The sequence below is a fragment of the Elephas maximus genome, chromosome 1 (assembly GCF_024166365.1).
Source record: "Elephas maximus indicus isolate mEleMax1 chromosome 1, mEleMax1 primary haplotype, whole genome shotgun sequence".
NCBI lineage: Eukaryota > Metazoa > Chordata > Mammalia > Proboscidea > Elephantidae > Elephas > Elephas maximus.
The window spans coordinates 90,884,028-91,165,699 of record NC_064819.1 but is presented as its reverse complement, the minus strand read 5'-3'; the positions used below and the strand labels follow the sequence as shown (position 1 = coordinate 91,165,699).

Below are 281,672 nucleotides of genomic sequence, written 5' to 3'. Positions count from 1 at the left end.
TGTTGTTTATTATATACTGATTTCTCCAGAATTGATTTGTGGGTATTAGAGGACTATCTTACTTGGAACTTGGAGGTTCCCTTTGATACTGAACAAAGAACAAAGGAAAAATGCCTTCCTTCTGAAGGGTTAATTGTAGATTTTCTGGGAGGGTACTGGACAGATGAAGAGTTTATGAAAGAAGTTTAAAAATTTCCAGAGTCTCAATCCACAATGTAAAAATCTAATATGAAATGAACATTAAAAGAATGACCATGATCTATCAGGAATACGGATAGTTGAATATTTTAAAATATATTCAGATTTATCACATCTGTACATCAAAGGAGATAAATCATATGATCATCTTGCTTATTGATATTTGAGAAATGAATGTCAATCAATCCTGTATTTAAAAAAAAAAACTCTTAGAATCTAGGAATAAAAAGACGCCCACTTATCATAACGTTGTTGTTGTTAGGTGCCGTCTAGTTGGTTCCAACTCATGGCAACCCTATGCACAACAGAACGAAACACTGCCCGGTCCTGAGCCATCCGTATAAAGGATATCTATTTCAAGTCAACAACTAGTATAATACTTACTAAAGTATTCCTAATCTACAATTAACCCCTCGGAAGGAAGACATTTTTCCTCTGTTCTTTGTTCAGCATCAAAGAGAACCTCCAAGTTCCAAGTAGGATAGCCCTCTAAATACTCACAAATCAATTCTGGAGAAATCATTATATAATTAACAACAGCAACGACATCAAGAATAAGACAAATTTTCCACTATCACCGCTACTATTAAGTATTATTCATTTTTTCTGGACATATATCTAATACAATAAGATAACATAAAATTAAAGAGTCTAAATAAATATTGGAAAGGAAGGAGAGATCAAAGTATCATTAGCTGCATATCTGATTATCTTCCTAGAAAACCCAAGCATATCAACTGAAAAACTACTAGTAAATTCAGAAATGTGGACAATTTCCAAATATATAAGAGCAATAGGTTTTCTATTTATTAACAACGGTCTACTGGAGAATATAATCTTTAAAATTCCATTCATGATATCAACATATAAAATACTTTGAAACATACTCAAAAAAAATATTCATGTCCACAGAAAGAAGATCACAAAAGTTTTTGAAGGACCATAAGCATTGTCATGGGTTGAATTGTGTCCCCCAGAAATATGTGTCAATTTGGCTAGGTCATGATTTCCAGTCTTGTGAGATTGTCTGCCATTTTGTCATCTGATGTGATTTTCCTATGTATTGTAAATTCTTTCTCTATGATGTTAATGAGATGGTATAGGCAGCAGTTATGCTAATGAGGAAGGACTCAGTCTAGAAGACTAGATTGTGTCTTGAGCCAATCTCTTTTGAGATATAAAAGAGAGAAGCAAGCAGAGACACAGGGGGACCTCATACCAAAAAGAAAGCAGCGCCAGGAGCAGAGCACATCCTTAGGACTTGGGCTTCCCGCAGAAAGAAGCTCCTCGTCCAGGAGAAAATTGGTAACAAAGACCTTTCTCCAGAGCCGGCAGAGAAAGCCTTCCCCTGGAGCTGATGCCCTGAATTTGGACTTCTAGCCTACTAGACTGTGAGAGAATATACTTCTGTTAAAGCCATCCACTTGTAATATTTCTGTTACAGCAGCACTAGATGACTAAGACAAACATTAATGCAGATATCCCAAGTTTTTTAATGGGAAGCCTTAATATTTTAAATACATCAGTTTCCCCAATTTACATATCCAAAATCCAAACCAAACCCAGTGCCACTGCATTGATTCCGACTCATAGTGACCCTATAGGACAGGGTAGAACTGCCCCCATAGAGTTTCCAAGGAGCACCTGACAGATTTGAACTGCCGACCATTTGGTTAGCAGCCGTAGCGCTTAACCACTACACCACCAGGGTTTCCAAATTATATATAGACATAATTCCAAACATAATGAGTATTTTTCTACTCTGAGAAGTTTCCAATCAAATTTTGAAAAAGGAGAATAATGAAGGGGTATCTGACCTACTAGACATTAAAATACATTGGAAAGTCCCAATAATTAAAGTCAAGTGGTGCCAGAGGAAGAACAGATATATCAGCAGAACAGAATACAAAGCCTCTGAACAGACCTAACTGTATCTAAGAAGTAGATATATGGCAAAACCTGCATTTCAAACCAGTGTAAAAAGCATGCTTTATTACTTAAATGGTATTTGTTCAATTGGCTAACCATTTGAAAAGTAATAATGATTCGAGTTATCTCTCACTCTATACTCAAAATCAATTCCAGATGAATGTAAATGTGGAAGCATTTAAACATGGAAAATGAAACCATGGAATAGAATTCGGGGGGAAGAAATGGGTCTATGTTTTCCTAAAGACAAGTTTATTATATGCTTTTTAGGTTGATTTTTTTCTTGTTCCATTCCTAATAACAAAGAGTAAGTAGATCATGATAGGTTTTTCATATTTTGTTTTTGATGTATTCCTCAGTGACTCACCTCTTCTGGAATACCAACTCCTTCACAGTATCCTGGACTTTATTACATGCATTTTTCAATTCCTGCAATAACTGGAAGCTTGGATCCTATGATTCCATAGCAATAATACTGAAGGTGACTTATTTCTTTTATGAGATACTTGATAAGTACTTGAGTATGAACTCCTTTAAGCTCTTGGAGTAGGCTCCTAGAGACATGTCAAAGAGGAAGACACTCAACAAGGTGGACTGACACAGTGGCTGCAATAATGCGCTCAAACAAAGCAACAATGGTGAGGATGGGGCAGGTACTGGTCAACATAAGGTTGACCAGTATACATAAGGTATACATAAGGTTGACCAGTATACGTAAGACCTATTATACATAAGGTCACTCTGAGTCAGAGCTGACTCATGTTGATACCTAACAACAACAGCTCTGCTATTTTATAGTATTATACTATGTGCCCCTGAGTCCACCTACATCCCTGTCATTTCCTTGTCATTGCCTTGATGTGGTGTCTCTATTTGGGGGATTTCATAAAGATTGCACTGGGAGACGGTAGTAGGAAGGACAGTTTTACCCAGAGAAACAAATTGCAATGCCTTTTGATACACATTCTTAAATAATTTCACAATTCAGTTTCTTGTTTATCAATTCTCTGCTCTGGCATTTGTCCCTCTGATTTTACTAGATTACTCAGATTTTGGAAAATATGAACAATAGATTTACATAAATTTAACTTTTAGGCCTTTAGGATACATTGTTCTACTTCCTCTGATTTTCTTTTTTAAGAACTTCCTTGAAAAGGATATGAACAGGCACTTCACCAAAGAAGACATCCAGGCAGCTAACAGATACATGAGCAAATGCACACGATCATTAGCCATTAGAGAAATACAAATCAAAACTACAATGAGATACCATCTCACCCGAATAGGGCTAGCATTAATCCAAAAACCACAAAATACTAAATGTTGAAGAAGTTGTGAAGAGCCTGGAACACTTATACACTGCTGATGGGAATGTAAAATGGTACAACCACTTTGGAAATCGATTTGGCGCTTCCATAAAAAGCTAGAAATAAAAGTACCATACAATCCAGCAAACCCACTCCTTAGAATATATACTAGAGAAGTAAGAGCCATTGCAAGAATAGATATAGGCACACCCATGTTCACTGCAACACTGTTCACAATATCAAAAAAGTGGAAACAACCTAGGTGCCCATTAATGGACAAATGGATAAACAAATTATGGTACATACACACAATGGAATACTATGCAATGATAAAGAATAATGATGAATCTACAAAACATCTCATAACTTAGTTGAATCTGGAAGACATTATGCTGAGTGAAATTAGTCAATCACAAAAGGACAAATATCGTATAAGACCACTATTATAAGAACCAAAAAAAAGGTTTAAACACAGAAGAAAACATTCTTTGATGGTTACGAAGGTGGGGAGGGAGGGAGAGGGGAATTTACTAACTAGATAGTAGACAAGAATTATCTTATGTGAAGGGAAGGACAACACACAACACAGGGGAAGTCAGCACAACTGGACTTAACCAAAAGCTAAGACGTTTCCTGAACACAACCAAAGACTTCAAGGGACAGAGGAGCAGGGGCACGGGTATGGGGACTATGGTTTCAGGGGACATCTAGGTCAATTGGCATAACAAAGTTTATTAAGAAAATGTTCTGCATTCCACTTTGGTGAGTGGTATCTAGGGTCTTAAAAGCTAGCAAGCGGCCATCTAAGATGCGTCAATTGGCCCCAACCCTCCTGGAGCAAAGGAGAATGAAGAATACCAAAGACATAAGGAAAGTATTAGCCCAAGAGACAAAAAGGACCACATAAACCAGAGACTCCATCAGCCTGAGACCAGAAAAACTGGATGGTACCTGGCTACCACCAATGACTGTCAGGACAGGGAACACAACAGAGAGTCCCTGACAGAGTAGGAGAAAAGTGCACTGCAGAGCTCAAATTCTAGTAAAAAGACCAGACTTAATGGTCTGATTGAGACTAGAGGAACCCCAGAAGACCTGGCCCTCAGACTCTCTGTTAACCTAGAACTAAAACCAGTCCTGACACCAACTCTTCAGACAAAGATTAGACTGGACTATAAGACATAAAATGATACTTGTGAAGAGTGTGCTTCTTAGTACAAGTAGATACATGAGACTAAGCGGGCAGCTCCTGTCCAGAGGTGAGATAAGGCAGAAAGGGATGGGAGGTGGCTGAATGGATGCGGGAAATCTGTGGTGGAAAGGAGGAGTGTGCTGTCACATTATAGGGATAGCAACCAGGGTCACATAACAATGTGTGTATAAATTTTTGTATGAGAAACTAATTTGAGCTGTAAACTTTCACCTAAAGCACACACAAAAAAAGAACGTCCTCAGTTGTGTGCGTGGTCGTGTGCCTGTATGTGTTACTAAATTCATTAGCTTTGAGGTTTCATCCAAGAGGTTCATCATCCTGATGTTTCCTGCACCTTGAAGAAGGCAAGGAATGGATTCTGCAGAATAAGTGGAGTAGCTATTGTATAATATTGATCACTGCCATGGAATTGAATGCAAGTTGTTTAGATTCTTTGAACTGGAGAGGACATTCTGCTTTCTATTTTTGTTTCGTGGGAGACAAGCTGCTCTTAACCTATGCTATAAACTGGCCTCGAAGGCTCCATTGAGCCTGGCCTAGTGCTTCCTACCCCACCCCAGTCTCTGTGCCAAGAGTTCTTGTATCACTGGGACTTCCTGTCATTTTCACCACGCACTGCAATACTTCTCAGCAATGGTCACAGCCTGAGCTATTTCCTTTCTCCTTCCTCGCCTCATAGATTTTCCTTCAGCTGATTCTCAAAATGCCTTTAGTTGACTCCCAGCTTCTCGTATTTCTTGGCTCAAAATGATGTTGCTGAGACTGTCTCCCACCCCCTGAGCCAGGGTGGTGCAATGGATCATTTCTCAACCACATTTCCCATTTTATTTTAGCCTGTCACAGCAAAGCAGCTCCTGGAAGGGGGTTTTAATGGCCTCATTTAACTTCATGGGGACTTTCAAGGAGCCATGACCTTCTGAGCTATGACTACACACCCCCTACCACTACTGATCTGCATTACATGCAGAAGGGAAGACTGTTTATATCCTGGAGTTCCACCTCAAGGGGGCTCTACTGACGGAAACTTGCCGAGTAATGTCTGCTCCCCCAGGATGGCAGAGGATGGGGTGCTGGCACCAGGCACCCTTGTCACTGGCATCTGGCTTCATCAGCTACTCTATCGTCCTGCATTTCTTCTATTTGCCTGGTGCTCAGTGTGGCCTCAGCCATCCCTCCCAGGCCCACCAACTCATCCTTGAGATGTTGAAAATCAGACAGAAACAAAGCTGTTGTTCTTAATCTAATTTTCAAAACAGGCGTTAATTCCAAGGCAGCAAAAAATATACCTAATTGGGACCCCTAGGTCTGATGTATCAGCAGAACAGGCTGGCCTAGGCTTTCTCACAAGTCCTTCTCATCTGAGTCTTTTACTCTGATGGGGTTTTGAAACTTGTATCCACCTAAAACCAGTTGCCATCGAGTCAAATCCAACTCATGGTTACCCTGTATGTGTCAGGGTAGAACTGTGCTCCATAGGGTTTTCAATGGCTGATTTTTCAGAAGTAGATCCCCAGCCCTTTCTTCCGAGGTGCCTCTGGATGGACTTGAACCTCTAACCTTTCAGTTAGCAGCCGATCATATTGTATTTGTACCTCTCAGGGACTCCTGTGCCCACCAACAACCTGTCTATTACTCCTGACCCATATGTTATCTTAATGCCCCCTCCCCAAATCATCAGAAATTCCTGTCGCTGTGGAGGAAAATACAGAAATTCAGACTTCTTAACCTGACATATAAGGCCCTTTCTCCATATAAATACCTCTCTTCAAAGTGAAAAAAAGGCAAGCCTTTCCACAGCTCTCTCCCGCCCCCCATGCTCCTCTACCACCCAGCCACACTCACACTGCTGTGGAGAACCTGGGTTCTGCCTTGTATTTTAAAGTTACTTCATTAGAGCCCTTTACTTATATTTTAGGAGCCCTGGTGGTACAGTGTTTAAAGCGCTTGGCTGCTAACCACAAGGTTGGCCATTAGAACCCTCCAGCTCTCCAAGTGAAAAAGATGTGCTTCCATAAAGATGTACAGTCTTAGAAACTCTGAGTTTCTCTGTCCTATAGGGTCACCATGAGTCAGAATCGACTGACAGCAGTGGGTTTGACTTGTATTATGGGTAAAACAACTTTTTTTTTTTTTTTTACAATGAGGAATTCTTTTACTATCGTCTTTTTTAACTAAATATTCTTCATCGTAAGAGAATCTGAAGTTTTATATCCTGGGCTGAGTTAATTAGAACTAAATCAGCAATGTCATAGACAGCCAGTTAATTATCACCAGGTTGGTGGGTAAAAATCAACCACCAGCTTCCTATGAAAAACATGATTTAAAAATTTTAAGTAGATAAACATCTTTTTATTTAAAAAAAAGAAAGAGAGAGAGATGTCAACAAATGTTCCTCATAACCAACATGTATGGTTTCAAGTTACAAACGGACAGTTTGAGCAACAGCTGAGGAAGATCACAAAATCGAGGTGCTTGTAAGAAGCTCTTGTCAGAGGAATAAGAGGGGCTTAGCATCGAAGGCTGGGCCAGGGGAGCTGTCCCCCAACCCACACCCCAGACATTGCTGATGGGGCCTTTAGAAAATGAGGGACGGAAGTAGGAGGCGAAATTGGGGTTTCTTGGGCTCAGAGATGTTGCTCCTGAATCCCGTCATTGGAGGACAAGGGAAAAAGCAACATCCCCAACCAAAGCTGAGAGGTCGAGGAATGGGAGAATGTCTATGGGAAGCCCTCGGGCAGACCTCTGAGTGTATTGCCCTGAGGGTCTCAGTGGCCTGGAACACAGCCTGGCCGATGGGCTGTGGCTTCAGCACAGCTTCTTCCATGTGCTGAGTCTTCTGGGAAGCAGCCACTGCAAATCTGGGCAGAGATATGCAGATACTCTAGTGCCTCAGGGACCCTTCACTAACACCCACGGTCCCCTTTTCAACCTCACTGCCCTTCTCTTTCACAGATGGAGCCTGTCCAAAAGGCTCTGCCCCCTCCCTCTCTAGCACCCCAGATGTTCTACATTCCAGGGAGGGAGTTCTCTCAGTCTCCAGCTGCCCCAGGGTGGTGGGCAGCATTCCGCACAATCCAAGCATGTATGGGAGAAGGGGAAAGAGACTGGTAGGAAAAAAGGCTCACTTGGAAGAACAGCTAGGGCTTGGAAGGTGAACTGTGTGGGCACGGCCTGAGACACCATAAAAACCAGCCTTCCCAAAACTGGAGCCTCAAAGCCTGTGCTCACCATTCCCTTCAGCTCTTTTGCTTCTCACAGTACTCTTCCTCTCTTTCTCATTTTTCTTATTTTGCCTCCTTCTCTCACTCCAATTGTCCTACTTCCATCTTCTTTCCCATCCGTTTGTCTCTTCCTTCTCTCTCTGGGCCCTCCTTTGGCCTTATTAGGTTTTGATAGAGAGTGTCCTTAGGACCTACCGCTGTGGGTCTCTGGTTTAAAGCTGAGAGCTCCTCTTTTTGCCTCCATGTTGCCCCCTCAGTGGACTCCTGTATGTGCTCACCGAGCCTGGTGGGTGAGACACTACCAGCGGTTCTCAGCCTGGAACTCCCAGACCCCCATGTAGCCCATGCTTAGAATTATTTTTCAATGTAATTGGTTTCCTTTTAACTCTATGCATTTTATTTTAAACATTTGAAACATTATTCTGAAGATCTGGAGGTGTTCACATACCGCCCAAGGGGTCTGTCTTAGGTTGGGTTACTCCAGAAGCAGACAAAGATTTGATGCCAAGGAGCTTATTTGGGAGGGGATCCCAGGAAGCATTGAGAGGGGAATAGGGAATTAGGGATGCACGAGAGGGCAAGGATGGAAGTCTGTATGAGGTTACCATTGGGGGCAACCAGACTCAGTCCCACCGGGGAACCTCAAGAGACTGTATAGAGCATGCCTCAGAGCCATCCTGCCTACGTGTGAGCTGGGATATTTATTCACCAAATCCCATCCCAGTTGGGGGTGCTCCTAGGGCACTGGTTCCCAGCATTTCTAGCCTGCTCGTTCAGTGGTAGAATTCTTGCTTTCCATGCGGGAGACCTGGGTTCCGTTCCTGATCAATGCACTTCATGCGTAGCCACCACATGTCTGCCTATCTGCTCCTGTAAAGATTAACCCACGGCCATCAAGTTGATCCCGACTCATAGTGACCCCATAGAACAGAGCAGAACTGCCCCCATAGGGTTCCCAAGGCTGTAAATCTTTATGAAAACAGACTGCCACATCTTTCTCCTCCATGGCTGGTAGGTTCAAACCATCGATCTTTCAGTCAGCAGCTGAGTGCTTAACCACTTCACCACCAGGACTCCTTCTGTAAAGATTTCAGCCTAGGAAACCCTATAGGGCAGTCCTATTTTGTCACATAAGGTCCTCATGGGTCGGAATCAACTCAACGGCACACAACAGCAACGACATGGTAGGAGCAGGTTTCAGCAGAGCTTCTAGACTAAGATTGACTGCGAAGAAGGGCTGGTGAACCTACCTCCAAAACTCAGCCTATGAAAGCTCTATGGATCACAGCAGTCTGATCTCATTGTACATGGGATCGCCATGAGTTGGGCGCCAACTATTCCACAGCTATGAGCAACATACCCACAGGCAGATAAGCCCCCAGGCAGAGAGTGTCAGATGCTTGCAGCAGGAGCCCCCAGAATGGCCGGGTCTGGAGGATAAAGGCAGGGCACAAACAGCGCCTGCTCCAAGGCCCATAGCACAAACAGGCTAAGAAGACCTGCAGAGCTGACTTTTCCTAGGACTGACCTACTGAGCTCCCTTGTTCCCACTCTCCATCACTCTGCCTTCTGTCTTCCCTCGGTGCCTCCACTGGATTTCCCAGTCTCGACTCTTACGAAAGAACTTATTCTTTCTTGTTCTCCTTCAACCTCAGTTTATTAACAGGAACAACCCCGGGCTTTCTCACCTTGATCTGACTGCTCAGCCTCTGCCCACAGCCTTCCTGGAACCTGGTTAATGTACGTACCTGTCACACTTAACACTCCTGGGGAGGGGGGAGCAATTTTCTTTGAGGGAAGAATACAAAAGCTCTTAGGGACAGACTGTGGCAGGATAAGCTATTGCAATACTAATTTGGGTTTTGTTTTCTCAGTATTTTTCTCACCTAACCCCACCTCCCAAGCCCTCCACTCACCCCTACTCTTTCCAAGCCACCAGAAAGGACTTTGTACAGGCAGTCCCTGAGTTAGGAACGAGGTCCGTTCCTAAGCCTGTCTTTAAGTCGAATTTGTAGGTAAGTCAGAACTGTTCTTGCTTAGCATCAGTTAGTCAAATGTTTGTCTTAGTGTGTGTGTGTATATACATATATATATATATTAACCTTTCTATGCCTATGAAGGAGCCCTGATGGTGCAGTGGTTAAATGCTGTGGCTGTTACCCAAAAGGTCGGCAGTTCGAATGTACCAGCAGCTCCTTGGAAGTACTGTGGGGCAGTTCTACTCCATCCTATATAGGGTCACTTCGGCAACGGTTTTTTTTTAATGCGTATGAAACACTTAAGAAACACTGCCAAACCACACAGTGTTTTCATGACCGTCACAAAATAGTGTGTGAGTTTGTTATTACAAACCATTGTATTTAACTCAGATTTTTAATATAATAGGCTTTATGGCAGTCTGTTAAGTATGAGTCATCTGTAAGTAGGATTTTTGTAACCTGGGGACTGCTTATACTCCCTGGCCTGGGGAAGGCAGAACTTTCACATGTTCCTTGTTGCCAAGTTTTCTTTCAAGCTTTTATTTGCTGGGAACTGGAGCTCCCAGTGAGGATTAAGGGTGTGGTGGGGCGTGTCTGGAGGAGCCCGGTACCTTGGGGCTTTTGAGACAGGGAGAGAGTCCCCTGTATTGTACCGGAAAGGAGCTGAGGTAGGTGGATCCCTCCCGGGGCTGAGACCCTCCCCAGCTCCACCCCTAGGAGTATAAGCAGTCCCCAGGTTACAAAAATCCTACTTACAGATGACTCATACTTAACAGACTGCCATAAAGCCTATTATATTAAAAATCTGAGTTAAATACAATGGTTTGTAATAACAAACTCACACACTATTTTGTGACGGTCATGAAAACACTGTGTGGTTTGGCAGCGTTTCTTTAAGTGTTTTATACGCATTAAAAAAGACAAACAAAAAACACTGCCCTAGCGACCCTATATAGGATGGAGTAGAACTGCCCCACAGTATTTCCAAGGAGCTGCTGGTACATTCGAACTGCCGACCTTTTGGGTAACAGCCACAGCATTTAACCACTGCACCATCAGGGCTCCTTCATATGCATAAAAAAAAAAAAAAAATAGAAAGGTAAAATATACAGCTGGCAAGGCCTGAGAAGAGAATGGCTACCTGGACACCTCAGGAAGCTATAACCTGGGCACCTAGGCCCCCAGAGCTCATAAATATCTGTGCACCCAAACCTGGTGGCCAAGCAGGTTCAGAACCTTGACAATGAGAACATCATGGACTCCAAATGGACTGGAATGGAGAGGAGCTCCTGAGGTCACCTTGGACCACAGGGCAACCTTGAATATGGAAGCCAATACACAAGGATGATGGGGCAAAAAGATAGGATACAAACCAAAACATGACCATGAGTGTTTATAGCAGCTCTAGTCATAATTTAAAAATTAGAAGCAACCAAGATGCTCTTCAGTAGATGAATGGATATACAAACTAGGATACAACTATGAAAAAAAAAAAGTAAGTTGCCATCAAGTCTATTCCAACTCATGGCGAGCTTATGTGTGTCAGTGTAGAACTGTGTTCCACAGGGTTTTCAATGGCTAATTTTTTTTTTCTAAAAGTTGGTCACCGGGCCTTTCCTTCTAGGTACCTCTGGGTAGATTCAAACCTCCAGCCTTCTGGTTAGCAGGCAATAGCCTTAACCGTTTGCACTACCCAAGGACTGTGGTACATCCATACAATGGGATATTATTCAGCGATAAAAAGAAATAACCTATCAAACCACAAAAAGACATGGAGAAAGTTTCAATGCTAAGGGAAAGAGGCCTGCCTGAAAAAGCTATATACTGTATGATCCCAATTGTATGACATTCTGAAAAAAGCAAAACTAAAGAGACAGTAAAAAGATCATCAGTTGTCAAGGGCTCCATGGGGAGGATAAAAAAAAAAAAAGGATAGGAGGGATAAATAGGCAGAGCACAGGAGATTTTTAGGGAGAAACTATTCAGTATGATATTGTAATGCATGATATTATACATTTATCAAATCCCATAGAACTATACAACACAGAGTGAGTCCCAATATAAGATATAGGCTTTAGTTAATGATAATGTATCAATATTGGCTCATCATTTATAACAAATGTACCACGCCACTGCAAGATGTTAATAATAGGAAAAACTGTGGACGGGGGAGAGCGGACACATGGGAACTCTTGGCTCAATTCTTCTGTAAACCTAAAACTGCTCTAAAAAAGCTAAATTCTCTCTCTATATATATTTATATATATAAAACCAAAAACGAAACCCACTGCTGTCAAGTCAATTCTGACTCATAGTGACCCTACAGGACAGAGTAGAACTGCCCCATAGAGTTTCCAAGGAGTGCCTGGTGGATTTCAACTGCCAGCCTCTTGGTCAACAGCCATAGCACTTAGTACACACACACATTTACACACACATATATAATACATATATATAAAAAAAAAAAAACATATATATATGTATGTATATATAAGCCTGGGTCCATGGTGCCCATGAAGCATCCACACCCTCCCTGTACCTCAGACTTTGTGGCCTTAAGTAATTTTATTTTCAGTCTTGTTTCATGTAGCCTTCCCATAAGGCTCCCAGTTCAACAGCATGATTAAACCAACCAACCATTTGCTGTCAAGTTGATTCTGACTTAGGGCAATCCCACGTGTGTCAGAGTAGAACTTTCAATGACTGACTTTTCAGAAGCGATCTCCAGGCTTTTCTTCTGAGGCATCTCCAGGTGGACTTGAACCTTGGAGTTTTCAGTTAGCACATGAGCTCTTAACTGCTTGTGCCACCCAGGGACACATGATTGGTGGGCTGGAATTTGTGGGCAGTTTCCTCCACTTGCTACTTCCATATATTCTATAAAACTATAAAAAGAGTTGAACAAGCCTTGTGACCAGCTAGAGGAATGGGCAAAACAAGAGAGAAAGCACCCTATATACTGCCCCTGCCATGGCTGAAAAGTACTCTAGTACAATACTGGGTCATTTGTATCCTAAACAGCCCAACAGACAGCCTGCTGGGGAATGAGCTGCCGAAGGCACGGTTGTAGTAGAGGTCTTTTGTTTTTATTTTAATATTTCAGCTTCTATTCAGGAAGATTTGGGCTTTCTGTTAACAAAATAATTTTAATTTTTATTTGCCTTATGGAATATTAAATAAACACAAAAGAACGTTTTTAGAAGATATATAAACTTGAAGAATAATGATATATAGAATGACAAAATAATTTTTTCATGGTTGGAAGTCACAACATCTAAAACAATTCAACACCTGTAGCTGTTGATTTTATCGCAATAGCCAATATTGGGCCACAGTTACTCAATTACCAGCCTGGGCAAAATCCTTTCATAGTGAAGAAAATAAAAAATGACCTACCTCTCTGACAGAAAAAAAAAAAATACACCTGTAATGGATTGAACTGTGTCCCTCAAAAATATGTGTCAGCTTGGTTAGGCCATGTGTGGTTGTCCTCTATTTTGTGATTTTCCTATATATTGTAAATCATTATCTCTGCCTGTGGTTAAAGAAGATTAGGGTGGGATGTAACACCCTTGCTCAGGCCACATCCCTGATCCAATGTGAAAGGATTTTCCCTGGGGTGTGGCCTGCACCACCTTCTATCTCTCAAGAGATAAAAGGAAAGGGAAGCAAGCAGAGAGTTGGGGACCTTATACCACCAAGAAGGCAGCACCAGGAGCAGAGCGCGTCTTTCCAGCCCAGGGTCCCTGCACCGAGAAGCTCCTCGACCATGGGAAGATTGAGGACAAGGACCTTCCTCCAGAGCCGACATAGAGAGAAAGCCTTATCCTGGAGCTGACGCCCTGAATTTGGACTTGTAACCTACTAGGCTGTGAGAAAATAAATATCTCTTGGTCAAAGCCATCCACTTGTGGTATTTCTGTTATGGCAGCACTAGATGACTAAAATACCACCCACTGCCGTCAAGTTGATTCCGACTCACAGCAACCCTATAGGACAGAGTAGAACTGCCCCATAGGATCTCCAAGGAGCGCCTGGTGGATTTGAACTGCCGACCTTTTGGATAGCAGCTGAACCCTTAACCACTACGCCACCAGGATTTCCTGGTGATGAAAAATGGGAGCTAAATTAAGGTATCTGACATGAAAGAAATGACTGAAGATGTTCGGGAAGGAGAATTAGCCTAAATGCACCCATGTTAAACTTATATAAGTCTGTCATTGCTTGGCAAAAATCCAAAAACTTGACATCACAGTGTGTGGGCAAGGCTGAGAGGAAACAGACTGTCCCAGACATTTCTGGCAGTAGTATAAATGGCACAATCCTATGGAGCACAACCTGCAGTACTTACCAAGACTATACATGCATTTACCCTTTGGCCCAGGAATTACCCTTCTGCAAATCCATCCTATAGATTCCCTCCACTCCAACCCCACACACAAACTTGCTTGGATATAAAGCTGTTCATTAGAGCATTATTTTTAATAACAACTGATCAGAAATAGCCCGAGTGTCCAACAATAGGGGCTGGTTAAAAACATATACATCTACTCAATGGAATACTACACAGCCGTCAAAAAGAAAAGAGGCATGGGGAAGAGCTTTTTTTTTTTGGACCACATTTTTGTCTTTTATTTTTTTTTTTGGTAAAAATACACGCAACAAAACATATACCACTTCAACAATTTCTGCATGTACAATTGTTATGTTCTTCAGATTGTGCCACCTTTCTCAGCAACCTTTTCCAAACTATTTCACCATCATTAATACAAACTCACTGCCTCCCTAAGCTTTTCATCTATCCTTTCAATTGGCTGTTGTGAGTTTGATCACATACAGATAATTCTTTAAAAGAGCATAATGCTTGACGCACACATTCTTTTCTAATTAGGCTAAACTATCATTTGGTTCAAAGGCGACTTCAGGGGATAGCTTCAGTTCAAGGTTTAAAGATTTCCTCAGGGTAATAATTTCAAGGGGTCATCAGCTTCAATGGCTTCAATGGCTCCAGAAAGAAGGCATGAGGAAGAGCTTTATGTGCTGATACAGAAAGATCTCTAGAATATTTAGTTAAAATTAAAAAAGCAAGGAGTAGAATATATGTAATATGTTTTTGGTGCAAGAAAGGATGAAGTGAAAGTATTTCTATTTGCATAAAGAAACACTGAAAGAATAAATAAGCCACTATTATGATAAAAGAAGGACCTAGGTGGCACAGTTTGTGCTCGATTGCTAATGTAAATGTTGGCGGTTCAAACCCACCCAGCAATACTGTGGAAGAAAAGTTCGGCAATCTACTTCCATTAAGATCACAGCCTTGAAAATCCTATGGAGCAGTTCTACTCTGCAACACATGGGGTTGCCGCAAGTAGGAATCAATTCTATGGCAACTAACAACAACAACATTCTTAATAAAAATGATTACTTAAAGGGGCAACGTGAGGGAAACTAGGGTAGGTAGGGGCAGGGGTAGGAGTGGTACGTCCATGGACTCATACATAGCATTTTCATTGTTGAACTCAGTAAATGTAATATCCATTAAAAAGATTAGCTTTTTAAAAAATCCATATCTGGATGATTTATTAAAATCAACAAATGCCAAAAAAAGAAAATACAGACAGCAGATATGTAGTAAGCAAGAAACAAAGGACATGCATCAAAAATAGTTGGATTTTATTTCTTTGAGCAAACCTCTTTGCGGCTTCCAATCTCTTCTTTTCCTAAAAAAAAAAAAAAAAAAAAAAGCTAGCCTAGAGACATTGCAGGAAAATCATGACAAAGAAAATGCCAAGAATTTGATGGGCACAGGATCCAACAATGCAAAAAAGCAAGGCCATAAAATGTTCTGGATGACTTGAGAAGCACGTTATGATTATCATCTGTGGTTATGAAATGGGCTAGACATGTCACATTCCTTATTTTCCCTCAATCAAATGTAATCTGCTGTGCTTCAACCTGCCAGATTGGGAGGGAATTTGATCCGAGTCATAATTGGGGTCCTCAAAAAGTCTGGGGCTTATGTGGTGCCAGAAAAACTGAGAGCGAGGCAAGTCCTTAGTACTTGGTGGTAGCTGTCTTTTGTTATCTAGTGCTGCTATAACAGAAATACCACAAGTGAATGGCTTTAACAAAGAGAAATTTATTCTCTCACAATCTAGTAGGCTAAGAGTCCGAATCAGGGCGTCATCTCCAGGGGAAGGCTTTCTCTCTCTGTCAGCTCGGGAAGAAGGTCCTTGTCATCAATCTTCCCCTGGTCAAGGAGCTTCTCAGTACAGGGACCCTGGGTCCAAAGGATGCTCCCAGTGCTTCTTTCTTGGTAGTATGAGGTCCCCCTACCCTCTGCTCATTTTTCTTTCCGTTTATCTCTTGTAAGATAAAAGGTGATGCAGGCCACACCCCAGGGAAACTCCCTTTACATTGGATCAGGAATGAGACCTGAGTAAGAGTGTTACATACCACCCTAATCCTCTTTAACTTGCTCATTAACCACAGGCAGAGATTAGGGTTTACAACACATAGGAAAATTACATCAATTACGAAATGGAGGACAACCACACAATACTGGGAAACATGGCCTAACCAAGTTGGCACATATTTTGGGGGGATATAATTCAATCTCTGACAGTAGCCATTGTCTCTGCTGCTCCCTTTGCTTGCAGAGGTTGCTGTCAAGCCCTGGAGTGATATCCCCTGGGCCAGCCCAGCAGTGTCCCTCACAGATGTCCATGTCACTAAGAACAGAGTCTCCCGGGGCGGGGAGGGGGCCCTGGCCTACAAGACCCTGGCTGGGAGAAACCTGCCAGGTCTCTCTGGTCATTCTTCAGCAATTTTTCAACCTGGGTGTGCACTGGGCAGAAGTAGGGCCCTGGGTCTCCACCACACATCAGAGGAAATCACTAAATTTCCAGATCCCAGAGAATCTCGACCTCTACCCAGCACACACCCACAGCCCACTTCTGTAGATGTTTGTACATAATCTAAATGCCAATACCCACCCACCTTCTCCATACCCAAGAAAGGCACTCAGGATTAAGAGCAAAAAGCTTAGTAACTTTCTTGCTATGGGGAATATACATACAGCAACAAGAACAAAATAAAACAATAATAATTCCACAATAAATTATCCTGCCCCAAGCAGGCATGGGAGCTCAGATTAATTCTAATGGAAGGGAGAGCTGGCAAATACTATAGCCACAATTTTGCAAGATGAGTTGATGGAAATGTATTCCTATAGAGCCAAGAAGCTGCTCATCACAGAGGGAAGGCTCTGTTTCAGGTAACGATGCAATTGTCCCACTTACCTATTGCTGTGTAACAACTACCCCCAAATCTAGTGGCTTAAAACAACAGCCATTATATTACATCTCAAGGTTTTGTCTGTCAGCTTGGCAATTCTTTTCCCAGTGGTGTTGACTGGGGTCACTTGGTGGCCTCAGCTGGCAGATGGGTTGGTCTTTGAGTGTCTTGGTGGGGACAGCTGGACTCAACTGGTGGTTGAACAGAATGCTACACATGGCCACTCTAGCATCCAGTCTCAGGGGATCTGGCCTTCTTACAGGGCTGTCCAGGACTCCCAGAGAGTGTTCCAAGAGACAGGAAGTAGAAATTGACCTAAAGCCTAGACCTGGAAACTGGCACAGTTGATCAAGCAGCCACAGAGCCCAGCCAGATTCAAGGGGACCCCACCTTTCAGTGGGAGAAGTAGCAAAGATTTGTGGCCATCTTAAATCTCCCACAGTTAATAGAAGTAGTCCCCTTCCACGGGTAATACACAATGTGGAAGAAGTCAGCACAACTTGACCAAAGTAAATGAAAGAACTCAGAGGTATGCAAGAATAAAGGACAACTATACTAAATGCTATAACATATACAGTTTTGCAACAACAGTAATAATAAGCAAAAAAATATGTGAGTGATTACATAGGTAGCTATGTATGCTATATGGATGTGGGAAGGCACAAGGGAGTACATGCATGTACATATACAGGTATATTTGTGGGCATATGTGTATACATGTTTGTGCTGCATATATATTCATATATACAATAAAGCCCATAGGGGGCACTGTTAGGGACACTCCCTGGGCATATTCAAGCACCTCGTGGGATTGATTTACTAGGTCTGAAGGCTCAGGACTATAATCTTGTGGGAAAACTAGGTCAGTTGGCATAGTTTAGTTCATAAAGATAATGTTCTACATCCTAGTTTGATGAGTAGTATCTCAGGTCTTAAAAACTTGCCAGCAGCCATCTAAGATATGACCACTGGTCTCTCTCAATGGAGCAAAGAAGAGTGAAGGAAACCAAAGACTCAAGAAATAAATTAGTCCAGAGGACTAATGGTCCACATGAACTAAAGCCTCTTCTAGCCTGAGACCAGAAGAACTAGATGGTACCCAGCTACCACGAAGAACCATTCTGACCAGGGAAATGATAAAAGGTCCCAGTTAGGATGGGAACCAAATGTAGAACAAAACTCAAACCCATAAATAAACAAACAAACCCAGATTTATTGGACTGATAGAGACTAGAGGAATCCCTGACCCTATCGCCCTAAAATACCCTTTTAACCTGGAACTGAAGTCACTCCCAGAGGTCCCGTTTCAGCAAATAATAGATTGACCTATAAAATAAACAACAGCTAAGAGGAATGTGCTCCTTTAAACAAACAACTATCCTAGACCAAACAATCAGCATTTACCCAAAAGCAAAGATGGGAAGGCAAGGAGGGGCAGGAAAACTGGATGGATGGAAACCTGGCAGGCGGGGCGAAAGAATGTGAGTGCTGACACATTGCAGAGATTATAACCAGTGTCACAGAACAATGTGTGTATAAACTGTTAGATGAAAATCTAATTTGCTGTGTAAACCTTCACCTAAAACACAATAAAATATTCAAAATCTCCCTTATGGATCTTGAAAGTTTTAGGAGCCTGATGTGGGAGATTGGATTTATTGGCAGGACTGTGGAAAGCGACACACATTCAAAGTGGCATGGTCAGCCACTATCATTGAGCAGGGCATCTCTGTTTCCTAAAAACCAAAACAAACCCATTGCTGTCAAGTCAATTCCGACTCATAGCGACCCTACAGGACAGAGTAGAACTGCTCCACAGGGCTTCCGGCAGCTGGTGGATTCAAACTGCCATCCTTTTGGTTAGCAGCCGAGCTCTAAACTACTTCACCACCAGGGCTCCTCCTTGGGTCGAAATCCAATGGGCCACTGATTTGGTTGCCATGCAATGCTTATGCTGCCCTCATTCACATTGGCAACTACTAAACTATTCTCAATCGGGTTGACATCCTAGTTCAAGCCACCAACTTTTAGGTTAGTAGCCTAACCTAAGCTGCACCATGCAGAGACCTTGCCTCAGCAATAGCACCTATGACATTTGGTGGCTTTAGAGAAGACACCAAGAGGGCCATATCTTCAAACCTGATTAACAGTGTCTTCCTGGTTGATGTGAGTGGCCCACAGGCCTTACTGCTCACCTGGGCTTACAGCTGCTGATGCTTATACTCAAGAGCCCGGCTAGTATTTTATCAGCACTCTCATTAATATAAAATCTTCTAGTCTATTTCAGTTTTTGCAGGAGCTGAAAAATGCATGAGATCAATTCAGGAAGCCATAAAATGATGATCAAAGAGAAGACTGATTGAAGGAAGATGCCAAGAAGGAAAGAGCAGAGTATCCTTCCTGATTAGTACCCTCTCTGCCCAGTGACGAGACAAGAGCAGAGATCCTACTAGGAGGGCACAGATCCTATGCTACCTCCTGAAATGGTTGAAAGTCAACCAATTCTCTTTGGTATAGTGACTGTGTATTCCTTCCATCTTCTTTGGATGCTTCCTGCATCATTTAACGTTTTCCTGGTAGAATCCTTCACTATTACAACTTGAGGCTTGAATTTTTCTTCAGTTCTTTCAGCTTGAGAAATGCTGGGCGTGTTCTTTCCTTTTGGTTTTCTATCTCCAGCTCTTTGCGCTTGTCTTCATAATACCGTATCCTATCACCAACAGCACTGTACTTCAGGATAGATCTTGAAATGTTCTTTTTTTTTTTTGATGAATGCAATGCCATTCCTCTTGAAGTTGTCCTTCCCAGCATACTAGATCATATGATTGTCTGATTCAAAATGGCCAATACCAGTCCATTTCAGCTCACTAATGCCTAGGATATCAATGTTTATGCATTTCATTTCATTTTTGACAATTTCCTAGACTCATATTTCATACATTCCACATTCCAGTTATTAATTGATGTTTGCAGTTGTTTCTTCTCCTTTTGAGTTGTGCCACATCAGCAACTGAAAGTCCCAAAAGCTTGACTCCATCCATGTCATTAAGGTCGACTCTACTTTGAGGAGGCAACTCTTCCCCAGTTGTACTTTGAGTGCCTTCCATCCTGGGAGGCTCATCTTTCGGCACTGTATCAGACAGTGTTCTGCTGCCATTCATAAGGTTTTCCCTGGCTAATTCTTTTCAGAAGTAGACTGCCAGGTCCTTCTTCCTAGCCCGTCTTAGTCTGAAAGCTCAGCTGAAACTCGTCCACCATGGATGACACTGCTGGTAATTGAATGCCGGTGGCATAGCTTCCAGCATCAAAGCAACATGCAAGCCCCCACAGTATGACAAACTGACAGATGCCTTTCTCTAGGACCCACAAATGTCCACAGCCTTATCTTGTTGCCTCTGCCACTCTAGTCCAAAGGAATCTTTTTCTTGGTAAGGGGACTCTTAATCTTCTATTCTCCTAAATATTTGGCATGTGCTGTGAACCCTTTCATTTTTCACAAGGGCTTTTACTCTGCTTTATACTAACTCTTCCTTTCCCTGAAGCAGTGGTATAGGATGGGGAGCAGGAGAGGAGGCAGAAGAGGAGATACTGATTAAAAAAAAAAAAAAAAAACAACGGATATTTCAAAATATTATCCCTACACATTTAGAACTAAAGGGTTTTGACCAAGACACATCTTGAGATCTCTCTTAAGCATTTGACACTGATACTTGGTCATATTCTTGGCTTCGAGACTCTTAGATACCCAGAGCCCAGAGAGGTCCGTCCAGCTCCATGATACGGCCCCTTCCAGGCATATCGTTTCCCTTGGGTGGGAGTTGGGAAGCCCCCTCAGTGTCTTCCCTCAGAGCCGAGAGCCCCTTGGTTAGCATGGCTGGATGCTTTACTGAGATACTGTGTGGTTTTTGTTCTCCCTGCTGTAGTCGTTTTCCTACCCCATTCCAGGAAGCCTTTGTGCATCCTTCCACCAGAAGCTTTTGTGTCGCTAAGCAAAAGAAGTTGGCAGACATCCCTGCTGAGCTGGGCTCTCTGCTGGGGGAGAGAGGCGAGCACATTGGAGTGAAAGAAGGCAAAAGCCGCCCAAAGGACTAGAAGGGGAAATACACAGATACTGGGGCAGGGGTGCAGTTTTAGGCGTCCTTGGAGTATTGAGGAGACCTGGTGGTGCAGTGGTTAAGAGCTCAGCTGCTAACCAAAAGGTTGGCAGTTTGAATCTACCAGCCACTCCTTGGAAACCCTATAGAGCAGTTTTACTTTGTCCTGTAAGGTCACTATGAGTCGGAACCAACTCGACAGCAATGGGTTTCTCCCACACAGAAACACCCCCACCCCCCACAAAGGAGGAGGGCTCAGGAATTTCAAAGGAAACAAAAAGTTAAGAATTTGGCCTTGAGAACCACAGGAGAAACTCCTGTTCTCAAACTTAGCAGGGAAATCCCAGTGTCCCAAGCCTTTAGGGAGCGCAGAACACTTCAGCTGGGACTAAAGATCAGTGGGTCAACTGAATGTCCTAGGCTGGGTCAGACCTGTGGGATAGTCACCAGACCCCATGTGTCGTGGTTTGAACTGTGTCCCTGAAAAATATCTGTCAACTTAGCTAAGTCATGATTCCCAGTATTGTATGATTGTCTACCATTTTGTCATCTGATGTGATTTCCCTATGTATTGTAAACCTTATCACTATGATTTAATGAGATGGATTAGCAGCTGTTATATTGATGAGATCTAAAAGATTAGATAGTGTCTTAATCCAATATCTTTTGAGATATGAAAGAGAGAAGTGAGCAGAGAGACATGGGGACCTTGTACCACCAAGAAAGCAGTGCCAGGAGCAGAGAGTGTCCTTTGGACCTGAGGTTCCTGCTCTGAGATACTCCCAGACCAAGGGAAGGCTGATGACATGGACCTTCTTCCAGACCCTTTCCCTGGAGCTGGTGCCATGAATTTGGACTTCTAGTTTACTGGACTGTGAGAGAAAAAACTTCCCTTTGTTAAAGCCACCCACTTGTGGTATTTCTGTTATAGCAGCACTAGATGACTAAGACAGGAGGGACAGGCTAGGGGAGACCCCAACAAAATTATGACTACACTTCCTGTCTGCTTCAATAGTAGATACTCAACACAGATGATGGAGAAAAATAAATTTTTTTCACATGCTGTACTGCCAATTCAACTCTGTCATTGCCATCGTCCTCTTCCAGGGCCCTGTATCTGAGGGACTGAGATCAAGGTTCAGACCCTGCCCCCAACATTTGCTAGGAGGTCTTTACACTGGAGTTGAAAGTTTACACACTGTACCCTGAGGTTGTTGTTGTTAGCCGTCGTGGGGACTATTCCAACTCTTGAAGACCCTCATGTGTGCAGAGTTGAACTGCTCCACAGGGCTTTCTTGGTGGCAATCTTTATAGAAGCAGATCAACAAGCCTTTTCTTCCGTGGTACCATTGGGTGGGTTTGAACTGCCAACCTTTAGGTTAGCAGCTGAGCACCCCCCAAAACTTTAGTACTCTGAGATACTAAAAAAAAAAAAAAAAGAAGCTTTACTTTTTAGAAGTCTTCCCATCTTGTTCTAAAGCCCTATCCCTGCTGCTTCTGGGGTGGGGAGTTGTGGCTGTCTGCTATTTAAAAACATCTCAGTCTCTTACAATTTAAAACATTCTCTTTTCTGTCTACAATAGTCTATCATAGGTTAATGCCTTGCCTTTGAGTGTTTCTCTCTGCCCCCTATTTTCCTTGCCAAGTTTTGTCTAGGTGTAGGAGTTTACCTTTCTCACAGCAGCCACTGGAGGGGGTATCAGATTCACACACAGGCCCTGTGTATCCCCTGGTCCTCAGGCCTCCCTGTCACTAGGCAACCCCCCAGCATCCACTGAAATACTGGTGATTATGTCCTTTCAGTGTGGTCTGAGCCTTGACTCCAGCTTGCTGATTCATCCTACACCGCAGCTCTCAGTGACCTTTGCATTTCTGTTGTGTCCTCCACCTGGCCCCTGGTCTCAGCTGTCCACCCTTCGCAAATGTCATAGTGTGGGCAGCCAATTGGGCTACCTTCCAAGTACCCCCAGGGGTACTCAGGAACTCTCTTCTGCCTCTCACAGGTATCATGGGAGAATTCTATCTCCCACCCTGCACATTAGTCAGTCAGTTTCTGTCTAGTCGGCTCCAACTCATGTTGACCCCATGTACAACAGAGTGAAACGTCGCCAGGTCCTGCACCATCTTCATGATCATCTCAAATTCATTGTTGCGGCTGCTCTGTATTCTGAGTGACTTCCAACCAAAGAAGCTCATCTTCCAGCACTGTATCGGACAATGTTTTGTGTCATCAATATGGTTTTTATTGGCTAATTTTCAGAAGCAGATTGCCAGGCCTTTTTTCCAAGTCTGTCTTAGTCTGGAAGCTCTGCTGAAACCTGTCCACCATAATTGCCTCTGCTGGTATTTGAAATACCAATGGCATAGCCTCCACAGTGCAGCAAACTAACAGGCAGGTGATGGTCTCCCCACTTAGATCCCCCTTCTCTCATTTCTTACCTACAACGTGGGCAGCGCTGTGTTACTATGTTAACCATTGTACTTTTTCTAGAACAGCTTGGCATTTTTTCAGTCTGCACCAGAAAATAACAGGCCCCACGACCCTGAAATTCCCTCAAACGTACTTGATTGCGACTAATACCATCACCCTCCCTCATTTTGGCCCCAACAGGGAGCTTGCTACTCTTTACAGGGGACCAAGAATATGGTGGTGCTTGTAGAGTTCAGGCTGGAATGGCCCCCCATGCCTGCCCACGCCCTACTCAGCCTCTCTGCCAGCCCTCCCCTCTTCTTGTGCCCGATTCTGCACACCTGAAGCAGATTAGCAGCCTCCCTGGCCACCGCCTGTGACCCCTCCCCTTAGATGTAGCCGCCCTTTCTCCTCACCAGGCAGTGTCTGAGCGGTCCTTGAAGTGTGCACCACAGCAGCCCCACCCGTGGCCCAAGGCCACTGGGCAAGAGCAGGATGGGGAATTTGACAAAGCTCTCTCCATCCTAGTGGAGATGCCTTCTGGAAAGCAGCATGGCAAAACTAGAAGCCCAGCACACTCAATCCACCTCCCACACCCATCTCTTCCCACTGCCTGAGTCTCTAAAGCTACAACACAACCTCATGAACTTGGTTACCAGATGAGGCCAACTGAGGGGCATTTGAGAAGAGAAAAAAAACAGTTGCTGTCGATTCTGACTCATGGTGACACCATGTGTATCAAAGTAGAACTGATTTTTCAGAAGAAGGTTGCCAGGCCTTCTTCCAAGATGCCTCTGCGTGGACAGGAACTTCCAACTGTTCAGTTAGCAGCCAAGTGCGTTGACCATTTGTACCACCCAGGGACTCCTTGGGAAAAGAAAGACACGCCTTACCACTCATTTCTTTCCAAACCCATATTGTAATGTGTTACTGCAATATTGCATAAGTACAGTCATAACTACATTAGAAGCATGATAGAACCTGAACCATGGCAATAGATTAAATTAGGAAAATTGAGTCATGGTTCTATACTGCAATCGTGTAAAGACTAAGTCAGAAATGCATACACTCTGAAATACTCTGGAAGCTCAACGGTAATCCACATTCCCAAGGTCTGGAAAGGGCGCCCCCTGGTGGCACTGACAGAGCTTCCCCCAGGGAACGGTAAATCACAGTGCAGCCCAAGCTCAAGCAAAATAATCTATCTCAGGCAGGGCTGGAAAACTCACTGCTGGGCCAAGTTATGACTGCTGCCATTCCCTGTCCTAAAATGACACCCAGTTCCAGGAAGAACTGGCTGCTGGGACCTACTTAACACAGGCGCTCAAGAAGACAGTCTGACCAAGCTGGGAGCCGAGTGTGTCTGGTGCTAGGGAAGACTGCCCACATTTGCTCCTTAGCCCCACTGGGCCTGAACCCAGGCATGGCCATGGCAGGAGGTATCTGGGGCAACTGGGCAAGGGTGGAGACAGCTTCAAACTGTCCTGGAATTCCTAGCCAACAGAGCACTCAAGCAGGACACATGATTCTATTTATGCTGCAAAGAAGGTGCCTCTTTGTACATAGCTGCCAGCTCAGAGCACCTTGCCTCTGCCCCTGAGAAACGTCCTTGTGCAGCAGGAGAGGGGGAACAAGATGGGGCTCTGCGTGTGCTCCTGGGAATCCCCAGCTGACTCAGGCCAGGGTGGATTTGGAACAATGGACAATTTCCCCATTGAGTCCTAAAACCAGTTGCTGTCCAGTTGACTCCAACTCATGGAGATGCCATGTATGTCAGAGTAGAACTGTGCTCCACAGTGTTTTCAATGGTTGATTTTTTTGGAAGCAGATCACCAGGCCTTTCTTCTGATGCACCTCTGGGTGGACTCAAACCTCCAACCTTTCAGTAAGCAGCCAAGCACATTAACCATTTGTACCAGCCAGGGACTTTTGGACCTAAAAAAAAAAAAAAAAATTTTTTTTTTTTTTGACCTAAAGACATGGCTAAATAATGCCCTGAGTACATCCTGGTTGTCATGTGCCCACTGTTTTACCTGGGCGGGGGGTCTCATCTGATATGAAGCATCTGGCTGTCTAACCAGGAACCGTGTCACGCTTTTGGTGTTTGCTCTCATATATCCCCTGGGGTTGAATATTGCCTGACTTGAGACCCATGCTAAAACGTTGGCATGGAAGTCCTGAGCAGGAAGGACGTGTCTTTTTATCCTAGTGATGCCACCCAGGGCTCCTCTCATGCATCCGCAGCTTGGGTGAGGGAGATCACCACTTCTCCATTCTCAAGTCAGGTAACTGCTGCAGAGCCTCCCACCTGGTCCAGCCTTGAGAAAGCTATTCAAATATGTTGGAGAAGACTGTAAGAGCATTTCCCTACTACAAAGGACAAAATACAACAATCTCTTAAAGCTTGTACAGAAATAGGCAGATGCATCAGTGAGACAGAACAGATAGCCCAGGGGGTTCCAGTACACAGCAATGATGGATAAAATATTCCAGAAAACAAAAAAGCCAGGCTAAGCTTAGGGAGACTATCCCCGTGGATACACCCAGAAACGGGATATAAATGCAAAAGATGAACACGGCTAAAGCTGTGGCCTGTCGGGCTCTGAGACTTACACAGTCAAGGGCAGCTGGGAGCTCAAGTCCTATGGAGTTATGATAAAAAATCAAATTGCCCACTTGAGGTAGGGGACTAGTGTCATGTTCACGGCTCAAAAATCCCGGGACCGGGATAGGTCTCTGGGTGGCATCCCTGGGTGGCACAGGGAGTTTATACGTGACTGCTAACCTAAAGGTTGGCAGTTTGAACCCACCCAGTGATGCCACAGAAGAAAGGCCTGGCAATCTGCTTCCATAAAGATTACATCAAAGAAAATCCTATTGAGTAGCTCTACTCTGTAACACCTCGGGTCACCGTGAGTTGAAAGTCAACTGGACAGCAATGGGTTTGGTTTTTATTGCTTTTTGTTTTGTGAGTGGTGGGATGGACGAATAGGCTTCTCCCTACCTTTCCATTATCTTCAAGAAAGAAAACTGAAGCAAGCTGTTACTGACTTTGCCTGGGCCTGTGGCCTATGGAGGTCCGTGGGTCCCGCAGTGCTGTACCTGGACTTAACTAAGCCTCCCCTGTCCATGGTGAAGGATCTGAGTCATGCCCAGGGTCATTCCAGGGCAGGAGCCCTGCTGCCATGGGAGACCTAGCTCTGGAGGGACTCTTGGGAGGGCAACTGCACAGCCAGAAGACAGGCAGGAGTGAGGAATGAGAGAGGGAGACAGAGACCGGGGGCGGGGGGAAATAACAACAAAGAAAACCCAGATATGAACCTGGAAACTAAAATTCCAAAATACACCAACACTAACACTGAGGAAGGCAGCCAGCAACATCAACACCCTGAAGACGAATTCATGCCAGAGGAAGTGAAAAGACTAGAACCACCAGAAAGAGACTCCAGTATCCTCCAAGAGGTAACTGGACAGGTAATGTTCATTGAATGAACAAGCGATTCTGAAAGAAAAACCAGGCAGAAAGGTGCCATCATAAAACAATGGAACAAAAAATACTATTTGATAAATGGTTTGGGAGAAATGGTTGATTCTTTAAGAAAATACGTATTATGTAAATCCTTACCTCATGCAAGTATTTTTTGATCTCTGAAAAGAGAAGACTGTTCTAAGCTGGTCAAAAGAAGAACATGAACCAAAAAAAGGGGGGGGGGTGTTTGATTTAACCACCAAAAAAAACAAGTTTTTTAAAGATGTATACTTAATTTAAAAAAAAATTAAAGGCAAACAAATAGAGAAATACAGGCAGTTTCATAGCTAAGGGTACAGGCTCTGAATCTAGACTTCCCATGTATGACTTTGGAGGAGTTACTTGAACTTTCCATGCTCTGTCTGCTCCACAAAATATTCTAATAATTGTACCTGCCTCATGGTTCAAACCCACCAAGTGGCTCCGTGGAAGAAAGGCCTGGAGATCTGCTTCTGTTCGTATTATAGCCAAGAAAGCTGTATGGAGCAGTTCTACTCTGTAACACATGGGTTGCCGTAAGTCAGAACGGACTTGGCGGCAGCTAACAACAACATGGTGCTTCAGGATTAACTGAGCTGCTACATGTAAAGCTCTTAGAACAGTAACTGGCACATAGAAAGCATTCAGTAGCTATTTCTAGGTTTCACACGTGCCTAAAATCAGAAAAGCACTGAGCGTTTGGATGGAAGGCTGTATGCAGACACACACCAAAATCCTCCATCTTCAAAGCCAGCAACCTGGCTTTGATTCCATCATCACATCTCTTTCTGGGACCGTCTCTTCTCTTCTGCCTCTCACTTTCATTTTTTTTTAATGTTATTGTTTTCTTGATGCTTAAAAGTTTGCTATTTTAACCACTTTTGAGTGTAAAGTTCAGTGACATTAATTACATTCACCTTGTCGTTTGTGCTGCCTTTAGGACACCTCAGTCATGCTGGTTGAAATCTCTGGCTGATCACAATTGTATATTTGCTCTGCCTTTTACACCAGTCATTTTATGAAAACATCAAGAGGCAGGTAATCACCAGCCAGCAATTTACATTTTTGCCGTGCAATTCTTATTATGTTACTTTTTCATTCTTTCTTCAGCAAACCCTCAATGTTTTCCTTTGCAGAAGAAATGGGCCCATGTTATCAGGAAGGTTGGCCATTTGATCTGTTCTTCACAATCCACAGTTTTAAAGGAATTCTGCTGTCACTGTGGCTGTGTCTCCAGTTTCAGGTGTTTCCTGGCACCTCAGTCGAAGAGCTTGTCCTCGGGTTGCCATCTTATCCCTGTGGTGCTAAAAACCAAAATGAGAAAGCTCTTGAAGGCCAGAACTCTGCCTTGTTTACTGTTTATTCCCAACACCTACACAGTGCCTGGAATATTTGTCGAGTCAATCAATCTAAGGCAAATACTAGAAATGTTGATAAGTGCCGTTGAGTTGGCTGTGATGCATAGCGACCTTACGCATAACAAAATAAAACATTGTCTGGTCCTATGCCAATCTCAGGATAGTAGGTATATTTGAGCCCACTGTTGCAGCCACTGTGTCAATCAATCTCATTGAAGGTCTTCCTCCTTTTCACTGACCCTCTGTTTTACCAAGCATGATGTCCTTCTCCAGGGATTGGTCCCTCCTAATAATGTGTCCAAACTAAGAGCGAGAAAGCCTCACCATCCCCGGGTCTAAGGAGCATTCTGGCTGTGCTTCCTCCAAGAAAGATTTGTTTATCCTTCTGGCAGTCCATGGTATACTCGATATTCTTTGCTAACACCATAATTCAAATGTGTCAATTCTTCTTTGGCCTTCCTTTTTCATTGTCCTGCTTTCGCATGCATACCATGGCTTGGGTCAAGCACACCTTAGTCCTCAAAATAACATCATTGCTTTTTAAAATTTTAAAGTGGTCTTTTGCAGTAGATTTGCCTGATGCAATACATAATTTGATTTCTTGACTGCTGCTTCCATGGACATTGATTGTTAATCCAAGTAAAATAAAATCCTTGATAACGTCAATGTTTCCTCTGTTTAACATGATCTTGCTTATTGGCCCAGCTGTGAGGATTTTTTTTTTTCCTTTATGTTGAGGTGTAATCTATACTGAGGGATGTAGTCTTTGATCTTCATCGGTAAGTGCTTCAAGCTGTCTTTACTTTCGGCAAGCAAGGTTGGGTCATCTGCATATTCCAGGCTGTTAATGAGTCTTCCTTCAATACTGATGCAGCATTCTTCTTTATATAGTCCAGCTTCTCAGATTATCTGCTCAGCATACAGGCTGAATAAAGTAAAAGGATACAACATTGCCACATGCTTTTTCAATTTTAAACCACACAGTGTCCCGTTGTTCTGTTCAAATGACCACCTCTTGATCAATGTGCAGGTTCATCATGAGCACAAGTAAGTGTTCTGGAATTCCCATCCTTCGAAACGTTACTCATAATTTGTTACGATCCACACAGTCAAATGCCTTTCCATAATCAATAAAACAAAGGTAAACATCTTTCTGGTATTCTTTGCTTTCAGCCAAGACCCAGCTGACGTCAGTAATGACACCCTTCATTCCTCATCCTCTTCTGAAACCAGCTTGAATTTCTGGCAGTTCCCTGCCAATGCATGCCTGCAGCCGTGTTTGAATTGTTTTCAGCAAAATTTTGCTAGCATGAGATATTAATGATATTGTTCGATAATTTCCACATTCAGCTAGATCACCTTTCTTTGGAATGGGTACGAATATGGATATTTTCCATGTTAGAAATAATAAAAAAAAAAAAAAACCGTTGCCACCGAGTCAATTTCAACTCATAGCAACCCTACAGGACAGAGTAGAACTGCCCCATAGGCTTTCCAAGGAGCAGCTGGTAGATTCAGACCTTTTGGTTAGCAGCCAGCCTCTTAATCATTGTGCCACCATGGCTCCATATTAGAAATAGTCCTTTAAACTTAAAACAGTCCTTTAAATTAAAATACCAAAACCCAGAATCAAATCCCTTGCTGTCAAGTTGATTCCAATTCATAGAGACCCTATAGAGTAGAACTGCTCCATACGGTTTCCAAGGCCGTGATCTTTACAGAAGCAGACTGCCACACCTTTCTCCTAAAGAGCAGTAGTGGGTTCTAAACTTCCAACTTTTCAGTTAGCAGCTGAGTGCTTAACCACTACACTACCAGGGCTCCTCTCTAAATTAAAATTAAAATAGTTCTCTAAAATTACCCAGGGTCAAAACTGTGTAGAAGCACAAACCAAGCACTGGATTTTTTTTTTTTTTACTTTTCTCACTTTCCCTCTTGGCATAACCACTGTTGTGCCTCCTACTCCCACCTCCTCAGCCTCAAAGGCCTACAACCGACTCTCAGACACTCCTTACCTTTGACCCCAAACCTCACAAGCACCAAATCATAGACAAAGATAACCAAAAGGGACAGACTAATACTCAGGGATCAATCCTACTCGTCCTCAGACTACCCAAAGCCAGTCAGCACTTCTCCTCACAAAATGTGATGCAGATTTTGGTCCACTGATGCAAGGGTGGTGCAGGACGGGGCAGCGGTTTTGTTCTGCTGTAGACAGGGTCAGTGTGAGTCAGAACCGACTCCATGGCACCTAACAACAACAACAATCTAATATTAGTAATAATTCCTTATCACCCTCTTCATTCACTCTGAGATTCAGTGGCTCAATAGTGAGAAGTTCACAGCCAAGGAAGGGACATGCTGTTGTTACCGGTGCCATGGAGTCAATTAGAACCAGGTAAAGACAAAAAAAAAAAAAAAGACAAGTCCACTTCTAATTCTTACCCCAAGGTGGCTCTCTATACACAACCCCCAGTGCCGCTGAGAAGAAAACTCCAGCACAAATTAGGAAAAGAAAGAGTCCCTGGGCGGTACAAACAGTTAATGCTGCTGGGCTGCTCACTGAAAGATTGGAGGTTCAAGTCCCCACAGAGGTGCCTCGAAAGAAAGACCTAGTAGTGATCTACTTTCAAAAATTCAGCCATTGAAAATCCTATGGAGCACAGTTCTCCTCTGACACACATGGGGTCACCATGAGTGGGAATTGACTTGATAGCAACTGGACTTTTAAGATAGGACCAGAAGGCCCATCTTTGAAATTTTAAGGTTCAAAAAGGGATTTGTCTGTACCTTGATGACCAGAAAACCACATCTGTCCCCTGGGCCCCACTTCGGTTTCCTGTAGCTCACTACAGCACACACAAAATTGGGTTTGGGCAGAGAAACTGGCACTTAGTACAGACATGTGGAATGTGCTTTTTCTTGGGCATTTTCAGCATTACCTGTTGCCAACGAGTCAATTCCGACTCGTGGCAGCCCTATAGCACAGAGTAGAACTGCCCCATAGGATTTCCAAGACTGTAATCTTTATGGAAGCAGACTGCCACATCTTTCTCCCCGAGAGCGACTAGTGGGTTAGCCCTCAAACACTTAACCACTGCACCACCAGGGGTCCTTCATTTTTCAGCATTAACTATCCAGTTTAAAAAAAAAAAAAAAAAATTTTTTTTTTTTTTTCCTAAGGGCAGCAGCTTTCCTCTTTTACTTTTTTAACACACTCAGTGACACCATCTGGTGACGATATAAATTACAAATGCGTATTATACAGCGAAGAGGACTCGAGCAGGGGCTATGCAGTTACAGAAGGTGTGGATGTGTCCTTTTTAGAGTTATTTCTTTCTTCCTTTTCATTTACCCCCATTTTCCCATATTCTAGGGTAAAAACATTACAAAGTTTAGTAGAGCAAAAAGAAAGGTTTTATTCAGCATATATTCAAAGAGGCAAAAGTGGAAAACGGACAAGCATGCTGCTAGAGCCATGCCTGCCTGAGTTCAAAGAAATATTACAGAATAAGCAAGAGTGGGAGAAAACGGACAAGCGTGCTGCCATAGCCACATCTGCCCGAGTCTGAGAAATGTTACAGAGTCATCAGTCTATGTTGCGTTACAAATGGACAAAAGCATGGAAAGCTTCACCTTTTCACAGATTGGCTAGAAACTGTTACCACAAATTGCGGGTTGGAGCCGCCTGCCACAAGGCCAATACTGAGACAGGAGGAGGTAAGCAGTAAGAAGGCTTTACTGAATACCAGTATTCAAGAGACAGAGGGGGTTAAATTTCCCCCAAATTCTGTCTGCCCTAACAGGTTGATGGGAGGGTTTTATACGGGAAAGAGCAGGGTTACCTAATGTTTTGAGCATGTAGTCCACAGATGGTCTTATACATCACAAAACAACTACAAAAACTCTTTATTAAACTAAACATAAACATGTCAGGCACCTTGGACTCTAATCAGTATATTTATAACAGGCTGAAAAACTCTCATTAAGAATCTCTCAGCTAGTGGGGCTGTTTTGCCAAGTCCACTGTGGCTGAGATAGGGAGCAAGAAAGCAAACCTTGTCGGTATGCAGGCTGAAGGCCATTTCTCAAGAGAACAAAGAAAGGAGACATCAAGGCCACAGGAGCTGAGATAGCTCTGCACCCCTTTGGAGGAGACCAGTGCAGCTGGTGCAATTAAAAAATGTTTAGAGATTCCTTAGAGCATCATTACGGTGTTAGTCATGTCAAGCTCTCAATTGCCTATTTCGAGTAAGGGAAAATATCTTGTAAGGTATTAGGGTGTTTGTTATGTTTAAGAGCGGAACAGGCTGCCCAGCTATATTTTGAACAGAGCCTGCACCATTTTCCAAGGACTAGAGATTAATCATAGCCTATACAGCTATATTAAAACAAATTAGAAAATATATTCTCCCTAATATTAAAACACTAAAGAAAAAACATTTTTACTACTTTTCAAAACTGTGATCCTGCATTTTGAATTGTCTTTCTTAACAATCATTGGTACAGGTTTCAGTAACGACAGTCAGGAGGGTCTTCATTGGTCCAACAAATCTTGCTATTCACTAAATGCTAACAGAAAAAGAGTGAAAAGCATGTGGGTTTTCTGTGCTGTGTTTTATAAGTTATTTATGTGAAAGTTTCCCTAGAAGATATTTTCCAAGATCGTCCTAGCTGTTGTCTTTATACCTCAGGGCCCAGCTGATGTGTCCTTGTGAGTCCAGCCTCAGTTGGGTCACATTTTAGGACAGGGAACAATGGCGCCAATCTTATCTCCTAAATCACCAATTAGTGTATATTGGTCACTACATAAGGAACGCTCTCTTTTTTCTCTTCTCAACCAAACTCTTCAAAAAGGCTTGTGTCCCCCACTCTCTGTCACAGACTGGATTCTCTGGAAGCAGGTACCCACTGGTGTGGAGTTTGGAGTGCAAGATGTTGATGAGGAATCAACCCCTGTGAAAGTAAGGAAAAGGAAGCAGTGTTGGGCAGAGGGAGAAGTTGAACTGAGATGTAGTCCTGACAGAACTTCTAGCAACTCTGCCAAGAGCTTGCAGCAAGTCTGTTCCCTCAGAGTAAACCAAGCCTGGCTGAAAGAGGCTGACCCCGCCTGGCTCAGTCACCACATGGAGCTTCCGAGAGAAAGGGCACAACCCCAGGTGAGGCAGACCCTGAAGGAGCTGAGGGCTGAAGGCTGGAGGCTGACTACACCCCCTGACAAGTCCTTCCCAGAAGCGGGGTCTGGGCAAGGTATCTCTGCATCTGCCACACTCTCTTTGCTTCTCATTCTTCTCTGGAATCACTGACACCCGCCTTCCATCTCCACTTTTATTTCATCCATCCCATCCATTTGCCCCACTCTGAGTCCAGTGGGCATTTTTTGGTTCTTACCTTTCAGGACCTCCCTGCTGCATTCATCAGAGCTGTTCTCTCTCTCTCTCTCTCTCTTTTTCAGAAGTCTCTTCACCCTTGACTTCGGTCATAAATTTTACTCCTACCTCTTCTTAACCTCTCTAATCATCCCTTCCTGGCCTCTTCAGGGGCCTCATTCTCCATTCACCACTTAAGTGTTGGGACCCCTAGCACCTCTCCTTAGTACACCCTCCCTTCCTCCATACCCTTCCAGGTGATCCTGCCCACTGTCAGGATTAATTTCCATTTATTTGCTAATCAGTTGCCATCCAATTGATTCCGACTCATAGTGACCCCATGTGTAGAGTAGAATTGTGCTCCATAAGGTTTTCAATAGCTGATTTTTCCGAAGTAGATCACCAGACATTTCTTCTGAGGCACCTGTAGGTGGACTCGAACATCCAACCTTTCGGTTAGCAGCGGCATGTGTTAACCGTTTGCACCACCCAGGGACCTTATTTATATGCTACCAGTAGAAACCAGCAGCCATTGAATCCATTTCAACTCATGGCAACTCCACCTGTTGCAGAGTAGAACTGCTTGCTCCCTAGGGATTTCTCAGCTGTGGCCTTTCAGCAGCAGATCGTCAGACCTTTCTTTCGAGGCGCCGCTGGGTGAGTTCAAACTGCTAAACGCTTAACCATTTGCCCTACCCAGGGACTTACACAAAAAACCAAACCCGTTGCTGTTGAGTCAATTCTGAGTCATAGTGATTCTATAAGACAGAGTAGAACCTCCCCATAGGGTTTCCAAGGCTGTAATCTTTATGGAAGCAGACTGTCGCATCTTTCTCCTACAGAGTGTCTGGTGGGTTTCAACCTCTGCTCTTTTGGTTAGCCGCTGAGTGCTTAATCCCTGCACCACCAGGGCTCCTTTACCCAGGGACTAAAGCCGAAAAAAAAAAAAAATCCATTGCTATGGAGTTCAATTTCGGCTCACAGTGACCCTATGGAACAGAGCAGAACTGCCCCATAGGGTTTCCAAGGCTGTGAGTCTTTACGGAAGCCGCATCTTTCTCCCAGGGAGCAGCTTTGTGGGTTCAAACCACCAACCTTTTGGTTAGCAAGCGAGTGCTTAACCACTGCACCACCAGCTATTCACAAGCCCACCCTCTCTTCTAAGCTTCCAATTCTCATATCTAATTGGCTGCTGAATACCTCCACACTAAGGCTATTGGAACGGTGAAGCTCCACTTCTTTCCCACCAGGCTCATCATCCTGAAGAAGACTAACTCCTTTTTCAGTGCAAGAACTTAGGGTCCCTTTGAACCTATTCCATCAAGTTCCTTTTTCAGGGAGCTAGCCTTGCTCTGTCCTGCTTGGGCATGTGTGTGAAAGCACTTTCAACAATATCAAGGACTCTGCAGAGGAAAATTGCGTCACTGATGCTGGGCGCTGAGGCCAACAGAATATTCGTCACTTCTTCCCTGATCACACCCACTCCTTACTCAATCAGGTGTAAACCTCTGACTCTGTGGTTCCCCAGGAAAGTGTTATTCAGATTTCTTTATTACAGGTGATGAGAGGCAGTAGTGATCTATTTTATAGCTCCGCTTTCTTCTGAAGAAAAGAGTTCTGTGAGCAGGTAGTTTTTAGCCACACCTTGTATTTCCAGTCCAGGCCCCAAACCAAAACCAAGCCCACTGCTGTCAAGCAGATTCTGACTCATAGCGACCCTATAGGACAGAGTAGAACTGCCCCCATAGGGTTTCCAAGGAGCATCTGGTAAATTCGAACTGCCCATCTTTTGGTTAGCACCTGATCTCTTAACTACTGCACCATTAGGGCTCCTATCCAGGCCCAGGTAGGAAGCATTTCTCCAGGAAAAATATGTCCACTTTGTTTTCAATGGGAAACCCTCGTGGCATAGTGGCTAAGAGCTACGGCTACTAACCAAAAGGTCGGCACTTCAAATCCACTAGGTGCTCCTTGGAAACTCTATGGGGCAGCTCTACTCTGTCTTATAGGGTCACTATGAATCAGAATCGACTCGACGGCAGTGGGTTTGGTTTTTTTGGTTTTTATTTAAATGTATCATGCTGGGTGTATATCTGTCCTCTCTTCCCAGACTGGAATTTCCAGTTGAAGTCAATGAACACATATCAATCAAATACAATGTGCCAAGGGCAGGGCTAAGTACAGGGCAGTTTCTGGCGTAAAGAATGTAAAGGGTAATGTAAGGAATAAAAGGTGACACAAGCACGTAGCAGGCAGAGTTTACTAACCGTCACAAAAACCACAGAAACTAAGTGCTGTGGGTTCCAGAGAAAAGAAAGGTATCTTTCCAGGTTGGCTTCTTAAAGGCATCTGAAGTAGACCTAAAGGACAGATCAGATTTCAGGGAGTGAGCACCAGACAGAAATAAGCAAGAAATAATGGTGACGCACAACGAATAGAGAGAAAGGAATGACAACTGGCAAAAGGCTATCGGAAGAACATCTTTGGAGAATTGCAAAATAAATAGAATAATAAGGAAATGTTCTCATAGCAAAGGCCGGATACTGAGACTATGGAAATACCCTGGGAGGTTACAGAGGCGAGGTCGTGGTGGAAAGATTATTAAAATAATATTATTGAAATAAGATGGGTCAAAAAACATAAACAAGTTGCTGTTGAGTCAATTCTGACTCATGGTGGCCCCATGCGTGTCAGAGTAGAACTGTGCTCTACAGGGTTTTCAATGGCTGATTTTTCAGAAGTAGATTGCCAGGCCTTTCTTCTGACTCTCTACTTTACCAACCATGATGTCCTTTTTTAGCAACTGATCTTTCCTGACGACATGTCCAAAGTAAGCAAGCTGAAGTCTCACCATCCTGGCTACCTACAGAGAGGTTTTGTGTGAATTTAAAATTTTTTTTTAAAAAACCTCTCCCTCAGGGTGAATTAATAGGAAAGGACACCTCCTCTGGGCACAAGCAGCCGACAGACACACAAATTTGGCAACAAAGGGCCCCTTCCTCTTGGTGGCGTCACTAGGGTTGGTGTCACCCAGTGCAGTAACTCATGATGTCACTCCCCCTCCATGGACCTCCAGAATCCTTACAGACCATACAAAATCGTACCAATGTTTTTTGTACTGTTACCCATAAATCGTTAATTCCTGTATATCACTCCTTCTTTTCCTTTAATTACTATTTCATTCTCGAAAAGGTTATTGATATATAGGTTCACAAATACTAATTACCACAATATCGTAGCTAAAACACTAGAAAAATTGACAAAATCAGCAACTACAAAAACACCACCAGCAATGTGGTGGTTACAACACCAGTTGCAGCAACAAAAACAACAGCAGGTACTTAGTAGAACCTGCAGACGAAACCACATGATTCAAAGCATCACTGTAATTAGATAACAACGACAGCTCTGACCAGAGCAAAAATGTTCAGAATGTAAATTAGCACAGCATTTTAACCTTGTAAGTATACTGATATCTGTGAGCTGGGCTTGTGAAAAATGTTCTTGTTATATCTAACTACAGGGATATTTTTATGAAAGATAATAAATTTCAGCTGAAACACTGCAAAAAGATTGTACAGACAGTCATTTTGGTGTCACCCCCTCTGACAGTGTCACCTGATGCAGTCCGCATCCCCTGCATCCCGGTAGTGAGGCCACTGCTTCCTCTGGGCAGGCAGCCAGTGCCCCAAGCCAGGGTGTGAGCCCAAGGGGCTGAGCACAGGCGAGAATTCAGCCCAGTTCACCTCCTTCGCTGGAGGCTTTGGCTAGAACAGGAGGAGTACAAGCCGCCCGTGACTTGGGTTGTCTTTGGTGTTCAGTGCACACCCTCCTGTATTCTGCACGTCAAAGCATTTCAGTTCAGAGCATTGGCTTGGAGGAAGGGGCATGGAGAGTCTTTCTCCTTCTTCACCTTTGTTTTGTGATGTGTGGGCACAAGTCCACACACACACACACAAACGTGTGGGGCCTGTTGGGTAGGACTTAAGCCAAAGACTGTTGCAGTGGGAATAGTAATGCCTAAAAAATAGAACAGTGGCAGGTTAAGGGGGTTCTTACTACTCACAGTTCCTGGAATTATATGTAATTACATCTTCGAATCCCACTCAATAAACAGTGAGTATAGAATTAAGGAATCTCAGTGTAGTGAAGTTCAAAGAAGCTGATGTTACTCACAAGAGTAAATAAAGTGTAAAGCAGAGGGCCCTGGTGAAGAGCTTCACACATGCTTTCTGAGCTCCGGGCATTCAGGCAGTACAGTCAACAGCCATCTTGCAGAAATACTATATCCATTCTTCCCTTCTTCTTTCTAAAAAAAAAAAAAAACCGAACAGTTGCTGTGAAGTCGGTTCTGACTCATGGTGACCCCATGTGTGTCAGAGTAAAACCGTTCCAGAGGGTTTTCAGTGGCTGAGTTTTTGAAAGTAGATTACCAGGGTTTTCTTCTAAGGTATCTCTGGGTGGCCTCAAATCTCCAACCTTTCAGTGAGCAGCCAAGCACATTAACCATTTGTGTTACCCAGGCACGACTCCTTCTAATAAACCTTAGTTTTACTTCGGTTAGTATTGTGCTCTGCTTTTTAAAAAAAAATTTTTTTTTTCAACTTCTCATGCAGGTAGGAGTGGTTGTGTGACACCATTCCGGACAACGAGATGTCAACCTAAGTCATTAAATGAGACAGACTTACACTGAAATTCTTTTCCGAGGCTGACTTGACCAGCACGGCCCCTTTAGCCCCTTGCCTTCTCGCTTCTCCTGCCTGAGCCCCAACACGTGGCCTGAGTTCCAGCAGCCATCTTGAAAACATTCATTCATTTTCTCAACAAACACATGCGAGGCACTGTTTTCAGTTCTAGGGATTCAGCATGAAGAAAACGGACAAAAAACCCCGCCCTCAATGAGCTTACATTCTAGTGGAGGGAGGTAGATTGTAAACAAATAAATATATAGTACATCAGAATGTGGTACGTGTGGGGGAAATAGGATTAAAAACAAAATCTGCCACCAACCCAGAAAACCTGTCTGCAAAGGTAGAAGAGAGTGAGAACAGTTTTATTATTGAATAACCATTAAACCAGATTGGGATGTATCACTGGCAATTAGCTAAAGAGATTGCAAAGATAGAAAGAAATCTCACCCTTTTATGCAGCTAAGTGGATGCGACCCATTTCATACATGTTCTATAGGTAAACAATAACTAGCCCTTGTCCTCCAGGTAAATGGAAACTAGACCTCAAATAAGATTTGTCAGCACCATTTGTTACACATGGTTAATCCTAAATCCAGCTGGTTATTGTGGTAGCCACCAGTGTTTGTTAGTTATCTTCATCCAAAGGAATAATAAATTCTTCATATCTTTATGACAAGAGGTAGTTTTACAATTTGAAATCAGCCCAAGATAGGCTCTTCCCTCCCACAGAAACTGAGAGACAGGGCAGCTGACTTTCTTACTGATTACATCTTAAAGAGACTGCTACCAGGTCCTTAAGGGTTATAAAACTAGCAAGAAGCTTATCTAGCCTTTCAAGAGGATTTCTCAACAGAGGCAAAGAAAGAATTTACAACTATATGTTTTCTAAATGCCCTAAGGAAAAGAGAAGAGGGGAATTTGCTTACCCTTTTATTGCATCAGGGAAAAAAAAAAAAATTTTTTTAACACTTACAAAAGTATTAAGGACGAAAATAGATGAAGAATGAGATTCTAGCAAGTAAGGCAGTCACCCATAAGGGTGGTGGCTCAGAAGGCTAGACAGAGCCAGGTTCCTGCTATACTATCATTATATGTTATGCTGTTATCCAAAAGGTCGGCAGTTCAAATCCACCAGCCACTCCTTGGAAACCCTCTGAGGCAGTTCTCCTTTAGGGTCCGTATGAATTGGAATTGACTCAAGGGCAAGGGGTTTGGTTTGGGGTATTAGGAAAGGAGCCCTGTTGATGCAGTAATTAAAGTGTTTGGCTGCCAATTCAGAGGTCGGTGGTTTGAACCTACCAGCCGCATCACAGAAGAAAGATGTGGCAGTCTGCTTCCTTAAAGATTTACAGTCTTGGAAACTCTATGGGGCAATTCAACTCTATCTTATAGGGTCACTGTGAATTGGAATCGACTCCATGGCAACGGTTTTGGTTTGGTATGCTGTTAGGAGGGGTCTCTGGGTGGTGCAACGATTAATGCACTGGGCTGCTAACCAAAAAGTTGGAGGTTTGAGTCCAACCAGAGGCACCTTGAAATAAAAGGCCCTGACAATCTAATTCCAAAAACTCAGTCATCGAAAACCCTAGGGAGTACAGTTCTACCCTGATGCACATGGAGTCGCCATGTGTAGGAATCAACGCCACAGCAACAGGAAAGTTGATGCTACTAGGAATCCTGTGGTCACCTCCAGATTTATTTTAAACTCAGGAAAATTAAAACTCTAGGGCACTTAAAAGTCTGTGAGCAGCTATCTAAGATACTCCACTGCTCTCAGCTCTTCGGGAGCAATGGAGAATGAAGAAAACTGAAGACACAAGAGAAAGATTAGTCCAAAGGACTAAAGGACCACAACTGCCACAGCCTCCGCCAGTCTGAGTCCAGCACAACTAGATGGTGCTCAGCTACCACCACTGACTGCTTTGACAGGAATCACAGTAGAGGGTCCCAGACAGAGTTCACAAAATTCTAACTCACAAAAAAAGACCAGACTTACTGGCCTGGCAGAGACTGGAGAAACCCTGAGAGTGTGGCCCACAAACACCCTTTTAGCTCAGTAATGAAATCATTCCTTGGGTTCATCCTTCAGCCAAAGATTAGACTGGGCCATAAAACTAAACGAGACTAAAGGGGCACACCAGCCCGGGGGCAAGGACTAGAAGGCAGGAGGGGACAGGAAAGCTGGTAATAGAGAACCCAAGGTTGAGAAGGCAGAGTGTTGACATTGTTAACCAATGTCACAAAACAATGTGTACTGTTTAATGAGAAGCCAGTTTGTTCTGTAAACCTTCATCTACAGTTAAAAAAAAAAATTAAAACCCTAATTTGTTTATGTCACTGTTTTTCAGGTTTCTGTTACTAGAAGCTAAATGTCATCCCCCAGCTGATAATGATCCTAAGAGAAGATTCCTCAAATAACCTAATGACATTTCTCAGATCTTATCCATATGAATAGGTTGTTTGGCATATGACACAAATAGCAAGACAAGTAATAGATCCTTGATAGAGTAACTACTCTCACCTCTGTGCGCACACACACACACAAAACACCGTTGCAAAAATATACTGATTTTTCACAGACCTTTTCTTTTATATTTATATATATACATACATATATATATCACAATCTAACTAATTATATCCCACAGTGATCCTACAGAAGTTGGATTCATGTGGCTGCTTTAATATTTGTTGTTGTTGCTAGTTGCCAACAAGGTGATTTTGACTCTTAATGACCCCATGTGACAGAACGGAACTGCCCCATAAGGTTTTCTAGGCTGTAATCGTCACAGAAGCAAATCCACCAGATTTTTCTCCAGTGGAGCCGGTGGGTGGGTTCAAACCACCAACCCTCCGGTTAGCAGCTGAGCCTTAACCATTGTACCACCAGGGCTCCTTTTCACAGATCTTTTCTGGAGGTTAAAAATTGAAACCATTTCAGAAATGTCCTGAAGTTGCTTAACCTTACAGAGATGCATTACATACTAATGCTCATGTGAACAAGAGGTGGGGTGCAGATATTAAGAGAGAATGAGGAAGAAATGAGGGTCTGACAGAAGTGGGGGAGGGACTCCTGAGGATCTGTCTCCTGCAAAGGTTGCAAACTCAGATGCCTGCACAGGCAAAGCAGGAAATGCAAATAAAGTAGCAGTCCAGGAGTAAGAAAAACAAGGCCCTCCCTCTCTTTGTTTTCTTACTTTTGTGGAACGACATAGGGGGACTAAAGTTTCTTGGTGGGTAGAGGGGAAAAAAAAAAAAACGGCTCAAGCTAAATGAAAAAAGCCAATTGACCCTTCCCTTCTGTGTCAAGGAAACAGAGTATGGATACCAATGAACCGCTAGGGGCAAAAACCACTTAGCACCATCAATTGTTCCTGGACCCCCTGTTGCCAGTTTGGTTTTTTTAAAGCTGGAAATCCAGATTTTTTATGTGAAATCTCCCATTTTTAATGTTGGAATCGAATTTAATAATTTAATTCTGTTAGCAAATTCCATGGTTCTGCGGACCAGATATCCAGGAAGTAGATCATCAGTTTGCACTCTCCAGGATGCTGAATGGATGGGATAAGAGGCTGTTGAAAAGAAAGGATGGGAAAAAGCAAGGGGCTGTCTAAAATTAGGCAAGGGAGAGAGGGAGATGGTCATGAAGTGGCCACAGATGTGGGATGAAAGGAGGGGGGAAAATAGCTGGAAAGACAAAGTGTTGGAGAACCTGAACAAGGAGTGACTGGGAGAGAGTAAAGAAGAGAGAAGGATCCCCAGTGGTACAAATGATTGATTAAGTGCTCAGCTGCTAATAGAAAGGTTGGTGGTTCAAACCCACTCAGCAACTCTGCAGGAGAAAGACCTGGCAAACTGCTTCTACAAAGACTACAGCCTAGAAAACCTTATGGGGTAGTTCTACTCTGTCGGATGCGGTCGATATGAGTTGAAATCTACTCAGTGCACCTAACCACTACAAAAAAGAAGGGAGGAAGAAGAAAAGGAGGATGGAGAAGAAAGCACAAAAAGGGAGGAGATTTGAAGCGGTAGGAGGTAGGAAGGGCTGCTATAGGTGAGGATGGAGATTTAGAATCTTCAGAGGAAATGGACAGGAATATACAGGCACTGTGGAGAGAACTGGAAGCCCTGGTGGTGTAGTGGTTAAAGCTATGGCTGCTAACCAAAAGGTCAGCAGTTCAAATCCACCAGGTGCTCCTTGCAAATTCTACTTCTGTCCTATAGGGTCGCTATGAGTCGGAATTGGTTTGATGGCAATGGGTTTTTTGGGGGATGGAGAGAACTATGATTCTACACTGTGAAGGGGAAGTCCACAAATTTCTCACCCATTGGGTAGTGCCGCCATTTGCCTGGTTCATATCACCTCTTGCTTCTGCTCCCTCTCACCACCTCTCTGTGGGGTTCAGCCTCTCCAGCCTCTCCCTTCCCTCAGAAACTGACACTGGGTTAGGGGTCACCTCAACTTCAGTGGTAGGCCCATGGTTGATTACAAGGGGAATTACAGGCCAGAACAAGAAACAAGGTAAAATTCCCTATCAGATATGACTGTTCCTAAAATGATCAGTACCCCAGGGTGGGCATTTCTCACCCCTTCACCCAAGCTCTACTCTGTCCTATAGGGTCGCTATGAGTCAGAATCGACTCGACGGCACTGGGTTTTTGGGTTGCCCTAGAAAGGTGCCTTCTTCTTCATTGTGCTCAGCAATAGGACATCTTTGGACTGATTAATCTCTCATTTCAGACTCTGCCTTAATATCATGTAATCAAAGAGTATATTGAAGTGTTTTCTCCTGCAAAAGAGCAATATTCCCCCAAATTCATGACCCCACTACATCCCAAAGCAAAAAAAAAAAAAAAGGATGAAAGAAAGAAAAACAGTCAGCTTGTAGAAGTCATGGTTTTGGATAAAGAAGAAGAGACAGGCTGGACAGAATCAGAGAAGGTGGAGCAGAGTTTGGAGCTGATGTGAGATAAGGCTGCTGTGCTGTTTAGGTCTTCAAACGGCTATGGATTTAGAAGAGTTATTTATTATTTTTTTTTTTTTATAGCCTCAACTGCAGACAGAACCTTCCTCCACTGCCAGGCCCCATGGCTGTTGGTCCTGAATGGCATTCCAGTTCTCCTTGAGGCCTACAGAGACCGTTTCCTATTTCCTGTACCCACCTGTGTATCCTTTCAAAACACACCCATTTCCTGAGGTCACCTGGGTGTGTTTCTGGTTTTTGCAACCTGAAAGAGCTGAACAGGGTCTTCCCACTAGCTTGTTTGTAGAAGGTAGTCAGGTTTTTGTTTGTTTTCTTTTTCCAGTTGATAGAAGGGTTGAGGACATTTGAAGATGGAATGGAAACATCCCAAATCTGAAGGATGGAGGGAGGGATGCACAAACAGCTACAGAGAAGGGCAGCTGTTCAAGTCTTGTATCCATTAGAGGATGTGTTCAGAAAAACAAAACAAAACTTATCCAATAAGAGATGTAAGAGTAAATACAAACCAAAAAGAAAAAAACAGTATGTGTATATAATCTTTTCTAGTGCAAAAAGGGAAAGAGATCTTATCCCCCACCCCCCCCCACCTTTATTTTAGAGCATTTACTTTAGAAAACTTGTAATTATAAATTTTTGCTCGGCTTCTTTTCGATCGTATATAAATCCTTTCAAAACGCTAACCAAGCTTCTTATCAGTTTTACAATCCCAAAATTCTTCCTCAAGGACCTGGGAGCCATCTCTTTGAAATGTTATCATCATAAAAGACAACTTCCCTGTCTCCCAGTGTCTGTGGGAGGCTGGCAGTCTAACTTCTAAGGGCATTGTTGTACAAGCCACAAAACTATTTCCTGTCTTACAGGTATGAAAAGTTTATTTTTCCTTTTGGATGAAGACAATCAACGAACTCAGGTGGCTACCCCAATTACCAGAAAATTTTAAGATGAATTCAATGTAAGAAATGGTGTTAAATCTCCTTATGTGAGGACTACTTTATCCTTTATCTTGAGAACATGTATGGAATGGGTTGCATCTGCTTGGGTAGATAAAGGCTTAGATTCCTTTCTGTCTTTGTAATTTCTTTAGCGGGTTGCGTGTGGTACTTCACATTCTGGTTTAATGGTCATTCAATAATAAAGCTGTTTCCACTCTCTTCTACCTTTGTGAAGAGGTTTTCTGGACTGAGCATAGATTTTGTTTTTAATTTAATTACATTTTCCCAAACCAACCTCGCTGTCCCAACAGAGGGAAGTGGCAGAAAATGACCACAATCTAGGTCATTCTCTCAGTGATCAGATTGCCATAAAATCAAAACCATCCTTGACCTACGAGCAACCCCTTTTCTGTGCTTCTAAACAAACAACAACGGCAACATGGGCTCCTTCTACCACTTTCCAAGCACCCTCAGACCCCACTGTTTTGCCCCCGAATCTGCACTTCTTATTTTGTGCTCACTCTACTCTTGCCTTTTCATCTCCTCTTCCTCGTTCTTTTTCATTTATTCAATCATCCAACACATATGTAATAAGTGCCCACTTTTTTTTTTTATGTGCTAGGTCGTGAGTCAGAATTGACTGGATTACAACAGGTTTGATTTTTTTGTTTATATGCCAGGCCCTGTGCTGGCAATGGGAGGCAAGATGGATGAGACACAGCCCCCTCAGAAGCCACAGATCATTACAACCCAGGGTGATGACTACAATGTCTAGTGCCAACCACTGACCACATCTGAGCTTAGTGGATCTGAGCAGACAAGTAGGGTGAGGTTAGTCCCAGGTAGAAAAGTGAGCAGAAATATAGGGTGCTGTGAACCTTTCATTAGAGGCCACAGGCTTAGGGCTTCGAGCTCGGAATTTGTTGTCATAGAGGCTCAAATTCTACTTACCAGTTGTATGACCTTATCTCTTAGCCAGTTTTTCCTTCTGGAATAATCAATTACCAGTTGTCATTGAGTCAGTTCTGACTCATGGCAACCCCATGTGTGTCACAGTAAATCTGTGCTCAATAGGGTTTTCGGTGGCTGATTTTTTGGAAGTAGATTGCCAGGCCCTTCTTCTATGATGCCTCTGGGTAGACTTGAGCCTCCAACCATTCAGTTGGCAACAAGCATGTTAACCATTAACCATTTGCACTTCTCAAGGACTCCCTTGGGAATAACAACCATAGCCAACTAACAGGTGGAGATTAAATTATTTACTCCTTGTAAAGCACTTAGCACAGCGCCTGGCAGTGCTGATATGAATGATATGGATCTGCTTGAGCATGGAGGAAGAGAGTTTGTATTCACTGTATTTCACTCCTCCTTTCCTCTTCCCACTTCTTCTCTTCTCCCAGCCACCAGTCTTCTCCTACACTTCCTAATGTGGAAATGGGATCACCCAGAGCAGGAACATTGAACAGACCATGGACTGCCAGAAGAACAAATAAATCAGTCTTAGAAGATATGTAAACAGAATGCTCCTTAGAAGAGAGGATGACAGGACTTCAGCTTGCCTACTTTGGACACGTCATCAGGAAAGACCAATCGCTAGTAAAGGACATCGTGTTTGGTAAAGTGGAGGGTCAATGAAAACAAGGAAAATTCTCAGTGATATGGACTGACACAATAACCACAATAACGGACTCAAACAAACCAAGGATCATGAAGCTGGCACAGAACTGGGCAACATTTTGTTCTGTTTGCATAAGGTCACCATCAGTCGGAGATGACTCGATAGCAACTAACAAGAACAACAATAGAGCAGGAGGTGAAGGAAAACATGAATCAACAAAAACTGAGCTCCTGAGTACTCCACACAAGTGAGCACCTTCCTCCTCCTAGGAAACGATTCTCTACCCTACTCCCAAGCCAACTGGGCTCTCTTGACTTTAGTCCGCAGGACTTGCTCAGGCTTGCATCACTCTCTGGACAAGTCTTTAGTCCACTCTTCCACAAGCCCTAAAGGTCATAACTCCTTTGGACTGCTGGAAAAACACAGTGCAAAAATCACAAAGAGTCCAGGGAAGAAAAACAGGCAGCAAAATGGAACCAGGCAGGCAGCTGAACAGATGTTCATTTTGATACGCGTCCACTTGTGGTCAAACCAAGAAAAGGATAAAAGGTCCAGAAAAAGGCAAGCTGAAGGGAGGGGGTAGGAGGAGCTAGTAATGTCAAATTTGAGACACTATATGATAAAAAGATAAAATTTGGCCCATTATCATAGAATACAAAAGAATATGTTCCATAAAGGATAAGCCAAAATCTTTTTTAAATGGTTACATATGGGGGAAAGAACAAACAGGTTGGAGGAGATAGGAATAGAAAATAGGCTTTGCTGATATACATTGTTTTTTAGATCTGACTTTGGAACCATGTGCATATTTTACATAATTATAAGCAAAATTATATTTAAAAGCATTCCCTAAAAAATCAAAAGCAAAATAAAAGAATCCCACTACACAGTAAGTTAGTAGTATAATCCCAGAGAGGAGAACTATGTCAAGTAAATTTAAACCACAGTCATTTGACTGTATAGCCCTACTGAGATATATACCTAAGGAAAAAAAGAGCTGAAAAAATGGTTTTCAGTATCATATTGATGGTGACTATGTTGATGCTGCTATTCTAAGAGTGTGTATAATTAGCAAGGGATAAAGCAAATGTTGGTGTATTTGAAAGCTGGGGTATTTGGCTGGGAGAAAGGAGATATAAGATATATAAAGTTACATAAAAACACTGAGAGCCCATATTTAAATTGGAAATATTAGTATGAACACAGGATAATTTTTTTTATTGTACTTTTGATGATGGTTTACAGAACAAACTAGCTTCTCATTAAACAGTGCACATATTGTTTTATGACATTGGTCAACAATCCCACAACATGTCAACCCTCTCCCTTCTCGACCTTGGGTTCCCTATTATCAGCTTTCCTGTCCCCTCCTGCCTTCTAGTCCTTGCCCATGGGCTGGTGTGCCCCTTTAGTCTCATTTTGTTTTATGGGCCTGTCTAATCTTTGGCTAAAGGGTGAACCTCAGGAGCGACTTCATTACTGGGCTAAAATGGTGTCCGGGGGCTATACTCTCAGAGTTTTTCTCTGTCAGGCCAGTAAGCCTGGCCTGTTTTTGTGAGTTAGAATTTTGCTCCACATTTTTCTCCAGCTCTGTCCAGGACCCTCTGTTATAATCCCTGTCAGAGAAGTCAGTAGTGGTAGCCAGGCACCATCTAGTTGTACTGAACTCAGACTGGTGGAGGCCATGGTAGTCGTGGTCCATTAGTCCTTTGGACTAATCTTTCCCTTGTATCTTTAGTTTTCTTCTTTCTCCCTTGCTCTGGAAGGAGTGAGACCAGTGGAGCATCTTAGACGGCCGCTCACAGGCTTTTGAGACCCCAGACGCTATTCACCAAAGTAGAATGTAGAACATTTTCTTTATAAACTATGTAAACTATGTTATGCCAATTGAGCTGGATTTTCCCCGAGACCATGGTCCCCACAGCCTTCGGCCTAGTAATTCAGTCCCTCAGGGAGTTTGGATGTGTCTATGGAGCTTCCACGACCTTGTCTTGTACAACGTGTCCTGGCTTCCCCAGTACTGTGTACTGTCTTACCACAAAGGGTGATTTTTATCTTGAAATATATATGTTTGTATTTCCTTTCCACTAGAAATCCCTAAAAATGAGGACCAACCCAGTAGGAACAACCATCCCTAGTACCCTGACTGTGGTCTCTAGTTGCCAGTTCCCATTAAAAGAAACCAGGATTCCCTGAAGAAATGTTTGATTTCTAGCCTGGGGAAGGAAATATGCAAGATGTGCTCAGATACCTTGTCATATCAGAAGGTCAAGATGCTATCAAAGCCTCTTAGAAAAATGTCAAAAGGAAGAGACTCCCACTTGCCAAAGATGGAAAAATTTGAGTATTAATAAGAATAATAACTGCAGCAAGCTGAAGTACATCACACGTTTAAATCCTTGGCTTCATAGTGATATTAAAAAAAAAAAAAACTGGTCACTTTTAGAGGGTTCTATGTATCTTTTTTTATGTATTTATTATGTATCTAACTCAATAATTTGAAAACTGGTAATAAAGGGGAAAAAATATCAAACATTTCTTCTGCCTTTTCTATAGGAATCATACATGATCACGTGGTTGATGAGGCACTTTCTTCTACAGAAATACTCCAGCCTTAAACGGGAAAAGGAATGATAAAATTCTAACATGGCTATTTTGCAATCCCGGATGAAATAGAGTCCTGTTGGTGCAGTGGTTAAGCACTTGGCTAATAACCAAAAGGTCAGCAGTTCGAATCCACCAGCCACTCTGCAGGAGAAAGATGTGGCAGTCTGCTTCTGTGAAAGATTACAGCCTTGGAAACCACGTGGGGCGGTTCTACTCCCTCATATGAGGCCTCTTTGAGTCGGAATCCAATCAACGGAAACAGGTTTGTTTTTAATGAAATAATGGAATCTCTGGGTGGTGCAAACAGTTACTAATAGGAAGACTGGAAGTTTGAGTCTACCCAGAGGCATGTTGGAAGTGGTTTTTTGTTTTGTTTTTTATCATCAAGTTCAAACTGCCAGTTTTAAATTTACCCCTGTTTATAATTCTTAAAAACCATCGCTTTCTCAGGACTCTTCACATTTTCATTACGTCTATTACCAATATTTTTTTCTTTTATTACCAATATTAGCGAATGTCTTTCCTTTTGGGGGAATTTTCACAAAGAAGCTAAGTTCAAAAATTTTTTGCTTTCCGTAAGTTCCTCCCTCTGGGACCACCAGCTGAGAAAAAGCACAAAGGTGCTTTGAGAGTCCTCCGAAGCTGGGTGGTCTGCTCTGACCATTCAGGCATATCCAGCCTGGCAACACCATTCATGTCTGTGCCTCAGCAAAACTGTGTGGTTTCACATGTCAGCGGTTTCCATGGATAACTGAATCAACCAAAAACATTAAATCTGCAAATGCCACATGTTGGCTATTTTCTGTACCAAACGTCCATTCAAGGAGACATGAGCAAGTAATAAAGCCATGCACCACACTATTGCTTCAATGATTCACTGAAACAATTCTAGACATGAAGAGTTGTAGCTACAGAGTTAAGCATCATTATTAATTATGGTATTTTTGTTTGTTTATGAATTAATGGCAAAATAATTCAAATGTTGCTCCTTTACTGGGGACAGACAGACCACACATAACATAGTTTGCATCTTTGCCCCCCATGTAAATTCTTCTCCTTTTCCCGTCATTCTCAGTATGTTACTATGGAATCTTCAAGGCATGTGAAAGAGCCCCCAAAACTTAAGTGCTTGGCATAGGAGAGGCTTCTACCCAGGGTACAGACTGAACTCCATTTTATATTGTGCTGACAGACCTGAAGTATAAGAGACGTTCTAGCCAAGCTCACAGTGATAGGTTAATCTACACTAACTCAGGGAGAAAAGTAGGGAGTAACAGAACAGAAGCTGCTCTCAAAAAGAATGTTTTTGTGCAATCTGCCCCTCTCCTTGAAAGATAAATAAAACCATTTTTGCAAAATGCTTACACAGGTTAGCTCCAGAGCAGGATGTCTTTAAAAAAAAAAACAAAACTGCCAGTTACTAATGTATGACTAATGGTTACCGTTTCCCTAAGCTTCTCCATATAAAAGCCCTTCATATTTTCTGTACTTTGGAGCCATTTGTAATTTTGCAAATTGTTGCCCAACTGTAATAACCTTCAATAAATCTTTTTTCATTTAAATTTTAACAGAGACTCCAGTTTTACTCTTTGACAGGCATGACACTTGTTAGAAAATGATGAGAAACACAATTGCTATGTACTTGTCAGTCACATTGTGACTTTTTTGCAAATGAATGCACCCCTTTCAGTCTCACTCACTTATTATAAAATTGTAAGAGAACCAATCAGCCGCTCCGCGGGAGAAAAGACCTGGAAATCTGCTCTGGCAAAGATTACTACCCTATGGGGCAGTTCTACTGTGTTATATAGGGTCACAGTGAGTTGGAGTTTGCTCAATGGCACACAAAAACAACAACAAAGAGATTCCACAGCCGTTGTTGAGAGATGTGGTTCAGGCACTGCTTGCTGAACTTCTTGGAAAAAGGATCCAAGACAGTGGATGACCAGCTGAGCCTCTGAGAAGGAAGCAATAACTGGTCATAAAAAAAAAAAAAACATAGGTCATGTCAAATACAAAGGTCTGGCTGGAGAAGCTTGGCACCTCCTGGACGTCTTTTGCAGAGATAACACATGCTTTTAGATTAAAAAAAAAAAATTTTTTTTTTTTTTTTTTTAGATAGGCCTCTGCTGAAAGATTAGATGGAAGAACATTTGTTGATTGTATTCTCGAGGCCCTTGGCCCTCCAGAGACCTCAGACCTCCCAAATTAGGCTCGGACTGCCCTTCCAGCATCTTTGCTACACATCTCAAGAAACTTCAGTTATACTGTAACTGCCAGGTGTTTGAAATAGGAAATAGATACCAGAGTGTTCCTGAGAAGAGGGCGTGACATTGGCCTTGAGAGAAGGAAGTAGGAGGCATTCCTAGTAGGCTGTTGAGGGTACTTAAATGATGCATGCGAAGGACCTAGCCCAGCACCTGGCATGTAGTAAGAACTCAAAAAATGTTAAATTTTTATATTATTATCTGCCTGCTAGCTTCAGCCCCCTTGGCTTCATGTGTTCAACACTTCCTGACTCACCCATTTCTTGCCTTTCCTTGAGTCCTACTGCTTATCTGAAGTTCTTCCTTTATCTCCTGAAATAAGAAATGTCCTCTCCATATCATATCTAATAAGGTTAAAGAACACAGAGCAGTAAGGACCGCAAGAGATGATTTAATTTGACTCCTGGTCTTACGGTAGAAAAGATATTATTATTCCTTTTAGCAGGAGCAACTGAGCCTAAGAAAGTTTAAGTGGTTTGGGAGACTATAGCTGGAGGGTTGTTGTTGCTGTGTGCCATCGAGTTGATCCCAACGCATAGCCACCCCGTAGGACAGAGTAGAATTGCCCCCATAGGGTTTCCTAGGCTGTGATCTTTACAGGAGCAGACTGCCACATCTTTCTCCCACTGAGCTCCTGGTGAGTTCAAACCCTGATATTCTGGCTAGCAGAGGAGCACTTAACCATTGTGCCACCAAGGCTTCTTTAGTAGGTGGCAGTCATGGCTAATTCCCAGATCTTCTGACTTAAGAGCATTCAGGCCCTGGGGAGAGAGTCTACCTTTTTCAAAATGGGGCCCTGTATTGTCTAGTTTGCGGTTATCCCAGTCAGTGGTGGTATTTGGTGAAGCATCCCAACCACCTCCTTTTCCAAATCAAAGGCCCCGCTGGGATCAGGAAGAACATCAACTCACTTCACATAAGCAGAACTTGTTCAGTCGGGGGCATCCCGAATGATGCCAAAATCTGTGCTCCAGATGGGTGAGAGCCAGAATGAGAACCACCATAAGAGCCTCCTGCCTGGACTTCATTCTGGGTTGTTGAATGCCCTACCCTCTGATTCCTCTCCTTAGTGGGTTGGCATGGTGCCAGGGGAGGCTGGGAGGACCGGAAAGAGCGGGAGAGGTGGCCTTGCTATTCAGACTTTTCCCCTGACAAGTAAAGAGCCACTTGGATGCAGATGGTCTCATTCCTATTGCTCCAGACTCTTAAATGGTCTTTACCTGTAACAGCAGTGATTCTTGGGTTCAGGCCAGTGGTAACACAACCTGGATTCCAGGAACCTCAGATATTTTTTAATATTCCCCCAAATGTCATTCATATATATATACATATGCATGTATGAATTGATTCCAGGACCCCCCACAGATGCCAAAATCTGCAGATGCTCAATTCCCTTATATAAAATTTGCATATAACCTATGCTCATCCTCCCTCATGCTTTAAATCATCTCTAAATTACTTATAATATCTAATACAATGTAAATGTTACGTAAACAGTTGTTACTGCTCAAAACAAGGCAAATTCAAGTTTTGCTTTTTGGAACTTCTTTTTTTCTGCAATATTTTTTATCTGCAGTTGGTTGAATCCATGAATGCAACTGTATCCACAGATTTGGAGTGCCAACTGTATATGCATGTGTGTATGTATGTATACATATTATGTATATATACATATTATTATATGTATAATATTACATATATATATATATGGAGCCCTGGTGGCACAGTGGTTAAGAGCTCATCTGTAATCAAAAGGTCAGCAGTTCAAAGGCACCAGCTGCTCCTTTGGAAACTGTATGGGGCAATTCTACTCTGTCCTATAGGGTCAGCATGAGCCGACATCCCCTCAAAGGCAACAAATATTTTATATATACATATATATCGTATATGCCATGAGTCAGTAGCCAACTCAATAGCAGCTGAGAACAACTATATATATATATTGTCATTGTTGTTGGACTTTGTTGTGGCAGGCAGTTCTCATATGTTTTTATGAATTTACTTTTTGGGATTGAAATAAAGTCCTTTCATTATATTAGTTGATATTTTTCTTGTTTCTTTTTTAATATATAGATCCCTTCTCCCATTCTTCTTCTCTTTTAAAGAAATGCATTTTAATTTTTAGAGCATTTTTAGGTTTACAGGAAAGTTATGCCATAAAGTCAGAGGAAAAAAAAAAAAAACCTACTGCCGTCTAGTCAATTCCGACTTATAGCAGCCCTATAGGACAGAGTACAACTGCCCCATAGAGTTTCCACGGAGCGCCTGGTGGATTCGAACTGCCAGCCTTTTGGCTAGCAGCCATAGTACTTAACCACTACACTACCAGGGTTTCCATAGAGTTCCCAGTTCCCACACATTCTCTCTCCCCTCTACACACAGTTTCTGTTATTAACCTCTAACATTCATATGGTCTATTTGTTGCAGTTGAGGAACTAATATTGACACATTGTTCACTGAAGTCCATCGTTTACATTAGGGCTCACTCTTGGCTTTGTGTTGTACAGTTTAACGGGCTTTGACAAATGCCTAATGTCACGTACCACCATTACCGTATCATGCAGAAGAATAGTTTTACTGTCCTAAATATACCCTGTGCTCCAGCTATTTATCCCTCCCCTCTTTCCTCTGAACCCCAGCAACCAATTGATCTTTTCGCCACCTCTATAGCTTTGTCTTTTCCAGATGTCATATAGTTGGAATCATACAGTACGTAGCTTTTCCAGGCTGGGTTCTTCCACTTAGCAATACGCATTTAAGGTCCTTCCAAGTCTTTTCATGGTTTATAGCTCATTTCTTTTTATCACTGAGTAATACACCATTGTATAGATGTGCCACAGTTTGTTTATTCATTCACCTATATTAAAGGACATCTTGGTTGCTCCCAATTTTTGGCAATTATGAATAAAGCCACTCCCATTCTCTCCCCCCTCCACCCCTTGCAATATATTTGTTGAAGAAATTGCGTTGTTTGTCTCGTAGAGTTTGCCACAGTCTGGATTTTGCCGATTATAGGCCTGAAGTGTTATGTAACACATTTCCCTATCCACTGAATTTCCTGTAAATTAGTCATTTGATCTAGAAGCCTAACCAGATGAAGGTTCAGTGCTTTTTTTTTTTGTTTGGGGTTTTTTTTTTTTTTTGGCAGCACTCCTTCCCAGGGAATGTTGTGAATTTCCAACAGGAAGTGCATAATGTCTATTGGTCTCTCTGTTGGTAATATTATCAGCCATTGATCATTGACTAATCCATTATTTATTAACCACTTGCCATTGAGTCAATTTCAACTCATGGTGACCCCATGTGTGTCAGAGTAGAACAGTGTTCCACAGTGTTTTCATGGCTGATTTTTCAGCAGTAGATTGCCAGGCCTTTCTTCTGAGGAGCCTCTGGGTATACTCGAACTGCAACTTTTCAGTTAGCAGCATGTTAACTGTTTGCACCACCCGGGCACTCCAGACCTGACGGTAGTTTAGCTCTATTAACCCACAGTAAACTTAGATATTTAAAAAGAGATTTGAGAAGCCATTTTAGGAAACATTTCCTGTCCGTTCAAAAATTTCTCGCAGAGTAAGATACAAAACTTAACTGAAATTAGGCAGACCAGTTAGCTTGTGGTAAGAGAGCACAAACAGGAAGCACCAGATTCTAATGTAAACGTAATTGAGAAAGGCCCAGAAAACTTGGATAGGTATTCATGTATCATCCAATTTGGGGATTTACAAAAATCTCCAGAGCCTTTTGGAAAGGTCAAGCAAGGGTCTGCTCTTCCTGCAAGCATAGCCAATGGGTGAATACATATCAACGCCCCTTTGCCATTTCAGTATCCCTCATCTAAAACTTGAAACAAACAAATATTGAAGGTTGAGCATTTATGAAATTCCTGGAACAAGATTGTCTTGGGGGTAAAAGCAGCCAGTATGCCAAGCATAGAGCCCCATCCCAACAGGAAAGGATCTGATTCACCTTCCAAGACTTTCTCTGCATAGATTTTATCTAGGCTGCATATACACTGTCCTCTCCCTTCTTATTTGATATATTTTTTAAACTCTTGTTTGATAACATTCAGATTTATCTTATTTATTACTTCTCTTACAGTTGTCAAAGTCCTTTATGGATATAAGCTTGGTGTAATTAAATAATAATAGTTTCCAAGTGCTGACTATAATATTGTGAACAATTTATATACATTCCTTTTATCCTCACAATGCTACGAAATAGATAGACTTTATGGAAAACAGAGGCACAGGAAAGGCGGGTAACTCACTTGAGTGCTCCTAACTAGGAAGAGGCAGAATCAGGGTTCAAACCCAAGTGGGAAGGATTCCATGCCAAGTCTTATTCTACTAAGGGCACTGGGTTTTTTGTGTGTTTTTTTTAATGGTGTGTGTCTTAGTCATCTAGTGCTGCTATAAACAGAAATACCACAAATGGTTGGCTTTAACGAACAGAAATTTATTATCTTACAGTCTAGCGGGCTAGAAGTCTGAATTCAGGGTGCCAGCTTCAAGGGAAGGCTTTTTCTCTCTGTTGGCTCTGGGCGAATGTCCTTGTCATCAATCTTCTCCTGGCCTAGGGGCTTCTCAGTGAAGGAACCCTAGGTCCAAACGATGCACAAAACGAGGCACTCTGCTCCCAGCACTGTTTTCTTGGTAGTTTGAGGTCCCCATGTCTCTCTGCCCACTTCTTTTATATCTCAAAAGAGATTGCCTTAAGACACAAATTAACATGTAGATTGAGTCCTGCCTCATTACCATAACTGCCTGTAATCCTGCCTCATTAACATCATAGAGGAAGGATTTACAACACAGAAGAAAAGCACATCAGATGACAAAATAGTGGACAGTCACCCAATACTGGGAATCATGGCCTAGTCAAGTTGACACAAATATGTGTCAATTCTATTCATGACAGCATACATCTCATTAATATCACTCTCATATAGTCTCTATTATTAGTTAGACAGAGCATCAGCAGTTTTACAAAAGCTGTTAACCAAACTGAGCTAAAGGGAGGTTAACTCTACCACAAACACACACACACACACACACACGTATACACACAATCCCTTTATTCAGCTAGTTTCTGACATACTTTGAAGCTAAACTTATTGGTGCTTACTCCATGCCAGACACTGGCACTAGTGGACAAGTCAGACATGGTCCCTGCACTCATAGAGCTTCTATTTTCACTCCTGCTGATTCCTCTCCCTCAGAAGAAAGGCCTGGCAATCTACCTTCAAAAAATCAGTCACTGAAAATCCTATGGAATGCAGTTCTACTCTGCCACATGGGATTGCCAAATATCAGAACTGACTCCACATCAATGGTATACTGGTATAATTTCTCAGGTATTGTCTTAAATGATACCTTCTTCACTAGGCCTTCCTTGTCACCCCAGATGAAATTAGGTATGTCATTATATGCCCTGCATTTTTCCTTCATTACACCCATCACCCTTTAATCACTTGTTTGATGCCTTTCTTCCCATTTTCCATGACCTGCATGGGGGTAAGATGGGCTGTCCCGTTCTCTGCCATATCCAGTGTCTTGGGTAGCACTTAGCACCTAATAGAAATAGTAAATATTTGCTGAATGAATGGTTGTTAACAGAGGCAGAAACTCTCCAAGAGGTAGGAACAGGCTCTCTCAAAGGTTAGGGAAGGTAACGCTTGTTGGTGACCAGCAAATATTTAGCTGACTGAGTTTCTATGCCCTAGGGTGCTAATCTCTCCTTAGGAGATACTGCCACCTCTGAATACCAGCCTCCCCCCCACCGTACACACCTTCCTGTGTCCACGGTGCCAACCTGGGCCTGCCTCAGCCTGGGAGCTGTACCAGCAGGTGCAAACGTACCCTGCAGAAGGGGCTAATTATCCCTAAGTGTCACGTCAGTCTTACAGGTTTCTCCTGTGCACACTCATTCAACCTGGGTGTCCCTTTGATCGCAACCTCTAGTCCTAGGTTGAACCTCAAGAGAGTTATCAATTCTTGGAACCAAAGGACAACACCCCCGCTCCATCCCTCATGGTATGTAAGTTATTTGGTTGCCTGGAGACAGTGGCTTTGCAGGATAAGGAATAAACAGATGGACATTCTGGCATCAGGTAGATACAGATGAGGTGAGTCCTCAGACAGGGACCAAGAACTCAGAAAGGAAGCTTTGACCAAGCAAGGGGAGAACTTCTCTGTCTCTCTGTCTTCTCCAGTCAGTCATCAGGGAGTCTCTACAGGTAGAGGCAGCAGGCCAGGAGCAAGGAACAAGCAACCCTTGCAATTACCCGTGGCCTGAAGATAAATCAGCTGTGTCATGTGAATCAGATTATCTGTTACCTACCTGTTGGTCGATTCTTTGCCTTCTCTATTCCTAGCCTTAGGGCTTTGCTGTTTGTTAGTTGCCTTCAGGTCAGCTCTGGCTCGTGGACACCCCATGTTCGAGAGAGCAAAATATTACCCAGTCGTGCATTATCTTCACCAACATTGGCGTGCTGGAGTCCATTGTTTCGGCCACCGTGTATTTCGAGTGCCTTCCAAGTAGGGAGCTGATCTTCCAGCATTATTTCGGACAATATTGTGTTGTAATTCATAGGGTTTCCATTGGCTGATTTTCAGAAGTAGATCGCCAGGCTTTTCTTCCTGGTTTGTGTAAATTTAGAAGCTCTACCAAAACCTGTCTGCCATGGGTGACCCTGCTAGTATTTGAAATACCAGAGGCATAGCTTCTAGTATCAAAGCAACATGCAAGCCGACACAGTAGACAAACTGACAGAAGGGTTGTGGCTTAGGCCTTTAGGGAAACCCATTGTTGTCAAGTCAATTCCAACTCCTAGCGACCATATAGCACAGAGTAGAACTGCCCTATAGGGTTTCCAAGGCTGTAATCTTTATGGAAGCAGACTACCACATCTTTCTCTTGTAAAGTGGCTGGTAGGTTCAAACCAACAACCTTTCAGTTAGCAGCCAAGCACTTAACCACTGCACCTAAGGACTCTTTAGGCCTTTAGGGAAATCTTATTTGTTTGGTGTCTCTGCAGTGGTAGTGGCAGTGGCCTCAGCTATGGTCGTTAATAAGCATAAAGAGGCCAGGGACAGGGAAACCTCTGGCAACGTGTCAGGACTGGGCATCCAGCTTCTTCTTCCCCTAGAAATGCTCCCTCCCTCCCGCTGCCCACCACAAAGGATGTGTCTTGGATTTTATGATGGGAGGTGGTTGTTTCTTTGCAGCATCTAAACTAGCCCTGGAAGGACCCTGACTTCAGTCCTCAAATGGAGATGACCCAAAGTGCCCAGGAGTCAGCTCTGGAAATTTATTCCCTTGGTGCTTAGAGTTGCTCGGCTCTTTACAGACCCTGTAGCCCTGGGTAATCTGGAGGCTCTGCCAGGGGAAGATCATCACCTGGCAGGCAAAGGGATCCCAAGTGTAGTCTCAGGGTCAGGAATATGGTCCACAAACTGCTTCCCGCCCCAGGACCTTGAGGCTCCAGAACAATGCAAAATCATCTTTCCTTCCACAGAAGCATATTTAGGTCTCGCCTCCTCTGTGCTGTGCAATGCTCCCCTCCCCTGATACAGGGCACTTTTCTAGTTTCTGCATGAGTTGGACCTCCCTTTCCCTCCCTCTGAAAGAAAAGGACTCTAATGACTTCCTATAAGCCCTACCCAAAAATTCCTGTGATTAAAAACATAGGTACTCTGTTCACATGTGAATAACCAAACTTTTACAGCCTCTTGTCTCTCTCACTTCCTCATTTTCCAACCGATATGCCTATCCTTTCTCATCTGCAGCGGAAAGTTCATGACCACTTGGGGCAGGCCTTGTCCTCAGCTCTCGCTCTAGAGCTCATGGCCAGTGCTTTGTTAGGGGCATTTGGAACCCCAGAGGAGAGGTCAGGGCAATGGTGTGCTAGGAAACCTTCGTGGTGGGGGTGGGGAGGAAGCCCTGATTTATAGCTTTCACCAATTTCTGTGGAGTAAATACTCCCACTATGACTGACTTCCAGCTACAACGGTATAACAACCAGCTTGCAAAACAGCTGACTATTTAACAACCCCAATCACCAGCCGGTCTGAGCTGGCACCAGCACATCACTGGTTCGGGGGAACGCCAGAGTATCCCTGACACCAAGATGTCTTGACAAAATAAGTAATAAACCCCCATGGAATCTGAAGGGAAGGTGGGGGTGATCTGGCTCCCCATCTCCTTCTGGCTCCCTCAGCTCAGAGTACTGGAAAGAGTATGTATGGGCTTTGGGGAGTCAGGGAAGCTGTGGGTTCAAATCCTTGTGTAGGAAGGTGTCCCTGGGTGGCACAAATAGCTGAAGGTTGGTGGTTTGAGCCCAACCAAAGGCACCTCAGGAGACAGGCATAGAGAACTGCCTCTGAAAGGTTACAGCCTTGAAAATCCAGAGCAGTTCTACTCTGCACACATGGGGTCATTGTAAGTCGGAATTGACCTGATGGCAAAAAACAATAACTTGCAGGATGACTCTGAGGATGAAATGAAATGCCTAAATAAAAATGCCTAATATACATGTGTAGCAAGCTCTCAATAAATGTTTTCTTTTGTCCCCCACTCTTTCCTTAATTTTCCTGTTCTTCCAAGAATTATTTTCCAAAGGGTCCAACAGGGGGAGCCCAAACTCAATGCTGTCAAGGTGGGAGCAACGGTTCAACCAAACTCTCAAGGCATTCTGGGTGGGCTGTCTCTAACTTCAGCCTCTTTGAGATGCAGGGCTCTTTTCCATTCAAGGCTCTCCCTCATCCTCATCCCAAGAGTGTTGAGTCCATCAAAACTTTCTATAACTGGGGTTTATGCTGCCTGATTTCATTCTTCTTTGAGACAGCGAAATATACCCAGAATCAGAAACCACAGTCCAAAAAGCGAGTGCCTTTTTAGGTCAGGGCAAGATCAGAGCAAGGGCTTCAGGCCTCTCCCAGGGCACATATATCACAGTGCAGAGCATATAAAGCTTTGCATGTACCCAAGATGTCTCCCACATCAAACCAGGCTCCATAATAAATGGTTACACCAAACAGTTGTGCAGATTCACAGTCCATTGTACAGCAAGAGGCTGTGGTCTGTTATCGAAAGGAACTTTCCAACTATCAAACCACCATAGAAGGAAGTGGAATCTTTGCTTCTACGGCTGGGGGCGGGGGGAGGGTCTCAGAGGCTAAAGGGACATCAACCTCATTCTATTTGAGCAGCTTGGATATTCACAAACGATGACATAATTGGGATAATACTGGTAGAGGCAGCAAATGAAACTTTGAAGAAATCAGGTCTCTTGGTAGCAAAGAGTTTGTGGTAGACCAAGAAAGTTTCAGAAACTCTGAAGTACAAGGATCTTAATTAGAAATGAATGAAAACACCTGGGGTCGAACTATGTGTGGCCATTTTCCAGGGGCCTTACCTATGCAGAATACCCTGGTGGCATAGTGGTTAAGTGCTACAGCTACTAACCAAAACGTCAGCAGTTCAAATCCACCAGGTGCTCCCTGGAAACTCTGTGGGGCAGTTCTACTCTGTCCTATAGGGTCGCTATGAGTTGGAATCGACTTGACGGCAATGGATTTGGTTTTTGGGGGTGCGCCTATGCAAGTTATTTAATCTCTCTGAGCCTTAGTCTCTCTGAAAGCTGGAACCTGTGGGACATGGATGGAATGAAAAAAACATTGGTATTGCAATCTGAATAAAAGTGTAAACGTGAGAGCCAGGAATACAGGCAGTCTCTGGGTTACAAACATCTGACTTATGTACAACCAGTAGTTAAGAACCAAACCCCATAAAGTCTATTATACTAAAAATTCGAGGTACATACAACTGTTCGTAACAACAAACATGCACTACTTTGCAATCCACATCAAAACATTATTATTACTACTGTATTATTATGTTAAAGATGTTTTAGTGTATCCGGAAGTGTTTCTTTAGTGTTTTTTATGAATACAAATGTGCCCTGGTGGCACAGAGGTTGAGAGCTTGGCTGCCAACAAAAAGGTCAGCAGTTCAAGTCCACCAGCCGCTCCTTGGAAACCCTGCGGGGCAGTTCTACTCTGTCCTATAGGGTCCCTATGAGTTGGAATCGACTCGACAGCAACGGGTTTAGTTTTTTTGGTTATGCATAGAAAGATATAGGATATACTATATACTAAGATAAATATTTGACTAACTGATGTTAGATACAAACTGTACCTAACTGTTCCAGCTTACGTACAAATCTGACTTAAAGATAGATTTAGGAACAGAACTTGTTTGTAATCCAGGGACTGCCTGTAGTTCCAAGAATTACGAAAGTGAATTCGAATAAACATGCAGATCGTAAAAAATGGTTTAGTTTCTTTTCCAATCCTGTAAAATCAAAAAGGAACATTTTCCTGAGTTACTGGGGCTGAGGGCTGGGGACCACAGTCTCGGGGATGTCTAGGTCAATTAACATAACAAAGTTCATGAAGAAAATATTCTATATCCTACTTTGATGAGTAGTGTCTGGGGTCTTAAAAGCTTATGAGCAGCCATCTCAGCTACATCTATTGGTCCCAGCAAATTCATAGCAAAGGAGAAAGAAGAAAACAAAGATACAAGGAAAATATTAGTCCAAAGGACTAATGGACCACATGAACCATAGCCTCCACCAGCCTGAGCTTAGAAGAACTAAATGGTGCCTGACTAACACCACAGACTGCTCTGTTAGGGATCACAATAGAGGGTCCTGGGCAGAGCAGGAGAAAAATATAGGACAAAATTTAAATTCACAAAAAGACCAGACTTACTGGTCTGGCGGTGATCAGAGGAACCCCCAAGACTATGGCTCCTGGACACTCTGCTAACTCAGAACTGAAGCCACTCCTGAAGTCTGCCTTTTAGCCAAAGATTAGACAGGCCTATAAAACAAACAATAACACACGTGAGGAAGGTACTTCTTAGTTCAGTCAAGTGTATGAGACCAAATGGGCAACACCGGGCCATAAACAAAGACAAGACGGCAGGAAGGGGCAGGAAAACTGGATGATTGGACATGGAGAACTTGGAGTGGAAAGAGAAAGGGGGAGAGTCCTGACATATTGCAGAGATTGCAACCCATGTTGAAAAACAATTCATGTATAAATTTTGAATGAGAAACTAATTCGCTCTGTAAACTTTCACCTAAAACATAGTAAAAATTAAAAAAATAAATAAGCAAGGGGAAGGCTAGGATGAGTCCTACGGTATGAATTAGAGTTGGAGAAATGAGCATGAACTCATGGTTAGCTTAATATGTATACAGATGGATTGATACAGAAATAATTATAGACGTGTGTGTCCATGGGCTACTATAATTACATACATTTCCTATCTCTATCCACAGATAGGGTCTACAAGCAGTAATACCGAGCAGCAATGAACACACTCAGTGCACAGATCTTAGTTTCGGCTGATCCAAGGGCCATGGCAGGAGAAATACTAGATGAGCTTGGAGCATGTTGCAGAGCAAAAAAGTAAGGAAGTGCTCAAAACATCAAAACGGTGAGGCATATCAAAGGGATGCAGGAACCAACTTGAGAAAGCTCCCAATTATTAAAGCTAGAAAAATTTAAACAACAAAACAATGTAATATTGCATTACCTCCCAAAATATAAAGTATATGAGCCCCCCCACCAAAAAAAAGAAATGCTTTCTGGGTATTTATGAGGTAGGATTCTTAATAGAGAGCTATAGAAAAGTGGTAAGACTGCACCCCGTCAAAGGAAGAAAACTTGTGAAACCCAGAAAAACAAGGTAATCTCATCGGTTCCAGCTCTCACAGGTTTCACTGTACAAAAATTATGTCAAAATGGATCAAAAACCTAAATGTGAGAGCTAAAACTCTTAAACTCTTAGAAGAAACATAAGCATAAATCTTTAAAAACTTGTATTAGGCAAATGGTTTCTTAGACCTGACACCAAAAATGCAAGGAACGAAAGAAAAAAAATATAAATGGTACTTCAGCAAAATTAAAAAATTTTTTGCTTCAGAGGACACCATCAAGAAAGTGAAAAGATGTCCCTTGTAATGGGAAAAATATGTGCAAATCACGTATCTGATAAGAGTCTTGCATCTAGAATGCATAAATGACACTTGCAACTAAATTAAAAAAAAAAGAAGACAACCCAATTTCTTAAATGAGCAAAGAATCTGAAAATATACAACCAAAAAGATGTGAAAATGGATGATAAGCACATTGAAAAGGTGCTCAACACCATTAGCCATTAGGGAAATGCAAATCTAAACCACAGTGAGATACCACTTCATACCCACTAAAAACCAACCAATTTCTGCAGAATCATTTACGACTCACGGTCACTCCACATATGTCAGAGTAGAGCTGTGCTCCACAGAGTTTTCAATAGCTGATTTTTCAGAAGTAAGTCACCTACTTGAACCCCCAACCTTCTGGTTAGCAGCTGAGTGCAGCACCATTTGCTCTACCCAGGGACTATTCACACCACCAAGATGGCTGATATCAAAAGGCAGATTGAAGAAAATTGAGCCCTCCCAAGGCTGATGGGACTGTAAAATGGTACAGCTGCTTTGGAAAACAGTCTAGCAGTTCCTCAAAAGATTAAACATAGAGTTACCATATAATCCAGCAATTCCACTCCTAGGTATATAGCCAAGAGAAATGAAGACATATGTCCACACAAAAACTTGTACACTAATGCTCATAGCAGCATTATTCATAATAGCCAAAATGTGTTAACAACCCAAATATTTATCAGCTGATGAATGAATCAATAAATTGTGGTGTGTCAGGTGTCAGTCAAATCTATAATCAATGCAATCTATTTATTCCACTTCTCTGACATCCACTAAATTGAAAAAATTCCATTCCAATATGAATTCAAATCTATTCAATTCAGTTCTATTCTGTTTCCAACTGTATGTGTAATACTTCTTCCTCTGACCCTAACCACCCAGAGATAGGTCAGACCTCACAAGTTAAAGGGCACAGTCCTGCAGACTGCCAAGTCTGCCCACGATTTCAGATGCCAGTCACAAGCTTAGGGATCCCCAGGTCCCTCTCACTTCTGGCCTGCTGACTACAAATTTGGGGGTTCCCTCTATTCTCGCAGGCCCCCCTCAGTTCTGACCTGCTTGCTCCCACTACTCCTGCAGGTTAGATAATTCACTAGAATGACCCACAGAACTCAGGAAACTGCTATACTTTGATACAGTTTTATTATAGCCAAAAGGATGCAAACAAAGAAAAGTACAGGGCCAGGTCTTGGAAGATTCCCAATGCAGAGCTTCCACATCCCAAAAACAGACCATCTGCCCTCCCACGTGCATTGATGTCTGACACCAACCGAGAAGCCCATGGAGCTCTCATGTCCAGAGCCTTTACTAGGGCCTCATTACATATGTATGATTGATTAAATTGTGTACCCCTCCCCTGAAGTTGGCTGTTATCACATGATTGATCTTTCCAGCCAGCCCCCACCTGAGTCACCTCATTAGACAACCTGTAAGTTAGGTGTTGCCTGAAGCCCTAATAGATAACAAGCTACTTCAATCACTGGAGAAATTTCAAGACTTTAGAGATTATCTCTCAGGAACCGAAAACATCCTATACAATAAAATATTATTCGGCCATAAAAAGAAATAAAGTACTGATACATGCTACAATGTGGATAAACCTTGAAAACGTTATACTGAGTGAAAAAAAAACAAACACAAAAGGCCACAGGTTATATGGTTCCATGTATATGAAATGTCCAAAATAGGGAAATCTATAGAGACAGAAAGTAGATGAGTCATTGCCTAGGGCTGGGAGAAAAAAAAAAAAAAAATTTTTTTTTTTTTTAGAGTTGGGGGGAAATGAGAAGGGACGGTTAATTGGTATGGGATTTCTTTTAGGAGTGATGAACATGTTCTAAAAAGGATTTTAGTGACATTGCACAACTCTGTGAATATATTAAAAGCCATTTCATTGTATACTTTAAAGGGGTGAATTGTATGGTATGTGAATTATATCTCAACAACAACAAAAAAAAACCAAATCTGTTGCCTTGGAATAGATACCAACTCATAGCGACCCTATGGGATAGAGTAGAACTGCTCCAGATGGTTTCCAAGGAGTGCTGGTGGATTCGAACTGCTGACCTTTTGGTTAGCAGCCAAGCTCTTAACCACTGTGTCACCAGGGCTTCATATCTCAATAAAGCTGTTATTAAAAATAAAGGCATAATAATGGTTCTCATCTCATAGGGTCATTGTGAGAATTAAGTGAGATATATGTTAGCTGTAAAGTGAGTGACCACACTTATGAACCAGGCCTGGAAAGTGGGGGTGGGTAAAGGAGGATGGAGGGACACTTTAACTTCCTACTTTAATTTATTTACCTATTCTTTAGATGACTCTTTACAACTAATATACTTTTGTAATTCAAAAAAGTAATTGCTTATATTCCTGTGTCACTGAGTGGTTCCTAGTGTCCTCAGAAAAGTCCCCTACTCCTAAGGACTCAGGATCAACATTCTATTCCTGGTCTATTTTTATGACCTTTCCTGTTTGTATCTTTATGTGTATCTTTTTCCATATTTCCTTAGCTTTGCTTACCTTTCTCTCCCTCCACCCCCAATTTACTCATGCCTGTTAGTCACAAAATCTTAAGCCTCCCAGGCTGATCACACAATCCTCCCCTCCTGCCCCAACCAAGAAAGGCCCCAGACCCCACAGGGACTTCTGGCTTACCCCCATTCAGTTTACTCCAAACTTCCCTTCCCCATGTTTTTCTCCTTCCCTGCAGTCAAACCTTCCCTGAAATCTAATTTTCAGCCCTCCACTTTACCAGTTGAGATGTCCCCTGTGCAGGAGGCCGGGACCTCTCAGAATGCAGCCGGAAGTCTGTTTCCTGGCCCAGAGAACCCTGGCAGAAATCCAGACAACTGACGTCACCTTGTCCAGATGGCGGAAGCCATTGCCCAACTCTAGGAAATCGATGCCAACTCATATTTCTCTGAAGCTCTTTCCTTCAGTTCAGAAAACCGTTTTCCTAGAGGGGAGGCAGCTGAGTAGTAGTGAAAAGCGCCCTGGCCATTGAACCACATGATTTGTTTAGTGTGAGGCTGCCTGCAATGTCTACTGGCTGATGAACTTGAGACCTGAGCACTGGACTGAGTCAGAAGACGTCAGTCTGAGTTGGAACTCTGCCACCTTACTTGTGACCTTTGACAAATCATTGTATTTCCTTTGGTGGGTTTCCTCAGCTGTGAATAATAATACCTAGCTCACAGAGCTGTTGTTGCAAGGATGAAATGAGGTAATCTATGAAGGATTTTGTAAACTTGAAGCAGGATGTCAGTGCAAAATATTGCCCCTGTGAAACCCATCCTGAGGGAAACAGATCCCACAGGGGCAGGATGGAGAGGGAACATGGGCTAATTCCAGAGCTGCGCAGCCTGTATTTGAATGCCAGCTAGCCCCTTACCAGCTCTGCAACTTAGAGGTGTAATTTAACCTGTTTCTATGCCGTTAAACAAAAAACTAAACACCCCTTCCCCTCACCCCTACCCCCTTTCCCACATGCCGCTTCCCACCTCTCCTTGCAGTCAATTGAATTCCAACTCATGACGACCCTATGTGTTACAGAGTAGAACTGCTCCGTAGGGTTTTCTTGGCTGTAATCTTTATAGAAGCAGATTGCCAGGACTTTCTCCCAAAAGTCCACCAGGTGGTTTTGAACCGCTAACCTTTAGGTTAGTAGACAAGCGCAAACAATTTACACCATGCAGGGACCTTAAACCAAGCCACTTGCCTTCAGTTCGGACTCACGATCCCCACATGTGCAGAACAGAACTGCGCACCCTAGGGATTTCAAGGCTATGACCTTTCAGAAGCAGATAGCCAGGCCTTTCTTCTGAGGCACATCTAGGTGGGTTTGAACTCTAACCTTCTGATTAGTAGTCAAGTGCTTAACCGATTACACCACCCAGGGACTACTATTTGCAGTTACCTAACCATAAAATGGGGTGAAAAAAATGTCCACAACACAGGGTTGGGCTGCTCAGAGGGTGAAGTGAATTACTCCATATAGAGCACACCGAACATGGCCCAGTACAAGGAAGCATTCACTAAGCCTTGGCTAGGGTGATTATTCCAGAGGCCATCATGTCCACTTGCAGGTCTCTGGGCTAGGCTTTCAACCCAGACTCAACAGACCTCATAAAAAGAGATTCTGCCCCAAGCCACTGTTAGCACAGCAGGCAGAGCAATTTAGCTAAAATCTGACCTTGTCACTTCCCTGGTTAACAGCCCAAGTTTTCTCTAGACTATTCACGAAGGACAAACATCTTATGTGACATCTGAGCCTCTGTGATAGGCCGTGAGCACCTCTCCATCCTCATTTCCTAATTCCCACTGCCTCTCATCAAGGCTCCAGAAACCCTCTCACCTTCACCACTTGGCCTGTGTTACCCTTTTCCCCAGCATGCCCTCCACTTCCCCTAGCCCACTCCATCTTTGCTAACTCCTAGTTATTCCACAAGACTTTTAGATTCACCTCTTCCAGGAAGTCCTCTGTTATGGATAGAATTGTATCCCTCAAAAAAAAAAAAGATATGCTGAAGTTCTAAGTCCTGTACTTGTGAACATGACCTTGTTTGGAAACAGGGTCTTCGAAGATGTTAAGATCAGTTAAGTTTACATGAGGTCATATCAGAGTAGGATAGGTCCTAATCCCATCTGAGTGATGTTCTTATAAAAGAAGAAAAGAGACACAGAGTGACAGACAGAAGGAAAATAACCACGTGAGGCTGGAGTTATGCTGTAGCTGCAAGCCAAGGAATGTCTGGGGCTACCAGAAGCCCAAAAACTCTTTGCCGTGGAGTCAATTCCCAATAGGACAGAGTAGAAATGCCCCATAGGGTTTCCAAGACTGTCATCTTTATGGAAGCAGACTGCCACATCTTTCTCCCAAGGAGCAGCTGGTGGGTTTGAATTGCCAACATTTTGGTTAGCAGCCAAGCACTTTAACCACTGCACCACGAGGGCTCCTTTACCAGAAGCCGGGGAAGAAAAGAAATACAGCCTTTGGAAAGAACATGGCCCTGCCAACACCCTTAATTCGGACTGCTAGCGTCCAAAACTGTGAGATAGTACATTTCGGTTTTTATAAGCCACCCAATTTGTAGTGCTTTCTCCCAGCAGCCCAACCAAACAAACACCCTCTCTGACTCCTCTGAGAGGAGCTTGGTTCCCCTTCTCCTCCTTTAATTCCTTGTGGATACCCCCATCATTGGACATGACAGATTGTATTCTGTTAGCATGTCTGTTTCACACCAAGCTGAGAGATCCTTGAAGCAAGAGGCTAGTGGTGGGTCTTGATCATCTCTGTAAACCTAGCACTCACCATAGTGCTAAGTACAAAGTAAAAAAAAAAAAAAAAAAAAAGAACCAGTTGCCATTAAGGCAATTCTGTCTCATGGCAACCCCGTGAATTGCAGAATAGAACTGTGCTACACAGTGTTTTCAAGGTTGTAACCTTTCAGATCACTAGACCTTTCTTCCAAGGCACCTCTGGGTGAATTTGAACCTCCAGCCTTTCAGTTAGTAGCCTAGAGCTTAACCATTTGAGCCACCCAGGGACTCGTAGGCACACCGTAGGTGCTCAGTTTTTCCTCTGTGTGGAAAAACTGACAAATGGAGCTATAGTAGCCAAATCTTGCTTGTTCTGCTACCATAACAGATGATGTTGTGTGAACATCTCAAAGAGATACAGTTTCCATTTGCCTCAGCAGTTCTATTTTTCTTAGAATCATCCTGTCTCACCTACCCCTCGATGTCTCAAGCATGCACCGTATCTCTCCCCTTGCTATTCTAATATTTTGTCTCTCCTTCTTTCTCTATTACTTTGTTTCTCTTCCTTACTGTATGTCATATTTCTGTACCCCTTGCTGCTTTGTATCCTTTAGTCTCCATGTAACCTTAATACTCTTCAATATGTCTTCTCCTTTTCAAAATGGGCATCTGAGAGCTTGACATAACTAAAGCCATGATGAACCTATAAGTTTTTCTCCTTCCCCTGCCTGCCTTCTCCTTTCCACATACTTCTGTCAATGACTTTGTTTTGATCCGATGCAAATGATTTTGTTCTTTGTTTTGATCTGATACTAAAAACTTTGCTTTGCTCTATCCAACCACCTGTGACTTACAACCTCCCACAGGGAAATTAGAGCCCAGATATCTGACATGTATATCTTTAGCCTGTTAAAGAGATGTCCAGCATGTATCTCTTTAGTCTGATAAAGAGCCTCTTGTCATTATCTTGTAATGAATAACTCCTCCAGCCATGCCATCTTCAGGCTACAAAGACACTTCTAACCCTTGTGAAAATCCTATATAAGCTCTAATGTGAAATTGCCTTTTGAGATTTCATAGAGACTGTCTGCATTGCTGTCAGGTTTCTGTTGGTGGACACCTCCTAAATAAACTTTCTCACTCTTTCTGACTTAGAGTAGATTTCATTGGCTCGACTGCTCCAGGGCACAGGCCCTAATCAGGCAACATCCATCTTTCTTTGTGTTTGGGTGATTGTCTGTTCTCTTGCCTTTTATTAAAGACTTTGGGCTGGTAAGAATATCCCTGGGTTCTTGGAGAGAGGGAGATTTTCAAAGGAAGGAAATCAAGATAGACTTATGTTCCAAATATTTTATTTTATATAATCTTGGTAATAAATCTATAATATGTTACATCAGCCAAGCAGGCTAGATTATGCTGCAGTAACAAATAACCCCAAAATATCAATGGTTTTGTGCAAAAAAAAGAAAAAAAAGATTTATTTATTTATTGCTTCTGCCAGTATCCATGGTGGGTTGGCTGAGGCTCTGCTCTGAGCCATAACTGTCCTCACTCCAGGACTCAGGGTGACAGAGTAGCCAAGATCTGAACATCACCCATTGCCACAGTAAAAAGAGGAGAGAATCCAGAAAATCATGCACTGACTTTTAGAGTTTTCACATGGAGGCATATTTTTTTGGTAAAAATGTATATGTATAACACATTTACCAATCAACATTTTTCAAGTGTACAATTATCGTGTTGTGCAACCATCGCCCATAATCACTGCCAAATTTCCCATCACCATAAACAGGAACTCATTGCTTCCCAAACAATGACTCCCCCAAAGGGACATGTTTTAATTGGCCAAAGTCACATAGCCATGCCTAGGTTAATTGGTCAAAGTTAGATGGGGTAGCCAAATACAATCTTCCTATATGCCTGGAAGGACAGAGAGATGCAAATATTTGTAAACAGGTATGATGACAATCATGGCAATGACATGTCATGACAATCATTACTGTTCACACTTTACATATGAGGAGACTGAGGCTCAAGGAGGTTACATACTTTGTCCAAGGAAATGTAGTAAATGTCTGAGGGGGGACTGAACCCATGTCTTTTGATTACTGGAACTGGCCCCTTCCCACTTCACTGGACATTAGGGTGTCTCAGCCTTTTCTGCCATTTTCTACCAATTCTTTGAATCCTGGAGTGAGGCTTGACTTGGTGACACCCAGGAAGCAAGATGAGAAGAAGCCCAGCTTTGCTCACCAACCTCTGCATGACGTCTGGTGAGGGTCATCAGGGTTTATCCACAAGGCAGGTGTTTTTGGAGACTTCCAATTCCCAAGACAAAACCAGGTAGATCACAAAACTTGGATCACAGGCATCAGAAACCTTCCAGGTAAAACTAATCTATGTTGATAGAAATCAGAATAGTGGTTGTTGGGAGCAGGGAGAAGAGGTGCTGCATATTGACTTATTGACTGGAAATATGGACCCTGCTGGAGTGATGCTATCTTGATCTGGATGGTGGTTAAATGGGTGAAAAACTCCAAAACTCATGGCCGTCTAGTCAATTGCGACTCATAGTGACCCTATAGAGTAGAGTAGGACAGAGTAGAACTGCCCCATAGGGTTTCCAAGGAGCACCTGGTAGATTTGAACTGCCGACCTTTTGGTTAGCAGCCATAGCTCTTAACCACTCTGCCATCAGGATTTCCACAAATGGGTGAATACATGTGTTAAAATCTATTGAGCTGTATACTTAAGATTGTACAATTTGCTGTATGTCAGTGTTATGGACTGAATTGTGTCCCCCCAAAATATGTGCTATAAATCTTAACCCCTATACCTGTGGTTATAATCCCACTTGGGAATGGGTTTTCTCTGTTATGTTAGTGAGGCAGTATTAGTGTAGGGTGTGTTTTAAGTCAATCTCTTTTGAGATATAAAAGAACAGATTAAGCAAGCAGGGACGGCGTAAGACAGGTGCCACGTGAAGATCACCAAGGAACTGAGAAACTGAAGCTGAAAAGAGACAAGGATCTTCTCCCAGAGGCAGCAGAGAGAGGACGCCTTCCCCTGAGCTGGTGCCCTGAATTCAGATTTCTAGCCTCCTGAGCTGTGAGAAAATAAATTTCTGTTTGGTAAAGCCATCCACCTGTGGTATTTTCTGTTATAGCAGCACTAAATAACTAAGTCAGTTATATCTCAATGAAATCAAAAAGAAACCTTCATCAAAATTAAAAATGTTTATTGTAAAAAATATGCTGTTAAGAGAATGAAAAATCAAGCTTCAGAGTGGGAGAAAATATTTGAAAATCACATAGAACACTTGTCCCGAATATATAAAGAACTCTGAAAATTCAACAACAACAAGACAAACAACCCAGTTAATAAATTAACAAAACACTTCACCAAAGAGGATATAAGGAAGGTAAATAGGCACATAAAAAGATGTTCTACGTTATTAGCCATTAGAGAAACACACGTTAAAGCTACAATGAGAAACTTCTACAGATCTGTTAGAATGGTCAAAATAAAAAATATTGACAGCACTGCCAAGCGGTAGCAAGGATGCAGAGCAACCAGAACGCTCCCACGTTGTTGGTGGAATGCAAAACGGCACAGCTACTCTGGAAAATAACTTGCCAATTCCTTATAAAGTTAAACATACACTTTCCATATGACTCGGTGATTTCTTAATTATTTACTCTAGGGAAATAAAAACATGTTTACACAAATACCTGTACACTAAATATTCATAGCAGCTTTATTTGTAATAATCAAAAACTGGATTAAAATGAGTAAATGTGTAACTGTAGAATATCCATAGCATGAAATACTACTCAGCAATAAAAAGAAACTATCTGTTGATACATACAACAACTTGGATGAATTTCAAAGGCATTACACTGAGTGAAAGAAGTTGATCTCCAAAAGTTACATACTATATGATTCCATTTAGACGACATTTCTGAAAAGACAAAACTATACTGGTGGATCAGTGGTTGCCAGGGGTTTTCAGGAGGGACAGAGAGAGGATGTAACTACAAAGGGGTAGCATGAGGGAGTTTTTAGGGGTGGTAGACCTGTTGTTCTATATCTCGATTGTGGTAGTGATTACACAAATCTCTACGTGTGTTAAAATTCTGGAACTGTGTGCTGCTAAAAAGTCGATTTCGTTGTTGTTAGTTGCTGTCAAGTCAATTCTGACTCACGACCACCCCACGTGTGCAAAGTATAACTCTTCCATAGGGTTTTCGAGGCTGTGACCTTTAGGAAACAGATCGCCAGGCCTGTCTTCCAAGGCATGTCTGGGTGAATTACCTGTATGTTAATTTTAAAAATAATTTTTTTTTTATTTTTAAAAATGAAAAAGAAACCTTCCAACCCCTTAAACAGCACAGAGGAGAGCCTGAAAGAAGGAGCAAAAGAACCAGAGACCCCAGAAAAGGCACACACTTTTTCCCACCCTAACCCTGTAGCTGGCTTGGGAATGTTCCTGGGCCCTCTATGCCTCACATCTTCTTCCCTTGTTCTCCCAACAGAACAGTGTGATTCATAAATAGCTGTCTTTAGACTGTTAAGTCTGGAGGTCAAGGAATCCAGTCTGTTTTGCTTGTTCCTACCTCCCCGGTACCTGGAACAAAGGTACAAGGCGGCTGCTCATTGACAGGTGGGATGGAATGTTCTAGCACACTGCTTCATCTTGGCACACTTCACAGCAATTCTTTGTTTAGCCTCTGCTTCAGCTGCCCCAGTATATGCCACAGCTGGAGGGTGTCACCTCCAGATCACAGCCCAGGCCAGGTCACAATCTCACCCTTCTGGAAGACAGATTCCCCAGCTTTCCTATAGTCTGGAGTTTGAAGACATGAGCAATCTGCCGAGTTTATTGTCACTGTCATGTTAATTTTTGGAGTACATTTTTCTTATAAAAATAACATCTGTTTAATGTTTTTTTAAAAACTCAAACAGTAAAAAAAAAAGTATAACAAGTCCTACTTCCCAGAAATCATAATTACTACTAGTTCCTTCTCTGTCTGTCTAGAATCACGTATGTGTTGTTGTTGTTGTTGTTAGATGCTGTCGAGTCAGTCCTGACTCATAGCGACCCTATGTACCACAGGACGAAACACTGCCTGGTCCTGTGCCATCCTCACAATCGTCGTTATGCTTGAGCCCATTGTTGCAGCCACTGTGACAATCCATCTCGTTGAGGGTCTTCCTCTTTTCCCCTGACCCTATACTTTACCAAGAATCATGTCCTTCTCCAGGGACGGATCCCTCCTGATAACATGTCCAAAGTATGTAAGATGCAGTCTCACCATTCTTCCTTCTAAGGAGCATTCTGGTTGTACTTCTCCCAAGACAGATTTGTTCATTCTTTTGGCAGTCCATGGTATATTCAATATTCTTTGCCAACACCAGGCGTCAATTCTTCTTCGGTCTTCCTTATTGTCCAGCTTTCGCATGCATGTGATGTGAATGAAAACACCATGGCTTGGGTCAGGCACACCTTTAGTCCTCAAGGTGACATCTTTGCTTTTCAACACCTTAAAGAGGTCTTTTGCAGCAGTTTCCCAATGCAACGCGTCTCTGGATTTCTTGACTACTGCTTCTATTGGTGTTGATTGTGGTTCCAAGTAAAATGAAATCCTTGACAACTTCAATCTTTTCTCCGTTTATCATGATGTTGCTCATTGGTCCATTTGTGAGGATTTTTATTCTCTTTATGTTGAGGCATAGTCCATACTGAAGGCTGTGGTCTTTGATCTTCATCAGTAAGTGCTTCAAGTCCTCTTCACTCTCAGTAAGCAAGGTTGTGTCATCTGCATAATGCAGGTTGTTAATGAGTCTTCCTCCAATTCTGATGCCCCATTCTTCTTCATATAGTCCAGTTTCTCGAATTATTTGCTCAGGATACAGATTGAATCGGTATGGCAAAAGAATACAACCCTGACGCACACCTTTCCTGACTTTAAACCACTCAGTATCCTCTTGTTCTGTCTGAATGACTGCCTCTTTATCCATGTACAGATTCTTCACGAGCACAATTTAGTGTTCCAGAATTCCCATTCTCTGCAACCTTATCCATAATTCGTTATGAACCACACAGTCAAATGCCTTAGCATAGTCAATAAAACACAGATAAACATCTTTCTGTATTCTCTGCTTTCAGCCAGGATCCATCTGACATCAGCAATGAAACCCCTGGTTCCACGTCCTCTTCTAAATCCGGCTTGAATTTCTGACAGCTCCCTGTTGATAAACTGCTGCAGCCGCTTTTGAATAATCTTCAGCAAAATTTCACTTGCATATGATATTAGTGATATTAATCGTGCTACCTCCGGCATCGTTTCTATCACCAAGGCCATCTTTTCCGACAAAAGATTCTTCGTTTCCAACTTCTGCATTCCAATCACCAGTAATTGTCAAGGTATCCTGATTGCATGTTCGATCAATTTCAGACTGCAGAAGCTGGTAAAAATCTTCCATTTCTTCATCTTTGGCCTTAGTGGTTGGTACATAAATTTGAATAACAGTTGTATTAACTGATCTTCCTTGTTGGCATATGGATATTATCCTATCACTGAAAGCATTGTACTTCAGGATAGATGTCGAAATGCTCTTTTTGATGATGAATGCAACGCCATTCCTCTTCAAGTTTTCATTCCCAGAATAATAGACCATATGATTGTCCAATTCAAAATGGTCAATACCAGTCCATTTCAGCTCACTAATGCCTAGGATATTGATATTCATGCATTCCATTACATTTTTGATGATTTCTAATTTTCCTAGATTCATACTTTCTACATTCCACTTTCCAATTATTAACGGATGTTTGCAGCTGTTTCTTCTAATTTTGAATGGTGCCGCATCAGCAAATGAAGGCCCCGAAAGCTTGACTCTATCCACATCATTAAAGTCAACCTAATCATCTTTTGAGTCCCTTCCAACCTGGGGGGCTCATCTTCCAGCACTATACCAGGCAATGTTCCACTGCTATTCACAAGGTTTTCACTGGCTAATTATTTTCATAAGTAGACTGCAGGGTCCTTCTTCCTAATCTGTCTTGGTGTGGAAGCTCAGCTGAAACCTGTCCTCCATGGGTGACCCTAATGGTATCCAAATACCAGTGGCACAGCTCCCAGCATCACAGCAGCACGCAAGCCCCCAAGTACGAAAAACTGACATACACTAGAATCATGTATGTATATGTAAGCAAATATGCCCATGTATATATGTAACAGGTAAGAATCATTCCACAGCTCTTGGGGTACAAGTATGCCCCTTTTTTTTTTTAATGGATTCACACATATCAAATCTGGCTTTGGCCCCCACTGCCACTGACTAAATTCCAGTCTCTGACAGTTTTCAAGTTCCCTCCCTTGGGTCATAGAAGGATACCTAGGCTTGTTCCATCCTAAGGAAACAGGAGAGTCTGGTCCTCCAACCACGGTCTTTGCCGAGGCCTGTGAGGCCCATTAGATGTTAGGCCACTAAGCTGTTCTTGGCAGTTTCTAATCACCCAAGCATGGCATCAGAAAAACCAGGGAAGGAAAAAAAAAAAAGCTTTGGAAAGAATCTGGTATTTCAGAAGAAGAGGAGGAGGGAATACGGAGGAGAAGCATCAAAATAGCCATCCTGGGAAAAAATCACAACTCCATAGCACAACCTTGGGATTCACATAATTGGGTCTTTTGTTTGTGTTTCTGAACCTCCAAGTCTCCCTCCTCGGACGCTGAAGCACAAGTCGGGCTAAACCCAAGGAAGAAAATCTTTATTTGGTTGGCCAAGAAAATAACCTTCCCGAGACCTGCGTCGCCAAGATGTCTCCCTGACCGGCAGGCACAGGGGCTTATATAGGAGGAGGAAACAGACTAGGGGTGGGCCCTTCCTCAGGGCGTGTTCAGGGGCGTGGCCCATCAGGATTGGTGGACAGCCCCTGTAACGATGTCTTCTGGTTGGGACAATCTCACCGGGCAATGATGGCGGGGAAATGGCGGCTTAGCTTAGCCCAGCCACCATCTGGCAGTTTCCCACTCACCATGGGGCTGTTTCCCACCTCATTTGTTTTTAATTACATTGGAAGGAGGCACCATAGTGTTCTAAGTGCCTGGGGGTTGCGGTGGCATTTGCTGAGGCTCCTAAAGTGCCTGATTCAGAGGTTCGAACCCAATCCCCATGGAGTGGGGCAGTCTGTCTCATCTAGATTGCTGCTTTGGAATAGGTCTAGACTGTGAATGCTATGAAGAAGTCGTGTCCCCTCTATTTTTTCGGAGTCCCCAGAGGTCCAGCAGTCAACCAAGGGGCAGGCCACTGCTTCTATACCTTCCCCTGTCAGACCAGAGGGCCAACACCTTCTAAAACCAAGGCCTACTTAGGCGTGGTCTTCCTTTAGAGACCTCTACCCAGTCTAATCCTTCCTTGTGCTGCTAAAAAACCCCCAAAGCAAACCAATTGCTGTCCAGTCCATTCCAACTCATGTCGACCCCACGTGTATCAGAGTAGAACTGTGCTCCACAGGGTTTTCAATGGCTGATTTTTCACAAGTAGTTTGCCAGGCTTTTCTTTCTATGAGCCTCTGGATGGACTTGAACCTCCAACCTTTTGGTTAGTGCCAAGTGCATTAACCATTTGCACCACCCAGGGATCCCTCTTCCTTTTAAAACACTGACAAAAAAAGTCAAACCCCTTGGAATCAGGAAACCCATGACATCAAGGAAACAAAGTCCTGGTTACCTAGACGAAGAAGAGGAGAATACCTTCATTTCTTTTTAATTCTTAATCACTGTTGTCACATTAAATTCATAGTAAATTCTCCTGTTATGTAACACATTCTTTTAAATTTTATTATTACTTCAAAACTGATACCTGTTGGGAAAGTTATTGTCAAGAGGCCAATTAATAAGCATGTGTGAAATTTTTCTTGGATGCAGAGGCCCATGATGGGCATAGTACAGGGAAGTTAAAGAAAGGAATAGACAGTTCTTTTGAGAGACTTCAATCCAATCTAGACAACAGAATATACATAGTATCTGAGAAACTATTTGAGGACAACGCAGGTAAATGGACATTTACTGAGTATCCACTAATAAAAGTTAATATTTACTTATAGCTTATTAGGTGCCAGGCACTGTACTAGTCCTGGGAATACTGCACCCAACAAGACAGAGAGGCTTCCTGCCCTTGGTGCTCAGGAGGACAGACATGAAACACACAGTAAGGAGGTGGTGACATGTGAAAGGAGTATAGGGTGCCACATGAATGGAAAGGACTTAGCACATGATGGGGTGTCAGAAAGGGCCTCCCTTAGAGACTGTCTTAGTTATCTAGTGCTGCTGTAACAGAAATACCACAAATGGGTGGCTTTAACAAACAGAAATTTATTTTCTCACAGTTTAGGAGGCTAGAAGTACAAATTCAGGGTACTGGCTCTAGGGAAAGGCTTTCTCTCTTTCTCCTTTCTTGGGGATGTTCATGTGACATGGCATCCATCTTTCCCCATCTCTGCTTGCTTAATCTGCTTTTATATCTCAAAAGAGAGTGACTTAAGACACATCCTATACTAATATTGCCTCATTAACATAACAAAGAAAATCCATTCCCAAATGATATTATAGCCACAGGTATTAAAAAAAAAAAAAAAAACCCATTGCCATAGAGTTGATTCAGACTCATAGCAACCCTATAGGACAGACTAGAACTGCCCCATATGATTTCCAAGGAGCAGCTGGTGGATTCGAACTGCCAACCTTTTGGTTAGAAGTCAAGCTCTTAACCATCACACCACCAGGGCTCCAGGCACAGGTATAGGGGTTAGGATTTATAACACTTATTTTTGGGGGGACACAATTCAATCTATAACAGAGACTGACATTGAAACTGGGACTTGAAATGACAAATCACAATATGAAGACTGTCAGAGCTTGGAGGAGTAAAAACAAAGCTGTTTGACAAGCAAGGGAGAGCCACATCCCTTGAGAAATGAGTTCAGTGGGTCTCCCCAAGCAGAAATTAAAAGGACTAGATCTAGGTCAAAAAAGAGGAAGCTCACCAATAAACTAGGAACCTGAGTTTTGGTATCTGGCTCCCAAAAAACAAACCTCATGCTATAGAGTTGATTCCAACTCTTAGTGACCTTATAGGATGAAGTAGAACTGCCCCTTAGGGCTTCCAGGGAGCTGGCAGATTCAAACTACCAACCTTTTGATTAGCAGCCATAGCTCTTAACCACTGTGCCACCAGGGCTCCTCTGGCTCCCAAGGGTGATTGTAAATGCTTCTTTGTGATTGGTGACCCTTACGTCTCAGTTCTCAAAAAAGCAGACATTTCTCAAACAGGCCCAAGACAGGCATGTGATGTCTTGGTGGACTCAAGTCAAAAAGTGGACAAAACTGTATCTGCATGCTCTAAGGCGAAACAGACCTTTCTGGAAAAAAAAAAATAAATAAATACCTTTCCTAAAAAAAAAAAAAAATACCTTTACTAGCCACGACTAAATAGGAGTGGGTCAGGCAGAGGAAGAAGGGAAGACAGTTGGAGGGACCAGAGTTTAGAAGGCTAAACAAACTCAAAAAACCAAGAGAAATCCAAGATATTGAAACCCAGAGGCAGAGAGGAGAATGGAGCTTAGAAGAGGCTGAGGAGGTGGGCTAGATCAAGAAAGGCCTGCTAGGCCATGTGCAGGATTTTGAACACAGTTCTAAAAGCCGAGTGGGAAGCACTGGGGTCTTAAGCAGTGGGTAGGCATGCTCTTATTTACATTTGTGAAAGCTCACACAGGCTGCAAAATGGAGAACGTCTCTGAGCAGGGCAAGACTAGAGGCAGAGAGGGATGAGGTAGGAGGCGAATGTAGGTACACAGGCTGGAGATGATGGTGGCTTGGAATGTGGTGAGTGTGGAGGTGAGGAAAAGCGGAGAGACTTTTACAAGGGAAAATCAACAGGACTTGAGGACTAACAGAACAGGAGGAGGAGGGAGACTCCAAAGGCCAGTAAGGTTGAGTGAAAATAGCACTGGCCTGGGATTCTAAAGATTGAGGTTCTAAAAAATATATCAAGCAAACAACAATCAAAAAAGAGCAGGAGTGCAATATTAATCTCTGACAAAATAGACTTTAAAGCAAAATCTACCACAAAGGATAAGGAAGGACACTATATAAGGATTAAAGGGTGAACACACCAGGAGGACATACCGTAATAAATATTTTCTCACCCAATGACAGGATTCCAAAATACATAAACTCTAACGGCATTTAAAAGAGAAATAGACAGCTCCACAATAATAGTAGGAGACTTCAACATACCACTTTCAGTGAAGAACAGAACCTCCAAAAAAAAAGCTCAGTAAACACGTGGAAGATCTAAATGCCACAATCAACCAACCTGACCTTGTAGACAGACACAGAACACTCCACCCAACAGCAGCCAAGTATACTTTCTTTTCCAATATATATGAAACATTCTCCAGAATAGACCACATATTAGGCCACAAAGCAAGCCTTAATGGAATCCAAAACATCAAAATATTACAAAGCATCTTTTCTGACTATAAAGCCATAAAAGTAGAAATCAATAACAGAAAAAAAAAAAAAAAGGAAAAAAAATCAAATACCTGGAAACTGAACAACACCTTGCTCAAAAACTGCTGGGTTATACACTTTGAAGAGTGGCATCTGGGGTCTTAAACGCTAGCAAGCAGCCATCTAAGATGCATCAGTTGGTCTCAACCCACCTGGATCAAAGGAGAATGAAGAACACCAAGGACACAAGGCGATTACGAGACCCAAGAGACAGAAAGGGCCACATGAACCAGCAACTACATCATCCTGAGACCACAAGAACTGGATGGTGCCCGGCTACAACTGATGACTGCCCTGACAGGGAACACAACAGCGAACCTCTGAGGGAGCAGGACAACAGTAGGATGCAGACCCCAAATTCTCGTAAGACCAGACTTAATGGTCTGACTGAGACTGGAAGGACCCCGGTGGTCATGGCCCCCAGACCTTCTGTTGGCCCAGGACAGGAACCATTCCCGAAGCCAACTCTTCAGACATGGATTGGACTGGACAATGGGTTGGAGAGGGATGCTGGTGAGGAGTGAGCTTCTTGGATCAGGTGGACACTTGAGACTATGTTGGCATCTCCTGCCTGGAGGGGAGATGAGAGGGTGGAGGGGGTTAGAAGCTGACAATATGGACACGAAAAGAGAGAATGGAGGGAGAGACGGGCTGTCTCATTAGGGGGAGAGTAATTGGGAGTGTGTAGCAAGGTGTATATGGGTTTTTGTGTGAGAGACTGACTTGGTTTATAAACTTTCACTTAAAGCACAATAAAAATTATTAAAAAAAAAAACTACTGGGTTATAGAAGAAATCAAGGACAGAATAAAGAAATTCACAGAATCAAATGAGAATGAAGCTCATCCCACCTGAACCTTTGGGGCACAGCAAAAGCAATGCTCAGAGGTCATTTTATAGCAATAAATGCACACATCCAAAAAGAAGAAAAGGTCAAAATCAAAACATTAACCCTACAACTCAAACAAATAGAGAAGCAAAGGAAGCCCTCGGTCACCAGAAGAAAGGAAATAATAAAAATTACAGCAGAAATAAATGGCTAAACTGACAAAAGAAAAACAGGAGAGGAAACAAATAACCCAAATAAGAAATGAGATGGGTAACATCACAACAGACCCAACTGAAATTAAAATAATCATAACAGAATTCTATGAAAAAATTATACTCTAACAAATTTGAAAACCTAGAGGAAATGGAAATTTCTGGAAACATACTACCTACCTAAACTAACACAAACCAAGGTAGAAAAACTAAATAAACCTATAACAAAAGAAGAGATCGAAGAGTTAATAAAAAACCTCCCAACAACAACAACAAAAAAGCCCTGGCCCTGACAGCTTCACTGGAGAATTCTACCAAACTTTCAGAGAAGAGTTAACACCACTACCACTAAAGGTATTTCAGAGCATAGAAAAGGATGAAATACTCGGACTCATTCTATGAAGCCAGCATAACCTTGATACCAAAGCCAGGTAAAGACACCACAAAAAAAAAGAAAATTACAGACCAATATCCCTCATGAACATAGACGCAAAAATCCTCAACTAAACTCTAGCCAATAGAATTCAACAACATATAAAAAAAAATTCACCATGACCAGGTGGGATTCATACCAGGTTCAGAGGGATGGTTCAACATTAGAAAAACAATCAGTGTAATCCATCACATTAATAAAACAAAAAAGAACCACACCATCTTATCAACTGATGCAGAAAAGGAATTTGAAAAATTTCAACACCCATTCATGATAAAAACTCTCAGCAAAATAGAAAGGAAATTCCTCAACATAATGTAGGGCATTTATGCAAAGCCAACAGCCAACATCATCCTAAATGGAGAGAATCTGAAAACATTCCCCTTGAGAACAGAAACCAGACAAGGATGTCCTTCATCACCACTCTTATTCAATATTGAGCTGGAGGCCTTAGCCAGAGCATTAAGGCAAGAAAAAGAAATAAAGTGCATCCAAATCGGTAAAGAAGAAGTAAAAGTATCCCTATTTGCAGATGATATGATCTTACGCACAGAAAACCCCAAAGAATCCACAAGAAAACTACTGGAACTAACAGAAGAGCTCAGCAAAGTATCAGGATATAAGATAAACATACAAAAATCAGTTGGATTCCTCCACACCAACAAAGAGAACTTCAAAGAAGAAATTATCAAATCAATACCATTTACAATAGCTTCCAAGAAGATAACATACTTAGGAATAAATCTAACCAGAGACCTAAAAGACCTATACAAAGAAAACTACAAGACACTACTGCAAGAAACCAAAAGAGACCTGCATAAGTGGAAGAACATACCTTGCTCATGGATAGGAAGACTCAACATTGTGAAAATGTCACTTCTACCCAAAGTAATCTACAGATACAATGCAATCCCAATCCAAATTCCAACTCCATTTTTTAATGAGATGGAGAAACAAATCTCCAACTTCATACGGAAAAGGCCCCAGCTAAGTAAAGCATTACTGAAGAAGAAGAACAAAGTGGGAGGCTTCACACTACCTGATTTTAGAAACTGTCATACCACCGTGGTAGTCAAAACAGCCAGGTACTGGTACAACAACAGATACATAGACCAAAGGAACAGAACTGAGAATCCAGACATAAATTAATCCACCTATGAGCAGCTGATATTTGGCAAAGACCCAAAACCTATTAATTGGGGAAAAGATAGTCTCTTTAACAAATGGTGCTGGCATAACTGAATATCCATCTGCAAAAAATGAATCAAGACCCATAACTCACACCATGTACAAAAACTAGCTTTAAATGGATCAAAGACCTAAATAAAAAATCTAAAACAATAAAGATCATGGAAGAAAAAAATAGGGATAATGCTCGGAGCCCTAAAATATGGCATAAACAGAATACAAAACATTACTAACAATGCACAAACTCCAGAAGAGAAACTAGATAACTGGGAGCTCCTAAAAATCAAACACTTAGGCTCATCAAAAGACTTCACCAAAAGAGTAAAAAGACAACCTACAGACTGGGAAAAAAAATTTGGCTACAACATATTCGATCAGGGTCTAATCTCTAAAATCTACAAGATACTGCAAAACCTCAAAAACAAAAAGACAACCCAATTAAAAAATGGGCACAGCAAAGCCAACTCTTCAGACAGGGATTGGACTGGACTATGGGATAGAAAATGATACTGGTGAAGAATGAGCTTCTTGGATCAAGCAGACACATGAGACTATGTTGGCATCTCCTGTCTAGAGGGGAAATGAGAGAGCAGAGGGGGTCAGAAGCTGGCCGAATGGACACAAAAATAGAGAGTGGCGGGAAGGAGTGTGCTGTCTCATTAGGGGGAAAGCAATTAGGAGTATATAGTAAGGTGTATATAAGTTTTTGTATGAGAGACTGACTTGATTTCTAAACTTTCACTTAAAGCAGAATAAAAAATTTTTTTAAAAAAAGGAAAAAAATGGGCAAAGGATATGAACAGACAGTTCACCGAAGAAGACATTCAGGAGGCTAACAGATACATGAAGAAACGCTCATGATCATTAGCCATTAAAGAAATGCAAATCAAAACTACAATGAGATACCATCTCACCCCAACAAGGCTAGCACTAATCCAAAAAACACAAAATAATGAATGTTGGAGAGTTTGTGGAGAGACAGGAACACTTATACACTGCTGGTGGGCAGGTAAAATGGTACAACCACTTTAGAAGTTGATCTGGCGCTTCCTTAAAAAGTTAGAAATAGAACTACCATACAATCCAGCAATCCCACTCCTTAGAATATATCCTAGAGAAATAACAGCCATCACACAAGTAGATATATCCACATCCATGTTCATTTCAGCACTGTTCACTATAGTAAAAAGGTAGATACAACCTAGGTGTCCATCAGCAGATGAATGGGTACACACAATGGAATACTATGAAATGATAAATAACTATGATGACTCCAAGAAACATCTCACGACATAGATGAATCTGGAAGGCATTGCGCTGAGTGAAATTAGTCAGTCAAAAAAGGACAAGTTATTGTATGAGACCACTATAATAAGAACTCAAGAAAAGGTTTAAACACAGAGGAAAACATTCTTTGATGGTTACCAGGGAGGGGAGGGAGAGAGAGGTGAATTCACTAACTAGAGAGCAGACAAGAATTATCTTAGGTGAAGGGAAGGACAACGCGCAAAACAGGGGAAGTCAGAGCAACTTGTCTAAAACAAAAGCTAAGAAGCTTCCTGAACACAACCAAACACTTGAGGGACAGAGTACCAGGGGCTGGGGTCTGGGGACCATGGTTTCAAGGGACGTCTAGGCTAATTTGCATAACAAAGTTTATTAAGAAAATGTTCTACATCCCTCTTTGGTGTGTGGTGTCAGGGGTCTTAAAGGCTTGCAAGCAGCCATCTAAGATGCATCAATTGGTCCCAACCACCTGGAGCAAAGGAGAATGAAGAATACCACAGACACAAGAAAAATATTAGCCCAAGAGACAAAAGGGCCACATAAACCAGAGACTCTGTCAGCCTGAGACCGAAAGAACTAGATGGTGCCTGGCTACCACCAATGACCACCTGACAAAGAACAAAACAGAGAGTCCATGATGGAGCAGGAGGAGAAAAGACCTCAAATTCTAGTAAAAAGACGACACTTAATGGTCTGACTGAGACTAGAGGAACCCTTGAAAACACAGCCCCCAGACTCTATTAATCCAGAACTGAAACCATTCCCAAAGTCAACTCTTCAGACAAAGATTAGACTGTACTATAAAACATAAAATAATACCCATGAAGAGTATGCTTCTTAGTTCAAGCATATAAGCGAGACTAAAGGGGTGGCTCCTGTCAGGAGGCAGAATGAGAAGACAGAAAGGGACAGAAGCTGGTTGGATGGACACGGGAAACCCGAGTGAAAAGGGGGAGTGTGCTGTCACATTATAGGGATTGCAAGTAGTGTCACACAACAATATGTGTGTAAATTTTTGTATGAGAAATTAACTTGAGATGTAAATTTTCACCTAAAGCACAATTAAGAAAAAGTTGAGGTTCTAATCTCAGGCCTGCCACCAATACGTTTCCCAATGGCTTTAGTCAAGTCACTTTAAAGCCCTTCACTGCTTCAGTTTCCTTATCCTTACAGGAAGAGATGGGACCTGTTGATGTCATGGTCCCATCCAATTCGATTATCCTATGATTTTACGATGTAAATGCACTAACCGAGACAAAATGAAACAATGAAGTCACCTCCCCCCGGCTAGTTTAGGGACTTTCCTGTATGCTGTACTTAGCACTATTGATCATTGTTTCCTTCTGATGCATCAGAATGACCTATTTACTGGTCTGTCTCCCTCAAACTACTGAGGGCTCCTGAAGGAGGGCTAGAACTAGGTCTTCTAGCTCTGTATTCTACACCTGGAGCCACATCAGGCATATGGTGGTTGGTTAATTGTATTTGTTCAATTGATTGTTTTAAAGTGCTGAGAGGACAGACACGTGGTAGTTGCAGAAAGGCGTCTTAGTGCGATATGTTATGTGTATACAGGGCACTGTGGTGGATGCTAGGGTCATCAGAGTACACAAGAAAGCCAGTCATTGCTCTTATGGGCAGACCTGACATCAGTCAGGTAGGCAGGGTAACAAACAGGTGATACTGTTCACTACAGATGAGTAGGTAAGCACAAGTAAGCCCATGCTTACCTTGCTGACTGGTTCATCCCTCCCTGTCAGGTATTGTGAATTTGCAAAGAGGCTTTGATTCTGTTGGAAAGTGCTGTGGGTTTGGAAGAGAGACAGATGTTAGCCACACCTAGAAGCAGAATCTTTGAGGTGGTGAAAAAATGTGAAATTGTTCACTACAGATGATTTGGTAAGCAAGGTAAGCACGGTGCTTACTTTGCCTGTTGGACAATCTGCCCTGCATAAGGTAGATATTAAAGACACAAGTACAAAAATGGTGATTTCTTTCTAGTTGTGGTAAGTGCTACTTGGAAAAATAGCGAGTACTGTGAGTGTGTGATAGGGAGACTTAGCCCTGGGGTAGGGGAAAGTTTTCTGAGAACATGGCCTTTACCATGATAAGAATATGTAAATTTATTCACGGAATGAGGGGGAGGAGAGAGAGATAAAATGAGAGAGAGGCTGGGTTTTAGGTGGAAGGAATAATAAGCATGTATGAATGCCCGAAGCAGGAAAGAGTTTAGGTGAGGGGCTTACTAGAAGAAAACCCACCAGAATGGCAAAGGTGTCTATATGCAAATGGTGGAATGATGAAGACTTTTTCTTTTCCTCTGTGTACATCTTGCATTTTACAGGTTTTCTGCAACAAACAAGTATTATTTTAATCATCAGAGGAAAAAAATACCAATGTTTTAAACAAAATAATAAAGGATGTGGGAGCCTGGGTGTCATGGGGGGCACATTCCAGAGGGATGGGTGACATCAGCAGTGAGTAATTGCTATGTGGGGGAGAGCAACGAGCACATTGGTGGGGCTACACCAAAACAACACTCATGACTCACGAATGAGAAAGGTTTTTGAAGGTGAGGCTGAGGAGTTAGGAGGTGACAGGAGAAGTCACAGTGACCTACGTTCAGAAGACCTGAACTGGGAGAAGTGTACATGATTTTGGTAGAGGGGAACAGAGTGAAGAGGCTAGAGACAAAAAAAGACCCTTTAAGAGGTCCCTGCATGGCTGAAGGAGTCCCTGGGTGGTGCAAACAGTTAACGCACTGGGCTGCTGACTAAAAGCTTGGCCACCCAGAGGTGCCTCGGAAGAAAGGCCTAGTGATCTACTTCCAAAAAATTAGCCATTAAAAACCCTATGGAGCATAGCTCTCCTCTGATGCATGTGGGGTCACCATGAGTCAGAGTTAACTTGAAAGCAGCTGGTGGGAGTGGTACGTGGCTGGTGAGGGAGAGCAGGGGCCTGATAAGAGCAGTGGTACGGAGCTCATCTGGGTCCTCCTTGTTACTTTCCCAGCATCATGGGGTTGGGCTGCCCAGTGTTTCTGCCTCTGCAGTGAAAGTAGAAGCTGTGGTTTCCAAAGGCCCTTCCTGATCTGTAATCTCTGACAGAGAAACTGCTAGTTTGTGGACTTTTCTGAACAGATAAAGTCAAAGATTGGTTTGGGGTGGGGGCGGGGCAGAGGCAGGACTCGGAAAGTTGAGGCCTGATGCAAATTCTAAGATCTGCTGCCATACTCACTGCTGATCTTGATAAGCGCAGCTGCTACCCACATGAGACTGCTAGGATTTCCGCCACTGAGGCTGCAAAGCATTTTTAGGGGTGGGATATGAGTTGGGAAGAGAAACTGGCTCCACTCTCCTCTCTGAGCTGGACCTACAGAAAGTGCCCTCACCCTCTAGGCTTCCCACCCTTCTCCCTAAGCAGGTACCTCAGATCACCAACCAATTGTTCCACCTGCACTCTCCTTGGCAGCTCTCACTCACCCCATATTCCCGGCCTGGGGACCACCTGCCCATTGCCAGGACAGACAAATGAGGAGCAACTTCATCCTGGCCTTCTATCCAGCCTAGAAGTTGAACTCAGCAAGAGGGTCCTCCATGCCCTTCTCAGCCATAAAGAGAAAAGAAGTCCTGATACGTGCCACAACATGAATGAACCTCAAAAATAGGCTGAGTGAAATAAGTCAGTCACAAAAGGACAAATATTGCATGATCCCACTTATAGGAAACATCTAGAATAGGCAAATGTATAAAGACCAAAGTTTAGTAGTGTTTACCAGGGGTGGGGAGGGGGACTGAGGGGGAAAGGAGCCACCATTTGGGAGACAGTGAATTTCTGTTTATGGTGACGGGAAGTTTGGTAACAATTATGGGTGATGGCTGCACAACACGATTAATGTAATTGATAGCACAATTGTACACCTAAAAAATGTTGAACTGGAAAATGTTGTGTTATATATATTTTTACAACAACTTAAAAAAGAGAGATTTCATAAAAAAACAAACAAACAAAAAAACATAGTCTCTGCCATAACCCTGCCTGGTCCCATGGAAAAGGGACACAGAATCACATTAAGTCATCAGTGTGTCAGATGCTGGACTGAGCCCTCCTGATAAAATGTCCATGGTATGTGAGACATAGTCTCGCCATCCTTGTTTCTAAGGAGTATTCTGGTCTCTTTATAGCTGTGTAATATTCCATTGTATATGTACCATTTTTTTTAATCCATTCATCTGTTGATGGACATTTAAACTGTTTCCACCTTTTGGCTATGGTGAATAGTGCTGCAATGAACATTGGTATACCAGCATCTGTTTGCATTCCTGCTTTCAATTCTCTTGAGTATATACCTAGGAGTGGAATTGCTAGATCATATAATAGTTCTATGTTTAACTTTTTGAGAAACTCTCCAACTGTTTTCCATAGCAGTTGTACCATTTTATAGACCGGCCAGCAATGGATGAGATTTCCAGTCTCTACATCCTTGTCAACACTTATTGTTTCCATTTCTTAAATCATAGCCATCTTACAAAAAAAGCCAAACCCACTGCCATTAAGTCTAACTCATAGCAACCCTACACGACGGGGTAAAACCGCCCCATAGGGTTTCCAAGGAGTGCCTGGTGGATCTGAACTGCCGATCCTTTGGTTAGCAGCAGCAGCTCTTAACCACTACGCCGCCGGGGTTTCCATAGCCTTCTTAGTGGATGTGAAATGATAGCTTGTTGTGATTTTGATTTGCATTTCCTTAATGAACCATGTGGAGATCGTGTGATAAAATTGTGCAAGACCAACCACTTCTTCTTTGCAAATATCTTTTTTCACTGATATAAACGGTGACTATACACCTCACCAGATGGAATACACAAGAATCAAATCAACTACATCTGTGGAAAGAGATGATGGAAAAGTTCAATATCCTCAGTCAGAATAAGGCCTGACTGGGGGACAGGCCATCAATTGATCATATGCAAGTTCAAGTTGAAACTGAAGAAAATTAGAACAAATACAGGAGAGCCAAAGTACGACCTTGAGTATATCTCACCTGAATTTAGAGACCATCTCAAGAATAGATTTAACGTGTTGAACACTAATGACCAAAGACCAGATGAGTTGTGGAATGACATCAAGCACATCATACCTGAAGAAAACAAGAGGTCATTAAAAAGACAGGAGAGAAAGAAAAGACCTAAATGCATGTCAGAACAGACTCTGAAACTTGCTCTCAAATGTCGAGCAGCTAAAGCAAAAGGAAGAAATGATGACATAAAAGAGCTGAACTATGGACATGTTATCAGGAGGGCTCATTCCTGCACCTGATACACTGATGACTTAACGTGATTTTGTGTCCTTTGTCCCATGGGACCAGGCAGGGCTATGGCACAGACCCTGTTTTTTTTGTTTGTTTGCTTTTAATATGAAATCTCTTTTTTTAAATTGTTACGAAGATTTCAAAGGATGGCTTGAGAAGACAAAGTATTATGAGGATGTGCGCAAAGAGCTGGAAATAGAAAGCCAAAAAGGAAGAACACACTCAGTATTTCTCAAGCTGAAAGAACTGAAGAAAAAATTCAAGCCTTGAGTTGCAATACTGAAGGATTCCACAGGGAAAATATTAAACGAGGCAAGAAGCATCAAAAGAAGATGGAAGGAATACACAGAGTCACTATACCAAAAAGAATTGGTCAATGTTCAACTATTTCAGAAGGTAACATATGATGAGGAACCGATAGTACAGAAGGAAGAAGTCCAAGCTGCACTGAAGGCACTGGCAAAAAACAAGGTTCTGGGAATTGACAGAATACCAACTGGGATGTTTCAACAAACGGATGCAGTGCTGAAAATCCTTGCTTGTCTATGCCAAAAAAATTGGAAGACAGCTACCTGGCCAACCGATGGAAAGAGGTTCATATTTATGCCTATTCCCAAGAAAGGTGATCCAACTGAATGCAGAAATTATCGAACAATATCATTAATACCACATGCAAGTAAAATTTTGCTGAAGATCATTCAAAAGTGGCTGCAGCAGTTTATCGACAGGCAACTGTCAGAAATTCAAACCAGATTTAGAAGAGGACATGGAACCAGGGGTTTCATTGCTGATGTCAGATGGATCCTGGCTGAAAGCAGAGAATACCAGAAAGATGTTTACCTGTGTTTTATTGACTATGCTAAGGCATTTGACTATGTGGATCATAACAAATTATGGGTAACATTGCAGAGAATGGGAATTCCGGAACACTTAATTGTGCTCATGACAAATCTGTACATGGATCAACAGGCAGTTGTTTGGACAGAACAAGGGGATACTGACTGGTTTAAAGTCAGGAAAGGTGTGCGTCAGGGTTGTATTCTTTCACCACGCCGATTCAATCTGTATGCTGAGCAAATAATTCGAGAAACTGAACTATATGAAGAAGAACGGGGCATCAGAATTGGAGGAAGACATTAACAACCTGCATTATGCAGATGACACAACCTTGCTTACTGAGAGTGAAGAGGACTTGAAGCACTTACTGATGAAGATCAAAGACCACAGCCTTCAGTATGGACTATGCCTCAACATAAAGAGAATAAAAATCCTCACAACTGGACCAATAAGCAACATCACGATAAATGGAGAAAACACTGAGGTTGTCAAGGATTTCATTTTACTTGGATCCACAATCAACACCAACAGAAGCAGTAGTCAAGAAATCAAAAGACGTGTTGCATTGGGAAAATCTGCTGCAAAAGACCTCTTTAAGGTGTTGAAAAGCAAAGATGTCACCTTAAGGACTAAGGTGCAGCTGACCCAAGCCATTGTGTTTTCAATTGCCTCATATGCATGCGAAAGCTGGACAATTAATAAGGAAGACAGAAGAGGAATAGATGCCTTTGAATTGTGGTGTTGGCTAAAAATGGTGAATATACCATGGACTGCCGAAAGAACGAACAAATCCGCCTTGGAAGAAGTACAACCAGAATGCTCCTTAGAAGCAAGAATGGCAAGACTACGTCTCACATACTTTGGACATGTTATCAGGAGGGATCAGTCCCTGGAGAAAGACATCATGCTTGGTAGAGGGTCCGTGGAAAAGAGGAAGACCCTCAACGAGATGGATTGACACAGTGGCTGCAACAATGGGCTCAGGCATAGCAACAATTATGAAGATGCCACAGGATTGAGCAGTGTTTCCTTCTGTTGGGCACAGGGTCACTAAGAGTCGGAACCAACTGGACGGCACCTAACAACAACAGCAACAATGACTGATGGCACTGAGCATCTTTTCATGTGTTTGTTGGCCGTTCATATTTCCTCTTTGGATAAATGTCTTTTCAAGTCCTTTGCCCATTTTTTGATCCATCTCTTCTTTGTCTTATTCATTGGTTCCTCTTCTTTCACCCACCTTCCCACTAGAGTGTATACTTCCTTTCTAAAGGGCTGCTCCCCTGTCTTTATCCATGATCTTCAAAGAATTTATTCCTTCTGATTTAAATCATCACCTATGTGCCAAAGGCCCATATCTACATATCTAGTGTTATTTTTTCACATGAATTCCTGCTTTATAGCTTCAGTTTCCCTCTAGACATGGGCTGATTCCTTATTTCTTTGCTACCTCAAATCCAACACACCCATAATGGAACTCATGGTCTTCTCCTGCCCAAATCCTTTTTACTGGCTGGCACACTCATGCCCTAGCTGCCAGGTATGTTGACTGTTAAGCACACACAGTTGCCCTTTTCATAAAAATTTCCCTGGGCCACATAGGAGCCAAGCTACACACACACACACACACACACACACACACACCACACATTTATGTTTTGGACATACCTCAGCCAACAATTGCTTGACACAGGAGTACAAAAGACCAATCCCCTTGCCTCAAAGTAGAATGGACTGTGTGCTGCAGTTGTGCACCCAGAACATCACGATGGGCTCAGAGTGAAGTTCCCACATCCTTGCTTCACTTCTTCCCCTTTGCTTCCTCACCTTTTTGATTCAGCCACATGTCAGTGGAAGCTTGAGTGTTGCCATGATGCTGAACAGGTTTCAGCAGAGCTTCCAGACTAAGACAGACTGGGAGAAAGGCCTTGTGATCTACTTCTGAAAATCATCCAGTGAAAACCCTATGGATCATGATAGTCTGATCCACAGCCAATCATTCAGATGGCACAGGACCGGGCAGTGTTTTGCACCACCAGGGTTCCTAGTACCAAATTAAAGTTCCTTAAATGCCTCTGATCATGTACCTCCCCTATTAAAAAGTTCAATAGCAGTTGTTTCTAATGACATTAGGTAAAAATTTGTTTGTCTGAAAACGATACCGGTGAGGAGTGACCTTCTCAAGTAGACACAGGAAACTATGTGGGCAGCTCCTGCCTGGAGGCAAAATGAGAAGGCAGAGGGAGACAGGAGCTGATTGAATGGACACAGGGATACAGGGTAGAGAGGAGGAGTGTGCTGTCACATTAAGGGGAGAGCAGCTGGGGTTACATAGCAAGGTGTGTGTAAGTTTTTGTGTGACAGACTGACTTGAATTATAAAATTTCACTTAAAACACACAAAAAAAATTTTTTTTTTTATTGTCTGTTTTCCTGGACCCTCACTGAGATCTGGCTTCCGGCTTGCTTATTTAACCTCAGTTTTCAATATTTCTAGTTTTCTCTTCCAGCCAGCAACTCTAGTGTTCCACAGACCACAGTCTTTCCCATCACATCAGCACCATTTCCCCCTCTCTCCTACAGTTCCCTAAATTCTGCCCGTTTGTGGCAGGGAGAGCCAGCTATCTCCCAGCCTCCACCCCACCCCCTTCCTCTTCCCATTTCCAGCTGGGCATATGACTGCCTGGAGTAAATAACATATTTGCAAGCCTTCCTTGCACCTGGATATGGCTCTATGCCTTCACTTCAACCTACTGGATATAAGCAGAAATATAGTGGGTTACTGCTGTCAACAGACTTAATAGAAAGGTGTTATGGATTGAATTGTGCCCCCCAAAAATATGTGTTAGAGTCCTGACCTCTATACCTATGGATGTAACCCTATTTGGAAATAAGATTTTCTTTGCTACATTGATGAGACCATATCAAGTAAGGTGTGTTCTAAACCTAATCACTTCTGAGTTATAAGGAGCAGCACAGACAGAGACAAGCAAGCGCAAACAGGGTAAAATAGGTGCCTGTGTGCAGCCCTGGTGAGTATCACCAAGGAACCGAGGAAAGCCAGGGCTACAGAAGCTGAAAGACATGGATTCTCCCCCAGAGCTGACAGACAAAGCCTTCCCCTAGAGAAGGTGCCCTGAATTTGGACTTCTAGACTCCTAAACTGTGGAAAATAAATTTCTGTTCTTTAAAGCCACCCACTTGTGGTATTTCTGTTACAGCAACAGGAGAAAACTAAGACAGAGGGATGTGTATTTCTGTGCCCATTATCTTTCCTACTGGCTGAAATGCGAAACTCAAACAGTCATCTTAGATCATAAAGTAAAAACCGCGGGTTGAGGATGGTGAGGCCACAAATAAGAGCTAATACCCAAGCCCTGGAGTCCCTGGGTGGTGAAAACAGTTAACATGCTCAGATACTAACCGAAAGGTTGGAGGTTCAAGTCCATCCACAGGCACCTCGGAAGACTGGCCTGGTGATCTACTTCTGAAAAATCACAGCCATTGAAAACCCTATGGTACACAGTTCTAGTCTAGCACACATGGGGTCACCATGAGTCAGCATCTACTTACTGGCAGCTGGATTTAACTGGCTCGAAGCCCTGGACTGCCTGTCTTGGTCTGGACTTTGTTTCTTTCAGAGAGAAATGAGATTTTATCTTGTAAGTCACTGTTATAGTTATATTTTGTCACTGAATCCTAAATGACACAATATCCTTTATGGTTCCGCTCATATTTCCTGAAGGAAAAGAGTGGATGCAGTGGTGAGCTGGTAAATGTTTAACAACTGCCTGTGGTGGGGGGTGGGGGGGGTGGGGGCCCTGATTTGTGACATTTCCAATTTGGATGGTGTAAATACTCCCAGCAAGGCCAATTTCATGCTACCAAAGTTACATCAATTGGTTTACAAAATTCCTAAAAATATAACAATCAGCTCTTATGAGCTGGTATGAGCTCATCTCTGGGTAAATACGAAAGGCTGGAATGGGACTAACATTTAATGAACCTGTCTTAGTCATCTAGTGCTGCTATAACAGAAATACCACAAGTGGATGACTTTAACAAAAAGATGTTTATTCTTTCACAGTCCAGTAGGCTAGAAGTCTGAATTCAGAGTGCCGGCTCCAGGGGAAGCCTTTCTCTCTCTGTTAGCTCTGGAGGAAGGTCCTTATCATCAGTCTTCTCTTGGTCTGGGAGCATCTCAGCACAGGAACCTCAGGTCCAAAGGACTTGCTCTGCTCCCGGCACTGCTTTTTTAATGGTATGAGGTCCCCCTGTTTCCCTACACACTTCTCTCTTTTACATCTCAAAGGGGCTGGCTTAAGACACTATCTAATCTTGTACATCTCCTCAATATAGCTGCCACTAATCTATCTCATTTCATCATAGTGATAGGATTTACAACACATAGGGAAATCACATAAATGGTGGACAATCACATAATACTGGGACTCATGGCCCAGCTAAGTTGACAGATTTTGGGGGGGGTCACAATTCAATCCATGATACAGTCTTACTACATGCCAGGCACTGTACTAGGTACTTTGCATACATCTTCTTGTTTATTGTTTAATCCATATATTCAACACTGAGGGGCAAGCAAACCAAACTTCCCCAACCATTAATCCCCCCTGGGAAAAATTTCCATACAGGTGGATTTATTTTTATATATCTTTTTTCCCAAGCTTGGAAGATACTTTGGTGACCCCTACTATGGATAATCAGAAAAAGTAAGAACTGGAGGTTAGGAAGAGAAAATGGAGGTGTAGTGGATATATTCTGGGGTTCAGCTACTCTGCATCCATTCCCTCCTCCTCAAATAACAGCCAGATTCTTTAGGGAACTACCATGTGCAGCCATAGTGGGCTGTCAGTTAAAGTATGCTTTCTTCCCTGGCCAAGAATGTACACTCTTCTACCTAAACTAGGCTAATCAGTCACTGTCTGCTGGGGCTTTGAATGATGAACATGAAAGGGAGGGAGGGAGAAAGCTAGTTGTAACTCCTTCATTTCAGCAGGTAGCCAGGGCAAGACTGCTGATTCCTGTCTTCCAGGCCCCTGGTTCCTCTGCGTCCCAAGCCTGATCTTCTGGCCTTCCTTTGATTCTGTGCATTACCCAATATCTTTCCTAATGATCTCCTTTTCCATTTAAGTGAGCCACTATTACGTAGTTTCTGTGGTTTGAAACCAAAGAAACCCATATACCCTATGAATAAAAGCAGAAGCTTTAGAAAAATTAAAGGAAGCTGAGAAGTACAAAGAGCTTTAAAGAAGAACATTTCTAAATCACTACTGGCAAAAAAGTGGCTACGATTGTGTAAGGAGAACAGAGGCAAGCCTGGTCAAAGGGCAGGGCTGAATTTTCATGTGTTTTGCACTGTAGGTATTATGGGCAGACCTGAAGTTACATAACCTTGAGTGTCAGGTAGGGTGATTGAGACATACCATTGGATGCTCATCAAAGGATTATTATAACAGAGGCAACTCGAACCGTGTTACATCTAGAGTATCCAAGTTACTCTGTTTCTAGAATCACTGTGAAACACACAGCAGTTTTTTTCTTTTTTTTTTGAATGTTGATCATCTGGGTGGAGACCAGAGAGAAAACAACTTCTAAGTACTTACTCAGCATTTTATCTTCCAGAAAGTAAAATTAATTTACGATTATTTCATTACAAACTAAAGTGATAAAGAATCTGACAAGTTTCTAGTAGAGAAAAGCCAGGAGTTGTATTCAGGTTCCTGTCGCTGTTCGGATTCCTGCTGATTCTGGGCCTCAACCAAATCCTGGATCGCCCCAGCCCAGGGTGAGCTCACCCTGCCCTGAATTCCTAGAATGCTTGTTTTCTGTATCAACATTCCATTCATTTGACATTCATCTCGGGGATCTTCACTGTCTTCATATGAGGAAAACCTTCATATTAAGCTCTAATGTGCCAAATAAATGTTAGTGTTAATATTATGTGTCTCCTATTTTTCTTAACTAGGTTATGAACTTCTTGAGACTTCTTGCTGTTGTTGTATGTTGTTGAGTTGATTCTGACTCATGGTGAGCCCATGTGGCAGAGTAGAACTGCCCCACATGGTTTTCTTGGCTGTAGACTTTATGAAAGCAGATCACCAGGTCTTTCTCCTATGGACTCACTGGGTGGGTTCGAACTGCCAACCTTTAGGTTAGCAGCCAAGCTCTTAGCCATTTGCACCATCAGAGCTCCTTTCCTGAGGCTGGGAGCCCATATTTTATTCACCTTTCTCCCTTGTACTGCTCTTAGTTGAAGTATATTAGACAGTCAATCTACTGATATTTTGAGTTTGAGGACTAGCCTCCACCTTAACTAAGTCAACTTATCTTCTCGGCCCTTCTGTGTCCCCCAGGGTTGCTGGGAGGACTGGCTGAGATAATGGGTGCAAAACACCCTGGCGGATTGGTTAGTTCTGTGAGGCCCATGACAGAAGGAACTCAGCAGCATTAGTTCCCCTTTCAACCTTTTTACAGAAGTTTGGATCATGGATGTGATCAAAATTATGTTTCTCTTTTGTTAAAAGATTTCTGAAGAAGTGGTTTCTAGACCTCAAAAAGGGCAGTATGCAACATAATCTGATGAGAGAAGACTGGTCTTGACCACTTTAAGAACTGAAAGTGAATTAAAGCCATCAACCTACAATAAACTTTTGTGCAAGTGATTTTCTTCTTCTCTCATCCCATCCATAATCTAGCTCAATATTGTCTAATAGAACTTCCAGTGATGATAAAAAAAAAAAGTGATGATAGAAGTGTTCTATATCTAAGCTTTCCAATAAGGTAACCACTAGCCCCATGCGGTTGTTGTGCACATGAAATGTGGCTAATGAAACTGAGAAATTGAATTGTTAATTACATTTAATTTTAATTTATTTAAATCTAAACAGCCCCATGCTACCACACTGGACAGCACAGAACTAAATTGAAAGAATCCAGATCTCTTTATTCACTCAACCAAAAGCTGTTGAGCACCTAACATGTGTCAGGCACTGAACTAGCACTGATGGTGCCACCAATGGCTACTCTCTCATCTCAACAGCTCAAAATCGGTTTGGGTAAACAAATGATCTATTGGTTACACCATGTCCTCTCCAGAAAAGTGGCTGGGGGGGATTCCTTAGGCATGGGTCAACCTGCGGGTGACCTAACTGCCCTGACCTCACCTGCTAGATTAGGACTCTTGCCAAAGCTAATGGCACTTCCCAAGGGCTGGCAAGAGACCAGGGGTGAGAATGCCCAGCAAACATCAGAGCAGTACAAAACCCCAAAGACGTGAAGAGCTAGGGCAGTGAGCTGAACAATAAATAATGAGGATCATTGAGAGGCAGGAAAAAGTAGAGGTTGATAGCACTGTCCCTGGAGGCAAACATCCTGGTTGCCAATCCCAACTCAGTCATTCACCTGCTGCATAAAGCCTGTGGGCTGTTTCCTTGTCTGCAAAATGAGGGTTGTAACAGCCCTCCTTTCAGAGCCTTGCCATGGGAATTAAATGAATTGAAACAGGGAATTGAACACGGGCAGGAGTTCAATGGTGCCAGCATCCATGCTCTGACCAATATGCTGCACTGCTGGACTCTGGAATGACTTGGACCTGGGTTCAAATCTAACTCCCGCTACTTCTTGGTTATGTAATCTTGAGAAAGTGACTGTTTCACTGGAGCTCATTTTCCTTGTTTGTAAAAAGGGATAATAGATAATAATAGTGATGTGATTGGGAAGGTTTAATGAATTAATTCATGCACAGCACTTAGAAGAGTGCCTATGAGACATTACAAATGCTCAGGAAGTGTGACCTAGAATTACCTTACACTACATCATGAGACCTGTGCAGAACCAGTCAGCAGAAACGGAGAGAGTGGCAGACAAAGAGACGCTGAGCCATGAGGGTAGTTTAAGTAGTGAGGTGAGGTGTGCTCCTGCAGCTGCCATTGGGCCCTGAAGCTGCTGTAACATCCTGAGAACGCACCACTTCTCCTGGGGGCAGTCTGCTAGCCACTGAGGTAATCATTCTAGCCACCTCCATCCCCTGAGGCAACCTACGTGGGAACCTGTTCCTAGACAAAGAAGACATTTGGATGTTTTGCAGATTCGATTCAGGAATTTACAAGAGAGATATATTGAGGTAGCCTCTTTAAAACAGCCCTGTCACTGTCATTAAGGTGTGCCAGGGGAGTGGGGCCCCTGCCCAAAGCTGAGGGGGAGGGGTTGACACGCTCGAGGGGCCAAAGAAAGGGGCCTGCTGGGGCTTAGGGGGTGGGGCTGCCACTCATTTGGACTAGGAGAATGATGGGGCTGCCTAAAGCTGAGGGAGCAAAGGTGCCATCCCACAGGGCCCAGGAGACAGATCTTAAGCCCAGGGCCTAGTGGCCTCCACCCAGAATCTAGAGGGCGGGGCCAAAATCCATAGCTTGGACAGCAGGGCCATTGCCCAGATGGTCTCAGGGACAAGAGGATTATTATTCCAGCCTTGAGAGCAAATGTAATTAGTTCTTTGGGGTTCAGGTCTTGCTTGGTGACAGTTATCCCTTTTTTCCCTGATATTTCTCCCATTTGTAATGGAAATGTCTACCTTGTGCCTGTTCTACCATTGTACTTTGGAAACAGATAACTTGTAGTCTAGATTTGACAAATTCACAGGTGAAGAGGAATTTTGCCCCAGGATGGAATACACCTAAAGTCTCACCCATATTTGATTTAGATGATTCAGAAGATGAGATTTTCAACTCATCCAGAATCATCCAAACTTGGAGTTGATTTAAGACTTTTGGGATGATGTGATGGGGTGAATGTGTTTTGCATACAGCAAGGACATAAATTTGGGGAGGGACAGAGGGTGGAATGTTACTGATTGGATTGTGACCCCCCAAAATATGTGTTGTAAATCCTAACCTCTCTGCCTGTGCTTATTATCCCATCTGGAAATGGGTTGTCTTTGTTATGCTAATGAGACTGGATTGGTGTAGGCTGTGTTTTTAAATCAGTCTCTTTTGAGATATAAAAGAAATTAAACAAGTGAGTGAGCAAGCAGAGATGGGGGAAGAGAGATGCCAAGCCACATGAAGATTGCCCAGGAGCAGAAGTTTGAAAAAGACAAGGACTTTCCTCCAGAGCTGACAGAAGGGGAAAGCCTTTCCCTAGAGCAGGCACCTTGAATTCGAACTTCTAGCCTCCTAAACTGTCAGAAAATTAATTTCTGTTTGCTAAAAGCCAAAAATAAGCCCTGTCAGAGTATTAAAATGGCAAACCACCTTGGAAAAGAATATGGCAATTTCTTATGAAGCTAAATATACGCCCAGCTGTACTACTAAAGAGCTTGGGTAGCCCAAGCGGTTTGTGATTGGATACTAACCAAAAGGTTGGCGGTTCAAACCCACCTAGTGGCTCTATGGAAGAAAGGCCTGGAGATATGCTTCTGTAAAGATTACAGCCAAGAAGACTCTATGGAGCAGTTCTATTCTGCAACACATGAGGTTGCCATACTACATACAACAATATACTACTGCTAGGTACGTATTCAAGAGAAATAAGAACATATATTCACAGAAGGAGTTGTATATGAATGTTCATAGCTTCTTTTTTTTCACATAGCCAAAACTAGAAAAAAAACCCACAAATGTCCAACAATGGGTAAATGAATAAACCGACTGTAGTGTATTTATAAGGAGTCCTGGTGATGCGATGGTTAAACACTTGGCTACTAACCATAAAGTCAGTGGTCTGAACCCATCAGCTGCTCCGCAGGAGAAAAGACCTGACAATCTGCTCCTATAAAGATTGTTGTTCTCGTCGTTAGGTGCTGTCAAGTCAGTTCCGACTCATTGCGACCATATGTACTACAGAACGAAACACTGCTCCATCCTCACAATCGTTGCTGTGCTTAAGCCAATTGTTGCAGCCACTGTGTCAATCCACCTCATTGAAGGGCTCCTTCTCTTTGGCTGACCCTCTACTTTACCAAGCGTGATGTCCTTCCCAGGACCGGTCCCTTCTGATAACACGCCCAAAGTACATAAGGCAAAGCCTTACTATCCTAGCTTCTAAGAAGCATTCTGGCTGCACCTCTTCTAAGACAGATTTGTTTGGTCCTCTGGCAGGCCACGGTATAAGATTACAGTCTAGGAAACCCTATGGAGTAATTCTGCTCTGTACTATAAGGTGGCTATGAGTTGACTCAATAGCACCAAAGAACAACCAAAACAAAAAACCCATTGCCTTCAAGTTGATTTTGACTCATGGCGAACCTATAGGATAGAATAGAGTTGCCCCATAGGCTTTCCAAGGCTACAACCTTTACAGAAGCAGACTGCTACAACTTTCTGCTGTGGAGCGGATGACAGATTTGAACCCCCGACCTTCCCATTAGCAGCAAAGGTTAGCAGCCAAGTACTTAACCACTATTCCACCAGAGCTCCTTAAAACAACAGTATATGTATACAATGGAATGCTATTCAGAAATCAAAAGGAAAGAAAATCTGATTCATGCAAGAACATGGCTGAATCTCAAAAATATACTGAGCAAAAGAAGCCAGATACAAAAGAGTGCCTACTACGATTCCATTGCAGGACATTCTAGAATAGGCAAAACTGTAGGGACAGAAATCAGACCAGTGGTTGCTAAGGGCCGAGGGTGACTACAAAGCGTTATGAGGAACTTTTTTGGAGTGGTAGAAGTATTCCGTATCCTGATTATGGGGACATTTACACACTATATGCATTTGTCAAAGCTCATTAAATGATACTCCTAAAAAGGATGGATTTTACTATATGTCAATTACACTTCAATAAAACTGACTTTAAAAAAATGTAATATCACCAAGGACTACCAAATTCTAAGTGAAAAGGTAGGGGTCAGAGACAGGATAAGCAAAATTCCTAGGGATGGGTTAAGAATATCTGACTGATACATTTTTTTTACTGATTTCTTTAAAAATACTGACAGTGTAATAATTTTCTTAGGCCTCATCAAAAACTCCCTGGCATTAAAAAGACTACATCACAAGGTCATGGACACTTACAGGCAATCAGAATGGTAAGTGACAAATGACTATCATATAGCGTATTTGATGCTTCAAGAGGTTTACGTAAAAAGCAGATGGACTAATTCTGCATGCTGGAGCCAAGAGGTGAGGTTTTTACCAGGAGGAGGGAGAGGAAAGACTGCATGTGAAAGGTCCAGCAGGTAAGAGTTTGGCACGTGTGAGAAAAAGTACAAAATCAGACATTGCGGCCTATCTCGGCGCCAGGGAAGTAATAGGGGTTTGAGAGAAAAAGTCTGTGAGGCTGGCTGCATCCAGATTGCGGGGCCACTGCAGGCCACACTAGGGAGTCTGGAGCCGCTGTTGTTATTAAAGCAAGAATTGAGCCTTGGGCAAGTCACAGGAGATGGACTGGAAAGAGAAGGTTAGGAAAGTTCTTTGTGACCCAGCATTGTCATTATCTCTGCTGAAATAAAATGTGCTTTGTGGTAGTGGGTAGTTCTGCATACCAGAAGTGCTAGGTTAGTAGGTCCCAACTGGGATACAGCAGCCCTCAGGGTAGCTCAGCTGCCCAGTAATTTAGGACTCTCCGTTTCTTTCCTGAACTGGGGAATCCTAGCTATTTAAAAACCAACAAACAAATATACTCGTTGCCACAGAGTTGATTCCGCAACCCCCTTGATTTAGAGTCCAAGAGTTAGTATCACTTGTCTGTTTGAGAGATGCAGCAGTTACAGGAGCAAAACCAATGGTCATTGCCTGTGGTGGCAGAGATCAAAGGGGCCATGGGACACGGGAATATTTCCAGGCTCTCCCTGTGAGCAATTCCTCTTCTGTACTGGGTGGGATTTCCAGGCTGGGGAAACAACTGACCAATCGTCTGGGAAGGGAGAGAGTGTCAGAGCTGGCCAGCACCATCCAGGAGCCAGGATGACAGTGGTGTGAGGCCCAGACCCTCCTGGGAATCTGTGAGGCGATGGAGAGAAAGCGTGAGAGAAAGCAGGGCTACTGTCTGCCCAGCCCAGCTTCCTCTTTCATGAGCTCATGGTCAAACCCAGGCCAGCGGGAAGGTGCTAACAACTGAGTGAGCTTGTTTTTTCCCTAACTTGGTTCTGAGTCACACATGGCATCTACCCTTCCCAGAAAACCGCCTCGGGGCCCACCCCCTGGCGAAGGATCAAGCCCCATTGCTCACACGCGATTCCAAGGGCCAGTGGAGCTGTAGGCTGGCAGCCAGGAGCCCCGGCTCTGCCCAGGGGGAGCCTCTGGGAGGGGCCTGTGGCAGCTGCTTTGGAAGTGGGAAGGAAGCACGTCTAGCTTTTGAGTACACATGAGACACTCCGCTGAATCATAGGGCTTCAGAGCAGGAGCAACATTAGAGAGCCTTTGATCTATGCCTTTCACTTTACAGATCAATTCATCCAGTAAATACAGGGTGTCTGAAAAGGCTGGACACAAAAAGAAATCATTTACTTGTTGTACATTTTTTCTCCCTTGATGATGCTTTGACTCAAATCTCGATCATATTCTTCAATGACTGACATTGAAGCAACAGTCAAGAAATCAAATGACATATTGCATTGGGAAAATCTGCTGTAAAAGACCTTTTTAAAGTGTTAAAAAGCAAAGATGTCACTCTGAGGACTAAGGTGCACCTGACCCAAGCCATGGTATTTTCAATGGCCTCATATGCATGTGAAAGCTGGACAATGAATAAGGAAGACTGAAGAATGATACCTTTAGATTATGGTGTTGGCAAAGAATATTGACATAGCATGGACTGCTAGAAGAACAGAAACCCTGGTGGTGTAGTGGTTAAGTGCTATGGCTGCTAGCCAAAAGGTCAGCAGTTCAAATCCACAAGGTGCTCCTTGGAAACTCTATGGGGCAGTTCTACCCTGTCCTATAGGGTCGCTATGAGTTGGACCCAACTCGATGGCAATGGGTTTGATTTTTTGGTTTTGGCTAGAAGAACAAACCAATCTGTCTTGGAAGAAATACGGCTAGAGTGCTCCTTAGAAGCAGGTATGACGAGACTTCATCTCACCTACTTTGGACATGTTATCAAGAGAGATCAGTCCCTGGAGAAGGACATCATGCTTGGTAAAGTAGAGGATCAGCAAAGAAGAGGAAGACTGTCAATGAGATAGACTGACACAGTGGCTACAAATATGGGCTCAAGCATAGCAATGATTGTGAGCATGGCGTAGAACCAGGCATGTTTCATTCTGTTGTACATAGGGTCACTACAAGTCAGAAGGGACTCAATAGCACCTAACAACAACAAAGCAAGGTGCAGTGGTTAAGTGCTCTGCTGCTAACCAAAAGGTTGGCAATTCAAAACCACCAGCCAATTCGAGAGAAAAAGATGTGGCAGTCAGCTTCCATAAAGATTAACCCCCCCCAAAAAAAAACCCATTGCCATCAAGTCAATTCCGACTCATAGCGACCCTATAGGACAGAGTAGAACTGCCCTATAGGGTTTCCAAGGCTGCCACATCTTCCTCCTGTGGAACAATTGGTGGGTTCGAGCCACTGACCTTTGGGTTAGCAGCGAAACGCTTAACCACTGCACCACCAGGGCTCCTTCCCTAATGGTTATAGCCTTGGAAACCCTATGGGGCAGTTCTACTCTGTCCTATAGGGTCGCTATGAGTCGGAACCAACTCAACGGCAAACTGGTTTGGTCTTTTGGTAATTGTGAGGTGCAGGCTGCTTTCCACATGAACAACTCTGTAATGTTAATGAAATTAGGAGCACTATATTTCCAGCCCTTTCAGGCACCCTGTATTTTCTAGCCCTTTCAGGCACCGTATTTACTGAGGAGTCCCTGAGTGGTACAAACAATTAATGTGCTCAGCTGCTAACCAAAATTCTGGAAGTTTGATTCCACCCAGGGGCACCTCGGAAGAAAGGTCTGGTGATCTACTTTTGAAAAGCCAGCCATCGAAACCCTATGGAGCACAGTTCTACTTTGACATACATGGGGTCACCATGAGTTGGAGTCAACTCAATTGCAACTGGCAAACTGGTATTTATTGAGAGGTACAGTCCTAAGCACTGAAAATAGAGCAGCGAACAAGATGGATAAAGTCTTACTCTCCTGGCGTTATAATCTGATGGGAAGGAGACCAAGACAAGAGGGAGGCACTATAACACTGGGACCTTAGGAAGCCAGTGATGCAGTGTTGGCGCCGAACAGGACGCTGGGTCCCTGGGTCCTCCTCAGCAGCCTCCAGTGGAGTTGGGCTAAGTTGGGCTTGGCTGGACCAAGCTGCATCCCAGGATAAGGGATTCTGTGTTACTTTTGTGACCTTGCCTTGGGGCTCCAGGCACTCTGGCCATCCTTTTGCGTCAGGGAAACTGCTAAGGACCAACCTTGGCCCTCCAAAGGCCCAAATGAACATCTTTGGGGGTCATTCATTAACTTGCTTACAAGAACTCACCACCCCCACCCTCCACTCTATGCCTCTGGCAAAAAGTGTTCCTGCTAAAATGTGTGTGTAGGGGGCCAGGCTGGGGGAAGAGTGTACTCTTAACCACTGCACCACCAGGGCTCTGAACAAAAACTAGGAGTGCAGAAGTCTCCGCTTCTCTGTGGAAAAGAAAGAGCCACAAAACCTGCCTGAAATGAAGGGGGGCATGAAGAGAGAAAAAAAACTGTGTCTCCTGATGATGTTAGTACTTAGAGAGTATTTTCTCATCCTGGTCTCCTACTCCTGGGTTAGCTCCCTGTCGCTCATCTCTGCTTCAAAGCAGCCTCTTCACATTACAACAACAATGACCAAGAGCAATGTCTTCATATTCTTAATCCTCACAACAACCTTAAGACAATTTGCCTATTTTTTCAATTGAGGAAACAGATTTTCAGAGAAGTCAAGTCACTGGCCCAATGTCACACACTTAATAAGTAGCACAGCTGGAGTTTAAACCCAGTTTTCTCTCACACCATTAGATTGTAATAGGCTGTTTGTGCTATTCTATGTTTCCTTCCCATCTCAAACCCATTTCAAGTCCACAAACATGTATTGAGCATCTACTGAATGCCACGTACAGCTAGGAGCTTCCAGTGTTCATTCCCTGACTCCAAAACCTGGCAGACATCCCCAGTAAGCACCCTGGCTCCATCCCTCCATTTCTGCTTTCATTTCTCAGAAGCTTCTACTTTCAAATACCCATCTCCCTTTCCCCTGCCCATCCCGCCTCTGCCACCTCCCACTTACTTTTGTCTCCATTCTAGGCCTGTGGCCAGCACTGCAGCAGTACTCAGGTGGGGCAGCCCCAGTGATTCATCCTATGTCAGGACTTAAAAAGGGTGAGGGCCATGGGTTGCCCCATCAGTCACCTGCAGTTAGTTATTCCTGACTCAACGGCAGATCACCCTGAGCCACAGTTGAGCATCCCCCAACCTCCTCCTTCAGGTAGAAATGCTAAGGGACACAGTTGTATATATAGACATCCCTGGGGGTGAGCTTTGTTTCCCCGGAGAAGATGAATTCAAAGCTGTTTATTTATTTAAGGGTATTTTTTTTTTTAATTAAGCCCCTACTGTGTGTGCAAAAAATTTGTACTCCACTACTAACCTAAGGAAACCCTGGTGTTGTAGTGGTTAAGCAGCTGCTAACCATAAGGTCGGCAGTTCGAATCCACCAGGCACTCCTTGGAAACACTACGGGGCAGTTCTACTCTGTCCTAAAGTGTCACTGTAAGTTGAAATCGACTTGATGGCAACGGGTTTGGTTTTTTTTTTTTTTCGTTACTAACCTAAAGGTTGTTGGTTCGAACCTACCCTGTGGCACCATGGAGAAGAGGCCTGGAGATCTGCTTCAGTTACAATTATAGCCAAGTGGAATCTGGAGATTATTGCCCTAAAATACTCTTTAAACCCTGAACAGAAACTATCCCCGGAAGTCACTTTTAACTAAATAAATACCAGGTTAGCTGAAAAAGTAAAGCATGTCACCCTTGAGTACTGCACTCTTTAAAAAATATTATCTATATGAAACCAAATGGACAACAATTACTCTAAAGCATAGATGAGAATATTGGGGAGCAACGAGGCTAAGTTAATGCGAGCGGCACAACTGGAACAGAAATAATGAGAATGTTGACACTATGTGAAGCGTGTAACCAATGTCAGTAAACATTATGTGTAGAAATTGTTGAATGGGAGCCTGTTTTGCTGTGTGTACTTTCACCAAACATGCAATATTTAAAAAAAAAAAAAAATTAAAGCCACCGCAGAGGTCATGGTCCCCAGACCTTCTGTTAGCCCAAGACAGGAGCCACTCCCAAAGCCAACTCTTCAGACAGTGATTGGACTGGACTATAGGGTAGAAAATGGTAATGATGAGGAGTGAGCTTCTTGGATCAAGTAGACACATGAGACTATGTTGGCATCTCCTGTCTGGAGAGAAGATGAGAAGGCAGAGGGGGTCAGAAGCTAGCTGAATGGACACGAAAATAGAGGGTGGAGAGAAGGAGTGTGCTGTCTCATTAGGGAGACAACAACTACGAGGATATAAATTTTTGTATGAGAGACTGACTTGATTTATAAACTCGCACTTAAAGCACAATAACTTACAGCCAAGAAAACCCTATGGAGCGCTCTACTCTGTAACACATGGGGTCGCTGTGAGTTGGAATCAACTCTGACAGCCATGGGTTTGGTTTTGGTTTTTTATGCACCAGGCAAAGCAAAGGAAATCAGACAGAGAGGTACAATAAGGGAGAATATGGTGAATGTGGCCCTGTATACTCAAGCAGATTATATCCCAGGGAGAGAGACAGACAATAACAACAAAAAGTAAACAAATATATTGTATTTGTATCGTGGTAAGTGCTATGAAGAAAACAAATGAGGGGTTTGGAAAGAAGTTAGTAGATAACAGATCAAAAAAGGTAATAGATCAAAACAGGGAATGAAGAAATACAGGGCAGGTGGGAAGGACATGAGGAAAAAGAGGAGAAGTGGAAAGGGAAGGGGCTTAGACCTGTTTCTCTAGCACTGGGCCAGTGGGAACCGGTCTAACCACTGGTCTCAGCCTCTGGCACTTTCCGGACTTAACTCATCCTCCAGCCCTCACCCCCGCATCTCCTCGGAGCTTAATGATTCACTTCTAAATCCTCCCCTTGCTTCCTGTGTGGCAGGGAGGGGGTGGAGGCAGATCCTTAGGTCTCTGAAGGTAGCAGAAATGGGGATCAGGCTGGTTGAGAGAGAATGGTGAGGAAATCGGGTTCTCTGAGCCTTCTCTTTGTCCCATCTGGTCTGGCCACAAAGAAAGGTCTCTCTATGCCAGGAGGACAGCGAGGATAACTAGGCCCAGCTGGACACCCAGATTCCAGATGTGGGAGATAGTGTTGAAACAAGGTCCTGACATCCCCTTCTTCGTTTCCCCTTCCCCTCCCCTGCCTAATGCCCTGGAGAAATTTTCCATAATAAACAAGTTATGCATTCCTGTCCTTACGTGCCTCCTGCTCTTTCCCACCAAGCAATCTTCCTCCATCATCACTACCTCCCCTCCTGCAATTGCTGTTAGTGTGAGCATGTGGGTCTGGTCACATGTGTGAGTAGCTAGGTATTGATGCTGCCAGTTGTATAGTGTGTGAGTTGCCTTGGAATAAGGGTGTAAGCAGGAGTTCTCTTGGTGTAAATGTAAGGATGATGGCAGGTGTGGGAAAGGGGTGTCTTTGTTTGTAGAGGTGCGTTTTATACCTGTCAGGAAGAGTTATGTAAAAGGAAGGGGTTTAGACAAGAGTCATCGGTGTAAATTAAAGTGCCATACAGGTCCAAGAAGCAATTATATATACAGCGATAATGTAACTATTTACAGCCCAGTTGTGGGGCTATGCCCTTAGTTTCCTCCCCACACATCCTGATTGAAAAATGCCCCTATACGTTTCAGGTTTGGCATCTATATAGGAATTGTCCCAGGTTTCCTCATCCCATTGCTGTTGAATTGATTTCGACCGATGGCGACCCCATGTGTTACAGTGCAGCACTGCTCCATAGGGTTTTCTTAGCTATAATCTTTATGGAAGCAGATTGCCAGGCCTTTCTTGCACAGAGTCACTGGGTGGGTTCAAACTACCAACCTTTAGGTTAACAATGATCACCCTTGTGCCGCCCAGGCTCCTTCGGCTTTCGTTAATATGTTGTAAATTTGTACGTGGGGATGGAGAAGTGTGCTCATGTCTCAAAACCTGGAGTCACTTAGTCATTGTGTGAATACTGTACGTGCGTTTATAATTCTGCAGTTTCATCTTTCATTTAACCAGATTACTGAGCAACTAATCCCTGCAAGACATTGTGCGGGCTCTGTAGAGGACACAAAGACTGCACCACACAGTCTCTAACCGAAGAGATCATACGTGTATGAATCTGGGGACCAGGCATACTATGTGGAGCATTTCAAATCCTTGGAATCATCTTTGGTCCCTTCTACCTCTTGCTGGAAACCCTGGTGGATAGTGGGTAAGAGCTATGGCTGCAGACTTAAAGGTTGGCACTTCAAATCCACCAGGCGCTCCTTGGAAACTCTATGGGGCAGTTCTACTCTGACCTATAGGGTCGCTATGAGTTGAAATCGACTCGATGGCACTAGGTTTGGTTTTGGTTTTTGGGTCAGTGTTCTGCGTTCCCACCCTTGCTCCCTGCCCATAATATCTGTCCCATGGCCAAATTCTGGGGCGCAAACGCTTAAGCGTTCAGTTACTAACTGAAAGGTTGGCAGTTTGAATTCACCCAGAGGTGCATCAGAAAAAAAGCCTAGGTCATAGCCATTAAAAACCTGTGGAGCACAGTTCTACTCTGGCACACATGGGGTCAAACTGACTTGACAGCAACTGGTTTGGTTTTGGGGTTTATGCCAGAAATGTCTCTTCTAGTCACCCCTGCTCTTAATTCCCTCTGCCATGGCCCACCTCAGGCCTTGTGACCTTCTACCTGAACCCCTCCAACAGCCTCCTGTCTCCTGCATCAATCTCTTCCCCTCCAGGATATGCTCCTCATCCCAGCCAGTACCCAGCTTGAATTGCCCTTCTTTGCAGTAGCCCGTGGCCCATAAACCCAGACTCCTGGTCTGGCAGCTAAGCTTGCCTCACTTTGCCCGACTTCTTTACAGCCATTATTATCAGCTGTGGTAGCTCAGTGGTTAAGAATTTGGGTACTAACCAAAAGGTTGGCACTTCAAATCTACCAGCTGCTCCATGGGGCAGTTCTACTCTGTCCTATAGGGTCACTATGAGTCAAAATCGACTCAACAGCAGTAAGTTTGGTTTGGTTTTTACTCCTTTACAGGAAACTTATACTGAGGTTGTTTTTCTTGAGATTCCCCAAACACATCCTGTACTTTTCCAGCTCAAGGCCTTTGCTGATTCCATTCTTTTTCTCACATAGTCATCCTCCACATCTGAATCTGTCATAACCCACCCACTGTTCAAGGTCATCTCAAATGCCACTCTTCCATGAAGCATTCCCTGACTGATTATATGGGGCACGAACAGTCTTTTGGGTCCCCCTTATCACTTAATTTTAAGTTTTCCTAGACCCTTGAGAGCCTTCTCCTGGTCATGGTTCCCTCCCCACACCAGAAGACCCTCAAGGCTGAGGTGTCAACTTTACCTGGCTTTCTTTATTCAGCAGCAAATACACTAAAATTAGCTTCAGTACTCTTAACAGTGGAAACCCTGGTGGTGTAGTGGTTAAGTGCTACAACTGCTAACCAAGAGGTCAGCAGTTCGAATCCCCCAGGCGCTCCTAGGAAACTCTACGGGGCAGTTCTACTCCGTCCTATAGGGTCGCTATGAGTCGGAATTGACTTGACAGCAGTGGGTTTTGGTACTCTTAACAGTACCTTCAACAGGGGGCCTGGCACAGGTGAATGCTCAAAAGATGTTAAAACTCTCTGTGGATAAACAGCTGTCGGTAAGGCAGTTTCAAAAACGTGTCATTTCAGTCTTAAGTTACTACCATTTTGCTACAACATTTGTATAATGCCTCACAGTTTAAAAAAAGTTTTTCACATAAATTTTACTGGATCCATATAACAAGGGGCTTTTGTATTTTGAGGTCCTCTGCACCAGACTTGGAAACCCTGGTGGTGTAGTTGTTAAGTGCTACAGCTGCTAACCAGAAGGTCAGCAGTTCAAATCCACCAGGCACTCCTCGGAAACTCTATGGGGCAGTTCTGCTCTGACCTATAGGGTCTCTATGAGTCAGAATCAACTCTACGGCAACGGGTTTTTTTAGGGGTTTTGCACCGGATTTTGTGTAAGTATTTCTGCACACACTTAAGCTGGCAGCTTTGCTGGGTTGTCTCTGGTGAAGGGAAATCTCTGAACCTTTGCTGTGTGTGTGTGTGTTGTGTGTGTGGTGTAGGCATGTGGTGTGTGTGTGGGTGGTGTGCGAATGCTCTGTGTGTGTGTCTCCGTGAGTGTTTTCATGTGTGCCAAGGCCAGCAGGGCTGTGACTGTGTGTGCTAGTGTGTTCACTTCTACCAGTCTTCTTGTTTCTGTAATAACTTCCCTCCTGGGGTGTTTTTTCTGCATGCACCTACAAGTGTGTGAGCGTGCTTGCGTAACTGTGACTCCTTGACTTTACTGGGTCAGTGCTGTAACAAAATACCAGGACTTAACTTCTGTAAGCCCTTTTGCCTCCCCCAGTGATGGTGCCTGTGATGGGTCCTGTAGCTGAGCCATCTCCTAAGCGTGTCTGTGGGCCCCTCTCCAGCTGTCACATGTCCCGACACATGCCCACAGCACGGGATCTCTCCACCCCCACTCACAACTCACACACTTACAACACGCACGCACACAACACACTCCGGCGCCTAGGGTTGCACAGGCCAAGTCTCCACCCCTCTCTTTGCTTAATCTTTGGAATTTCCAGTCGCCTCCTGCCAACGGCTCCCCACCCCGAGAGGAGGAGTTGAGAAGGGCCCGCCCAATCTCTCCGCGGACATATTTACCCCCGCCGGGCTGGCCATCAGCACTCCGCCTTCTGCTCTGCTCCGCTCAGCTCGACATGTGTCACACCCGCAGCTCCCTGCCCGCAATGACCGTCCTGCAAGCCCCCAAGTCCGCCTCCTCCACTAGCCCAGGACCCCGGCGGGGGTCCGGTCCCGAGATCTTCACCTTCGACCCTCTCCCGGAGCCCGGAGTGGCCCCAGCCAAGCGCTTCAGCGCCTCTCGCGGGCACCGCAAGCGCAGCCGCAGGGTCCTCTACCCCCGAGTGGTGAGTGTCGCCGAAGTGGGCAGCCGCGGGGCGCGCCACCCTGACGCTATGACGGAACGACCAGACGTCGGGGGCTCTGACCTGACCTGTCCGCTTTCTTTTCTCCCCTCAGGTCCGGCGCCAGCTGCCAGCGGAGGAACCAAACCCTGCCAAAAGGCTTCTCTTTCTGCTACTCACCATCATCTTCTGCCAGATCCTGATGGCCGAAGAAGGAGTGCAGGTGCCCCTGGACCTGGAGGACGCCCCCAGCAACGCTTCCCCTGCCCCCATTCCTGCGCCTCCAGTTTTCGAGCCTCTTAACCTGACCTCAGAGTCCTCGGACTACGCTCTGGACCTCAGTACTTTTCTCCAGCAACACCCGGCCGCCTTCTGACAGTGACTTGATAACCTCACCATCAAAAATATGAATCTGAAAAACCGTTGAAACACCAGGCGTACCTGGGGCACAAGGCCGTATCCCAAAATGGGACTCCCGAGGCAACTTGAACTCAGAACACTACAGTGGAGAAGCCAGCCGGTGCCTGGGGGAGAGGGAGACTGAGCATAGACTCCCCCGGATCTAAGCCCGGTGGGGAAAGAGCGTCGTTAATTTATTTTTAATTGCTCCTAATTAATATTTATATGTATTTATATATGTTCCCCTAGGTGATGGAGGGGTGTATGTGATATTTATTTTAACTTATGCAGGGTACGAGATGTCCCCCCCTGCTGGAAATGCAGGTCTTTTGGTATTTATTGAGCTTTGTGGGACTGGTGGAGGCAGGGCGCCTAGGACTGAGGGAGACTAGAAGAAGGAATGGAGAAGACTTGCGTTGGGTTTGGCGCCCAGGCTGGGAGTCAAGCGTGGTGGTGGGTTGTAGGTTTAGGGGGTGACACTCCGTCCTCCAACATCTCAGCTCCGCGGGGCCTACTGTGTGAGGCCCTAGTGGACTGTTGGCGATGAGTTCCGTGGTCTTCGATCTCCCCGGAGTTGCCCCTAAGGGGTGGCTGTGGGGTCGGGGGTCAATGGGCTGTCAGAGGGCGGCTGTTGGGGTCGCCCAGTATGTTCTGTGAACACAAATAAACTTGATCTACTGTCAGCAGTCATTTGCGTGTGTCTTTGCGAGCGGCGATTCTCCACTCCGTCCTCGCTTTCAGGCGCTAAAGACCGATGCGAGGGGCCTGGGCCACTTCCTCAGCCAGCGCTTCTCCTCGGGCTGGGGAGTCCCGGACCCTGGCATCCGGCCGCCGGATGAAGCCGCGGTTGGCCGGGTCTGCAGTTTCCTCAGTCAGTTACCGCAGGCAAATCCCAGATGAGGCAAGCTCGCCACCCTGGGCGCGGGACACCCTGCCCACGAAGGTCACGTCGCGCTCCCCGGGGCGGAGCCTAGAGGAGCCCAGGCGGGACTCCGCCCCGGAAGGACAGCGGTGGGGGCGTGGGGCAGCGGGCTCCACCCCGCGGCCCTCTCCTCCTGCTCCATCCTCCCCATGCGGGGCCTGGGCGGGCTGTGGATCCGAGCGAGGTCTGCCGGGAAGGGGCGGAGCGAGAGCCGGGCCCAGGGCTGGGGGTTGGTCCACCGCTGGGGGCGGGTCGTGTCTGCTGCAGCAACGGGGTGCGGCCGGGGCGGGGGGCGCGGCTGTGGCTGCTGGCCCAGCTTCCAAGAGACCTTCACGCTAGGTTACTCTGTTCAGCTCCCGAGACCCCTGCTGGCCGCGGGCCGCTGGCCTCTGGCCGCTGCCCGCGCCCGGGGAGGTGAGTGGGGAAGGGGAGACGGAGTCTGGGCCAGCGGGGAATATCCGAGGGAAGGAAACGATCCCGGAGGGTCTCTATGCGCGGAAGAACCTTATGCGATTAACAGGAACCGTCCGCACCCGAGGCTGGGACGCGGCGAGGGGAAGGGAGTGGCTTTCAGCAGGCGGGACAGTGGGTCATCGGGGGTCCGTAGGATTGCACAGCTGGATGCCTTAGCGGGCCAATGGGTACGGAAGGGACTGGGCGGTGGTGGATGCCGACTGTGCGGGAGCGACAGGAAGGAAAAAGATTGATTCTAGCGGACGCCACAGGGCCCTTTTCCATCTGCAGGTGCTCTCTCTCCCTTTCCTCTAAGCGCCGCCCTGAACCATGTTTTTCACCTGTGGTCCAAATGAGGCCATGGTGGTCTCCGGTAAGTGTTGCTCTCCCCTAGCCAGTAACCCCAAAACCCCAGTACATCTGGCCTCTGTCCCTTCCCCCATTTCCCTTACAGCTCCCTAGACCAATTCTGCCTCCTGATGGCAGCATGCCACACTCACTTGTCATTCCCAGCCACTACGTTTTTTGTTTTTTTTTTTTTACCCTTGCAGACCTGGGCTGCGCCCCCGCCCCCCCGCCCCCCACTTCCCAGGTTCCCGCCAATGTATTGTTCCCACCTCTCAGTTCTTTAGAATCTTCCACATCCCAGCTTTCCCACGGCCAGGATGACCCCTCACTGCTCCTCACCTTGTAGGTTTCTGCCGAAGCCCCCCTGTCATGGTGGCAGGAGGACGCGTCTTTGTCCTGCCCTGCATTCAGCAAATCCAGAGGTAGGTAGGAAGAGAATCAGGGAAGGGGAACCTCCATTTTTCTCTCTCTCTTCCTTTTCTCACTGTCTGTACCTTCTTTTTTCCCCTAGGATCTCTCTCAACACACTGACCCTCAATGTCAAGAGTGAAAAGGTTTACACTCGCCATGGGGTTCCCATCTCAGTCACTGGCATTGCCCAGGTGAGGCTTTCAGAGCTTTTCCCCCAAAGCGCACTCCCCCATTACCTTTTCTTTCCCAGACATTGAGAGTCTTCTGACCGTGACCTTATCAACCCTTGACTGAAAAATTTCTCTGCTAGTCTCACCTTTTCCAGGCACCCCCAAGGCACTGGACTCCTCCTCCCTTCTATCTTTGGGATGGAAGATGCTTTCCTTAGAGGGCTTGTTTCCTTCCTTCCTCCCTGGCTTCATAAGACCTCCACAACCTCCCTACACCCACTTTGGTTACAGGTGAAAATCCAGGGGCAGAACAAAGAGATGTTGGCGGCTGCCTGCCAGATGTTCCTGGGGAAGACTGAGGCAGAGATTGCCCATATTGCACTGGAGACATTGGAGGGCCACCAGAGGGCCATCATGGCCCACATGACAGTGGAGGTGGGCCTGGGGGCTGGGGCCTGGGGCTAGGAAAAGATGTGGAAGAGATGCCAGAATGATAGGGTCCCAAGGACCAAATGAGTCTGTCTGTAGGAAACTGCGGCCAGAGGATCTAAGAGCTTAAGTTCCTCCTTCCCACCATCCTGTTATCCTAGGAGATCTATAAGGACAGGCAGAAATTCTCAGAGCAAGTTTTCAAAGTGGCCTCTTCAGACCTGGTCAACATGGGCATCAGTGTGGTTAGCTACACTCTGAAGGACATTCACGATGACCAGGTAAACCAAGGAAGTTGATCCTCCCTGCTTCCCTACTTCCCATCTCTGAAACCCTCCTGGGGACTCAGATTTCTGCATCTCTCCTACAGGACTATTTGCACTCGTTAGGGAAGGCTCGAACTGCTCAGGTCCAAAAAGATGCTCGAATTGGGGAAGCTGAGGCCAAGAGAGATGCCGGGATCCGGGTGAGAGAGATGGGGTCATTCCATCACCACATCTTTCTCTTATGGAGCGACTGGTGGGTTCAAACTGCCAACCTTTCAGTTAGCAGCCAAGTGCTTAACCACTGTACCACCAGGGCTTCTTAAAAGATCAATAGGGCTGATCATATGTTTGGGGCAAGTGGTGCTCTGTGCAAGGCCACCCGGATAAGGGGGTGATCCAGAGCTGAAATCAAGCCAGTGCTCCCCTTTCCAAGCTGTGCACTCTGACATGGTCTGCATCCACCCAGAAGAAAGGGCGGCTTTTTCTAATTCGTACAAAGACACCTGTAGTTTAGCACCAGCTATGAAGAAGGAGGAAACCCTGGTGGCGTAGCGGTTAAGTGCTACGGCTGTTAACCAAACGGTCAGCAGTTCTAATCCACCAGGTGCTCCTTGGAAACTCTGTGAGGCAGTTCTACTCTGTCCTGTAGGGTCGCTATGAGTCGGAATCGACTCGACCACACTGGGTTTTTTTGTTTTTTTTTGTTTTTTTTTTTATGAAAAAGGAAAACATAGACGTGGGCATTGAATCCTGCAAAGGTCATTCCATCACCATGGGCTTATTTGGCACCAGCGGGAGAGGGGTATAGAAGCGGCACAACTGAGTAGGAGCTGGTGGAGCAGAGTTCCCAGGGGAAATAGATGAGGCCAGAGTTGGAGTGAGCAGGGTAGCCTGGTGGGGAGCAGGCTTTCATGTCTATGGCCTTCCTTTCCCTTCCCTGACTTTTCCTACTTGATCTCCCTGCCTGGACAGGAGGCCAAAGCCAAGCAGGAAAAGGTGTCTGCCCAGTACCTGAGTGAGATTGAGATGGCCAAGGCCCAGAGAGACTACGAGCTGAAGAAGGCTGCTTATGACATCGAGGTCAACACCCGCCGAGCACAAGCTGACCTGGCCTATCAGCTTCAGGTCAGACCCACCACACTAGCTAGACCTGCCCCTTTGCCATTTCTCTCCACCCACCCAGTGCCCTCGAGTCGATCAGGCTGCTGCTATTGCTTATATTATATCTCTGATCTCCTTGTCCTGGCATTCCATTTCCGACCCAATCCCCTCTTACAAGAACTGATCTAAAAGATCCAAACATTTCAGCTGAAGGAAAAAAAAAAAAGGCTGAAAAGGGATATGATTAATAACCAAAAAAAACCCCAAACCCATTGCCATTGATTCAGTTCCAACTCATAGCAACCCAATAGGACAGAGTAGAACTGCCCCATAGGGTTTCCAAAGCTGTAATTTTCAGAGCAGCAGGCTGCCACATCTTTCTCTTATGGAGCAACTGGGGGGTTCAAACTGCCAACCTTTCAGTTAGCAGCCAAGTGCTTAACCACTGTACCACCAGGGCTTCTTAAAAGATCAATAGGGCTGATCATATGTTTGGGGCCAGTTGTGCTCTGTGCAAGGCCACCCGGATAAGGTGGTGAACCAGAGCTGAAATCAAGCCGGTGCTCCCCTCACCAAGCTGTGCACTCTGACATGGTCTGCATCCACCCAGAAGAAAGGGCGGCTTTTTCTAATTCGTACAAAGACACCCGTGGTTTAGCACCAGCTATGAAGAAGGAAAACATAGACGTGGGCAATGAATCCTGCAAAGTGAGATAGGGGCAGCCCCTGATGTTGCAAAGAGGGACTTGGAGACTTTTACCCAAAACCAAACCAGTTGGTGTGAGTCTGTTCTGACTCATGGGACCTCATGTGTGCAAAGTAGAATTGCTCCATAGGGTTTTCAAGACTATGACCACTGGGCAGCAGATCACCAGGCCTTTCTTCCAAGGTGCCTCTGTGGGTTTGAACCACCAACTTTTCAGTTAGGAGTCACAAGCACTTAACTATTTGCACCACCCAGGAACTCCTTACCCAAAGCATAGCAATATTATGAAATTTGTTTTTGCCAAGAGTTAGTACAGGCTGAAAGCATAATGCGGTGCAGAACAGCTTTAGCTATGATGCAGAATTCCTGCATGGCCTGACAGGTAATTGAGTGTGGCATAATGCCTTGCTATTCAAGTGTGGTCTGCCTGACAGCAACATTGTCACCACTGGGGAGCTTGTTAGAAATACCAAGACTCAGGCCCCAGCCCAGAGCTACTGGATCAGAACCTGCATTTTTGCAAAATCCCTAGCCGATTCATGTCCACGTTGGAGTTTGAAAAGCGTTAGCGTAGTGGACACCACTAGCATGCAGTGAGACAAAATCCAGGGATTGGGCTGCTTTGGGCTCTGTTCAGCTTTTATCAGTTTTCACATGTGGCAGGCACATGTGCTAGGTGCTCAGGAAATAAGAATTCAGCAAATATCTTGTAAGTGCCAGACATTGTTTTGGAGGTGAGCAAATAGGTGTATGAATAAGAAAAGGCTCCTGCCTTCATGGAGCTAACATTATAACATGGAAAATAGTTAATATGCAAGTAAAATAGCCATCACAGGCTATAATTATCCAAAGTATTTAAGTTCTACAAAGGAAATAAACAGGGTGATGTGAAAAACAAGGGGGGTGCTGTATTAGATTTGGGGAGGAAGGCCAGAGATAACTTCTGAGAGGAACTGATATTTGAAATGAAACCTGAAGACGAGAAAGAGCCAGCGATATAAAGAGTTGTGAGCCAGGAGCATTCTAGGCCAGTGCTGTCCAAATAGAATTTTCTGTGATGATGCAGATATTCCCTATCTGTGCTGTGAAGTTGGGCACTTGAAATGTAATTATTGTGTCTGAGAAACTGCAATTTGAATTTTATTTCATTTTAATTGCTTTAAATAGGTATATGTAGCTAGTAAGGAGCCTGGTGGCACAGTGGTTAGGTGCTCAGTGGCTAACCAAAGGTCAGTGGTTTGAACCCACCAGCTGCTCTGTGGGAGAAAGATGTGACAGTCTGCTTCCCTAAAGATTTACAGCCTTCAAAACCCTATGGGGCAGTTCTATCCTCTCCTATAGGGTCGCTATGAGTTGGAATCAACAGCAGCGGGTTTGATTTTGGTTGGTATGTGGCTAGTGACTAGGCAGAGGGACCAGCAAGTGGAAAGGCCCTGGGGTAGAAAAGAGCTTGGCATATCCTAGGAACAGAAAGGAGGTTTCTGATTTAGTGTGGCTGCTGTGCTGTGAGTGTGAAGGAGAGGCAGGCAGGGCCAAATCATGCAGGGTGTAGGTGGCCATGGTGGAGACTTAGAGGAGAATTTTAAGCAGGGTGTGTTGTGGTCTAATTTACGATTTTATAAAAATCATCTGGTTGCTGTGGGAAAAATGGATTGTAAAAGGGAAGAGAGGAAGTAGGGAGATAAGTTGGTAGCATTTTCAAAGATGACGTATTAAATACATGCAGCTAATTGCACTTTTTAAAACCTCACTAAAACCACATAGAGCAAGTTGTTGTCATTGTAAGGTGCTGCCAAGTCTGTTCAGACTCATAGCAACCCTATATACAACAGAACAAAATATTGCCCAGTCCTGCACCATCCTCGTAATCGTTACTATGCTTGAGCCCATTGTTGCAGCCACTGTGTCAGTCCCTCTTGTTGAGGGCCTTTCTCATTTTCGCTGACCCTCTACCTTACCAAGCATAATGTCCTTCTCTAGGGACTGGTCCCTCCTGATAACATGTCTAAAGTACACGATATGAACTGTCACCATCCTCACTTTCAAAGAGCATTCTGGCTATACTTCTTCCAAGACAGACTTGTTCATTATTCTGGCAGTCCATGGTATATTTGATATTTTTCACCAACACCATAATGCAAAGGCATCAGTTCTTCTTCAGCCTTCCTTATTTATTGTCCAGCTTTCACATGCATATGAGGTGACTGGAAAGAAAAAAAAAGACAAACATAAAGATGGGGAGAATGGGAACAAAACCACAGCATCATTTGGAAACTGGAAAGCAGTAGTAATTGACTAAGCAAGTCTGAGATAGCTGAGCTCTAAGCCTGTGGGAGCAAACAATGAAATGACCTGAGATTAGGGACTGGCAGCACCAGGTGCCTCTGGATCTGTGGTGAACCCTCTGGTGAAATACGGAGGAACTGGTGAAAAGTTAGATCTCTTCTCTAGGTATTGGTCATTCCCCTGGCTCAGCAGACATCTGAAGGCTTATTATCTGAAGAAGGTAAACCAGAGGCTATGACCTAAGGCTAGCCAGGCGCAAGTGAAAGCCTCGGACTTTACCAATAACAGAGGCATGAACTGACTATATGCCCATTGAATGCTAAATGCTGACAGCTTCCCCAGCCCCCTCATCCCACTCAGCTCCCAGAACCTCTATCCTCCAAACAAAAGATCACCCTAGAGTGAAGCTCAAAATCAACAAGCCCCACTTACATACCCAGAGCTTCATCTCAGTGCTTGGGTCCTTCTAACTGTGAGCAGAGAAGCCTGGGTGGCATGAGCTGTTTGCAGTCAGCTGCTAATCTAAAGGTTGGTGGTTCAAACCCACCCAGATCCTTCATAGAAGAAAGGCCTGGAGAACTGCTTCCACAAAGATTATAACCAAGAAAACCCTATGGAGCAGTTTTACTCTGTAACACATAGGGTCACCATGAGTCAGAATCAATTCAATAGCAACGGGTTAACTGTGACCAGACACGCAAGGATTACCTGATAGATGAATCTTTCAAAATGGAAGACTGAGCCAAAACCACAGAGCAAAGCAATTTGAAGGATACATATTATACAGTAAGAAGAAAGCTTAAAAATACATATATATCTTCAGTGAAACAAGAGAAGAATTCACATCCAGGAAATCAGGACATAGAACAGCACACAAAAAAAAGAGCTCTTAGAAATTATCAAGATGGGAGAAATGAAAAAAAAAAAGCACATTGGAAGAAAAATTCTAAAAAGTCTCCCAGAGTATACAGCAAAAAGACAGATGGAAAAATTAGAGAGGAGAGATAAGAATATTAGAGACCAGTACAGGGTATCTCCTCCTATGTGTCTGTCAGTTTGTCGTACTGTGGAGGCTGACATGGTGCTGTGATGCTAGAAGCTATGCTACTGGTATTTAGTTACCACCAGGGTCACCTATGGAGGACAGGTGTCAGCTGAGCTTCCAGACTAAGATGGACTAGGAAGAGGGACCTGGCAGCCTACTTCTGAAAAGAATTAGCCAGTGAAAACTTTATGAATACCGGCGGAACACTGTCTGATGCAGTGCCAGAAGATGAGCCCCCAGGTTGGAAGGCACTCAAAAGACGACTGGGGAAGAGCTGGCTCCTCAAAGTAGAGTTGAGCTTAATGACGTAGATGGAGTAAAGCTTTCGGGACCTTCATTTGCTGATGTGGCACCACTCAAAATGAGAAGAAACAGCTGCAAACACCCATTAGTAATCAGAACCTGGAGTGTACCAAGTATGAATCTAGAAAATTGGAAATCATCAAAAATGAAATGGAATGCATTAACCGATATCATAGGCATTAGTGAGCTGAAATGGACTGGTCTTGGCCATTTTGAATCGGACAATCATATAGTCTACTATGCTGGGAATGACAAAGAAGAATGGTGTTGCATTCATTGTCAAAAAGAACATTTCAAGATCTATCCTGAAGTTCAGCACTGTCAGTGATACACCTATAAGGAAGACCAGTTAATACGACTATTATTCAAATTTATACACCAACCGCTAAGACCAAAGATGAAGACACTGAAGATTTTTATCAGCTTCTGCAGTCTGAAATTGATTGAACATGCAATCAGGATACATTGATAATTACTGGTGACTGGAATGCAAAAGTTGGAAACAGGAGAAGGATCAGTAGTTGGAAAATACGGCCTTGGTGATAGAAAAAATGCTGGAGATCAAATGATAGAATTTTGCAAGACCAACGACTACTTCTACCTTTTTTAACCAACATAAACGGAGACTATACACATGGACCTCACCAGATGGAATACACAGGAATCAAATTGACTACATATGTGGAAAGAGATGATGGAAAAGCTCAATATCATCAGTCAGAACAAGGCCAGGGACTGGAGGAAGACTCACTAACAACCTGCGTTATACAGATGACACAGCCGTGCTGGCTGAAAGTGAAGAGGACTTGAAGCACTTACTGATGAAGATCAAAGACCACAGCCTTCAGTATGGATTGCACCTCAACATAAATAAAGCAAAAATCCTCACTACTGGACCAATAAGCATCATCATGGTAGATGGAGGAAAGATTGCAGTTGTCAAGGATTTCATTTTACTTGGATCCACAATCAACAGCCATGGAAGCAGCAGTCAAAAAATCAAAAGATGCATTGCATTGGGCAAATCTGCTACAAAGGACCTCTTTAAAGTATTGAAAAGCAAAGACGTCACCTTGAAGACTAAGGTGCATTTGACCAAAGGCGCGGTATTTTCGACTGCATTATTGAGTGGTATTTTCGACCGCATCATATGCATGTGAAAGGTGGACAATGAATAAGGAAGATGGAAGAATTGATGCCTTTGAATTGCGGTGTTGGCAAAGAATATTGAATATACCATGGACTGCCAAAAGAACAAACGAATCTATCTTGAAAGAAGTACAACCAGAATGCTCCTTAGGAGCAAGGATGGTAAAACTGCGTCTTACATACTTTGGACGTGTTGTCAGGAGGCATCAGTCCCTGGAGAAGGACATCATGCTTGGTAAAGTACAAGGTCAGCAAAAAAGAGGAATACCCTTAATGAGGAAGATTGACATAGTGGCTGCAACAATGGACTCAAGCATAACAAAGATTATAAGGATGGTGCAGGACCGGGCAGTGTTTCGTTCTGTTGTGCATAGGGTCTCTCTGAGTCGGAACTGACTCAATGGCACCTAACAACAACAGGGTATCTCATGGAAGAAAAAGGGAGGAAATTACCAATAATATAAATCAAAAAAGCACATCTGTTTGGAAAGACATCAGTTTTTACATTGAAACAATCCCAACCAAGTGCCCAACACAATAAATAAAAAGATCTACATTGAAACACATCATTGTGAAATTCCAAGACACAGAAGATGAAGAGAAAGATCTAAAAGCTTCTAGAGAGAAAGAACAGATCTCGACCAAAGGACTTGGTATCCAAATGATTTCATATGTGTCAAGAAGCTAGAAGATGATAGAGTAGTGGCTTCAAAATTCTCATGGAAAAATTAATCTGTACATAGCAGCCTATTCCCAGCCTCACTGACACTTGAAATCGAAGGATGGAATCAAGATCTCAGAGAAGCAGGATCTCCAAAAATGTATTGCCCACGAAGTCTTTCTGAGGAAGCTACTGGGAGTTGAGCTTCACCAAAAGGTGACCCAAACAAGAAAAGAAAAAAAAAAGTGGGTCACAAGAAACAAGAGACCTAACCAAAGAGAGAGGTGAAGGGTACCCCCAGGGTAATGGTGAGGGAGATCACAGGATGACAGCTGTATACCCAGTGTTGAGGGTAACTAGTAGTCTAATTTGGAAAAGGTTTGAAAATTTACAGTTAAAGACAGTGCAAGGTGCCATATCCAGAGCCACCCTTCCCTCCAGAGTGAACAGATGGGCCCAGTGAAAGTTAGGGAACCATCACTGTATTGATGAACCCCACAGAGATGATGGCATATGGCTGAACCTGAGTAATGAGACAGTAAGTGGGTTCCTCGCCCGGTGCCTCTCGTCACCCACATCTTGGCAACAGTCTTCTGATCCCTGTGCACTACAAAGAATAAGGAAAGGAAATATAGCTAGATAAGAAGAATTCTATATATATGCACATCCTTAGAGTATCCCTGGAAGAATACACTGGAAGCTAGTCACAGTGATTACTTCTAGGGAAGGGAACCAGGTGGTTTACAGAAAGAGATGGGAGAAAGCCTTACTTCTCACTGTTTTACCTTTGGGATTTGTATCATATAAACCTGTCGCCATTGATTCCTACTCATGGTGACCCCATATGTTGCATAGTAGAACTGTTCCATAGGATTTTCTTGGCCGTAATGGAAACAGATTGTCAGGGCTTTCTTGCGCAGTACCTCTGGATGGGTTCAAACCACTAACCTTTAGGTTAGTAGTAGAGCGCAAATGGTTTGCACCACCTAGGAACCTCTTGTACTGTATACAAAAGATAAAAATTAAATAGATAGCCACCCAACTCCCCCCAGAAAAGTCAGTGGGAGGCTGCTGTTGCGGTCAGAGCTAGAGCTGTGGTGGCTTGGACTAAGCCTATGGTGGCGGAGATGGAGAGAAGTGGATGAATTTGAGAGACTGTGAAGGTAGAGAGGAGCCCTAGTGGTGCAGTGGTTAAGCACTCAGCTGCTAACTGAAAGGTTGGCCGTTCGAACTCACCAGCCACTCTGTGGGAGAAAGATGTGGCAGTCTGCTTCCATAAAGATTTACAGCCTTGGAAAGCCTGTGGGGCAGTTCTATGGCAACAGGTTTTGTGAAGGTAAAAGATGGCCACAGTGCAGTCAGTGTCCTCAAGGTGCTTATACTCTAGAGGGAGACAGGTGGAGAAACATTAATATGGGAGCTCCGCAGAGGGACACTTGACCTGTCCTGAGGGAGACCAGGGACCAGGTCCCAACTTTTCCAGCTCTGATGCGGAGGCTGCCTGGGGAACAGTCCTCACTCTAATGTTGGTTCTGAAAGGAGGGTCATCAGGCCATCCCCAGCCACACCACTGTTCTGTACTGGCTTCCTGGGCACTTGCTCTTCACTTCTGACTCTTGAGTGCTTATCCCCCACAGGTGGCCAAGACTAAGCAGCAGATCGAGGAGCAGCGGGTCCAGGTGCAGGTGGTGGAGCGGGCCCAGCAGGTGGCAGTGCAGGAGCAGGAGATCGCCCGCCGAGAGAAGGAGCTGGAAGCCAGAGTGCGGAAGCCTGCAGAAGCTGAGCGCTACCGGCTGGAGCGCCTAGCGGAGGCAGAGAAGTAAATACCCCTTTTCCGTTCCCCTCCTCACTCTTTCACCACCTGGCTGTCCCTAGAAAAGAGCTGAAGACTTCACCACCTGGACTTCTATGAAACTCAGGTTGCAAGAGCTCCTGTCTTCCCCCAGTCTCCCCCATCCTGGCTCTGTCTGTCTCCCTGGGCACAAGGGCCCCTCCTCAGCTCCTCCCTCCACTTCCCTTCTTTCCCTAGGTCCCAGCTGATCATGCAGGCAGAGGCTGAGGCCGAGTCTGTGCGGGTGAGTTAGGAAGTGACTTGCTGGCAGGCAGAAGGAGTGGGGGTTGCTGCTTGAGCAACAGTTTCCTGTCCTTAACTATATTTGCATTAATACCGATACCATGACAAGTGTCCTGTGCCCTCCACAGATGCGTGGGGAAGCTGAGGCCTTTGCCGTGGAGGCCCGAGCACGGGCAGAGGCTGAGCAGATGGCCAAGAAAGCAGAAGCATTCCAGCTGTACCAGGAGGCGGCTCAGCTGGACATGCTGCTAGAGAAGCTGCCCCAGGTGCTGGGCTGTGTGGGCCCCAGGAGAGGAGGCACCAGAATCAGGAGCTGAGGGGTGGGGTGAAGCGAGGGGCTGGTGGAGAGCCAGGCTAGAGGACCGTAACTTGTGGATGGGAGTTATAAGCCACTGACCAGAGTGAGGAAGGATGATCAGTAGGACCAAACCCATTGCCATCGAGGCAGTTACAACTCATGGTGGCCCCATGTGTTACAGAGTAGAACTGCTCCATGGGATTTTCCTGTAATATTTATGGAAGCAGATTGCCAGGCTTTCCTTCCGTGGCACTGCTGGGTATGTTCGAACTACCAACCTTTAGGTTAGTAGTCAAGCCCAAGCTGTTTGTGCCACCTGAGGACCTTATCAGTAAGACAAGGGTCTTAAAACCAAGGGTAAAGAGTGTTAGAAAAGGTGTGGTCAGCTCCTGGGCACTGAGAGGCTTCTTTCACCAACCAGGTGGCGGAGGAGATCAGTGGCCCCTTGACTTCAGCCAATAAGATCACACTGGTGTCCAGTGGAAGTGGGACTATGGGAGCAGCTAAAGTGACTGGGGAAGTACTGGACATCTTGAGCCGCCTGCCAGAGAGTGTGGAGAGACTCACAGGTGTCAGCATCTCCCAGGTAAGGGGACCCAGATCCAGGATTGGGGCCGGGAAGCAGAATTGCTGGGTTCCTGTGTCATGTGACACAGTGGGCCTACCACTGGGGCAGCACCTGGGAGGTACAGGGGTTGCTGACATTCATTAAGTGCTTTCTGTATGCCAGACACAACGGTAAGCTTCTACGGAGTTTTTTGTTGTTTTTTTTTTTTAATCAAAACTACCCTTGGGGTATGTAGTATTTTGCAAAGTAAAGAAACTGAACGTCCAAATGTTGAGTAACTTACCCCATGCCATATAGCTGGTGAAGCTGTGCTTCTGACCCACGATGACTATCTCTGGAGCCTTTGCTCATAGTCACCCCATTCGTACAGGGATCCAGTTGTAGCGCTGTTAACAGTTAATTACTCCCAGAATATATCACTGCCTCTTGGTGCCTCAGTGTCTTCACCTGGAGATCATGGTAGCGGTCACAGAACAGGCTCTGAACTAGACTGTTTTGATTTGAATCTTGGCTCCAATGCATGCTAGCTGTATGACCTTGGACAAGTTATTTAACCCATCTGTGCCTCAGTTTCCTCACACCAAGATCTGGTTAATAATAGTAACTACTCTGTTGAATGGTGGGGGGAGATTAAATGAGTAAACATGTGCAAAGAACAGTACCTGGCGTATAGTAAGGGTGAGATGTGTGTGTCAATAAAACATACATACACATATAAAAACACTGGAGTGTATCAGTGACCTTCAAGGTACCTTCCTTGGAGCCTGCATCGGAAGACTGGAAGCCAAGGGAAGTCTGAACAGAGCTCTGGCCCCACTTCAATGATTTGCTGTTATACATGGACCCCAGTGACTTTGGGCAAAGAATGAGGTAGGGTGGGGGCCTGGGAGAGAAAGGTACCTGGTTCCAAGCGTCATCCACTGTTGTCTTCTTGCCAGGTGAACCACAACAAGCCTTTGCGAACAGCCTGAGCCTCCAGCCCTCTCTGATGCCAAGCCTCATTGTTCCACGTTGCCTGAAGGGTCCCCATATTGCATGCAGCCCAACTAGCCTCCCCAAGCATGCCCTTTGAAAGGAGGGCACTACCCCTCATACCTCCTTGCCAAATCACCCGTGCCTTGCCTTGGAGTGGGGAGGGCTTCTCCCTTTGTCAACCCCACACTGCCAGGACTGCCCTCTCCAGGGGCCGCATGCCAACCTGCTCATCATTATCCTGCGCCTCCCCCCTCAGTTTAATTGACTTGAGCCGGTGGTCTACAATTCTCCTGATCAAGACTGAGGGATGGTCTGGAGGCTCTCAACTTTACAGGCCAAAAACATTGTTAATAAGTACTGATACTTATGAACAATTAATAAAGCAAAACGGATTCAAAATGAATTGTTACAATGTAGCTTACTCCCTTGTGTTTCACTAGGCTTTCTAAAATGGGAGAAAAGTTACTTAGATGCTGTTACAAGTTGTAGAGTCAATGTGGTTTTTTTTTCCCCAAAAGCTTAGTCAAGAAAGCTGTTGAAGTAGAAGGAATGTTGAGAAAACTGCATTACTCCCTAGAATTACTACCAATATGGCCAACAGAAATAATTATGGACTGTTCAGGTTCCAGGATAGCTTCAGGACGGTTATTTTGTGTAATGAGAAGCATGAGGAATTACGAAGACCATAAAAATGAACAGTTGCCCTTGAGTCGACTCCAACTCCTGGAGACCCCATGTATGTCGCAGAACTATGCACCATAGTTTCAATGGCTGATTTTTCAGAAGATTGCCAGGCTTTTCATCAGAGGCACATCTGGGTAGATTCAACCCTCCAACCTTTTGGTTAGCACCACCCAGGAACTCCAGGTAGACTATCCAAAAATAAACTAAACCCACTGTCATCAAGTAGATTCCAACTCAGAGCAACCTTATAGGACAGAGCAGAACTGTCCCATAGGGTTTCCAAGGAGCAGCTGGGGGATTTGAATTGCCAAACTTTTGGTTAGCAGCCAAGCTCTTAACCACCATGCCACCAGGCAAGGTGTTATTTTAAATTAGGACCATCAAGACATCCCCTACTAATCATCTTTGTCTGAGTGACTAGAGAAAACAAGTCTAAATACCCATAACCAAGATCCTGGGTAGTCTCCAAGTTGGGAAAATGCAATACAGTGCTTATTCAACCTGAGCAATCATGATCTCCCGGGACTTGTTAAAAACAGCTTGCTGGACTCCAACTCCACTGATCAGTATATCTGGGTGGGGCTGAGAATCTGTACTTCCCTCAAGTTCCTAGGGGTTGCCAATAATGCTGGTCTGGGAACCACCTTGAAAGCCAATGACAGACATTTGACATTTACCTCAGTTCCCATTTTCCTTCCCTAGGCCTGACATTCTGAGCCTATCCCTTAGTAAGATTGGCACTGGCAGGTTTGGCAGGGGCGGGGTGATGCTTTGGGTACCAGGAATAAGATATGATGAGGGTCAGTTAAGTATTATGATACTCTCATCGGCCTAAGAGCAGAAGGTGCAAAGTTAAAACTTGGGCCCCATGCTTTGCCCACCATCTTTCCCTAAATGAGCACACATTTTGCAAAGTTTTCTTGTTTTCATTTCCCATTTATTTTTGGCTCTTGGGGCAATGTCATCTTTTCAATATGAAAAAAAGCAAGGTCAACACAAATAGAAATTTGAAGTGTAGAAAGAGGAAAAAAAGGATAGAAATTTTAAAAAAGCAATAGCAAATTGAAGAGATATTGCAAGATGACGGAGTGTGTCCCGTTCCTTCTCCTCTGGGGAATCAACTCAAACCTGTATATTGCAGTATGCACCTTGCCATGTCAGGACTGTTATACTCCCCACCTCTTTTTTTTGGATAAGAAAAGGCTGGGGTAGGGAAGACCTTTCTGGATGCTTCAGGACCAAGGCTGGTCTATCTTCCCCTTTCCTGAGCCAAGGGAGGAAGAAGTCCAATGTGGGAGGGAGGTGAAGTGGGGGAGGTAAGGATCCCACTTGACCAAGCGTGGCAGACCCCTCCAAAGGAAAACTGGAGGTCAGGACAGCCTGGAGGAAAACTGAAAATGGAGATAATACTGTTAACACCTCCCCTGAAGCTGAGAAAGGAACAGGGAAATACCTGGTGATGGCTAAAAGAGCCTGGATTCCCCTCTTTAAATCTGTTCTAGAATGGAAAATCCCACCCCTTTCCTTCTGGTGACTTCTACCTGCTATGAATTAGCTTGGTTTCCTTTCCCTTGGCTACCATGGGCTCATCCCTTGCACTGAGGATGGTGGCCATCTGGGTTTACAGCACACAGTTCTAGATGGGATCTGAATGAAAGCCAGCTTCCTGGAGAATTACCTTAAAAACACAGATGGAAATATTAACTGGACAGATGGGAGCAATAGGCACCAGAAGGAAATACAGGGTTACCCAGATGGCAGAAATCTAGGTTTCTCAGAGTGGAAAAAGAGAGGAGACATTCAACAAACAACAAATATTTATTGAGCGCCTACTATGTGCCAGGCACTGTTCTAGAACCCCCTCAAAGGGGAAAAAAAAAAAAGAGGCAGAAAATGCAAATTCTGAGGGAAAGGAAAGGGGCAGTTAGGAAGAAGGCTGAGGGAGCTGAGAAGCCTGAGGTGATGGGACTGCCTTAGGCCTCCTCTTCAGCCTCCTCACCGAAATCCTCTTCCTCTTCTGCAGTGGCATCCTGGTACTGCTGGTACTCAGAGACGAGGTCATTCATGTTGCTCTCAGCCTCAGTGAACTCCATCTCGTCCATACCCTCACCTGTGTACCAGTGGAGGAAGGCCTTCCGACGGAACATGGCAGTGAACTGCTCTGAGATGCGCTTGAAGAGCTCCTGGATGGCCGTGCTGTTACCAATGAAGGTGACCGCCATCTTGAGGCCACGGGGCGGGATGTCACAGACAGCCGTCTTGACGTTGTTGGGGATCCATTCCACAAAATAGCTGCTATTCTTATTCTGTACGTTGAGCATCTGCTCATCCACCTCCTTCATGGACATCCGCCCACGGAAGACAGCAGCCACAGTGAGGTACCGACCATGGCGGGGGTCACAGGCAGCCATCATGTTCTTGGCATCGAAGACCTGCTGGGTGAGCTCAGGCACAGTGAGGGCCCGGTACTGCTGGCTGCCACGGCTGGTTAGTGGGGCAAAGCCAGGCATGAAGAAGTGGAGACGTGGGAAAGGCACCATGTTGACTGCCAGCTTGCGGAGGTCAGCATTGAGCTGGCCAGGGAAGCGGAGGCAGGTGGTGACACCGCTCATGGTGGCTGAGACAAGATGGTTCAGGTCTCCATAGGTTGGCGTGGTCAGCTTGAGAGTGCGGAAGCAGATATCGTAAAGGGCCTCATTATCAATGCAATAGGTCTCGTCAGTGTTCTCTACCAACTGGTGGACAGAGAGGGTGGCATTGTAGGGCTCAACCACAGTGTCGGATACTTTGGGTGAGGGCACCACACTGAAGGTATTCATGATGCGGTCAGGATACTCTTCACGGATCTTACTGATGAGCAAGGTGCCCATCCCAGAGCCTGTGCCTCCGCCAAGTGAGTGGGTCAGTTGGAAGCCCTGCAGGCAGTCACAACTCTCAGCCTCCTTCCGCACCACATCCAAGACAGAGTCGACCAGCTCGGCCCCCTCTGTATAGTGGCCTTTGGCCCAGTTGTTGCCTGCCCCAGACTGACCTGGAATGGGGTCAAGGAATCAAGCTTGATTAGGAAGGTGTGAAGGTACATGAGCACACTTCTACCTTTCAACTTTTGGAATAACCCCCTTGGAGATATCTTTACTCCACCCTCGCCTGTGATATATCCTCCTCTAGAACCTACCAGCTAAGACAATTGTTACCTACACTTTCTATCAGAGCCTTCTGTAAGTTCTCCAGTAAAACCATCATCTTCTAACTCTCGTTTATCCCCTTATACTCAAACTAAATAAGACTACATCTACTGATCTCTTCTGTATAACTTACCAAAAACAAAGTTGTCTGGTCTGAAGATCTGACCAAAAGGACCTGAGCGAACAGAGTCCATGGTCCCAGGTTCTAAATCCACCAAGATAGCACGAGGAACATATTTGCCACCTACAGGAAAAAGAGTAAGAGCGACTGACTGGAAGGGAAAACTAATGCATTGGGTTGAGGGAGCCTGGGACCCAGACTTGTGATTCCAGGCGCTGCAAGCAGGTGGCAGCAGAGCTGGGCTTTGGCCCCAGAAGTTGGAAGAAACCAAATTGAGGAACATTTCCAAAGGGAAAGGATGATGGACTCATGCAAAAGGAACAAGGTATTCCCCAGAGATTGAAAGAAACCCCCCCCGAGAAGTGGGCGAGGAGATGGGACCCGATCCTCGCGGGCACACGCCCTCACCTGTGGCTTCATTGTAGTACACGGAGATCCGGTCCAGCTGTAGGTCGCTGTCCCCATGGTAGGTGCCGGTGGGGTCGATGCCATGTTCATCGCTGATCACCTCCCAAAACTGCCGAAGGAGAGCAATGAGCCCCTGGCTGGCTCGGGTTCCAGCCAACTATGCATCCCCTTCCATTTTATTCCAGGCGCACCATGTAGGCTCTGTTTCAAAGCCTGGCACCCCTTCTCTCCGCCTGCCACGCCCTTTCCCTAAACACCCGCATCCTCAGGAACCTCAATTTATATACTTTACTCAACTCCACTCCTTGGGACTTGAGACGATATGCTGCTGAGAGAGCCTGGCGTTCATGGGCACTGAGGCGAGTGGGTGGGGAGGCAGAGCTGACCGGATAAGCTCCCCTCCCGCCCCCCCGGGCACCGCCCCTCCATGCACAAAGGACCGGGGACCAAGAAGCGCGCCGCTGCCGCAGTCGCTCCCCCTGCTCCACGTGACTGCGGCGCGCGCACGCGCGCGTGGAGCTGACAAAGGGCGGTGTCGCGCGTGGGAGGGGCGGAGCCGAGGGCGCGAATTCCGCGCGGGGGGCGGGGCCGGGCTCGAGCGCCCCCGCCGGCGGGCAGAGCCGCATTGTCCCCGCGCGCCAGGGCCCCGCCCCCGCCGGGCCCCGCCCTGCTGCTACAACGTAGCAAGCGCACTTCCTCCCCGTCCCCTCCCCCGCTACACTGTAACCCGCGCAAAAAAAAAAAAGTAAAATCCCCCTCCCCCCCGGCTTTGGAATTTTATTCCTTCGATAGTTTTTTTTCCTTCCTGCCTTAAAGGATTCTTTTTCTTTTCCTCCAACTATCCCGAGAGGACCTTTTAGCGAGCCTATTCCCCCTTTTCTCGCGCCTTCTGTCTCCTATCTGTTCACGCCCTAAAAGGGTCTCATAAAGAGGAAATAAAAGGAAGTAAAATTGACCCTATACATTTTATCGTTCCATCCACGCAAAACTACGGAGCCGCCCCTCGGGGACCGCGGGCGCGCCGAGGTCCCTGATCTTTCGTGCAGGACGGGCAGCAGCCCACTCTGGCGCACCGCGCCCCCCACCTTTGGCTTGCCCTCTGCAGCTGCCCGCCCAGCCTCGCCCCTTCCCCCTCCAGTCTCGTCCTAACCCGAGTCACGGGGGGGTTGGGCGGGAGGCACATGGGGCCGACCTCGCCTCGCTTTGTCTCGAGCCCTTTGCTAGTCTCTTCCCTCCCCCGTCCTCGGACCGTTATAAGATCCCTCCTAAGTAAAATCTTACAGATCCTCCGTCTTCCCGCCCCCCAAACCGTCAACAGCTTACCCAAAATGAGAAAACTTACCAAATTCCCCATTTTCCAAAAGGCAATTCTAGCTACAAATGTGTCTGCGTATATACACACACTTTTTATTTTTGCAAAGCTCGATTACGGATGGAGAGCGCGAATATCCACAACCATCCTTCATAACTGATCTGAATTTTTCTTCTTGAAAGAAATATTAAGAGGTTTTAGAATCCTTACCTTGGCACCGATCTGGTTGCCACACTGACCAGCCTGGATGTGCACGATTTCCCTCATGATGAAAATTTATTTTAGTTTTTTTTTTTTTTTCTGCTCGCCTCGGTTGTGTGCGGGGCAAGAGAACGATATATAATTTTTGGCTCTGCAGATCGCAGGCTGCGGGGATGGAACGTGCCCCGGAGTCTGGAGCAGCGAGGTCCGAACGCGGCGGCAGGAAGGTTCTGAGAGGGAGAAAGAAGGAAGGGGGAGGGTGAGGGAGGGAAGGCGGCAGGGCGGGGCGCGCGTGCGCGGGGGCTGGGGGGCGGGAGATTGGGTCCCGCGCCGCGGTCGGGAGACAAAGCCTCATCAAGTCTGTCCCTGATTAGTCGATGCCTGTCATGTACCAGACACCCATTGGTCTTCGCGAGAGTGGGACGCGCGCGGTCCTCTCTGGGAGTTGTAGTCCTCTATTGTTGTCCACGCTGCAAAATGAGGTGACGAAAGGGTGGGTACTGGTTTTTTTTGGTGTTTTGTTTTTTAATGAAAAACTATGACCTTGCACAAGATCCCTTTCCTCTGTTCCTCTTTTTTTGTGTGTACAGAGGGGAGTAGTTTTGGGAGATGCAAGAATTGGGAAGTCTGGGGTGCCAGGCATTGGGAGGTGGGCTGGGCACGCCCTGAAAAGCTCCCCGCTGCCGTAGCTCTTAGGAAGATTGGGCTGCTTACCTCAGCGAAAACGGGGGAGAAGTGCGGCACCCTGCTTTGCTACTATCTTCTGGTCCTTTGATGACCTAGGCTTGAACTCCAGTAAGCCACGGTTCCTCTACATACCTCTGGAAACAGGAGGGGATTGCCCTCTTGCTATTTATTTGGGAGTTTCCGAATGATATTTCAAAAGAGAAACAAAATTGCAGCAAGGACTTTTCAGAATAGAGATGTAGTTGTCTGGAGTGTGTGTTCAAAGAATAAGTTCATTGATTAGGGAAGCTGATATCTGGGACCTGTGAAGTCAGAAGTCTTGGTCCATGTAGAGGATCTGGGCCCTGAAGCACTGTTGAAGACACCTTGGTCTTTTTGTTTAACAGGGAACTGTGGGGTTAGGTGCCTAATGCAGTTCACATTGATCTAGAGTCCCAAAATTGAAAAATAAAAAGGGAGGTAGGTGAATAGCGGTGTGAGAAAATTGGGTGGGTCAGAGTGGCATGCTCCTTCTGGAGATTCATTCATTTGATGGATACTAAGTGTCCACCAAACCAAGGAACTAGGGATACAAAAATGATTAGGAACTGGCTCCCTGACCCCAAGGACCTTGCAGTTAGATGAAACAAATAAACAAGTAATAACAATAGCGTGGTAAGCAGCATAATATAAGAGATGATAGCAAGGTCATCATTGTTAATTCACGTTCAATTTAACACACATTTCTCAGACGCTTTCTAAATAAAGGAGCATCAAGTTGTGTAAGACCCTTTCATGTCCATCTACTCACTTGAGGTGGAATTTTTTTTTTTTAAAGGATATTCTATGTTTTAGGGCATGATCACAATGAAAACAAGTTTGTGGCAGTAGAGAGAGCTCAGAACATGGAATTAAGAGAACTTGTTTCAATTTGACTCCGTCTAACATTTTTTTTTTTTACATTAGCTGTAGGAACTTACGCAAGACATTTAACTACAGAGCTTTAGTTCCCTCGTCTGTAAAATTGACTTCTGCCTATTTGATTGTTGTAGTCAAAATTAACTGAGGTAACAAATGAGAGAGGACTGCCTAAATAATAATAAAAAATAATAATAATACATAGGTCAAATTGTTACTGTTCTTTTCATGTCTTAGTTTGAGGTAATGAAATAAAATGATTTTATTATCTTCCCCCCACCCTTTGAAAGCTGCGGACAGACCTCGGTCATCCTTTAAAATACATTTAACATATACATAACAGTCCTCTCTGTTTGCCTAGGGAGATTTAGGAAAATGACCTCAAAATGTCCGTCAGGAATGTATTCCCAGGAAAAGACAGCACTTCTATAAAACAAGCCAAATAAAAAGGAAATGAAATTCCATTGTTATGAGGAGTCCTCAAGCGCCACGCCTTCGAACGGTTCTCCAAACTGCAGCCTGCAGCCACGACTGCAACCCGCGACCCATTTCTCATGAGTCAGCAGACACCATGCCTAGGAGGACGGAGGAACGGCGCTCTGGCCGCAACAGACTCATCGGGCGACGTCTATGGTACAGCCCCTCTATCCGCCGCCAGAAGATGGTGTCGCACTCTGTGGTCGCGGTTTGGAAATCTGCGCGGGAAGTGGGAGGTGGGAGGTGAAACGGTAGTAGGTTGTCCCTTCGAGCTACCCAATCGAGGTGCTCTATTCTGCGGGCGCACGGAAGCCTCCCATTACAGTCTCAACAGATCTCAGCCTCCTTGCAGCCTTTTTGAACTGCGGGGGTGGGGCGGGGGAGGGCTGAGCCTCCGCGCGGAGACTTTACCAATCAGCGTGCAGCAGAGCTGTAAAGGACAGCAACAAGAGCCAACCAGCGGACCTGTCCTCTTCCTGCACACGCACTCCCGCCTCCCGGGTCGCGGCCGTTACTGGTGGCGCGCGCGGGGACTCAAAGTAGGTGAGTTCTGGGGGCCTCCCCCACGGCTTCCCGGGGTGCCATTTTCTCCTTTCCCCGGAGGTCGGGAGGGGCGTGCCTTGGGAGCGACTGGGCGGAGACCATTCGGCATTTGCTTCGGGGATTACAGTGTTCATCCGTTCCTGACGTCCAGCTCAGACTTCTAGGTATGAAGACGCAGGGAGACGTTGGATCATAACGGAACCTACTTGGGCTGTGGATCGAAGATGTTGGTGTACTGGAGTCAAGACTCGTAGGCCAGGCCGGTCATGAGGATGGAGTTGACACTATCCAGGGGTCGTCTTACTTTCCCTACCTGACCAGTTTCCCTCTAGGGTGGCATCCTTCTAAGTGAATCCCACTCATGCTATTTTGAGTTGCTTCTTCTTTCATTTGTTCTTTTACCAGTAGGCTCAGTGATGTAACCTCCATGAAGACAGGGCTCATTTTATGTTTGGTTCACGGATATGTCCCACATACCTTGACGGCAAACTTTGCTCCATAACTACTGTTGAATATGATGGACTTTAGGGGAAAAGACAGTTCTGCTGGTCCAGCCCTGGAGGGGGCGTGTGAAGGCAGAAATGGAAAGTAATGGTTACACTATAATGAGAAGTGTTTGGATAGGCTGCGGAACATACAGGAGGAACACTGGAAAGCTGTGACATTGGAACTGAATCTTGAGGGATGATTAGGAGTTGGAGCAGGAAACTCAGAGTGAAAGGCCAGAGGCAAGCTGGGCTAAGGCATGCAGGTGTGCAGGACAAGGAGGACTGTGTTTTCAGAGATTAATTAGAAGGCCCATGTGACTGAATTATAGGCTCGTGAAATTGGGGGAGCGAGGCATTGCAGGACATGAAGTTCAGATCGTGGAGGGTCTTGCTAAGGAGTTAGATTTTATTTTATCCTGTGAACATGGGAAGCCAGCAAAGGGTACTAAATAGGAGAGACATCAGGGTGATCTTGGGCAAGTTCTTTTGTGTCACAGTTTCTTTATGTGAAAAAATGGGAGATAACAATAATACCTACCTTACAGGGCTCTTCTGTTAAATGAGTCAGCTAGTGTAATTAGAATAGTAACTGGCATAAAGCAAGCATCTTTACATGATGGTTGGTTTTATGATTCTTTGCAGTTCAGTGTGATCACATTGAGGTGATAGGATAAAGTGTAAAAAGCATGGGCGTTACAGCCAGAATTACATATATTCCTATCCTTTCTACTTACTGCTGTGTTATATTGAGCAACTTTTAAAAATATTTTTAGCATTACTTTCATAAATGCGTACCTCATATGGCTATGATGCCTGACACATAACACAATGCCCAACACATAGTTGATGTTTGGCAAAGGTTAATTCCCTTTGAAATTCTCTTTTTCAAACTATAGGTTGTGACCCAATAATGGATAGTGAAATCAACTTAGTAGGTTGCAAGTCAACGTTTAAGAGATATATGTGGTATAGAAAAAATAGATGAAAGATAATCAGCGTATTGTGCATACTAAGGTTAAGTATTGTTTCTCAAAACTTTTGTTTATGTAAGGAAGTACATATGTTCACATGTATCTGTGTTGTTAGGTGCCGTTGAGTCAGTTCCAACTCATAGCGACCCTGTGTACAACAGAACAAAACACTACCCTGGTCCTGCGCCACGCTCACAATCGTTGTTATGTTTGTGTACTAGAGGCTGTATATTTCTCTCTCTGTCATCAAAGATATTTGAAAAACGCTTCAGGAGGATAATAACAACGATTGACGGAAAGAAAATCATCAACCTCCGTAACTATCCAGTTTCACCCCCAGTTATCAGTCTCCTCTCTAATACTGTGTGTATGAGCTAATGATGGGGATGATGATAATGTGTTCCCTTCCAGATTATGGAGGATACCCAGGTTATCGACTGGGAGGCTGAAGAAGAGGAGGAAACAGAGAGATCCAGTGAATCTGTGGGGAGCAACTTGGAACCCCTAGGGCGACTGCATATCTTCAGCAGTGCCCATGGACCAGAAAAAGGTCAGAGGGTATTGGGTGCTGAAGCAGCAGTATTGTCGTTGTGTGCCATTGAGTTGATTCTTACTCATAGTGTTCCCATATGACAGAGTAGAACTGCCCCATAGGGCTTCCTAGGCTGTAATCTTATCTGAGCAGATCACCAGGTCTTTTCTCCTTCAGAGCTGCTAATAGGTTGAACCACCAACATTTTGGTTAGCAGCCAGGTGCTTAATGCTTTGCTCCACCAGGGCTCCTTAGTATCAGTATAGGCCTTTTATTTTTGTGGGGAGGTTTTGGAGGGTTATAAGAGGAGACACAAAAAAATCCTTTTTACTGGGAATAGAGAAGAGGAGACTAATTGAGTTGATTGTTTCAGTCTAGAGTCCTGGACTCTGGGGGTGGTTTTATTTTGGTGGGAGAAGATGAAGAGATTCAAATAATCCAGTGTGGCTGGTTGGGTGTTAAGTATGAATAATGCATTGCATGTACCCTTCATTGCCTAGGTGTCCTAGGGCTGTTTGTTTTTCTAATGCATGTGTGGATCAAGTGAGTAGTGGATCACCTAACAAGAACATTTTCCTAAGAACAGATAGGCCAGGACTTGGGTCTTGGAACCTATCTACCTCTCTAATTCTTAGATTTCCCGCTATACCTTGGGGAGAATGTGGTAGGCCGAATGCCTGACTGCTCTGTGGCCCTGCCCTTTCCGTCCATCTCCAAACAACATGCAGTGATTGAGATCCTGGCCTGGGACAAGGCACCTATCCTCCGGGATTGTGGGAGCCTCAATGGTACTCAAATCCTGAGGCCTCCTAAAGTCCTGAGTCCTGGGGTGAGTCATCGCCTCAGGGACCAGGAGTTGATTCTCTTTGCTGACTTACCCTGCCAGTACCACCGTCGCCTGGATGTCCCCCTGCCTTTTGCCTCCCGGGGCCCTCTAGCCATAGAGGGGACACCCAGGGCACAGGGAGGAACTCGAACCCAGGGGCTTCTGTTGGCTGAGGACTCAGATGATGAAATAGGTAAGTTTGTGGTGTTGGGAGGGTGGGTGAGGAGATGGGGCCGAGAAGTATAAAATTTTCCACTTATTCCTTTCTCCTCTTGACAGATCCTCTTTCTGAAAGCTGTGTGGTGAAAGGATCAAGGACCACATCCTCCCCTTTGGCAACAGTAGTCCCGGAGAGGTGAGTGCTGAGGGAGTCTTAAAAGAAAGAGGAACCAGGAGCTGGAGGGTTGAATCACTTACCAGAGATAGTTATTATGAAAGTTGGTACTGGGGAACTGTTCATTCACTTTGTGGAATTTTTACTGAGCACCTCTGATGTGCCAAGTGGAGCAGCAATAAAAATATTGCTAGAGATGGAAAAACAAATACTACTTTGTGTCTGCCCTCAAGGAATTTACAGTGGGGTATCCCATCCAGGAAAACAGACTAGAATTTTCCTCTTTTCTTCCCTTTGCAGTGATGAAGAAGGGGCTTCCTCTGCCCGGGATGGCCCTGGGGCACCCTTTGGCTTCAACTTGAACAGTGACACAGAGGAGGAAGAAGGTCAGCAGCCAGCATCAAGGGAGGCCTCCTCAGGTGCCAGAAAAGGTGCCCCTGCAGAGTCAAAGCAGCCTGATGTTGATGGAGTTGCAGCTGAACTCCAGCTTGAAAAGGATCAGCCTTCAGCAAAGGAGAGGGACAGTGACACAAAAGTTGAGAGGGGTGCAGGCAATGTTGTGGTTCCAGTCAGAGTGATTCTGGAGAGAAGCCACCCTGCTGGGGAGGACAGTGACACAGATGTGGATGAGGACAGCAGGCCTCCAGGAAGACCACCTGAGGGCCATTTGGAAAGGGGCCAGCCTTCTAGCTTCATCGACAGTGATACCGATGTGGAAGAAGAGGGGATCCCTGCAACCCCACCTGTAGTTCCAATGAAGAACAAGCAGGTTTTCCGTGGAGTTGGTATGCATGGTCCTGGAGTGCCTGCCTTGGCACATCTGCAGAAGAGCCAGGCTGGTGGTGACACAGGTGTGGAGCAGGGCGAGGCAAGCCAAGGCTCCATGGTGATCAACAGTGATACAGATGACGAGGAAGAAGTCTTAGCAGCACTGACCTTGGCACGTCTGAAAGAGAGCCGAGCTGTGACCAACCACAGAGATACAGATGTGGAAGAGGACAGGGCCCCACCTGTGGTCCTTCTGGAGCGAAGCCTAACCTCTGCTGAGAGAGACAGTGACACAGACATGGAGGAGGAGAGATGTCCAGTGGAAAGCAGACAAACTGTCCCCAGGGGTCACATAGACAAGGATGGAGCCCTTGTTATGGCACATTCAGGAAAGAGTCATCCTCTTCTTAGAGATGGCGATAAAGATGTTGGGGAAGAGAAGGGCTCTCCTGGGGCCCACCTGGAGAGAAGCCAAGCCTCTGCCACAATGGACATCAATACAGAAAGTGAGGAGAAAGTCCCATTAGAGCCAGCTGTTACACATCTGGAGAAGCACCAGATACAGGGCACAAATCAAACAGATATGAAAGCAGAAAGGAGCTCAGCAAAGCTGCCTGTGGTGCACCTAGAGGAAGCCCCGCCTCCTCCAGATGAGGACTGTGAAACAGATGAGGAGGAGGACATGTCCTTCGTGACCTCAGCATTGGCAGATGTAAGAAAGAGCCAGCTTCCGGCTGAAGGGGATGCTGGGACGGAGAGGGCTACAGCTGTTCTTAAGCGGGAGAGAGCTCTTGAGGCAGGAACCCAGGGTAGGTCACCTGTGGCACAAGTGAAGCAGGGCCTTCTCCCTGTCTCAAGGGAGAACCTAACAGATCTGGTGGTGGATACAGGCACTCCAGGGGACCCCATCCAGCCACATAGAAAGGGAGCCCAGACCCTCACAGAAAGGGAGAGGGAACCGCTTACAGACAGTACCAAGGACTCTAAAGACAGCCATGATGGTAAGTGCTGGCCTTTCTTCCTCTCTCACTTGACCCCTAAAATAAAGAATGGTTGTTGGGGCTGGGGAGAGAATAGTAGAGATAAAGTAAAGAGTTAAGGATCAAATATGATTTTCTCTTATCCTACATTTCTCCCCACCAGACTCTGAAGATCTGGATCTACAAGCTACCCAGTGCTTTGTGGAGAGAGAGAATCCAAGCCTAGAGGGTGAGACTATCTGTTGTTGGTGCTGTGGTGCCAGTGGGGACTGGGAAACTAGACTGGTGGCTCTTGAAGAGTGTGAAGGCTAAGTGGGTAGGACAGGAGACTGGGACTGGGAGCTGCGCTTAGGCCATCTTTTCTTGTGCAGCAATCAAGAGGATGGAGGAAGAAGCAACTCAGGCCTTCCTGTTTACTCTGCCCCAAGAAGAACCTGGCCCTTTCCATTGCAGCTTCCAGACCCCAGGTACAAGGAACTCTGCTCTCCTCTGTGCCCCCAACTTTGCATCCATTCTTGTTTTCTGCCTCTGTATGTTTCTTTCGCATTATTTGACTATTTTGCCAATGTTTCTCCACTTCATCAGAAAAAAATGCCGTATTGAGTCAGACCCGTAGACCAACTAACCTAGCATCATTTTTTAAGGTGCTACTAAGGGCGCTTTTATATGAGGGCATGGTCGTAACTTTGAGACCAACATTGAATGTTAGAGTTTTCACCCTTATTCCCAGCCTTCTTTTAATAACCCATTTAGATTTATCATCCATGAATTTATCTTAATTCTTTCTCAATGTGTTACCTTTTCAGTCTACATTTCTACCTCATTTTCTCTCTTTGCCTCTTGTGTGTGACTATTTCCAGGTACCCTGGATGAGCCATGGGAGGTCTTGGCTACACAGCCATTCTATTCAAGAGAGTCAGAGGCCTCTGAGACCCAGCACATTGCTGCCCACCTTGAGGCCCATGGAACTTGTCCCTCTCGTCCCTCTCCACCCAGGGCAACTCCACAAGACCAACATCCAGAAAGCACAGTTCACACAGAGTCACTGGGAATTCAAGGCAGGGGGATTCAGACTGAGGAGAAAGGCCTGGATACACCAAGAGAAACTGCAGAAAGTGTGACCCCTGAGAGAGAGCCCTTGGAGAGGGAAGCCAAGGAACTGCCACCAGAAGGAGAAAGAGAAGATGGTCTAGGAAAGGAAGAATTAACCAGGGGGCTACAGGACAGGGAACAAGAACAGGTGTTAGCTAGAGACCTTCAGAGACAAGAGTCTGATATAAAGATGAAAAGTGCAAATGCTGAATGGGATGTGAAGAGTTTGAAAGTAGAAATGGAGACATCCAAGGAAATACAAGAGAAAGAAATAGAGAAGCAGGCCCTTGCAAGAGAAATATTTGAGAGAGAAGCACAGAGACCAGTACCAGAGAAAGAGAGTGAGCCAGCAGAGTTAGAAGTAAAGGTACCCAAAGAGGTACTGGAGGAGACAGGCACACAGAGAGGGGAGACCAAGGGCAGTGGGAGCCAGAACCAGAAAGGGGAGGCCTCCCTTCCAACGCCAGAGCCTGGAGTGGGGGCGGGGGCCCTTCAAGGACTGGCTTCAGCCCCAATAGCTCCTGGCAGCCAGTCAGGTAGAGGAAGGGTAGCCCCAGTGAGCCCCACGAGGCAGCGGAGAGGTAAGTAAGGGCAGAGGGATCCCAGAGTGGTACATGGCCCCCTTTGATAATCAGACCCTGAGGAACTGACTGCTTAGAACTCAGCCACACTTGTCTTTACTTTCTGTCTAGGTCGTTTGAATTGGAAGATGCCACCTGCTGAGAAGACTTCAAGAGTGAGAACTGCTTTCTATATTTCCCCCTACCTCACAAATTAACCTTTACATCTCCTCCATTGTCCTTTCGCCTGACCTTGATTTTATCTACTTCTTGTCCCATATTCCTCATATTCTTGATTTCTTCCATTTTCACCAGTCCTTAGTTGGTTTCTGGTGTCCCTGGGTGCCACAAACAGTTTAGTGCCCAACTATTAACCTTAAGGGCAGTTCAAACCCACCTAGAGATATCTCAGTAGACAGGCCTGGTGATCTGCTTCTGAAAGGTCACAGCCTTCAAAACCCTGTGGAGCAGTTCTGCTCTACACACATGGGGTCACCATGAGTCAGAATCAACTTGATGGCAGGTGGTTTGGTTTTTTGTTTTAATTGGTTCCTATCCCTTTAGTGGCATCTATTGTTTTCCATGATATCTCCCTCTACCTGAGAATGAAAGTCCTTTTCTTCTTGTTCCTTCCCTCTTTCCCCCAACCCTCCTTGTCATCACTATCATCCATGTGTGGAGAACATTACACTGGCATTATGGAGAGAGCTCCATGAGAAAGAGGACTGTTTCCCCCCCTCAGGAAGTGCCCAGTCTAATGGAAGAGAGGTCACGAAGAGAAAAATGTCAGCAAGCACACGTTAACCATAGCGTTGTATTGAAGTTGTATCTCTTTTCTCTCTACCTCTTCCTCTCTCACTTGCTTCCATTTCTCCCCAGGGTGGTCAAGAATCCCCAGATGCTTTTCTGCCTCCATCAGTGCCTGAAGCCTCAGCCACATTCCAGAACCTGCCTATCTCTCAGAGCCAAAAACATCCTATACTTCAGCCCCTGCTTTCCCCCTCTCTGCCTTCTTCAGCAACACCCATTCCCAGGACCAGGCAGAAAGAGAGTCCAGAAGCTGTAGAGACTCCTTTGTCCTCAGAGCTGGAGCCTCTCTACCCAAAGCCTAAAGTCAGGCCCCGAGGATCCTCTAGGGTCACACCCTCTCCAGTTTCCTCTACTGCCCTTGAGCCCCACCCTCCCACCCCCACAGACCAGCCTGTTAGCACTGAGCCCACACCTTGGGTTACTCAGGGCAAGACACGCAGGTCCTCTGTCAAGATCCCTGAACCAGTTGAACCCACAGCCCCTGAGCTCCAGCCTTCCACTTCCACAGACCAGCCTGTCACCCTCAACCCCCTGTCTCGGGCCACTCGGGGCAGGACACATAGGTCCTCTGTCAGGACCCCTGAACCAGTTGAACCCACAGCCCCTAAGCTCCAGCCTTCCACTTCCACAGACCAGCCTGTCACCCTCAACCCCCTGTCTCGGGCCACTCGGGGCAGGACACATAGGTCCTCTGTCAAGACTTCTGAACCAGTTGAACCCACAGCCTCTGAGGTCCAACCTTCGACATCCACAGACCAGCCTGTCACTGCCCAGCCCATATCACAGGCCACTCGGGGCAGGACACGTAGGTCCTCTGTCAGGACTCCTGGGCGAGTTGAACACACAGCCTCTGAGCTCCAGTCTTCCACCTTCACAGACCAGCCTGTCACCTCTAAGCCCACTCGGGGCAGAACACCTAGGTCTTCTGTCAAGACCCCCAAGCCAATTGTCGCCACAGCCCCTAAGCTTCAGTCTTCCACCTCTACACACCAGCCTGTGACCCCCAAGCCCATATCTCGTGCTACTCGAGGCAGGACAAATAGGTCCTCTGTCAAGACCCCTGAACCAATTGAACCCACAGCCCCTGATCTCAAGCTTCCCACCCCCACAGACCAATCTGTCACCTCCGAGCCCATATTATGGGCCACTCAGGGTAGGACACATAGGTTCTCTGTCAAGACTCCTGAACCATTTGAACTCACAGCCCTTGAACTCCAGCCTTCCACCTCCAAAGACCAGTTTGTCACCCCTAAGTCCACATCTCGGTCCAATCAGGACAAGACACATAGGTTTTCTCTCAAGACCCCTGAACCATTTGTCCCCATATCCCCTGATCTCAAGCCTCTCAACCCCACAGATCAGCCTGTCACCCCTGAGCCCATATTACGAACCACTCGGAGCAGGACACATAGGTCCTCTGTTAAGACCCCTGAACTAGGTGAACCCACAGCCCTTGAGTGCCAACCTTCCACCTCCAAAGACCACCCTGTCACCCCTGAGCCTGTATTACAGCCCACTCGAGGCAGGACACCTAGGTCTTCTGTCAAGACTCCTGAACCAGTTGAACTCAGAGTCCCTGGTCTCAAGCCTCCCACCCCCAGAGAGCAGGATGTCACCCCTGACCCCCTAGTTCAGGGTAGTCAGAGCAAGACACTAAAGTCTTCCACAGTAAGTGCCGTGCCAGTTCCTGTAACTTCTGAATTCCAGCCTCCTGTCCCCACAGACCAGCCTATTCCCGCCGAACCCATCCCTCAACCCAGCTGCAACAGGAGACAGAGGGCCACTAGGAAGCATGAGTCCCTCACAGCTCCCATTGTCCATGAACCCTGCTGTACACCCCATGAACCTAAATCCCAGTCCTCAAGGACCCAAAGACGAGGAGCACTGAGAGCAGCTGAGTCCCTTAGGGCCATTCCTGAGCCTTCCTGTCCCCAACTTGAGGCACCCACTCATGCTCCCCAGTTCCAAAAGGTAGAGGCAGCAGGTAGATCTGGGTTCACCCCAGAGCCCCAGCCTAAGGCCTCTCAAAGCCGCAAAAGGACTTTAGCTACTATGGATTCACCCCCACCTCAAAAACAACCCCAAAGACGGGAAGTCCCCCAGAAGACAGAGCTCCCCAAGGAAGAACAAGAAGGCACTGCCGAGAGGCCAGGGAAGAAAAAGGTGAGGAGAGGGCTGGGGCTATGAAGCTAGGAAAAAGGGATTAGAGGCTCAAAAACTACCACCGACATCTTTCTTGATCCCAGAACATAGTGATTCCAGGACCAGTCAAGAGAAAGAGAGACCAAAAAGAGGAGGAGCCCAGGGGAACACAGAGCCGCAACCTCCGGCGAACCAAATCTAACCAAGAATCAGTGGCCCCCAAAGTAAGAGAGAAGGGGCATGGAGGGGCATGGGGCTTGGTGGGAGATGGAGATGTGCCAAGGAGTTGGGGGAGGTAGGGCAGGCACGGGCCTAGAGGATTTTAGAGGCAGGCAGTGCTGGCACATATTGCTGTGACCAGCTCAGGCTAACCCCCTCCAAAGGTGCTCTTCACAGGAGTGGTGGATGCTCGAGGAGAACGTGCTGTGCTGGCCCTGGGTGGAAGTCTTGCCAACTCAGTGACAGAGGCTTCACACTTGGTCACTGATCGAATTCGCCGGACAGTCAAGTTCCTGTGTGCCCTGGGACGGGGGATCCCCATCCTCTCCTTGGACTGGCTACACCAGGTGAGAGGCCAGGAGACAATGACAGACCAATAGGGATGGTAGCAGGAGAAGACCGCTCACACAGTAGCTCTAGAAAGCAATGGTGGAGGCAAGAGGGGGTACCGGAAGACAAGAAGGTTTAGTGAAGCAGAAATCTTAATTCACTCAAAAGATATTTCATAAGTTTCCTACAAATGCTAGGCAGAAGAGCTGAGTGAGGGTCGGTTTGTGCTTTGATGCTGACTGCCACCTTCCTTAGTCCCGCAAGGCTGGTTGCTTCTTGCCCCCGGATGAATATGTGGTGACTGATCCTGAGCAGGAGAAGAACTTTGGCTTCAGCCTTCGGGATGCCCTGAGCCGGGCTCAGAAGCGAAGGCTGCTGGAGGTGAGAGGCTTTCTTCTGCCCCGTGCTCCAGCAGCCCTCCCTCCAGAGCTTTCCCTAAGGTCCATGCCCTATCAGTGAATGCATCTACTGTCTCCAGCATTTTCTTCCTCTCAGGGCTATGAGATTCATGTGACACCTGGAGTCCAGCCGCCACCCGCCTCAGATGGGAGAGATCATCAGCTGCTGTGGAGGCACTGTCCTGCCCAATATGCCCCGGTCCTATAAGGTATGGGTGGTATGTTTTGGGTCTGGTGAGGTGGCAGTTAAGGCTATGGCTGGAATGGGGAGAGGTTGAAGGAAGAAATGGAGGGACACATGGGAGCACAGAGTAATGAGAGGGTTGAGGGAAGACCTGTGGTATAGACAGGGAAGGGGATGAGAGAAAATGACTGATGATATCACATGAACTTATTTTTATTTAAAAAAAATGTAAATATAGAAGGGAAAGACAACACACAATACAGGAGAGGTCAGCACAACTGGACTAAACCAAAAGCAAAGCAGTTTCCTGAATATAATCGAACACTTCAAAGACCAGAGAAGCAGGGGCAGGGGTCTGGGAAACATGGTTTCACGGAACATCTAGATCAATTGGCATAACAAAATGTATCAAGAAAACATTCTGCATCCCACTTTGGTGAGTGGCGTCTGAGGTTAAACGCTAGCAAGTGGCCATGTAAGATGCATCAATTGGTCTCAACCCACCTGGAGCAAAGGAGAATGAAGAATACCAAAGACACCAGGTAATTATGAGCCCAAGAGACAGAAAGGGTCACATAAATCAGAGATTACATCAGCCTGAGACCAGAAGAACTAGATGGTGCCCGGCTACAACCGATGACTGCCCTGACAGGGAACACAACAGAGAATCCCTGATGGAGCAGGAGAACAGTGGGATGCAGACCTCAAATTCTCATAAAAAGACCAGACTTAATGATCTGACTGAGACTGCAAGGACCCCGGAGGTCATCGTCCCCAGACCTTCTGTTAGCCCAAGACATGAACCATTCCCAAAGCCAACTCTTCAGACAGAGATTAGACTGGACTATAAGACAGAAAATGATACTGGTGAGGAGTGAGATTCTTGGCTCAAGTAGACCACATGAGACTACGTGGGCAGCTCCTGTCTGGAGGCGAGATGAGAAGGCAGAGGGGGACAGGAGCTGGCTGAATGGACATGGGGTATACACAGTTGAGAGGAGGAGTGTGCTGTCTCATTGGGGGAGAGCAACTGGGAGTACATAGCAAGGTATATATAAATTTTTATAAGAGAGACTGACTTGATTTGTAAACTTTCACTTAAAAAGCACAATAAAAAATATACACAAAAGTAAAGAGAACCTCCGTATACCAATCACTCAGATTCAATTTAGATTTTGCTACATTTGCTTCATCTACCCTTTTTCCCTTTGCATTTTCTTTGCTGAGGTATTTTAAAGCAGACACCATATTATTTTCTCCTACATACTTAAGGAGCCCTGGCAGAACAATGGGTAAGCGCTCAGCTGCTAAATGAAAAGTTGGTAGTTCGGACCCACCCAGCAGCTCTGCAGGAGAAAGACCTGGTGATCTGCTCCCATAAAGATTACAGCCTAGAAAACCCAACGGGGCGGTTCTACTCTGTCACATGGGGTCACTATGAGTTGGAATTAAATTGATAGTACCTAACAACAACATACAGGGCCCCATAGGGTCGCTATGAGTCGGAATCGACTTGACGGCAGTGGGTGCTTTAACAACAACATACTTAAGTAAAAATCTCTTTAAAATATGTACTGTTTCTTACATACTCAAAATACCATTATTGATCCTTAACAAAATTACCAGTAGTTTCTTGGTCATCATCTCATATTCATTCCATTAATCAAATCTCTCTACTTGTCTGTGAAACATTTTTTTTACAGTTGTTCAAAACAGGATCCACAATTGTGCATTGCCACAATTGCTAAATCTCTTAATTCTCATTTACCCTATTGCAGGCCCCCAACCCACTCAGCCTTTTTATGCCATTGACTTCCTGTAGAAGCTAAGTCAGTTGTCCTTTAGAATATTCCACAGTCTGGATTCTGTTTACTCCCTTGTTGTACCATTTACCTTGTTCCTTTATCTTCTGTATTTCCTGTAAATTGTACTTAACTTTAAAAGCTTGAATAAATTCAGCTTCAACTTTTCAGGCAAGAGTACTCCATAAACAGTGCAGTATGTTTCATGTGGCTTCCTCTGAGGAGACACTGTTTTAATGATGCCAAGACTGGTTAATGGGTCCTGAACATATATATCTCTAGGATTCCCTTTCACATCTGACTTCCTGTCTGCTCTTTCTCTCTGTCCTCAGCCTCAGAGAGTTGTGATCACGTGCTCCCAGGATTTCGCACGATGCTCCATTCCCTGCCGGATTGGGCTTCCCCTCCTCTCACCCGAGTTCCTGCTGACAGGAGTGCTGAAGCAGGAAGCCAATCCAGAGGCCTTCACCCTCTCCACTTCGGAAATGTCATCCACCTGAAAACCCCAGTGTCCTTTTCCCTGCAAGACCTATAAATAAAATGTTAGAAAATATTGTGAAGAAAGAACCTGGGGCTTTAGAAATAATTGGGGTGTACTGATATAACACTTGTCCTGGAGCATGGGTGGCGTCAGAAAGGCTCAGGGGTAGACAGAAAGATAGCAAGATTGGGAACCACAAATTTCCTAAAACGGCCATTTAATCCTTAGAATTTTAAGTGGATGCGCATTTTTGGCCAGACTAATCTAGTTATTTCTCCTTGACACACACGGAAACCCATATTGCTTCCTCTTTTCTTACTGGGATTCTTAGTCATCTTCCCAAAGATGAGTAGATTTGAGGGTAGAGTTTTGGAATGCTACGAAAATGTTTTCCTCTCTCCTGGCTCTATCTGGTTAGAAATATCCGTTAGCTGTGACTTTGAGCAACTCTTCGCACTGTTCTGGCTGCATTTTCAGTGTTTATAAAATAAATGCTTAAGCCTGACCTCTGTGATAAATAAATATTTGCTCTGTGCCTTATGGTGTGAGGTTTTTCTTTAATGTCTGGTTTTTAAGAGACTAAAACTTTTTTTTTTTTTATCCTTATGGACTTGTATTTAATTTACTATTATCTTCCATTTAGGGAAAGTTATATTTATTAAATTTTAAAAGTTGGTTGATTTTGAGGATGTGGAGGAACTGGGACCCTCGTACATTGCTAGTGGGTATGTAAAATGGCTCAGCTACTGTAGAAGACCATTTGGGGGCTCCTCAAAAAGTTAAACATGGAATTAACTACCATATGACCCAGGAATTCCACCCTTAGGTATATACCCAGAAGAACTGAAACCGTGCTCAAATACTTGTACGAGAATATTCATAGCAGCATGATTCAATTACCAGATGGTGGAAACAACTCAAATGTTCATCCGATGAATGGGTAAACAAATCGCGGTGTACAAATAGAATATCATCCAGCCATGAGGAGGGATGAAGGACTTGGTGTCTGCTACGACATGGACGAATCCCAAAAACATGCTAAGTGGAAGAAGCCAGACACAGTCATGTATTATGTGATTCTATTTATAGGGAATAACCAGAATAGGTAAGTCCATTGAGACAGAAGGCAGATGGTGATTGCCAGGGGGTGGACATGGAGGTCAGGGCATTCGGAGTGACTGCTTAATGGATACAGAGTTTTTTGGGGGAATGATGAAAATGTTTTGGAGCTAGACAGAGGTGGTCGTACAACATTGTGAAAGTGCTAAATGGCACTAAATTGTTCTTTAAAATGGTTTACCTTATGTGAATTTCACTCGAATGAAAAAATGTTGGTTGATTAGTTTTGTGCACTTTCTGCGTGTAAGTTGGAAAACTTTGGTATAGAAACAGCATGAGCTTTGCCAGGCACTGTGTTGGCTTTTAAACATACCTAATACCATATAGGAAACCCTGGCAGCGTAGTTGTTTAAGAGCTATATCTGCTAACCAAAAGGCCAGCAATTTGAATCCACAAGGCGCTCCTTGGAAACTTTATGGGGCAGTTCTACTGTGTCCTATAGGGTCACTAGGAGCCAGAATAGACTTAGCAATGGGTTTGAGTTTTTGGTTTAATCTCATATAACACAACCATTGCAGGTATAGCACATGCCAGGACTCAAATAAATAATAGTCCCCTTGTGAAAACAATAAGACAAAGCTCTGATTACTCAGCAGAAACCATGCAGGCAAGAAGGCAGTGGAATGACATATATAAAACTTTGAAAGAAAAAAATTGCCAACCAAGAATAGTATATCCTACAAAACTCTCACTCAAATATGATGGTGAAGTTAGGAAATTTCCAGATAAACAGAAATTAAGGGAATATTTGAAAAAACAAAATTATTAAAGGGAGACCTTCAATTAGAGAAAAAACATCAGACAACAGCCCAAATCTAGGACGCAAGACTGCATTAGCCACATAGCAACCTAGGTAACGAACTCTCAAGGATTAATCAAAACCAAGAATTTACAACAGGGAGCCAGAGAGGTTAATCTGTAAATGACAATAATGTCAGAACAATAAAAGAGGGAACAAATGGTGTAGGTATAACTTTCAAATGGAAATGAAGGCAAAGCAATAGCAAGTTGAATTCCTATACACCAGTAACAATGAAAAGGAAATCAGGAAAAGAATACCATTTATATAGCCCCTAAAAGAATAAAATACTGAGTAATAAATCTAACCAGGGATGTAAAAGACCTATATAAAGAAAACTACAAAACACTACTGCAAGAAACCAAAAGAGATCTACATAAACGGAGAAACATACCATGCTCATGGATAGGTAGACTCAACATTGTGAAAATTCAATTCTACTCAATGCAATCTACAAATACAATGCAATCCTGATCCAAATACCAACAGCATTCTTTAAAGAGATGGAAAAACTAATCATTACTTTATACGGAAAGGAAAGAGGCCCTGGATAAGTAAAGCACTACTGAAGAAAAAGAATAAAGTAGGAGGACTCCCAATACCTGACCTCAGAACCTACTATACAGTTAAAAAAAAAAAAAACCTGGTACTGGTACAATGACAGATACATTGACCAGTGGAACAGAACTGAGGACCTAGATGTAAATTCATCCACCTACAGTCACCTGATCTTCAACAAGGGCCCAAACAAAGTCCATCAACTGGGGAAAAGACAGTCTTTTTAACAAATGGTGCTGGCAAAACTGGATGTCCATCTGCAAAAAAAAAAAAAAAAGAAAGAAACAGGACCCATACCTCACACCATACACAAAAACTAAGTCAGAATGGATCAAAGACCTAAATATAACACCAAAAACTGTAAAGATCATAGAAGAAAAAATAGGATCAACTCTAGAGGCCCTAATACACGGCATTGACAAGATACAAACCATAACTAACAAGATACAAACCACAACTAACAACAGTTCAGAAGATAAGCTAGATAATTGGGATCTTCTAAAAATTAAACATGCTCATCAAAAGACTTCATCAAAAGAGAACCTACAGACTGGGGAAAAAACTTTTGGCTATGACAAAACCGACAAAGGCCTAATCTCTAAAATCTACAGGAAAATCCAACATTTCTACAACAAAAAGACAAATAATCCAATTAAAAAATGGGCAAAGGAAATGAACAGACACTTCGACAAAGAAGGCATTCAAGCAGATGACACGTGAGAAAATGCTTGAGATCACTAGCCATTAGAGAAATGCAAATCAAAACCACAACGAGGTACCAACTCACCCCAGCATTACTGGCATGAATCAAAAAAACTGAAAATAATAAATGATGGAGAGGCTGTGGGGAGATTGGAACTCTTATGCACTGCTGGTGGAAATGTAAAATAGTACAACCGTTTTGGAAAATGATATGGGGCTTCCTTAGAAAGCTAGAAATTGAAATACCATAGGATTCAGCAATCCCACTCTACGAATATATCCTAGAGAAATAAGAGCCATCACATGAATAGACATACACATCCATGTTCATTGCAGCATTGTTCACAATAGCAAAAAGATGGAAACAACCTAGATGCCCATCAATAGATGAATGAATAAACATATGCACAATGGAGTGCTACGCAATGATAAAGAACAATGATGGCCCTATGAAGCATCTCACAACATGGATGAATCTGGAGGGCATTATGCTGAGCAAAATAAGTAAATCACAGAAAGACAAATACTGTACAAGACCACTACTATAAAAACTCATGAAAAGGTTTACATACAGAAAGAAACAATCTTTGATGGTTATGAGCGAGGTGGGTGGGTGGGGATGTAAAATCACTAAGTAGACTATAGATAAGTGGTAACTTTGATGAAGGGTAAGGCAGTACACAATACTGGGAAAGCTAGCACAACTTGATGGAGCAAGGTCATGGAAACTTCAGACACAGCCAAACTCCCTGAGGAATCAGCGTACTGGGCAGAGACCATGGTCTCAGAGGAACATCTAGTTTAACTGCCATAACATATTTTATGGAAACCCTGGTGGTGTAGTGGTTAAGTGCTATGGCTGCCAACCAAAGGGTTGGCAGTTCGAATCTGCCAGGTGCTCCTTGGAAACTCAATGGGGCAGTTCTACTCTGTCCTATAGGGTCGCTATGAGTCGGAATCGACTCGACAGCACTGGGTTTTGGAACATAGTTTATAAAGAAAATGTTCTACATTCTACTTTGCTGAGTAATGTCGAGTCTTAAAAGCTTGTGAGCGACCATCCATCTAAGATACACCACGGGTCTCACCCCGTCAGGAGCAAGGGAGAATGAAGAAAACCAAAGACACAAGGGAAAGATTAGTCCAAAGGACTAATGAACCACAACCATCACAGCCTCCACCAGACTGAGTCCAGTATAACTAGATGGTGCCTGGCTACCACCACTGACTGCTCTGACAGGGATCACAATAGAGGGTCTGGGATAGAGCTGGAGAAAAATGTGCAGCAAAATTTGAACTCACAAAAAAAGACCAGACTTACTGGTCTGACAGAGACTGGAGAAACCCCAAGGGTATGGCCCCAGACACCCTTTTAGCTCAGTAATGAAGTCGCTTCTAAGGTTCACCCTTCAGCTAAAGATTAAACAGACCCATAAAACAAAACCAGACTAAAGGGGCACACCAGCCCAGGGGCAAGGACTAGAAGGCAGGAGGGGAGAGGAAAGCTGGTAATAGGGAACCGAAGGTTGAGAAGGGGAGATTGTTGACCTGTGGTGAGGCTGGTAACCAATGTCACAACACAAGATGTGTACTAATTGTTTAATGAGAAGCTAGTTTGTTCTTTAAACTTTCATCTAAAGTACAATAATAGAAAGAAAAGAAAAAAGTCCCCTTGCACAACTCATAGCCTCTGTACTGTGCGAATCTATCCATGTCATTAATGCCTGAGGGATTCCTACAGTGCTTGCTGTCTCTATAGCACCATTTAGCACTCAGGTGCATCACCACCTCATGATTGGTACCATTTACATCCCCCAATGTAAACTTCTAGACAATAGAAATTTTTTTCTTACACTCTAATACCACAGCTTACAGCATATTGTGTGAAATAAGTGTCTCTCTCAGTCAGGGTCCTACCAGAAACAGATGGCGCAATCAAATTAAGATAATTTGGGGGAGAGTTTAATAAAGCGATATTACAAATAAATGGGCATGGCGTAGAGAAATCACAAATAGTACAGTACCCCAGAGCTGTGCTGTGACCACTCCCAAGGCTAAAAAGATGGAAGGAGGGAGCAGGTGTGTAGAGAGGGCTCCCTCAGCCAAACTGTGACCTTCGTTGAAGTAGTCTACTCAGAACAACCTCCTGAGACAGACAGCAGGCTGATGCAGGATACGATAGCTTTGATTCAGAGGAAGTAAGAGTATTCAGCCTAGGAGAGGGAAGAGAAGGAATGTAGAGCCTGTGGGATGCTGCTGGGCAATTTTTTTCATCTGTTAGCCCACATGACTTCTTGCTGTGACCTGCCATCCAGCAGGCCCCACTCATGGGGACCCCATGCAGAAGGAAATGAAGTGCTGTATGGTCCTGTGCCATCCCCATGATTGCCTGGGGTTTGGACCATTGTGATCCACAGGGTTTTCACTGACTTTCAGACGCAGATATTCAGGCCTTTCTTCCTAGTCAGTCTTGATCTGGAAGCTCCACCAAAACCCGTTCAGCATCATAGCAACATGCAATCATCTACTGAGAGATGGGTAGTGGCTTCATATGAGGTCCATTGGGTAGAAATTGAACCCCGGTCTTCCACCATGGAAAGTGAGAATTCTACCACTGAAACACCACTGCCCCCCGGGGGCCACATGACTGGCAGCTTCCCTTAATTCTCACCTTGGCAATTTTCTTTATCTCTCTGGGGCTACATCTCTTCCAACTATAAATTAAGGTGATTAGCTTAATGATGTCTAAGGTCCCTTTAGTAGGGTTTTTTTTTTTTTTTACTGTAAGTCCTTAAGTAAATGATCTTTAATTCTGATGAAGAAAACCTTACTTTTACTTTGCTTTTTAAATATGAATGTTAGTCTGTAGGTATTACAAACAGGCCTGTAGGAAATACGTTAAGACAAAAGATCTTAACCCTTTCTGGAAGTGAAATCAAGCTAATGGGGTTACAGAGTAAAGTCATAGATAGCTAATTATCACAAGCTTGTTGGATGAAATTAACCTGCTGCAAAGTTTACAACTGTAACAAGCAGTTTTCTACCCCACGTATTTTAACATATCCTCAACTTCACGTTTATAAGTCAACAGTTTTTGGATTTGGAACTACTAGAACAAAACTTTCAGTAATACAGAGAAATTCTCCCCTTCACAGTATGTGGAAAGGCAGTAAGTCAAGTTTATAATAATTTACAGAATAAACATTAATTTATTTTGTGGTAAAATGGTCACTAGCTTTTTCTCTTTTTTAGTCTAACAAGATGTAATATGTGATTCAGAGCTTTGGGTTCTCAGACAGTCTGCGTCAACAATCTTCCCGTTCTCTCACCGTTCACTATTAAACTGCTGAGGCTTGTTAGCTCTCATTCTGGTTATGTTTTTTAGTCAAGGCTAAATTAAAGAAAACGGGGTTTACAAGGTTCCATTTCCTTAAGAACCCTACAAGAGAGAAATTGTTAGCAAGAGCTGAGATTCAACCCACGACAGTGGCTGCCGAGCCGCTGCCCTTTAAACAGCTCACATGAAATTCTAACATTCCCTTCTGTGACGCCAAGATCGCAGGATCGAAAAAGGGACCCAAGCGCCGGCGCGGCCACCTGCTGGGCAAGCGCAGCCGGGCGGGCCGGAAGCCCGGGAGGCGGTGCGCGGGTGCCCCGCCCTCTGGGTGGGACCCCAGGCGGGGCCGGGGCGGGGCCAGCTGCCGCGGGAATCCCGGGGCCGCCCCCTTTCCTCGCCCCTCAGCTTCTCGCCATGGCCCCTGCGCTTCTCTTGGTTCCTGCTGCCCTCGCCTCTTTCATTCTAGCCTTTGGCACCGGAGTGGAATTCGTGCGCTTTACCTCCCTTCGGCCACTTCTTGGAGGGGTCTCGGAGGCTGGCCCCGGTGAGCGGGAGGGACCAGAGGATGACTCCGGGATAGGGGGGTGGAGCCGGAGAAGAGGGCGCGGGGGCGGGACTTGGAGACCAATGACAGATGGGAAGTCTTGGAGAGGGAACTCGAACCTTGGAAGCGCCGAATCGCGCCAGGGGAAGGGGACCTGCGGGCTAAATTAGGAACTCGGGGATAAGAGGTTTAGAATGGAGAGAGAGTGAGGACTGAGGGGGAGGGGAAGGGTGATAAGCAGAGTATTTTAAGGAAAGGGCTTTATGGGGAGGACTGTAGAGAAGAGTTTAAAAGAGGGACCATTTGGAGAACTGAAATGAAAGAGAGAATCCAAGGTGGCCTCTCCAGCCACGCCTTTTGTGACTGCCCAACGTTCTTTGTTCTGTGACTCCTCTTTCCCAGCTCTGGAGGATGCCTGGGGAAGAAGGAAGAAACGGGAAAGAAAAAGTGACATGGGCAAGCCTGGAGAGGAAGCATGAAGGCTCTTGGAGGCATTAAGGGACATGGCCTGGTGCTCTAAGAGCCTAGGATAAGGAGTGTTTCCTGCCATCTTCCTGATCTTTTCTCTGTTTCTCATCTCCCCCTAGATGTCCGGCAGGGATGGTTGGCTGCCCTGCAGGATCGCAGCATTCTTGTCTCCCTGGCATGGGATCTGGGGCTCCTGCTACTATTTGTGGGGCAGCACAGCCTCATGGCAACTGAGACAGTGAAGGCATGGTCGTCTCGGTACTTTGGGGTCCTGCAGCGGTCACTGTATGTGGCATGCACTGCCCTGGCCTTGCAGGTATGGGGGCCTGGCAGGCATATTCTCAAGGAGGACAGAATCTGTGGGAGGGACACCCTGGCGTGGAGGGGCATGGAGTTTAGGCTTCTGATAAAATTTGGATTTAGGAGGAGAGCTGAGGATGCTCAAGACTCTAATCTCAGCTTCTGTTCCTCCACAGCAAATATCTTACTCTTTATCAAGAAGGGTGTACTCATCACTGGCCAAGCACAGTATGTGCATTCTCACCTTTGCAACTTTGTTCATGTTTTCCCCCTGCCTGGGATCCCCTCCTTAACTCCACTCAGTCCTACCAGTTCTTCAAAACCCACACCCCTAAGCCTCAAGGGAAAGCTTCCCAGTGAGTGCTCCTTTGTCTTCTTATTGGGTGCTTGGTACTGGCTACTTCGTGTACCTGTCTGATCACCCTACCCATTCTGTAAGTCCTCAGGGTAGAGACAGGTCATCCTTATATTCTTGGAACCCCACCCAGCACGCTCCACGCGGTGGATGCTCATGATGGGGGTAGGGGAGAGCTGCAGATCAGCCTGGATGGGGCAGCCTCTGGGACTGGGTATCTCAGGGGTGGGCTGCGGGGATACTCAGCTCCTCATCCTTCCCCAGCTGGTGATGAGGTACTGGGAACCTGTACCCAGAGGTCCTGTGCTGTGGGAGGCTCGAGCTGAGCCATGGGCCACCTGGGTGCCCCTGCTCTGCTTTGTGCTCCACATCATTTCCTGGCTCCTTATCTTCAGCATCCTTCTCGTCTTTGACTACGCTGAGCTCATGGGCCTCAAACAGGTGAGGCTTCCAGATCCCTACCTGGGGCCTCCAGCCCTTTCTAGAACTCCTCTTCCCCTTCCAAGGATTTCAGTCCTCCCCCTCCAGTGCTCTACCACCTTCCCCTTGCTTGTGACTCCCTCACCTCCCTTTCCTGTCAGACAGTCTCCCCTCAGCCCTCCCTCAAAGCCTAGCAACCATGGGCCTCCTGGGCCTGGGGAAGATGCATGGACTAGATAGCCATGTCAGGAGCCCAGCTCTCTGAAGGGGAGTGCCTGGGCCTGAGTTCTAGGAGGAGGGTGCCTGGGAGAGAAAAGAGGAAGCCAAGTTATGAAAGGAAATCCTGGTGGCATAGTGGTTAAGTGCTAGTGCTGCTAACTAAAAGGTCGGCAGTTCGAATCTACCAGGTGCTCCTTGGAAACTCTATGGGGGCAGTTCTACTCTGTTCTATAGGGTCCCTATGAGTCGGAATCGACTCGATGGTAATTTTTTTTTTTTTTCGTTTTAAGTTGTCAAAAGGTCTTGGCTCTATTTCTACACTGTTCTCCCTGTCCTAGGTGTACTACCATGTTCTCGGGCTGGGGGAGCCACTGGCCCTGAAGTCCCCCCGGGCTCTGAGGCTCTTCTCCCATCTTCGCCACCCAGTGTGTGTGGAGCTGCTGACCATACTGTGGGTGGTGCCCACCCTGGGCACTGATCGCCTCCTCCTTGCTCTCCTCCTCACCCTCTACCTGGGCCTAGCTCATGGGCTGGACCAACATGACCTCCGCTACCTCCGGGCCCAGCTACAAAGAAAACTGCACCTGCTATCCCGTCCCCAGGATGGGGAGGCTGAATGAAGAGCTAACTTCTGGTTCCAAGCCCTGTACTTCCTCTTCCCCTCAAATTCTAAATCTGTCAACATCCAAGTGCTGGCTACTTCGGGCCAGAGGCCCCAAACTCTGAACTGCAGGGCCTGGTCCTTCCCCTACTTGAGACTCCATTTCCTGAGGTCAGCTCCATACCCTAAATTCAGAGTTTTAGTCATTGGACTCGAAGGTCCACTTCTCACCAGCTAGGGCCCTCTCCTCTCCCTAAAGAGGCTGGTGTGGAACTCATCTGTCCCCTCACCATTTGGGGATTGAGCTTGAGCGCCCCCTTCCAGCGCCTACACCACAAGGGAAAGGATCCGCCTTGACCACTCCCCTGGCACTGTTGCTCAGGGATCCCCCTTCTCCAAAGCTGGCTTCAGTCCCAAGGAACTGGATCAGAGTCTGCAAGTTTGACTGTACTGGGCGTCCCTCCAGGGCCCACGCCTCGAGGCTCCATCTCCAGCCCTTATTATCCTCTCCACCCGCCCTGTCTTTCCACCTTCCTAGGTCCCGCCACTGGTCACTTTCCCCTGGGCCTCGTTGAGGGGACTCTCCCGCTCTTGTTTTGGATAGCTTAGGGCTCCCTGCTTCCCCGAGGTACACGCGTTACAGGAAAATAAAATTTAGCCTGACTTTTCTACATCTGGCATGCAATCTTTAGTGTCTCTCAGGCTGCAGGAATGGGTTTGGGAAGGAAGGAGAGCGGGAAGCCGGCCGAGACAAACGCAGATCTGGGCGACCACTTCTCGCGGACCCGCCCCCACTTGCCCGGAGCTGCCGAGTTCCCCTTCCTTCACAACCCCAATTCTGTTGCAGACCAGGGGACTCATGGGAGAGGGGGCTGCTACTCTGGTTGGAGAGCGAGCTCCCAAAGCTGTTGGCCTGGTGCGCCTGTCCCGTCCTCCCCCCTCGCCCCGGGGCCCATTCGCATGGGCCCGGACAGCGGGGCAGCAGTAGCCCTCGACCCCTCAGTAACAAAGGCTGTCGGGGGAAGGCAAAGGCATGGGGAGGAGCGGCAGGAGATGGGAAGGGCGGGCCCGGCTCGAAGCAGCTGCAGCTTCCTCCTCAAGTCCCTCGAGGGGCCTGAGTCACTCACTAGCCGCCGCCGCCCTGGGTCGGAGAGCTAGGAGTGGGGGTCTGGTCACCTAGGCACTCAAGGGCCAGGGGGCGGAGGGATGAGGGCCTCTGGGGACAGGGCAGAGACTGTCGGGGGTTCTGACGCGAAGAAGGGAGTCCCGTAGCGGAACCCCAAGGCTGGGTCTAGGGTAGCGAGACTCCGCCCCCTCTTCAGGCTCCGCCCCTCGCCCCGGTCCCTCTCCCCATTGTCCTCAGACAAAGCGGTTGCCGCCCCCCGCCCGGCCCCCTGGTCCCTGTCTAGGTCCCTCCTTCTGGGCTCCCTTTTTCCCTCCTCCTATCCCTCCTTCTCCCCTCCCTCCCGTCTCCGGATCTCCCTCGCTCCCTCTCTCCTCCTCTTCCTCTCTCCGGACACCGGGCTCTCCTGCACCCCCTCCCCTGGGGCCCAGCGGCGCGTGAGTTGACCGAGGGGTTTCAGACTTGGGGAGGGATGTTCTCCTCGCTCTGGTCCCTGCTCCCTTCCCAGTGCCGGGCCTTGGGCTGTCTCTTCTTTGTGCCGAGATTGTGCAGTCAGAGCCGGGTAGGGGCGGCCGGCTAGGTGGGAGTTCCCTGAGAGCGGGGGACCGGGGCAGCGGACTCTCAGGCTCTGGGAAGAAGAGGCGTGGAGCCGATCCTCGGCAGGCCTGGGCCCCGGGGCGCAGCCAGTGGGGGAGGCAGGCGGTGGTGGCTGGACAGGGTGGGGGTGGATGCCTAGTTCTGGGAACATGCTGGCAGCCCAGACGCCCGGGTTCGGAGAGTCCCGGGGGAGGGTATTTCCCTTGACCCGCCTTGGGGGCGGAGTGCGGGGCAGGGAGGTGGGGGCTGGGGGACCGGAGGGGCGTGGCCGATTGACGCTGGAAGGGGAGCCAGGAGACTTAGGGCCGCGCTGAAGCGCGCCGGCCTCCTGCCGCGGCGCTCACTTTCCCCTCCACCCCTTCACTTCCCCTCTCCCCTAGACCCCTTCCCTCTCGGACCCCTCCTCACTTCCCCAAGACCCCCCCACCCCAGGTCCCTTCATCCTGTCCCCAGCGCTACTGTCTGACCTCCCTTCCCACTCTCAGCTCCCGTGGGGTAGCGGTGAGGCAGCCTCGCCTGAACCCGGCCCTCCCCTCCCCCCGCTTCGCTTTTCTCTCTTTCGCCCCCAGCTTCTCTTTTCTCCCTTCTCTCTCCCTGTCACATCCTTGGGACAGTAAGACTTCTTAACAATGTGGTGCCAAATCTGACTCCTCCCTCTTTGCCCTGAATCTGCACTCTTCCTTTTACCTCACTGCCCCCCCCCACCAACTTGGCTCTTATCTTTTCTCTTTATTTTCCCAGCTTTTCCCTTCCTCTGCCTCCTCTTCTCCCTCTTTTCCCCTGTCCTCACCTCAGCTCCTCTTCTCTGTCTCCCACCTCCTCCCTTCACTTCCTTTCCCCCCACACTCAGTCTCACCCCCTGAGCCTCTCTCACAAGCCTCTCCTTCCTGTCCTCTGCCCCCAGCACTCCACAGCCTCACCCCAAGGCGACTATGGCCACCATCCCAGACTGGAAGCTCCAGCTGCTAGCCCGGCGCCGGCAGGAGGAGGCAGCCATGCGTGGCCGGGAGAAGGCTGAGCAAGAGCGCCTATCCCAGATGCCAGCCTGGAAGCGGGGGCTCCTGGAGCGCCGCCGGGCCAAGCTTGGGCTGTCCCTTGGGGAGCCTAGCCCTGTGCCCTGGACTGCGGAGGCTGGACCTCCAGACGCAGACGAGTCTGCTGTCCTCCTGGAGGCCATCGGACCAGTGCACCAGAACCGATTCATCCGGCAGGAGCGACAGCAGCAGCAGCAGCAGCGGAGTGAAGAGCTGCTTGCTGAGAGAAGGCCCGGGCTGCTTGAGGCTCGGGAGCCAAGACCCAGCCCTGGGGAGACTCGGGATCAGAGCCCCAAGGGACGAGAGTCAAGAGAAGAGAGGCTCAGCCCTAGGGAGGCCAGAGAGAAGATGCTGGGGACACGGGGAGCCCGAGAGTCTAGCCCCAGACCTTTAGAGGCTCAGGACTGGAGGCCAAGTCCAAGAGAGATGGGAGATAGGAACTACCGACAGTCAGAGGCACGGAAATGGAGACTGAGCCCTGGAGAGACTCCAGAGAGGAGTCTAAGACTGGCAGAGCCTCAAGAACAAAGCCCCAGGAGGAAAGAGGTGGTGGAAAGTAGACTGAGCCCAGGGGAGTCTGGCAGCCAGCAGCTGGGCCTCACAGAGGCCCATAAATGGAGGCCTGACTGCGGAGAGTCTCAGGAACAGAGTTCGGCACAACTAGAGGCATCACAGTGGAGGCCGAGCTCAGGAGAGGAAAGCAAAGACTTCTCGGGAGAATGTGGGAAAAAAGAAGACAGGCCAATTCCAGGGATGGTCCCAGAAGAGATTACAGGGCTATCAGAGACCCTAACAAGGGAGGCTCGAGACAGCAGCCCCGGAGGAGTGGAGGCAGCAGAGCAGAGGCCTGGCCTAGTGGAGGACGGTGAGAGGGGCTTGAGGCTGACAGAAGGGTGGAAGTGGACCCTGAACTCCGGGAAGGTTCAAGAATGGACACCCAGAGACACAGAGACACAAACTCAGAAACCAGAACCTTCAGAGTCCGCTGAGAAGCGCCTGGGGCCTCCTGGGGTAGAGCCTGGAGAAGGGGAGGCTGAGGAGGAGGAGACAGGGGCTCAGGGCAGGCCTCTGAGCATCCTGCAGAACCGCTGCTCTGTGCCCTCCCCCCTCCCACCAGAGGACGCTGGGACTGGAGGCCCTCGACAGCAGGAAGAGGAAGCAGTAGAACTCCGGCCCCCGCCACCAGCCCCTCTGTCTCCCCCACCCCTAGCCCCACCTGTCCCCCAGCCCCCTGGGGATCCCCTCATGAGCCGTCTGTTCTATGGGGTAAAGGCAGGGCCAGGGGTGGGGGGCCCCCGCCGCAGTGGACACACCTTCACAGTCAACCCCCGGCGGTCTGTGCCCCCTGCAACCCCGGCCACTCCTGCAGCCCCTTCCACAGCTGATGCTGCAGTCCTTGGGACCGGGAAGAAGCGGTACCCGACTGCCGAGGAGATCTTGGTTCTAGGGGGCTACCTCCGCCTCAGCCGCAGCTGCCTTGTCAAGGGGTCCCCGGAAAGGCAACACAAACAGGTAGGGGAGCAGCCAAGCCAGACTTCTTAGGAGCCCACTCGCCAGTTCTCTCTGGGCACCGGTCTTTTGTTCATTTTTATACTCCTGTATTCTTGTCTCCCTCTATTCTTTTTTAATTCCTGCCACCACCCTTCCTCCCTCTGCACACACACCCTTTCTTCTTGCTGCCTTCCTGTTCCATTCATCTCAGAGCCTGCCCAGCAATCAAGCACTGTCTCTGGGTGTGCTGTCCAGGGTGTGCCCAGGGTGTGCCCACGCTGTGCTTTCTCCCTTCCCTAGGGCTCTGAGTTCTCCCCATTTCTTTCTCTCCTTTCCTCTGAGTCTGTGACCCAGCCCAGCCCATCTGGTGGGCGATGTGCACTGAGGCTGCCAACCCTGAATCTATCATGGCACAGCCACCAGCATGAAAGCACTTATACTTTTTGAGGGGACAGAATATTGGAGCAGAAAGTCTGAGGAGACTGAGGGGGTGGGTTGCGGGTTCTTGGGGAGAAATGGCAGAGAGACAAATGGGGAGGAATGTCTCTGAGCCCCAAGAAAGAGGGGGGCAGAGTTGAGTGGGGACGTTCAAGGAGAGAGGAGGGAGGAATGGAACAGGGCTGGCCAAGGAGCAGAGAGAAGGTTTTTGAACCCCGAGTCGGCCCCATGGGAGAGGCACACAGAGGCCATTTGAAGTGGGTGACCTCGGGGTTACACACCCCCAGCTGGGCCAGTGCTTTAGACAGTGCTCCCTTCTCTCTTGGGACAAGAAAAGCCTTCTCTTCCAAAATACCCCCGCCCCTCACTCCCTGCCCCTCCTCTGTGGGCTTCTCCTCCCTCCCAGAACTGGCTTAGCAATTGGTTTTCCCCTCTCTTCCTGCCACCCTGGCCTCTCCCTCCCCTCGGGGTAGAAAAAGAGAAGTGAATTTGGAGGCACAGTGCTGAAAGCCAGAGGGCTAGAGAGTACAATGGGAGTTGGGAACCAGAGTGGGGGCTGAGGCCAGCAGAAGGTCAGAGGTTAGATTGAATAAGGACTTACAGGGAAGTGGGAGCAGCCAGGCCAACTTCCCCCCCTGGGCCTGGCCCAATTCCTTCCCTATGGAGACCAGGCCCCAGCTTGAAAATCTCTAGGGAAAGAGAAGTCTCACACTCAGACTGTCAGACCCAGAAGTCTCTGTAGCTAGCACACACAACAGGAAGAGGAAGCAGTAGAACTCAGACCTCTACCACCAGCCCCTCTGTCTCCCCGACCCAAGCCCCCTGAGGATCCCCTCATGAGCCATCTCAGAGACTGGGAAGCCCTTCCTGGCCTCCAGTCCTCATCCCACGTGCTACATCCTAAGATTTGTTTTTCATGTCTTTATTATCAGTGGGAAACCACAGGGACCAAAGACCTAGGCTAAGCTTGGGGGTCTCTTGGTCTCCAGATTCATCTTCACGTATTGCTTAATCTCCCATCCCTGAGCCATGGTACTTGTGGCTGTCTCTCCTGAGCCTTCTGACTGCTACCAGCTTTTCCCCTAAGGGCTGGTCAGATGCAAAGGAGCTATGTCAGGAGACTACCGGGGAGGTGCTCAGAAAAGTCACTTCCTACTGAGGTCAGTTTGTGCTTTGTGGAGGAAGGGAAAGGAGGCAAGAAGCTTTGTGTCCCAAAGCACAGTGTCTGTCTAACAGGAGCCAGGAACTTTGGGCAGAGCAGGACCTGGGGTGGTGACCATCCCTAGGTCAGGGAGTAGGGGAGCCGGAAGCACATCGGCCAAACAGGAAGCCTGGGGTGGGAGCCGGAAGGCTGGTGGGGCTGCATGCGGAAGGCTGGGCCTGGGCCTGCCACAACTGTGCTCAGGATGTGGTGAGAGAATAAGGAAGCAGCTGCCTGGGGTGGGGGTGGGGAAGTAGCACAGAATTTCCGAGACCCAGACACCTCACTCTTTTGCCCTCTCAGGCCTTCTTTTCTTCCAGCCTCCAGCTTATCAGGACTACGGGGCCCTGGCCCAGTGCTGCCCCAACCCACTGACTCAGGGTTAAGAGGACTGCCACCCCATCACACCCCACCCCCTGCCTTCCCTAAATAACTCCTATTGCAGGCTAATTCCATCAAACTGATCCCTGCCATCAGGAGAGAAATCCTAGCCCTGCCAGTCACTAGGGATATCTCTGGCCTAGAGGCCAGCCCCTCCCGTCCCTGGCCCCCTTGTGACCTTATATAGCTGGTGGGAAAGGAGCAAGTCAGTCACCCCCTGCCCACTCCCCCCACTTCCATGCAGGCTGTGCATTCCTGAGAAGCTCAGCCAGAAGTTTGGGGGTGGGGGGGCAAGGGAAGGAGCAGAGGCGGGGGAGAGAGACAGCCATAGACTGAGAGCAAATCAAAGGTATCCTTGAGTGAGTGAATAAGAAACGATGGAGATTGTTAGCTCAAAACCAAAACCAAACCCTTTGTCATTGAGTTGATTCCCACTGATGGGTTACAGAGTAGAGCTGCTCCATCGGGTTTTCTTAGCTGTAATCTTTACGGAAGCACGTCAGCAGACCTTTCTTCCATGGCGCCGCCGGTTGGGTTCATAACGTCCAACTTTAGGTCAGCAGCTGATTGCAAACTGTCTGCACCACCTAGGGACCTTTGTTATCCCAAAAGGGGATGTGAAAAGAAAACAAAAATGGGTTCCCAGAGGTTTGTGCAAATCTGTCAGTAACAGAACCAGAAGTGGTCTTTTTTGAGAAGCTGGGATGTATGGGGCCTGGTTGCTATCACTTGATTCTCCCGGCAGTTTTACCACTATGGACTGGGGGTTGACTGCATCCACTGGGCTCCCCTCCACATTTCTTCCTTAGCCTCAGTCCTCTGTTGAGACCTCATTAGAGCTCTGAACAAACCCTTATCTTCCTGTTGTGGCAACTTCCTTGCTCCTATTGATTGAGCACCTACTATGTGCAAAGCAGTTTTCTAGATGTTGGGGCTTTGTCACCAACAAAATAGACAAAAACTCCTGCCCTCTGGCAGGAGGAGAGGCAGGCAGACAGCAAGGGTAATAAGTAAATTCTTCAGAAGCTGGTGGCTATGGAAAAAAAAAAAAATAGAGCAGAGGTAAATGGAACCTGGGGTGGGGGGAGGTGAATATGGCAACTTTATAAGGGAGTGAATGGGAGGGAGGGAGCCGCGGGTGATGTCTGGGGGAAGAGTATTTCTGGCACAGGCAAAAGCCCTGAGGTGGGAGTGCTTGGAGGAAATCAAGGCTAGCATGGCTGGAGTGGGGGAAGAGGCCAGCAAGGTGAGGGGGAAGCAGCACTTTGGATGGCACCTTGGGGCCATGGTCAAGCTTCTGGCTTTTGCTCTGAAATGGGGAAACGTTAAAGGACTTGAAGTCACAGTGACATAGTCCCTGAGCTCCAGCTTCCCATGGGGATCCAGATATCCCATCCCACACAGCCCTGAGCAAACCACCTGTCCACCCACCTTCTTGGCTTCTGTATTCCCACACCCCTGGTCCATGTGGAAACTCAGGGGCGCAGGGCCCCAGCCCCCCAGCTTCCTAAACTGACTCCAGGGAAGGCCTGAGTAGATCATCTGGACCTTTCCAAGTAGTTCACATGGAATCCTCCTGTTTCTCTGCCTAATCCCTTTGGCTCCCAGAGTTAATCCCACCCTGCTCCTTCCCCCTGAGCTTCTTAGAAGGGCAAAGGGGAAGGGTAGAAAGGCAGCCCGAACAGCTGGGGCTCAGCCTGCCCCTGGGACGGTGTTTACGAAGGATTTTTCTGCCCCTTCCAGATTCTTCTCTGGTCTTTTGGTTCTGCCTCTGCCTGTCCTTCTGGCGCTCTCTGTGTGGACTTTCCTCACTGCCCTCTCACCTCACCTTATCCCTGGTGTGTTAGGGGATCTCTTAGTTCCTCTGGGGCTTTCTATATTGGTCTCCTGCCCTTCCCAGCCCCAGGTTCCCTTTGCTTCCAGCCATAGGAGAGGAGTGAGGGGTAAATGTCCAGGGTTCTGGGTTTCCCAGGGGAAAAGAAAGGGGTTGAGGGCATGGAACACAATGTGCTTATCTCCTTTGCCTGGGACTCCGTCCCCATCCACCTCTTTCCTGTCTGGTCTGCTCAAATCTCACCTCCTCTGGGAAGCCTTCCGGGATTACCTCAGGGTGCCCAGGGACTTTGTTCTATTACAGGATTTATCTCAATTTTTTAAAATTTCTTTTTACTCCTCTGCTGCCCACAGTCTAAAGGGCCTGTGTTAACTCACTTCTGCCTCCACAACCCCTGCCAGAGCACAGGCCAAAGTCTGATGGTTTTCAAATAAGATTGAAGACGGGAAATCTGGGATTGGAGAGCCAGTATCAAAAGGGAAACTGCATGTCAGAGTGGCTGAGCAGGGGAGAGTCGTCAGCATGGCGCCCTAGCCCAACCCCTGCCTCCCACCCAGCCAGCTTCAGGGCTGACCTCATTTCCACCTTCTTTCTTTCACACCCAGTTAAAGATCTCCTTCAGCGAGACGGCCCTGGAGACGACGTACCAGTACCCCTCCGAGAGTTCGGTGCTGGAAGAGCTGGGCCCAGAGCCGGAGATCCCCAGTGCCCCTGGACCCGCAGCAGCCCAGCCCGACGAAGACGAGGATGAGGAGGAGCTGCTGCTTCTGCAGCGGGAGCTCCAGGGCGGGCTGCGCACCAAGGCCCTAATAGTGGGTGAGCGAGGCTCTGCCGCGCCGAGCGCGCCACCTGGTGTTGGGGGCTGGCACTGCAGCCTAGGAGGAAGGGAAGGGCTTAATGTTGGCGCTGGAACGGGCTCGGCAGGACCTCTAGCCCAACCCACTCCTTTACAGATGGGGAAGCTGAGGCACTGGGAAGCGAAGTGCGCAGCAGGCCTCCAGATTCCAAGATCAGGGCTTTTTTTCGGTGCTCTAGTGTAGACTCAAGGCAATGGGCAATGGGAGTGTAGTTCAAAAAACAAGATCAGACAAGCTCCTGTTTGAATTCCAGCTTGTCTCTTACTTGTGCTGTGTCCTCAGGGAAAGCATTTGACCTCTCTGGCCTCCATTTTCTCACCTCTGAAATGGGGTTAATAATAACTACCTCTGGGAATTGAGAGGATTAAATGATTTTTGTGAAGCACGCAGAACCATGGCTGGATACAAAATTATTTTATTTCACTTCTCCCGGTGTTACTGTGGAATTAAGGATTATGTGAGTGCCTGAAGGAGCCCCGGTGACGCAAATGGCTAAGCACTTGGCTGCCAACTGAAAAGTTGTCGGTTCGACCCCCTATAGCAGCTCTACCAGAGAAAGATCTGGCAATCTGCCCCGATAAAGATTATAGCATAGAAAACCTGACGAGGCAGTTCTGTTCTGTCACATGGGGTCGCTATGAGTCTAAAATGACTTGACCGCACCTAATAACATAAGAGTGCCTAGAACAGAATGCAGTACAAGGTAAATGATTGATGGTTGCTGTTACTGGTAGTAACAAGCACTCAAGACGAGGAAGAGGTTATAGGATTTGATTTCCTATATGCCAACTGCCCTTTAACTTGGGGCAAGGAGGGCAGGAGGCAAAGGCCCTCACTCATTCTCTATCATTATTGCCTCTTGTACAGATGAGTCCTGCCGGAGGTGACCCTCCCCCACACAGGGAAGATATATTGCCCTCCTTCCCAGAACTGAAGATCCTGGAGCCTAGAAGATCTTGGGCAGACAGACCCTGAAAATGAGCGTGGCAGGGAAGAACAACCAACATCCCCCAGCTTGCTTTTCTCGTCCTGTTTATGGGGGCAGAGACAACTGCTCAACTTCAACCCTAACCCAAGGTCCCTGGTGTGTCAAACGTGCTGGTGCATCTAGGTGATCCAAGAGTGAGTCCCAAGCCCTGGACAGGTGCACAGAGCCCACTGGGGGTGTGTGTGAAGATGGAGGACCCCCCATTTCCATGGGCACAGACACTGTCCCTACAGCCTTCCTTAGCTCCCCTCCCCACCAGGTACTCTCAGGATTTAAGCACTCATCTATGTCCCTGGGAGGCCTGGCCTTCACTCCGATCCCTAGATCACCACCCTTGTGTTTACAGCTCCTGCCTCCTCTCTTGACCACAGCCTGGTTTACAAACCCCACCAACTCCCAGCCCCATGCTGCCAAAACCCCACGTTTACAAGCCACGCCCACTTGCCGAGTCCACGTGGATTTCCTCTCCCCCCTCCTTCAGTTGCCTCATTGGGAGTCGCCTGGGGCGTGGCTCCTCCCACTTTTGCTCAGTATTACTGTGCCTCAGTTTTCCCCAAGAGGGAAGGCTGGGAATCTTGACTTTGTACTCCCAGATAGTTATTTAATTCTGTTCCTCCTAGTGGTTCACAATTGAATTGTAAGAGTGTGGGGTGACTAAGGAGGCACCTGCCTTTCCTTCTTTATGAATGTGGTTTTGTTTTTTAACTTTCCGTAATAAAATGGAGCTTTCTCCGACTCTCGTGTTGCTTCTCTTTCTTTAGAAAAAAAGAAAAAGTGTATGTGGAGGAAAGGCTTCGGGTTCCTCATTTCCAAGCCTCTCTCATCTTCCCATTGGCAGTGAAGAGGAAGGGGCTGTGGCTGTGGGAAGGAAGAATAATGGAGGATGAACCAGGAACTCAGCACTGAGTATAGAAGGGGCTTTAGGAGAGCCTTGCATGGGTTTCACGTGCAGGACAAGCAGATGTGAGGAAGGACAGTTGAGGTGTTCAGTAGACTAGAAGTATCATGAGGGCAGACTATGTCAGTTGGGTTCACTGTGGTGTCTCCACATCTGGCACCTAATAAGCACATAATTACTTCTAGAATGACTGAACAGATGAATTCATGAAAGGAGCTATAAAAAATAAATCTGAAGCACAGGACACTGAATTAAAGGATTGCAATATCCAGATGCTGGCTGCCATGCAAGCAACTGTAATGTGTGACACAACTCATGTGGCTACTGCAGGAGCTTTTTTTAGTCTAAGGTTTGGGGCCATCAACAGTCAGTCCTCTGAAACTGCTGCAAAATTTAGTGACTATCTACAGAAGGTCAAGTTCCTGGAAGAGGGTCTCCTCTGATAGGCAACAGATTTTATATTCTAAAGGGTTAAGAACCACCATAATTCATGGCTTTGGTACCCATAGTTGACATTAGGGGATTTTCTTATTTCAAAGAATCTATCTTCTATGTGTAACATCTGCTATAGTTTACCTATTTTTTCAGTTGCCATGAAGTTGATTCTGACTCATTGTGACTCCATGTGTGTCAGAGTAGAACAGTGCTCCATAGGTTTTTCAATGGCTGATTTTTTTTTTTTTTTCAGAAGTAGATTGCCAAATCTTCTCTTCTGAGATACCTCTGGGTGGACTTGAACCACCAACCTTTCAGTTAGCAGCCAACCACGTTAACTGCTTTATACCACGCAGGAAACATTTTACCTATGAAGTTATTTATTAGCTCTTCAGGCTAGTAAAGGCATAGTTGAGTAGTTATAGTCCTTTTACCACTACACAGGATGCCTCATCCAGTCTAACCAGAGGAGACCCCCCTTTGTTAAAAAACAAAATGTATTAGACAAATTAATCTTAAGCATATATGACAAGCAAGGTAACAAAAGAGTGAGCAGTTCAGAGAGGGTGTGGGTATGGAGGGGAACAATTCTTTTATCAGTAGCAAATTCAGTAAAGATTCTAACCAGTTGTGACCTAGAAAAGCTGGGGCAGGAAGCTCTAAGATACCAGGGGTGGTGCTCTCAGTCCACCTCTGAAACAGAAAACAAGGCATCCAAGAAGTCAATGATATGGATCCCCCTGTGCCTTTTAATGGAATAACAACGTTTCATTTTCCAACAGTAGTGTCTGATAAGTCCAATCAACCACAAGAGTATGAAGGAGGGTCAAACAGGTGAGCCAGCAGAGCTTCAGGTAACAAGTTTGCTTTCAAATAAGCAACCATCAGTGAATTACTCAAGCTATTACCAAAAGTGCAGAGTTTGCTCATTCCTTAGTTTGGATTCCCACCCCCCGCCCCAACAACTTTCTGAGCATCAAGAAAAGAGAACATCTTTGCTTTTCCCCCCAGTTCCCAAGTTTCTTCTGTCTGGAGGTCCCTCCTTATACCTAACCTGTGTTCACTCCTGCTGCAGGTACGGGTCCTAGCAAAGGTCCCTTCTCATCACTGGCTAATCTTTCAGAAGCATGGGCCTGAATTTCCTATTTGAAATATAACTCCTCTCCCCCTTACTTGCTTTATTTTTGGTTCCATAGAACTTACCTATTTTACATATTACCTATCTTGTCTGCCCGCATCCTCAAATGTAAATTCGGTAACGAATTTTTGTCTGATTTGTTCTCTGCTGTATCTTCTGCAACTAAAAAAAAAAAAAAAAACCCGCTGCAGTGGAGTGGATTCCAACTCATTGCGACCCTATAGGACAAAACAGAACTGCCCCAAAGGGTTTCCAAGGAGTGCCTGGTGGATTCGAACTGTCAACCTTTTGGTTAGCAGCCATAGCTCTTAACCACTATGGCACTAGGGTTTCCCTTCTGCAACTAGAACTACCTCAAACAAACAAACAAAACCCCACCAAATTCATGGCCGTGGAGTTGATTCTGACTCATAGCGACCCTATAGGACAGAGTAGAACTGTCCCATGGGATTTCCAAGGCTGTAAATCTCTAGGAAGCCAGCTGCCACAACTTTCTTCTGCAGAGTGGCTGGTGGGTTTGAACCGCCGATCTTTTGGTTAACTGCAGAGCACTTTAAACAATTAAAACCAGTTGCTGTGGAGTCTATTCCGACTGACACTTTAACCCCCCAAAAAAAACCACTGCCGTGGGGTCGATTCCGACTCATAGAGACCCTACAGGACAGGGTAGAGCTGCCCCACACAGCTTCCAAGGAGCGCCTGGTGGATTCGAACTGCCAAACTTTTGATTAGCAGCCATAGTACTTAACCACTAAACCCACTGCCGTCGAGTCGATTCCAACTCATAGCGACCCTATAGGACAGAGTAGAACTGCCCGATAGAGTTTCCAAGGAGCGCCTGGCGATTGGAACTGCCGACCCTTTGGCTAGCAGCCACAGCACTAGGCCACCATACTTAACCACAAATAAAAAAACTCAGTATTTGTTGAATGAATGAGTGAAGCACCCACGAGCTGACCAGCAGGGGGCGATAGCACGATTGGGTAGAGGAGGAAATGGGGGGAGGAAGTGCTTTACTCCGAGCTTCTCGTACGGTAACGCGACGCTTGAACTTGTTCGGCCACCGTAGTGCTCAGGCCGGAAAAGCGCGTCCGCTTCCGGCTTTCGGGGTCCGGGAAGACGGACTGGGTTTGTTGGAAACTGAACCCGGAGGCCGTAAGTGGGCTCCTTTGCGGAGTTTAGGGTCCGGCTCGGGGGTCCAGGCCTCTAAGCAGACTGGCCCCAGCTCGGCTCGTCCGGACGCTTCAAGGCTGGGAGTGGTGACCGTAGGTTGCCATGGCGACGCCGGCCGGGCTGGAGCGCTGGGTGCAAGACGAGCTGCACTCGGTACTGGGGCTCAGCGAGCGGCACGTAGCCCAGTTCCTGATCGGCACCGCTCAGCGCTGCGCTTCGGCCGAGGAGTTCGTGCAGCGTCTGCGAGACACCGACACCTTGGACCTCAGTGGCCCGGCCCGGGATTTCGCCCTGAGACTCTGGAACAAGGTGTCGGGAGAGGTGGAGCGCGACTGGGGCGGTGCCTGGCGTGGGAGCGGTAGGAGTAGGGGTGGAGCAGGGGAGGAGCCCTACGTAGGTCCTGGTGAGGCTGGCCTAAATGTCTGTCCCGCAGTTAAGTAACGTCAGTTCGCCAGGTGTGTATCCGTTGTCCGTTGTCACCCAGGTACTGTGCTAGGTGCTGGGCGTCCAGCTCAGTGGAGAAGATCGAGGAGAAGGCTTTAAGTATGTTACTTTTAGGCTGCGTTAAGTGCTATAGAACAGTGTGTTAAACTTGAACGTGCTTACGATTCATCTAGGCCCCTTGTTTAAAACGCAGATTCCGATTCAGGAGGTCTGGGGTGGGTCTCAGTTTCTGCAATTTCTAATATGCTCCCAGGCGATGCGGATGCTGCTGGTCCACTGACCACACTTTGAGTGGGAGGCCATAGAAGAGATTTGTGGGAAGTGCTGTGGATGGAGAAGAGGAATTAGTGACCAGAGAAGGCAGGTCCCAAGAGCCCCTAGAATTTGTCAGGTAGAGAAGGGGGAAGGAGTAGTGGTATAAATAGTGAGCTCCTGGAGCACAGGACTGTGTACTTCTTGTCTTTGTATTCCTACCACCTAAGTTCCTGCCTTGTAGAAAGAGTGAAAGTGTTCAGCATATTCAGAGAATGGCAGATAGCCTGGTGTGGCTGTGGTATATGCTGCATGGCGAGAGATGAGGTTATGTACGTGCCATGTGGACAAGACTTTCTTTTCACCAGTTTATCCTTGGAGTTTGATACAGTTCGGGGCATGTGACAAGCCTCTGCAAAACAACCCTTGTAGCTTGTCAGCCTTTTTTGTAGGAATGACCCAATCACTGGGAAGAACAAAGCCAGGAGAAAGAGGCTGAGCAATTGAGAATTGGCCTGAAAATGTAAGCTCCACAAGGGCAGGAATTTTTATCTTTTTTGTTTATTCCTTGTCTGTAGTCCCTAGAAAAGTACCTGAAACATAACAGGCTTAATAAATGTTTGCCAAATGAATGAGAGGACGTTCAAAAGTTGGAGGGTCCTATTAAGGCTAAGGAACATGATGTGAAGCCATGGGGAAGAGAGGGGGCAAAGGTTGGTTTAAGAGCGAGTAATTCCTCAAAGGGAAATTAACTTAGGCACAGGGCTAAGTAAGTGGGCAGAGGTCAGGAGTTGCTCGCACCCCATTACCTTCCCCTCTCCTGACAGGTACCACGGAAGGCAGTGGTAGAAAAGCCAGCTCGGGCAGCTGAGCGAGAGGCCCGAGCCCTGCTGGAAAAGAACCGATCTTATAAGTTGCTGGAAGACAGTGAGGATAGCAGTGAGGAGACTGTGGGTAGGGCTGGGAGCAGCCTCCAGAAGAAGCGTAAAAAACGGAAACACCTCAGGAAGAAATGCCAGGAGGACGAGGAAGAAGAGGAGGAAGTGATCTCTGAGAAAGAAAAGAGAAAGACGGGGTAAGTTAGAAGCAAGATGAGAGGGGATGGGGCAGGTGGATGATGGGACTATAAGCCCTGTGGATGCCCTTACTTAATCTCCTGGGCCGGGCTGCAGGGGGAGTAAACAGCAGACGGAGAAGCCAGAGTCAGAGGATGAATGGGAGCGGACAGAGCGCGAGCGCCTTCAGGACCTGGAGGAACGTGATGCCTTTGCTGAGCGCGTTCGGCAGCGGGACAAGGATCGGACTCGCAATGTCCTAGAGCGGTCAGACAAGAAGGTGCATAGGAGCCAGAATGTTCTGTAAATCCCCAAGAAGATCCCTGGGTCAAATCTGATGTTGGGTGTGATCCCAGAGATGGTACGAAGACAGGGATCATCTCTAGCAGTATGTTCATCTTCGGGTTCTCTGCTAAGGTACCTCCCTGCTGTACCTGCAGCCATAGAGATTCCTTACTGAGGGGATATTTCTCTGTGAGGGGGCACATCAGAATGATCCTTTGCAATTCTAAAGGGGGATGGCGATGGGTTGTCGGGGGGCTTCTTGCCCTCACAGCCCTCCCCTCTTGGTTTCTTCTCCTAGGCTTATGAAGAGGCTCAAAAGCGCCTCAAGATGGCTGAGGAAGACCGGAAAGCCATGGTGAGTCCCAGGGCCCATGAAGCCAATCAGAAGGCAAAAGGAAATACTTTCTGATGGCGAGATTAGGGGAGGGAGAAAGGATACAAAAGAAGTACAGTGGGGATGATGATGGAATGCCCAGGCCTCTGGAGGATGGTATTTGGTTGACAGGAGCCAGCTGAGCACAGAGGAACTTGGAGAAGGCCATAGGATGGAATCAAGCTGTAGAGGGAAGGAACCATGGGTGAGAGCTACCCACAAACCCTCCTTCACTCTTTACTTTAGGACCAAATCACAGTATGTATTAGGGAGATGTGAACCTTCCTTGTTCCTGGGACTTAGCGGGACTTACTCAAAAGGCAGCTGCGATGTCATCAACGGGTGGCTAGAGGGCAGGGGCAGAGCAACTGTCCCAGCTCCCCAGGGATGTCCTGACCACCATCTCCAAGTACCTTTCTACCACCTAATCCCTGCATCCCCCACATGGCTTTATGATGTCTCTGTGGCTTCCTGAGTTGGTGTTCTTACTGGACAGGGGCAGAGCCCTTTGTAATTCATGAACCAGACTTCTATGATGCAAGTCTAGGTAGGGTAGGCAGTTTCCCAAGGGCCTAGTTTCCCAAATAAGGTCACACTTAGATTTCTCAAAAGAATCTCGAGAATCTTTGAGTCTTAAGAATGGCCTAGTCACCCTCAGGTCTCTCCTGACTAGTCCATCTCGTGTCCCAGCCCACAGAAGGGCTGTGGTCAAAGACTTCTGAGACATCTCTTAGTGCAGTCATAGTGCTTTCATTTGCCTGGACTTAATTTTTTGTTTCTTCTTAAATTATAAAAACTGTCCAACAAATGAGGGGAGTTGAAAGAGTACTACAGTGAACACTCATACAGACTATTCGAATTCCAAAATTGCTAATATTGTGCAGTATTTGCTATGTCTATGTAAATGAGGGTCTTTTTTTTAACCATTTAAAAGAGTTGTGGACATTATGGAATTTTAGCTCTAAATACATCAGCATATACCTGCTAAGAATAAAGACATTCCTCCCCAGGTCCATAGTGCCATTGTTACCCTCAAGAAGATGAACCATAATTCTCATGTATCAACTAAGAACCTGTCTACAGTAAAATTTTCTCAGTTACCCCAAAATGTTCTTAATAACTGCTGTTTCCAAACCAAAATCCGGTCAAGGTTCATACACTGCATTTGGTTGCTAGGCTTCTTCAGTGTATTTGTTTTGTTCTTGTTTCGCTCGCTCGCTCTCTCTCTCATCTTGTACAGTGTCCTACATTCTGGATTTATCTGATCTTTAGGTTGTGGTGTTAAGTTCCGCTATAACCTGTGCTTCCTGTAAACCTTTAAAGTGGAAATTGGGTCTAAAGCTTCCCTTGATTCAGAATAAACAGTGTGGCAGGAACACCTATTGGGTGCTAATGTACCCTTCACATTCTGTCGCATCAGGGAGATACAGTATTTGGTTGTATGCTCCTTCTGCTGACAGCTTTTTATTTAGTGGTTTCACCAACCACTGTTGATCCTTTCTTGCATCAGTTATTACTTTGGGATTACAAAGTAATTTTTTGGTTATATTATTCCTTCTATATTGATTGGCTAGCTTTTTTTTTTTTTTTTTAATAATACTTAATTGTGTTTAAGGTATAAGTTTACACAGCAAATTAGATCTCCGTTTAACAATTTCTGCATAAATTATTATTCAGTGATACTGGTTACTTTTTCACAATGTGTCATGAGTCTCATTCATTCCATTCTGGTTGTACCATCTCCATTACTCAAGTTTTCCTACCCCCTTACCTTCTAATTTCTACTTTAATGTAATTTTTAATCATTTGGTCTCCTATACAGGGTTTTTTAAAGGAGCTTATTACTCACAGGTGATAGTCTTTATTTTATGAGCCCATCTGTTACTTAACTAAAAGGTGACCTGAGGGGATAGTTTCTTTCAAGGATAAAAAAGTACCTTAGCACAATAGTCTTGAGGAGTCCTCTAGTCTCAACTAGTCCAGTAAGTATAGACTTTTTAGGAGTTTGAGTTCCGTTCCACATTTTTCTCCTATTCTATCAGGATCTGTCTGTTGTGGCTCTGGTCAGATCAGTAGGTAGTGGTAGCTGGGCACCATCTAGTTCTTCTGGTCTCAGGGTAGATGAGGCTGTGGTTCCTGTAGACTACTTTCTTTTATGAATCTTGGTTTTCTTCTTGCTCTTTGGTCCCAGACAAGTAGAGACCAATAGTTATATCTTAGGTGGCTGCATGCAAGCTTTTGGGTAACATTTTTATACCAAGAAGAGGTTTTCCTCAACAACTAGGAAAGACCTTTAATTTCTTCTTAAAAGGAAAGGTAAATGTTTCCCATTAATTACCAGTTTTCAGAGTAAGGAGTTTGGTAAAAGAGTTACTTCATTGGTGACAAATAAGGTTTTTCTCCCCATTCTCTTTGTGTGTGTGTACATCACATTGGACTTGTGGGTTTTATTTTTTGGTGTTTTATAGCCTCTTGTATTGTTATTCTTTTTGATATTCACATTGCTCTGATTTTTTTGGATGTCTGTCTGCCTTGCCTATCAAGCTGAAGGGGTATATTGATTGTTGTATACAGATTAGGTCATGATCATAAACTTCCATTTTAAGTCTTTAAGAAAAGCCAAGCAATTAAAATGAATCAGAGCCCCCAAGGGTAGGATATTGTGGGGTTTTGCCACTGTGGTGGAGGAGATTGTTGTGATCACAGGGGAGGCCATGTTGCCACAGCAAGAGGGATCATAGACTGGGAAGGGCCTTAAGGAGATGGTCAGTCTTCTACTGTCCTCCGTAATGTGTCCTAAGAAGCCTATATCAAAGATGAATGTGTTGAAGCCAAACGACATATAGTATGGGGGAGAGGTTAGTCCCAGAGAGCTAGGCGTCCCCAAATACATTTTGCCTTACAGGAATACTCTGATGCTCTGGTTCCAACTTTTTGTATATACAGGTTTTCCCTGCTATCTGAAAGTAGAGTTCCTGTGGAACCTTCCATATGCTGAAATGGCATAAAGTGGAGAAGCAGCTACCATTAATTTATATGGGAAAAATTTTTGTGTGTTCCCAGACCCACCTTGCTAATGGATAAACAAAATAAATCAAGATAAAGCATAGATGCTCACAGACACAGTTCAAAGCTATGGCGGCTTGATGCCGAGATGCTGAGTGTAGTTCCTGGGGAGGGAGCTTGGTGATACCACTCTTGCTGCTTGGGGTGCACGCTGCCTCTTTAACAGCTCACTGTAAAACAAACACTGAACGCTGTTTCATAAAAGCAAAAATCCTCTTCAGATTTCTCTTGGTTAGCAAAAATAGGTACTAATATAGGTCTTTCATAAAAGCAAAGTGGAATAAAGCGAGCTTTGGAAAAGTGGGGGATACCTGTAATTGATTCTTCCCCCTTCCCCAGATACATTCAGCGGCCCAACTTTGATTACATCTTCAGGTTGTACATTGCAGAAGAGGGTGGAGGGCACATCTTTAGACCCTCAGGAATTTTTCACCCTTCGGGCTAGGTAAGGAAAAGTGTTGCTGCTCCAGCAGGTGAGGATTTGACTGCCGCTTCCTGACAGGTCCCTGAGCTGCGGAAGAAGTCTCGCCGGGAGTACTTGGCCAAGCGGGAGCGAGAGAAGCTTGAGGACCTGGAGGCAGAGCTGGCTGATGAGGAGTACCTTTTTGGGGATGTGGAGCTGAGCCGGCATGAGCGGCGGGAGCTCAAATACAAACGGCGTGTGCGAGACCTGGCCCGTGAGTACCGGGCAGCTGGGGAACAGGAAAAGCTAGAGGCTACGAACCGCTACCACATGCCTGAGGAAACTCGAGGACAGGTGAGGTGAAGGGGTGTCTGCGTCAGCCTTGGTCCCAAGATGAGGGGAGGGAAGGCTTCAAGGGGCTGGGCAGTGTGTACAGCTGGCCCCTTCCTTGTCTCATTTTCCCAGTGGGCAGGGGTAGTGACTGGGAAGGAGGGACTGGGCAGAGAGGGCATTATCAGTCTTTGGGCCTCAAATGCCACCTTCCTCCATAGCCAGCACGAGCTGTGGATCTGGTGGAAGAGGAATCGGGTGCCCCCGGGGAGGAGCAGCGGCGCTGGGAGGAGGCCCGGCTGGGAGCAGCGTCTCTGAAGTTTGGGGCCCGAGATGCTGCCTCCCAGGAGCCCAAGTATCAGCTGGTGCTGGAGGAGGAGGAGACCATCGAGTTTGTCCGGGCCACTCAGCTCCAGGGTGATGAGGTGAGAGAGAGGGAGTTTTGGGGGATGTTCTGAGGAGGGTCTAAAACTGACTCTAGAGCGCTCACCCTCTTTCTCCTTCCTTAGGAGCCATTAGCTCCACCCCCTCAGACCCAGGCTCAGCAGAAGGAGTCCATCCAGGCCGTCCGCCAAAGCCTCCCGGTATTTCCATTCCGTGAGGAGCTCCTGGCTGCAATTGCCAATCATCAGGTCCTCATCATTGAAGGCGAGACAGGCTCGGGGAAGACTACCCAAATCCCCCAGTATCTCTTTGAGGAGGTAGGGTCATCCACCCTTCCAGGTTGCTACAACTGAGCATAGACGAACACAGTCCTGTCTTAGCTCCTTATGTATAATACTTTAAGTAATTATTTCACTGTCTTTTCCACCAAATCATGAGATTCTTGAGAATAAGGACCATACCTTTCTCATATTTTTAGTCTCAACTCCTACCATAGTGGCCACGTCTGGTAGGCATTCAGTAATGTGAAGGGATTGTGTGTGTGTGCATGTGTGTGTCAGAGGGAGAGAGAGAAAATGAGGCCCTCTGCTATACTCCACTCCAGACCCAGCTCCGCCTCCATTCCTCAGAAAGGGCCAAAGAACGAGGAGTGAAAGGACTCATTTTCATGCTTTTTTACCTTTTTTTGTTCCCTGTCACTCGTGCTTTCCCCCAGTTGATTTGTCCTTTTCCAGCTCAAATCTAGCTGAACTCTGAAGTTGATCACTAGAAGGGCTAGGTCTTTGGGGCTGGATGAGGACCCCCTTTGAGGATCCTGGGTCTGTCATCCCTCTTCATCTACCATTTTTCTTGCCAGGGTTTTCAGCTTCTTTCTGTTCTCTCTTCTCTACCTGCTCTGTCCTGCTTTTACGATTTCTTTCTCTATATAAATACCAAAGACGGCATTTGTTTAGCAAAGGGAAAGCCTTCTCTTCTCCCTTGTCGTTCAGGGTTACACAAAGAAGGGTATGAAGATTGCCTGCACCCAGCCCCGGAGGGTGGCAGCCATGAGTGTGGCAGCCCGTGTGGCCCGGGAGATGGGCGTGAAGCTTGGGAATGAGGTGAGATCCATGGGAGACCGAGGGGTGGGGGGAGCCCCTGGTGTCTGGAACTCAGCCCACATTACCCTCTGGGCCCCTCATCTCCTAACACCAGCGTACTCTTGGTCACTAATGGCCACTTGACCAGGTTGGCTACAGCATCCGCTTTGAGGACTGCACGTCAGAGCGAACTGTTCTCCGTTATATGACAGATGGGATGCTGCTCCGGGAGTTCCTCTCTGAGCCTGACCTTGCAAGTTACAGGTACACACGGGCCCCAGCTCCTATGGGAGAGCCACCCACCTTCTCTTCCAGTCTGCCAACTCTCCAATGTTTTTCTGTGTCTCCTCTTCCTCTAATCTCTGGTCTTTCTCTCATTTCTTCTCACCCAGCCAACTTGCCCACTGTCCTTTGATTAATCCATCAGTTCTTGAGTTTTTTATGGTTCACGTAGTCCTGGAACTGACATCTAGGTACCATGGAGATGGGGCAGGAGGGTAGAAGAGACTGCAGGAAGGAGCCTCTCTCTTACTTCTGCTTTCTCTGGCAAGAGCAGCTGCTGACTCTGAGCGGATCCCAAAGGATATCTGACTTGTTGTGGCTTCAGCTTCCATCCTCCTGATCTTGGCTACTTTTGTCTGCCAAGGCTGGAGTAGGTTGAAGACCACTGGTTCTGGCTTTCTCTAACTATGTGTTAGTCCTGCATAACTGGAATCGTTGGCTTCTCCTTGGAGCCCCACATTTATCTTTGGGAGAAGAGAGGGATGGGAGCAGAGAGCCAGTCAACTGGGTACCATCCCCCTCCTGTCATCCAGGAACCTTCGTGTCCAGGCCTGCACTGCCCACGCTCTGCACTTACTGTTCCCTCCATTCCTTCTCCAGCGTGGTGATGGTGGATGAGGCTCATGAACGAACCCTGCACACAGACATTCTTTTTGGATTGATCAAGGATGTGGCTCGCTTCCGCCCAGAGCTCAAGGTCCTGGTAGCTTCTGCTACACTGGACACAGCCCGTTTTTCTGCTTTCTTTGATGATGCCCCTGTCTTCCGAATTCCTGGACGCAGATTTCCAGTTGACATCTTTTATACCAAGGTACCCCCTCAGGGAGGATGGGCTTCAGTCTGAGGCAGAGAAGCTGGGGTCTTTGGAGGAGGTCCCAAGGAGGGAAAGCTGGAATGGAGAGTCAGAAGGGGAGCAGGGGTAGAAGGTATGTTGAGCTGAGAGGAGAGGGAAAGGTGTAGCTAAGAATATGGCTTTCTTGTGACTCCTTCTCTCAGTGACCCCATCTCTCTCTCTTCCCCAGGCTCCAGAGGCTGACTACCTAGAAGCCTGTGTAGTGTCTGTGCTGCAGATCCATGTGACGCAGCCACCTGGGGACATCCTGGTGTTCCTGACAGGACAGGTACGTGATGTGGGGGTTGATCCCAAGGCAAACTAGGGCCAGCGTGTTGGCCTTTTGTGACTCTGGGACCCTGTGCTGTGCTATCCCCACCCCAAACCCAGGAGGAGATTGAGGCTGCCTGCGAGATGCTCCAGGATCGCTGCCGCCGCCTGGGCTCCAAAATCCGAGAGCTTCTGGTGCTGCCCATTTATGCCAACCTGCCCTCTGACATGCAGGCTCGGATCTTCCAGCCTACACCCCCTGGAGCACGAAAGGTCAGTTGGAGAAACCCACTCTCCACTCTCGCAACTGATACAACTAACAGCAAAAAAGATAGGCAGCTGTTCCATGCAAGGTATGCGTGGACACTGCTGCACTTACAAGGCTGAGTAGGAGTCAGTCCCTGGCCTCAGGAGCTGGGGAGAGACGGTGAGTATGGCAAGAACCGAGAGTCTGCCAAATGCATGAGCTGAAGGTGAGTACTGGAAAGATTTAGAGAATAAAGCAAGCCCTTGGCCTTCTAGAAGGTGGAATTTAATCTGGACCTTTAAGAAAAATGGCTGGGAGAAAAGAGGAAGGTTCAAGGTACTTTTGAGGCCAGAGAGAGAGCTAGCGGACTTAATGGAAGGTTCACGTGGTGAGGTAGTGGAGATAAGGCCAAAAACAACTTTGGACTGAGATTAGGGAGGGCCTCTGTTTGCAGGTAAAAAAGTTTGGACTTCAGACCACTGAATGGCCATCAAAGGATTTGAGTAGAGATGTAACTTTCATTCACAAATATTTAATGAGTTCCTCCTGTGTGCCAGGTACTATACTAGGGAATAAGGATACAGTAGTGATCAAAACAAAGTCTCTAGTCTCACAGAACTTAATCTAATGGGAGGAGACAATGGACATGTAAATACATAACATCAATTGTGGTAAGTGCTCTAAAGACATACAAAGCAGCATAGGAAGATGGGGACTGACTATGGGGGGGTGTGGGTGAGGGATAGTGGCAAGGTGTTTTTGTTAGGCTATAGGGAAGGCCTTTCTGATAAGGTATAAGTAGGGCACAGACCTGCATCAGGTGAGGGAGGGAGCCAGGCTGTTTCTGGGAGAATGCTCCCAGAAGAGGGAACAGCTTGTGCAAAGGCCCTGAGTCAGGGAGCAGCAGTGTGCAGGGGTAAAGGAAAGTTGGGTAGAGTGCTAGGAGATGAGGTCAGAGAGGTTACCAGGAGCTAGAAGACATAGGGCTTTAAGCAGTTTAATTCTAAAGTAGGATGGGAAGCTATTGAAGGATGGGGGAGTGATGTGACAGGTGTACATCTTAAAAAGATTATTCTGCTGTGTTGGCATCTCCTGTCTAAAGAGGAGATGGGAGGGGAGAGGGGGTTAGAAACTGGCAAAACGGTCACGAAAGGAGAGATTGGAAGGAGGGAGCGGGCTGACTCATTAGGGGGAAAGTAAATGGGAGTATGTAGTAAGGTGTATGTAAGTTTATGTGTGAGAGACTGACTTGATTCGTAGACTTTCACTTAAAGCACAATAAAAATTATTAAAAAAAAAATCGTTCTGGATGCCAAGTGAAGATAGGCTGGGAGAAGAAGCAGGGAGATGTGTTAGGAGGCTGTTGTAGGAAGTGATGTGTGAAGATTAAGAGGAAAGTGGTACATAGAGAAGATGGGGGCAGGAACCTAGATACTCCAATGTCTCATCTCTGAAATAAACCCTAGATCCTCTTTTTCACTTCCTTTCTACATTATGGAAACCCTGGTGGCATAGTGGTCAAGCGTTACAGTTGCTAACCAAAAGGTCAGCAGTTCGAATCCACCAGATGCTCCTTGGAAACCCTATGGGGCAGTTCTACTCTGTCCTGTAGGGTTGCTCAGAGTAGGAATGGACTCAATGGCAATGGGTTTTTCCACTTTACACCCCTGCTGACCCCACTTCTGTCTACCTTTCGATTGGCCTTGTCTTTCTCTCCTGACTTGGGACACCAACCCCCTCTGCCCCTGCCCCTCATCTGCATCTGCTTCTCTACTCCTAGCTTTCCAGGATGATTTTTTTCTAGGTAATGAGTTGGGCAGGTCTTCAGGTGACTCCATATCCTCTCTCCCAGGTGGTTGTGGCAACGAACATCGCTGAGACATCTCTCACCATTGAGGGCATCATTTACGTGCTGGATCCAGGATTCTGTAAGCAAAAGAGCTACAACCCCCGCACAGGCATGGAGTCGCTCACTGTCACACCCTGCAGCAAGGCCTCAGCCAATCAGCGAGCTGGCCGGGCAGGTCGGGTGGCTGCAGGAAAGTGCTTCCGCCTGTATACCGCCTGGGCCTATCAGCATGAGCTCGAGGAAACGACGGTGCCTGAGATCCAGAGGACCAGCCTGGGCAATGTTGTGTTGTTGCTCAAGAGCTTAGGTGATTGGGTGCCCTAGTCCTCCTGAAAGAGGAGGGAGGTGGGGCTGGAGTAACTGGGTTCTTGTGAAGGGACTCTATCTGATCCCCTCCTATCTTTCTTTAGGGATCCATGACCTAATGCACTTTGATTTCCTGGACCCTCCACCATATGAGACCCTGCTTCTGGCTTTGGAGCAGCTGTATGCTCTGGGAGCCCTCAACCACCTTGGGGAGCTTACCACGGTGAGATAGGAGGGAAACATGGGGTAGGGGACAGGATGAAGAGATCAGGATGGCTCTGGTGACCCCTCTAATAGTGGTGGGAAACCTGAGGGAGGACCGGCCTCGACTGTCTCTCTCTTTCTTCTTAGTCTGGTCGGAAGATGGCAGAGCTGCCAGTGGACCCCATGCTATCTAAAATGATCTTGGCTTCTGAGAAGTAAGCTCCCTCCCTGCCCCTGCCCCCTTAGCCCACAAACTGGCCATGCCTTCTCCTGTCTCTGGGCCCTCTGTCTCTAGTAATAGTCACTTATTAGAGAACTCTTACTGCCCCTTTTGAAGCCCACAAGTGTCAGTAAGACCCTGCCCTGTCCTTGATCATGATATCAAATGGGAAAGATTGACAGACATGGAAAATTCAGGGCATAAAAGAAATTGGAAGATTTTCCATCTGTGAGGGGTGCTGAAGAGGGCTGGTTGGAACTTACTAAAGTTTCAGATCAGAACACTTAGCTATAGTTGTGGAACGACTACCTTCAAATGTCATTCCCCTGCCATGGTTGAGGTCAGAGATCATTATATGAACCACCGCAAGTGCTGTCTTTCCTCAATGCATGTAATACATGCCTTCCTACTGCAGAGGCTCTCAGAAGTCCCCGGTGCTTTCCTACCATCCTTTCCCCCCACCTCCATAGATATCACTCCTGTATAACTGTTTGATCTACGGCCCCCACCTCCTCGACCCTCAGTTGCCACTGCCACCACCACCAAAATCTATCAGCTGTCTGACTTGTAGCCACTATCCCAACCCACCTGAGGAAACATTCATCACACAATGATCATTTTTTTTCCTCCATCATGTTTGTTCTTGAGTATTTTTCTTTGAACGCTCATGTTCTACCCTTCCTGCCCCAGGTACAGCTGCTCAGAGGAGATCCTGACAGTTGCTGCCATGCTCTCTGTCAACAATTCTATCTTCTACCGGCCCAAGGACAAGGTCGTCCATGCTGACAATGCCCGTGTCAACTTCTTCCTCCCTGGTGGTGACCACCTGGTTCTACTCAACGTTTACACACAGGTAACTGGGCTCGGGTGAGTGGAAATGAAGACATGGGAGGAGACTCTAGTTCTGCTGTCTATGTAACTGTCCTTTTTTAACCTTCACAGTGGGCTGAGAGTGGCTACTCTTCCCAGTGGTGCTATGAAAACTTCGTACAGTTCAGATCGATGCGCCGAGCCCGGGATGTGCGGGAACAGCTAGAGGGGCTCTTGGAGCGTGTGGAAGTTGGTCTTAGTTCTTGCCAGGGGGACTATATCCGAGTACGCAAGGTCAGCATTTCTTCAATCTACTGTTGCCCACCTAGCGTCCCCCATCTCCTTGGGAGATGAGGAGCATGCTTCAGTTCCTCCAGTCCAAGAATATGCTGTTTTCCCAGGCCCTTTCTCCCCCAGACCACTGAAGGTTGATTCTCAATGGGTTCTTCATGCATTCTGTAGCTTTCTAGTTCCCCAGAAGCTTGAACTGAGAAGGTAGTGAGTGCTGAGGCTTCCCTTATGTCTGGCTTTCCCGTTGACTTTCTTTTCTTAGGCCATCACTGCTGGTTACTTCTACCATACTGCACGGTTGACTCGTAGCGGGTATCGCACAGTGAAACAGCAGCAGACAGTGTTTATTCATCCCAACTCCTCCCTCTTTGAGGAACAGCCACGCTGGCTGCTCTACCACGAACTTGTCTTGACCACCAAGGAGTTCATGAGACAGGTGAGGTACCATCCCTTACCCCGGCAGGTAGAGGTTGTATGGAGACATGATATCCTGGCAAGCTAGGAACACAGTCTCAAGTTGCTGGGACTGCGAGAGAAACAGAAAACAGGCGTTGGCCTAGTGTAAAATAGACATCTTTTCTAATAGCTATCGCAGCATCTTCTAAGATCTGGTGAGAACTATATATTGCTTCAATAGATACTATTTCAGCGTCTCAGGTGTTGGAGCTACAGTGGTGAACAAGGCAAATGAAGTCTCTGTCCTCATAGGGCATACTTTATAGTCTTTAGCTTCCAGGCTTTTCTTAGGGGTAATTTACTTGCACTTTGAGTAACACTTTGAACCTAAGGACTGTAAAGTAGAGGTGTCTTTGCCCTTTGATTATGATAATAGAGCACGGCTCCTTTTCCCCTAGCCCTGCAGTCAGAGGGGAAAGAAGATAACTTCAGTTATACACACATGAGAATCTAGGTTGGAAAGAAGAGAAAACTACTAATCCTTTCTCTCCCCTTCTAGGTACTGGAGATTGAGAGCAGTTGGCTTCTGGAGGTGGCTCCCCACTATTATAAGGCCAAGGAGCTAGAAGATCCCCATGCTAAGAAAATGCCCAAGAAAATAGGCAAGACACGAGAAGAACTAGGGTAAAAAGGGGATGTAAGCAGAATCTGACTCCATCTCCTTTTCCTTCTGTACATTATTTAATATCTATTGAATAAAATTATTTTTGGAATAAAGCTGGTGGGAACTTTTGGGATTCAAAGAAAGTGGCAAATGGAAAGCCTATCATATATTCACTTTAGCTTTATTATTTACAAGTTAAATTACACAGCAGCTTTACACAGCATGAGATGGAAAGAAAGAAAGGAGACAGAAGAGGCGAGGAAGTTGGCTCCTGAGAATCTTGGCTGCCTATACCCCCTTCTCTTGTGCGTAACAAAGTCTTCAGTGCTGCCTCCACCCTGGTTCCCCATCAGGCCTTGGTATGCAGGTGTAAGCTGGGTTCTGGTTCTGACAGTCCCAGGGCCACCAGGGCTCCCATTAGCAGCTTCTTCACAGGTGTCGGGGGTGAGTGTGAAGGCATCAGCTGCAGGGAGAAAGGTTAATGTCAGCTGAGAGCATCTCTGGATGCTCTACCCCTTCACCCTACCCTCTCCCCCACCCACCCTGGAACTCACTTTATCTAGGCGATGGCGACAAATGAGGCCATCTGAATTCAGGTAGAAGGTAGAATAGGCATCATAGGTCCTGGGGAGGGGGGAAGTGAGAGGCTTACTGAGGGAGAGGGTGACTGGTCCCAAATTTTAATTCAAACATTTTCGTTTAAATGAGTTCTTAGACTTTGCTATATTTTAGGCGATCTTGAGAATTTTTAAAAATCCTGATACCCTGGTTGCAGGTGTGTAGCATCAATATTTTTAAAAGATTTCTAGGTGATTCCACTGTGCAGCAAAATCTGGGAACCACTGGTTTAAACACACCATTAGAGGCTGAGCCTAACAATTTTGGGGATTCTACTCTGCCAGAAATTTACCAGATACTTTACCTAAGAGGGGAAACCCTGGTGGCGTAGTGGTTAAAAGCTTGGCTACTAACCAAGAGGTTGGCAGTTCAAACCCACCAGAAGCTCCCTGGAAATCTTATGGGGCAGTTCTACTCTGTCCTACAGGGTCACTGTGAGTGGGAATTGATTCAACAGCAGTGGGTTTGGTTTACCTAAAAGGAATTTTCATTTGTTCAGTAAGTATTTGAGTACCCAAAATGTGCCAGGTAATGTACCTTAAAAAACTGAAGTTCAGAGGTTTGCTAATATACTCAAAAGTCCCTATTCTTTTTGTTACATTAGACTAACAGAAGATCTCTACTCTCAAGCAGCTCACGGTTAAGTCAGGGTAGATCAGGGTTTGCCTGGGAGATGAGATTATCATGTTCCTAAAATCCTAAAATCGTAGTTTGGGTCCTTTCTCACTTACCGGTAAAGCTCACCCTTGTCACGCTTGTAGAAACGCAGAACCAGCATATGGATGGGCAACCCCACAAGCCGCCAACGGGCTTGCACGGTCCAATTCTCAGGGTGGCGGGTCAGCTGTAGGACTTCCAACCGAAATTGTGCAAAGTAGTTCCAGGCCAGGAAACGGCAGAGGATAAGTGACAGAATATACCATGTCCGGCCTCTGTGAGTAGGGGATGGGAAAGAAACTTAAGGATGGCAGAATCAGAAAACCATCTGGTCTCTGCCCAAGGAACGGGGTACAGCTGTGATAAGCAGCGTAGGACCTTTGGAAGTGGAAAGGGTTGGGTATCTAGCACTGAGCCCTTTCCCCCCCAAGGCCCTACCAGTGCCCCGACTCTCACTTGGTACGCATGTTCAGGATCTCATTGATGAATTCCACATCCGATGAGTAGAGAGTATAGTCGTGGGAGTGAAGGAAGAGGTTGGGAAGCTAGGTGAAAGAAGGTGTCAGCCCAGTGAGAAAGATAAAAGATGATCCTATTTCTCGGTTTTCTATTTTTAGTGTCCCCCTCTTCCAAGTGAAAGGTCATCTCATCCCACGTTTAGCCTCCCCTAACCTGAACTGAGGTGCATCTTCCTGGGAGAATGTTTATAACAGCTCTCTATGCCTGCCTCATGGTTCCATGAAAGAATACAGTTAACCACCTATTTCCAATATTTCCTGTATCCCTCCCACTGTGGACAAAGGCCACTTTCAAACTGACCTACCTCTTGTCTTAGTCTCTCATACATGACAGCCAGGTGCTCCTCCATACCGGAATCCCCTGATGGTGTGGCAGGGAAAGAGTGGGCGGTCCCAGGGGCTTGAAAGGGTATCAAAGCCCCAGGATAGGGGCAGGGAGGTCCCTCAAAGAGGCTTCTAAGCCCATCCAGGCAGCCCCTGTGCAACTCAGGTCCTGGTCCCTCCTCCCCATTTCCTGGAGGGAGAACCACCCATGGTGAAGTGAGGGCCTGGACCTGAGGGAGAGGTAGTGAGGGGGTCTGGGGAAGTGGCCGAGTGGATGGGCATGGGGGTAGGGGAGACCAGAGGAGGGGAGAAGGTGGAGGAGTGGTTGTCGTGGAGTGGGGCCAAAGTGGGGGGAATGGTAGTGCCCATGGAGAAAGCTGGTCCTAAGGAGGAAGAACAAAAGGGAAAAAGAATTCAGCTGCCTAATGCCTCTTCATCCAAGTTCTGCTTCCCTCGTCAATAGTCTCCTGCTCCCACCTGCTTCTCCTGACAGGCGAGATAGAACTACATACTAGAGGAATGGATTCATCTCTACTGAAAACTGTTTCCATGTTACACAGGAACAAGGACCTTCCCCAAACATTAACAAACACTTGTTTAAGATTCCAGCACAGTTTTGGGGGCAGTGTCACTTCTCATAGACAAGAATCCTATTATAATGATACCCGTTTGATGAATGAGCCAAAGGATAAATAACAAGCTTTACTGTACTGTGAGCGAAATTATGCGGCCTACAGCACAACTCCACTCCACGATTAAGTGTGTTAGGCAAATATTGTACAGAGAAAACATCCAACTGGAGCTAGGACTATTTTCTTTGAGCTCCAATTCTACCGTGCAGCCCTAGGCACTCTCATTCCCCATAACTCAACGTCCTATAAATGGCCTCCTATAAATGTGAGATAAAGCCTCACTGGTTTATTATCAGGAATATACGAGATAATGAATGCAAATAAAACTCTGCAATTTACAATGCAGCACAAACGTCAGCTACTCTCAGTTCCAGCCCCTGTAAAGGACACAATCCCAGGAGACAAATGCTGGGCTTCATTCTCCCCGATCACCGACACTGAAACTGCGACGAGGGGAGGTCACTCAAAATCAGGCCTGACCCGAGCACGCCGCTCCGGAGGAAGCCCCGGGGCCTCACTCCGGGGAAGGCGGGCGGCAGAGCGGGTACCTGTGTCCACGACTGCGTCCCCGAGGAGCCGGCTCAGCCGGGGGCGTGGCCATCTTGCCCGCCCGGGCGCCGGGGCCCGAACCGGGTCACCCGGGCCGGCCTTGCTGCCAGAACCGCTACCCAGGTGGAGGATGCGCCGGCTGCAGAGCTCAGTCCGCTTGGTCGGGTGGGGCCCAGTGGCCTCCCAGGCGGCGCCGCAGCTGCGAACCTCGCCGCCCCGTCTGCCCTTCAAATCACCTCCAGCCTCAGGTAACCGCAGAGATCCGGGGGCAGAACTTAAGTTCCCGGTTGCCCCAGCCTAGGACCCCCTTGCCCGCTCTCAGATCCGCCAAAATCGACATCTCGCGCGCTCCGGTCCCCCAGACCCTCGCCCCTCCACGCGCCGCGAGTCACAGGTGGGAAGGGGCAGTGGGGCGCTCCTGCGCCTGCGCGGAGGCGGGCGCGCTCCGCCCCCCGCGCCGGCTCTGAGGAGGGTCTCTCCCCGCCCCCTCTCCTCCCCGCACGCTTCCTCTCAGTTGTTACCTGGGGTCGAGCTTGGTAGGCGCGGAGGCAGGGGCCGAGACGCCGGGCCGTCGCCCGGCAGGACTGGTACATGATGTTCCGGGAGTGGAGAGAGCGCCTGCCGAGTCGGCCTCCGGCCTCCTCACAGGGGTGAGCGCGCCCCGGAGCCGGCTTCGTGAAGGGGAAAGGGGGGGTAAGGGGCTGAGGGGAGGGAAACCGAGATGTTGCGCGCTTGCGCGCTTGCGCACTCCGGGTTCCAGAGGGGCGCTCAGTTTGCAGCAAGTGCGCCTGCGCTCGCGGGATAGGAGGCTGCTTTAGAGCGCCTGCGCAGTAATTAGCGGCATGGAGAACACTGCCACCTGCGACATTTGCACAAAAGCTGGGCGAAGGTGGGGCTGAGCGACCCGGCGCAGAGGGGTGGGATTGAGATAATGACAAGCTTCAGAATAGCTCTCATGATAAAAATAAATACTTTTATTATTATGGTTAAAAAAGATACAAATCATTTGAAGCCTGTTGAATGAATGAATGAATATAGCCATTATGCGGGCTGGGCTTTGGCTGTCTCCTGTAGCGAGAAATAATGTCTTTGGCGGTATAGGAGGCAGCTGCGGTCACCAAGGCCTGGTGCTGCGACGTTCCTGCAGGTTTCGAATGAACCTGGCGTTGAACATATCCCCGCCTACTCTCCAAGACGGGGCAGGTGGGGCCTGGACCTGTAGAGGAACTGTGGGCACGGGTTCCTCCCTAGACCCGTCCTGTGACAGGACCTGCTCCTCACTGGCAGACCTGGGAGGTGGGAGGGAGGCACAGAGGGGGTTACAGGAGTACTAAACACGTAATTAAGGTCAAGAGTCCTCTATGTCCTGTCTGGCTTTTGGGTGCCAAGTTTTGATGTAGAGGAGGATACGAGGCTGGAACCACTTAGTGCCGTGTCTAAATTTGGAGCCCCCCAAGAAAATGCCACAGGGAAGCACCAGAGTTGATCTTAGGGGGAAACAGGCTCTCCAAGAATGTTACGTAGAAGAATTTGTGGGAGAAGCTGGTGTCCAATTGAAAGTAAGATGAAGGAGGATGAAGTGGTTGCACGTGGTGTTAGAAAAGGTGGTGGTGGGAGGCATATGTTGTTACAACTGTAGGGGAGGGGTTTAGACCTCACCTAGTCTCTGTTTCCTGTTCCCCCTGCTTCAATTCTTGCTTGCCTGTGGAAATATCAGGCATGTGCATGGGAAGGCTGCAGTAGGTAGTGAATGTGGCCTACTTGATTTGTGGGTAAGCAGGGGTGAATACTTACCTGCATCAGGGGGTGAGGAATTCAACCCCCCATGGCGGCTGTAGCAGCAGCTTTGGGCTACCAGCCCTGGGGGAGTCCCCCTGCAGAAGAAATGGGAGATGGTGGGGAGAGGCTACAGGGCAAAAGATGGGTGGGTATGGAGAATTCAGAGGACAGGCATAAAAGGAAGAGCACGGGAACAAAGAGAAGGGGGTAATTATCATTCCTTTGGTGTTCTAATCTAAACTGTACCCCAGAAATGAGGAGGAAGCGTATTTCACACCCCAAACTTTCTGGAGCAATCCTGATTTGTTGTTTTATTCTTTTTAGTTGAAGAATATGTTAAATGTATGGCTAAATGTGATCCAATCCTGTCATAAAACCAGACTCACATATAGGCAAAAAAGATTTTGTTGGACCAGGTGCCCTGATGTTTGGTTTGGAAAATATGGTTACCTTAAATACAGGATATCTCAGACCAGAGGGAAACAGGGAGTGAGGAGGCTGAATTTAGGAGGAAAAAGAAGGGAGCCATGGTGACTATGTTAGATGCTCGATGGAGGTAAGGGATTGTCTACAGAGAGATACAAGGGCTTAGAGGGGGAGGGGGCAGGAAATCACATTGTGGGAAGAGGAATCCAGGGAATAATCAGGAGGCAGTTACTGGATCCCAGAGATGTCAGTAAATCATCATCTCTCAGCGAGTGCTGGCCCAGGGTAGAGGGTAGAAGTCACCGGGGAGAGCTGGAGGTTCCTGGAGGGAATGGGGCCGATACAGAAGTCTACACCGTGGGATCAGCGGTCACATGAGAGGAGACATGCAGAATCCGCGGAAGATCCAGCAGTGAAGATGGGGATGGGCAACAGCAGATCTTGGAGGGGAGCTCAGGCTCCTTGGTAGAAGATCTGCAGATCTCAGAGGCACAGAGATGAGAGGGGCAGAGGCTCTGAGATCCCAGGGAAACAAGGGGCGGCGCACAAAAGAGGCTGAGACCATGAGTTGGCTTTTTTTGGGATGGTTCTTTTTTTCACTGGAAATGTCAGTTTAAAAAAAAACACAAAAGAACTTACACTTTATTCAGACAACACTGAGTAGGAGAAGAAAAGGGAGGAGGGAATGAGGGAGATCCTGCTCCCAAGGATTTGGGGGGCGTGCGGTACAGTGGGGGTACTCAATCTACCACACATTCAGAGGGGAGGAAGGGGAAAGGATGTATCTATACCCTGGGTGGGGAGCAGGGAAGGAGGTTCTTGCTATGAAGAAAGGAGGCCAGAGGAAGAATGGTCCTTCATCTCAAAGCAATCTCACATGACAGGAATATATCAGCATCTAGCTACTGGGAGGGATGGATGTGACAGGGGATTCCAGATCTAAAAGATCCTTAAGACCAGGCTTCTCTTCCGTAACACGGCCAAGAGTGATTCCTGGGTGCTTGCTGGGATCTACTGCCAAGATTTAAAATTCCTCAGAGAATGGATCTGGGGAAGTGGTGTCCTCAGCAAGTCTCCTTTAGAGACCCTAAGCAGACATCAGCTTGGAGGTTCCCTGACACATACACAAAACACGTGGAAATGAAGAGTTTGGCAATGTTGAGTGGACCCCTTTGGGAAGCTGGTAAATTCTGAAGGTCCCTGTCCTGCCTAACTTCAGGTGTTCTGAAGCGGAGCTCGTTGGCTGGCGTGAGCTGGCTCAAAGAGCAACTGAGGCAGACAGCACAAAGCAGTATTAGAGCTGCCAGTAGACAATGGAGAAAATACGGGATTTATTCCATAGACAAGACTCCTTAAAAGATTTCCCTGGCAGAAGAGGCCCTTGGACCTTCCATGGTGTTCTAGTCTGACAGCAAACAAGAGTATGCTTCTCTGGGTAATTAGTATGAGCCACCCAACTAAGGGGTCTGACAGCAGATTGGGCTGTCTGTGGGGATGCAGTGCTTTCTGTGGTAAGAAAAGCTGCAAAGTATTAGGCCATTTGGGACCCTGACAACCCAGTCATCTAAGAATCGGGAAGAGGGAACCCTATGGACTCTGTCAGGTCTCTGGGTCCTAGGGGAGGCAATGAAGAATGAGCCTGGGGTTTTCAGGGGAAGGGGGTCTCTGCCCACCCGAGGTCTCCCAGAGAAGGAGGGGTTAGCGGTCTGTCAGTATCGACTCTCATCAGAGCGGGGAAGGGAGCTGTGGAAGGATGTTATGGACAGGATGGAGGGAGAGGGAACATGGGGGAGAGAGAAAAACAGAAAGAGCAGTCAGGTGAAAAGAAAGCTAGGGACAGAAATAAAAGCTAGGGAGAGAGATGCCCACTCCCTGTCTGGTAGGATGGGCTCTTGGCACACAGGTGCTGACATGAAGCCACTGGCTCCCCAATCTGTCAGACAGTGCCCCTCCTCCAGCAAGTGTAAACCAAGACTTCTCCAATCTTACAAGGCACAGTTCCCCCCACCCAGTGAATCTCAGTGTTCTTCCTACCCTACCCTACCCCTAACTCACTTTAAAACTGGAGTCCTTGGGCTCCACATACAGTTCTATTCTGCTCCTTCACTGTAATCTATTTCCAGGTGACCTCAACATGTATTTTTCTTGAAAGGTTTCATGACTCCCCAATCTATCTACCCTACTGCTTCAAGTCTCTGACAGATTCAAATGCTCTTTGCCATTTCTCAGACCCTCTTTGACCCTTCTATTACCTGGTGCGGCGACGCTGGGCCGGGCTGCCCCCAGGGTCAGTCGCAAGCAGAAGGCGGGCGGTAGGGTGTGGGGGGCATAGACGCAGGGACCGCAGCAGCTCCTGCTCTGGAACAAAAGGGCGGAGGGGACCCCGTTCTGGCGAGTTTCCCAGGCTGCTGGAGCGGGGTGGTGGGTGGGCTGGAGGTGTGGTGCGGCGTGGGGCCCTGTTCAGGGGCCAGGGAGGCTCCACAGCTACCTTCAGAACTGGGGGAGAGGGACAGTGAAGAGCAAGACAGAGAAAGGAGGAATAGAGGGAAGACAGAGATACAGAGTCATGACAGCAAAAATGAGGGTAGAAAAAAAGAGAAATCAGAGCTTTAAGGGAGAATTAATCCTTCCCAGCGTCCCCCAAGCATTTTTTTCCCTTGTGTCCAGGCCCCTCACACCCTCCCCCCAGCCCCTCTTACATTCTCGGTCACTTGAGGAGTATGGCTTAATGTCCCCCTCTGCTCTCTTGGGTGGCAGCTTCCTTGCCGGAGCTTGCAGTGGAGGGAACACAGGGAAAGTCAGCATTAGAAGACATACTTTGTACCCCTCCTCCCTGCCACAGCCCCTCACAATCTCAAACATCTGCTCCTTCACACCCAGGTCCTCCTGGGGAAGGAGAGTAGTTCAGCTCCATCGTAGAATCAGCTCTGTGGTGATGCCAGCACACCAACAGGGATTTTAGGGGGAATGCTGGAGCACTTCTGAGGAGAGCCAGAAGGAGTAGGCCAAACACAGAGTTGAGGGAGAAAGATCAAAGGGGAGACTGGGGGCCTGGGAGATGCAGGAGAAGGGCAGCCAAGGGGAGGTGAGCTCTTACTGTCAGTGGGTGCTGCCAGGCCCCCCTGGGATTCTGAGGCTGTGGAATGGTCCCAGCCGGGCCAATGAGGACCCTGGGTCCCTCTAGATGAGATGGACAAAGCCCTTGGTTAATCAAAAATTGCTTTGGAGAGGTTGGGGGTGGGGCAGAACCTCTCCTTCCTGTGTAAAGATGGGAAGAGATTCAAGTTTTACTTAAAAAAAAAAAAAGGAAAATATGGATATCTGAATAGGAGTTATCAGAGTAAACGGAAGGATAATGTACTGCACAAAACTCAGCCTCCCCTCTCCTCACTTCTCCACTTGCTCCCACCCTTCCCTCTCAAGAGACTCTCCATCGTCTGTGGTGAATGAGTGACTTCTCAGCTAATTCGCTCAAGCTTTGCAACATTACCCTCCCCCATGTACCTGAAGCCTGTACCGACATGCTCACTATCCTCATTAGCACTCATTCCCTCTCATAGCTGGGAGGTCAGCTACAACTAGAAGGCAGAAGCCTAGGAAACCAAAGTGAGTTGTGGACAGAAAGTGCCTCTCTCAGTGCCTGACACTGGTCGATGCTAGTAACTGGTAATAGTAGTTTCTGGGTGGTGGTTTTTCCCTGTCCTGGACATGGAGGATGGTGAGAGCTAGCCACAAGGTCAGCTCAGGAAGGGGACACTCCTGTACAGGGAAGCACTGCACAGCCAGCAGAGGGCTGTTATTGTCCACCTCTGGGATGTAGTGAGGAAGAGGAGTGGGGCTCAGCTGGGCAGGGAATGCATCTGTGTGTATGAGGACAAGGAGAATCCAGGAAGCGTATCTCTCGCGTTTGGTTTCTTCGGATCAACTTCATTATTTGGCTGGAAACATTATAAACCCTGAGAATTACCTTCCAAAATGAATACTTAACCTTTGGACCATTCATGTTACGCCTGTTTCCTGTTCTATGACTGGAAACGAAAAGGCTGTCTGCACTTGCCTTTCCCTCATAGGCTGAGAGAAACCTGAGGGGTTTACAAAGGAGTGTGACTCTGGACTATTTTGATGGACCTGAAGCAGCAAGAGGCTCCACCAACATCAATTATAAAATAGGCTCTCAATGAGCTTGCTTATTAAAAGTCTTGCCATGTATAAAATGCACTGAGCTCCCATGAGGGCAAAGACAACCAGGTAATGACTACTGGAGACTTGGGGTGCTTCAGAATTCTCCAAAATGGCCCACAGATAGCACTGTACTCCCCGCTGCCTCTAGAGTGACTAGCCATCACTGTACTACCACTCCACCCATTCAATGCACGTTTACCAGCGGGCGTGGGATCGACCGCAGCAGCACGAGCGTGTCGAGTTGCCCTCAGAGAGGAAGCAGGGGGCCCTGTGAGGAAGGAAGCGGTGTTGCCCCTCAGTGAGGGGGCCCGTGGGACCAAGAATCCACCTCTTTCCTTCCCCTCACCCCAACTACATGACCAACAAAAGGTGAGACAACTTACGATGCTGATGGGCAAAGAAGCCTTCAAAGATCACAAAGTTGTTCACCTAGAAGAGGAAACACACAAAATACAGTTGTTCATTCAGCTACTCACCATATACTTGAGTACGAACCCTGTGCTAGGAAAAAACACAGTAGGAGAAACAAAAGGCAATCTTCTCTCCTTGGTGGCAGACCATCAAAAACCCAAACCTTACACAACATGGTGGACATAGTTAATGCCACTGAACTACACATGTGAAGACAGTTGAAATACCAAATTATTTTCTTCTCTATTTACCACAATAAAAAATAAATAAACCCAGACCATGACAAGCTGATCCTAAGTTCATAAAAAATTGCAAGGAACACTGAATATCCAAAACAATCTTGAAAAAGAAGTACAAAGTAGGAGGACTCATACTTCCCAATTTCTAAACTTACTACAAAGGAACAGTAATCAAAACAATGTGGTACTGGCATAACGATAGACATACAGATGAAGAAAATTGGGAGTCAGAAATAAACCCATACATCTACCTTCAACAAAGGTGCTAAGGCCACTCAGTATTATCTTCAGTAAATGGTGCTGAGACAACTGGATATCCACATGCAGGAGAATGAAGTTGGACCCCTACCTCGCACCATGTACAAAAATTAACTCAAAATGGGTCAAAGACCTAAATTTAAGAGCTAAAACTATGAAAGTCTTGGAAGGAAACAGGAGTAAATCTTCATGATTTTAAATAAGGCAACCCATAACCCATTGCCGTTCAGTCGATGCTGATTCACAGCAATCCTATAGGACAAAGTAGAACTGCCCCGTAGGGTTTCCAGGAAGTGGCTGGTAGATCTGAACTGTCGACCTTTTGGTTTGCAGCCGTAGCCCTTAACCACTTCACCACCAGGGCTCCATAAATAAGGCAAAAATTTCTTAAATACGACACCAAAAGTATTACCAACAAAAGAAAAAGCAGATAAATTAGACTTCGTCAAAAAAATTTTCACGCCTCAAAGGACATTATCTAGAAAGTGAAAAGATAACTCACAGAATGGGAGAAAATATCTGTAAGTCATACATGTAATAAGAACGTAGTATCTCAAATATATAAAAATGTCTTAAAACTCAACAACAAAAAGACAAGCAATACAATTTAAAAATGGGCAAATGAATACCTGGAAGACATCCAAATAGCCAATAAGCACATGAAAAGATGTTCAATATCATTTAGAGTCATTAAGAAATAAAAGTCAAAACCACAATGATACCACTTCAAAAGCACTAGAATGGCTATTACAAAAGAAAGAAAATGGAAAATAACAAGTGTTGGCAAGGATGTGGAGAAACTGCAACTCTCACGCATTGCTGGTGGCAGTATAAAATGGTGCAACTACTGTGGAAAACAGTTTGGCAGTTGCTCAACAAGTTGAACATAGAAGTACCGTATGATCAGCAATTCTACTGTCAAGTATATACCCAACAGAATTGAAAACACATTTTCAAATAAAAACTTGTACACAGATTTTCATAGCACCATTATGCATTCATAGTGGCCCCACAGTGGAAACAACCAAATGTACATCAGCTGATAAATGGATAAACAAAGTGCTATATTCATATAGTGGAATATTATTCTCCCATAAAAAGGAATGAAATACTGGTAATGCTACAACATGGATGGGCCTTGAAAACATTATGCTAGGTGAAAGAAGTCAAACACAAAAAGCCACACATTATATGATTCCATTTATATGAAATATCTAGAATAGACAAATCAATAGAGATAGAAAGTAGATTAGTAGTTGCCAGGTACTGGGGGGAGGGGACAGAGTTGGGAGTGACTGCTTAATTAATAGGAAGTTTTTTTGGGGGTGATGAAAATATTCTGGAAATCAGTGGTAATAGTTGTGTAACATTGTGAATATATGAAAAACCAATGAATTGTATACTTTAAAACGGTCAATTTTGTGTTATTTGAATTTTTTCTCAAAAACAGATGGAACAGAAAAACTCAGACCCTGCTTTTATGTTGTCCCAGGACCCAGGCTAATGGAAACATAATGTATAAAATATCAGGGAAAATGAGGCATCCCGAATTGCCAAAACAAAAGACTTCAAAATAAAACATGGTAAGACCAAACAGTATAAAGTACACAAATACTGAGGAAACTAAGAATTAAAAAAAAAAAAAGCAGGGTTGAAATGAGTGGGCCAAGGGAAGACACAATGGAAGATAAGGTACCACTCTGAGAACAAAATGCTATAGTGGTTTCATCATACTATCACATTTTATTTGGCCTTTACAACAATTCTTAAAAGTCAATGCCTTAAAAGATGAATAAAAGAAGGCTTGGAGACATGGCTTAGATACAAACGGCAAAGCTGGGCTTCAAGCCCCCAGTTTCTGATTCTGTGTGCAGAGTTTCAACCAATAATATGGTGTAGTCATTACAGCAGGCTTTGGTTTCAAATTTGGACTCTACTACTTATCAGCTATGTGAACTTGGTCAAATCACCAATCTGTATAATCTCAAAATGGTGTTACTAGTGACACCTACCTCAAAGAGATGTGCAAGGATCAACTGAGATGATGCATGTAGATAACACACAGAGCTCATGAAACAACACAGCTCATGAAACCACACAGAGTTCGCGAAACATTAGTTGTTATTTGTAATCTATACTGCTCTGGTCTTAAATGTTAGCTGGGTAATGTGTTTGATGCCAAATACTGTGCCCCTTCCCCTGCCCTCTGCTGCCTCTTAATGGAGTAATGTATGGTGGAGTCTTATAAGTAGACCCTGCCTAGTTCCTGCCTTGACGCTGGTGTATGTCTACCAACCCACCCTCATCCTCCCCAAGAAGCACATGTGCCCTGGAAGCACTGGGGAGTTCAATACCTCTCTGCCTTTGCTCATCCTGGCTCCTGTACATGAAATGCATCTTAACCAGTTCACTTCTGTCCACCTGACAACCACTCATCTTTCAAGATTAAATGTAAGTCAAATCTTTCTTAACCCAACCCCCACCCTGAGTTATAACTCACCACTGTGTCCTTATGCCTCCTCTGTAATTAATTCTATAAAGTCCTGTTTCGATGGATTAATTGTCCATTCACCTCTCCCAGGCTAACTTGTCAACCAAATTCCAACCCCTCAATGACACTGCTTCAGCGATTCTCTCCACTTTATTGAATTTTCCCTTTTGAATCATTCTATGCTGTTAGTACTTCCATTTGAAAAGAATCAACCCTCTTTTGATCCACTTTATCCTTTAACTCTTATTCTACTTCTCTGTTCCCCTTAAAGCAACATTTAAAAGAGTTGCCCATTCTTGCCGTCTCCAATTCCTATCTTAATCTCCTAAACCTACTCGGTTGAGGCATCCACCCCACCACTGCACCAGCTACTCACTGGGATCACCAGTGGGCTGAGGAAGCTAAACCCACAGTCATTTCTCAGTCCGTATCTTACCTCACTGATCAGCAGCATTTGATCCAGTAAGCCATTCCTTTCCAGTATGCCCTGGAAATACTTTCTTTACTTCCTTTCCAGATCACCTCATTTTTAAGTTTTCATCTGCCTCACTAGTCACTCCTCAGTCGCAATTGCCAGTTCTTCCTCTCTTCCCTGATCTCTTAAAGAGTGCCCAAGGGCTCAAGTCCTTGGACCATTTCTCGATCTTTACTCTCTCCTTAGAGATCTCATTCTGTCTCATCCCTTTAAATAGCATCCATAGACTGAAAACTCTTCATCCTAAACCACCTCCCTGAACTCCCGTGAAGTACCAACTGTCTACTCAACCTGGACATATCACAGACATCTACAACTTAACATATTCTAAACGGACTCCCAGTGTTTTCCCCCAAATCTGTTCTAACTTCCACTTCAGTTAATGCAACTCCACCCTTTCAGCTGCTCAGGCCGAAAGATTTAAAATCTGATTACTCCTTACCATCTCCACTGCTAACACTTTGGTCTGAGCCACAACCATTTCTCATCAAGATTTTTGCCTCTTGCCTCCACCAGACTGAGTCCAGCATAACTAGATATTCCCCGACTACCACCACCAACTGCTCTGACAAAGAGTACAACAGAGGGTGCCAGACAAAGTTGGAGAAAAACGTAGAAAAAATTCTAACTCACAAAAAAAGGCCAGACTTACTGGTCTGGCAGAGGCTGGAGAAACCCTGAGAGTGCAGCCCCCGGATACCTTTTTAACTCAGTACTAAAGTCACTCCTGAGGTTCACCTTTTAGCTAAAGATTAGACAAGCCCATAAAACAAACAATAATAAACATAACTCAACCGTGTATATGAGACTAAATGGGCACACCAGCCCAGGGCCAAGGACTATAAGGCAGGAGGGGACAGGAAAGCTAGACAAATAGAAATAGGGAACCCAAGGTTGAGAAGGGGAGTGTTGACACATCGTGAGGTTGGCAACCAATGTCACAAAACGGTATGTGTATTGTTTAATGAGAAACTAATTTGTTCTGTAAACCTTCATCTAAAGCACAATTAAAAAAAAAAAAAAAGATGACTTCTTAACTGGTCTTTCTTTTATCCTTGTCTCCTTACTGTCTGTTCTTCCTCTCTGGGAGCAGGAAGATGCCAAAATGATCTCATTAAAAATAGGTCACCATGTCGTCCCTCTGGTCAAACCCCTGCAAAGGCTCTTTTTCATTTAGAGTAAAAGCCAAAGTCTTTGCAATAGCCTACAATGCCCCCAGAGTTCTTCTTCCATTACCTCTCTGAGCTTATCTCCTACCATACTCCCCCTCACACACTCTGTTCTACCCACATTAACCAGTTCACTCTTTCAGGGGCATTCCCACCTCAGGGCCTTTGTACCAGCCATTTCCTCTGCCTGGGATGCTCTCCCTGTAGATAATACCTGGCTCTTTATCTTACCTCTAAGTTATTGCCCAAATAATACTTTGTCTATCCTGAATATCCCATTTAAGCTCCCAATGCCACATGCCCCCATCCCCACCTTTGTACTCCCAAGCCCTCTTAATTACTAAGTAATCAGTTGCCAAGTCAATTTTGACCCATGGTGACCCCATGTGTTTCAGAGTAGAACTACACTCAATTGGGTTTTCAATGGCTGTGATCTTTTAGAAATAGATCACCAGGCCTTCCTTCTGATGTGCCTCTGGATGCATTCGAGCTGCCAATCTTTCGGTTAGTGGCGGAGTGCTTAACTGTTTGCATCACCAAAGAACTCCTCAACCCCTCTTACCTGCTCTCACTTTTTCAGAGCACTTAACCTCAACTATAGTATATACTTGTTTATTATGCTTATCTGTCTCCCCCTACTAGAATATAAGCTCCACAAAAGCAGGAACTTTTGTTTGTTTTGTTAAATATTCCTAGCACTTACAACAGTGCCAGGTGCTCAATATATACTTATGGGCTAGATGAATGAATATCATTAGTAATATTTTATTGTACTCATTTATAAACAAGATCACTTTCTTCTTTTTAGAATGATGCTCCCTGAGAACACGGAATATATATTTTTCTGGGCCCTTAATAAATGACGGTGGACTAAATGAGTAACAGCCCACGTGAAAACAAGGAAGTGAAAATGAGCTGGCTGTGTTTGAGACAGGGTGAAAAATTATTAGATGTAGCAAACAGCCCATGATTAAGAATCAAAATAGATGAGAGTGAAATGGCTTCAGAATGCAAAGTGATACCACAAGAAAAGAGCTTAGTTGTAGAAACTGAATCCTATATAATGGGCAACAGGGAGTTCTTGGAAAGTGCCACTTCTTTACCCTCAAATAATCAACAATTTTAATGAGAATGTTTAGTAGGGTTCTACCCTCTGAAACCTCTAACCTGTGGGACTGTGGTCTCCAAGCTGTAGTGCTTATTCAGGAATTTCAGCAGCTTCTGTGAGGGTCGATCAATGGCCAGTTGGTGCGGTTCAACTCGCTCCTTCTGCAAGGAACAGAAGGCTCAGGATAGGAGGTGTGAGGAGTGAGAGCCATGGAAGAGAACAGGAGGACATGAGGACATGAGAGTTGCGGGGAAAAACAGGGCCTCTGGAAGGACTCAGGCCAAAGGGGTCTTGGATCTCCATTTTGGGTGGACTCTGATAAAGAGTTAAATGATACCTGCAACATATGTTGGAAGAGTTCTCGCCCATGACCATGACGCTGAAGTGACTCATGGATATAAAAGTCCAAGATACAAAGTGGTTCTACCTCATTGTGAGCCTCACGATCATCCTAACAGGTAAAGAACAATAAATAAGTTTATTTACCCAGGCATCTTTGCCTCCCAACCCCCAGTATTTTTGTTCTCAGGAACCAAAACATACAAAGAACAAAACATACCAGGACAAAGAGCTTCTTGTATCCAACTTTCAGAAAACCAATAATGGCTCCTTTTCCAGCCCTGCAGGATGGGGAACATGATGAACAAGCTATGAGTAGTAATTTAGAAGAGACTGAACCAAACAAGGAAGAAGGGTTGGGAGAGGAAGGAAGGAAGTATGCAAAAGAAGAGCATCTGGCACTTACGGTCGAGCTGAGGTGTCTTTGAGCACATACATAACATGGCGGTTACTCTGCATTCTTGATGCACTGGTGATGGGAGCAGGAAGATGCTGGGCCTGCCAAGAAGATGACAGTTTCTGCAAGTCCCTTCTAAAGGGCCTAGAGCCCTCTTTTTCTACTGTCCCCCAAAAGCCAACCCCCCCATCTTAAGATTTCCCAATACCTTGGCAGAAGCCTTGCCCAGCTCATCTACAATGGTCATAATTTGCTGCTGCAGATCAACACTATAGAAAGAAGAGAGATATTATTATTCACTGAGTTAGAGGGTCCCAGGCAGTCACTCCTTGAGACCCTGGGACACAACTCCCGCCCAGGTTCAGCACTTAAGGCTCCCTGCCTGTCTTGGAGTCTCCCAACTTGATTCTCGGCCCCACCCCGCTGAAACCCAAATTTTTGCCATACTTCTTTCCAAAATGGTTCATTCCCTCCTCCCTGGAGGTTATTGGGGTGAAGCAGAAAGGACAGGTCAACCATATCCTTTGGGTGGGACCACATATTGGGCAAAGGAGTGAAATGCCACAGATGCAAGCACTGATAACCCCCCTTGGTCTAGGGTCAAAGGTCACCAAAAAAACGGGCCAAGACATCAAAGGGAGTGGCCACTAGTCAGTGAGAGGGGGCGTGGTCCCTGGACCAGGTTTCAGGAGGGACCGGGAGAGACGGGCCACGGGGCGGGTTTGAGGTGTCACCGGGCTGGCGTTGTGGTTCCGGGTCGGCGGGCTGGGGGCCGCAGGTGCTGATCCAGCACCGTGATCCGCTCCGGGAGCAGCGCGTCCACATCGAACGGGAACTCCATGGCCCATTGTGCGCGACCAGCCCCGCCCCACACAACGTCACATCCGCCCCGCCCCTCGCAGTCTTATAAGCCGGGGCTGCAAGAGGCAATGGCATGGACCCGCCCCCAACGGGTCGCCCCGCCTTTCCTCCTTCAAGCTGCCTGGCAGCCAGCCCCGGAGACCCCGTTCTTCTTGCCAAGCCAGCTGTCCCCTTAGCAACGCCAGCTCCCCGCCTCCCACGGTAGTGGGTGCCATAGCGACGCATTTTTCTCGTACTACTGTCTTGCTCTCCAGTCCTGCAGCCCCTTAGTGAACTGCTAGGTGTTGTGGGCGCAAGGGGTCACACTGTTGCCCATCCCAGGAGGGAAGGTCCCATGGTGAAGCTGCCTCAAGCCTGACTCTTCCTCTTCCCACAGCACCACCCCATTCCTTTAATTACCTAAAAAAACAACAACAAAAAAAACTCAGGCCCCCCCCCCCCCCAGCATTCATTGTAACTCAGCCCAAAGCAAAACAAAGGAACAGGAAAGACAAAGAGCTTTATTGTGGAAAAGCCAAGTTGGCAGAAATCTGAAAGCACAGAATATTCAACCCATCTATTTACAATTGAAGGGCTGAGGTTTCCCATACCCATCTGTACATCCTTCAGTCTCAGGTGTATTTATCCCCTTCAACCACAATCATTTCCTTCCTCCAGCCCCAGGTCTGCCACTAGTTACAAAACAGACACAACTCTTTGGGGTGACATGGACTAGTATCTGTCCCCATTATGTAATTCCTTGGTACTAGTGTCCCTCAGCCTCCCCTCCCAGTCTGCTGCAGCTCCTACAGAGCACTCAGGGGTCCCGCCTGATCCGTGAGGGAGGCTTCAGTTGGAGCTGTGGGGGGCACCTTGGGCATTCTCTCAGGTGGGGGGCCACTCTCTTCTCGGAGGTGGCCCTGGTAGAGCCGGCGGAGGCGGGACAGCTCTCTCTCTGGGGGCTGTTTCCATCTGTACCACGGATACCAAGGGTCTCCTGAAACCAGGGTGGGGGCTGGTGGAGTACTACTCACAGCTCCATGAGAAGTACTGAAGTCAAGGTCACGGGGTTCAACCTGGGGAATGTGGTAACTGAGAAGACCTAGAGAAAATAAAATAAAATAAAATAAAAGAGGGAGACAGACAGATAATAAGAAAACCAACGTATACAGAGAGACCAAGGGGGCTCTGCCTGCCCTGTGGGGGGGTGGGGAAGAGAGGTGGTGCCTTTTTCTAGTTTGTGCAAAGGTGCCATTGAGACCAGGGCCAAAAATTTATTCAAAGATTCTCCTATGTTCTAGCTATGGCCTTGGGACCAGGTGCTGCAAAATAAGAGGAATAACAAGAGGACAACGCAATGACATAGTAAGGACTCAGGAAAGGAGGGAAATGACAGTAGAGGAAAGAGATTCTGGCAAGAACATGTTAGAAGCTACTTTCTTATATAAGTTGGAGCCTTTATATCCATGCTCCAGCCCTAAGTCACCTCTTTCTGCCTACCTGTGACCGTTCTCATGCTCACCATGATCCCTGGCTTTCTGGATGGCCTGGGTCAACTTCTTGTGCTGCTTCCTACAGACTCCTACAGGGAGCAAAAAAGATGAGTGGAGAAAAAAATAACTCAGCACTAGTTCTATAAGGCACAGTCAACAGAAGAACAGAACTGCTTCCATATGGTGACAGAGGGCTGGATCTAGAAGACCTGGTTCTACCCAATGACCCCGTTTCTCTGACCCCTCCATGGGCCTCAGTTTCCCCATGTGCCTGATGGGAAGAATCCTCCCTGAGAGCTGAAATGAGAATGAAGATTTAAGACGGTCTAGCCACTATAGAAGAGTGACTGGGTGTCATGGACTGAATTACGTCCCCCAAAAATATGTGTCGTAAATCCTAACCTCTATCCTTCTGGACATTAGAATTAACTTGACAGCACACAACAACAACAACAACAACATGTCTGTGGTGGAGCCTTGGTGGCGCAGTGGTTAAGAGCTTGGCTGCTAACGAAGTCAGCAGTTTGAACCCACCAGCTGCTCCCTGGAAACCCTATGGGGCAGTTCTACTCTGTTCCATAGGGTCACTGTGAGTGGAAATCAACTGAGGGCAGTGGGTTTGTTTTTTGGTATGCCTGTGGTTACAATCCCATTTGGGAATGGGTTATCTATGTAATGTTAATGAGGCAGGATTAGTGTAGGGTGTACCTTGAGTTAATCTTTTTCGAGACTGTTAAATTGGCCAATCCACAGAGAAAGACTCAATAAAGGAAAAAAGAATTTCAGATCTAGGGAAAGCAATCTGAGAGGGCAGCAGCAACAGACCCAAGAGTTTTACAGATTGACTCAAAACTCTCTTTAAAAACTCCAACAAAATACGTACCAAAGATCATACTGCCACCCCCAATAACCATGTTGTTGCTAGGTTCCAACTTACAGTAACCCTACCGATTAGGGCAGAACTGCCCTATAGGGTTTCCAAGGAGCGGCTGGTGGATTCAAGCTGCTGATCTTTTGGTTAGCAGCTAGCAGCCTTAGCTCTTCACCACTGCCCCACCAGGGCTTGATTCAGATTATTCTTTGCAAATTTATCTTACTTTAGGGCAGGGGTTGGCAAAATTTTTCTGTAAAGGACCAGGTAGCAAATATGTTAGGCTTTGCAGGCGCTACAGTCTTTGTCTCAGCTTTTCAACTATGCCCTTGTAGGCTAAAAATGGTTGTATACACACATAGAACAACTGACTACAATAAAACTTTATTTATAAAAACAGGCGGTGGAGCAGATTTGGCCTGTGGGCCATACTTACGGAATAATCCTGAACTGTTAGGCTTACCATTCCAAATTTGGGAAATCTAATTGGATTGTCAATGGTTCAAGAAAACTTATTTGCCGGCCAATTTACTTATGAGAAAAATAACTTCCCTTTTGTAAAAAAGAAGAAACCTCATATTAACAACGACAACAAAAAAACCCGCAATTTATCTTTCAACAGCTATGTTTAGACAGACAGTTGGCTTATGGCAGTACTTGCCTGTATAACGTTTCTTCTATCTATATACCTAACTGTTTTAGCATTCAAGCATTACCATTAAATCTAAGTTTCCAAAAAGATCAACCATATTTTTCTTGCCCTAAGCAGGAGTCAGAAACCCTGGTGGCATAGTGGTTAAGAGCTATGGCTGCTAAACAAAAGGTCAGCAGTTTGAACCCACCAGACGCTCCTTGGAAACCCTATGGAGGAGTTCTACTCTGTTCTTTAGGGTTACTAAGAATCAGCATCAACTTGATGGCGATGGATTTTTTAAGTAGGATTCACTAAACAAATACCTGTTGTCTGACTGAATAAACGAGGAGTGTCCTACAGAAAACCTACTCTGGTGGTGAGGGGGACGATGGGCTAACCTGTGTACGGAGCGTGGAAAATGATACCCGTGTGGGCGCAGACAAACTGTTCCAAGAGCTTCACGTTCTGTGGGAGAGCAGGATAGAAACATGAGAGGAGGGGAGAGCAGCAAGACCACTAGAGACTGAAAGTACACAATCCCTCCACACTCCCATGGACTGCTTTAATTCCTATACACCCCTCAAGGTACTACCCTCTTTCATGGCCCAAATCTGTTCCATCAACTTGCTGAACCTGTTCTTGAAAACTCCAACAAACTCTTCCCCTTTCCTGGCCTTTCAACCATTTCATGTGCACACCTATGTTCTGTCACTGAGACTCACGGAGAATTCTCTTCCGCAGGGGTTAGGTTCTAAAGCCAGGCCTTTCGGCAAAAAACCAACGATGGTCAAATTTGGAAATTCCTGAAATCACCCAAAAGATGCAGTAGATGTCATAACATACATGTGTAAATGATTAACGAATATAACCTCGTGCTGTATATAACATATGTACTGTTACCGATTGCCACCAAATCAATTCTGACTCATAAAGACCCTACAGGACAGAGTGCAACTGCCTGTAGGGTTTCCAAGGAGCAGCTGGTGGATTTGAACTGCTGATCTTTTAATTAGCAGCCTGAGCTCTTAACCACTGTGCCACCAGGCTCCATGATGTATATTTGACTAAGAATAACTTTACAGCTTTAATTACGTAGAATGACTCAGCTAGCAAGTTGCTCTTAGTCTATACAGTTCAATCAAGGAAGTTATCTATGTGACTCTTCTGTAACCTATGTCAGAAAGGGCCTAGAGTGATTGAGTACACCCACCAGCTGACTGATATCACGGCTGACCTCCAACTTCCATGAAGACCAGCCATTCCGCCTGTACTCCAGTACCTTCACCGCAAGCTCAAAGGAGCACTTGCCTACGGTCAGTTTTATAACGTTCTCTAATTCTTTAAAGAGCAAGTCCCATCCGCTTCACAATGTTGAAGCCTTTTTGAAAAAAGTCCGGTAGAATCTATGCCGTGCTTCATGTATCTGCCCTCTTGCCCCAAGTTTTGGCATGCCATTGAACAGTGATGTGTTAATGAAAAAAATATCAAAAAAAAAAAAAAAAAATAGCACGATATGCTTGTTAATAGTTGTGACGGATATAAACGAACCTTTTGCGCACCGTTTCCTTACTACAAACAGGCATTTCTCTTACCTGGCAATCTAAACTGTAAATTTCACAGAAAAGGGATGAAGCCTTTTAGTACAATCCATAGCAGAGAAGAAAAGGCTGGAGAGATTGATGTGCACATATCACCAGAAACAGGAGAAAATGGTACTACAGGGGCTCCTGGCTATCAGGAAGTGTGGGACACCTACGGTACTCTCTTTTACATTGCAAAAAAATGAAACCTAATGACCACCGGGTTAATAACGACTCGCAGCTCTGCCTCGTTGCGTTTCCAAGGTTGTAAATCATTATGGAAGAAGACTGCTACACCTTTCTACCAAGGAATGGCTAGTGGATTTGAACTGCCGACTTTTTGCTTAGCAGCCAAGCACTTTAACCACTGTGCCAACAGGGCTCCTTTTATCACTACAAGGAGATTCCAAATACTTATCCCAGACAAAAGATCTCTGGATTCTCCTTACCCTAAAGTCAACATGCAACTTGTGATCCCGGCAGATGGGGCAAGGGTTTCCAGCAACTTTATTCCCACGCTGTAAAGAAAAGAAATTGGCAGGTGAAGATATTTAGGCCAATCAGAAAAAATGCTGTTGCCACTGTCACCATGGCCTCCACCCCTTTCCGTATCCCACCCTCATGTGCCACCCTCAGAACTCACGATACACGTCTTTCTAGTCCGCTGTGAGGGTACACCACCTTTGTAGTTGCGACGGTAGTCAGCCCAGACAGGGCGAGAGCCATAGCGGTTCTGGTATTCTGAGATAAGAAACAGCGGAAGTTATTTCTCGGTGGAATAGGGGAGAGATCTATGTGCACTTATCTCAGACCGTACCCGATTCTTCCTTTCCCATTTAGAGATACCTTCTGAGTCCAGGTATTTCCAGGGTTCATCCTCATAAGGAGAAATGGGAGCCAGGGGCAAAGAATCTTCCACAGGGGAGGCTTTGGTACAAAGAGCCTGAAGGGATACCTATGAAGGAATGAAATATGAGAACATGAGTTCCAAGAACAGGCTCCATTATTTTGTTTCCCACGTTTTGGGAATGGGACACATGTCCATTCTGTTAATGGAACACAACAGGGATATACGTGGAAACTAGTACTTTTTGTTGGGGTGAAATTGGCACAACCAACCACTACTCTACATCCAAACGGATCCTGAAAAAGAAGCTAATATTAGGAGATGACTACGATAGGTGACTAGGAGGCAATCTTATTTGAGAAGATGTTTCAAAAAACTTGACACACATAAGAAAGCCAATGCTCTCTGTGAAACTGAGTCTGCTGGAAAAAGAAGAAAGGAAAGGGGAGAATGTCTAGGCTCTTAAAAGCAGATGTCTGGAGAAGAGTGGATGCATATGACAAGTGAGTCCCCAACTCGATTCAATACCGAGTCAGTGAGCTGCCCAACCTCATAAAAAGTTGAACGTCAACATTCCACGAGAAAGACCAAACGAGTCCTAACGCTAGCATTAAAGCTCCCAGGCCTGTTATTAACTCCGTGGTGACCCCCATCTCTCCACTCTTCAGTCCCACTTTACGGAGTGGCATCTGATCAAGCCTTCCCATCTGACACTGCCCTACCAAGAACCTGCCCTGTCCTACCAAGAATCTCCAGGATGGTGAGTATGTGAGGCTGGACGGAAATCTCAATCCAAAGGACAGAGTTAATCTTCCAAGTGATTTAGTGAGATAAAGCGAGTTGGGAAACTGGTCACCTAAGTCGTGAGAATGTATCCTGATTTTACTGAGAAATGGAAGAGCCAGTAGAAGGTGGAGTCTCTTAACCCAAGAACATTACAGGCCATCACGGATTTAAACACTACCTTTTTTACTTAGGTGGTTGTGCATAAGGATCAATTCCAACACTTATTTAGATTAGACAGCAATTTGGGAAGAGGATAACCTCTAACCCTCGCTCTTTGCCCTCGGCTCGGATTAGAAAATACGCGCAGCACTGCGGTGGGTAGGGGTGTGTGGGGCGGTAGAAACAAAGTGTTGCCTAGACCGCCGAGACGTGAGCACGTGGGAAAGTCTTCACCTCAACCTCCCGAAAATCCCGCAGTGGAGCGACGACTAAGAGAAGGGATAACTAAGTTAGAATTGTACAAAAAGTGCTCCGAGGAGTTACCTGAACTCCGTAGGCACTTCTGAAGGGCGAAAAGCTAGGAAGCCGCCTCAGAAACGTGCTCAATACAGATGCTGCCATCTTGACCTACGCCCAACGCAGGCGTGCCCGGGAAGGCGACTGCGCATACTCCAGGAACCTGACTAGTTAGTGCCAAGGACGAGCCCGCAGTGCGGAAGGCGGCCGCGCGCTTGCGTCAGGACGTAAGCGTGATAGGGTGCTGTGGGGAAAGCCAATTTCAACTGCGTCACAATCGAATTCGATCTCAAAATTGCATTTTTTCTAAACCACCCGCTACAACTTCTAGATCTCATATTTACAGCCTCCTTTCTGAGCAATTTCGAAGGAGATTTTCCCCGGGATCCTCTCAGTGCGCATGCGCCGAGTCACTTCTACCAACCCAGGGTGAGAAGTGTTCACGAGGGGCGGAAGTGGTGGAAGCAGGGGAAAGGGTGGCGCTAGGTTCTCCGGTCACGCGCACGCGGTTGGGGAGCAGGAAGGAGGCGGAAGACGGAATCAGGGGCAGGGGATGAGCGAAGGCGAAGGAAGGCTAGCCAATCAGCTCGCGCGTTGTCTTTCACGTTGGCCAATGAGTTCACGCCTCGCGCACAATGTCTCGCGACAAGGGAGTTTCGCTAGCACGTTTGGGCGCGTTGGGCGGTGTCCCAGTATAAAGGACTCCGCCCGAACGGGCAGCCGCCATTCTGGGGTTCGTTTAGAGGTAAGTTTTCGTGATTTGTTGGTTGGAGGGTAAAATTTTGCGGAGGGCGTTGTACTAGAAAATGGAGTGTGTCCGGGCGTTAAGTTGAGAGACAGGGATTCTGTAAAGTGGCGGCATCGGGGTTGGCACTTGGAATGAGTTTTGGGAAAACAAGGTAGTTTTGGGTGTTTAAAAGCAACCCGTATTGATTACATCTTTCTCCCTTGTGTTCCTTTTATCCCAGGTTTGAATTTTCTCGGAGAAAGAAAGGCCGGCCACGAGGAGAAAAAGAAACAAGCCGCAGCAACATCTAAGCCCTTGAAAGGATCCTGAGGGGGGAAAGGGAAAACAGCAGCCACCAGCCCAACCACTTGTGTCTTCTGCCCCCCTCCCACCTATCTTGCCCCCCCACCAGCCCACGCTGCTTGGGACTTGAAATCTGTGGCCGAAGGACGTCACCACATAACTGCAAAAATAATCAACCACCCTCCCATCCTAAACCTACCCAAATTCACTCATCCAGCGTTTAATTTTTTTGAATCCACTCAGGACTTTTTTCTACAACCCCCCCTCCCTAAATGGAGTTGGGTGGGGGGGGATGAATACTGAGTTGGTCTTTGCTTTTTAAGAGACTTTTTGATCCAATGAGGCCCCCTCCCAAATAATTGAGTTTGGGTCTTGGTTGGTTGTTTTTTTTCCTCCAAAATTTTAAACCCCTTCCCCCTGAGCCCGAGGTGCTGACGTCGCAAAAAAATTGGATAGTAAGTGTCGAATTTTCAAAAACCAGCCTTGCAACAAGAAATCAACGTTTTCCCGTTGTGAAACCAAAAATAATGAGAGGAAGAAATGAGATCATAGAACAAATAGAGAACTGGAGAACGACCGACGCGGTCACTTAATCTCCATTAAGAAGGGCCTTTGGGTCTAAACAATCTTGTTCTCTCTTCCTCACCACCTATCTCTTAACCTGCCCAACTGCAGGCAAGGAGAGGGTGGAGGGAGGGCCAGCAAGTGAGAATTTTGACGGTTAACCCTTGATAATCCAAGCAATTTCCAGACTGCCAAAGCCATAAGTGTATGCTTTTTATAAAGAGGAATGGCTGCCTTCCTCTGCTTAGCAGCAGTCTTCAAAAGGGTTAATGAGCTCACATACAAAAGATGGTGGATCTTGTGGCCCAGAAGTCCCACTTCTTTGTGTGTGAGACGAACAGGGGCGCCTTTCAATTTGCCAGTTTAATAAGCAATCTGTACATAAAGATTGCAGGGTAAGGAGATGGGCAGAGAGATAATAGCTGGCTATGACTTTCTAAATGACTGTTAAATCCTCTCAATTTTAATGTAATTTGCTTGGGGTATATTTGTGTGGTTAAAATAGGTGGCAATCTAGGAATAAAGATTGCAAGACACTTAATTTAGGGCAAAATATAATCTTAGTGCCAATACATACAAAATAATGGGAAAGTAAATGTCTTGTAATTGTTGCAGATTGTATAGGTTATTTAAAAGCAAAAATGATTAACATTTTATATTTTTTGGAGGGGGGATACAGGGTGGAAAGGTTGGGAAATGTGGAATTCAGGAGTATAATTTTAAAAGCCAGTAGTGCAATTGAATGCTAGCTTTCGAAAAGATTTGTGTCGTTAAAAGCAATTTTTTTCTTCCCTGCTTCAATATGGCGACTTGTCCTTTTGTCTTCCAAGCGGCGTTCCAGGTTGTGTCTTGACCCATTTTTCTCCTGGCCTCCCACCTCAACCCTATTTGTTGAGGGGGGTCCAAGCCCTCCCCCTTTCCTTTTATTGGGAGGAAGGGGGTGGTCGGTGTTGGTAGATTGAACCTCAATTGCAAATTCAATTCTCCCAGAAAATTGTTCTTTTTAATAGTTTAATTTTTTTTTCACAACTCTCTTTCTCAAAAAATAGGTCAAATTTATTCAGCATGGAGGGCTGGTTTTTTTTTTTTTTTTAACCGAACCAGGGTATTTTATAAATGTAATCGTAGCTACCGGCAAAGCCGGGATAGCTTTTTATTTTCAAGTTCTCTTCTCCATTACAAGATGGCGTCCCTGCTTCTTTGTTGTTTTTCTTCCCCTTTGCCATCCAGAGCTTAGGGCCGCCTTAGAAACTTGATTAAGGGGGAGGAGTGGCACTGAAAGGTGATGTAATCAGCTTCTCCACTCTCCACCCTCTTGAAGCTCCGCCCCTGAGCAGATGCTTTCTGGATTGTGAGCAGGCTGCTGCTAGGGAGAAGACAGGAGAAGAAATTGTCCTTATTTTCTTTAGATGTAATCTTTTATACTCTATCTTAAGAGAAAAAAAAAAAAGCTGCTAGAAACTAGGTCTTGAGACTGCCCATTTCCTTGGTCAGCTGTAGCTTTTATTTAACAATCAGAGCTCATTGCTTTAATTTTCACCTTTCACTCATCACAACTGCTTGGAAAGTTTTCCCCACCTTAGTTGCCAGTCAAACCTCAACTCTCGGGGTAGTGTGTGATTGTGTTTATCTCTGTTGGGGTATACTGGGGAAAGACACAAGGGCTTGAGAAAGTAACTTGAGTAGACAAATGGGGCCTAATAACAGCGAAATGTGCCATTTCTGCTCAGGAACCAGTCCTTGGGCCTCCTGCATTTGTTCGTTTCATGTAATGAGAATACAGTGGAGATGGGTGCTTTAGGACTTTTTTTTCTAAATTGCCCTTATTCCCGCCTCTTGGTTTGGGGATAAACTCTTTGTGTTCAGTGCTGTAACACGTTCTCCAGTTGCTTAGCTCCTGTACATTGGTACTAGGATGAGAAGTGAATCTTTAGGAAAAGAGGCGGCAGTGGTAAACTCAGGGGGAATCGAGCTACGGTTTCTGGTAAGCAAAACCTTTCTGGTATTAATTACATTTCACAACCTTCATTTCTTTTTTCCAAAGAGCCACTTTTTTTGAATTTCTTTTTCCTCCTGAAAATTCTTTAAAACGTTGATGGGAAAATGATGTCCTCTCCATTTTAACTTGTGCTGTAGCAGTTGGTGCATGTTCAAAAGCCATGCCCTATCTGCGGGTGGTAGTGGGTGTCCTATTCCTTATCTTTCTTCTTTACGACTTTTTCAAAGTCACAAATCTTTTTCAGAATCTCCATATACTTTTTATTCTTTAAAGACCTGCATTGAAAGGTGGAGGTTTTAGGCAGAATTGGAAAGCCATTTTGTACAACTGTCCTGAGGCTAATTTTCTACTTGGTATGGACACCCAAATTATTACTTAAACTTTTAGATTGGATGGGAGGGACTCTTCACTTGTCTATTGACCACAAGTGTTTTTTATCTTTTAAGCAGTTTGTCATGTGCCTGTGCAGCATATCTTCTTTGGGAGCTGAACATTGTACCCACTGGGGTTCCTGATCGCTAGTGAGCAGGGGATTAATGAAGATCTTTTTTAACATGGGAGATGGGAAACAAGAAGGTCTACTAGGAAAACCAGATCCATCCAGAGAACCTTGGAGAAGCTGAGCCCTGTAGTTGTGGCCAGAGTTCTATTCTGGGATGCTTTCCTGTGAGGAGCAGGAAGGGTGATTTGGGATTCCTTACTGAAAGGCATATAAACAGGGGAGGTCACATATCAGGTGTTCAAAATGATGGACAAATCGGAGCTTACTAAGAAGAGAGGTACAACCTTGTGAATCACCTGAGAGACATAATTCAATCCACTATTGGTTTTTTTTTTTAGTGAGGCATACTAGGAAATGCCTAAAACAGAGAGGAAGAAGGGAAATATAAGGGGCTGAGTATGAAGCATTTACATTTCCAGGAGTACTAAAGTAAGGCTCCTTTAAATTACTATAAAACAGGGTTCTTTTTCTCTTTTTGTTAGAAGATAGTTGTGATCTATTTTTAAAGGGCTCTGACTTGCATAGAATTTTCATGCTGAACGAATTCACTCCTGTTTCAATGGTGATGAGTATGGAACAACTTTAGCCAAGCTAGACATTTTTCATCCTGTTTAATTGGGATAACTCTCAAGTAAAATCCACTCTGGAGGCAGAAGTGTCACTTTCTGGACTTCTTATCTGTGGTAAGATCTGTAGGAAATTCCCCAGCACCTGCCAGTTGTGCGTTGTTTCTGATAGCAACACCCTCCATAAGGAAAGCTCAGCTCAGGGCAAGGTGAAGAAAAGGCCAGGGGGTTGCCTTTTCCCCCTCCTTTCTGTATGGTCTGCTTTCAAGGAAACTAGCAGTGCATTAAAAGAGAACATTCCCTGGATTGTTTTTAGTTCCAGAAAGCTCACTCAAAAGTATCACACTGGGTTCCAGGTCATTAGTAGGTATGTGGCACTTGGTCACTGCTCCTGCTTTTTCTGGCCAACTCATTTTGCCTTATCTACTGTAGGCCTGTGTCAGGAGCTTTAGGCTCTTCATTCCTTTCCGCTTGAGTGCCTTGCAAATTCTTTCAAAATGTACTGACTTCAGGGTAAGGAAACTAGGTTCTAAAATGCTGGGGGGTGGTCCTTAATCTTAAATGGCTGAAGACTGATCTACCTGGGGGAAAGCCAATTTAAATTTTAGCACATGCTAGGTCCTTAAGACAAAATTCAGTTTACTTAATTTATGAAATATGAATAATGGAAGATGAGTCTTTAACATTTGTTCTGCTTTGTGTCCTAGCTTCCATTGATGATTATGTCTCTTGTTTTTCCTTGGTTATTTGGGAATTAAAAAGTTGTTCCTGGGTCACATTTCCAGCAGCAGGAACTACACAGAATTTAGCTTTGTACTCTTTGGTCACTTCATTTCTCTGATAATGGTTATTTTCTCTCTTGTCTCACACTCACTTACATGAAGAAACATTTGAGCCTAGTTGATTATTAATGTTTTTAAGAGTTCCTGAAGGAAATAGGGGTGGCAGGCCTCCTCGCTTACTTGGTAGCTAGGTAATGCAAAAGGAGTACTCATGGTTACATATATTCAGCTCTGGGTTTGAATTAGTGGAATCAGCTGTTTAGGGGTGACTGTTTTGAAGTGACCTTCATTTGATTCAAGGCTTTTTGTCAGATGGCGTATATTTTGGGGTGGAACCTAATGGTAGGTATTGTTACGTGTGTATATGTATATAATTCTTTTTTTTGGTTGTCAGTTATATGCAGTGTTATTTTGGACCCGTTCATTGCTTTTCCAGTCTCCAACAGGTGGGACATCTATTTTATATATATCTTTTTAGTAACTGTATACTTCTCTGTAGTTTTTGTATATCATTTTATTGTGTCTCAACTACATGGGAAGTATTTCTTTATCCCTGTTTCTGTCTCTGGTTATAAGAGTTTGCATACTTCAGTGGGTTTGGCCCACACAGACTTCTAATCTGATCTGTATTCTACTTGAATATTTTTTCCTTTGACCTCAGGTTCTGCTTGTTCTTGTGGAAGTTCCAGGGCAGCAGCAACAAGAGCACAGTTAACCCAGATTTGCTCACCTATCAGCATTTCTTGGGTTATTTCCTTTTCTCCCTATGTTCATACCTATAGGTTATGATCTCAAGAATCAAGCCTGTACCACCACCCTGTCTTTTCCAGGCTGCCTCCTCCCTGCTTGGGCCTCTTTTTTGCCTAGGTTGTTAGGACCGATACATTCATTCTGTTGAGAACATTAAAAGATTATGATTGTTGCATTTTTTTTTTCTTTTGGTTTGTCATAGAACAATAGAACTAATTTGCATTATTTTAAAAGAAACCTTTTTGCACAAAAAACAATGTAGCCATCTAGTAAAATCAAAAACACTGATTTCTTCCACCCCTCTGCTGGAATTGTGCCTGCTACCTCTGTATTAAATGCAGGAGAGTATTTTATTTTCTCTTTGTGTTCTCCCCAGTGTTAGCCTTATTTTCCAAATGCAGATCTTACTGAGGTGGCTTTCTTTGTACTTCCTGGAAGCCAGTGTTTTAGGCAACATAGATAAAAATCCCAGTCAGAACCCTGTTTATCCTGAAACCTCCCTGGAACTTGGATACTGGCCTGGTGATTACCTCACACTTCTCTGCTCTGTGGTATTAGTGTAGTTTTTAATTAACGCCTTTTCCTTTTTGGTCAAAAGGAGCTACTTAAAGTTTAATGGCATTTTTCAAGCCTTTAGCTTTATTCTGTTCTTGCCGGCTACATGGTTTCTAGTTTCAGAGCTTTCTTGAGGATCTTGGAAGGTGTTGTAATTTGGGAAGGGAATAAGAGATCAGATTTCTATCTTTGCTTTTGAAACAGCAAACCAAGCTTGCCCTTAACTTTGAAACAGTAAACACTTGTGCAGTGTTTGGCTAGAGTCTATTCAAGGCTTAGGCAGACCTGCTTGATCTCGTTTGCATCCATTTGTCTCTATTTCTGGAAGCTGCTCCCAATTCCCCTGGGGGAAGGGTCTGTTTTCAAGTTTTGTTTTCTTCTCTATCATCTACTGCTTCAGTTGGTTGTCCACTGGTACAAGCAGAACATATCCTGCCACTTCTGGTGATTATGACTCTTGATGGGCAAGGCTCAAAAGGCAGCTGATCTTATAAGACATTTAGCCCAAGCACCCAAGGTTGGCCCAGTTCTTACCAAGCTGCAGTTTGTCTTCCTCAAGCCAGGCAAATTTATCAGTATTTGAGGAGAGAGAGAGCCTAAAATAAGCAAATAAGGGCCTTGGAGAGTTGAGCGTCTTGTTAGGGGAACTTGTATCTTAGCTCTTTAATACACTCTAAAGTTCAGCTGTCCTTGGAAGCCTGTAACTGGGAGGGACAGAAAGCCGTGCTGCCCCAGTCCTCTAACTGCCTTCCCATTTGGTATTAATCCTGTGATTAATGTGTGAGGGCTTTTTTTCTCAGGAGCAACAATGGTCAGTGTTGATTTTATCTAGAAAATGCTGAGCTCACTTGATTATAGTTTGAATAATTAGTCATCATGTTTTGTCAGATATAGAGATGGGACCTATTAGAGGGCATACTGGGACTGTCTTTGCCACCTATTTATTCTGTGTCTTTTTTGTCTTCTCATTTTAGAAACCACGATCATGGGTTCAGGTCCCATAGACCCCAAAGAGCTTCTCAAGGGCCTGGATAGCTTCCTTAACCGAGATGGGGAAGTTAAGAGTGTGGATGGGATTTCCAAAATCTTCAGGTGAGTCTGTGTCCTTAGGATTCACTGTAGGTAGAGGATATTAAATGTAATGATACGACTCCAATTAAGGCAGGCAGCAGTGAATCTCTGAGAGGAAAACGAATGTCAGTGGAATTGGATTCACATATCTAGCAGTTTTAGGAGAAATGATTGGAAAAGATTATCTCTTGGTCCCTGGCCTTAGTAGAAGCTGGAGATTTAGATGTCCACATTCCCAAGGGGGTCACATTTTGGAATGAGTTCAGGGGAGTCAAGTGACAGGAATCTTGGCTCTGTTTTGGGTCATGCTCCAAATACCCAAAATGTTATTTTCCTTCAGGAATCCTCCGGTTTCCCATCAGAAGGAAAAGCCAAATGACCAAACCAGTCTTGAACAGACCACTAAAGGATGGTCGTTGAGGGCTAGCACTCTACCTGGAAGCAGGATCAGAGACTTCAGAGTCTCCTCAATTTTCTTCCATCGTCCCATGGTTTTCCATGTCAGTTTGGATTCATCCCACCCTCCTAGAGGCCTGTGCGACCCTCCCACTCTGGAGCAAAGTCCCAAGTCATCAGGGATTTCTAGGCACTCACACAGATAATAGACTCTTGTGCTAAAAGAAGAAGCTTGGTCTGACTACTCCATTTCTAACCCTAATTCATCTCCTGCAGTCTGATGAAGGAAGCACGAAAGATGGTGAGTCGGTGCACTTACTTGAACATTCTTCTGCAGACCCGTTCACCAGAAATATTGGTCAAGTAAGTAGGGATCTGGGTGGCTGGGATGGGAACATGGAGTTAGAAGGCGGGGGGATGTGTGAGGCATGGGGTTCCTAGATTGTCGAGGGGGATCTAGGTATGTGGGATATGGCTCTTCTGAAACCCAAGGAAGGCAGTTAAAGATTCTCCTTCTACCTGCCTGCAGATTTATTGATGTTGGTGGCTACAAGCTTCTTAACAATTGGCTGACGTATTCAAAGACGACCAACAACATTCCCCTCTTGCAGCAGATTCTACTCACCCTGCAGCACCTACCGCTCACTGTGGACCATCTTAAGCAGGTACCTTTATTTTTCACTACCCTGGTTCTTTCTTTTCTGTTTAGCCTAACGGATGAGAAACACAGAACCTGATGTGGCTGCAATCTTGGGCCTTCTGAGGCAGAATGGTAGAAAAAACAGGAATTTGGAATCAGAAGACTTGGTTCAAATTGATCTCATTTAATAAGTGTGTATTTTGGGGCATCTCATATATCTGAGCCTCAGTTTTCCATAAAATAGGAATAATTGTAACTATGTAACTGGGTTATTCTAAAGATTAAGTAAGGTTTTGTAAAGGATAAAGTACCATAATAATTGTTAGTTGCTGTTAGGGGACTATTCAGAGCTTATGAGTTCATGCGGGTAGTTAGTTCTGGGTGGGCTGCTTTTCCTCCTGGCATTAACTTTTCTGCTGTTCCACATCTGTCCTAGAACAATACAGCCAAGCTGGTGAAGCAGCTGAGCAAGTCGAGTGAGGATGAAGGTAGGGTGCCAGCCCCTCCTGTATCATGGGCTTTTCTGCACTCCACACAGTGACCATTTTTCTCCCAGTCTTGGATTGTCCCTTCACTCCTTCCTTTCTCTTTCTACCTCTCTTGCTTTTTTCTCTCTTCTAAAAGTTTACTTCCTTTGTTTAAAAATTCTACTAGTGAACATCTTGTAGGGCACAGGCAGAATCCTTAATCTCTTGAGTGTAGCATAGCTCTGATAACAGATGGTTAACTTTTCTAAAACAAAGGGTTTTGGAGCTCCTGGCAAGGGCTAGACGTTCTCGTTCAGAGACAAAGTCTGGCTCCAGAAACTCACAGCCTTTCCTAAATTCTAGGGATTGCCTTAATCCCTACCCAGTGTGTAAACCAGAAGCACAAAATACCATTCTTCCCACCAAATGAGCAATAATGTATCAGAATCCTGTATAAAAATACAGGATTGCACTTTGAATGAAGAGAATTGTTTCTTAGGCCCTTTTGGTAAAAGGCCTGTTTGATATGGAGGGAACATCCAACCTGGGTAAGCCTATCCAAAGTTCCTCTGCCTATGGGAGGAAGCACTGGGAACACTCTTCCAAGATAAAGGATCCCAATTTTGTTCTAATTCACAGTATTGTTTAAGTGAAGAAACATTTCCTTGTTTCCCATTTTTAGGTCGTGTTAGTCCAATTCTTGGGTCCATTTAGTTTTGAGATACTGAGCAGTTCGCTGGTTTTGTGGTCTCTCAGAGTGTCTTTAATCATACGTTTTAACATAAAACGGGAGACCATGAAATCACTGCCTATCTTTTGTTTTTCTTTCTTACTGTCGAGTATATTGTTCCCTGTTACCAGCTGACTGAATTGTGTTGCCTTCCTTGAATAAGGATTTAATTTATTAGCGTATAATCGTTCACATTTTGAAATCTGTTCGCTCCTTGCCCAACTGTAACTTAATGGATCTTAGTATCAATTACTTCAAAAAGGTTTTAGGCTAGTCCTTGGGATGCCTTGGGGTTCGTGTTGCCCTAGGTACAGAAATTGCCAGGTGTTTGACTATTTTGAAAAGTTGAGTTTTAATGCTTTACTGCAATTTTATTGTCAAATGAGCATTTAAGTGGAAATGTTGTCAAGAAGACATATGCCATAGTTAAGAGGTGTCATTTGCCAAGAACAAAAGAGAAGAATTATACAGGCATTTTTTCATGTATTTAGAAACAGATTCTATTTTTTAAACTCTCGGACCACTTTTTTTCTCTAGATAAACTCTGCTTCTCCCACCCTAAATTGGTCTGTTTTAAAGCTCTCTTTTCACCTTTACTACAGTCAGTTGATTTTTTTTCCAGTCCTTGGCCACTAGCAGCATTCTAGGGGAAAAGGTTGTCTAGAAAGTTATTTTTAACATTGACCTGAATCTGCCTCCTCGAAACTTCTGCATTAAGCTTCCCTTTAGGACAACACAGAAAAAAGCATCTTTTTGCACCTTGTAGCTCTTCCGATCTTGCTGTCGTGTCTGCCTTGTCTGCTCTTGCTTTGATCTCAGTTTCTGTCTTTTAGCAAGTGGTTAGGGGAAGCGCTCAGGCACCACTTTCAGTGTCAACTCGGCCACTTCCCAGTGTTGTGACCTCAGTCTCGGAGCTTCAGTGTCCATGTCTGCACAGTGGGACTGACATCTTCAGGCTGTTGTCAGAATTCCCTAAGATAGTGTGGAAAGCAACTAGCATAATTCTTAGCACACGCTCTGTAATCAGTGTTAGTTCTTTTCACTCCACAGTGTTGTGACTAGAAGACAACTCTGTGATTCATTGCTCTGTTTTTGGTGTTTGGTTTTTAAGCCTGCCTCATCGGCTAAAAACTCTAGGTGACTTTTTCCATTTCACAGTACATTTTCAAAATCCCTATTTTTGTTACTGAAAGAATTGGCATTTTCATTTATTCAGGCATTTGCCTTTTCTCTCACCTACAGAACTCCGGAAATTGGCCTCAGTCCTTGTCAGCGACTGGATGGCTGTTATCCGCTCCCAGAGCAGTACCCAGCCTGCTGGTAAGTTCCTTTGTCCTTGATCCCTTATATTTCTGTTTTTCCCACTGGGATCTGGCCTCCAGGTGCCCCCAGCCTACTTCACCTCTGAATGACAATCTTTATGTAAATAAAAGCTTTTCCTGCTGTGTCTTTTGCAACAGAAAAAGATAAGAAGAAACGGAAGGAAGAGGGAAAGAGTCGAACCACTCCTCCTGAGCGACCCTTGACTGAGGTGAAGGCTGAGACCCGGACTGAGGAGGCCCCAGAGAAGAAGAAAGAGAAACCCAAGTCTCTTCGAACCACAGCTCCCAGTCATGCCAAGTTCCGTTCCACTGGTAAGGCTGCTGGTTAGCCTTGGGAAGTCCGTGGGCATGTGCACACCCAGAGATGTGTGGTGGAATAGTTTGATTTGTGATTTGTTAAACCTGTGGAAGAGGGCAGACTAGTGGGAGAAGCTTTGGGGCCGGGGGAAAGAGGGGTAGGGAAAGAGTGTACAGGATAGTTGAAGACTTGGGTGTGGGAACAGGGAGGAGAAGCCAGGAAGGTGGGGGGATGAATTCAGCTACCACACCATGTCTCTGCCTCTAGGACTAGAGCTGGAGACACCGTCTTTGGTGCCTGTGAAGAAGAATGCCAGTGCAGTGGTGGTTTCTGACAAGTACAATCTGAAACCTATCCCCCTGAAGCGGCAGAGGTATGGGCCACGTTCTGGGTTTCGGAATGGGGGTGGATCTGTGAACCTGAAGGGGGAAGAAGGGTCAAGTCACAGCTCCAGTCGGTGGTGGTAGAAGGTTGACAGCCCCTCTTCTGTAGCTCTACAGCAGCTCCAGGAGATGCTGTCCCCCCTGCAGAGAAGAAATACAAGCCACTCAACACAACACCCAATGCCACCAAAGAGATCAAAGTGAAGATCATTCCTCCACAACGTGAGTCTAAGGGGGGCGGGGGAATATACTTTTTATTGAGAGCAAGCTCTTTTCATAAGAATGAATGTCCTGGGAGTTGAAAGGTTTTTTTTCCTCCTTTAATTTTTTTTTTTTTTTCCCTTTGATTTCTCAATGCTCTTCAATGTTTGTACGTCTTTAACTCCTTTTTCATAGTTATTTAGGAGTGATTTCGGAGATGAGGTAGGGAGGTATGTCATTCAGCGACTGGTGATTAGTGGCACTCCCAGCTAAGCAGGATTTTCTGTCCTGCACACAAGTGCTCACATCACCTGAGCTCTAATTCCTATCCCAACCCATGGCTGTGGCATCTGCCAAGAGAAAGAGATGGTAACAATAGAATTGCTAGTGTGAATCCTCCTGCATGTGCATCCTGACTACCTCGAGGTTATTGTGTCTTAAGTTGAGGCTAGGTCTCCACTGGCCCATTTTCTCCCCAGTCTTTGTTCATAGGAATGAGATTGTAGAGGAGGTCTAATTCCATTTTATGCTTTTTCTTTTTTAGCTATGGAGGGCCTAGGTTTTCTGGATGCTCTCAATTCAGCCCCTGTCCCAGGCATCAAAATTAAGAAGAAGAAGAAGGTGCTATCACCTACAGCTGCCAAGGTGCGGGTCCTGGGAAGTGGCTCCCAGGGACAGGGTGTAGGAGTAAAGTAGAAGGAAGGACACAGCAGCTAGGAGTGGTTGGGGAGAACAACAGGAAGAATTTTCCCTCAGCTCGAGACTGATGGTGTGGGACAGTGTTAGAGATGGAATCTTCCTTTGTAGGAGTCATTGCAGGGTCTTATCTAGGACACTGGGCTTACTGTTTTGTCTTGACCATCCTGTCAGCTCGTTAACTTCTTTTTCTCTCATAATAGCCAAGCCCCTTTGAAGGGAAAACAAGCACAGAACCAAGCACAGCCAAACCTTCTTCCCCAGAACCAGTCCCTCCTTCTGAGGCCATGGACACAGAGCGTCCAGGGACCCCAGTACCCCCTGTTGAAGTCCCAGAGCTCATGGATACAGGCGAGTCTAGAAAACTGGTTCAAGTTTTGAGGCTTGCTGAAAGGAAGAATCTGGGTCTGAAACCTTTTCTGCTTACAGCCTCTTTGGAGTCAGGGGCTCTGGATGCAAAGCCAGTGGAGAGTCCTGGAGATCCCAGCCAACTGACCCGTAAAGGCCGGAAGAGGAAAACCGTGACGTGGCCTGAGGAGGGCAAATTGAGGGAATACTTTTATTTTGAACTGGATGAAACTGAACGAGGTAGGAGGTGAAGTGTGCTGTATGATAGATTGGCATAGGGAAATTTGAAAAGGACAAGATGGTTCTTACCTTCTTTTTTGCTTTTTCCACCTGCCGATAGTAAATGTGAATAAGATCAAGGACTTTGGTGAGGCAGCTAAGCGAGAGATACTGTCAGACCGACATGCATTTGAGACAGCTCGGCGTCTGAGTCATGACAACATGGAGGAGAAGGTGCCCTGGGTGTGCCCCCGGCCCTTGGTTCTGCCCTCACCGCTTGTCACCCCTGGAAGCAACAGCCAGGAGCGGTACATCCAGGCTGAGCGAGAGAAGGGGATCCTTCAGGAGCTCTTTCTGAACAAGGAGAGGTGAGCAGGGTTCCTGGGTTCCTGCCAGGGGATACGGAGTGCTTGGAATCCCACCCAGAAGGGAACATGACCTGGGGTAATTGATAAGGGAGTAGGGGTTAGAAAGAAATTTGAGGTCTGGAATAAGAAGTCTCATTCTTCTTTCTTCCTTTGCCTGCGGCATTCCTGATAGTCCTCACGAGCCTGATCCTGAGCCCTATGAGCCCATACCCCCTAAACTCATCCCCCTTGATGAGGTGAGTGAGTCGGTGGTGGTGGTGGAGGGGGTGATGGTTATTCATCCTAATGTGTCTTTCATGTGAGACTGTCTTCCCATTCTTTTAATTAGTCCTGATTTTCTCTCCTGTTTTTTCAGGAGTGCTCTATGGATGAGACCCCATATGTTGAGACCCTGGAGCCTGGGGGATCAGGTGGCTCACCTGATGGGGCAGGTGGCTCCAAGTTACCTCCTGTTCTGGCAAATCTTATGGGCAGCATGGGTGCTGGGAAGAGCCCCCAGGGCCCTGGAGGAGGAGGCATCAATGTCCAGGAGATCCTTACCTCCATCATGGTATGAGCCCTCCTTTTCCTTTTCCGCTTGATGTGGAACTTCCCCGACTAGTCTTTTCTGTCTCCCTTTCTCTTTACCCCAGTTCTCCAGATCTTCACACTTAACTTTAGCCTCCTGTTTTGGCTCTCCTTTCTCTTACCTGTTGTTACCTTTGTTGTCTGCTGACCTTGCTCTCTTATATCCTCACAGGGTAGCCCAAACAGTCATCCCTCAGAAGAACTGCTGAAACAACCAGACTATTCAGACAAGATCAAGCAGATGCTGGGTAAATAATCTTCAGGGCTCGGAGAGGAAGCCTGCAGTGAAGTTGGGGGAAGCAGGGTTTCACAGACCCTGAAGAGCTGGGTATTGCCATTAGGCAGGAAATGGGAGGGGAAGCCTGGACGGAAGAGGGCATTGCTCTCTAGATTTGTCTGAGAGGATTGATTGGGATCCCGATCCCTCGGGGCATCTGAGCACATCTAAATGAGAAGCCATGCCATTCTTCTGGAATCTTCTTGCTGACGGCTGTACTCCGTTTTTCATGACAGTGCCACATGGTCTCCTAGGCCCTGGTCCAATAGCCAATGGTTTCCCACCAGGAGGCCCTGGGGGCCCCAAGGGCATGCAGCATTTCCCCCCTGGCCCTGGGGGACCTATGCCAGGTAGGTGGTGAATGAGAGGTTGGAGTGGGCTTAATTTGCTTAATTTAGGCCTGAGAATAGTACAGAGTTGTCAAGAGGGTAGGAGGTGGTTTAGGTTGGGGCATGGGGGGTTCCTAAGTGTTACAGGCAATTGATACTGTCTTTTTTTCTTTTCTTTTTTTATATACAGGTCCCCATGGAGGCCCTGGGGGTCCTGGTGGGCCAGTGGGTCCACGTCTCCTGGGTCCCCCACCCCCTCCCCGGGGAGGTGATCCCTTTTGGGATGGCCCAGGTGACCCCATGCGGGGTGGCCCAATGCGGGGTGGTCCAGGACCTGGTCCTGGCCCATACCATAGAGGCCGTGGTGGCCGAGGAGGAAATGAACCTCCTCCTCCTCCTCCTTTCCGCGGGGCCAGAGGAGGTCGCTCTGGAGGAGGACCCCCAAATGGACGAGGGGGTCCTGGCGGGGGCATGGTTGGAGGTGGAGGTCATCGTCCCCATGAAGGCCCTGGTGGGGGCATGGGCAGCAGCAGTGGACATCGTCCCCACGAAGGCCCTGGTGGTGGCATGGGTGGGGGGCATCGTCCCCACGAAGGCCCTGGTGGAGGAATGGGTGGTGGCAGTGGCCATCGCCCCCACGAAGGCCCTGGCGGAGGAATGGGTGGGGGCAGTGGACATCGCCCCCCCCATGAAGGCCCTGGTGGAAGCATCGGTGGAAGTGGTGGACATCGCCCCCATGAAGGTCCTGGACATGGGGGGCCCCATGGCCACCGGCCTCATGATGTCCCTGGTCACCGAGGCCACGACCATCGAGGACCACCTCCTCATGAGCACCGTGGCCATGATGGCCCTGGCCATGGGGGAGGGGGCCACCGAGGGCACGATGGAGGCCACAGTCACGGAGGAGGTGAGGATGCTTCCTGCCCCCACATGCTTTTGGTGTCCCATGTATTTCCAGGGGAGCGGGGTAGTGTCTGTATTCCGGGTTTGCCAGACCAAATATGAAGTCCGCCTCCTTTTTGGTTTCCCAGCATGCATGGCAGTTCCTTCCTCCAAATCCCCAAGACTACAGCCATTTCTCAGGATCCCATGGACTGGGAGGGGGGGAGTTGAGGGTGGCATTAATCTCTTCCTTGCCTGTGTAACCAGTCCACCATCATTCCAACAGACATGTCAAAACGCCCTGTTTGCCGACATTTCATGATGAAGGGCAACTGCCGCTATGAGAACAACTGTGCCTTCTACCACCCGGGTGTCAATGGGCCCCCCTTGCCCTAGAGACCACCTGTCTGCCCAACCCACACAACCCCCTGTGGACTGCAGCCTTGCTCCTTCCACCCTATTATGGCTTCTGTGAGGCCCATTTTCCCCTTTCCCCAGCTGATGAGGAGCCGGCCCCCTAAGTACCCACCTGCTTGGGTTCCTGGGGGTTTTCTGATCACTGGTGCACATTGATGTACATATTTTCCTCCAGTCTGGGGAGGAGAGAGACTGGACATGTTTGTACCCCCCCTGGACTGCTGAAGAGGAGACCCAGTTGACTTCACTTTTTGAGGAGGTTGGCCCTGTACCCCAAACCCCTTTCCAGTATTACCCTTTATGCCTGAGAACCTAAAGCTGGTTATCCTGGAGAATGCCTCTGCTCCCCTATCGTGGATCCTCCACATGCACACAGAACTCTGACACGGGATCCGCAGCACTTATGAAATCATCCCAGCCAAGTTCATTATTCCTCATGGGGTGGGGAGGTGGTAAGGGGTATTGTCTATCCCACTTGCACTGAGAGGGCTCAATCAGGCTGGATTTGAGTTCTGGAACACATCATCCCCACTCCTTCCCCTGTCATGGGCTGTAAAATTCAGAGTCCTTTCCCAAGTAAGACTTTGCAACCTTCAGTGAACACCGTCTGCGTCCTGGGTCTGCTAGGCTCAGTGATGGCAAATGCTCATCTGCATCCACTGAAAGTTTCAGCTGGCATAGGTGAGGGCCACGGTGCCGGTCCGCCTTTGCCTGCAGCTCATTCTGGAGACTTCTTAAGACACATCAGTGAGACCAACTTTTCATCACCTTGAGCCCGCGTGCCGGGCCTGATGTCACACTACATGCACTGCCTCTGGGAGCCAGGCCGCTTCTCCCCCACCTGGAGCCTTGTCAGTGTGAGGCTTCCAGCTCCCTTGCCCTGTCAGCCCCCAGAATCCCCACCAGGGGCTGCCCTGGGTGTATTCAAAATGAACTTGTCCTTACCCAGCCCTTATTTGCCTGTCTTGGCATCAGTTGTTTTCTATGAAAACAGTGGATTGGTTGGGTTTTGTGCAGGGTCTTGGGTTAGAGCCACAATGGATTTGAGGATGAGTATTTTTCTTTTGGTTTTGTATATTTTGTACATTAATAATAAACAGTGGAAAGAGAAGCAGCTTATTTAACCCCTGGTGTGTTTGGACTCTTGTTTAAAAATAAGAAAGCCTGGCCAGTTATCAGATCTTTTCAGGTATACTGATGCAAACTTCTGTGGAGTCATTCAATTAAGTGGCACTAACATTTGTTCTATTGAGCCCTGGTTGGTGCAATGGTTAAAGAGTTCAGCTGCTAAGAGGTCAGTGGTTTGAACCCACCTAGTGGCTCTTTGGAAACCCTGGTGGTATAGTGGTTAAGTGCTACAGCTGCTAACCAAGAGGTCAGCAGTTCAAATCTGCCAGGGGCTCCTTGGAAACTATGGGGCAGTTCTCCGTTCTATAGAGTATACAAGGTGGAATCGACTCAACCACAGTGGGGTTTTTTTTTTTGTTTTTTGGTTTTAGTGGCTCTGTGATAGACAAGACCTGGCAATCTGTTTCCATAAAGGCTACAGCCATGGAAATCCTAAGGGGGCAGTTCTGCTCCGTCATATGTGGTTGCTGAGTTAGAATGTACTTGATGGCATCTAACAATTGTTGTACGTTCAAGTTGCAGAGTTGGTATTAAGTATTGAAGGAATGCTTTGAGAAATGTATAGCATGCCAAAAACAGGGTGCAGGTAGATCCACTGGATCAGTGTTCTTTGAGCACTGGAAACTTTGGGAGCCAGAGCTCTTCACTGAGCTTGTTAAAGCTGCAGACAATGTTGGCATAGCAACAGTTGAACCTAACATCCCTGTGAACTTGCTCAGAGAAGCAATTTGAGTGTAGGGGCAGGTGGAAGAGAAAGGAGCAGAGACACTGGCCGAAGAAAGGAAAATCCAAGAGCAGTCTCGGGAAGGAAGGAAACAGGTTGCTTACTGCTGATTTCCACAGCGGTTTCACTGAGAAAGTGAGAGGCAAGAAAAGGGGGAACAGCGTTGACTGCTCTTCCCCAAAACGGCTCTGTAGAGAGGAAAGGGAGCCTGCTAGAAGATGTACCAAAATGTCAGTACTCCTTTTATCGAATTCCCATGTCCAGACCAGTGAACTGCAAACATTAACTGTAAAGTGTAGAGTGTAACATGAAATACATATATTTTAATAAAAGGAATTTAAAGCACCTTACAAATACACATCTAATTTTCTAAGGATAGATTATAAATGGAGGGCAGAGCTGATATGATTCCTGGGGAGACAGGAAATTATGAAGACCAGAACACGGAGGGATAGGATTAATTTTAAGTAGGATGTTCTGGTATTCTTCAAAGTGGAAATTAGAAGTCTATTACATTTTTTGTGTGTGGTGAAAATGCAACAAAGAAACACTACATATTTATGTAGGGTGAGGGAGGCAGAAAAGGTGGGAATGTTGGGGTGTGTGGTTTGAGAGCTGGTTTTTACATGCATCAGAATCACCTGGAGCGCTTATTAATAGGTAGATGGAGGGTGGCATCCAGGAGAGTTTGATTCAGTAGGTTTGGGGTGGGTCCCAAGATCCTGCATTGCTAACAAGTTCCCAGGTTTTGCCAATGCTCCAAGTCCAGAAATCACCCTTTGAAAGGGACCACTGCTCTGGAACACAAGCGTCTTGGCTGTTATTTCCAGCACTGGCCACAGGAGGGCAACAACGTCTTAATTTCACAGGCCTTGTTTTACACTGGGAAACCCCGGTGCTGTAGTGGTTAAGGGCTACAGCTGCTAACCAAAAGGTGGGTAGTTCAAATCCACCAGGTGCTCCTTGGAAACCCTATGGGGCACTGCTACTCTGTCCTATAGGGTCGCTAGGAGTCGGAATTGACTCAACGGCAACGGGTATACAGGTATGTTTACATTTAGTAAGGCTAATGTTCGTATCAGTCAGCCTGTTGTACTGGGAAAGGAAGGCCTGAGAAGGGATGTAACCCAAGGGCCAAGCTAAGCGGTGAAATACCAGTGAAGTACACAGTTCAAATACAAAACCCAGTGAACATGTCACAACCTTGTGTATTTTCCCTCTGGTTTCATCTGCAGCCTGCCTCTCACCCTCTTCCCTGTCTCCTGCAACAGGCCGCAAGAATCTTTTAAAAAGAGAGTTTGTGCTTGTTTTAATAGTATTTTCTATATTTCAATTTAAAAATGACTCAACCATTCTCTTTCCAATTTTCCATCAAAATCCAAACTAACCTGTTACTTCTTTTTATATATGTGGCCCTCATCAATACTTTCCATTTTTAGGCATTCTCTCAAAATCCCCCAGACCCACCAAGTCATCTCGTTTGAATCATCATCATTCTGTTTCTCACACACCTGCTCCCATGCAGTAAGTCTAATGGTGAAAAACCGTAAAATCCACTATCATGGCTCAGTATAAATAATACTAGCATTGGCTCAACATGGCTGCTTGGCAAACTTTCTCTTCTTGAATCTCTGGCACCAAAACTACTGAGAAAGTGAGCCCCATTGAACGTGAGTGCCATTCCTCCTTCTAAATATGCCCAAGTCTAGATCATCCTTTCTCAGAGGAAGAGCATCTCCTTCTCTCCAAGATAATGCCTTGCTTGGTCTCCTGGCAGCCACTCTCTCTGTCTCCCCCCAGCCTCGTATTCTCCACCCATCAGCCCGAGCAACCTTGTAAAAATGAAAACCAGGATCGATTCATGCTCCTGCTAAAACACCACCAGTGGCTTCCCGTCCATCCTAGAAGCATCTCAACTCCAATATAACGCCCCTACTCATGCTCTAAGCTCAAGCCATACTACTTGACCGTGACAAGCTTTCCATCCTCCTACTTGTCCGTTCACCGAGGGTTCTTCCTTCCTATTCATCTCATCAGTTCCTTCTCGACCTTCAGGCCTTGGCTTTAATGTTACTTCCTCTGAGAAAGCTTTTCTGATCACTCAATCTAAAGGTCACCCCGCACTCTATCTCTCCCTAACATCGTGTTTTTCCTTTATAGCACTGTTTATAATCTGTGATCTATTTTTTATATACTTTTCATTCTTGCTCCAGTGTCTTTGCTTCCTTACCATACACAGACCTTCTCTTAAGAGACCAAAAAAAAAAAAAAAAAACCAAAAAAAACCCTCAAAAACCAAAACCCTTCCCGTTAACCCTCTAGCTAGGACACCATCTTTTTTATCACATCCCCCTAAGTAGAGTCCTGACACCAGCCCCCAGTTTTACTATCTGCTGTATTCGACATTCTTCAAAGGCACCACTAAGTTCCTATTCAAGCACTCCTGAGGTTCACAGTGATGCCGATGCTGCTGGTCTAGGACCACGTTTTGAGAACCACTGCCCTAGAAGAATCACTTTAGGTGTCTTGATTTACACCCATTACTGGCCCCTACAAGGGCAACAAATTCTGATATTTCAGGCCCCATTTGGGCTCAGTATGGCCTAGGGACTCTTCCCTGGTCTTGATTTTCACTACAGCACTGAGTCTTTCCTGAACCGCATTTGTTCCTAAAACACAATCCAATCCTGGCTAGCTTTGGCCCTTTAGGACACAGTAGGGAGAAAACCAGGACACTGGAGCCAAACTAGGGAGTCCTGCTGGCACAGGTGTTAAGTGTTCAGCTGCTACTTGAAAAGGTTTGGTGGTTCGAACCCACCAGCCACTTCAAGGGATAAAGATGTGGCAGTTGCCTACTTGTGTAAAGATCGCAGCCTTGGAAACCCTACAGGGCAGTTCTACACTGTCCTACAGAGTAAATGGGTTTACAGGAGTCAAACCAGGGCCAACATCCCAGCTCCACCCCTTTACAGGATGGGTGATCTTGGGCAGGTTGGCCTCTTTCGAGCTTCCTCATGAGCAAGGTGTAGAGAATCATTTTTTTTTTTTTTTTACATTTCTATAGTGCTCATCGGAGTCCTGGTGGTACGGTGGTTAAGAGCTGTAGCTGCTAACCAAAAGGTCGGCAGTTTAAATCCATCAGCCGGTCCTTGGAAACCCTATGGAGCAGTTCTACTCTGTCCTATAGGGTCCCTGTGAGTCGGAAACAACAGCAATGCGTTTTTGTTTTTTGTTTTTTTTTTTAATAGCACTCATTATGTACCACTTTGTGTGTGATTTGTAGGTAAAATTCTAATTTTTTTCAGTTGCCTATAAACCATACCATGTAAATGCTAATTTTTTCTTCTGCATTCCATTTCTATGCTTTTCTTGGGCATACTGTTCTGCAAACCTAGGTGAATTCTTAATAATTTCATTATAGTATACATATTATGAAGGAATAAATGAAATTCGTGTCATGGGTGGAAGTTATTTTGGACCTGAAGCAGCTGTAGTGAAATTAGTGATCAAAAGCTTGAAATACAAATATTTTAGTATTCATTTTATAAACAATATCCCTGTATATGTTATCATCTCATCAAGACTAGCGAACTGAAAATTTTAAGCATAAAATGTAGAGTGTAAGATGAAATACATATATCTCAATAAAGGAATTTAAGCATTTTACAAATTATACACGTAATCCCTTTAACAGCCCTCTGAGGTAGGTACTATTTATCACCTTCATTTCACAGATGAGGAAACAAGTACCAAGAGGCTAATGCTGCCTGACCAAGGGCATCCCATTAGTGGACTGGATACTTGACTCCCACTGTTCTGCTTCACAGAACAATGGAAATGAAATCATATGTAACATACTTTGGTGCTGGCACAAGACCTCAATGATTTTTTGCTCTTCAGTTCCTTAAGTGTTCCTCTCTAATTTGGAGATGTCCTTTAACGGAGCTTTTGCAACTGTCTGCACTTCCAGTATGTACCTTGTACTTGAGGTCCATCCAGTTAATATTTCCCACTGAGATTTCAAACTCAAGGTCTTCACCAAATAGGTCTTCATATTCCCCTCCGAACTGGATACATCTCCTAATCATTCTGTTCTCTCTAACCCAATCAAGCTCTTTCCGTATGTCCTTTTTCATTTCTATTATCCTGGTTCAGAATTTAGTCACCTCATTCTCTTAAGAGTCTATTCCAAAAGTTTCTACAGTCTACCTCACACATCACTACCTAGAAACTCCACCCAACCACCAGTATTTTACTTTCCAGAGCTACCTCTCCAACCTAACTCTACAAGAAAAATGGCCACACTAGTCATGATTCCTCATTAACTCTCAAATAGTTTCGGTTTTCTTCCAAGTCTTAGATCTGCTCTTTTTCTAATTTTGAAAAATGCCCCCACCCCTTCTCTGATTATTCAAATCCTTAATATTTTTTTAAGGACCATCCTCAAGTGATCCTGCCAAATAACTGGGCCGTGGATCATCTTTGAGTATGTGGCAATTCAGAATTTAGAGTACCACCCGTTTGGCAATTAATCATAGTACATGGTAAGCTTGTGTTTTATTTTTCAAGTCTTCTGTAACTGTACTATGAATAAAGGCAGGCCTTGTCCCTTCTTGTATATACCCCACAGCACCACACGTTGGCTGGCTGATTTCATCGCTTTTGAAAGTATCAGTACTCTGGTTTCTGATCACAGGCAAAGCACATTCTCATTCATGAGGACAGCTTGGACAGTGAGAGCCGAGTGTCCTTGATGGAAGGGATCAATCACTTTCCTTCCCCTTGTCTGAAGAGTTGGGGAAAGGAGGGAGGATTCTCCAACAGCAAGCACTCTCTACGGTGCAGTGAGGCTGCAAATTAGATCCATCTGTATTAGTGGGGAAGAGGCAATGCTAAATGCTGCTGGAAAATCAAAGAGATTGAGAACAGTTCTGGCTCCCAGGACTCTCCGAACAGTGACAGGTGGCAGTGACTCCTCTCCTTTCCTTTACTCCTTCTTGCAAACGGAGGTTGAAGTTCAGCAGCATCCCTCTCCTGACCCCAAGTCCCTACCAGGCAGAGACTGCAGGCACCAAATCCTGGGCTGGTGACAGCACAAGCCTAAGCTCTGCGGTGCAACAACCACTTGTATCACTGAGTTAGCACTAAATCCACTAGGAAAGAACAGCACCACTCAGAGACCAGGGGGCCGGCAGCTAGGCCTGAGGCAGGCTTCTGGGGGAAGTGAAGGGGACAGCAGGGGCCTTCTGGGCCACACAGGCTTGGCAAGACAGAATCCCACAATACTGAAGGTCACCTCTGTTTGTTCAGAGGGATGTCAAGGACAAAGTCAGCTCAGTTATCTGAAGAGAAGCAGAACAGACAAGTCTTTCAAGGCAAAGAGAGCAATCATAGTGGTATCCTGGTCACATCAAGGCAATGCTCCACCTTCACATGCCTGAGTGGTTGCTGGATCAGCTGCAGGCCAGAGGCAGGTTTCCAACTGGTGACAGGGAGACAACAGGGGACTTCGAGACCACACAAGCTCATCTCTTGGGTACCACCAGGAAGGAAAGCTCACTCTCGGGGTCTGTTAACCATGACTTCGCCGAGGGCCTCCAGCACCTCCCGCTTGTAGTCCTCGAAGTCACCGTCGATCTGGCTGACGCTTTGCTCCTCTACCACCCACAGCTGGCAGTTGGTTTCTGTGATGAGTCGGGCATCGTGGCTGACGATGATCACCGCTTTGAAGAAAGGGAGGAATCAGAACACACAAGAAGGGATCTCTGGCTCAAGGATACCACAGCTTGGTCCCCAAGAGGTGAAGGGGGAATGCTCTGAGCTGACTTACCACCCTTGTATTCATTGATGGCTTCCCCCAGAGCATCAATAGACTCTATGTCCAAGTTATTTGTCGGCTCATCCTGCAGAGAAGGAGGAATTCCATGACTTAGCACTTACAACTCCCCCCTCTCATTATTGTCACCCTCAACCCCTCATCCCCAACCCCTCACCCCCACCCCAACTCACTCACCAAGACGAGAACATCAGGCTCCCGGCAGGCCAGCTCTGCAAATACAACTCGGGCTTTCTGCCCACCTGCAGCACAGGAAAAGGAGGTCTACTTACATCTCTGAAGTTGAACCATGACTATGTGTGCCTATGTGTGTGCTGAGGCTCCCCCAGTTCCGGATTCTCCTTACTTTCTGCCTCTACAGTTTGTAAATACAAGTAATGAGGAGGGCTCACCCCCCTACAGCTGTACCGGAAAGTTTGCAGATCTGGATGGTGTGGGCATGACTCTCCAGGCCGAAGCGGCCCAGGCACTTCCGGGCGTCCTGGTAGGGCAGGTTGAAGCCACGCTGCAGGTACTCAGTGGGAGTCTCCTCCATGCGCAGCTGCTCTGCATACTGCTGGTTGAAGAAGCCAATTTTCTGCCCAAGAGGAGAGGGAGGTGGCCAGTGAAAGTCATACTTCCTCTATCATATTTTTATTTTCTAATTCCCAAAGCCAACTTACCAGCCGGTGGTTCTTTCTCATTTCCCCACGGGTCTGCAAGGAAAAGGCAAGTGGTAAGAGGGAGCAAGGAACGGAAAAACGGCTCCGTATCCCAACTTGAAGGGGAGACAAATACCAGATTAGGCTGGGGACGACTAAGGGAAAGAAAGGAATCATAAATGTTCACCCTAGCATGACAAACACACACCCAGGAAATACGAAGAATGAGGGGAAAAAGAGGAGTAAGAGAAGAACAAAGGAGGTGAGACAAAAAGGACAGACTCAGAACCAGGAGAATGCCCACTTTCCAAACAGCAAGGCTCATGAATGAACGCACATTTTAAGGGTTCTGCCTCACGTGGTGGGGCACTAATAGACCATGTGTGTGTGGGGGGGAGGGGTGTCTAACAGCACCTTTCTCTAGATCTACTCTCTGTGGGCAGCGGAAAGGCGCCCTCTCAGCACTTGACTAGGCGGAACAGAACTGGCTACCACCTTTCTAAAAGCACTACATGGTGATATTGCAAAAGTCCTCAAAGCAATTGTAGGTACTGTATCCTAGAGAAAAACTGGTTATAATTCATAAAGATACACAATGAGAAAATTCACTACACTACTGTACTTTTAGTGAAAATAACAATCTAAACGACTAACATCAAATATATTACGGTAAATCCATATAAAATGGATGTACACCCTCTCCTCACTTATCTACTTGGTTAGGTTCCAAAAACCAGGTTGTTATGCAGAATTACTTTTAGGCAAAAATGAAGGGTGACACCAGATCACAAAATTGAGGATGACAACATCATTGCATAACCAACAAATCACATTGTTTCTTAACTGCCAAACCACTGAGAATCATGGCCCAGCCAAGCTGACACACAGCCTTTACCATCAAAGCCAGTGTTTCCTCTTGCCTCGCACCTCAGCATTCATTATTGTCAGATGTACACTGTTAATGTGCAAAATAGTATCATAGATTTTTTACTATTGTTGTAAATGCCAATATTGGATAATGAGACAGTAAGCAAGGAGAAGGGGTACACGCATAATTATCGGCATGAAAAAATGCCTGATGCGTTTTATCTGGAATAAATTGATACGAAACAATTCACATGATAACCCATTTTTGTTTAAAAATATTATATGCATCTTTGCAAAAGAAAAAAGTAGAAATCTATCCACCAGAACGTTAATGTTGGTTGCCTCTAGATTTTTCTCTTAATTTCTAATTGTTGGACAGTGGACTTATTTCTAGTGTTACCAAGGCATGTGAGTGTTGGGTGTGCCTGTCAGTCTCAACCTCAATTCTCCTAGCTCTCCTCCCTAAAAGGATCTAAACCGTTCTCTGGTACACCAGGTCTTTGGTAACAGGTGTGTTTTTGCTCTTCGTGGCTGCAGGACTCACCGGTGTCAGCTTGCCTGTTAGCAGTAGGAGCAGGGTGCTCTTCCCCACGCCATTAGGGCCCACGATGCAGACTAAAGGAAGGCAAGCAGTCAGACAAAGACATCCTCAGTAACTCTCCCTGTGGCTCCTGCCCCACATCCCTGAGCCAGTCAACACCCTCAACTCACTCCTTGAGTCCATGTCAATGCCAAAGTCCAGATTCTTAAAGAGTGGTTTCTGCCCCTCGTAGCCAAACGTCACACCTGAGAGCCAGGAAAAGAAGTGAGTTACTTCCTTTTCAGAGCCACCCCAAAGGTCCCCCTGAATGTCCCACTCTTGGCAGAGACTTGGAGGCATGCAAGTGTCCAATGACACTTCGGCATCTGTATCCACTCACCGTGCAGGCCCAGCACAGGAGGACTGAGGGGCGGGGGGTTCGGGAATGTGAAGCGCACAGTGTACTCCTTGGGGCGCTTCAGGAGTTCAGGGGCTTCCTGGGACTCTTCATCCTGGTTTTTCCGTCGACATTTCTGCTGCTTTCGGGTCAGGGCTTCCTTTGTTTGTTTCTCCTGGGGAGGAAGAGGAAGAAGAAAACCACATGCTGCATAGCAGTCCTTGAAATGTAGACTGTGACCCAGAGTTACCCTGTCTCCATTCTCATGAGAAGGGAGGCGATCCAGCCTCAGGTGCTCACTGCCTGCTTGGTGGACTTGCCACCCGCCTTCAGCTCTTTCAGCTTTTTCTCCTGCTTCTCATACTGCTTTAGCAGTTCCTTCTGCTTCTGCTGGTACATCTTCTTGAAGGTCACTGGGGAGAAAAAGGGGATGGGAATCAACAGTTGCCCCTCTCCCCAGCAGAGGAGCAACCAGGGACTGGTAAGAATGGTGGTGGCATCATCGCCCTGAATTCTGAAAAGATTTGGCTCATCATCATGTCCCTAAGAGCCCTCCCAGCTTGGCCTCTGCTGGAGGCTCCATGTCCATGTCTTTCCTCCACCCACTAGCGAACCTACTTACTGTAATTGCCCCTGTAGTAATGGAGCCGCTGGGCATCAAGATGGATGATATCAGTGCAGACATCATCCAGGAAGCCCTGGTCATGGGAGACAATCAGCAACGTCTTCCGCCAGCCCTGGAGGTAGCTGGGTTTTAGAGAAGAGTGTGGAACTGTCAAAATGGTCACGTTACAGAAAAGTCAGGGGACGCAGACAGACAATGGGGGCAGGGAGTGATGGGGGGGCGCTGGAATGAGAGCTGTCAAGGACATAGGGACAACAGCTAGAGAAACTGAGGCAGGGAGTGAAGGAAAAGGAATCGCAAAATGGGAACTAATGACACAAAGACCATAATCAAGGTTGACTCACTTGTTGAGCCAGATGACAGCATTGAGGTCCAGGTGGTTCGTGGGCTCGTCCAGCATCAGCAGTGTGGGCTCCATGAACAATGCCCTAGAGGGTGGGGCAGTAAGGATCAGAGGAGAGGAAGAGCCTTGCTCACTGAGCCTCAGGAGCCTCTGGCAGGAAAAGCCTGAGACCATGTACACTCCTCCCAAGCTGTCCTCAGAGAAGCTCCTGGGCAGATGTCCATGACAAGAGACCACAAGGTAGGGAGAGAAATGGAGGTTAGATCATGAATTCTCACAACGCAAACAGTGAAGGAGGGTAAAGCTGGCCTTAAACTCCCTACTGGCCTTGGAAGAACAGGAAGGGAGAGGGCCTGGGTTTTTGAAGTTGGAAGAGGAGGTGGTCAGGTGGGTGCTCACCTGGCCAGGGAGACACGCATGCGCCAGCCCCCCGAGAACTTTTGTGTGGGCCGGTTCTGCATTTCAGGGTCGAAGCCCAAACCAGCCAGGATCCGCCGTGCCTTGGCCTCTGCAGCTGCCGCCCCTGTGGCCCGCAACTCCTCATACACCTGGGAGGAGGGAGAAGAGGACACATGTTCAAGGGCCCCAGGAGCCCCCATGTCATAGCCTGTGTCCCCTGCGCCATCTCCTCTACCTTCTCGAGCCTCTCAGCAGCTGCATCATCCCCCTGTTCCAACTGCCCCTGAAGCCGCCGCTCCTCTTCCAGCAGCTTCAATCGCTTGGTGTCAGCTCGAAGCACAGCCTGCACTGCTGGCGTCTCATCCGCTACCACCTCTGGGCGTGGGGAAAGCAGTCAGACCACCCCATTTCTGGTCTGCCTGACCCTGCCCAGCCCTTTGCACTTGTTTCGAATAAAATATCCTCAGGTTTCTCATTCATACTCCTCTTTCTATAGCATCCCTCTCCCAGTTTCCAGCATCCCCCTTTATCCTTTCCAACTCCGTAACCACCATTTCTTCTAGCCTTGGCTAGGTCTTCTCCCCCAACTGTCCCACCCCCAAGTCCCCTCAGCTTCACCTCCCCGCCAAGACCCCTCTCCACCCGCTGGCTCACCCTGCTCACACAGCAGCACGTCGATGTTAGGAGGGATGCTCAGGGCTCGGTTGGCGATGTGCTTGAGAAGCGTGGTCTTGCCCTTGCTGGGGAATTAGAGTGGCTAGGACCAGGCCACCCTGAGAAGTCACTTCTTTTCCCTCCAGTGCCCCCCCCATTTGTACCTCCAGACCCCATCTCTCCTCACCCATTGGGTCCCACCAGCCCATAGCGGCGGCCGGCTACAATGTAAAGGTCTGCATTGACGAATAACTCCTTGCCATGGGCCGAGATGCTGAACTTCTCCAGCTGCAGCCATTGGGGAAAGAAAGGTGGCAGAGAGAAGGGATGAGAATGTCAGCATTCTCATTTGGGACAAGAGCTGCAACTTTCTCACTCCAGGGGAGCCTTCTGACGAGCTGATGCCTCAAGCAACCCATGCCCCACCACTGTCAGCCCTCTTCTCTGTCTATTGCCTCTAATGGGAGTCTCTAAGATCCTAAGCCAGTCCAGCCTATCCCATCTCAAGTGTGGACCCCTTTTTTTCCACTGGTTTTTCTAACGTCTCTCTGAAGTTGGCAGAACCCAAGATGTGGAAAATGCCTCTGAGCTTTCTTCCCAGTGGAAAAGCCCCTTCACACCCCACTTCCTTGGCTGCTGTGACCACTTGGGAGAGGCTGGTTGCAAGGGGCCCCTCAGACCTCACCTTGATGTCAGATGCATTTTCTAACATGGCTTGGCGGGAGGACACCTCTGCCTGGGACACAGAGAAGTCATTTTCGGCAGCGCTGGCTGCTTTTAATGAAGCCATTTGGCGCTCATACTCCATCTAAGAAGGAAAAAGTATGTTCGGGACCATCATCTGCCAGTTCCCATCACCACGATGCAGCCCAATGTCATCAGACACTGAGACAAGGTTCACAGAACAGTTCTTGCCTTACTCCCATTATTTGAAGTAACCTCCAAAACAAAGCTCTCCTTCCTGTCCTTGAATTGATTTGTCCCCTAGTTGAAGAATAAAAAATCAAACCCCCCCATCTTTGACCACTAAGAACCCAAGGTCTTACCTGTTTCTTCAGCTTTTTCTTCTCCTTTTTGCTAAGGTGAGCATAAGGATCATCTGCCTTGGGCTCTCCCTCTTCCTCCTCTTCTTCTCCTTCCTCCTCTGACCCCTGTGACAACCAAAAGGTGGCAGAAAACTAGGGACCCCTTCTAGAACTCAGGTTTCATGCCATCTACTTCCAGCCCTGCAGTCAGCTCCTGCCTTCTAAGCTCTTCTCCACCCAGCGTCCTGAGATAGCTTGGTGAAGCCACTCATTCTCACATCTACCCCTTCCACCTGCTTTCCTTGTGGCCATTTATCAATTTCTGCCACCAGGAATGGTATAAGATAAATGGTATGAATGTGTATTATGAAATGTAACATTGTATTTATAACTACAAACACCAACACAATGTAACTGAGGGTGGAGTAAACGGAAAGCCTTTTCTTCAAGAATCAAATGAATTGCACCAGCTCATAAATTAATATGAAGAAAGGATCAGGTAGTCCTAACATACAGCCACTGAGAAGTCTAGCAGAATGACAGAATTAGAAAGTACTAGAATTATATAGAACACTTTAGAAATCAATTCGACTCCCTTCTATCATAGAGATGAGGGAACTGAGTTGGAAAGATACACATTCAAGGTCATACAGCCAGAGAGTGGCAGAGCTAGAACCCAGATCATTTGAGGCTAACTCCAGGGCCCTTTCCTCTCTAGATCAGGGGTTGCAAACTACGGCCCATGGACCAAAGCTGACTTGAGGCCTGTTTTTGAATAGCCATGAGTTAAGAATGGTTTTTAAATTAAAAAACAAAACAAAACACTCAATTGGTATAACAAAGTGTATTAAGAAAGCATTCTGCATCCCACTTTGGTGAGTGGCCTCTGGGGTCTTAAAAGCTAGCAAGTGGCCATCCAAGATGCAACAATTAGTCTCAACCCACCTGGAGCAAAGGAGAATGAAGAACACCAAAGACACAAAGAAAATATGAGCCCAAAAGGCAGAAAGGGCCACATAAGTAAGCCAGAGACTCCATCAGCCTGTGATCTGAAGAACTAAATGGTACCCGGCAACCACCAATGACTACTCTGAGAGGGAACACAACAGAGAATCCCTTATGGAGGAAGAGAAAAGTGGGATACAGACCTCTAATTCTAGTAAAAAGACCTGACTTAATGGTCTGAGACTGGAGGACCCCAGAGGTCATGGTCCCCAGACTCTCTGTTAGCCCAAAACTAAAACCATTCCCGAAGCCAACTCTTCAGACAAAGATTAGACTGCACTATAAGACGTAAAACGATACTGGTGAGGAATGTGCTTCTTAGCTCAAGTAGACACATGAGGCTACGTGGGCAGCTCCTGTCTGGAGGCGAGATGAGAAGGCAGAGGGGGACAGGAGGTGGTTGAATGGACGCAGGAAATACAGGGTGGAGGGAAGGAGGGCATTGTAGGGAGAGCAACTAGGGTCACGTAACAATGTGTGTATTAAGACTTTGTATGAGAAAATCACATGACTTGTAAATTTTCTCTTAAAGCACAATAAAAAAAAAAAAAATTAAAACACTGCTGCTGTCAAGTCAATTCTGACTCATAGCGACCCTACAGGACAAGAATAGAACTGCCTCACCGAGTTGCCAAGGAGCAGCTGGTAGATTTGAACTGCTGACCTTTTGGTTAGCAGCTGCAGTTCGCTGTAGCTCTTAACCACTGTGCCACCAGATCTCCTACATTTTTCAAGGGTTGTATTAAAAAAATATACATACACACACATGCACACACGTGTATGTATATACACGCACACACACAGATACATGCAACCAATCATATGGGCCCCACAAAAGCAAAAAATATTTACTATCTGGCCCTTTTTAGAAAAAATTTGCTAACCCCTGTTCCAGACAGCAACCATATCCCCAGATCTGGCTCTCCCATTAAGGGGCCGCAGAGTCCTAGTCCCTCTTTCCACCTCCCACCCAAGACCAAAATGCACACCTGCTCTACCTTCTTGCCCTTCTCCTTCCCTTGTTTGGGCGGCTCCTTCTCTTTTAGTACTTCTTCTTCTTCATCCTCCTCTCCACTGTCCAGAGCAGCAAATTTATTTTGTGGCTAGAGCAGGGACAAGACAGTAGGTATGATAAGATTCTCTAATGCCCAAGGCCCAACATGTCCTGTTGCCAATCACTCCCTCACCTTGCCCTTCCCCTTTGACTTTTCTTCCTTTCCCTTTTTGCCCTTGAGCCCAGGTTGTTGTTCCTCAGATACAGCCTGGAGAAGAAACACACAGAAAATTAATTTGCTGCCTTGTTGCTTAACAAGCATTTCTAGTGAGCATACTAGGTTCAAGTTAACTCTACTGAGCTCTGCTGGAGAGAAAATGAGACCCAGAAAAATCTTAGCCTCCAGCTTAAGACTAAATGGATAATGAAGAGATAACTACAGAATATATGCAATGCCAAGTGACTGTAAGTCAAGGAAGTAAGCAATGTCGGTGGGGTGGCACTAGTGCTGAAAGGCTTCCCTGAGAAGAGGTAACAGAGATGGGCTTGGGAGAAGGTGTTCTAGGGAAGAGGAAAAGAGAATCATAAAGAACAAGGGCTTCAACACAAACATAGTCAAACTGGGTGCCAAGATGTGGTCAGGCTGATATGAAAAGTAGAATCCCAAGGACCGCAGAGGGGTCTGAGTGGAAAAGCGAAGACCCAGAGTCTTTTAGATTTTTAGTTTAAAGGCAACAGAATCACCATAGATTCCTGAATGATGAACAGAGCACTCTAAAAAAAGATGATTTAGGCAGTAAAAGCAAGACAGACCTAGAAGAGCTAGTTTAAAAGCTGTCAAACAAACCAGGGAATTACCACACCAGGGCAGAAGGCACTAAATGGGGTGACAGTAATTGGCAGAGCCACCACTCTCACCTTATTAATCCGATTCTTCTCTGGCTTGGCAGGCTTAGAAGGACATTTTTCTTCTTCCTCCTCCTCTTCCTCACTCTGATCCTGAATCAGGGCTGCAAACACATTACCACCCTAGAGAATGAAAAGGCACGAGTCGTCAGCGGGAGAGCCCAGGTTGTACCCCTGGGGCCTCTGTTTACCACACAGATGGATTACCTTGGTTTTCTTCCCTCCTCGGGGTACTGGGGCCGGTACTGAAAGGACAAGGGGAGAAAATGAGACAGGAAAAAGAATTACAATGTCTGGCTAATCCAACTCAAAGACCTGAGGTTCTTCACTCTTCATGATTCAGGGATTCCGGTACTCATTTCCCTCAGGTCACTTACCCTCATCCTCCTCATCACTGGCTGGTACGGAGAGCTTCTTAAGACGCTCCATGAGCTGTTTCTCCTCTCCATCATCGTCCACATCCTTTTTCCGCCTGCCTTTTCGGGTGTCTCGCTTCTTTTTTTGCTGCTGAAAGAAAAAGAAAGTGACAGAATGAAGCCCAGGCCCTTACTATATCTCTCCTCCTGTGGTGTGATGGATTGCTTTTATATGGCTTTTCTTGCCTCGGTCTTGTAACTCCCACCAAATGGCTGGGTGGGGCTCTGCAAATGAGGTGTTTGTGGCCCACCCAGATATCTGGATAGCTTGCTAATAATGCAAATAAGGGGCATGGTACCCTTGTGGGGGTGGGACCACCCAAATAAGGTATCAGGAACCCTAACAAGGGGATTGGTTAGTTTTGCCATCCTGCCAGACTTAAAATGAACCATCCCACAGGCAGAAAGGGAGGACCTTGCTACCACCAAGAGAAAGCTAGGTGTAGAGCACATCCTTTGGACCTGAGATCGTTGAGCTGAGAATCTCCTATGCCCAGGAAACAAAGAGAGCTGTAACACCGGAGACAACACAAGACAGCGAGAAGCAGCAGTGGAGAAACAGCAGCAGCAGAACCAGGAAACCAGCAGGAGACGGCACTGGTTGGCCTCCTGGCCCACAGAGCAAGAAAGCTGAGTGCCCTCGGACAGGAGGCTTGCTGGCAGAGTGGGGTGCCTCTGGGCACTTGGCAGAGCTAGGCCTGCCAACCCATGGAGCTAAACAGCTGAGCGCCTTGAAGCTGAGGCTTACTGGCAAAGTGGGGTGCCTCTGGGCACTTACTGGTAGAGTAAAGAGCAGGGCAGAGGCCAGGCCAGCCCAAGAGCCCCAGGGGCCAAGAGGTTGAGGGTAGGCCTGTGGGCATGGCCAAGGAACTGTCCTGACCAAAGAACTGTATCCTAACTGGTTCCTGATCCTGAATTATGATGTTACTTTCCTAATAAATCCCTTAATCTTGAGTATGGTCTGTGAGTTATATATAGCCATTGCAATGACTTATCAAATCCAGCAGAGAAGTAGAGACTGCTATGGGAGAAAAGGTTTGCATCAGAATTGGTAAAAAGGTTGTCCTACCTCTGATTCATAGGATTCAGCCATGGGCTGATGCTGATTCTCCCACCCCCTCTTGAAGTTAGAGGAAGTCAGACACCTCTGCTATGCCATTTTTACAGCTTCACAGAGTCTGACATCAGCTGAGTGAACAAATGTGGGCTGGGCTGGGGACAGTGGGGCCAAGATGCCACCAGGATTGGTGGGTCCATGACATTTGTACCTGCTGCTGCTGCTGTTGCTGTTGCTCTTTCTCCTTGAGTGCTTTCTCTTCTTCCTCAGCCTGTTTATCTTCTACTGCCAGCTCTTCAAAGAACTATAAAGTGAGTTAAGACATAAAGAAACATGGCTCAGAGACCAACTGAACCCTTTTCTGCCACACAGACCCACCACACACAGGCCCACTGACCCTCCATTCAACCTTCCCCTTGCCTCCTTTTTTGACAAGATCTTTTCTCCTCCCTCATACCTCCCACCTCCTTCCCAGGGCCATTTGTTTTACTTGGAAGCACCCATAATCATTTCTTATACTCAACCCTCATTTCCTCACCGTCTTTTTGGTCTTCTTGTCCTTCCTCCCTTTCTTCACCACTTTGTCTAGAAAGTTAAGTAGACATTGTGAGGAACGCTTACTTACAAATGCCAAAGCAGCCTGATCTCCCTGTGAAGTGCTCAGTGGCCTTCAGCCTATTTTACTATTTTTCCAACTTAATGATCACTCCCTAGACACTTGCAATGTCCCACAACTCCTGCAGAAATAGCCATTCCTACCTCTGTTCATTCAGCCAATAAATATTTATTTATTAAATAGCTATTGTATGTGGCGCTGCGCTAGTACTGGGCATACGGCAGTGAACAAGATGACTGTGGTTTTCTCTGGAGCTGGTAGATTTTAAATAGAAATTTTAAACAGGTAATTATAAGTGTGCTGAATGTTCCTAAAGGGAAGTTAAAGCCTGCTGCCAGGGAGGTTGGGGGCTGAGCACTGACTTCATCTCAGGTGCCAGTCCTATCTGAAGAGGTGACATTTAAGCTAGTCCCTGAAGCCTGAGGAATATGCGGAGCCAGTCGGGCACATAGTGGATTCCAGTGCTGCAGGTAGAGGGAAAAGCCTGTGCACGAGCCCAGTTGTGAGAGAATGTATACACACTGAGGAACAGAAAAAGATTCTGTAAGGCTAAAGCTTAGAGACTGAAAAGGAGAATGAGGCAAGGTGGCATTCTAAGGTTAAGGAATGGGGACTTCATCTGACATAATCAATTCTGCACTTTAAGACTCACTCTGGCTTCATAGTGGAATGAGGATGGAAAGCAACAAGTACAGAAGGAAATCGGTCACAGTAGTCCAGGAGACATACAATGGTAGCTTGGTCTAGGATGTTGGCGGGGGAATGGGAAGAAGAATTCACAAGGTAGGGATAAAGGTAGGAAGGTAAGTAAGAACTCAAAGATAACGCCTATGTTTTTAGGTGGGAGATTAGGTGGTCCAGTAGTACCACTTACTAAGACAGGAAATAATGGAAGGGGAGACGGTTCCTCCCCCCCACACTACTCCTGCCCTGCACCGCCATGAAGGGAAGGGTAGGAGGATGTCATGAATTCAGTTTGGGGTATGTTGTTTGTGACAGCTGCAGACCACATAAACAGAGCTGTCTGGTAAGCAAATGAACATCTGAGACGTTGCCCCACCTGCTCCGTTCACATATTATAGCACATATCACATTGTATTATGTCTGACTGTGTGTCAGTCTTTCATTCAAGAGAAACTGAGAGGCTGTTCAACTTGTTACATTCCCTGGAAGTGAAACAATAAGTCAATAAAAGTTTACTGACTGAACAAATTTCAGCTCCTTCCTTCCATCCCTGTTACCCTGAAAGTAAAGGACTGTGTCTAATCTCCCTCTCCCCCATCCAAATCAGACAGGGAAGCAGCTTGCAGCCTCAGGGTTTCTCTTCACGCCTAGGCCTACCCATGATCATCTTCCTTTCCAAACCTTCTCACCCACTGCTACCCAATTTCATCCAAAAGCATTCCTGTAACCATTAAACTTTAAAAAAAAAAAAAGGTCAATGGCTTCTTACGATCTACCATTATTATCTTCTCAGACCAAAATTCTACATATTCCATAGTAACCATTTACTCAGAAAAGTTTTACTGAGCACCTACTATGCCAAACACTGGAGACAATGAAAGATAATTCCTATAACTTAGGGCTCCACAGACTAAACTGCCTCTATCCTATCTTTTCTACTATACCTCAGTTTCTCTACCCACACCTATGTTCTGGATAAACTGGCTTCTCTCTGCTCTCAGGAGCGCTTATGCCTGTCTTTGCTTAATCTGTGTCCTCCAACCAGAACACATTTCAAAATCTAATCCTGGTATTGGGTGACAAGTGTCATAGTGTTGAATGATATACAGGAAACAGATAATGAAAGGCTTTACATGCTATTCCAAGGAGTTTAATCCTAAAGACGTAGGAGGGAGGGCCCACTGAAATACATAAGAATGACATGACCAACTCATCTTGGCAGGACTGAGTGACTCATCCCAGACAGTAATTTCTCCCCAAGGCTAAATCACCAATCATCATCAAGTCGACTCTGATTCATGGAGACCCCATGTGTGTCAGAGTAGAACTGTGCTCTATGGGATTTTCAATGGCTGATTTTTCAGAAGGAGCTTTCCAGGCCTTTCTTCCAAGGTGCCTCTGGGTAGACTTAAACTGATAACCTTTCTGTTTGCACCACCCAGGGATTCCTTAATCTTAAAACAAACAAAAATCCTACTGCCATCAAGTTGATTCTCACAGTAACCCTACAGGACAGAGGAGCGCTGCCCCATAGGGTTCCCGAGACTGTAAGTCTTTACAGAAGCAGATCGATACATCTTTCTCCAGCAGAGTGGCTGATGGGTTCAAATCACTGATCTTTTTGGTTAGCAGGTGAGCGCCTAACCATTGTGCTACCAAGGCTCCTAATCCTTAATCTTACACCCCTTCTTATTACTGTTTTCTATTTTTGTATTTACAGAGTCTCAAAAGGGTAGTTCTCCACTTCCTCATGTCCCATTCCTTCTCTGAACATACTGCTATCTGATTTGGGGTATCACTGTGTAATGAATGATACTTCTGCCAAGGCTGCCACTGAGCCTTAGTTGCTCAATCCAAAAAGCAGTTTCTAGTCCTTATTTTGCTTGACTTCTCTGCAGCATGCCATGCTACCTCCCTCCCATCTTTTCACTCTTCTCTCCTGTCCTTATTTAACTTCTGGGATCCCACTTGTTACTGGTTTGCCTCCAGTTTCACTAGCTACTCTCCTTCTCAGTCTCCGCTCCTCAGCCTCCTTCCCTATCTTTTTGATACTTATCTGATGAGAATTGTGTCTTGTACGACAAGTCATTCTGAGAATAAACTCAGCTATCACATATTCCTGGGAGGTTTTGCTGACACTCCTGCCCTACCTGTCTGAGCCTTCCTGAGCCTCTTCTACAGTCCCACAGCATTTGCAAGCACATTTACCATACCGTGTGACCAGCTCTGTTTCCTCCACTACACTACAGGGCAAGCTTTATCTTTTATCTCTGCACTCCCAGTTCCTCTGCACAGTACTTGGCATACAGTAAGCATCCAATAAATGCTTGCAAAATTAGTCACTGTATACCTACTGTAGTTATTTGTGTCCATTTTTATCTCTCCTTTGAAATGCCTTCAAGCCTGGGAGGATGTTTGCACATTTTTTAATTCTCCCTCTTCTCAAAGCACAAGTATATATAGTGTGCTTAATTAAAAACATTCGCTGCTTTTCAGTAAACCTTAGCCCCATTCCAACACCCAACAGCTACACATTTGCTCCAGCTGAGTTAGACATTTGGCGTCTCTTACAAAAGAGGTCCATGAAGGAGTCATCTTCTCTTGAAATATAGTTGGGATCACGGGCCCCGAGGTGAGTGTGTGCGGGGGAGGGGAAGGGGAAGACGTCCAAACGAGGAGAAAACTGAAGACTTCCTCGTTTCTCCCCATTCTCCCTTCAAGACCATATGCTCTTCCTTGTCTCTTGCTCAGTCCCACTGAAGCCCGTGCAGGACACGCCGGCACCTATTATTTCGTCCCCACCCAATCCACTCCTGCCAGGGCAAACTCTTCCCGGTCTGACCATACGCATGCGCAGTCGACTCTACAGGGCCCCGTCAGTCTCGCGCGCCATGACCCTCTCCTAAGACATGCACACCCTGCTCTCTTCTTCTTTGCTCTCTCGTTCTCTCCCTACCTACCAGCCTCACCTGTGGGGCTCGTGCTCTCTCCGTCCCCGATCCACTCGGGCTCCGGCGGCTGCTGCTTAGGCCCCTTCGGCATCGCGGTGGCAGTTACTGTTACTGCTGTGACGTCCGGAGCTATTTCCGCTTCCGGCGGCGTGGAGCCCCGAACGGGGCGGGCTCTCCAGGCCGGCACGGCCGACCCCGCCCCCGGGCGGTGCTTGTGCACGCCACGCCCTCATCACGGGGGCGTGACCATGACCAGTGGGGGCGTGGCCTGCAGTGAGGGGGCGGGCCCGCGTCCTGCCGCACCGGTAGCATCCGGACCGCGTTCATGGAAAAAAAAAATTGCGTTCATGACTGTCTGGTAATTCAGGTCCGGGTAACCCTGAGACGCCGCGTCACTCAAGGGGACTGAACCTAATAATTTCCAATTAGTACGAATGAGTGGAGGCATACTTTTTTTTAAAGCTTTTTTTCTCGTTGTTGTTCCTGAGGCATACTTTTTTTTAAATTTAAAGTGGACACTGCCTTCCACCAGCCCCTTTCATCATCTAGTTAGGGACAGAAAAAGAGGCGCTGTCCATTGACTCAGTAATAGGCTTTGTCGGCACACTGTTGAGATGTGTCACGTAATTCCAAAGTGTACAGATAATCTGGTCCCACATCCTTGAATAGTAAACGAGGAACTAGAGCCCAAGGAATTGCAATCGCGGTGCAGTGGAGCTTGTGTTCACTTTTTATATATACACACACGACAGCTGTCGTAAAAGTATACGATGTCGAAAGAAAAAAATTGATTAATGAGCCAATCATAGTTAACAGGGTATACGGAGTGATAAACTGTTCCTGAACAAGGAGCATCCTTTCTAATAGTAAAAACACTCTGTTGAAGTAAAAGCAAAGAGATTTATTGAGGGCAATACAATTACTTGATTGGGGAGTCTACCAAGTGTTCCCAGGCATGGAGGAAGAGATGTGCTTTTATAGTAAAGATGAGGAAGGGGGGTGTGTGATGGTCACATGGTCACAAGGTGGGTGGTCATCAGCAACTACCTCCTTCCTGGAACATCTTGAGTAAATTTATTCTCCTACAATCACATTTTTGACCCCCACTCTTATTTACTAAGAGCTGCTAAACCTCACTTCTGACCTCATCTTATTCACTTAAGAGTGACTGGGGGCAAGAGCCAGGCTGGTTTAAGATGATTGACAGAGGCCCAGGGTCTTCTGGTCCCACTCAGCCAGAGGCCGAAGGCCATATGCATGTAAATGGAAAGAAGTCAAGGTTACTTTCTCAGGAATGCAAGAGCAAGAGCTTGTAACAAAATGGAGTTCTGATTCAGAGCTCGTGTCGGCCATTTTATTATGCCAAGTACCTCAGTTTTAAAGGTTTGTTAGCACAATTCAAACTGAAAGTGGTGAGGAGCTAGATCAAGCAGCAAAAGTACAGGATTTTTAAAGGCAGTTAGGAGATTTCCACAACAGAAGTTCAATGATCAGGTCTTTTGTATGTCTTTATAGGAAGGGAGGGTTTTTACAAAGTGGGGGTCTTCCTGCCATTGGTTTCAAAGGTATGCTTGTCCAGTGGGAATTGGTTGTGTCTGGCATGGTGAGTCAGAAATGACTCAATGGTATGTTGTTTTTCTGAGTAAGTTCCTGCAGTTAGAATGCTTTGCAAACTTTGTTCAGTCAAGGTTTGTACCTGGCATTTTGATTTATTGCTCTCAGAAAAGTCTGAACCTGACACAAAAGGTCATTTTGTTCTTTACTTAACAACAATAAGCTGCACATAAAGTGTATAGTTTGATACATTTTTACATTATGTATACACTCATTAGACCATCACCACAGTCAAGGTTTGGATTTACTTTTACGTTTATCATTTTATAGGTATCAGAGCTTGGGTAAAAGGCTGTCATAGCTCTGTCAGCTTGCATTCACTGCTTAAACCCCTGCAATCATTCTTTTGTCCCCACCATTCCCTGGATCCACTCTTGTCAAGGTCACCAGATCAGGGGCTAGTTCTTTGATCTCATCCTACTCACCCTTTCAGCAGCATTTGATAAAGATGGCCACTCCTGCCTTCATTTTCTTCAGGGACGCTGTTTTCTCGAGATTTCCTTTCTATACTACAGGCTGTTCCCTTTTAACTCTCCACTGTTGGTTTCTCCTCTTGAGGTCTGAATGTTGAAGTGCCTCAGGCTTGATTCTTGGCACTCTTCTCTATCTAGACTTATCACCTATGTGTCATGACTTTAAACACTATCTATAACTGATGAAAATTCCTAAATGTCTCTCACCAGTCCTAACTTTGGCTACAGGCTACAGAGCTACAAGCTCTGACTGCTTGTTGAACATTCTTATTGGGATGTCTAATAAGTATCTCAAAATATATTCATAACTGAACTCTTGCTTTTACTCCTCAAACCTGCATCTCTTCCAGGCTTCATCTTCTCAGGAAATCACACACCTTCCATCTAGTTACTTGGGCCAAAACTAGAAAATCATCCTCTCTCCATTTCCCCTCCCCAACCAATCCATCTGCAATACTTCATTCATTCAACAAGTATATTTATTGAGGGTATGGGATGTGCCAGGCACTCTTCTAGGTTCTTGAATAGACATTGAATAACGTACATAAAAGATATTTGCTTACATTCTAGCAGAGGAGATAATACTATAGGAAAAAAGAATACCAAGCAAGGTAAAGGGTATCAGGAGGGTAGGTTGTAGTACTAAACAGACTGTTCATGAGACTCAGTGAGAAGGTGAAATTCAAACAAACTCTTGAAGAAGGTGAGAGCTTTGGCCATATGGGTATCTGGAAGAAGACCCTGGCAGGAGGAATAGCTAGAGCAACTCCTTATGGCAGGAGTGTGCTTGGCACATCTGAGGAACAAACAGCAAGGAGCCCATGCTAGGCCTGGGGTGGCATGACTATAAACAGGTTGTTGGAGAGTTATTTAGAGGTATAAAGCAGGGTCTGGACTGGGTAGGTTATCTTAAGGATTTTGGTTTCTATTCTGATTAAAACGGGAAGTCACCACAGGGTTCTGAGCAGAGGAGTGATATGACCAGATCCACATTTTAAAAGGATGACCCTGGGGTCTGTGTGGAGAATAAACTAGGGGTGGGGGAAGGAGAGGAATGGCAGAAGGAGGGAGACCTGTTAGGAAGTGATGGTGACTCAGTCCAGAGTGATAGTAGTGCAGGTGGTGAAAAGTGCTAGTTTCTGGATATATTTTGGAAAAAGAGACAACAGGTTTTGTTAATAGATGTGGGATATGACAGAAAGAATATTTAAGGATGACTCCAGGTTTCTGGCTTGAGCAACTAGAAAGATAGACTTGCTATTAACCTAGACTTCAAACATATCCCAAATCTGACCACTTTTCTCCACTGCCACGTCTTCATCATCTCTTCTTCCCTGGACCAGCGCAATGGTCCCCTAATTGTCTCCTTGCAGTTCTCTCATCCTCTAGTCTATCCTTCACACCTGCAGTCAGCAGTATCTTAAAAATGTAAATTATTTGCTCAGAACATTCATTTAGAATGAAAACCAAATGCTTTATCGTGGCCTACAGGGCTCTGTGTTCTCGGACCCCTGCCAAACTTCCTGATCTCATTTCCCACACTGTAGACACACTAACCTTCTATCTTTACTCAGACACCCTAAACTCACTCTTGTTTCAGGGCTTTTGCCCTTGCTGTTCCCATCCCTGGAATGTACTTCCTACAGATATTCACGTAGTTTGCACCCTCATTTAATTTAGGTTTCTGTTTAAATGTTACCTCCTCAAAGAAGCCCTATTTTGGTGTCAATCTGTTCTACTCCACGTGTCACTAATCTCTTCACTGTTTTTCTTCGAAGTTCTTATTACTTGAAATTATGTTACACATGTATTTATTGTCTGTCATTTCCAGTAGTGTAAGTTTCATCCTTTTTATTGATGCATCCTCAGCCCCTAAAACAGTGCCTGCTCTAGAGTAGGCACTAAAGTATTTGTTGAATGAATGTGAGGCTTAAGTAAGACAACTCATGTAAAGAGTTTAGCGTGGTACCTGGCACACAGCAAGCAGCCAGATGACACCACATGCTGAGATTTCTCCTCTCTGCCTCTTCAGCCATCTTTTCTCAGTCTCCTTGTCAGGCTCACTCTTGTCCTTCTCCACTTGGCCATTGTCAGAGTTTCTCCAGGATAAGTCCCGAGCCTTCTCTTCTCACTTGATATTCGCTTCCCAGGCCATCTCAGAGAAGTCTTTACAACAACCATGTCTTGACTAGCCCCCAATCATTATTCTCTATATAACAGCCCCTTTATTTCCTTCATATACTTAATTACAATCTGTGATTATTCATTTGTTTAGTTTTGAGAAAAAAATGCACTGAAAACTGGCAACTGGCCTCATATTAGCAGCTAGGTTTTGGTGTTGCTAGGAGGTGGCCTGGTGCTCACAACTAGGCCATGGTGTTCTCCCGTTGAACATAATCTCACAGAACGCCAACACCCAACAAGGTCATTCTGTGACCAGAATGAAGCGAGACAAATTTCATAGCCTTATCTAAGCACTGACAAAAACATCACTGTGCAAGTCACAGAATACCAACCCCTCTTGGCTAATGAGTGACTGCTGCTTCTTTACCAGTTACAGCATTTACCATGCTTCATTTCTCCCTCCTTCTAGATAAGATTTATTGAGATAGGCTTCCGCCTCCTGACAGCACCTGACCCAGAATGATTCCCTGCTTCCTTAATCCTTACCCCAAATCACCTAACACAAGCCCTAATCCCGTGTCATTCCTGTTGTTAGCTGCCATTGAAGTGGCCCCAACTCATGGCAACACCACCTAGAAAGAAACAAAACAATGCACAACCCCATGATTGATTGCAAATCAGACTATCACGCTCGTAGGGTTTTCACTGGCTGATTTTCAGAAGTAGATTGCCAGGCCTTTCTTCCTAGTCCATTTTAGTCTAGAAGCTCTGCTGAAACAGTTCAGCATCATAGCATTGTGAAAGCCTCCACTGATGAAAGAATGGTTGCTGTGCTTGCGGTGCATTGGCAGGAAATCCTAATCCTCTCTTAATGAGATGTCTCATGGTTACCCATGCAGTGGCTTAACCCCAACTTTGACTATAGGTGTGTTCCTGGTGGTCTTTGGCTGGAAGGCATTGATACGTTTACTGTCTTATTCTCTATTTTATCTCCAAATTTTAGCACAGTTGAGTGGCTGTTCATCCTACTCTAACATGTTTTCACCTGCTGAGAGCCCGATATTTAGCCAAATACATGGCCGTCTGGAATAAAGACTACTTTTTCAAGCTTCACTCACAGCTAGTCACAGGTATTGGCCATGGGACTAAGTTACAGCCAGATGGATGGAAGTTGAAGAGCTGTAGGTTAGCTTTCAGGAAATTCCCTCCAAGACAGCTGGTGTCCTCTGTCCCTTCCTTCATCTTGAGGCTTGGGACACGGATGAAGCCAGAGCTTAATTTTAGATTGTGAATAGGAGGGTCTTACCCTAGGGATTGAAGTCCTTGGGTGGTGCAAATGATTAACACACTCGGCTGCTAAAAGAAAGGTTGGAAGTTTTGAATCCACCCAGAGGTGCCTCAGAAGAAAGACCTGGCAATTTGCTTCTGAAAAATCAGCTTGAAAACCCTACAGAGCACCGTCCTACTCTGACACACGTGGGGTCACCATGAGTCGGAGTTGACTCCATCACAACTGGTACCGTAGGGATTGGGGTTCTGACAGCTGGGGGAAGGAGGCTCTAAAGACCTTAGGATCTTGTGGCATGATTGTCACACATGCCTCAGACTACTTCTTCTTGACTTGAAAAATAAATAACTCCCATCTTGCTTTAATACTAAGTTTGGGTTTCTGTTACAACTGAACTTACACCTGATTACACTGAAACATAATTAAAAAAAAAAAATCCATCGCCAACAAGTCGATTTGGTTCATAGTGACCCTACAGGACAGAGCAGAACTGTCCCACAGGGTTTCCAAGGAGCAGCTTGTAGGTTTGAACTGCCGACCTTTTGATTAGCAGCTGAGCTCTTAGCCACTGTACTTCCAGGGCTCCTGAAATATACCCGTTAAACCCTTTGCCATCAAGTTGATTCCAACTCGTAGCGACCCTATAGGACAGAGTAGAACTGCCCCACAGAATTTCCAGGGAGCAACTGGTGGATCTGACCTGCTGATCTTTTGGTTAGCAGCTACAGTTCTTAACCACTAAACTACCTGGGTTTCCTTCTGAAACATAATAGGTGCTTAATATTTACTAAGTGAATCAATATATCCGTGCTCATGGCTTTAACCACCACCTATGTACAGATGACTCAAATTTGTCTTTAGCTTTAATCTGAATACCAAACCTGTACATCCAACTACTTACTTCACATCTCTGCTTAGATGTCTTAAAAGGCAGTTCAGACCCAATAATTCAAAATTAATGGCATTGTTTGTTCTCTTCCAATACCTTTCTGCGTAACTACCCTCAAGAAATTCAAAATACTTCATTTTTACTTATTTCCAAAGGTTCACTTTTCTCCAACTGCACTGCCAATACCCAGGGTCTAAGCCACCATGATTCACCTGGACTACTGAAGTACCTTTTAACCTCCATTTCCAAGCTTGGACCTCTCTATATATTATCAGAGTTGATCCTAAAAGGTCTTTCTAATCCACCTGGTTAACTCTTCAAAGTCTTGTTTTAGAGACCCAAATCCTTATCTTCTGCAAGGCCCTGGGTGGTCTGCCTCCTGTACCTTTGCCTTGCCTCCACTCTTCCCGTAATTCTCTTAGCTCATCTCAGACCTTTGACTGGACCGTTCTCTCCCACTTCACCTCCTGCTTTATTTCAGAGCGAGTCTGTGTGATCTCCTTGCCTGATTCCCTTTTGTACACACTCCTTTCACATCTTTTTCACAGCACTTTTGACAGTTTAACTTTCCAAGTATTTATAATTATTTGGTGAATGTGTGTCCTGCTTTAGATTTCAAATTCATCTGTTTTGGCTCTCAGTTGTCTCTAGTGCCCAGTATGTTGCCTGGCCCACAGGCACTCTACAAATATTTAAAAAAGAAAGCTTAGCCACTACTTCTCCATAAACACCAAACCTACAAACAGTTGTAAAATGTCTGAATATTACTCCATGGATACCTGTCCTTTCGTTTTCCTATAAACTTTACCCTTGAACATAATGCAGCCTGGTTTGGTTGAAGCCTATAGGTTAACGGAACCCATTTTTTCTTTCAGACTAGAAGAAATTTAAGCTTTGACATTCTCCACCACCACTGTTCACAGACTAACTGAAGAAAGCGCTGACTCCATGTCAGAATAACCTCACTGCACCTCCAGAGGTGACTGGAACACAGGGACTAAAGAAAATGCTTGTTTCCACTGTGTTTATTACTAATATAAAAAAATGTTAAAAAGAAAAAAAAAGGTCATTCTCAGTTCTCCAACGGCTCTCATTCCTCCCTCTTGCCCACATGACTCCTGACCCATTTCCTCAGGGCCACTTCAAAACTGCATCTGTTCACTGCCGTTTTCACAGAAAACAACCAGTGCCAGGGATGTAGGGGAAGAGGAGTAGAAGAGGGCGACAGTACTGTCCAGGTTCCACCTGATGATAGGCCAGGTGGAGATTCACAGAATTCAAACGAAACGGCTGGTGGCCTCACAATGACATAGTCTAACTAAAACAGGCTGGAAAGGAGACAGGGTAGGCCCATCAGAGGCTTTACAAGATGTCTCATGGGCCTGTCAGACCCAGAATAACTGACACTGGGAGAAGAATGGAAGGACCAGGGAGGCAGTCTCTTGGAAAGTTTCACAATTCTCCCGTGTTGGGAGGTGGGAAAGTCTAGAGGGCACCAAGAGCCTCACTCAGTTTGGCAGAAAATGTACTCTAGTGTTGGGAAGCCACAAAAATGCCACAAACACTGAGAAAGGCTACGAGGGGATGCACAGCTTCACAAAGCACAGTGATCACAGACCATAGCGATGGGGCTCATGCTACTGACACAGAAACTACAAAATCCAAAAGCAGGGAGAGTGGCCTTTCAGGGAGTAACTCTGTACCAGTCACTCACACTTGACCCCAGGCCTGGCAACCTGGTGAGTTTCACAGAGCAGATGACAACATTAGGGGCAGGGGGAGTCACATAAAAAGGACTTCGAACAAGCAGCTAGAAGAAAGGAATGGTAGGAAACTGCTCCAGGGCTCTCAGGAATAGAGGGCAATACTGCGTATGGGTGGACAGATGCACGAGAAACAGCACCAACGAGGTTTCCTGTTCAGCAGTCATTTGGCAAGGGGGAAGAGGATCCAGGAGGCAGCTGAAGGGAGCAAAGATGGAGCCCCAAAGACGAGTCTCTCGAGGCCGGATCACAAGAGCGCACACTGCGCACCAGTGATGAAACACAACGTTGGACCCCAAACGGGGAGGTGATGGATGGGGATAGGTGCGTCACTGATTCAGGGTGTCAGGCGGAGAGCCTCACAGCAGCCATCACAGGGCCACAGGGAGATTATGGCCGCTAGGTCACAGAGGGCTCGTTCCAGCCTGGATGGGAAGGCACAGTCTCACAGAGGAGGTCCATTGACGCCTGGATGGTAGAAGGCACAGAAGTCTTCATATCGACAATGGCCCTTTTTGGCAAAGTGTCGGCAGACGGGGCGGTCGGATTTGTCTGTGAACGAGTGAAAATTGGGCAGTTTAAAACCTGAGTAGGAAAAGAAACAAATGTCACAAAAAGCAGAGAGAGAGAGAGAGGAAGGTCAGATTTCCTACTCCTTATCGTTTCCGGGTATTTTGGAATGGTAGTCTTTATGCTGGGAGAAGAAACATTCAGGACTTTTACTTCAAGCAAAAAAAAGAACAGCCTAAAGGAGAAGAGTCATGGATATTCTCTGTACAGGCTAAAAATAATGGAGCTCACCTTCCGTAACCTGTGGTCCATCTTTGGGAGGGCAGGTATTCTTGATGAGAGACCAGCTTTTGAGCCTTCGAGGGTTTCTTTGTTCTTTGTGAAAGCCTCCCCTGGAGGGACCCCCATGGCCTGGCCCAGGAAAAGGAGGTTCAGCATTGACTCCCCACCAACCATGACCATATGGGCCAAATCTGGGACCTAGGCCTCCCCGCATTGGCCCTCTACCCCGGGGAGGAGGTGGGAGACTCAGCAGTGGTGGAATCAATGGTCCCCTTGATCCTGGAGGACCTCTATGAAGAGCTGCAAAGAGAAACAAAGAGAGGAAGACACAGAAAGGTGATCAATAGCCAGCTTAATCCCGATACAGAAATCCTGATCTTATTTTTACTTTTTATTGAAGTACAATATACATACAGAATACACCAGATTTAAGTATATAACTCAATTATCACAAAGTAAACACACCTGTTACCACCACCCAGGTGAAGAAATAGAACCTTATTAACACTTCATAAGTCCCCCCATGTGCCCCTGCCCCTTACTATCCCGCCCTCCTCCCAAAGATAACCACTATCCTGACTTCTAACACCATAGGTTAGTTTTTGCCTGTTTTTGAACTTCGCATAAATGGAATCATACAGTCTGCATTCTTTTGTGTCTGGCTTCTTTCGCTCAACATCATGTTTGTGAGATTCATCCAGGTTGGTTGCCTGTAGCAGTAGTTCGTTCATTTTCATTGCAGTGTAGTATCCCATTGCATGCATATACAACAATTTATTTATCCATTCTACTGGTGATGGACATGTGGGTGGTTTCCAGTTTGGGGCTATAACGAAAAATGCTGCTGTGAACATTTTTATACATGTCTTTGTCACACATTATGTATGCATTTCTGTTGAGTATATACGTAGTAGAGGAACTGCTGGGCCACAGAGTACATGTATGTTCAAGTTTAATAGCTAATGTCAATTTTTTTCAGTGTGGTTGTACCAATTTGTACTCCCACTGGCAGTTGTTCCATATCTTTGACAACACTTGCTATTGCCAGTCTTTCATTTTAGTCATCTGGCGAGTGTGAAAAGTGGTGTTGTTTATAACTTGCATTCATTTGATGACTAATGTTGAGTATTTATTCACATGTTATTGGCCAGTCAGATCTCCTCTTTTCTGATGGTGCCTGTTCTCATCTTTTGCCATTTCTCTAACAGACTGTCTGGAAGAGCTCTTTAATACAAGCTCCACATTGATTACATACATTGCACACATCTTCTCTCACTCTATCACTTCCTTTTGAGTTTTTTTGTTAGTTGCCCTCAAGTTGATTCCGATTTATGGCAACCCCATATATGCAGAGTAGAACTGCTTCCTAGGGTTTTCAAGGCTGTGATCCTTGGAAGCAGACTGCCAGGCCTATCTTCCAAGGCCCCACGGGTGGGTTGGAACTGCCAATCTTTCGGCCAGTAGTCGAGCACTTAACTGTTTGTGCCACCCAGGGACTCCTTTGCGCTCTTAAATAAACAGAAGTTTATATTTTTTAGCATAGTTCAATTTAGTGATCTTTTCTCTACGGTTAGTGTGTGTGTTTCTTGGTGGTAAGAACTTTTTTCTAGAATTATTCTTCTACTTTTCACACTTATAGATCTACAGTCCACTTGGAATTGATTTTTGTACCCAGTATGATTAAGAGTTTGTTTTTTCCCACACGAACATACAATTGACCCAGCACCATTTACTGAAAAGACCACCTTTCTAATGCCACCTTCATCATAATACATATACGTGTAGGCTTGTTTCTGAGCTCTGTGCTGTTCTATTGACTTATAGGTCTACCACCGTGCTAATACCATACTGTTATAATTAAGTTTTGATATTCAGAGTAAGGCCTCTATTTTATTCTTCAAGACTATCTTGGCAGTTTATCACTCTGACATGTAGGTGGAATCTTTATCTCCACAAGAAAATGATAGAATTCTGACTGGGAATGCATTGAAACTATGGATCAATTTGGGAAGAAATGACATTTTTACAACATTGAGTTTCCACTCTGTGACTATCAACATCTCTCCATTTACTTAGGCACAGAAGCACTGGTCTTTTGATTTAAGGTCCCGCCTGGGTTTTACTCCCTCCCTTGCTCCCTTCTCTAGGATTTAATCCAAGGTTCAGGGCCCCTTCCTTCTCACCTGACTTGGGGTCACCAGGCTTTCCATTGGCCATGGGGGGAGGGCCCAGAAGGCTGGGTGGTCCTGAGAGTAGACATGAAAATATGGTCACTAGAGTGGACTAAATGACTGAGTTCTTACGTGTGTTTTTCTTCTATTACACATTTCTTAGTCCAACCAACAAAGCCAAATATATTCTCAGCCATGTTGCCCAGTTCTCACTCCACTTATCTGCCCTTTCTCTGCAAACCTGTGTCAGGGTTTGCAAAAAGTAGAGACTCAGCCCTGGGGAGAATAATGTGGGAAGGATACTGACAACTTTCTATTTTTCTTACAGTGTTGATATTCAAAACATCCCAGGTGATTCTCCTTCCCATCCCTCCCCCCCCAGAGAGCAGCTGAGAAAAGGCTGCACTTTCACCTTTCCTGTGAAAATCTGATCACAAATCATCCTAGTCACCCCAATCTGCAACCTCTCTTCGGCTCCTCTCCCCTGCCGTTCTGCGGCTGCGCGCACGAGCTCTTTATCCTCTCCTCCCTGCCTTCTCTAAAAAGGTTTGGGGGTCAGATTAAGGTTGAAAGTCCAAATAAGAGAACTCCACGTTCAGGGCTTCATCCCAGATAGGCCCCCTCTCCCAGCGCGTGCACCCTTCCTTCTTCCATTAGAGGATCTCCTCCCCACCTTGTCAGCCCCTAGCCCCTCGCCAGGACGGGCTGACAGGCAGGTGCACCTCCCGGGCTCCTCACCGATGGGACTTCTGTCGTCCTCGTCTCCAGTCTCTCCCGGCTCTGGCAGTGGGGGCTGCGGCGGTGGAAGCTGCTGCTGCTGATTCTGCTTCTTTCGTTTTGGCATCGTGGCTGCGGGAATGGCTGCAGTAGAATTTGGAGGGCAGTGAGGAAGGGGCAAGCTGGGATTCTGTTTCCGCTTCCGGGGGGACGGTGGACAGTGAGGCTGAGACTCCCGCCATTTCACTTCCGGAAGGCTGCGGGGAGTCTCTGCTGCAGCCGCATCCTCAGGTCTTTGCCAGGCATGGACGCGATGTAGAACCTTCTCTTTGCTGCGTTTTTATAGAGGCTTAAAAAATATTCTATTCTTCCTCGCCGCAGAGAAAACACCACAACCCGTTCCTCACAGTGTGCCATATAGTCGAGAGGGTCTTGGGCCAGGAGGCCTGAGAAGCGAGGGCTGTCGCATCCTAAGATCGCCACATCCGGTACCCGGTTACCATGGTAACAGCTGCAGGCACAACTTCGTGCCCTCCGACCTCTCTCCGAAAGTCTTTATCCCATGTAGGTTTTCCTCCTCGCCCGCGCTTATACATAAATCTGTAAACTCGCTCCTTGTCATCATTCTCACAAAGAATTTGGGTCCCAGCAGAGCAGCGCCCGAGATTCTTCAGATCGCCACCTGCCCTTCAGGACCTCTGCCCCGGCCCCTAGCTGTAGCCCAGCAACCTGTATTCACTCCTGGGACGCGCCGTCTCGGCTCTCCACTAAGGTCAAGCCTCCGGGTTGGTAAGGGAGCTTCTATGTGTCCCCGCCCCCTTCTCCCCTGGGTGGTAGGGCCCGCCCTCCGCTCCGCCTCCCCCTCCAGGTGAGTGGTAGCTTCTCGCCGGCCGCGCAAGGTAGTGATGACATACGTCTCCCCTCCTCCGATAGCGAGTTGGTAGCGTCCGTGACGAAGTTAGCCCGATCCTCCCACGCGCACCTCTTTCCTTGCCGCCGCTGCGCCCTCTCGGTGCGACCGGCTCTCATGCGCGGGTAGGCCACGCGGCATCATCCTCTCGCCACGCTCCTGGAGGGAAGTGACTGTATTTGCCCTGTCCGCCTTTCAGTCAGGCCGACGCGGTGAGTGGCCCGGCCCGCCCGCTGACGTCACCTGCTAGCCCCGCCCCTTCTAGGGTCCCGGGGCCCTGCGGCGGGGGCTGCCGGGGGGGAGTCAGTTGAGGCGGAGGGAGCTCGGCGGAGGGCGGGCCAGGTGTCTGGTCCGGGCCATGCCGAGGAAGAAGCCCTTCAGCGTGAAGCAGAAGAAGAAGCAGTTGCAGGACAAGCGAGAGCGGAAGCGAGGTCAGCGAGGGAGGAGGGGGCGGGGCTCGGGCTCCCGCACATCTGGAGGGAGAGGTGTGCCCTCCGCACCTCTGGGGGGCGTGGGAGGGGGGGAGCGCGCGACGACCCGCGCCGGCGATCGCAGAGGAGATTCCTCCACCTTAGCCCCCCGACATCTGGAAGGGATGGGGAAGGAGAGGGAGTTGGGGGAGGGGAATCCCTTCAGCTCGTACGGGGCGCCATCCCCGCAGCTCTCTGGAGGAGGGGTGAGTCCCCTCACGCAATTCCGGGGGGGTCCTGGGCCGACTGACTAGAAGGGCCCGGCCTCGAAAGAGGTGCGGTGGGGTGAGGAGGAGCCAGGCCGCCTGGGGAGGGGGATCTTATGGCCCCTGAGAACCGGCCGGCGCTGGCGTCACCGGCCCCTCCCAGCAGGGCTTCAAGATGGGCTGCGCTCCAGTTCCAACAGCCGCAGCGGGAGCCGGGAGCGGCGAGAGGAGCAAACCGATACCTCGGACGGGGAGTCTGTGACCCATCATATCCGCAGGCTCAACCAGCAGCCTTCCCAGGGGCTGGGCCCGCGAGGCTACGACCCAAATCGGTGAGGGTGGGCGGAGGGAGGGGGTGCCGGTCGGGGCCTCCCCGCCTACCCGGAAATCAGAACGCCAGGGGAAAGCGGGCTGCTGCTGGTGGAGGCTTGAAAGTGGAGTAGGTGGGGCTGGGATGCCTCTAGCGGTCCACAGTCATCTCTTTTAGAGGGTGGAGAGATTTTGGCTGTAGGAGGGTGAGGCTTAGGGGAAGGCCGAATATCCGTGAAAGAGGGACTTGGAGGAAGGCAAACCAAGAGAGGAAATTTGAACAAGTGTGGAGGGAAGGCTTTGAGAAGGTGCTGGTCCAAGAGGAGAGAAGATGGAGTTTGTGGCCACAGGATTGCACTGGATGCCTGGCCCCTGTCTCCTTAGATACCGGCTGCATTTTGAGCGGGACAGCAGGGAGGAGGTGGAGAGGAGAAAGAGAGCAGCCCGAGAACAAGTGCTACAGCCTGTCAGTGCCGAGGTGCTGGAGCTGGACATCAAGGAGGTCTATCAGCCTGGCTCAGGTGAGGGAGAGGTCAACACCAGGATATTTGGCACAGGGAGGGAGTTTGGAAGGGCCAGAGCTGACTGAGGAAGGCAGGGTTTGGGATGCACCCTTGAGTCCTGAAACTATCTTCATACTTGGACTTTTTTTGGTTTCCAAGTCCTGGACTTTCCCCGACGTCCTCCTTGGAGTTATGAGATGTCTAAGGAGCAACTCATGAGTCAGGAGGAACGGAGTTTCCAGGAGTATCTTGGGAAGATTCATGGGGCTTACACCTCTGAGAAACTCAGCTACTTTGAGCACAATCTGGAGGTGAGACTAGAGTTGGGTGTAGAGACCCATGGTCAAGTTGATTTGGGTGGGGGGGTGCTCTGGACTCAGGTTCTCTTCTACCATCTCTTGTCTCTTCAGACATGGAGGCAGCTGTGGCGAGTGTTAGAGATGTCTGACATTGTCTTGCTCATCACTGATATCCGACATCCAGTGAGTACTGGGAGGGGGGGAGGGTGGAGAGTGAAGGTAGGCCAGGGGGAGGAAGGTTCTTATGGAATAAAGGTCAGAGGCAGGAGTTGGGAGACAGCCATCTCATTTCATTTCTAGCCTCTCTATCCTGCGCCGATGTCTGCAGTCAGGGACTCAGTTCTTTATTCATCTGTTGTCATAGCTTGTCACTCCTTCTCTGGCTATCTCCTTCTCCCCTTCTTTTGACAAATAATTGTATATCTTGTTTCCCAGCCCACCAGAGGTAGGCCAATAGAAAGTCGCAGTGGGGAACTCTAAGAGATTCTACGGAGGCGACTGGGGGCTTTTCCTACCCTCCCCCCCAAAGATGCTCTTTCTTCCTTATCTCATTTCTCTAGCACCACCACCTCAGTTGCTATAGGACTTAGCCTCACCTAGATTGCAAGGGTAGTGGTTAAGGCTGTAGACTCTGGTATTGGAGAGACCTTTTGCAAGCCTTGGCTTTTTTGCTTTACTGCTCTCCTTCGATGAGAAAGAGAGGTCTGTGGGACCATTTAGGTTGGAGATCTTTAACATGTGCACATATACATACATTCATACACACATACACAGGTGTACATCTGCACATGTACAGGCATACGTGGTCACACATGTCTAATGCATATGCACACACACCTATGCGTACATATGTGCGCGTACAAACAAGTCTATAGTTGTATGCACAGGAAAACATGTATTAATTTCTATGTTAATCCCATCTTCGTGTTCCTGATCCCATCCATTACCTCATTGTGCTAGGTGTTACTATTTGTTTGTCTTATTTTTGGCTTATCTCTATTCCTAATCATAACCTGCAGGAAGCCCCCTAGAGACTCAGGCACTGGTATTACTAACCTCTGCTTTGTCTTTTTTGCTTGGTTTGGCTGAGTTACCATTTTTGCCACAGAATCTGCTACCGCAAGGGCCTTGTCTCCGAGCTGTGCCTGGTGAGTAGGGAGCTGGAGGCAGAGGACTCTGGGCTTCACTGCTCCATCCCTTTATCAACCCTGCTGCAGGTTGTGAATTTCCCGCCAGCACTTTATGAGTACGTGACTGGAGAACTTGGGCTGGCCCTGGTGCTTGTCCTGAACAAGGTGGACCTGGCCTCGCCAGCTCTCGTGGTTGCGTGGAAGCACTATTTCCACCAACACTACCCCCAGCTCCACATTGTCCTTTTCACCTCTTTCCCTCGGGATATCCGCTTCCCACAGGACCCTGGTAGTGGTGAGTAGGCAATGACAAGGGCACCGTGGGAGAGGTGGGGTGGCAGGGGACCAAGGAGACAGCAGAGAGGCATGTTGACAAGAGATTACATGAACTTGGGCCCATGTTGGTGGCAGAGATGGGATACAGAAGCGTGGGTATTAACCTTTTGTGCCATCTGACCTTAGTCTTGAAGAAGAGTCGGAAGCGAGGGAGAGGGTGGACTCGGGCCCTGGGACCGGAGCAGCTGCTGAGAGCCTGTGAAGCCATCACTGCGGGGAAAGGTGTGTGTGCCTCAGAGGTTCACTGTGGGACACCCAAGGCCTGGAGTTATTTGGCCCACCTTTCCAGAAGTCAGTCCCTCTATTATGGAAAGTGTGAGAGAGGCCGGAGGGAGGGATGGAATAGGGAGCAGGCTGACTTGGTGGGGCCAGAGAAGCAGCAGGTAAGTAGGCATCTGAGTGGGTTTGGTGCCTTTAGTCTTCTCAGTATTCTTAAGAAATCCAGGCAGAGAAATGCAATTGATTCTAGGGGTGGGTTTACGAGAAGGCTGGGGAGATTTTCTGGCCTGCTGTTGCCCAGGCTGCCGCTACCTAACTCCAGAGGGCGCCAATCCCATAAGCTGTGCAGTAGACAGTCTGTGTCATCATACACAGTGGCCCCAGGAAGAACCTCCTTCATTTTCTTCTTCCCTGAATAGTGGACTTGAGCAGCTGGCGGGAGAAGATTGCTCGGGACTTGGCAGGGGCCACCTGGGGTAATGGCTCTGGGGAGGAGGAGGAAGAGGATGATGCACCGGCAGTCCTGGTGGAGCAGCAGACTGATTCAGCAATGGAGCCAATCGGCCCAACCCGGGAGCGCTACAAGGATGGGGTGGTGACCATCGGCTGTGTGGGTAAGAAAGCAGTGGCCTGGGCATGGTGGCCTTCTTGAAGGCACAGAGTTTCAATATTTGGAAAAGAGGGCTGGTGATCAGGCCTAATTAGGCCTCAGGGCTTCTGAGGGGGTGACCTATGCTGGTGGTAGTGGACAAGGTGGAGGAGGCCATCTGCTGTCCTGGCAGGATCACAGGCACACCTGAGTTAAAATCCACTCTTCTCAGCTGTGTGACCTTGAGTAAGCTCATTAACTGCTCTGAGTCTTAGTTGCTTCAATTTTAAAAATGAGGATGTTGATACCTAATTAAAAGAATGGATGTGAGGAATGAATGGAATAGTGTTGAGACTGTCTAACGATGCTTGATAAATAGTCAGTAGTAAAAGCAGTAATAATTGTTATTAGAGCTTAACACTGTTGAAGTGCTTACTATGCATCAAGCACTGTTATAAGTGATTTTTATATATAAGTTTTACAAATTAATTAATTTTATGTATACTTATGTTCAACTGTAGCAATGAGTCCATAGTAGTCGTTGTTAGGTGCTGCGAGTTGGTTCTGACTCATAGCGACCCTATAGGACAGAGCAGAACTGCCCCAAAGGGTTTCCAAGTAACGCCTGGTAGATTTCAACTGCCGACCTTTTGGTTAGCAGCTGAGCTCTTAACCCCTACGCCACTAGGACTCTCGACAGTAGAGTGATCATTAAATGCTAGCTCAGCAAGTATTAATTTATTTTAGTGTCTTAACCCTTTAAGTCTGTTGTCAGTGAGAAGCTTCCCTTAACCAAGAGCTTTGTCTCTGCTCTCAGTGGTGAGAAAGGAATGTATGATTAGAGCCTAGAGCCCCTTTTCATTTTGAGTGGGATTCCTTGGAATTTTATTTGTTGGAAAGCTTAGGAGAGACCTTGGCATAGTTATGTCTGAGGTGATATTGCAACCAAAAAGGACCCAGCCCAGAAGAAGTTGGGAGAGTGGGGTAGATAGTTGGGCTCCTAGGAAACACTCCAGATTTTTCTTATCTTTCAGTCTCCTTTTTGTCTTGGAAAAAACCTGCCTGAGTGCTGACAGATTGCTCCCTCTTTAGTCACTGCACCCCAACTTTCCTCCACCCCCTGAGCCTAGGCTCTCCCTCACATGGGGCCTCTGCTCCCCCTCAGGAGCCTTGCAGTGAACTGTCTGTGTTCATGGTGGTGTGATAGGGAGAGTGTTGCTTCTGGCATAGGCAATCATGAGTTCGGGTTCCCCTCCAGCTCTCGTTCACTTATCCATCCAACACATATTTACTGAGTACCTACCAGGTGTCGGGTGCTATTGCAGGGATTGAATATGTTAGTGTTAAAATGGCAGAAAATATCCCTATCCTCACAAAGCTGTTTTTTGTGTGTAAATAGATTGGCAATCTGATATCATATTATTTAAGGAAATAAAGCAATGAAAGGGGAAAGAGAGCGACTAGGAGGGGAAAACCTCCTGAGGAGAGACCTGGGTGATGAGAGGAAGTGAGCAGTTCAGAGGTCTGAGGAAAAGGCCTTCGAAGAGGGGTCAGCAAGTGAAAGATTCTTGAGGTGGAAATGAGCTTGGTGATTCTGAGGCCAGCGGGATTGCAGTTGAGGGAGCCAGGGAAGAGTATCAGGGGACGAGGTCAGAATGGTCGCTGGGGCCCACATCTCGTAGGGTCCTGTGATTATTAGAAGGCATTTTGGATTTTATCCTAAGTTTGATGAGATGTCAGTGGTGGGTTTTGAGCAGGAGAATGACAGGCTCTGATTTCCTTTTTTAAAGTTTATCTGTGGAATAGAGAATACTTGGTAGGGGGTGGGGTGGCAAGAAAGGAAGCAGAGAAAGCAACGGAGGCTATTCCGGTAGTCCAGAGGAGAAATAAGAGTTTCTAAGAGTAGAGTAGTAGAGGTAGAGGTGGTGAAACAGGTAGACCAAACAAAATTGCTGGTGGGTTGCATTTGGGGTATAAGAGAAAAAGAGGAGTAAAGAAGGACATCGAGATTTTTGGCCCGAGCAAGTGGGAATACTGAGATGGGAAGACTGGGAGAGGAGTAGATTTGGAGGGGTTGGGGAGGGGAGAGAATCAAAAATTAAATTTGAGATTCATTTAAAGATCCCAAGTGGAGATGTTGACTAGGCAGTTAGTATAGGAGTTTGGGAGAGAAAAGAGCTGGAGATTTTAATTTGGGAGAAATTTAAATGTGGGAAGGCACTGGTAGATATAAATGATATTTAAAACCATGGGATTGGATGAGGTGTGGGAGAGGAGGTAGGTGAAAAAGAAAAAGCCAAGGACTGGGTCAGGACAAGCCAGCATTTAGAGGTTGGGAAAAGGAGGAGAAGCCAGAGGGAGGAAAGCCTAGAGAGTGTCTCAGAAGTCAAATGAAAAAAGTATTTAAAGAGGAAAGAAGGGATCAGCTGTGTCAAATGTTGCTGATGGGTCAAGATGTGAGAACAGAGACTTGACCAGTGGGTTTGACCATGAGCAGATCAGTGATTGGAGTGCAGTGGTGGAGAGGAAATCCAGTTTGTGGTTGGCCAATGAGAGGATGTGCAACAACATGAGTGAACCCACATAACATTTCACAGAAGGAACCAGACGTAACAGAATGCACACTGTGTGAGTCCATAGTTTGAAAGCTGCAAAGTTAAACTTCATTGTTCAGGGATACACAGGTAATAGAACTTAAATGAAACATAAGAAATGGAATCTTTTTTTTAAGTTGAAAAAAATTTTTTTATTGTACTTTAGATGAAGGTTTACAAAGTAAATTAGTTTCTCATTAAACCATTAATACACATATTGGTTTGGGACATTGGTTTCTAACTCCACGAGGAATGAAATCTCTTAAAAGTCAGGAAAATGGTTCACATGTGCGGAAGAAGAGGGTTATGATCCAGAAGGGATGAATGGGGCCTCTGAGGAAGTGTACTACACTGCACCCAGAGCTGGGCTATATGTGGTTCATTAGGCTGTGCATTGATGTTTTATGCATTTTTATGTATGCTGTATGGCTTATAGTCACAACAAAGATGGCCTGAAGAAGTGGTGACAAAATAGACATCTTTTAAGTTTTACCCTAAAGGGGATGGAGAAATGGGGATGGTGGGGGTTGTCAAAGGACGGTTCCTCCCTCCTTCCTTTCCGCTTATCCTCTCTCCCTTTCTTCTTCCTTCGAAAGGAGATACTTCAGTGTGTTATAAATGGGGCACAGTCAGGATGGCATGCATCTACCTTGCTTGGCCACATTCAGCTGCTCAGGGCAGGTGCCGAATGGGTAGAGAGTTGCATTTTACAGGGTTGGGGTTTTGCCAGGTGAGGTGGCGGGTAGGGGCAGAACCAGGGAGTTCAAGGTCTAGGAAGGGGACTGACTGTAGAGCTGGCTAGTAGAATCTAAGTTGTGTAAGAGGGGAAGTGAGGCCGTGAGTCAGGTATTGATGAGTGTTACTGTACTAGGGCCAGGGTCAAAGAGTTATTGGAATGGTGGAACCAGAATAAGTAAGCTGAAAAGGTGGGATATAAGGGCAGAGAGAGAGGAGCTTGAAACTGAGACTTTGGGGATATGAATTGACAAGTCCGGGGTGCGACCATGCAGTGGATATCTGGGGGGTGGTGAAGGAAATGATGTTTAGAAGTGAGATCAAGACACTGAGAGGCTGGTGTGCTGTACAGGAGCTTCATGCAGGTACTGAAGTCAGCCCGAATGATGGTGCTGGTGGTTGTGAGAAGAGCTACAGTGAGCCAAGGCTTCCAGTCTTCTCCTCAGACAAATTACCAATAGTTATCACGAGATGTATATCTCACTTGTTTTGAGCACTTGCTCTCTACTGCAGGCACTGACCACGCAGTTGTGTTTGTTACTCACGTAATCCTGACTACTCTGAGGTAGAAGGTATCTGCACTGTAAATTGGAAACAGAGGCTCAGAAGTTAAGTAAATCGCCTTGAGGTCAAAAAGCTAGTAAGTAGAGAAGCCAGGATTCACCTCTGGCAATCCAGAGCGTGAGCTGCAACCTGTATTGTTCTGTGTTGCACTGCTTTCTTTATTTCTGAACTTTAGTTCCCCTTCCATGTATAACTAAGGCATCAACCAAGTCCTGCCCCTCACAGAGTGAGGACCTGTGAAATGTTAACTTTCCTTGTGTTTTCCTTGCCTTCCTCAGGTTTCCCCAACGTGGGAAAGTCCTCGCTGATCAACGGGCTGGTGGGGCGGAAGGTTGTGAGTGTCTCCAGAACACCGGGCCATACCCGATACTTTCAGACCTACTTCCTCACCCCCTCTGTAAAGCTCTGTGACTGCCCAGGCCTTGTCTTCCCCTCTCTCCTCCCCAGGCAATTGCAGGTATTTGGGCAGAGGGAGCAGGGATAGGGAGGGAAAGTGGGAAGCTGAGGAAGAGGGCTGAGTGCTCTTGTTTCCCTCAGGTTCTGGCAGGGATCTACCCCATCGCCCAAATCCAGGAGCCATATACAGCTGTGGGCTATCTGGCCTCCCGAATCCCTGTGCAGGCCCTCCTCCACCTGCGCCACCCAGAGGCTGAGGACCCCTCAGCAGAACACCCCTGGTGTGCCTGGGACATCTGTGAAGGTGGGCTCCATGTGTCTCGCCACCTGGCATCACCTGCTCCCCCTTACCTGCCAGCCTTCTGGCCTTGCCATTTACCCTGTGTTATCTCCTTTCCTCTTCTCAGAGATTGTGCCATCGATGAAGAACTGTCCACCCAATCCTTTATTTCTGTTCCACAGGCAACAAGATCTCTGGCCTGGAATGTTCTTAGGAAACTGGAAGGACTGTGTTATGGGAGTGGGCGTGATGGTGACTGGGACCTGGTTAACTGGCTTCTCTCCTATTATTCTTTTCTCCCTCCAGCCTGGGCAGAGAAACGTGGTTACAAGACAGCCAGGGCTGCTCGGAATGACGTGTACAGAGCAGCCAACAGCCTCCTGTGGCTGGCAGTAGACGGCCGCCTAAGCCTGTGTTTTCATCCCCCAGGCTACAGTGAACAGAAAGGTCAGAGAGCCAGGTTCTTCCCCAGCCCCCTGCTGTTGTGTAGGCAAGAGGGTGGGGGCTTTGCAGCCAGACAGCAAAGGCCAGACCTGGGCTCCTCACCTCTGGGCCTGCTCTGTGTTATTTCATGTCTCTGACAGTTTCCTGGTCTTCAGAATGAGGGTGATAAGTGCCCCCCTGACAAGGTTGTGATAAAGACTGGAATTAATGTGTGCAAAGCTTCTGACCAGTGCCTGCACATGGGAGGCACACAAGTATCGACTGAATGAATGAACGCATGCCCGCAGCTGTAGAGATTATTGCTATTCTTAGTCTTTGCCTCTTCTCCGTCTTCCTCTGGCTTTAGTCTTTTGCTTAAGACTCTCCTCTCTCTTTTTTTTTTTTTTTCCTCTTGTTTTGGTTCCCCAGGCACCTGGGAGTCCCATCCAGAGACCACAGAGCTGGTGGTTTTGCAGGGCAGAGCGGGACCGGCAGGTGATGAGGAGGAGGAGGAAGAAGAGGAAGAGCTGAGCAGCTCCTGTGAGGAGGAGGGAGACGAAGACAGGGATGCAGATGAGGAGGGGGAAGGGGATGAGGACACCCCAACCTCAGCTCCAGGGTCCAGCCTGGCCACCCGAAACCCTTATGCCCTTCTGGGTGAGGACGAATGCTGAGTTCCCCTGCCACGCCATCTTCCCCACCCAGTATCTTTGCTTTTGGACTGACCTGGGGTTATCTCCCCTCTGCCGCCCCAATTGTGAATAAAGATTGTCTGCTTTGTATCCCCTTCCCCAGATGGACTGAGGTGACAGCGGCTGGTTCAGGCTTACAACTGTGGAAAACTTCTCTCCTTTTTTTGTGCATTCTCTTTGCTAAGGAAAAGTTCTCTTAAGAGTTCTAAGGCCCTGAAAGCTGCTTCCTCTGCCCACTTTCCCACCCTGCACCTTCAAACCCACCAAAAACCCATTGTTGCTGAGTTGATTCTGACTCATAGTAACCCTACAGGACAGAGTAGAACTGTCCCATACAGTTTCCAAGTTGCGGCTGGTGGATTCAAACTGTCAGCCTTTTGGTTAGCAGCCAGCAGCTTAACCATTGTGCCACTCTGCACCTTAAGGGTCCTGTTATGTGGTGGTGGTGGGGGCGGGGGTGGGGAGGCGGTAGAGGCCAGTTCAGGCTTTGGGAGCTTATTCTAAATCCAAACCCCTTTTGGAGTGTGTGCCATTCCCTCTCTGACTTGAGTAGCTGCCCTGTGCGCCCCCTGCTGCCAAACCTGGGATTGTACTTTCTGGAGGAGGAAACGGTGAGAGAAGGTGTCACAAGCTGATGTCTCCAAGTTTTTTGAGATTTTGACAGGATTTATTCAAGTTCAACAAATATTTATTGAGGATGTACTGTGTCTGGACCTCTGCTAAGCACTGAACATATATAAAGATGCACAAACAGGGCCTGACCTAAATTTGCCAGCCTGGGCATGATCAAGACTCCACCCTCAGGCACCCAAGTATTTGGATTAAGAAGAGTGTATTATGTTCTCCAAATCTTGAGGCCTCATGTGGTATGATTCCAGAACTTCCTGTGGATAGAAATTTCTAGTTGACAAAATGTGAAAACATTGATTAAATGTATAGGAGCAGAGTCTTAATTACTGGCAGATGACGATGTGCACATTTGTGATTTGAGCCCTTTAAGTACCATGTTAAGTTTCATTCCTTAAAATCCCAGCAGCTAAGGGTATACAAGATACATAGGGTAGGGCAAAGACTCAGCCTCCTGAGTCCCACTTACCCTAGTTTGGGGACGGAGTAAAGGCAGCCCAATGCAGGGTCCAGGCTAGGAGTCAGTAGGTGGCCACAGTCAGCTTATAGTGTCAACTCTGCATTTCAGCAGATATAAGCTCTGTTGTGAGTCAGGGCACCTTTGGCCTTCCTGGACTCTCCCATGTTGAGTGAGCAGCAACTGGACTTCTAGATTTAACTCTTGGGGAAAAGGAAGAATAGACTTTAATTGGCTGCCACAGTATTGTTTGGGTTGGATGGTAGTGCAAAGCATAGTTTGACAGGTTGACCATTAGGAGTAGGAACGAGGTGGGGGGTGGTTTGAAATTGTTTCTCTTCACACACAAGCATCCTGATCAGGTTCTGGGTCACTGGGCAATTTCTCTAATGCCAGCAGAGATCCAACAGCCAAGGAGCAAAGGAAACTAAAGTATATTTAGAGGAGGCTGAGGTGTCTGGCTACACATTCTCTCAAGCTCGTTCCCTTCACTGGTACTAGTGAGAACATAACTCCTGGAATTTGCACTGAAAGGCAAAGATTAAACACTAGCATGTGAACGTGCTTGAAGGTTGAGCAGGATGTACTAGAAAAAGTCCACTGAGAAAGAAAATCCATCTGTCTCCCATCTTAGGCACTTTAGCCTGAGGGATGGGTATTCTGCTGGAGGAAAGGGGATCCCAGCTCAGCTTCCTCTGGGTCATAATACTCAGGGGTGCTCATTGACTCCTCTGCTGCTGGAGGTGGGATGGGAACATTGGATTTACCTCCTCAAAAGGGGGAAAACCTGGGATTGCATTTGTATCACTCCTCCTCTGTGCTGCTGCTCTTCACATGCCTATCTTGCTATTTCATGAGTTTCTCCAGCAGTACTTGGGAGAGTCTAGGGGTGGGGTTGAGGAGTTGAGACTTGAGCCAGAAAGGCAGCTGAGAAAGGGGGATTTTCATGCTGAAGACCCGGAAGGAGGCAACTCTAACATCACCAAAGAGGTGGGCTGTAAATGAATCCTTCCAGGTCTATGTCAGTGACTTGCTCACTCTGAAGGAAGATAACATTGAGAAAAGAACTATCTTAGGAACAAACAGATGAAGGAGATGGATAAATGGCGCTCCAACCCCAGTGTCTGAGGCTGAGGTTGAAAGAGACTAAGGAACCCAGGGATCCACTAACCCCTCCATGCTGAAACACCTAGGGCCCTTGTCCTATGGGTCACGCCAACTATGTGGACACTTGGCCATGGAGGTCTGGGGCTCTGGCTTCTGGCCAGTCTTTTCTCATCTATGCTGGAACTTCATTTAAATATTGATCAACTTTCTTCCAAGTTTCCCTTTTTCCAGACTGCATTCTGGGTTCTAGTCCTGGATCTAGATAGAACAAGGTAGTTGTGTGTGGTCCAGGGTAGGTCACTTACCTGGGCCTCTGTTTTCGTTTTTTATAATCAGTGACACAATCATATGGTTGAAAACAACATGTGTCAGCCATGCTGAGTTCTGAAACGAATAAGGCATAGACCCTACCCTCAAGGAGTTCATGGTTTAGTAGAAAAAACACCAATAATAATATAATGCTTCTGTACCAAAAAAAACAAACCCACTGCCGTCGAGTCGATTCCGACTCATAGCAACCCTATAGGACAGAGAAGAACTGCCCATAGAATTTCTAAAGAGCGCCTGGTGGATTTGAAATGCTGACCTCTTGGTTAGCAGCTGTAGCACTTAACCACTATGCCACCAGGGTTTCTACTATTTCTATGGCATTAAGTAAATTATAAAGGTTATTTTACATGTATTCATTAAACTGTCATAACTAAGGTAGATAGTACTGTAATCATTCCAAAGGTTAATTCACCCACCAAACATTTGCTGAGCAATTACTAATTACCAGTCATTGTGAAGTGGTAAGCGAAATAGAAATGGCTCTTTGTGAGGCTCACAATTTATTAGAGAATGGAAACAATTAAATAGAGAATTCAAAACAGTGTGATAAGTGCTAAGAGAAGGGTGGTACAGGATCCCATGGGTAATGGTTCCATAGAGGAGGGGTTTTGGGGTGCTGATTAGGAAGGGGTGGGGGCAGGGTTTGAAGCTGTGTATAGCAAATTACATAAGACTGCAAAAACATCAGTGATCCAGGATAAAAAATTGCTATGGGAACACCCAGTAGGGGCAGTTAAGCCAGTTTCGGCGTCCTAGAAGACAGAAGTCCAAGCTAGGCCTGAAGACAGCAGGAGTTAGCCAGCCAAAAGGAGGGGAAGAGCATTCCAGACAGAGGGAACAGCAAAGGTCAAGGAACAAGCTCATGATGACTTTAGAAGGCTGTGACTTGTTCAGCATGACTGGGGTAGAAGGAAGCAAGGGTGAAGTAGTGAACGGTGAAGCTGAAAAGGTAGGCTTAGTCCTGCTCTTGCTGGGCCTTGTCAGCCGTGTTACAGATGCAGGGCTTTATCCAGAAGAATAGTGAAACATTTTAAGCCTAGGATTGAGAAAGGTCTGTGCCTCAGAAAGCTCACTGTGATTGCAGCGTGGAGACTGGCTTGGAAAGGGGAGAGATCAGAGGTTTTGCAGCAATCTCAGTGGGAAAGAATAGAAAGCAGAATTAATATGGTAGGTAGAAAGGAAAGAAATAGTTTTAAGGGATGCTTAGGCGGTAGAATTAACAGATTTTAAGTGTCGTTTTGCTGTGTGGGGGAGGGAGAGGGAAGAGTTAGGGTGTACCCAGACTTGGGCAGCTGGCTGGGTTGTGGGGCCGTTTCCTGAGACAGGGCTTATACAAGTGGCGCTTGGGGAAAGAGGTCGTGGCTGGAGATAGAGATTTGGGCATCATCAATGTATGGGTGGGAGGAGAGTAACTGAGATCATCCGCAGAGAGTGTGTTGTAGAAGGCTGAGGAAGAAAATGAAGAACATACAAAAAGAGGGCAGGGAAAGAGGACCTAGAGAGGCAGTGGCAACGAAAGCTAAGGAAGAAGGGACTGTGCAGTATGGAATGCTGCTGAGGGTCATGAGATGAAGAAGGAAGAGTGCTCACAGGGTTTGGCAACAAGGGAGGCCTTGGTGATCTTGGTGGGAGCAGTTCCATTAGAGAACGGTTCCATCTGAGCTCAGAGGCCAGATGTCGGTGGGTTGAGGTGTACTTTGGAAAGAGAAAGTGGAGGTGGTGGGGGTAAAGATATAATTTTCACTGAGTTTGGCTGTGATTGCAATGAAAGAGAAATAGGGAGAAGAGTATATGGGATTGAGGGACTTGTGTGTGTGAGTGATTTAGGTGAAAGTTTACAGAATAAATTAGTTTCTCATTCAACAGTTAATGCACAAATTGTTTTGTGACATTGGTTGCCAACCTGTTATGTGTCAGTACTTTCCCCTTCTCCTTCCTAGGTTCCCTGTTTCCATTTGCCCAGTTTTCCTGTCCCTTCCTGCTGTCTCGTCGTTGCTTATGGGATGGTGTGCCCATTAGTCTCCTGTACATGGTTGAACTATGAAGCACGTCTCTCACACATGTTATTGTTGGCCCTACAGACCTGTCTAATCTTTGGCTAAAGGGTGAACCTCAGGAGTGACTTCAGTACTGAGTTAAAAGGGTTTCTGGAGCTTATACTCTTGGGGTTTCTCCAGCCTCTGTCAGGTCAGCAAGCCTGGTCTTTTTTTGTAAATTTGAATTTTCTGCTTTTCTTTCCCACTGTGTCTAGGACCCTCTATTGTGATCCCTGCCAGGGCAGTTGGTGGTGGTAACCAGGCACCATCTATTTGTTCTGGGCTCAGTCTGGTGGAGGCTGTGGTTGTTGTGGTCTACTAGTTCTTTGGACTAATCTTTTCCTTGTGTTTTCTTCGTTGTCCTTTGCTCCAGCTGGGATGGGACCATAAGATGTATCTTAGATGGCCACTCGCAGGCTTTTAAGACCCCAGTCACTACTCACCACAGTTGGATGTAGAACGTTTTCTTCATAGACTATGTTATGCCAGTTGAGCTAGATATCCCCCGAGACCATGGTCTTCAACCCTCAGCCCAGTAGCTCCATCTCTCAGGGCATTTGGATGTGTCTATGACGCTTCTATGACTTTGCCTTGGTCAAGTTCTGCTGACTTCCCCAGTATTGTGTACTGTCTTACCCTTCACCAAGTTACCACTTGTCTGCTATCTACTTAGTGTTTTTCCCTTTCCATCCCTCCCTTCCCTCATAACCATCAAAGATTGTGTAAAACTTTTCTTGAGTTTTTATAATAGTGGTCTCATACAATGTTTGTCCTTTTGTGGTTGACTTATTTCACTCAGCACAATACTCTCCAGATTCAACCATGTTGTGAGATGTTTTGCAAATTCATCCTTTTTCTTTATGGTTGTGTAGTATCCCATTGTGTGTATGTACCATAGTTTGTTTATCCATTCATCTGCTGATGGGCACTTAGGTTGTTTCCATCTTTTTGCTATTGTGAATAATGCTGCAAAGAACTGGGTGCACATAAGTCTATTCATGTGACGACTCTTTTTTCTCTAGGATATATTCCTAGGAGTGGAATTGCTGGATTGTATGGTATTTCTATTTCTAGTTTTTTAGGGAAGCACCATATCGTTTTCCAAAATGGTTGTACCATTTTGCATTCCCACCAGCAATGCATAAGAGTTTTAGTCTCAGTGAAATCTCTCCAGCATTTGTTATTTCCTGTTTTTTTGATTTTTGCCAGTAATCTTGGGATGACATGGTATCTCATTGTTGTTTTGATTTGCATCACTCTAAAGTTTTTTTTTTTTTTAACGGGTAGTGATTGAGACAATCTCCTCATGTGTGTGTTAGCTGCCTGAATGTCTTTGGTAAAGTGTCTGTTCATATCCTTTGCCCATTGTTTAATTGGATTGTTTGTTGTTTTATTGTAGAGGTGTTGGATTTTTTCATAGATTTTAGACATTAGACCTTTGTTGGATACATCATAGCCAAAAATTTTTTCCCAGTATCTTTTTAATCTTTTGGTAAAATCTTTTGATGAGCATAAGTTTTTAATTTTTAGGAGGTCCCATTTATCTAGCTTATTTTCTGGTGTTTGTGTGTTGTTAGTTATGCTGTTTATGCCGTATATTAGGGCCCCTGGTGTTGACCCTATTTTTTCTTCCATGAAATTTATAGTTTTTGGTTTTATATTTAGGTCTTTGATCCATTTTGAATTAGTTTTTGTGTATGGTGTGATGTATGGGTCCTGTTTCTTTCTTTCTTTTTTTTTTTTTTTTAACAGATGGACATCCAGTTTTGCCAGCACCATTTGTTAAAAAGACTATATTTTCCCCCATTTAACGAACTTTTGGGCCTTTGTCAAAGATCAGGCAGTGTATGTGGATGGATTTAATCTGAGTTCTCGATTCTGCTCCATTGGTCAATGTGTCTGTCACTGTACAGTTATACAACAACTGTACAGTTGTACAGTTTTTCATAGTATTTCGTTATGATCCTTTTTATTTCAGTTAGGTCTGTTGTAATGTCCTCCATTTCATTTCTTATTTGGGTTATTTGCTTCTCCTGTTTTTCTTTTGTCAATTTGGCCAATGGTTTGTTGATTTTGTTGACCCTTTCAAAGAACCAACTTTTGGTTTTGATGATTCTTTCTACTGTTTTTCTATTCTCTATGTCATTTATTTCTGCTCTGATCTTTATTATTTTCTTTCTTTTGGTGGCTGTAGGCTTCTTTTGTTGTTCTCTTTCTTTTTTTATTGTACTTTAGATGAAGGTTTACAGAGCAAACCAGTTTCTCATTAAACAGTTAGTACACATATTGTTTTATGATATTGGTTAACAGCCCCACAACATGTCAACACTCTCCTTTCTCGATCTTGGGTTCTCTGTTTATCAGCTTCCCTGTTCCCTCCTGCCTTCTAGTCTTTGCCCCTGGGCTGGTGTGCCCCTTTAGTCTTGTTTTGCTTTATGGGCCTGTATAATCTTTGGCTGAAGGGTGAACCTCAGGAGTGACTTCGTTACTGAGCTAAAATAGTTTCTGGGGGCCATACTCTCAGGGTTTCTCCAGTCTCTGTCAGGACAGAAAGTCTGGTCTTTTTTTGTGAGTTAGAATTTTGTTCTACATTTTTCTCCAGCTCTGTCCAGGGCCCTCTATTGTGATCCCCGTCAGAACAGTCAGTAGTTGTAACCAGGCACCATCTAGTTGTACTGAACTCAGTCTGGTGGAGGCTGTGGTAGATGTGGTCCATTAGTCCTTTGGACTAATATTTTCCTTGTATCTTTGGTTTTCTTCATTATCTCTTGCTCCCGAGGGGGTGAGACCAGTGGAGTACCTTAGATGGCCACTCACAGGATTTTAAGACCCCAGACGCTACTCGCCAAAGTAGAATGTAGAACATTTTCTTTATAAGCTATGTTATGCCAATTGAGCAAGATGTTACCTGAGACCACGGTCCCTACAGCCCTCAGCCCAACAATTCTGTCCCTCAGGGAATTTAGACGTGTTTTTATGGAGCTATAGGGTTGCTCTGAGTCGGAATCGACTCGATGGCAATGGGTTTGGTTTTTTTGGTTTTATGGAGCTTCCAGTACAAGTTGTGCTGGCTTCCCCAGTATTGTGTACTGTCTTACCCTTCACCAGAGTTACCACTTACCAATTGTCTATTTAGTGTTTTTCCACCCCTCCCACCTTGTAACCATCAAAGATTGTTTCTTTTTGTGTGTAAACCTTTTCACGAGTTTTTATAGTAGTGGTCTCATACAATTTTTGTCCTTTTGTGTTTGACGTATTTCACTAAAGCATAATGCCCTCCAGATTCACACATGTTATGAGATGCTTTGCAGATTCATCATTGTTCCTTATCATTGTGTAATACTCCATTGTGTATATGTACCATAGTTTATTCATCTGTTTGTTGGTGGATGTCTAGGTTGTTTCCATCTTTTTATTATTGTGAACAATGCTGCAATGAACATGGGTGTGCATATGTCTATTCATTTGAGGACTCTTACATCTCTAGGATATATTCCTAGGAGTGAGGTTGCTGGATCATATGGTACTTTTATTTCTAGCTTTCTAAGGAAGCACCATATAGTTTCCCAAAATGGTTGTATCATTTTATGTTCCTGCAGCCTCTCCAACATTTGTTATTTCCTGTTTTTTTTTTTTTTTTTATTTGTGCCAGTAATGTTGGGGTAAGATGGTATCTCATTGTGGTTTTAATTTGCATTTCTCTAAGGGCTAGTGATCCCCAGCATTTCCTCATGTATCTGTTGGCCACTTGAATGTCTTCTTTGGTGAAGTGTCTGTTCATTTCCTTTGCACATTTTTTAAATTGGATTATTTGTCTTTTTACTGTACAGGTGTTGGATTTTCTTGTAGATTTTAGAGATTAGACCTTGTCTGATTTGTAATAGCCAAATTTTTTTTTCCCAGTCTGTAAGTTCTCTTTTTACTCTTTTGGTGAAGTCTTTTGATGAGCATAAGTGTTCAGTTTTTCGAAGATTCCAGTTATCTAGCTTATCTTCTGGAGTTCGTGTGTTGTTGGTTATGGTTTGTTTCCTGTTAATGTTGAGTATGAGGGTTTATAGCATTGATCCTATTTTTTCTTCTATGAGCTTATAGTTTTTGGCTTTATATTTAGGTCTTTGATCCATTTTGAATTAGCTTTTGTATATGGTGTGAGGTATGTGTCCTGTTTTATTTTTTTGCAGATGGACATCCAGTTTTCCCAGCACCATTTATTAAAAAGACTCTCTTTTCCCCACTTGATGGACTTTGGGTCCTTGTTGAAGATCAGGTGACCATAGGTAGATGGATTTATATCTGGGTTCTCAATTCTTCTCCATTGGTCAATGTATCTGTCATTATACCAGTACCAGGCTGTTTTGACTACTGTAGCTGTATCGTAGGTTCTGAGGTCAGGTAGTGTGAGTCCTCTTTCTTTATTCTTCTTCTTCAATAGTGCTTTACTGAACTAAAATAGGAAGAAACCATAGGAATTGTGTGGGACTCTATCAAGAGGAATAAACTACAAGTGATTGGAGTACCAGTAACAGAAAATACAGAGAGAGTTGTTGAAGATTTGTTGGCAGAAAACTTCCCTGATATTGTGAAAGATGAGAAGATAACTATCCAAAAATCTCATCAAACCCACACAAGGTAGATCCCAAAAGAAAGGCACCAAGACATATTATAATCAAACTTGCCAAAACCAAAGATAAAGAGAGAATTTTAATAGCAGCTTAGGGATAAATGAAAAGTCATCTACAAAGGACAGTCAATAAGACTAAACTCGGACTACTCAGCAGAAACCATGCGGGCAAGAAGGCAATGGGATGACATATATAAAGGCTTGAGGGAAAGAAATTGCCAGCCAACAATTATATATCCAACAAAACTGTCTCTCAAATATGATGGTGAAATTAGGGCATTTCCAGATAAACAGAAGTTTAGGGAAATTGCAAAAACCAAACCAAAATTACAAGAAATACTAATGGGAGCTCTCCAGTTACAAATTAATGCCATCAGGTAACAACCCAAGTCTAGAACACAGTACAGGACAACCAGATATCAACCCCAAGGAAGTCACAAAAATAATCAAAGCTAAAACACTGAAACTAGGGAAACAGAGACATCAATATGTAAAAGATGACAACATTAAAGCAAAAAAGAGGGACTAAAAATGTAGTCATGTATCTGTCATATGGAGAGGAAGTCAAGGTGATATAAAGAAATAAAAGATTTGTTTAAACTTAGAAAAATAGGGCTAAATATTAAGGTAACCAAAAACGAAACTGACAATCCTACAAAGCAAAATAAAATGCAAAGCAAACAAACAAAAATGTAAAGACTCAGCAAATACAGAATCAGCAACAATGAAAAAGATGAAAAGAAAATACATAAAAAGAACTCAGCACAGAAGATTAAGTGGAACAAAGAAACTGTCAACAACACAAAAAAAAGACATCAAAATGACAGCACTAAACTCATGTGTATCAATAATTACACTGAATGTAAACAAACTAAATGCACCAATAAAGAGACAGAGAGTAGCAGAATGGATTAAAAAAAAACACAATCCATCTGTATGCTGCCTACACGAGACACACCTTAGACTTAAAGACATAAAAAAACTAAAACTCAAAGGATGGAAAAAAAAATACCAAGCAAACAACAATCAAAAAAGAGCAGGAGTAGAATATTAATGTCTGACAAAATAGACTTTAAAGTAAAATCCAACACAAAGGATAAGGAAGGACACTATGTAATGATTAAAGGGCCAATATACCAGGAGGATATAACCATAGTAAATATTTACGCACCCAATGATAGGGCTCCAAAATACATAAAACAGACTCTAACAGCATTGAAAAGAGAGATAGACAGCTCCTCAATAATAGCAGGAGACTTCAACATACCACTTTCAGTGAAGGACAGATCATCCTGAAAGAAGCTCAATAAAGACACGGAAGATGTAAATGCCACAATCAACCAACTTCATCTCATAGACATATAGAAAACGCTCCACCTAACAGCAGCCAAGTATACTTTCTTTTCTGACACACATGAAATATTGTCCAGAATAGGCCACATATTAGGCCATAAAGAAAGTTTTAACAGAATCCAAAGCATTGGAATACTACAAAGCATCTTTTCTGATCATAAAGCCCTAAAAGTAGAAATCAATAACAGAAAAAACAAGGAAAAAAAAAAATCAGACACAGAGACTGAACACCTTGCTCAAAAACTACTGGATTATAGAAGAAATTAAGGATGGAATAAAGAAAATCACAGAATCAAGTGAGAATGAAAACACATCCTACCAGAACTTTGGGACACAGCAAAAAGCAGTGTTCAGAGGTCAATTTACCACAATAAATGCACACATCCAAAAAGAAGAAAGGGCCAAAATCAAAACATTAACCCTACAATTGGAACAAACAGAAAGAGAGCAGCAAAAGGAGCCCTCGGGCACCAGAAGAAAGCAAATAATAAAAATCAGAGCAGAATAAAATGAAATAAAAAATAGAAAAACAATTGAAAGCATTAACAAGACCAAAAGCTGGCTCTTTGAAAAGATCAACAAAATCGATAAACCACTGGACAAACTGCAAAAGAAAAACAGGAGGGGAAGCAAATGACCTGAGTAAGAAATGACATGGGTGATATCAAAACAGACCCACTGAAATTAAAAGAATTATAACAGAATACTATGAAAAATTGTACTCTAACAAATTTGAAAGCCTAGAGGAAATGGATGAATTTCTAGAAACACACTACCTACCTAAACTAACACAAAAAGAGGGAGAACAACTAAATAAACATATAACAAAAGAAGAGATTGGAAAGGTAATTAAAAAACTCCTAACAAAAAAAAAAGCCCAGGCCCTGACATTTCACTGGAGAATTCTACCACGCTTTCAGAGAAGAGTTAACACCACTACTACTAAAGGTATTTCAGAGGATAGAAACGGATGGAATACTCCCAAACTTATTCTATGAAGCCAGCATAACCCTGATACCAAAACCAGGTAAAGACACCACCAAAAAAGAAAATTACACACCAATATCCCTCATGAACATAGACGCAAAAATCCTCAACAAAATTCTAGCCAATAGAATTCAACAGCACATCAAAAAAATCATTCACCATGACGAAGCGGGATTCATACCAGGTATGCAGGGATGGTTTGACATTAGAAAAACAATCAATGTAATCCATCATATAAATAAAACAAAAGACAAGAACCACATGATCTTATCAATTGATGCAGAAAAGGTATTTGACAAAGTTCAACATGCATTCATGATAAAAACTCTCAGCAAAACAGGAATAGAAGGGAAATTCCTCAGCGTAACAAAAGGCATTTATACAAAGCCAACAGCCTACATCACCCTAAATGGAGAGAGTCTGAAAGCATTCCCCCTGAGATTGGGAACCAGACAAGGATGCTGTTTATTACCACTCTTATTCAACATTGTGCTGGAGGTCCTAGCCAGAGCAATTAGGCCAGATAAAGAAATAAAGAGCATCCAAATTGGTAATGAAGAAGTAAAAGTATCTCTATTTGCAGATGTTATGATCTTATACACAGAAAACCCTAGAGAATCCACAAGATAACTGCTGGAACTGATAGAGGATTTCAGCAAAATTTTAGGATACAAGATAAACATAGAAAAATCAGTTGGATTCCTCTACACCAACAAAGAGAACTTTGAAGAGGATATCACCAAATGAATACCATTTATAATAGCTCCCAAGAAGATGAAATACTTAGGAATAAATCTAACCAGAGATGTAAAAGACCTATACAAAGAAAACTACAAGACACTACTGCAAGAAACCAAAAGAGATCTATATAAGTGGAAAAACATACCTTGCTCATGGATAGGAAGACTCAACATTGTGAAAATGTCTGTACTACCTAAAGCGGTCTACAGATACAATGCAATCCCGATCCAAATTGCAATGGCATTTCTCAATGAGATGGAGAAACAAATCACCAACTTCATATGGAAAGGGAAGAGGCTCTGGATAAATAAAGCATTACTGAAGAACAACAAAGTAGAAGGCCTCATACTACCTGATTTTAGAACCTATTATACCATCACAGTAGTCAAAACAGCATGGTACTGGCACAAGAGATACGTAGACGAATGGAACAGAATTGAGAATCCAGACA

At 45.7% G+C, this 281,672-nt stretch overlaps 14 protein-coding genes across 34 annotated transcripts; 8 read left to right on the top strand and 6 right to left on the bottom strand.

Annotated features, from left to right (window-relative positions):
- The first annotated feature begins 110,944 nt into the window (after positions 1–110,944).
- On the top strand, positions 110,945–112,286 carry IER3 (immediate early response 3). The gene is made up of 2 exons (XM_049887831.1): positions 110,945–111,204; positions 111,317–112,286. Exons 1-2 carry the CDS (start codon positions 110,995–110,997, stop codon positions 111,575–111,577), a joined length of 471 nt encoding a protein of 156 aa, XP_049743788.1. The 5' UTR covers positions 110,945–110,994; the 3' UTR covers positions 111,578–112,286.
- Positions 112,287–112,830: 544 nt separating this feature from the next.
- Positions 112,831–126,168, top strand: FLOT1 (flotillin 1). Of its 3 annotated transcripts, none has more exons than XM_049887797.1 (13): positions 112,832–112,936; positions 113,248–113,348; positions 113,670–113,745; positions 113,835–113,925; positions 114,196–114,339; positions 114,495–114,614; positions 114,704–114,799; positions 115,572–115,724; positions 123,488–123,669; positions 123,880–123,925; positions 124,053–124,190; positions 124,644–124,808; positions 125,729–126,168. In XM_049887797.1, the coding sequence occupies exons 2-13, from the start codon at positions 113,306–113,308 to the stop codon at positions 125,759–125,761; spliced, it is 1,287 nt and encodes a 428-aa protein (XP_049743754.1). In that variant the 5' UTR covers positions 112,832–112,936; positions 113,248–113,305; the 3' UTR covers positions 125,762–126,168. The 3 variants fall into 3 exon arrangements, with proteins under 3 accessions (XP_049743772.1, XP_049743754.1, XP_049743765.1); XM_049887808.1 differs by having other exon boundaries at positions 112,834–112,936; positions 113,267–113,348; XM_049887815.1 differs by lacking the exon at positions 114,196–114,339 and having other exon boundaries at positions 112,831–112,936.
- Positions 126,169–128,248: 2,080 nt separating this feature from the next.
- On the bottom strand, positions 128,249–131,923 carry TUBB (tubulin beta class I). The gene is made up of 4 exons (XM_049887784.1): positions 131,686–131,923; positions 130,164–130,272; positions 129,768–129,878; positions 128,249–129,480 (listed from the first exon to the last, which is right to left on the bottom strand). Exons 1-4 carry the CDS (start codon positions 131,740–131,742, stop codon positions 128,423–128,425), a joined length of 1,335 nt encoding a protein of 444 aa, XP_049743741.1. The 5' UTR covers positions 131,743–131,923; the 3' UTR covers positions 128,249–128,422.
- A 2,363-nt stretch (positions 131,924–134,286) lies between these two features.
- Positions 134,287–147,737, top strand: MDC1 (mediator of DNA damage checkpoint 1). The gene is given in 17 exon segments (XM_049887773.1): positions 134,287–134,444; positions 135,961–136,055; positions 136,151–136,289; positions 136,907–137,290; positions 137,377–137,452; positions 137,732–139,200; positions 139,343–139,408; positions 139,551–139,646; positions 140,040–140,852; positions 140,964–141,007; positions 141,711–143,804; positions 143,888–144,007; positions 144,167–144,349; positions 144,588–144,713; positions 144,828–144,866; positions 144,868–144,939; positions 147,049–147,737. Coding segments are annotated over 15 exon segments (5,886 nt in total). The 5' UTR covers positions 134,287–134,444; positions 135,961–136,055; positions 136,151–136,153; the 3' UTR covers positions 147,217–147,737.
- Positions 147,738–154,071: 6,334 nt separating this feature from the next.
- Positions 154,072–157,291, top strand: NRM (nurim). 3 transcript variants are annotated; one of them, XM_049887744.1, is made up of 4 exons: positions 154,072–154,257; positions 154,845–155,041; positions 155,645–155,821; positions 156,358–157,291. In XM_049887744.1, exons 1-4 carry the CDS (start codon positions 154,128–154,130, stop codon positions 156,637–156,639), a joined length of 786 nt encoding a protein of 261 aa, XP_049743701.1. In that variant the 5' UTR covers positions 154,072–154,127; the 3' UTR covers positions 156,640–157,291. The 3 variants fall into 3 exon arrangements, with proteins under 3 accessions (XP_049743701.1, XP_049743717.1, XP_049743710.1); XM_049887760.1 differs by lacking the exon at positions 156,358–157,291 and adding an exon at positions 155,202–155,253 and having other exon boundaries at positions 155,645–155,795; XM_049887753.1 differs by lacking the exon at positions 155,645–155,821.
- An 805-nt stretch (positions 157,292–158,096) lies between these two features.
- On the top strand, positions 158,097–167,299 carry PPP1R18 (protein phosphatase 1 regulatory subunit 18). The gene is made up of 4 exons (XM_049887731.1): positions 158,097–158,180; positions 159,245–160,886; positions 165,325–165,535; positions 166,444–167,299. The coding sequence occupies exons 2-4, from the start codon at positions 159,273–159,275 to the stop codon at positions 166,461–166,463; spliced, it is 1,845 nt and encodes a 614-aa protein (XP_049743688.1). The 5' UTR covers positions 158,097–158,180; positions 159,245–159,272; the 3' UTR covers positions 166,464–167,299.
- Positions 167,300–170,123: 2,824 nt separating this feature from the next.
- DHX16 (DEAH-box helicase 16) lies at positions 170,124–184,374 on the top strand. Of its 5 annotated transcripts, XM_049887586.1 has the most exons (19): positions 170,124–170,517; positions 171,732–171,979; positions 172,077–172,239; positions 172,543–172,599; positions 176,186–176,440; positions 176,638–176,841; positions 176,926–177,117; positions 177,790–177,900; positions 178,028–178,143; positions 178,762–178,972; positions 179,184–179,282; positions 179,384–179,536; positions 181,363–181,666; positions 181,770–181,888; positions 182,017–182,084; positions 182,780–182,942; positions 183,032–183,193; positions 183,453–183,626; positions 184,146–184,374. In XM_049887586.1, exons 1-19 carry the CDS (start codon positions 170,311–170,313, stop codon positions 184,272–184,274), a joined length of 3,135 nt encoding a protein of 1,044 aa, XP_049743543.1. In that variant the 5' UTR covers positions 170,124–170,310; the 3' UTR covers positions 184,275–184,374. The 5 variants fall into 5 exon arrangements, with proteins under 5 accessions (XP_049743543.1, XP_049743559.1, XP_049743564.1 ...); XM_049887602.1 differs by lacking the exons at positions 170,124–170,517; positions 171,732–171,979 and adding an exon at positions 172,750–172,822 and having other exon boundaries at positions 172,150–172,239; XM_049887608.1 differs by lacking the exons at positions 170,124–170,517; positions 171,732–171,979; positions 172,077–172,239 and adding exons at positions 172,341–172,376; positions 172,750–172,822.
- On the bottom strand, positions 183,592–188,302 carry C1H6orf136 (chromosome 1 C6orf136 homolog). 2 transcript variants are annotated; one of them, XR_007517889.1, is made up of 7 exons: positions 188,070–188,302; positions 186,349–186,750; positions 185,982–186,070; positions 185,600–185,800; positions 184,805–184,874; positions 184,545–184,713; positions 183,592–183,716 (listed from the first exon to the last, which is right to left on the bottom strand). XR_007517889.1 is itself a non-coding variant. In XM_049887712.1 (6 exons), exons 1-6 carry the CDS (start codon positions 188,139–188,141, stop codon positions 184,600–184,602), a joined length of 948 nt encoding a protein of 315 aa, XP_049743669.1. In that variant the 5' UTR covers positions 188,142–188,302; the 3' UTR covers positions 184,373–184,599. The 2 variants fall into 2 exon arrangements, 1 of the variants encoding a protein (XP_049743669.1); XM_049887712.1 differs by lacking the exon at positions 183,592–183,716 and having other exon boundaries at positions 184,373–184,713.
- On the top strand, positions 187,535–225,823 carry PPP1R10 (protein phosphatase 1 regulatory subunit 10). Of its 3 annotated transcripts, none has more exons than XM_049887633.1 (20): positions 187,535–187,796; positions 209,298–209,814; positions 216,052–216,169; positions 216,821–216,907; positions 217,074–217,209; positions 217,621–217,672; positions 219,624–219,701; positions 219,842–220,015; positions 220,269–220,374; positions 220,494–220,606; positions 221,130–221,230; positions 221,485–221,632; positions 221,711–221,869; positions 221,970–222,216; positions 222,389–222,452; positions 222,572–222,766; positions 222,956–223,031; positions 223,297–223,410; positions 223,580–224,296; positions 224,558–225,823. In XM_049887633.1, exons 3-20 carry the CDS (start codon positions 216,063–216,065, stop codon positions 224,665–224,667), a joined length of 2,784 nt encoding a protein of 927 aa, XP_049743590.1. In that variant the 5' UTR covers positions 187,535–187,796; positions 209,298–209,814; positions 216,052–216,062; the 3' UTR covers positions 224,668–225,823. The 3 variants fall into 3 exon arrangements, with proteins under 3 accessions (XP_049743590.1, XP_049743579.1, XP_049743575.1); XM_049887622.1 differs by lacking the exon at positions 187,535–187,796 and adding an exon at positions 208,995–209,074; XM_049887618.1 differs by lacking the exon at positions 187,535–187,796 and having other exon boundaries at positions 209,027–209,814.
- On the bottom strand, positions 188,502–201,684 carry ATAT1 (alpha tubulin acetyltransferase 1). Of its 7 annotated transcripts, none has more exons than XM_049887648.1 (13): positions 201,557–201,684; positions 201,031–201,091; positions 200,832–200,923; positions 200,646–200,706; positions 200,424–200,537; positions 200,146–200,247; positions 194,319–194,364; positions 194,135–194,203; positions 192,453–192,524; positions 192,006–192,249; positions 189,343–189,422; positions 189,208–189,250; positions 188,502–188,837 (listed from the first exon to the last, which is right to left on the bottom strand). In XM_049887648.1, the coding sequence occupies exons 1-13, from the start codon at positions 201,661–201,663 to the stop codon at positions 188,663–188,665; spliced, it is 1,266 nt and encodes a 421-aa protein (XP_049743605.1). In that variant the 5' UTR covers positions 201,664–201,684; the 3' UTR covers positions 188,502–188,662. The 7 variants fall into 7 exon arrangements, with proteins under 7 accessions (XP_049743605.1, XP_049743648.1, XP_049743621.1 ...); XM_049887691.1 differs by lacking the exon at positions 201,557–201,684 and adding an exon at positions 201,270–201,536; XM_049887664.1 differs by lacking the exon at positions 189,208–189,250.
- On the bottom strand, positions 202,168–208,490 carry MRPS18B (mitochondrial ribosomal protein S18B). The gene is made up of 7 exons (XM_049887728.1): positions 208,357–208,490; positions 207,087–207,195; positions 206,884–206,981; positions 206,690–206,758; positions 205,059–205,125; positions 203,185–203,244; positions 202,168–202,764 (listed from the first exon to the last, which is right to left on the bottom strand). Exons 1-7 carry the CDS (start codon positions 208,432–208,434, stop codon positions 202,469–202,471), a joined length of 777 nt encoding a protein of 258 aa, XP_049743685.1. The 5' UTR covers positions 208,435–208,490; the 3' UTR covers positions 202,168–202,468.
- Positions 225,824–229,787: 3,964 nt separating the features above from the next.
- On the bottom strand, positions 229,788–246,627 carry ABCF1 (ATP binding cassette subfamily F member 1). 3 transcript variants are annotated; one of them, XM_049887557.1, is made up of 25 exons: positions 246,495–246,627; positions 242,764–242,810; positions 242,437–242,529; positions 241,130–241,259; positions 240,960–240,997; positions 240,765–240,875; positions 240,040–240,114; positions 239,842–239,955; positions 237,869–237,973; positions 237,508–237,630; positions 237,010–237,110; positions 236,823–236,908; positions 236,404–236,543; positions 236,169–236,317; positions 235,771–235,854; positions 235,424–235,548; positions 235,102–235,214; positions 234,805–234,976; positions 234,596–234,670; positions 234,429–234,499; positions 233,039–233,071; positions 232,785–232,953; positions 232,554–232,618; positions 232,371–232,443; positions 229,788–232,263 (listed from the first exon to the last, which is right to left on the bottom strand). In XM_049887557.1, exons 1-25 carry the CDS (start codon positions 246,565–246,567, stop codon positions 232,097–232,099), a joined length of 2,532 nt encoding a protein of 843 aa, XP_049743514.1. In that variant the 5' UTR covers positions 246,568–246,627; the 3' UTR covers positions 229,788–232,096. The 3 variants fall into 3 exon arrangements, with proteins under 3 accessions (XP_049743514.1, XP_049743531.1, XP_049743524.1); XM_049887574.1 differs by having other exon boundaries at positions 239,851–239,955; XM_049887567.1 differs by having other exon boundaries at positions 241,130–241,256.
- A 6,931-nt stretch (positions 246,628–253,558) lies between these two features.
- On the bottom strand, positions 253,559–258,631 carry PRR3 (proline rich 3). 2 transcript variants are annotated; one of them, XM_049887544.1, is made up of 4 exons: positions 258,329–258,631; positions 257,603–257,665; positions 255,429–255,719; positions 253,559–255,179 (listed from the first exon to the last, which is right to left on the bottom strand). In XM_049887544.1, exons 1-4 carry the CDS (start codon positions 258,432–258,434, stop codon positions 255,073–255,075), a joined length of 567 nt encoding a protein of 188 aa, XP_049743501.1. In that variant the 5' UTR covers positions 258,435–258,631; the 3' UTR covers positions 253,559–255,072. The 2 variants fall into 2 exon arrangements, with proteins under 2 accessions (XP_049743501.1, XP_049743495.1); XM_049887538.1 differs by lacking the exon at positions 257,603–257,665 and having other exon boundaries at positions 258,329–258,532.
- Positions 258,632–258,640: 9 nt separating this feature from the next.
- GNL1 (G protein nucleolar 1 (putative)) lies at positions 258,641–269,384 on the top strand. The gene is made up of 14 exons (XM_049887526.1): positions 258,641–258,871; positions 258,960–259,096; positions 259,241–259,648; positions 260,060–260,225; positions 260,587–260,723; positions 260,865–261,016; positions 261,116–261,187; positions 262,222–262,429; positions 262,597–262,692; positions 263,109–263,303; positions 267,450–267,628; positions 267,709–267,871; positions 268,154–268,294; positions 268,700–269,384. Exons 3-14 carry the CDS (start codon positions 259,576–259,578, stop codon positions 268,942–268,944), a joined length of 1,827 nt encoding a protein of 608 aa, XP_049743483.1. The 5' UTR covers positions 258,641–258,871; positions 258,960–259,096; positions 259,241–259,575; the 3' UTR covers positions 268,945–269,384.
- The last annotated feature ends 12,288 nt before the right edge of the window (positions 269,385–281,672 follow it).

Coding starts and splice junctions, on each gene's coding strand:
- IER3 (XM_049887831.1), top strand. CDS start 110,995: ATGTGTCACACCCGCAGCTCCCTGCCCGCAATGACCGTCCTGCAAGCC. Junction 111,205..111,316: donor GGGTCCTCTACCCCCGAGTG/GTGAGTGTCGCC, acceptor TTCTCCCCTCAG/GTCCGGCGCCAGCTGCCAGC.
- FLOT1 (XM_049887797.1), top strand. CDS start 113,306: ATGTTTTTCACCTGTGGTCCAAATGAGGCCATGGTGGTCTCCG. Junction 113,746..113,834: donor TGCATTCAGCAAATCCAGAG/GTAGGTAGGAAG, acceptor TTTTTCCCCTAG/GATCTCTCTCAACACACTGA. Junction 114,800..115,571: donor AGAGAGATGCCGGGATCCGG/GTGAGAGAGATG, acceptor CTGCCTGGACAG/GAGGCCAAAGCCAAGCAGGA.
- TUBB (XM_049887784.1), bottom strand. CDS start 131,742: ATGAGGGAAATCGTGCACATCCAGGCTGGTCAGTGTGGCAACCAGATC. Junction 129,879..130,163: donor GTACTACAATGAAGCCACAG/GTGAGGGCGTGT, acceptor TTTTTCCTGTAG/GTGGCAAATATGTTCCTCGT. Junction 129,481..129,767: donor ACCAGACAACTTTGTTTTTG/GTAAGTTATACA, acceptor ACCCCATTCCAG/GTCAGTCTGGGGCAGGCAAC.
- NRM (XM_049887744.1), top strand. CDS start 154,128: ATGGCCCCTGCGCTTCTCTTGGTTCCTGCTGCCCTCGCCTCTTTCATT. Junction 154,258..154,844: donor GGTCTCGGAGGCTGGCCCCG/GTGAGCGGGAGG, acceptor ATCTCCCCCTAG/ATGTCCGGCAGGGATGGTTG. Junction 155,042..155,644: donor GCACTGCCCTGGCCTTGCAG/GTATGGGGGCCT, acceptor ATCCTTCCCCAG/CTGGTGATGAGGTACTGGGA.
- PPP1R18 (XM_049887731.1), top strand. CDS start 159,273: ATGGCCACCATCCCAGACTGGAAGCTCCAGCTGCTAGCCCGGCGCCGG. Junction 160,887..165,324: donor CGGAAAGGCAACACAAACAG/GTAGGGGAGCAG, acceptor TTTCACACCCAG/TTAAAGATCTCCTTCAGCGA. Junction 165,536..166,443: donor CACCAAGGCCCTAATAGTGG/GTGAGCGAGGCT, acceptor CCTCTTGTACAG/ATGAGTCCTGCCGGAGGTGA.
- DHX16 (XM_049887586.1), top strand. CDS start 170,311: ATGGCGACGCCGGCCGGGCTGGAGCGCTGGGTGCAAGACGAGCTGCAC. Junction 172,600..176,185: donor AGGAAGACCGGAAAGCCATG/GTGAGTCCCAGG, acceptor GCTTCCTGACAG/GTCCCTGAGCTGCGGAAGAA. Junction 183,627..184,145: donor CCAAGGAGTTCATGAGACAG/GTGAGGTACCAT, acceptor CTCCCCTTCTAG/GTACTGGAGATTGAGAGCAG.
- C1H6orf136 (XM_049887712.1), bottom strand. CDS start 188,141: ATGTACCAGTCCTGCCGGGCGACGGCCCGGCGTCTCGGCCCCTGCCTC. Junction 184,875..185,599: donor GACAAGGGTGAGCTTTACCG/GTAAGTGAGAAA, acceptor CCCCCTCCCCAG/GACCTATGATGCCTATTCTA. Junction 184,714..184,804: donor GTCGCCATCGCCTAGATAAA/GTGAGTTCCAGG, acceptor TTCTCCCTGCAG/CTGATGCCTTCACACTCACC.
- ATAT1 (XM_049887691.1), bottom strand. CDS start 201,454: ATGTCTTGGCCCGTTTTTTTGGTGACCTTTGACCCTAGACCAAGGGGG. Junction 200,924..201,030: donor TGGGCAAGGCTTCTGCCAAG/GTATTGGGAAAT, acceptor TCTTCTTGGCAG/GCCCAGCATCTTCCTGCTCC. Junction 192,525..194,134: donor GGTCGATCCCACGCCCGCTG/GTAAACGTGCAT, acceptor CTCCACTGCAAG/CTCCGGCAAGGAAGCTGCCA.
- MRPS18B (XM_049887728.1), bottom strand. CDS start 208,434: ATGGCAGCATCTGTATTGAGCACGTTTCTGAGGCGGCTTCCTAGCTTT. Junction 206,759..206,883: donor GGACTAGAAAGACGTGTATC/GTGAGTTCTGAG, acceptor TTTTCTTTACAG/CGTGGGAATAAAGTTGCTGG. Junction 205,126..206,689: donor AGTTGCATGTTGACTTTAGG/GTAAGGAGAATC, acceptor GCTCTCCCACAG/AACGTGAAGCTCTTGGAACA.
- PPP1R10 (XM_049887633.1), top strand. CDS start 216,063: ATGGGTTCAGGTCCCATAGACCCCAAAGAGCTTCTCAAGGGCCTGGAT. Junction 217,673..219,623: donor CAAGTCGAGTGAGGATGAAG/GTAGGGTGCCAG, acceptor TCTCACCTACAG/AACTCCGGAAATTGGCCTCA. Junction 221,231..221,484: donor TATCACCTACAGCTGCCAAG/GTGCGGGTCCTG, acceptor CTCTCATAATAG/CCAAGCCCCTTTGAAGGGAA.
- ABCF1 (XM_049887557.1), bottom strand. CDS start 246,567: ATGCCGAAGGGGCCTAAGCAGCAGCCGCCGGAGCCCGAGTGGATCGGG. Junction 240,998..241,129: donor CAGTGATGAGGAGGATGAGG/GTAAGTGACCTG, acceptor TTGTCCTTTCAG/TACCGGCCCCAGTACCCCGA. Junction 237,111..237,507: donor AAAATGCATCTGACATCAAG/GTGAGGTCTGAG, acceptor CAATGGCTGCAG/CTGGAGAAGTTCAGCATCTC.
- PRR3 (XM_049887544.1), bottom strand. CDS start 258,434: ATGCCAAAACGAAAGAAGCAGAATCAGCAGCAGCAGCTTCCACCGCCG. Junction 257,666..258,328: donor GGACGACAGAAGTCCCATCG/GTGAGGAGCCCG, acceptor GTCTACTCTCAG/GACCACCCAGCCTTCTGGGC. Junction 255,720..257,602: donor GCCTGGTGACCCCAAGTCAG/GTGAGAAGGAAG, acceptor TTCTCTTTGCAG/CTCTTCATAGAGGTCCTCCA.
- GNL1 (XM_049887526.1), top strand. CDS start 259,576: ATGCCGAGGAAGAAGCCCTTCAGCGTGAAGCAGAAGAAGAAGCAGTTG. Junction 261,188..262,221: donor TCACTGATATCCGACATCCA/GTGAGTACTGGG, acceptor ACCCTGCTGCAG/GTTGTGAATTTCCCGCCAGC. Junction 267,872..268,153: donor TGCCTGGGACATCTGTGAAG/GTGGGCTCCATG, acceptor TTCTCCCTCCAG/CCTGGGCAGAGAAACGTGGT.